The following is a 211,994-nucleotide window of genomic DNA, read 5'->3' on the forward strand; positions in this document are numbered from 1 at the left end:
GAGAGAAAATGTGTGTCCTCCAGATGTCAGTAACCTGTGGCAAAGATCTGCTTGTTCCACACTGGTTATGTGCTCATCACCTGATGAAACTATACGTGTACACTTAACCTTGAAAACTCCAGCATGCAGAAACGTAAGGAGGATTAAGCAGATAGCTGAAATTATCTGAAATCAAAGTGAAATCTTGGTGCAAGCCATAATCTGCCTTGTGTGAGGAACCAGCTGCTGCATAACCCTCAGAAAGTATTTCAGTGTGCCTGGATATGAAGAAACATGGCTGTTAGGTAGAATCCTTTGCACAGTTATCAAAGGAATTTTACTAAATCATATTACTCTTCTACTCAATAAATTCCAGAGAATTTATCACTAGGACTCTATATAAACTCCTCTTTTTAGCATTTAGTCCTGCACAGGGTTGGCCCAACTTCATTTCCAGCATTATTATATATTATTTACCTTTATAAACAAAGTCCCAGCACATGAACATTCTTTATTTCCTACCTCTTTGCCTTTCTACTGGCTGACCTCATGCATGGAATTCATTGCCTCTTCCCCTCTGCTTCCTAGAATCCCTAGTCTCCCTCAAGACTGGGTTTAAGCACTACTTTCTACATAATGGCCTTTGGGATCCTGATCTCCCTCACCTCAGTTGCAACCATTTTTCTCTATGACAAATCACTTGGTATGTGTTGTACATGTCTTTTGTATGTTGTTCCCCATAAACTCCTTGAAGGCAAAGACTGTTTTGCTTTTGTCTTTGTGTCCTTAGTGCTTAACCCAGAGCCAGCACATAATAGGAACTTAATAAATCCTTGATTCATTGATTGATTAATTGAATCGACTTCATTTAATGCTCTATGCACAATTCTTACACCTGATATGTCATGGGCAATCCCAATCTAGTGCTTCTCAGTCAGTCAAAGGATAGATACCATCTATCTGCTTTGAAATCAGTTTATTAAATTTATTACAATGAATGAAAGGAATTCAAGGCTCATACATGAGAGGCTTCCACAATGCTCTAGAGGTTGGAAAAATGCCCACTGGACCTCACATCTGTGCTTCTTTTTGCCTGTGGTCCAGAGGCTGGTTCAATCCAACTGCATCTCAACCAAAATATGTCAGGGCCCCCTGAAAGACAAAAAGGACAGTAAGTGCAAAGAGCAAATCTCTCTCTGAAAAACCACTAGAAGGAACCATGTTTACATGAATGAACAAATGAAAAACATATGAAGCATTTACTGTGTTCCAGATATTATGATAAGAATTATGATAAGGAAGGAGAGGAAGAGGGAGGAGAGGGGGAAAGAGGTGGAACATGGAGGGAGGGAGGGAAGGAGGGAAAGGGAGAGAGAGGGACAATAATTAGGAGTTATTTTGCCCAACTTTATGTCAATAAATTTGATAACCTAAGTGAAATGGAGGAATACCCACAAAAATATAGATTGCCCAGATTAACAGAAGAGGAAATAAACTACTTAAATAGTCCTATTTTAGAAAAAGAAATAGAACAAGCTATTAATCAAGAGAGAGAGAGAGAGAGAGAGAAATATGGGAATGGTAGCCAGGGATAGGTTTTTGTTGTTGTTGTTGAGGCAATTGGGGTTAAATGACTTGCCCAGGGTCACACAGTCAGAACGTGCTAAGTGTCTGAGATCAATTTTGAACTCAGTCCTCCTGACTTCAGGGTTAGTGTTCTACCCACTGCATCACCTAGCTGCTCCTAGGGTTAGACATTTTGGGGATGGTGAGTGAAATCATAGGGCAGTTGATTGACAAGTCTTTTTCTAGTATAGATCTGATTATTGTTCTTAGCAAAAATCACAGACAAAATGCTAAAGATCTCACATGCTAAAGATCTAGAGACCTGCTGTTGTGATTTGGTTGGGTTTAGTCTCTATTACCCTATCCTACACTAAGTTTCAATGTTAGGAAGAGAGAGGAGGGTCATGGAATCTCCAAATTGGTGAACACATCAGAGACTAACTAATTCAATCCATGCTAGAATAGGAACCCTATTTTAAAGCACACAGCCAATCTCTGCTTGAAGCTCACCAGTTATGGAAAACTATTACTTCACAGAGTAGGGAGAAAGGAAGGTTAAATGAAAGGGGAAAAACATATATAGCTAGGCACTGGGCTAAGTAGGGATTTTGGGGGCTTGGGTTTTTTTCCAATATTATTTTATTTAATTTTACCATGAGAGATAGGTGCTGTTATATTGTTCCCAATTTGCAGTTGAGAAAACTGAGACAAAGGGGGTGACTTGCCCAGGGTCACACAACTAGCAAATTCCAAAGCTAGATTTGAATTCAGGACATCTTAATTCCAAGCCCATCACTCTCTTCACTGTGCTCCTAGCTGGCTCATTCTACTTTTAAATATCTCTAGTTATTAAGAAGTTTTTCCTTGTGTAACAACTTGAAATCTTTTCTCTTCAGTTTTTACTTATTGCTCCAAATTCTGACTTCTTGGGTTAAGCAAAATAAATCCAATTCTTCTTTAACATGGTAGCCCTTCAAGATATTTTTATTCAGTCATTTTTCAGTTGTGTGCGACTCTTCATGACCCCATTTAGGGTTTTCTCGGCAAAAATACTAAAGTAGTTTGCCATTTCCTTCTCCAGCTCATTTTATAGATGGGGAAACTGAAGTTAAAGTGTTAAGCAATTTGCCCAGGGTTACCCAACTAGTAAGTGTCTGAGGCTGGATTTGAACTCAGGAACATGAGCCTTCCTAACTCCAGGCCCAGCACTCTGTGTACTGTGGCACCACTGAGCTAGGATCCGGCTATTATATTTTCATAAGACCTCTCTTTTTCAGGCTAACCACCTCCATTTCCTTCTATTGATCCCCATAGGATGGACCAAGGTAGGATGGAAAAAGGAGGGAACTGGGATGGGACAGACAAGGATGGGACAGAGTAGAAAGGAACAGTAGAATACAGTCACATGGAGGGCAAAAACTGTTTTCATTTTTTCTTTCTATGTGTTCTAATGAACACTTGTTGGATTAGATTCGATTAGATTAGAAGTGAAGGAAAGAGAAGATGAAAGTAATCAAAAGAAAGCTTTAAGTCTGCCATTTTTCTCATCTTATCTTTCCAGTGAAGGCTAGGCAAAGAAGGCAAAGACAGTTTATCTGGTCATAATAGAGAAAGTAAACATGAAACCCCATAAACTGACAATCACAAAATCAAAATTTAACCAATAGCATAGGAATGCTTTAACCAGTCCTTGCCTCTATTTCCCCATCTATATAATGGACACAGTGGAGACTGATGCACTCTTTTAGTTATAGAACTTCAGCTCTTTAAAGCTCTTGAAAAGCTATCTACACCTGCAAAGGGAGATACAAGCTATAAATTACCTTGATAATTCAGTCAAAAGCCCATAGAACTGTGACTTGGCCCAGAATGGGGGGCAATCATGGTTAGTAGACAAGTGGGCCTCAGATTCTCTTCTATGAGGGAGACGTAATGAAAATACTACAAATAGTCAGAGTATAATTCTTACCAGCAAGCTCTTCACTGCTTCCACAGACTCAGATCCCAGTTCCTCCACACACTTTTTGGACCCTTCCACCAAGTGGTCCACAGGAATCCCCAGACCTCTCAAGATTAATTTGAGCAGGCTAAAGTGGCTAAAGATAGGGTTAGGTACTGCCTCCATTACAGGCTTGGCGATAGACTTCTGGATCTCATCAGAAGGGATGTGGGGTTTGGGTAGATAATCCTGGAATGAGGCAAAAGCTGCAAAACACAAAACCACATTATGACATGGTGGACATCCTGATAAATATGATTGTGATATTGTGTGTTATAATGATGTATATTATATTCATGTGTGTGTTACAATAGGCGATGTGTAGTATGATGTTTGTTACAATAATGTGTAATATGATGTTTGTTACAATAATGTGTACATGGTTGAGGTTGATTGCAATGGACAGAATTGAATTGGCTAACTTTGGGGATAAATCGGTTAACTTTGCTTCACTAATTTTATTCTCTCTTTTTTATTCTTTGTTATGAGAAGAGGCTCTCTAAGAAGAATAAGAAAAAGGAAAATATAACTGGAAATGTTATTGAGCTGTTTCAATTGTGTCCAACTTTGTGTGATCCCATTTGGGGTTTTCTTGGCAAAGATATTAAAGTGGTTTGTTCTTTTCTTTTTCAGCTCATTTTATAGATGAGGAAAATGAGGCAAACAGGGCTAAGTGACTTGCCCAGGGTCATATAAGTAGAAGGTATCTGAGGTCAGATTTCAACTTGGGAAGATGAATCTTCCTGATTGCATTGTAGGTGATATCAAAACAAAAGCTATCAACAGATGTTTTAAAATAAAAGAATTTATGAAACAAGAAGATAGCTAGTATATCTCCTCATGACCATTCCCTTTAAAAAAAATGTCTAGCCCTCTAGTTTCCAATAGTTAGAAGATTAAAAAAAAAATCATCAATATCTCTGGGGCTGTATTAATTCTCTGACCGGTCCATTTGCTTAAAGCATTGTCAGGGATTTGCTAGGACTAAAATTTGTTGTCATTTCCTATGAACAAATTTGAAACCTTTTCTAGACTTCCACACTGCCACTGCTAGGGAGTGGATGTATAAGTAATGGTGCTGGAATAACGCCTCTACTGCCTTTTGTCAAGGAAGACTCTCACAAGTTTCCCCCGAAAATCAATGAGGAGACAAGCAGGAGATTGCGGGCTTTGGAAACAGAGGACACAGGTTCCAATCCTCTCTCTTAAGTCCCTTTGAGTAAGTGCTTCCTTTAGCTTTGGAACTAGAAAGGCACTGAAGTCGTTTTTAGTGCAAGAGCCGGAATCCTATGACCCTCGTCCCAACCAAATTCAAAAAGTGACTTACCTGAGTTACTATATAGAGCCAAGGAAGCCATCAGAAAGACCACAGTCAGCTTCATACTGGAAAGAATTGTGAGCTGGGTTCAGTCTGCAATACTCCCTAGAGTCTCTGTTGGGCTCTTGTGGTGCTCCTCAGATATATAGAGAGCCCCTTGCCTTCGCACAAGGAAGACCTGAATCACATTCTAAATGGGTCAGGACCCAGCTGTTTGCTCAGCCATTAAGCAGATGGAAAAGGCCACTTTCCCATAATCTCTGGGGAGGGAGGTGGAGCTCAGGGCCTCAGACACTAGGTGGGGAAAAGGGCTATGTGAATTCCTCTTGGCAACCCTTACAGAAAGTTGGAGAATTTGCTCTTTAAAAAGAAAAGGGATTAAAAGAATAGCAAGGAGTTTCCTGTTCCCACCCCATGTCTTCTAAGCCTGACTCATTCATACTAAGGGATCTGTTTAAGGTAGAAACCTATGTCTGAAGAATCCTCAGATTTATGGTTCAATCAGTGACAGAGATGACCTAGAGGTAAACAGTGAGGACCTGCCTCAGGAAGAATGCAAATTCAAGATCTGGACTGGAGAAATTGCGTCCTAAATTCCCCAGGGATCTAGGGTGACAGTCACAAACCAGCCAGAGATGAGCTCTCTCCTTGAGGCAGATCGTAACTGGAGCCCTATGTCCACTGAAGAGCTGGCAGCGTTTGACCTAGAGAAGACTAAAAAAGGGGCATGCTAGTCAGCTTCAAGTGTTTGAAGGACCACCACAGGGAGGAGGCTTTAGACTCTACTCTGTCATTCCAAAGTGAAATCAAGAGGCAAAACTTGTAAGAAGGCAGATTTCAGTTCTTTGAGAACCCAGCTAGAACAGTATGTGACAAGAAGTCATCCAGATTCTGGCTGAAGACCTCCAAGGAAGGAGTACCCACCACCCCCCATAGTAACCTGCTCCACTTTTGTAGAAGTGTGTATCTAGTAACAGAATAGGCCGCCTCAACTGAGAGTGAGTTCACTATTTCAAGAAGCGTCCAAGCAGAATTTAGATGAATCAGTTTGAGCTGAAATAGAATTATTGGTCATGTGAGAAATTGCCATCAATGACCCCTGAAATTCTGAGGTTCTACCCATAGGGTGCCTTTTTGCTTTGGACACAGTAAGCAGGTACATCTCAGGGGCCTGATAACAGTTTTTTGTGTGTTGTTCCTCACCCTTTGTCTTCACTGGACCTCTCGTTCTCCCCCCCAACTGCCTGTGCCCTAATGATCACCTTTCCTGCTCCCATGCTGTTTGATGCTGCCTGGTGACCAGCACAGACTGGGCTGGGGCAGGGTCTGTGAGCTCGGTGCATGCTACTTCTGAGCTTCTGATAAGGTGGACGTCCTTCTCATCTGTTCTGATGTTGGCAGGGAGCTTCAGAAAACTCTCTGCTCCCTCTTCTAGAGGCCTAAATTTAGGACAGGCTCGTGGAGAGGAACCCCAACTTTGGAGTTAGAACAGGGCCCATGATTCACCTATAAGATTGGAGGCCGAGAAGATCCTCAAGCTCTGGACCATCTGTGCTACACCATGTAGTCTCATGCCCTTTCTTTTCAGCCTTTCTGCAAAAGTAGACTGTTCTCTGGACCTTGGGGTGAGAGACACTTTGGTAATCCCAGCTTCTGGCCTTTCCCAGCCTACTCAGGAAAGTGAATCACCACAGAGGTGTGAATGTGTTTGCAGGACAGCATCTGTGCCAAAACAAACCCACAGTGTTCTTCTCAGGGTTGTATACGATGTGAGGATCAGTGAGTCTTTAAGGTAGCAGGGATCTGAGATTTTCTTCCATGATCCAGGAGTCTCTTGAGATCTGCAAGGATAATCCTAGGGATCTCTGCCTGTCCCCTGTCCCCTAAGTCACTAGGACACACAACCTAGTAGACCACAGACCTCCTTAGGAAGTTCCCTTAGAGTAGGATCTGACCCAGCATCTCTGGGTTCACTAGAGATCCAGCTAAAATCAAGGGAGTTAGTAGAGAGGAGCCCCTTCCTGCAGTTTCAATCACATCAGATCTCTGCACACATGCTCTGGAAGATCCATATTTAAATAGTTTGGAGAATAGTCTACATATACATCAAGGACATCCTTAATGAGGAATCAGAAAAGAACAAGATAACTTTTGCAAACAATGTACCACAGTAGAACATATCTTCACCATTTTACAATTGAGTGAAAGATGTAAAGAATACAATTCCCACTTGTATTTACTAAACTGTGTTGACTAAAAAAGTGATTAAGAGGAACAAAATGCTACTTTCATGGCTCTCCTTCAGAGAGGCATTTTCCATGCAATAAACACATAAGGATCTTTGAAAGACATGACCACCGAGATAAGCTTATTCTATGATTATGACTGTAAGGCAAGGGATAAAGGGAAGGAACCTAAGTCCCCAAAGGTGCTCACCAACGTCCTGGAAGAAATCCAACATAGGGCCAAAAAAGAAGGGATTCCCCCTAGATCATTAGGTCCTCCAGGTTCTCTTCTTTGTCAGTCATATTATGCTAATTGCATCCAGCCTCAAGACATTGCAAGACTTCCTAGACATAAGCCATGACTACTGAAAAAATTATGGTCTACCTATCCATACAGGAAAAACTAAGTGAATGAAGAATATTTATTGTCCAAATTATATTATTTGAAGTTCAATGTGAAAATGCTATGTTGTGATTTACACTCAATTCCCACAATCCTTTCTCAGGGTATGGATGGCTCTCTTCATCACAAGGTCATTGTAACTAGCCTCAATCATCTCATTGTTGAAGAGAGCCACATCCATCAGAATTGATCATCGTATAATCTTGCTGTTGTCGTGTACAATGATCTCCTGGTTCAGCTCATTTCCCTTAGAATCAGTTCATGTAAGTCTCTCCAGGCTTCTCTGAAATCATCCTGCTGGTCATTTCTTAAAGAACAATAACATTCATATACCACAATTTACCCAGCCATTCTCCAAATGATGGGCATCCATTCATTTTCCAGTTTCTAGCCACTACAAACAGGGCTGCCACAAACATTTTGGCACATACAGGTCCCTTTCCCTTCTTTAGTATCTCTTTGGGGTATAAGCCCAGTAGAGACACTGCTGGATCAAAGGGTATGCACAGTTTGATAGCTTTTTGAGCATAGTTCCAAATTGCAGAGAATTATAAAGAAGAAGCAGATGTCATCAAACAAGTTTATGAGTGAAAAGGACCAGTCAGGTGATGAGAGTATGGACCGATCAACTGACAATCCATGTCCTCCTCCATCTGATCCTCTAGATAGCCATAAAAAGTAAGAAGTACCTCCAGCACATTAGGTGGGCTCCTAGTTTAAGCTTATGGGAGGAACTGGATATTTATCACACAAGATGGGAAGGTATACATGACTTGGAATCATCACTGTTGGTGGGAATATCCTCATGGATGAGATCCCACTATATAAGAGATCCCATAATAGGAAAATCTGAGTATTCATACAGTCAGCCTATAAATTCTTCACATCACCTCTTTCTCAGGGTCACACAACTGCTAAGTCTTAAGTGTCTGAGGTCAAATTTGAACTCAGGTCCTCGGCCTCAGGACCAGTGCTTTATCCATTGCACCATCTAACTGCCCCTACAATTGATGTGCAAAGCAGTCTGAGTATCCCTCGTGAAGAGGATCTTCAATATTTCTTGTCACCCTCCCATGTTTCTTGGATCCCTGATCCATTCTGCTTACAGGGGCAGAGGATACAATGAGTGTCACACAACAGGACGGGGATGCCCACCTGCCTTCTGATTCCAAATCAAAAAGATTAAAACTTAAAAACAATAACAACAATGATCGGTTAAGCATATAATCAGTTGATTGATTTGGAGCCGGTCACCCAGGAAAAGGCAACAAGGTCAGGATTCATTCTCCACCCTCCACCTTCTTTCTGCTGCCATGCCATAGGTCTTATTATCCCTACTAGATAATGGGAAGCTGGGTGGTTCAGTGGAAAGAGCACCGGACTTGGAGTCAGAGGACTCATCTTCCCGAACCCATCCTCAGACATTTACTAGCTGTGTGATATCTGGACAAGTCATTTAACCCTGTCTGCCTCAGTTTCTTTATCTGTAAAATGAGCTGGAGAAGGAAATGGCAAGCCACTGAAATTTCTTTGTCAGGAAAACCTCAATTGGGGTCTCAAAGGGTCAAACATGATTAATCCACAAAATAACCACATCCTTGAGAATCCTTGAAAATCCTTGAGAAATGAGAGAACTCCTCCATTTACAAGATAGTCTCTAGTGTGCTAATGGTCCTTATGTCCTAATAGGCCAAACATAGAGCCCTACATATGGCAAATACTTAAATTCTATTTGGATTCAATTGAACTAAGTAAATATTTGGGCCACCCTTCCCTGAGAGGTTCATCTATGGAATATCAACTGAACAATGTGTGTTCCCATCCTCCAACCCCACTTAAATGTGCAAACCCTGTCACAGCTATTTCCTCTTTCCTTGTTCCTAGGGCATATCTGCCACCAGATGCCTTCCCCCACTGACATAGCTAACAGCTAATAGCCTGGTCTCTTCTTAGGGCCTCCTCCAGCCTGCCTTCATGAGTAAATATTGACTATGTCTCCAAAGGCACTTTGCTCTCACCACTTCTGCAAATGTACCTTTCTCCTAGAGATCTGGCTCCCAGGGACCTGAGACTAAGTGGGAGCTGGCATCAGACCGAGCCAGTGACAAGCTATTTGAGGTGTCCATTTGGGCAGCCAGAAAAGAGAAGGTGGTAACTGGGTTTGCGGGGTCAAGCTGGGACCAGCTCAAAGAGGTCAGTCAGAGCTAGAGTGCCCATATACAGGAAAGGAGACAACTTAGGAGGACAAAACAGGCACAGACCAACATGTGTCCAGAGGTCTGGTGGGCAAAGGAACCTGTAAGTCAGTCAGAGGCTCAGGCCCCGAAATGGCAGTGCATTCTCAAATAATGAGGCAGAGCAGTCTTGGTGGCTATAATAAATGTTAACCCTTCCTGTCCAGATATGCAGAGGAGGAAGGATAGGAATAGGGACTGAGTTTGGGATTTTACTGGTGTAGGGCACTTCCGGGTGAGAAAGTCCCTTTAATAAAGTCAGTTCTCCTACAACTTATATGCAATCTATATAAGCTTTAGAATAATTATCTCAGATCCCATTCACACTAACAAGTTGAGTCCCCTGAGGGCAATGTTGAATATATCTCCTACTAATAATTTGAGGGCCAGGAGAGATCTCTTCTAGTCCTCTTGACCCAAGTCCCCATTCTGAGGTATTCTCCCCTTTATCAATTGCCAGTTAATGTCTCCATATATCATTGATTTATCCAATTACACCTCATTGCCATGTTACTAATATCAGTTAGATTTTCTGAATTAATATTTACTAAGAAGATATAGCAAAAACAAAAATACAAGCATATCTTCTCTACCCCCAAGGATACCTGCTTTTTCTAAGATTTTGGTCTCTGGAGAGAGTAAGCTCAAACTTAAAGCAATTGCTACAAAGCATTCATCCCACCAAATCCATTTCTGAATGTCTCTGGAGGAGTTGTTCCCTTGCTGCAGCAGAACCTGGCACCATGGCTTTTATTAAAGTGTTACTATGCTGAGATATTATTGGTACCCTCATTAGACCAGGCTGCCAGCAAACTGGGCTATGGACTTAAGATCTTTTGAATCTTATAAGGTCAAAGTTGTCTCTAGTACTCCTTCACCTAAGAACAGGAAAGAATAAATGAGAGACAGAGAGACAGAGACAGAGATAGAGAGACAGAGATGGAGAAAGGGAGGGAGAGGTGGAGGAGAGAGAGACAGAGACAGACAGACAGACAGAGACAGAGGGAGGAAGGGAGGGAGAGGTGGAGGAGAGAGAGACAGAGACAGACAGACAGACAGAGACAGAGGGAGGAAGGGAGGGAGAGGGGGAGAGAGACAGATAGACAGACAAAGACAGAGAGAGAGAAGAGAGAAAGAAAGAGAAAGGGGGAGGAAGAAGGAGGGACAGAGAGGGAGAAGGTGGGAGAGAAGGAGAGAAAGTAAGAGGGAAGGAGAGAGGGAGGGAGGAGGAAGGTTGAGAGGGAGGGAGAGAGAACAGGCTGAGGGTAAGCAAGCAGTCACAGAGTTATTTCCTGCTGATAATATACTGAGGCCCCTCTTCCACCCAGAAGCCCAGGAAGGTAAATCTTTTTCTCTTGAACATAGTAAGGAAAGAGATCCAGTTGCCCATTGGGAAACTTTTGCATGCTTACTCAAGCACCTTAGCAGCCAACCTAATGGACTTTTCTTTGCCACACAGTAAGTATAATGGAAACACAGAAGACATGTGCATGTCCCAGATGAAATGAGAAGCAAACTCGCTAAACATCCACATGTACTCTGCACCAAACAAAACACTGTGAATGTTTGATTGAGGCAATTCACGTTAGCCAACTCTTATTTACTTCCTTTACTTATAGTCTTCAATAGTTGCCATGAATGGAGTAGCTAGGTGGCTCAGTAGATAGAGCATTAACCCTGGAGTAAGGAGGACCTGAGTTCAAATCCAGCCTCAGACATTCAACACTTACTTAGCTTTATGATTTTGGGCAGCTCACTTAACCCTGATTGCCTCATGGGGTGGGGGAAATAGAGGAAGAGTTGCCATGAAGAATTAGAGATTAAATGACTTATCAGTAAGTATCAGAAGTGGGACATGAATAGGGTAGAGCCAAGTTCTGAGCAAGATAAACTGATACCAAGAAGGAACAGACAGCTGGGAATATCCACCTAGAAAGAAAAATGTAGGGAGAGAGTTTTGACCATGACCTTGTCATTGCCATTAGCCCCAGTGACCTAGAGGAGAAGCTAAGAATAAGCCAAGCTGGAATATCTCCCCAAAATAACCCCCAAAGGGAAAATGAAGAAATTTACAAAAGATCTAACCGCAGATTTATAGATCCAAAAAAGGGGCATTAAGAAAAAACGTTAAGGGTAATTTGGATGAGTTTCCAGAAAGCATATTCAAAGCGTCAGAATTACCCCCCCCCAAAAGAATATTTTTCTTAATAGAGCAATAGCAAGTTGTACAAATCATGGCAAGAATTATACAAATTGATCACTGAGATACAATCGTCAGTCAGTAGAAAACCTCAGATGAAATGAAAAAATAATAGGTACAACCACTTTTGGGAAGTAGAAGAAGGAAATTCAATTGAATATAATTCAGCAAATATTTATTACATACCTACTGTGTTCCAGGTACTTAGCTAGGCGCTTAGGGGTACAAAGAAAAACGTGAAAGCAGTCTCTGCTTTCAAGGAATCTGATGCAGGGAAATAAGATGTACACAGATCTGTCCTTTTCTCCTCATCGCTCTTTCTTTCTCTCTGGATTTCTGTCCATTAGCCTTGTCATTCCATCTCACTAATCCCTTTTTCTTTGCCCCATCGGCCTCTATTCTTCTGTCCTTCTCTTTATCCCTCTATTCCTATCAATTTGGCATTCTATCCTCAGCATTTTTATACATCACCAACAAAATCCAACAGCAAGAGATACAAAGAGAAATTCCATTCAAAATAACTGTTGACAGCATAAAATATTTGGGAATCTATCTACCAAAGGAAAGTCAGGAATTATATGAGCAAAATTACAAAAAAGTTTCCACACAAATAAAGTCAGACTTAAATAATTGGAAAAATATTAAGTGCTCTTGGATAGGCCGAGCGAATATAATAAAGATGACAATACTCCCTAAACTAATCTATTTATTTAGTGCTATACCAATCAGACTTCCAAGAAAATACTTTAATGATCTAGAAAAAATAACAACAAAATTCGTATGGAACAATAAAAAGTCGAGAATCTCAAGAGAATTAATGAAAAAAAAAAATCAAATGAAGGTGGCCTAGCTGTACCTGATCTAAAATTATATTATAAAGCAGCAGTCACCAAAACCATTTGGTATTGGCTAAGAAATAGATTAGTTGATCAGTGGAAAAGATTAGGTTCACAAGACAGAATAGTCAACTATAGCAATCTAGTGTTTGACAAACCCAAAGCCCCTAACTTTTGGGATAAGAATTAATTATTTGATAAAAACTGCTGGAATAACTGGAAATTAGTATGGCAGAAATTAGGCAAGGACCCACATTTAACACCATATACCAAGATAAGAAAGATCAAAATGGGTCCATGACCTAGGCATAAAGAACGAGATTATAAATAAATTAGAGGAACATAGGATAGTTTACCTCTCAGACTTGTGGAGGAGAAAGAAATTTGTGACCAAAGATGAACTAGAGACTATTACTGATCACAAAATAGAAAATTTTGATTATATAAAATTAAAAGGCCTTTGTACAAACAAAACTAATGCAAACAAGGTTAGAAGGGAAGCAACAAACTGGGAAAACATCTTCACAGTTAAAGGTTCTGATAAAGGCCTCATTTCCAAAATATATAGAAAACTGACTCAAATTTATAAAAAATCAAGCCATTCTCCAATTGATAAATGGTCAAAGGTTATGAACAGACAATTTTCAGAGGATGAAATTGAAACTATTACCACTCATATGAAAGAGTGTTCCAAATCATTATTGATCAGAGAAATGCAAATTAAGACAACTCTGAGATACCACTACACACCTGTCAGATTGGCTAAGATGACAGGAAAAAATAATGATGAATGTTGGAGGGGATGCGGGAAAACTGGGACACTGATGCATTGTTGGTGGAGTTGTGAACGAATCCAACCATTCTGGAGAGCAATCTGGAATTATGCCCAAAAAGTTATCAAATTGTGCATACCCTTTGATCCAGCAGTTTCTATTGGGCTTATATCCCAAAGAAATACTAAAGAAGGGAAAGGGACCTGTATGTGCCAAAATGTTTGTGGCAGCCCTGTTTGTAGTGGCTAGAAACTGGAAATTGAATGGATGCCCATCAATTGGAGAATGGCTGGGTAAATTGTGGTATATGAATGTTATGGAATATTATTGTTCTGTAAGAAATGACCAGCAGGATGAATACAGAGAGGTTTGGAGAGACTTACATGAACTGATGCTAAGTGAAATGAGCAGAACCAGGAGATCATTATACACTTCGACAACGATATTGTATGAGGATGTATTCTGATGGAAGTGGATTTCTTTGACAAAGACTCAGTTTCAATTGATAAATGATGGACAGAAGCAGCTAAACCCAAAGAAAGAACACTGGGAAATGAATGTGAACTATTTGCATTTTTGTTTTTCTTCCCGGGTTATTTTTACCTTCTGAATCCAATTCTCCCTGTGCAACAAGAGAACTGTTCGGTTCTGTAAACATATATTGTATCTAGGATATATTGCAACATATCTAACATATATAGGACTGCTTGCCATCTAGGGGAGGGGGTGGAGGGAGGGAGGGAGGGGAAAAATCGGAACAGAAGAGAGTGCAAGGGATAATGTTGTAAAAAAAATTACCCTGGCATGAATTCTGTCAATATAAAGTTATTATAAAATAAAATAAAATATTTTTTTTAAATTTGGCTTTCTGTCCCTCATCTTTGTATCCTTATCCCTCTGTTCTCCATCCCTTCCCATTCTGCCTCCATCCACATCCCTCTATCCCCCATGTTGTTTTTCATTCTTCATTTTCAAAAAAGACCAATGATATTATAGGGTGGTCTTGATTTGCACATGAATTGGATTTGAATGAGGTAGCATTGCACTAAGTTATCAGCCTCACTTTTTCTTTCACAGTTTTCCAAGTCCAATAGCAAGATCAAAGTCAGGATGATGGCAATGGTCCAGCATGCAGTGGATAATCTTGGCATCTTTGGTGTCTGACCAAGCCTTAAGTAGCTTTTCTTCAGCTGCCTTCAAGGCCAATGATACAAATTGTTCTCATCCACTGATTCCATCAGATGAAGCCTTCATATAATCCCCAGTTCTTTGGCAAGCCTGTTGGTTACCCCCAATCTGCTTTAACCCATCTGCTGAGAGGGTTTTATCAGGGTGTGGCCACTGTACATGCCACAAGTGAGAGGTGAACGCCAAAGGTAGATGAGCAGCCCTGAAAGGAACTTGGCAAGCCCTTGTGCCAGAGGTGCTAGTCCTCCTGAATACTCCACATATCCCCCATGTTCTGTCCCTCTAAATCTATCATATTTTCTCCCTCCAATCCTCCATCCCATTTTGTGGCTATCTCCACTGCCTCTTTGAAAATGAAAAAGTGTGACATGGTCCCAAAAACATGTCAAGAATAATTAAGCTCGTGATGAGCCACTGATGGAGGGAGGTCAGACAGGTTGGAGGAGAACCAGGAAAGTATAGTCAATAGAGAAAAGGACCTCAAAGAACAGAGTGGTCTGCAGAGAAGTCAGGAAGAATAGGGAGTAATCACACGCATGTGGGTGAGTGCTAGCACACACACACACACACACACACACACACACACACACACTCTCTCTCTCTCTCTCTCTCTCTCTCTCTCTCTCTCTCTCTCTGTCTCTCTCTCTCTCTCCTCTTCTCTTCTCTCTCTCTCTCTCTCTCTCTCTCTCTCTCTCTCCCCTCTCCTCTCCTCTTCTCTCTCTCTCCTCTCCTCTTCTCTTCTCTCTCTCTCTTCTCTCTCTCTCTCTTTCTCTCTCTCTCTCTCTCTTCTCTGTCTCTGTTTCTGTCTGTCTGTCTGTCTCTCTTCTCTCTCTCTCTCTCTCTCTGTCTGTCTGTCTGTCTCTCTCCTTTCTCTCTCTCTCTCTCTCTCTCTCTCTCTCTCTCTCTCTCTCTCTCTCTCTTTCTCTCTCTTTCTCTCTGTCTCTCTTCTCTCTCTGTCTCTGTTTCTGTCTGTCTGTCTGTCTGTCTCTCTCCTCTCTCTCTCTGTCTGTCTGTCTCTCTCTCTCCTTCCTCTCTCTCTCTCTCTCTCTCTGTCTCTCTTCTCTCTCTCTGTCTCTGTCTCTCTCTTTGCTTCTGTCTCTCTCTCTCTCTCCTTCCTCTCTCTCTCTCTCTCTCTCTCTCTCTCTCTCTTTCTTCTCCCCTTCCCTCCCCTCTCCTCCCCTCCCTTCCCTTTCCCTCCCCTCTCTCTCTCTCTCTCTCTCTCCTCTCTCTCTCTCTCTCTCTCTCTCTCTCTCTCTCTTTCTCTCTCTCACACACCACACACACACACACACACACACACACACACACACTCACTAACTCTGGATACCAAGCTTCCACTAATACAGGTCTGATGTCACGTTCAGTTTTGGGGCATCCACATCACAAAGCTGACTCCTGTGGAACCCTTTGTGCAAACATAGAAATGACACTAGTCTAACTCTGTCCTGCACCTTCTATCTTTGTAAGCCCTTTCTGCACCTTCAACCCCAGAGGAGGGAGACGGGATTGGGGAAATGAAAGACCTGTTTGCTGATTTTGACATGAATCACCAATAAACGAGATTCTTTTCTCTGTCATTCTCTTGTCCAGTTTCCATCAATGAGTATAAGTCCCATAGTCCCAATGAGACCAAGTAGAATAGGGCTGGGGGAAACTTGGGATAACCTGTGCTAAAGAGCCTCCTAACAGCCTCTGGAGGCAGGTGTCCACCCTTCTAGTACCAGTAGAGGGTGCTCTGGGATCTGTCAGTGGCCACCTGGCCAGGAATGGCTTAGATCTAGGGAAGTTCAACCCAAAAGACTTTAAATGGAAGAAATAAGCCAAAGACATGGGGAGAGATGGGTTGAGTCCTCCAGTCTCTGACACTACACTTTCTTTTCTCATGAAACAGGGAAAGATGGACTGCCTATTTATCTTCTTTGACTATTTATCAATTAGGGCATGGCTCTTATTTTTATAAATGTTTACTCAGTTCTGTATATACTTAAGAAATGAAGCCTTATGTCAGGGGTTCATTTTTAATGTCAGAGAAACTTGGACTGGAATGGCCCACGACCCTTCCCTCAGCCACCATTCTAGTCTCATCTCTGTGGGGTTAAATTCATTAGCCAGGGCAGACTCCATTTAGCTACAGGAAGGCAATGGTTCTATTACTTTGTGAGTGTCTAGAGATGATATCCAAAATCACAACTAAACACTTGCTAACTGAGCTCAGATCCAAAGCCTTAAGTCTGAGAGGCAGTTTTCAGAAGAAATCAAAGCTCTCAAATGAAAAAAATGCTCCAAATTACTTATGATTGGAGAATTCAAATTAAAACAACTCTGAGATGATCTCAGATTGACTAATATGACAGAAAAAAAAGATTAAATGCTGGAAGGGATGTGGGAAAATAAAAGAAAAATGATCCATATAGACAAAAATATTGCAGCTCTTTTTTATGGTGGCAAAGAATTGAAAACTAGGAAGCTACCATAATTTGGGGAATGATTGTACAAGTGATGGTATATGATTGTGTTGGAATACTATTGTGCTGTAAGCATTATAAAGACAATTGCTTCAGAAAAATCTGAGAACACTTACATGAACTGATGCAAAGTGAAGTAAGTAGAACCTGGAGAAAATTGTACACATCAATATCATAATGACCATTAACTGTGAAAGATTTAACTACACGGATCAATACAATGATCCCTGACAATTCCAAAGGATTCATGAAAAACGCTATCTATCTCCAGAAAAAGAACTAAAAGACTCTGATATAGATTGAAATATATTTTCTCTATTTTCTTGCTTTTTTGTAATGTGTTTAATATAGAAATATTTTGCATGACTTCATATGTACAATGGATATTATATTTCTTGCCTCTAGGCAAGGTAAAGAGGGAGTAAAGAGCAAATCTGGAACTGAAAATAATTTTTTTTAATTTAAAAATGGCACTTATTATCTTTCCCAAAAAATTGCCCTGTCTTCCAAGCTTCCCTATTTTTGTCAAGTGTAACACCATCCTATTAGTCACCCAAGCTGATGACTTAGCTAACATCTTCAACTCCTAAGTATAACTGCCATAACCAGCTGTTTCCAAGTCCTTTCATTTCTACCTTCATATTATTTATTACATATACCTGATACTACCACTCTCTACCAGATATTGCCACTAATCTGGTGCAAGCCCTTATCTCATGCCTAGACAATTACAATAGCCTCAAGTTGCTATGTGCTCCAGTGCATCCTTCATTCACCTCTCAAATTGATCTTTCTAAAATATGTCTGATCATGACAACCTTTCCTACACACACACACACACACACACACACACACACACACACACACTAAATTCTAGGGGCTCTTTCTTCTAAAATTAAATATAAAATTCCTTGATGACTTTTAAAGTCTTCCATAATTTAACCCCTCTCTATCTTTCCAGTGTTTCCTGTCTCTTCATCCTCTACAATCAAATAGCCTCTTTGCTCCTCCTTGAACAAGACACTCCATATCTTGACTGTCCCTTTTCACTAGGTATCCACATACCTGGAATGCTCTCTCTACTCATTGTCACCTCCTGGTTTCCCTTGCTTCCTTCAAATATCAGCTAAAATCTCACCTTCTATAGGAAACCTTTCCCTGTCCCTTCCCTATGAAATTATCTTCAATTTATCCTGTATATATCTTGTTTGTCAATAATTGTTTGCATGTTGTCTCTTTAATTTGATTATAAACTCTATAAAAACAGGGTCTATTTTTGTCTCTTTTTTTGTACTTCTCCCCAGTACTTAAAACAGTGCTTGGTACTTAGTAGGAGCATAATAAATGCTTGTTTCATGACAGATTCTATTTGACATCAACTTGATTCACACATACCCTAACATCTTCACTCAGGTTCTACTTGCATTCTTTTTTTCCTGTGCACAGACTTCTGGGAGCTTAGAATCATGCCAACAAGGCTCCATCATCATTGTCATATGAACATTGGCTTGTAAAATTAGAACTTTACAAATAATATTTCTGGAATATTATCATTTTTTCTATCAATAATTTCCTTAGTGTATAGGTCAGTAATAAAAAAGAAGGTCAAATGGTATGCATAAAAAGAGTGGATGAATTCACAATCCTACAGTGTAATAGTCACCCTATTTTGCCATATGTCCAGCACAGCCCCAGTGAGTTTGGTTATCTTTTATCATCCTGGATGATTGGAAAAGTTGAACATGAACTTGGAGCTTGAAGGGACCTTAGAAGTCATCCAACTTCCTTCATTTACAGAGGAAACTAAAGTCTTATGACTTATTTAAAGGTGACCTTGATATGGGAGCATTAAGATCTACAAAGTCCTTTATAAACATTATCTTAAATGATTCTGATAACTATATGAAATGAGTGCTATTGTTATGAGGAAAATGAAACAAAGAAATCAGTAAGTGTGTGAGGGGGGATCCAAGACAAGGTCTTTGGACTACAAGTAGACACATTTTAGCCACTCAATCCCTATTGCCTCTACAGAAAAAGCTCACTGGGGGGATAACCATGAGAATAACCATCCTGGAAGACCTCAACAGTCTTTTTTTTTTAATTTTTACTTAATAATTACTTTATATTGACAGAATCCATGCCAGGGTAATTTTTTTTTACAACATTATCCTTTGCACTCGTTTCTGTTCCAGTTTTTTTCCTCTCCCTCCCTCCACCCCCTCCCCTAGATGGCAAGCAGTCCTTTATATGTTGGATATGTTGCAGTATATCCTAGATACAATATATGTTTGCAGAACCGAACAGTTCTCTTGTTGCATAGGGAGAATTGGATTCAGAAGGTATAAATAACCCAGGAAGAAAAACAAAAATGCAGATAGTTCACATTCGTTTCCCAATGTTCTTTCTCTGGGTGTAGCTGCTTTTGTCCGTCATTTATCAATTGACACTCAGTTAGGTCTCTTTGTCAAAGAAATCCACTTCCATCAAAATATGTCCTCATACAATATCGTTGTCGAAGTGTATAATGATCTCCTGGTTCTGCTCATTTCACTTAGCATCAGTTCATGTAAGTCTCGCCAGTCCTCTCTGTATTCATCCTGCTGGTCATTTCTTACAGAACAATAATATTCCATAGCATTCATATACCACAATTTACCCAGCCATTCTCCAATTGATGGGCATCCATTCATTTTCCAGTTTCTAGCCACTACAAATAGGGCTGCTACAAACATTTTGGCACATACAGGTCCCTTTCCCTTCTTTAGTATTTCTTTGGGATATAAGCCCAATAGAAACACTGCTGGATCAAAGGGTATGCACAATTTGATAATTTTTTGGGCATAATTCCAGATTGCTCTCCAGAATGGTTGGATTCGTTCACAACTCCACCAACAATGCATTAGTGTCCCAGTTTTCCCGCATCCCCTCCAACATTCATCATTATTTTTTCCTGTCATCTTAGCCAATCTGACAGGTGTGTAGTGGTATCTCAGAGTTGTCTTAATTTGCATTTCTCTGATCAATAATGATTTGGAACACTCTTTCATATGAGTGGTAATAGTTTCAATTTCATCCTCTGAAAATTGTCTGTTCATATCCTTTGACCTTTATCAATTGGAGAATGGCTTGATTTCTTATAAATTTGAGTCAGTTCTCTATATAGTTTGGAAATGAGGCCTTTATCAGAACCTTTAACTGTGAAGATGTTTTCCCAGTTTGTTGCTTCCTTTCTAATCTTGTTTGCATTAGTTTTATTTGTACAAAGGCTTTTTAATTTGATATAATCAAAATTTTCTATTTTGTGATCAGTAATGGTCTCTAGTTCATCTTTGGTCACAAATTTCTTTCTCCTCCACAAGTCTGAGAGATAAACTATCCTGTGTTCCTCTAATTTATTTATAATCTCATTCTTTATGCCTAGGTCATGGACCCATTTTGATCTTATCTTGGTATATGGTGTTAAGTGTGGGTCCATGCCTAATTTCTGCCATACTAATTTCCAATTATCCCAGCAGTTTTTATCAAATAATGAATTCTTTTCCCAGAAGTTAGGGGCTTTGGGTTTGTCAAACACTAGATTGCTATAGTTGACTATTCTGTCTTGTGAACCTAACCTTTTCCACTGATCCACTAATCTATTTCTTAGCCAATACCAAATGGTTTTGGTGACTGCTGCTTTATAATATAATTTTAGATCAGGTACAGCTAGGCCACCTTCATTTGATTTTTTTTTCATTAATTCCCTTGAGATTCTAGACTTTTTATTGTTCCATATGAATTTTGTTGTTATTTTTTCTAGATCATTAAAATATTTTCTTGGAAGTCTGATTGGTATAGCACTAAATAAATAGATTAGTTTAGGGAGTATTGTCATCTTTATTATATTCGCTCGGCCGATCCAAGAGCACTTAATATTTTTCCAATTATTTAAGTCTGACTATTTGTGTGGAGACTTTTTTATAATTTTGCTCATAATTCCTGACTTTCCTTTGGTAGATAGATTCCCAAATATTTTATGGTGTCAACAGTTATTCTGAATGGAATTTCTCTTTGTATCTCTTGCTGTTGGGTTTTGTTGGTGATGTATAAAAATGCTGAGGATTTATGGGGATTTATTTTGTAGCCAGCTACTTTGCTAAAATTATGAATTATTTCTAATAGCTTTTTAGTAGAATCTCTGGGGTTCTCTAGGTATACCATCATATCATCTGCAAAGAGTGATAGTTTGGTTTCCTCATTGCCTACTCTAATTCCTTTAATATCTTTCTCGACTCTTATTGCCGAGGCTAGTGTTTCTCATACGATATTAAATAATAATGGTGATAGTGGGCAACCTTGCTTCACTCCAGATCTTACTGGGAAAGGTTCCAGTTTTTCCCTATTGCATATGATGCTTACTGATGGTTTTAAATATATGCTCCTGACTATTTTAAGGAAAAGTCCATTTATTCCTATGCTCTCAAGTGTTTTTATTAGGAATGGATGTTGGATTTTATCAAATGCTTTTTCTGCATCTATTGAGATGATCATATGGTTTTTGTTTGTTTGGTTATTGATATAGTCAATTATGCTAATAGTTTTCCTAATATTGAACCAGCCCTGCATTCCTGGTATAAATCCTACTTGGTCATAGTGTATTATCCTGGTGACGATTTTCTGTAATCTTTTTGCTAATATTTTATTTAAGATTTTAGCATCAATATTCATTAGGGAGATTGGTCTATAATTTTCTTTCTCTGTTTTCAGTCTACCTGGTTTGGGTATCAGTACCATGTCTGTGTCATAAAAGGAGTTTGGTAGGACTCCTTCAATCCCTATTTTTTCAAATAGTTTATTTAGCATTGGAGTTAATTGTTCTTTAAATGTTTGGTAGAATTCACATGTAAATCCATCTGGTCCTGGGGATTTTTTCTTAGGGAGTTGATTGATAGTTTGTTCTATTTCTTTTTCTGAGATGGGACTGTTTAGGATATTTACTTCTTCCTCTGTTAGTTTGGGCAAGCTATATTTTTGGAGGTATTTTTCTATTTCATTTAAGTTGTCGAATTTATTGGCATAAAGTTGGGCAAAGTAACTCCTAATTATTGCTCTAATTTCCTCTTCGTTAGTGGCGAGTTCTCCCTTTTCATTTTTAAGACTAACAATTTGATTTTCCTCTTTCCTTTTTTTAATCAGATTTACTAAGGGTTTGTCTATTTTGTTGGTTTTTTCATAGAACCAACTCTTAGTTTTATTAATTAATTCAATAGTTTTTTTACTTTCAATTTTATTGATCTCTCCTTTTATTTTTAGAATTTCAAGTTTAGTGCTTGACTGGGGGTTTTTAATTTGTTCCTTTTCTAGCATTTTTAGTTGCAAACCCAATTCATTGACCTTCTCTTTCTCTATTTTATACAAATAGGCCTCTAGAGATATGAAATTTCCCCTTATTACCGCTTTGGCTGCATCCCATACATCATTATTATCGTTTTCTTGGGTGATTTGCTGTTTCACCCAATCATTCTTTAGTATGAGATTATTTGTTTCCAATTATTTTTTGGTCTACTTCCCCCTGGTTTTTTGTTGAATGTAATTTTCATTGCATCGTGGTCTGAAAAGGATGCATTTACTATTTCTGCCTTACTGCATTTGAGTTTGAGGTTTTTATGTCCTAATATATGGTCAATTTTTGTATAAGTTCCATGAACTGCTGAAAAGAAAGTGTATTCCTTTCTGTCTCCATTACATTTTCTCCAGAGATCTATCATATCTAACTTTTCTAGTATTCTATTTACCTCTTTGACTTCTTTCTTATTTATTTTGTGGTTTGATTTATCTAATTCTGAGAGTGCAAGGTTAAGATCTCCCACTATTATAGTTTTACTGTCTATTTCTTCTTGCAGCTTTCTTAATTTCTCTTTTAAGAATTTAGATGCTACACCACTTGGTGCATATATGTTTAATATAGATAGTGCTTCATTATCCATGCTACCCTTTAGCAAGATTTAGTGCCCTTCCTTATCTCTTTTAATTAGATCAATTTTTGCTTTAGCTTGATCTGAGATCAGGATGGCTACCCCTGCTTTTTTGACTTCACCTGAAGCATAGTAGATTTTGCTCCAACCTTTTACCTTTAACCTGCATGTATCTCCCCGCTTCAGGTGTGTTTCCTGTAAACAACATATTGTAGGATTCTGGCTTTTAATCCATTCTGCTAACCGCTTTCTCTTTATGGGGGAGTTTACCCCGTTCACATAATGTGAATGACCAATTCTGTATTACTTGCCATCTTGTTAACCCCGGTTTATGCTTTTCTCCCTTCTTTCCCCTTTCCCCCCTTCCCAGTATTAAGCTTGTGAGCACCACTTGCTTCTCACAGCCCTCCCTTTTTAGTATCCCTCCCCCCGCCTTAGAGTTCCTCCCCCTATCTTACCCCTTTCCCTCCCAGTTTCCATATTCCCTTCCGCTTAGCTTATTCCTTCCCTTTTCACTTTTCCCTTCTCGCTTTTCAATGAGGTGGGAGAAGTTTCACCATAGATTGAATGTCTAAAATTTTTCACTTAAAGCCAATTCTGAAGGCAGTAAGATACCCACTATATTCATCCCCCTCCATTCTTTCTCTCAGATATAATAGGTTTCCTATGCCTCTTCATGAGATATACTACCTCCACTTTACCCTTTTTCTGGTACAATGTCCTTTCCACATCAATTTCTAGAACAAGGTATACATGTATTCTTTATACATCTATATAGTTGAAATATAGTTCCCAGGATTAATCTTTACCTTTTTAGATTTCTCTTGAGTTCTATATTTGTAGATCAAACTTTTTGTTAAGTTCTGGCTTTTTCATCAAAAATAGGTGAAATTCGCTTACTTAGTTGAATGTCCATCTTCTTCCCTGGAAAAAGATGCTCATTCTCGCTGGGTAAGTTATTTTTGGTTGCATACCAAGTTCCTTAGCCTTTCAGAATATCATATTCCAGGCCCTTTGATCTTTTAATGTGGATGCTGTGAGATCCTGGGTGATCCTTATTGTGGCTCCTTGATACTTGAATTGGGTTTTTCTAGCCGCTTGCAATATTTTTTCCTTCGTCTGAGGGTTCTGGCATTTGGCCACTATATTCCTTGGTGTTTTGATTTTAGGATCCCTTTCAGTGGGTGATCGATGAATCCTTTCAATGTTTATTTTTTCCTCTGTTCTTATGACTTCTGGGCAGTTCTCTTTGATAATTTCCTGGAAAATAGTGTCCAGGCTCTTTTTTTCATCATGTTTTTCTGGAAGTCCAATGATTCTCAGATTGTCTCTCCTGGATCTGTTTTCCAGGTCTGTTGTCTTCCCCAGAAGGTATTTCACATTCTTTTCCATTGTTTGATTTTTTTGGATTTGCTTGACTGATTCTTCTTGTCTCCTCGAGTCATTCAATTCCAATTGTTCAATTCTGATTTTCAGTGAAGTATTTTCTTCACTCACTTTTTAAAAATCTTTTTCTACTTGTCCCATTGAGTTCTTTTGTTCTGTGGAATTTTTTTCCATTTCGCCAATTTTGTTTTTTAGAGAGCTATTTTCTGTTTCCAGTTCACTAATCCTATTTTTCAAGGATTTTATTTCTTTATCCACTCTCTCTTTAAATGACTTCTCCAGGCTCTTTTGCCAAGCCTCCCTCTCCTTTTGCCAAGCCTCCCTCTCCTTTTCCCATTTTTCTTCTAGCTCCCTTGTGAGAGCCTTTTTAATTTCCTCCATGAGATTCATCTGTGCTGAGGAACAGATGATCTCCTCCTTTGGGGATTCACCTGGAGACTGTCTGTTTTTAGTCTCCTCAGGATTTAGAGTCTGCTCTCTATCTGTATAGAAGCTGTCAAGGGTTAAAGTCCTCTTCAGTTTCTTGCTCATTCTGTCTAATAATCAAAGACAAACTAGCAAAGAAAAACAGAAAAAACTGGAGTCTTTCTTTGGGGGAGGGGCTGGGTGTGTTACCGAGCTTCCTCTCCAGACTGCGGCGGGGGGGGGAGGCAGCAGTGAGGCACTAGCCCAACTGTGCTGCGCCTGCGCTCTGAGATCCCAGAGCGTGCTGAGTCACTGTGGGGGGGGAAAGGGGGGGTGGCCAGGTCCCGAGAGACTCCAGCTGTTTGGGGTTGTATTCTTCACCCCCGGTGTTTTTAGCTTCTCTGCTGGGCTGCTGACTTGTTGCCAGGGCAAAGTATCCAGTCCTGTAGCGAAGCTCTCCCCGCAGAGACGGCTGCGATCACTCCCCACCCCCTCTCCATTCTGCTCCCGTGCTCTCACTGCCGCTGCCCGCCGCCTGCGCCTGATCTAAAACCGTCCCAGCCCTCCAGTAAAAACAGACCTTTCTTGGCGAATCTCAAGGATGGCTTCTCTTGGTAACTATTTGTGGGTTTTTTTTTCAGTCAAGCATTAATTCAGAGGCTTGTAATGAAATGGATAGTGAGAGAAAGCGTGGAGCTACACAGCTGTGTGCCTCCTCTCCACCATCTTAACCGGAAGTCGAGATCAGACCTCAACAGTCTTGATGCTGATTGGAGGATAGAATCATGAACTCCAAATTTTCATTAAGGAGAGAGGTCAGCTCAGAATATTTCATTTCTTACCTGGCTGCATTACTCTGGAACTTTTCCCAACTTTTCCCCCATATCCTAACACCAGATACCTTCTCTTCCTCTCCTCCCAAACTCCTCCTTCCTTTTTTCTGCTTCCTTTTGTGTTTTGTCTCAACTTTTCTTTTTCCAGTTCAATTTATAGATGAAGAAACTGAGGCAAACAGAACTAAGTAACTTTCCTAGGGTCACACAGCTAGCGACAGTCTAAAATTGGATTTCAATTCAGGACTTCCTGACTCCAGACCTAGCATTCCAGATGTGCCACATTCCTGCCTAATGACAGAAAGTCTTTAAATTATGAGATTATGAGGTTAAGTAAAATCTCAGAATTCTTTTGATTTGCTTCTCTACTTATTAATGTTTGACATTAAAAATATGATTGTTGACCATTTGTGTTTCTTTTTAAAATTGAGTGTTCATAACCTTTAAGCACCTATTGGAAATGTCTTGCTTTCATAAATTTGTGTACATTCTTTACAAACTTCAGATATCAAGTATCTTTTTTTTTTTTACCAGCAGCATTGTTGCAAAAACTGTTTTCTCAGATTGCTTCTTTTTAGTTAGTTTGTATATATTATTTTTGTTGTGTGAAGTCCTTTAATTTTTATGTAATTAAATTCATTTTTATTTTATGTAATTTTCTTTAAATTAGTTTTTAAAAAATTATTGCCTATCAATAACTATAAAAGATAATGATTCCTATCTTCTAGTTTGATTGTTGAATGTTTCTTTTTAATATTTTGTTAATTGGTCCACTTGGAATTTATTGTGATATATGTTGTAAATGTTGATCTTTTTGTCAAGATCGATGTTATTATGTGGCTCTCTTCAACAAGGAGATGATCCAAATCAGTTCCAATTCTTCAGTAATGAAGAGAACAAGCTACATCCAGTGAAAGAACTATGGGAAATGAGTGTGGACCACAAAATAGCATTTCCACTTTTTCTGTTATTGTCCGCTTGCATTTTTGTTTTCCTCCTCAGGTTATTTTCACCTTCTTTCTAAATCCAATTTTTCTTGTGCAGCAAGATAACTGTATAAATATATATTGGATTTAACATATTCTTTAACATATTTAACATATATTGAACTATATATTATATAATATATATTATATATAATTATATATATGTATTATGTAATATATATAATTATATATATATTAAATATATATTTAACATATATTGAACAATATATTAACATATATTGAACATAATATTAACATATTAACATATGTTAAATATATTGAACTACCTGTTATCTAGAGAAGGGAGTGGAGGAAAGGAGGGGAAAAGTTGGAACAGAAGGTTTTGCAAGGTTAAGGTCACTATTGAAAAATTACCCATATGTATGTTTTGTAAATAAAAAGCTACAATAAAAAAATTATAATTAAAAAATAAAAATAAATTTAAATTTTTTTTAAAGATTGATGTCATTATGTGGGAGTGCACCAGAACCCCAAACCATGCATTCTTGGGGCTTAAGACTTTAATAAAGTATGTTAGCCTCTGCCTCCAGCAATAATATTTCTTTATAGTTCCATAAAACTAGGTATAAATCTTCTTATTCCAGACCATGATGACATATACTGCCTATATCCTCACTTTCATTTTTTTCCCCTTTCTCATTTTTAAAAGATGTTTGGTTGATGCCTTTTGTTTGTTTATGTCTGAATATATTCTTCCTTCCTTCTCCCAATCAGGAAACCTCTCCTGTAACAAAGCTTTTTTTTTCTTTTGACAAAAGTAGGTTTGTTTATGAGAGAAGATTACAGACAAAATGAAGAGGTATAATAGACACCAAGAGTGGTAAATATGAAATAGAATCAGGAGAGCATTTAGTTAGCAAGGAAAGGAGTTTAACAATTAACAATGAAAAGGACAAATTCCCTAGTGAACGTGAGGTGGGAAAATGTCCTTAACTGACAAGCTAAATACATAGAGTTTAGCACCCTAAAAGAATTAATTATAAGGAGAAGAAAGACACTATGAGGCACTGAAGAGGGGTAGGGTAAGAAGAAAGGGATCATGAAGCATACAGGTGAGGGGAAGAAGAAAAACACCATGAGAGAATGCTGTGGCAGGCTAATTCAAAAGGGATTCAGCCTGTAACAAAGATTTTTAAAGAAAAAAGGAACAGTTCAATAAAAATAAGCAATACATCAAGAATAAATATTAGTATACATAATAGTCCACACTCTGTCTGCAATGAAAGAAAGAAAAAGTCCTGAAGTACAAACTCCTCATTTAACATTTGAGGAAACTGAGGCCCAGGGAGGTTAAGTACTTGCCCAAGATCACGCAGATAATGAACATCAGTAGTATATTTTTGCTTTTTCTTTGCATTCCTAGAACTTAGCACAATATTCAGCACATAATCAGTACTTAATAAATGGTAGTTTATTGAATGATTAATTGTGGTGTTCATTTCAGGTCCTCTAACTTGAGAGCCAGAATTCTTTCTCCTGTTTCATTCTGCCTCTTCACTTATTATGCCATAATTTGCCTATTTCCCAGAAAATGGGCATTTATTTGGTTTCCAGATCTTTGCCACAGCAAAAGCAATTTTTATTTTGGTATAGATGAAGTCTTTCTTCTGTCTTTGTCTCTGTAGTATATGACTAGATGTAAGCTGGTTTGGTCAAATCTGAACACTTTGTCCATTTTTAAATCATAATTCCAAATTGCTTTCCAGAATAGTTGGATCAACTTGCAACTCCACCAAGAATATATTATTCTTTGTCACTTTTAAGTCATCACTCTTCCTCTCACAATCCATTGACTCACATTCCCACCATATATTCTTTTGCCTTGTGACTCACATCCCTAATCTCTTCATTAGGTTGGTCACTATGACCACAGGGCTCTGTCTATCCTCCTTTTTCTGCAAACCAAGCTTTGTCACGAGTGCCCAGGCACCAGATCTCACATTATCACACCACAAACAATCACTTAAACTAAAGGAGAATTTTTATGTTCTTAAATAAGCCCACAATCTGCAGTTATAGCTAACAGCTGCAGGAAACAATGTGCCCATATGGTCTTTCCCCTACAGCTGTCTGTTTTTCAACTTGGGAATCCCCAGAGTAAAGTCAGGAATGGAGTAGAACCAGCAAACTATACACTTTTGATTTCTGGGAAAATTCTTGAATCCATTATTTAAATGATGGTTTAGTAGTAGATGTTCACAAGGAAATCATGATCACAAAAAACCCAGCAAAACTTCATCAAAAACAGGTTATGACAGATTCATGGATATTATGATATAATTAATATCATGTGATATTATATATGATATAATATAATATAGCTATTAGAGCCGCAGAACAAGGGAATGCAATGGACTTAGTTAACCAAGATTGACAAGATAGGGACATACGGATAATGATAATATAATTAAAGAAATTTAAAACTGGTTGAATATCTGAGGTATCTGAAAGAAATGAGAGTCAATTTAGAAAGAAAACTTCAGTACAGTTCCTGTGGAATTGGTCCCTAGTCTTAATCTGTTAAACATTTTTATGAATATGTGGCATTTTTATTAGACTTGCAGATGGTTCAAAACTGAGAGGAATAGTTAATATGATAAAGTCAAGAACATTTTATATCAACAGCCTGAATCTAATAAAATAAAATTTAATAGAGAACAATATAAAAATGTATGCTTAAAATAACCATAATTAACTTTTCAAGTACTTGATGGAAGAGGTATAGTTAGACAAGGTTGTTTGTCTTTCATTCTCGAAGAGGACCATGATATCAGGAAGGTGATGCCATGACAATTGGATTTAAGTGAGGGAGAACTGTGCAAAGTCACCAGCCTTACTGGTGGTAAGTCCTCTCGAGTCATCTGGGTCCAGTGGCAATATATAGATCAAGACAGCTGGAGATGGAGGTGAGATGGATCTAGACAATAGTTTATAAGAGAAAGACCTGGGGGTTTTGGTGGACAAGAAGTCTGATCTTAGTCAATAATGTGACAACAACCCCCAAAATTGTCATCTTAGGCAGCATTAAGAGAAGTATAGTCTTTAGAATATAGGAGGTAATATCCTGCCTTCTTCTAATTTTGTCAGACCACATCTTATAATATTTTATTCTATTCTGGGCACTGTGTTTTGGGAAGGATGCTGATCAGCTAAAGACTATCAAAGGAGGGCAACCAAGATGAAGAATGTTCTTGAAGATCATTTGAAAGATGATGTTAGAAAGGGATGTTTAGCCTAAAGAAGAGAAGACTTGAGGAATGCATGGTTGTCATCTTCAAGTATTTGAAAAACTAATATACAGAAGAGGGATTAGACTTGTTCTTCTTGGCCCCAGAGAACACAGAACTAGGAGCAATTAGTTGAAGAGACAGAATTAAATTAAATGTAATTGAAAAATTTGCAAAATTGAATCCAAAAAATGGAATGGGATATATCTGGAAGTGATGAGTTCCCTGTCACAAGAGATATTTAAATGAAAAAAATGAATGACTAATTATCAAAGATATTATAGAAGGGATTCTTGGCCAGAAATAAGACTAAATGGATTCTGAGATCTCTTCTAAACTTAAGATTCAAATTAGAGTAATACCCTGACTTATAAGTTAGGGCCAACTGAATAGTTCTTCAATACAGAGCAAGCATTCTAAGGACTAAAAGGTAGAATCCTGTGATTATGCCATCATGCTGAGAAAAATTAATCATAAATTTCATTCAGAACACTGATGTGGGATTTGAACTCAGGAGGCAATTCCTATTTTGTGTCTGGAACAAATATAATCAAAATATAATCATGTGCACTGAGTAATATATACAGAAGTACTCACCCCAAATTCTTTTATTGCTTCTCCACCCCAATTTGTAAGTTGTTTATTTCTCTGCATAGAAGCTGTAATGATTCAGAGAAGGTCTGTAATCCTAAGTGATACAGAGCACCACCCTTTGGAGGAGAGGCATAATAGAGTACATTGGAGTATTCTAGCTCTGAAATTAAAATACTCAACTTCAATTGCCATTTCTGACAGTACTTCTGTAACTCTGGGCAAGTCACCTAATCCCTCTAAGTCTCAGTTTACGCATTGGTGAAACAAAGGCATTGATGGTCTCTGAGATCCCTTTCATCTCTAAATCTATGAATCTGTTGTCCTATTAATATGCCACTGAGTATATTGGAGCTGAGAATCCTGAACTTATTGTGGATGCATGACTGAAGTCCCACATGTTCATGAACAGAATCCTTTTGCTTTTACTTATAAATTCTTCTATTAGGCCTTTAGTGGTGAATGATACAGTGACTTCTTTTATGCAAATGCCCAAATTTAAGGATAATCAACCAAACTGACATACAGCTAGATTCTAAGGTTATGATGTGATTTGGCTCTCTCCAGACCTTCTGACTCTCTTCCTGATGAAAATATTCTTGATGTACAGATTTAAGGTGTATAGAAGGAAATTAAGATTTTCATAATATCAGTATGATATGTGTAATGAACATACTAATAATCTAGATTTTTCAGAGCCGCCATTTCCCCAACAGATTCTAACTTGGAAGTCAAAGTCTTAAAATGCAGCTTGAAATAATCAATCAATTCTTGACAACACCCTTTTGTGTGTGTTAAGTGAAGTGAATTAAAAATTGCAGAACCTGTTTCTGTCACAGAACTCTGGTCTATCCCCCACCAAATAATGACCCCCAGGAACTGAAACAATCACTTGAGAACTGTTCCCACAAGAATGGAGAATACCTATGTTGCCCTATACTCGTGGGCTTGCCATGGGAAACCACTCAGACCTTGAAAATGATTGTATTGTAATCTATCTTCCCTCTTCCCATCCTTTATGATATTGTATAAAATCTCTGCCTTTGCTGCAACATGTGGGGTCTTCTGCCCAGGAAAACTTCCAGTTTGCAGACTGCATTCCTCACTCTGAAAATGATTAATTAAACCACTCTTTGATCTCTAAAAAACTGTCTCCTGCTCTGCTTTGGGCAGCTCCAATTACATCAGAAATCAATACAGTAAAATTCTGTGATTAAAGGTTTCCAAGTTATCTATCCTGCACTATACAGTGTAACTATTCCATCTTCTCTCTCCCACATCCACTTTTATAATATAGTATGAGTATACATCAACTCTTCTTAGAGGTCCATGTCAAGTTCACAGAATTTGTCTGCCTCATCAGCTGCCCTTGATGCTGGTGCATGATCAGCAAGGGTCTTCATGATATTCTATTTCTTTATGCTCATCAAAAGTACTTGTCAGCCTTGGTGTCAAGAGGCTTCTCTGGCACATATTGTGTGGGTGACCCTGGGTAAGTCTTTTAACTTCTCATTGTGCTCAGGAAACTCTAAGAGTATAATTTGCATTGGTAGAAGTTTCCTCCTATTCCAATGACATCACTAGTCCAGTCAAAAAGCAAAATGCAACATAAGCCCTATCAAACACTTTGGTCAGCTTTTCATGGAAACCTTTCAAATATCTATCCATTTAGCTACAACTTCTTTATGTCCTTTGTTTTTCTTTATAATCTGACTGAAATAACTCTATTCCTCCAGTAGGATAGCAGCTCACTGGGTACTTAGAAAAGATTGCATGGTCAAACCACCTGTACTTAAAAACTAATGTTTAGACTAATCTGAGCATACGCTGCCCCTTTCCTGCTATTCCACCACCATCATTTCAACTTTCCAGGAGCCAAAAACAAAACAATTCCATAAAACCAGACAATGGAAACAATGGGAATTGCTTATGAAGGCTGAGACTTTGAATTTGGAAATCACAGGAAATCCTCAGCTCAAATCTCACCTTCTGCAGGAAGGCTTTTCTCTATGTTCCCTACCCCCAGCCCTGCTGCTAGAGCCTTCTCCTCTAAGAATACCTTCCATCTATATTGTGTGTGTATCTAGTTATTTACATGTTGTCGTCCCCTTTAGAATGTGAACTCTTTGAAGTCAGGGACTGTTTTTGCCTAGCACTTTATATGCCAGCACTTAACTTTTATCTGGCACATAGTAGTTGCTTAGTAAGTGCTTGTTGCCTCACTAACTTTCTATGGGTAAATCTCTGGTCCTTCAAAATGGAAGGTTTTGACAAGATGACCTCCAAGGTCTTTCCAGCTCTAAATCTACTAGTCCTATAATCTTATAATTCACTCAAACCCAGTTTGTTTCATCTCTAGAGTGTCAGCACCCTGGCCAGGGGCAATGGGAAGGCTGAGAACTCTGAGCCTAGCATTTCTAAGGAATCAGGCTGAGGAACTGAGATGCCTTTCTCCTTCATGTTGGGTGTACAGTGTGGTTAATTTAGGCAGTGGTGAGTTTAAGGAGGCCACTATTGTAGAAGTCTGCCTCTGAAAGGTGAATCTGATCCAGGGGAATTTCTAGAGACCAAGAAAAGAATGCACAACTACATTATTAGGCTCCATGGGAGATTTCCCTATAGTGGGCATGTCACTATATATCTTCCACAGTAGGTTGACACCTTGGAATGCAACTAGAGGAGCTATATATCTATTTTGTTTCTCTCTCCCACAAAGTGTCCTGGATGTTCTGGCTATGCTTGGCATCCACTATTGCCTGTGGGTTAGTCTTCCAGTATTAGTGAGCCTGTAATTTAAGAACTTCCTGAAACTGCCTGGTGCTATATATTTAAATATATCATTTGTCTGAGGTTATGTCCCACTAATTATGGTTGTGTTTTGAAAATTTTTAGTCAGTGCTAATGTTCTGCCCCTCAGCATAGAATTTATAGACCAATGCAGAGTTCTCATGCTAATAACTCCAAATGAACCCTATTTATACCAATAAATATGCATATGGACACACCTTAAGAACCATTCATAGGATTTATTTCTATGATTTTTCATATTAGATAATATTCAAGTCTTATGGCCACTAGATGTGATAGCATGAGACATCATCATCACCCCAAGATCTCACTAGTGCTAGTCTTTTGTGGTCACTGATTATGATGAATTATACTATATATTAGACATACAAAGACAAAATTGAAATAATCTCTGCCCTCAAGAAGTTTACTTTTCACTTGGGGGAAACAATATGTATACAAATACTGAATAGAGACTGTACCCGTGACTCCATCTGATTAAGAATGGTCAAAAATTAGGAAAGGAACAATGAGAGATGAAGGAAGCTAAACAGGATTAAAATATGATTGAGATATGTTTAACAAAATAAATAAAAATTCCACACAACATAGAATTATGTTAATTTAATGTTAAATGTGTTGAATATGTTAATTTAAAATATGTTAAATTGTTACATACAAATATGTAAAAACATAGAAATATGTTAATTTCCAAGTCAATATGTGGGCAACTAGGTAGCAAAATGGATAAAGTGATGAGCTTGAAGTCAGGAAGACACATCTTTCTAAGTTCAAATCTGACCTCAGACACTGACCAGCTGTGTGACCATGGGAAAATCATTAACCCTGTTTGCCTCAGTTTCCTCATCTATAATGAACTACAGAAGGATGCAACAAATCATTTCAGTATTTTTGCCAAGAAAACTCCAAATGGGTTCACAAGGAGTCGAACATAACTAAAATAACTCAACAAGAAAAAAAAATCAGAAGGATATCGTACTATTTGAGTTTAGTGGAAAGAGCATTAGATACAGGGTAATTTTACAGGACTGATGTCAAAACATGCCTCTCATGTCTTGAAAAAGAGGTGGTACTATAGGTACAAAATAAGATATGCATTTTCCAATATGACCAAAGTATTCTGGGGTTTTCTTTTAGGTTTGGGTTTGTTTGAGATTTTTTTTTTGCTTGACTATGACTGTTACAAGATTGAGTTCTATTGAAGGGGTCTTATCACTGGAAAGTAAGAGTGACAGATATGCATAAGTATCTATATATGTATATATATATATATATATATATAATGTATATGTAGGCATAAATGAAACATAACTTTGAGAAAATACTTTAATCTCTCCAAGCTTCAGTTTGTTAACTTGTAAAATGAGGATAATCATACTTATACTGCTCATTTTTAATAGTTGTTATGAGGAAAAACAATGAGCCAGCCAGGCACTTTGCTAAGTGCTGTGGGTAGAAAGAAAAGCAAAAAAATTTTGCTCTCAATGAACTTACATTCTAATGGAAAAGACAAATATGAATATAACTAAGTACAGACAAAATATACAAAGTGATTTGGTGTGGGGTTAGCAGCTGAAAAAGTTGAGAAAGGCCTCTTACAAGTGAGACTTGAGCTGATTCTTGAAGGAAGCCAGGAATCAGAGTTTAGAAGGAAGAACATTGCTGGTATGAGGGATAGCCATTTCAAAGGCACAGAGATGGGAGATGGAATCTTATTTGTGAAGGACAGCAAATTAGACAATGTAGCTGGGTGTCAATTGTGTAGAGTTGAATAAAATATAAAACAATTGGAAAGGTATGAGTGGTGAGGGTTATGAAAAGTTTCAAGGAGACAGCTTGGTGAAAAAAATGGGAGGTTTGGAATCAGGAAGACTTGAATTCAAATTCCTTCTCAGATACTTATTAGCTGTGTGATCCTGAACAAATTACTTAGTCTCTGTTTGCCTCAGTTTCCTCAACTATGAAATAGGAATAATAATAACACCTACCTCCCAGAGTTGTTGTGAGGGTCAAGTGAGATAACACTGTAAATTACTTAACACAATCTCTAATAAATGGTAATTGCTTATTAAATGTTTATTTTCTCCTATAAATGCCAAACAGAGCAGTTTATTTTTTATCTTAAAGGCAATAGGGAGTCAATAGGCTTAACTTAGAAGAAAGGGGTGACATGGCCAAACCTGAGCTTTAGGGAAATCACTTAAGTAGCTACATAAGAAGGATTCCTTGGAGTGGAGAAAAACTTGAGAGAGAGAGATCAGTTACAAGTCTATTGTGAAAATAGAGAGGTAGATCAATGGAACAGCCTGGATAAGAAAGAATCAGAAATAATGAAACTCAATATAACAATATTTGATAAACTAGAAAATATAAATAATTTAGGAAGAAACTTCTAGTTGATAAAAAAAAATTCTTGAAAACCTAAAAAGAAATCTGACAGAAATCAAACTTAGATAAACAACTTACAACATATGCCACAAATTCAAAATAAAAACATGACCTTAATATTAAATATCACATTATTAAAAAATTAGAAAACAAACATTTTATTTTGCAGATATAGATAGGAGATATATTCCTGACAAAATAAGGAAAAGAGACAATTATAAAAAAGAAAAAAGAAAATTTTGATTACATGAAACTGAAAAGCTTCAGCACAAGAAAAACAATGCATCTGGATAAGAAAGGAAGTGATATGATGGGGAGAATTTGTATCAAATTGATGTATGTGTAATCAAAAACCATTTTCCAATGGATAAAATGGTCAAAAAATGAACAAACCTTTCTCAAAAGAAGAAATGCAAACTATTAACAGCCATATTTAAGAATTCTCCAAATAATTAATAACTGGAGAAATGTATATCAAAACAGCCTGGAGCTTTTGCCTTACACTATAAAAACTGGAAAAGACAAAATATGGGAAGTAAATATTAGAATCATTGTGGAGAAACAGTTGTATTGTTAGTGGAGTTGTGAATCCATTAAGCAAGTTTAGAAAGAAAATTAAAATTGTGCAAATAAAATGACTAAAATGGTCATACCCTTTGACCCAGAGATTCCAGTAGTAGACTTATACTTAAAGAGGTACTTCAGCTGCAAATCTCACTCTGTGACTAACTTCATTCACTTTTTCTATCATAGTGATTTTCTTATTGTCATATTTGTCTCTTCCATTATAATATAAATTCATTCAGTATAGGTTTTTTGCTTTTTTTTCTATCCACAACACTTTCCTAATAACAAATATTAAAGTGAGCAGTGTAAATGATTATCCTCATTTTACAGGTTAACAAAGTGAAACTTGGAGAAGTGAAAGTAGCTTTCTCATTTTATTTATGCCTATATATACCATAGATAGATAGATATACACATCTATCTATATCACTCTTATTTTTCAGTGACAGCAAAGAATTAGAAAGAAATCAGATACCCATAAATTGAAGAATGGCTAAACAAATAATGGCACATGAATGTAATGGTATGACTGTGTCCTACAAGAAATGATAAAAAAAAGATGAATACAAAAAAGCATGGAAAGATGTATATGAACTTATACAGAATGAAGTAAGCAGAGCCAAAAAACAGTATACATAGTGACTACAATGTAAATGGAAAGAACTACTTAAAGTGAATGGTGCAAAATTATAGAGTAAGTATGACTCTAAAGAAGACTTAAGATATTCTAATCCCATTGTAGAGGAAGGGTGTCCTTGAGAGTGGTAAATTGCATATGTTTTCAGACTTTGAAGATATATTGATGATTTTTTTCTAGCTTCTTTTTATTTCTTTGTCTTTGAAAATATTATTTGCTATATGGAATGACAATCTGGGACCAGAAGGTAAAAGGCTATTAGGGAGATTTTGATAATGTAAAGAGAGAGAAACAGGAAAGGGAGAGAGACAGACACAGACACAGAGAGAGACGGAGATAGAGATAATGAGACAGAGAAAGAGACAAAGACAGAGACTGAGATAGAGAGACAGACAGACACACATAGAAAGATCAATAAGGATTATTTTTTAAATAAAACATTTATTGCAATCATCCAGGCAAGAGGTGACAAGGGTCTGAATTAGAAAATTTGGCAGCAGATTGGATATGTGGGATAAGATAGAATAAAGAATGGAGGACAACTCCAAAGTTCCAAGCCAGAGTAGACAGCAGGATGGCAATGCCCTCAACAGTAATAGAGAAGTAATAGGGAAGTTTAAAAAATGTCTGGTTGGGGGAAAAACAATTTTTAAAAATTTGTTTTGAATGCCTGTTGAGGCAGTTGGTGATGCAAGACTATGACTCAGGAGAGACACTAGAACTTGGTTACGTAGAAATGGAAATCATAGATGATTCTATGTAGAGATGAAAACTGAACCCACTAAAGCTAGTGACATCACCAAGAAGGATAGCAGAGGAGCCAGGATAGTGCCTTGTTAAACACCAATGATTAGCAGATATACCATAGATAAGGAAACAAAATAGCTAAATAAGGAGTAATTAAACAAATAGTAAGAGAATACAGAGAGAATGATGTCACTTTGTGGATGCAGCCAGTGTGGAGGTGATGGCCTAAGAAAGAACTGAAAGATGAAGGACAGAGAACTTGTGATGAGGACAAAAAATAGATTAGAGCTGTAAAGGCCAGAGAGATATAGAATGATAATAGATTATGATCCTATAAATACAATTTCAGAATTTATGAAAGCAAAGCACTTGTGAGTGATGATGGCAAAGTTAAGAGAATAACCATCTCTGTAGAAGAGGTGAAGTAGAGGAGTAGGTGATAGGAATTGAGTAGATTGGGAAACTAGAGAGATAAATTGTAGAGATTAAACATATATATATAGAAGTTGCCTAGTATCAGCATAGGAGTTAGGGAAAAGAGGAAGATATTAAATTAGCATTAAGCTCATTGGGGAAGAAAGGAGAGTATCATAGGGACTAGACCTAGATTGGATGATATGTATCTAGTATAATTTCAAAGGAAGATAAGTTCCTAAGTGTAATAGAAGACAGAAAATATGGAAGTGACAATGGTGAATAAGAAGTATTGTTATCCCCTAGCATGTCCGGTAAGTTAGGTGATTATGAGAGAAAGTGTAACTAGTAATGAGTAGGATGATAATAAAGAAGTGTCATCAGGAGGAAGCTAGTCCTTCATTGGTGTCAGAAGATTGATGTAGTGACTGTAGAAGAGATGTAAGCTCAAAGTAAGTTTGCTAATTATGGAGAAGACATCCTTGAAGGTACAGTAGAAGGAGCAGATTTATCTTGAGTGGGACAATTGGGATGGGAGAGTTGAGGTAGATAGAAATAAAAAAGAAGATAAATGGGACGAAAAAAAGAGTTTTACATCTGCAGGTGAGAAATCAAAATCAAAATCAAAAGAGTATAGAGGTGGAAGTATGCTATCCACTGAGGAATGAATCTAGGCAGACTATCAGTGGTTCAAGAGAAATTCTATTGAAAGAGGCATCTCACAAGATTTTTGGAAGTTAAATATGAAGGACTGGTGTAATGGCAGGTGATATTATGTCCAAGGAGGCCCTGGGAGGCCCAACTCAAAATGGAGGAATGAGAGGCTTTGAAAGTCAAGTAGAGTATATTTGATCCTGGAAACAACAATGAGTACTGGAGTTGATTGAATAGAAAAATGACACAGTCAGGTTTGTATTTTAAGATAGCTGAGTGCAGGATATATTGTATTGAGGCAACTAGAGACAAAAAGATCAATGAGCATGTTACTACAATAGTCTAGGTGTGAAAGAATGAGGTCCTGCCCCAGAATGGTAGCAGTGTCAGAGGAAAGAAATAAGTATATGCAAAGAAAATACACAAGAAATACAAGCAGAGTAAAAAAATCAAGAGAATTTGGCAATGGACTGCATGTGGGGAGGTGAGGGAGGAGGTTGAGAAAGAGTTAGGAATTGAGGATGCCATAGGTTATCAGCATGGGTAATTAGTGATATTCTCAACAGTAATAGAGAAGTTAGGAAGATGTGAGGACTTGGGGTAGAGTTAAGAGTGAAGATAATGAGTTCACTTTTAGATATGTTGAATTTAAAATACCTACAGCACATCCAGTTTGAAACATATACTAGAGAGAGATGAAAGATTGGAGATCAAGGGGCAGATCAACAGATCTGAGAATCATCTCCATAGAGATGGCAGTTAAATCCATTTAACATAATGAGACACTAACTGAAATTATATATTGGGAGAAGAGAGCCCAAAACAGAACACTTGGAGAAATTCACTATTAATGGATGTATTCTAAGAAGTAGAGATAAGGGAAGAGCATTCCAGGGATATAGTACATTCAATGAAATGGACTGTTATGCACAAGAACATCAAGTAAAGTAGGAATGAAATATAGAGTACATGAAGAGGAATGTTTAATAAGCCTAGAATGGTAAGCTAGAGTCAAATTGTTGAAGGGCTGAAATGTCAGACAAGAAAATGTCAGACAAGAAATAAAATATTATATCTTAGGCGCAATATGGTACAATGGAAAATGACTTTGGATTTGGAGTGAAGACCTGAGTTCAAATCCTGCTTGTGCCATTAAACCTTGGACCAGCTGGGCCTCAGTTTCCTTACCTGAAATATAAGATAGTTGGTCTATATAGTCTCTTAGTTCCATCCCAGACCAAAATCTATGTTACTAAAATCTAATAGGGAATAATCAGAGTTCTTTGCATAGGAAAGTGATATGATCAGACCTGTACTTTAAGAATATTACTTATTCTTTGTGTATAGAAGATGGAGGAAGAAGACTTGGCCAATGACTGAATATAATTGTGGTAAGGGAGAATGAAAAATCAGAGGAATAATGGGCTTCTTGAGAAGTCAGAACTGCCAGCCACGATCAATTAGCTGCCCGATCAGTCAGACCAGGTCACCAAGGAAGTGAGAAGTTGTGATTGAAGCAGGGTGTCATCCCTTTTCTCAACATTCTTTAAGATAGATTAATAGACAGATTGCTAGAGGCTGGCTAAGGACTATGGACACTGGAGTCCAAGTATTTCCACTATCTCCATGCATCTTATAAGCCAGCTGACCTGGTATCTTATTGGGAATGATGTGCTAGCAATTAGGGAACAAAGACAACTTGTTTGTCTTCCAGAAGCCCAAAACTGTAAAGAAAATTCTCCATATACACTTACACCCCCCACATCATTCCCAATGAGACTGCAAAAAGAATGCAAGAATGTATTTAAACTATTCTGGCCCCAGGTGATGATAGGAGATTAAATGATGTGAGTTCAGGCTGCTCATTCATTCTTCAGAAAGCTCTGATCACATTCTAGCTGTCGTCTCTTTTACTGAAGTAAAAGAAGTTCCAGAATAATAGTGGTATCTGTATTATATCAGCACATTCTATGTGTCTGTCTGAGAGAATGTACATCTTACACCATTATTCAGTAATGTCATGACACTTCTGAAGAGGCCAGAAAAGCTGTTTGTTCAGAGTGGGAATAATACCTCAACTTTCATCCCGGGCCATAGTTGTCTTGTCAAGGCCTCTGGTCACTGATCTACTGGAACTTCAAGGTAAGCTATTGCTCCCTGAGGGTAGCTCTTCCCCACTATGCTCTGTAGCATAGTGGATGGAATGAGGGACTTGGAGTGAAGATATCTTCACTGAGTTCAAATCTTGCCCAAATATTTCCTTTTTTTTTTTTTTGGTTTAATATTCTTTATTTTGCTTCATTATTTCCTGAGCTCCTCTCTTTGTCTTTTTTATTTTGCATTCACTTTTCAATTTATTTTTAATACACATTGCTTATGAATCATGTTGGGAGAAAAAAATCAGAACAAAAGGGAAAAGCCATGGGAGAAAGAGGAAAAACAGAAAAAAGAACATAGCATGTGTTGATTTACATTCAATCTCTATATTCTTTTTCTGTATACAGATGGCATTTTCCATCCAAAGTCTATATGCAGATGGCATTTTCCATTCAAAGTCTATTGCTTTGGACCATTGAACAACTGAAAAGAACCAAGTCTTTCATAGTTGATTATTGCACATTCTTGGTATTATTGTATACAATGTATTCCTGGTTCTGCTTGCTTCACTCAGCATCAATTCGTGTAAATCTTTCCAGGCTTTTCTATAATCAGGTTGTTTTTATAGAACAATAATATTTCATTATCTTTATGTACTTCATGTATCTTCAATCAACTTATTCAGTCATTCCCCAATTGATGAGCATCTATTCATTTTCCATTTGCTTACCCAACTATTTACAAGCATTTTTATTGGGCAAATCATTTAACATTTCTTAACCCTATTTTCCTCATCTGTAAAATGGAAAAATAATGGTACTTATCTTATGAGGTTGTTGTGAGTATTAAATAAGATTATATATGAATATACTTACTTATAACATATATGGGGTAGCCACCTCTCAACCTGCTTACTGACTCATCACCATTTTCATTTTTACTACTCCAAGTTCCAATTTAATGCAGGGCAATGTTTCAGTATTTACTTATTATATCTAACAAATTGGATAAACATTTTTACCCATAAATAGGTTGTTTAGTTCTCGCTAAGTGGCTTGATCAAGGTCACACAGTAAGTTAGTGGCAAAGCAAGGCTAAAAACCAGGTCTTTTGACTCTTAAGCCACACTTTTATTCTCCTGTGATGGATGATGAAGATGGGAAGGAAGAAGAGGAGGAATCATGATGCAATTACAACCATGTTCCTGTCAATCAATAAATGAATCCTTTGCCTAATTAATCTCCTGCTTAGGAATTATAAATTACTCAAACATTATATGGTATGGGATGTGAGTTGGGGGGGTGGTAAAAGGGTAAGGTTAATAGTTGCTTTTTATTTACAAGTTATATGCATGGGTAATTTTACAGCATTGACAATTTGCAAACTTTTTGTTCTGATTTTTCCCCTCCTTCCCCTCATCCCCTCCCCCAGATGGCAGGTTGACCAATACATGTTAAATATGTTAAAGTATAAATTAAATACAATATAAGTATACATGTCCAAACAGTTATTTTGCTGTACAAAAAAAAAAATCGGATTTTGAAGGTTAATAGTTTCTTGAAAGGGAGTGGTATTCTAACTTCGGAATGAAATCCAGGAAAATAAAGCATTTCTGAGCCTTTTCCCTTGTATTTGTTCCCCCAATCTGGGACAGTGGCCTGCTCTCCTAGTGGAAATGACAGAGGGAAATCCAAGATCTTAGTCCGAGTTCCCCTTTCTCCCAGTAGATGGCAGCTCTAAGGAGATACTTGGTCCATCCTGCGGGTACAATGGTATGGATTTGTCTCCTTCTCTCACTCCCAAGGCCATCTATACCCATACTCTACCAACTTGCTAACACAGAGTTAAACCAGAAATGTAGATAGGTAACATCTTTGGGAGAGCCACCTATCCTCCACTCCTCCCTCTCCCACCATCTTTCCATTCCTATGCTCATATTATTGCAGCTCTTCCCCAGCTAAAGCCTCAGGGTCCTGGGCAATCAGAGAAGAGACTCAACAGTTTCTTTTCACCCAACCCTCAAATACTGTTCCTCTTCTTTTTTATCTCTTTCTCTGTATGCTTATATCTGCCTATTTCCTTTCTATATATATTTAGCTATCTTCTTTTTTCCCCCTCTTTTCCTCGCTGAGTATTTCTTCTCTTGTCTTTTTTTAATTGTGTTTTTTGTCTTCCTCCCTCTCTCCCTTTCTGCCTTTGTCTCCCTCTCTCTTCTATATTTAGCATTGTCTCTTTGTTTTCTTTCTGCTCAGAATCTTCCCTCTCCTTTCTCCACCAACTCCAGCTATTTCTCTGGCTGCTGTTCATTGCTCTTAGTGAGGAGAGGTAGAGGGAAGGAGGCCAGGCTGCAGAGGTCAATGGGGGCTTCCTACAGGAATCTCCCCCTCCACTCAGCCCAAGGACAGAGGGAAGGAAGAGAGGGCTGGGCTTTCTTTTTGGGTAACAACAATAAATGGGTTTATTTTTCTGTCATTCCCTCCCCCACTGTTGTCTGGCCATCTCCCTTAGGCAAGCTGACCTTGATCAAGATAGACCTAGGGTTAAAGAGGGCAGCTGAGCATAAACAGGCATCCCTTCCAGGTATAAAAAGAGTTCTTTTCTCTCTGGCACCTCAGATCTGCTCCTCTTTCTGACTCCAATATTTTTCTCTGTAACACAAGTATTTAGTCCACCTCCAAAGTTCATAACCCTTGAAGGTTATTTTTCATGTCTGAGTTTTATTAATGATTTAATAACATCCATGTTACAAACTTTTTTTTGTAATTCCTTTATATATATTTTCACAAATATCATGTTGTCCAAGAAAAATCAGATCCAAAAGGAAAACAAAATAAGAAAGAAAACAAAATGCAAGCAAACAACAAGAAGAGTGAAAATATTATGTTGTGGTCCACATTCAGCTTCCACTGTCCTCTCTCTAGGTGCAGATGGCTTTCTTCATCACAAGACCCTCGGAACTGGTCTGAATCACCACACTGTTGACAACAGCTATGCCCATCAGAATTGATCATCATATAATGTTGCTATTGTTGTATATAATGATCTCCTGGTTCTGTTTATTTCACTTAGTATCATTTCATTAAAGTCTCTCCAGACCTCTCTGAAATCATCCTGATGATCATTTCTTATAGAACAATAATATTCCAAACATTCACATATCATAATTTGCTCAGCCATTCTCCAACTGATGGGTATCCACTCAGTTTCCAGTTTTTTGCCACTACAAAAAGGGCTGCCATAAATATTTTTGCACATGTGGTTCTCCTTCCCTCCTTTATGATCTCTTTAGGATACAAACCCAGTAGAAACACTATTGGATCAAAGAGTATGCAGTTTGATAACCTTTTGGGCATAGTTCCAAATTACTCTCCAGAAAGCTTGAATCAGTTCACAGCTCCACCAACAATGTATTAGTGTCCCAGTTTTCCCACATCCCCTCCAACATTTGTCATAATCTTTCTCAAAGGTTATTTTTAAAATTTCCTTCTTCCTCATTTTTCACAACCAATGTTACCAGGACCTATTGATTCTATATCTGTAATTGCTTTTGAATCCTGACCTCTATTCCCACTGCCACCTACCACCTACCTAAAAGTTACCCTTCTTCATATGCTACCAGACTAATTTTTCTTAAACATAAACTTGGTCACATTACTCCTCTGCAAGACCTTTGGATGACTCCCTATTGTCCAGTCAACAGAATTCAAATCCCTTTACCTGGCATTAAATGCCCTTCACAATCTTGGTCCACCTATTTTTCCTGTTTCATCTCATATTATTTCCTGAGATTAATTCCAGTTTCCAACCTAAGTAGACTGCCAACCTCCAAATCATTTTTCCTACTCTAAAATTTTACTCCTATTTTACTTCTGCCTGGAATGCCTTTTCTTCCCTCCAAGAATCCCCCCACTTCACTACAAGCTCAATTCAAAGGCAACTTCCTCCAGTAAATCTTCCCTGATTCCACCTATCAGTATGAACCTGTCTTTCAACCATATCACATAACATTTTTACACTCTAATGTACTTCTCATGTAACTGCTTTATAGTAAACTACATCTATTATTCCCCAATAAAATATAAGTTCCATGAAGGCAGGAATTAAGTCTTATCAAAATTATCTGTCTCTCTTAATTGCTAGAACAGGACTCTGTGCACAGTAATTGCTTAATAAATATTTGTTGAATTACACTGAGAAAACAGAGGCACACCAATCCCAGAATACTTTCTGGAGTGAAGGTGAAACGGAAGGAAGGAAAAGGAAACTAGAAAGATGATGAGTTCCTTGGAAAGTGAGAGCCCCCACCAGGCTTGAATTTGGGTGGGAAAGTCAAAGCTGCCCCTCTCCGGGGGACACTGGGCTAAACTTATATTCCAGGCATAATGCTCAGAACAATGGGGACCCAATATCCAGAGCAAGATTCAGCCGCTCTAGTATGCAGTGTGCAGGACACCCAACTCTGTGGTCCCTTCCTCAGAATCTCACAGCTTTCATTGTTCAAATCTGCGCAGGTCCCTTATTCCAGCCTCCTTTTCACCTTCCTAACTAGATTCTAGTAAGGTGAGATAGGGCTCTTTCTGTTTCCTCCCATCTCTACCACTCCTGGCAATGAGTATAATGATTTTCATATAATTGATGTTCAGGGAGGAGAAAAGAAGAAAATTAAGCATTTTTATATCACCTACTATGTACCAGACATTGTGTTAAATTGTTTGGTTTTTTGTGGGTTTTTTTTTTTTACAGATGTCATCTCATTTAACACTCACAACAGCGTGGGAGATTGGAATTATTATTAATATTTCCACTTTACAGTTGAAGAAAACTGAGGCAGAGATTAAGTAACTTGCCTGCAAGATTACATAGGTAGAAATTGTTTGGGGCTGCATTTAACTCAGATCTTCTGACTTGAGGCCGGTGCTATATCCACTATCCACTAGTTGCTTCAACTTTCTTCAGTGGCCGAAGGCCATTAAATAGGGGTTCCATACTCCTCTATTGGGGCAGAGTCCTAGAGAATAAAGAGCTGTTACCAGCCCTATCTCCCCAAGCTAGGAATCCCTGTGGCATAAATCAGCCGAGTAGTGGTGGCCAATGGCTGAGAGTGGGATGGGGAAAGGTAGGGATTCTCCCCACCACCAATCCAGAATTTCCTTTCCTTGGACAGAATCAACACTGCAAGAAGTCGTTCCTAGTCTCTGCTCCCTTCCAAGTCATTGCAGCGAAAAAGTTTCCATCTTTACACATCCCAATTCTACTATGCTATTGTCCCTGGGAGGGATCACACTTTAGTCTTAACAGCTGCTTATTTAAACTAGAATTATCACAAGAGCTTTGATTCTCAGAGGTAAGAATATGTGCAAGAAGCTTCTACTTTAACGATTCCAGTGGTGGGGAGCTTATCACCCACAGAAGCAGCCCATTGTGGGACAGCTCTGATTGAAAGGAAGTTTTTCGTCATTGAACTGAAATCTGCCACTTTGCAACTCTCTTCCCTTTGCTCCTCGATCTGTCCTCTAAGACAAGAACGATCTCATCGCTCTTCCACATGACAATCCTTTAAGTACCTGGAGGAAAGAGAATCATCCCACCTAGATATTTTCTTCTCTAGATTAAACATCCCCAAATCCTTCTACTTCTAATAAAATGAACGCCGATCCTGCTGCCATCCTGGCTGCCCTAGCGGATCAGCTTCTATTTATCCACGTCTTTCCTAAAGTTGACAGCAATCATCAAGCCTAGCAACCCCCTTCCCTCGTATGGACAGGTACTATGGCTATGTGGGCTCCGCGCCCTTGCACACTATCCGTCTCCCCGCAACTCGGACCGGGCTGAATTCAGGGGCAGTCCCGGCCTGGTCGGGTCCGGAGCCAAACTCCCTCCGCCCTTTGCCCCTCCTGGCGGGAGTTCCCCACCCCGCCCCCCTCCTCCCGGACCCGGCCCCGCCCTCGGCCCCGCCCCGTGGCGGGCAAGCACGTAGAGGAGAGGAGTGGACTGGACGGGACTGGACGGCGGTGCAGTGCAGCCAGCGGCGGCGCCGCACACCCAGCCTCGCCGAGCTGACGGCCGCTGGAAATGAAGAGAGGGGGCGTCTGGAGCCGGAGCCTGTGGCTGATTATCGGTGTCCTGTGGGAGGCAGGTGAGGAGTCGTCACGGGACGGGCCGCAGCGCGGCTGGGAATAAACGAGGCGGGACTGAACTGGACGGGACTAGATGGGACGGACTGGACGGGCTGCTCGGTTCCACTTCCAGCTTGAGCCACAGACTCTGAGCGCCTTCTCTCTAGTCTTGTCTCATGGCCCGGACCTTTCGGTCGTCCCCCTTCTCCTCCCCTCCACTCCTTGCTTGTGCCAGGCATAGTGCCCGGAGGTGCACTGCTGCTGACACCTCGAACCCGGCCCAGATCCGTGCGTTCGGGCCCTCCCTGCACCCCCTCATCTCTGCCGCCCCCCATCCTGAATGGCTTTTGGGAGAGTTGCCCCTGCCCTGGCTCCGTTTTATTCTGTGGTGGGCCGAAAACCCATGCCCAGTCATCCGCCAGAGGGCGCCCTGGGAGGGGAAGCAGTCACTGCCCACCATCGGTGCCCCCGACTGGCTGAGATAGGACTGCCCTCGCGTCCTCCGCTGGGCTTCTGATTTCCAGTTAGATCCTTTTGTGGCGGCGGAGCCTCGATGGCGGCGGAGCCTCGATGGCGCCTGAACCCCGAAGGCTCCGGAGCAGGGCAGCGGGCATGGTGTGTGGGTTCAGGCTTTTATGCAGAGGAAAGAGGGTGCAGAGGGAGGCAGTGCGAGCTCAGAGGAGAGGAAGAAGACTCTGCTCGCTACAATGACCAGGGAAGGCTCCCCCAGTCGGTATTTCTTCAGCTGGACTTGGATGGCTGAATATTTCTTGGATGTGTTGAGGGTAGAAGAAAGGGCATTGTGGAGGGTGATAGCATGAGGGACAGTTTGGGGAATGCTTCAATAAGACCAGAACTCCAATCCAGGAGTTCTGTGTTGAGCCTAGAAAGATGGAGCACTTCCACTTCATGGAAGCTAGAATGTAAGAACGGACTTTTTGAGACTATCAGATCCAGCTATTTCATTGTACAGAGGAGGAACCTGAAACCCAATAAAATGCCAGGCTAAGGAGTTCGGATTCACCCTCTGGACAAAAAAAGTTTTTGAAGATTTTTGAGAAGAGTGACATAGTCAGATATGTACATCAGGAAGATTGTAGTTAGTATATAGACCACGATAATTAAAGATGAGAGCCTTTTAGGCTTTTGTAACAAATCAGGGGAAAGATGAGAACCTGAAAGGTAGAGGGAGAACATGGAAAGGGAAAGAAAGAAAAGATTTAAGAGATATTACTGGAGGGGCATTAACAGATGCTACTGAATTGTTCTTTATTTCCTTTGTAAGCACAGTTTCTAGATAATCAGGAGGTACCATAGACAGAGAATCAGCAAAACATTTAACAAATCTTTTAAGCTTTTCTTGTAGACTGGATGGAGGAATATGGACTGGATGGTTAGATGAATTTGGAATAGTTGAAAAACCAGACTCAACTATTAAAGGATAGATGTCAGTGTGAAGTGCCACAAGACCCTGTCTTTAGCTGTATTCTGTTCACTATTGTTATCAGTGATTTTGGTGAAGGCAAAGGGCTATACAGCCAGAGAGATAAAAGGACCTTAGAAATTATCTGGTACAATCTCATGAATTTATAGATGAGGAAAGCATAGCAGATTGTCTCAGGTGTTTATGTTTCAACACTGCATATGGCATGAAACTGGGAAAGATAAGCACAATAACAGACAGAATCAAGATCTAAGATCTTTATAGTTCAGAACAAAGGGCCCAATCTAGTAAAATGGAATTTAGTAGGGGTTAATTTCAAATATTACCCTCAGAATAAAAATCTACAAATGCAGAACTGGAGAGATATGCCTAAATAACCATTAATATGAAAAACGTTTGGATTTAGAATACATTGTAATACAGAAGAATGATCACCATAACAAATGTTACTATTTTAACAGATTATTTATTATAACAGATTACCACTCTGACCAGTCTAGAATTGGAGGAGAAGAGCTTAGTTTGAGAATTGAAAGGTAGCTTTGAGGCCATTTAGTCTGATTCCTTAATTTTATAGATGAAGAAACTGAGATAGCTAAATTAAGTCACTTGCCTAAGACCACCCAGCTAGTGAGAGAAAGAGTTTCAATTGAATCCAGGTCCTCTGATTCCAAATCCAGCACACATTATATTGTGCCATGCTGCCTCAGATGTCATCTAGGTACTTCCATGATCAATACTACCCCTCCCCAGTCCTAGTCATGCTAAAGTTCTTTTATTCTTTTGTAGCTACTATGCCACACTTAGGTTGCTTATTATCTTTCACCATCTCTGCATGACAGAGTCAACTCCTTTTCTGAACATACATATCCCTTCCTCCCTCCCTGATAGAATCGTCTACAAGTTCTACTATTCCTTTACTTCACAGTGGTGTGGTACGGACCTTGACTTCTCAAAGCTATGCCCTTAAAATGTAAACTTTGACATGATAGAAGGAGTTCTGTCTTGGGGACAAACTATATTTGCAGTTCTAAAACCAACTTCTTAAAGGATAGTGCAGTTCTTTATGAATGGATGATGAATGCTTTGGCCATGATCACCAATACAATGTGGCAGCCATCTAGGCCAGAACTCAAGGGAGAAATGAGGCCTGGCCAATGACCTGAACAGAAGAGATAACTGACCTGATGGCAGTTGATGGGATCACAAAGGAAGAGAGGTTAGAGAGAACAGGGCTAAAAATGAAGCCTTGGGGATACCTCCACTTCAAGAATAGGAAGAGGAAAAGGAAACAGGGAGGATAAACCTTGCTTCCTGCCATTCCACATTGAAATCAAAGGTTGCTTGGTAGTCAGGGACAATAACTGTGTATTATCTAAAAAGGATTGCCCAGTAGTTTCATGCACCAGTAATTGAAATATAGAAGGATTAGGGAAGCTCAGGAAAGCATTTTGTTTTGATGCCAATGTTTATTAGGTAGGGATATTAAAGCACATATAAGGAACTCAGGAGAAAAAGGACAGACTGCTATAGGAGGGTGAGATTTAGACTAGGGTTTGGGGTAGTGGGGAAAATAAAGGGATAGATATTCCAGAGAACCAATAGGCATTAAATTAAGATGGTTGAAAAGTAGTTGTAGACCAGGATATGTAGGGTATGTGTGTGTGAGAGAGAGAGAGAGAGAGAGAGGGTGAGGGATGAGGTAAGAAGGAGGAGAGAGAGAGAAAAGGCTTTTGAGTTTGGGGGAGGGGCCTGGAAACAGACAATAACTGAGATTATTGGTAATTGGTGGAGAGAATATCATAGTCTGATCAAGTATTCAGAGCCTATCCCCTCTCAAGGAAGAGCTGAAGGTATAAAGGTCCACTTCTTTTTCGCTTTGCAGGAAGAGGAAAGATTCCCATGTCAGAACCTAGCTTTTCATTCTGAGAAGTAATACTTGTATCTTGTGCTTTTCATGAGCACTATTCCTCTAGAAGTGGCCCCAGGATTCTATAAATGAGTAAGGTAGATAGTTCTAAGGAGGGGAGATATCATATGTATGTATGTGTGTGTGTGTGTGTGTGTGTGTGTGTGTGTGTGTGTGTGTGTATAAAAGAAAAAATAGGTAACTGGGAGAAGGGAAAAGATACTAGCAACAAGAGGCAAGAGAATCCAGGAAGGCCTTGTATAAAATGTGGCATTTGAACTCAACTTTGAAGGAAAACAGGGATGCTATGAAACAGAGATGAAGAGTGAGTATATTCCAGACATGGATGGCAACCAATGCAAAAATGAGAAAGAATGTCCTATTTGAGGAATAGCAAGAAATCTAGACTTTCTTTTGTATCCTTAGTATTTAGCAATATAGTAAGCCTGACACATAGTATAAATACAGTAAATGACTGCCTGACCACAGGGTAAGGGAAGAGAAGTAATATGTAACATAATTAGAAAAGTTGGTTGAAACCAGGTGGTAAAGGGCTTCAATCCTAACGGCAATAAGAAGCCATTGGAGTTTATTGAGGAGTGGGGTGATTTTTTCCACATGTGTGCTTTGAGAAAATCATTTTGGCAGTTTCATGCACGATGAATTGGGAGTAGCACAAGATTTGAGCAAGGAGACCAAACAGGAGACTTTTGGAATAGTCTAGGAAAGAGATGATGAACAGCTGAATTAGAGTGTAACTTTATAAATAGAAAGGAGACAGATTTTGAGATATGTTAGGAGAAAAAACCCCTAAAGACAGAAAAACCAGGACCAAGAGAATAGAATCCAGGATCAAAAAGTGGAAACATGTCAGAGAATGAAATTTTAGCCTTATCTGTAGGGATATGGAAGGAAAGTGAGACATCATTCTAGTCAAACTTGGAATGGGTATGACTAGGGCAGAGAAGTTCCTGAGATAGCCAGAAACATCTAGAAGGTTTCCTTCATTTTTGCACCAGTCATTTCTCCAAAATCTCTTTGTATGGTTACTGGTAAATATAAACTTTTAGTGAGTAGAGAAGGGAATTAGGACAGGGGAGAGGAATAAGGGAATAGCAGAATTTTTTCCAAACACTTTATATGAGAAATATTATGGCATAGTGGAACAAAACTGAATTTGGAGTGAAATGAGCAGAATTTTATGAACCTGAACAGACCATTTGAGCCCTCTGTAAAATGGAGAATTTTTTTTTAAATGGAGAATTTGAAAACAGTCTGCCTTAGAGTAAGGAACATTGAGTTTAAGTATTGCCTCTGACAAGTACCCTTCCCCATTAAAGAGATTAGGGAGTACAATAGCCCCCCAATATGGAAAATCCAAGTAAAATGTCTTGGCCCTCTCTTCTATATGAGAGATGAAGTCTGAATTTTTTCTTTTTCTTTTTCCTTTTCTTTTATGGGACGTTTCCTGTACCTTATTGTAAAAATTTGGATTGATATTATATACTACTATACATATATTTTAGACAATTCTGTGTCTCTAAATTTTTTTCTGTGTTGGCTGCAACTTTTGCAGAACTTCCCAAAAATTCATTTAATTTGTTATGCCAGTGTTCAATATATTCAAACCACAATGGGGAAAGTCAGGATGTAGAAGGGATAATTGGACTGATTGTGTGATCACCTGCAAGCTAATTAACATCTCATTTCCCCCAGACAGCTCTCTAGGACTATGAAGTGCTTAGAAGGTAGAGGAAGTTCCTCTTTGGGAGCTCCCAACACCCATGAAATCACTAGAGCCAGCACTTTAGGTCTCATCAGATTTTCAGTGTGAGCATTTATAACTAAAAATTGGCTGAGGCTACACATCAGGATTTGCTTTATTGTTTTGTTGATTGTCATGCAAATTAAATTTTAAAGTGTGTCATGGATACTTTTTTAGAGAATAGATTGTTAAACATTTACTAGTACATCCACAGATTCATAGGGTCAGTAAAAAAAAAATTTAAGAGAGTAATGATGTTTGTAAAGTAGGTACTTCATACGTGTTTGTTGAATTCAGAGCTCTTTAGAAATATGAACCATTGTTATTCCCAAAGCCATATACATCTTGATGCCTAAGTTTCCATGCCCAGATTTTCTATTCTCAGTTACTCTTACAGAAATCAACTTCCTATTTCTCTCAAGGCTTTTGGGTAGTAGAGATCAAAGGATCATCAATTTAGAGGTAAGCAGAGGGATTGGAGGAATGGATCTTAAAGATCTTGTAGTCCAGCCCTTTCATTTTATAGATTAGGAAACTGATAGGAGGAGCTAGGAAATTCTTAAAAGACAAGAGGACATGCCCTTGTAGCAGAATCAGGGAAAATGGATGCCAGGACAGATGGAATAAATATGTCCCCTGTTCCTTGATCTTTCTCCCTTCTCTTATTCTAGAGTTTCCAACCCCCTTTCAGGCCCATTTCTTTTTCTCAGTTTCAGCACTGGTATGTATGAAACCTAATTGCATGAAGATGTTTATCCCCCTGAATGTGGATCACAGCATAGTATTTCCACCTTTTTGGTTGTTGTTTGCTACTTGTTTTTTCCTTTCTCACGTTTTTCCCTTTTTATCTGATTTTCTTGTGCATCACAATAATTGTGGAAATATATTTAGAAGAATTGCAAATGTTTAACCTATATTTGATTGATTATTTGCTGTCTGGGGGAAAGGGTAAATATGGAGAGAGGGAGAAAAAAATTTGGAATACAAGGTTTTGCAAGGGTGAATGTTGAAAACTATCTGCATGTACTTTGGGAAAAAAAAGAGCTACTGTTATAGGATTTAAAAAAAAAAAAGATGTTTAGTCCCCATCAAACTAAGATTACTCTAATCTCCTTCCACTAAAATGTCTTAAGAGTGATACTTTTACCATCATATCTCTGCTAGGTTTTTGTAACAACAGACCCTGTAAGGACTTGATTGTGTTCTTACCCTTTGGTACAGTGTGGCCTGAGCTGGCATCATAGAATCATATATTTAGAGCTCAAAGGAATTATAGAAACCATCTAATTCCACCCTCTTGTTTTATAGAGGAGTGTATTAACCCCCGAAAGGATGACTTATTTAAAGTCATGTGGGTGTCAAAAGAATTTTAACCCAGGGCCTCTGACTTCAGAGAAAGGAGTTTTCAGATGGAGAAGCCATCAGTCAAGTCATTTTATGTCATTTATTGGTGTCCTAACTTTCCCAGTAGTCTAAACTTTAGGGAAGGGGGTGAAAAGTTAGGGTGTGAGTCTTGTAGAATCTGTTTTCCCTAAAACTTAACCTAGCTGAGCACTGGTAAAACTGAGACCTTAGGGCAGTTAGATAGGACTCAGAATTAAGGAGAACAAAAGAGGAAAGAATTAAATTTCTTTTTGTGCTGTCCATTTGTGGGGAAAAAGTTTGCTGAGGGAATTAATAGTGCAAACTAGATTGTAAGGGACATATTTAACTTACTTTCATATATTTTAAGAAAAATCCTGAAAAATGGGATGCAAGGTACAAAGCATTTCCTCTCAGGAGTCTGTACTTGTAGGTAAGCTCAGGATTACAAATAAAAGTACCAAAATGAGTATTAAGGAAACAGAGTTCTCTGTCAAGCTCTGCTACTAACTTGCTGTGTGATCTTGAACAAGTCTCTTTCTCTCAACCTCAGTTTCCTCAACTGTATAATGAAAAAGTTGGGCTTCATGCTTCAAAGCATTCTGTTAATCTGTGTCTGTCCTAAGGTCCTTTATATAACCAGGGGCATGCTCAGGCCAGCTTGAACAAGCTCTCAAGAATCAATAGTAAAATTTTCACTCTGAATATTTATACCTAAGAAATCAGCAAATGCTGCAGATTAGAAGTTATTATTTTGTTGACTTTGTAGACTTATAATAGAGAAAATGTTAATGATACAGATTGAATTTAAAAGTGTAATATGTGGAGTTTTTTGTTTTGTTTTGGAGAGCAGCTGTTAAACATTTACCAGCAAACTTCTGCTTACAGTTCTAGCATTCCAAGTTCTAGATCCGAAGGTTCTTTCCAAGTCAGACAATTCTGTGCCCAGTGATTCTTTGAATCTTTAAATCATCTTCAGTTCCCCTTCCTAATTTATCTTTACTTCTAAGAACCCCATACTTCTAATGGCTTTCCTTGTTACCAAAGATAGAAGAGCCTTTCGAATGGGATTCCAGGTCCATTTTAGGTTCAGTTAAGCCCAATATTTATTAAGCACTTACTTTGTACTGGGCATTGGAGATACAAACCAAAAATAAAGCAAGCCCCATCCTCAAGGAGCTTACATTCTATAGGAGAGAACCAACGTGTACATGTATATGTATACCTAAAATAAATATGAGGAGAGGCCCTGAGGGCACCATGAAGGCAAAGAAAACAGGGTCCCTGGTTCTTGTCTAAAAGCTTATGGTCTAGTTCTTTGTTAAAACAAAACAAAAAACTATTGTCCTCATAACCACCTAGACTGTAGCTTGAAATTCTCTGAAAACATACTCTTTCCTAGGGCAGTACATCTGAATGCCTACTATATTCAGCTCTTTGAGATTTCAAGATCATCCTCATTTATAACTTCTAGAATAATATGCTCCATTTTCCCAAAGAGTTTCTCTATTTCCTTTTGATATTTCTCCCTTCCACCAGTCACCAACTTCTGGCTCCCAAACTACTATGTCAAGTCCTCCCCTCTCACTAGGACAGGATCACAGATTCAGAGATAAAGAGACCTCAGAGTTCTTCTAGTCCAATCCCTTTATTTTACAAAGGAGTAAACAGACCTAGAAAATTTAAATGTCTTTCCCAGATCTACAGGATACTAAGTGTTGGCAGGATTTGAATTATGATTCTCTGATTTCTGATATCCTTTTCTTGTTTCATTGGTCCTTGCTGTCTCTAAAAGGGTTACCTCTCTCAGACCCTAATCCATAACTAGGAATTCTGGCCCTGAGTCAAATTCTTTGTAAGAAAAGAGGCTATCTGAGGGAAGACCACTCCTGTGAGTAGTTGAGGCAAAATGAAGACCAAAATCTCACAATTGGAGAGGTTGAGGTTGTAGGAGGGCAGGATATTCAAAAGGGGAAGGGATTAAAATGGAGAAGAATTTACTGAGGAGGGAATTGAGTAACATGGAGGTCCACAGATGACACAAGGAAGATCCAGATACACTAATATTGATGTGGTTTATGATGTAGGCTTTGACACTAAATGATGTGGTTTGAGGACCAACATGATGTCGGTGTTGTAGACACTAGATGATGGAAGGCACCAAAAGTTGGGTTTCGGGCATGTGAAGAATTCACAATGGCTATTCTATTTGGCAAAAAGTAGATTTAATTAGGGAAGAGGTTCCAGACAAAATGAAGGGATACAATAGACACCAGGAATGGTAGATATGAAAAGGGTAGGCGAATATATGAAAGACAAGTTCCTCAGTGGAACTCACAATTACCTCAACCTCTACCTAGTAGAAAAGGAGCCCCCCATAAGCTTGGGCCAAGCCCTTAGCTGTCAGACTAAATCCTGAAAGAGACTTTTTACCCTAAAATAGGTAGCTATAAGGAAGAGAAATGGCGTTGAGAAGCATAGTGGAGTTAAAGGAGGTATCACGTGGCATGGGTGGGGAAAATAAGGAGAAAGATACCATAAGGCAGAGTGCTGTGGCTGACTGACCCAAAGGAGGATAGCAGCCATGGGATGGCCCATAAGTAGATTTTGTAAGGAAAATTTTGATAGGGCATGCAAGTGAAATTACTCAAGACCCCTATAGAGATTGGGTCTCAGGAGTATGACATAACTTAGATTTTAGAGGGTAGGACCATGTAGCTAAACTGATAGAAATCACCTTGCTTGCTTCAGGGATCAATTCTTTAGTTTCTGTCCAAAACACCATTCAGGACCTCTTCATTATCAGTATGAAGTGGAAACAGTTGCTGAGTGATGGCAGGAGAGATAGAGTCTGAAAGACCTAGGGCTGAGAATGTCAACTTCTCTTCCTGGTTCTGTTCATCATCAGATATGAGTTAATCAGTCAGGAAGCATTTATTAAACACCTATTATGTGCTATATGGGCAGCTAGGTAACACAATGGATAGAAGGCCAAGCCTGAAGTCAAGAAGACTCCCGAGTTAAAATTTGGTCTCAGATACTTACTAGTTGTGTGACCCTGAGCAGATAGCTTACCTTGGTTTGTCTCAGTTTCTTTATTTGTAAAACAAACTGGGAAAGAGCATGACAAAACCACTCCAGTATCTCTCTCAAGAAAACACCAAATAAGATCACAAAAAGTGAGACAAGACTGAAACAACTTAACAACAGTAAAAAAAATTATTTATTTTAACATGCTTTTATAATCTGTCCTTTCTATTGCCTCTTCTATTGAACAAGAACAACAACAACAAAGATAAAGCTCTCACCATAAACTTGCATAGTCCAGCAAAACTAATTCCCACTTTGGTCATGTCTAAAACATGCTCTTCTCTGTATACTAAACTCCTCACCTCTCTGGCAGGAAGGGAATGTAGGGTTCACCTTTAGTGTTCTAATCTTGTGACTTTTTGTGGCATTGACTCAAGTTTTAAAGTCTTTTAAAGTTAATTTTTATTGTGATGTTTTTATCTTTGTACAAATTGTTCTAGTTTTGTTCACTTCTCTCTGCATAAGAACAGAGGGCTCTTCCCAGTTTCCTCTGAGGTTGCTCATTTCATAATTTTTTATGGCATATTGGAAATAGGGGAATTGCCTATCCTGCCAAGCTGGATGTCCTATATGATGCACATCCCCATATCCAGCAGGAAGACCCCAGAATGGACAAATGGACTCTCAGGAGGAGTATTGCTGCCATAGCAGTAGAAGGAGGGGTGAAGAAGTATGCAGGGACTGTGCAGGGCTGTCATGTACCCAGTGCCGCTTGGGCAATAGGAATAGGAAGGGGTGTGCCTCTGAGGTTGGCACCTGGGATAAAGCCTCAGCTACCCCATGCTAGTTCTCACTCTGTCCCTCATCACCTAGCTTCTTGTCTAGTCTCAGCATTAACATATTGTTACTCAATGAAATTGTGATTATTCTGGCCTCAGTCAAACTGGGCTTTCACTCAGACCATTTTAGGAAAGTGGTTGTTGACTTATGATCCTTCCTTCTTCCTAGAGTAGCCAAAAGGGAAGAGGAAATAGAAAGTGTTACAAAGGCCACGGGATTAGGGACACCCCAGGTTTTTCCAGTTTCCATCTGTTAGGTATCTTTCATATGGGATTTATGTCAATCAAAGCTACTGTTCCTCCAGCAGTTCTCCTAAATTCTTGGTTCTTTCCACTGTCTTTCTAGTCTAGTTTTCTGTGATTTTCTATTTCTATGATTTTCATTATGACCTCCTGAGTTCCATTAAGGCCCTGCCATTATCCTCATCCTGAAATCTGCTGCATGCTGAGCCTCATATGGATTTCCAAGCTTTGTCTGGGCTTGCTACCTTGACCTGACTGTTCTTCTGAGCTCTTCTCTCTGAGCCATGGGATAGGCATGAGAGGTGGGGGGCCCTCTGATGCCTGCCCCTGAACCCGACACAGTGTGTGCCGGGGCAACTGGCAGGATGCATAGCTGGTGAACCCAGATTTAGCTTCTGTCAGTTCTAGAATGAGAAGTCACTTTGGAAAGTCTGACGCTTGTTTTGTACTCTGAGTGAAACAACTGTGTCCCCGTTATCTGTGGGTGGCTTATCCACCTGGTGGATTTCCCAGGGCTAAGGTTGAATTCCTTCCTGTTTTCCCCCCTTCTCTTCCATACCAAGGCCCTTCCCTTCAGTCAGACTGGGCTTGGACAAGGAGTAAGTGAGTATGGGCTACGTGAGCATGTATTGGTAATGCTTTAGAGAATTATTGTTCAGGGATGGGTTAGACTAGACGCCCTTTAAGATCCTTTCCAGCTTGAAAATTCTGTGATTCCCTGGAGTCTTCTCTATCATTCATGGCACAGTTTTGATAGATTCAGCCCCAGAACACTCTCTGTTCATCAGTGTAACTGTTTAGTGTATGAAAATGAACATGGGTAGAGATTTCTAGGAACAGGCCTGCCTGTTCCAGGTCTTTCTGTCCTGATGACTCAGTTGACACTCAAGGGGCAATTTATTCTGATTTCATGAGGAACTTCAAGAAAACATGATAGAAATAATTCTTCCCTGTAGCTGCCAGATGGTACAGTGGATCAAATACCAACCCTGAAGTCAGGACCTGAGTTCAAATGCTGCCTCAAACGCTTAACACTTCCTAGCTGTGTGACCCTGGGCAAGTCACTTAACCCCAATTAACTTGCAAAAACAAAAAGAAAAGAAGAAAAAAGAATTCTTCCCTTTGGCTACCCTTTGGATGGGGAAATATGAAGGCAGTCTTCATTCTACAGAAATTGTAACTGAGGTAGAGAGAGACAATACAACTCATTTGGGATCATTAGGCTCTAGAATGACCATTCTTTATTCTCCACAAGTACATCTGAGGTTGAGAAGAAGTTCTGGAAGACCTTGAGGAAGGAGTGCTTAGAAAATTAAATGGAAAGTCTTCAAGTGCCCAAGGTGGGGAAAGGAGCTTTTAGATTTCTCCTAACTCCTTTTTCTGCTCCTATGAAAGACATGTTGCAGCTAGCTGGATATAAAGCTGATCTTCTGAGATTGCCCTCATCCAAGGGTTGGTTCCCCTTTCAATTAATTAACAAATCTTTATTAATTAGCTACTCTGTTACTCAAAAACAAAAGAGAAATGGACCTGTCCTCAAGAAGCTTGCATTCTGATGGGGGAGACAACATACACTTATAGACAACATACTTATAGTATGTTTAAAACACATTCAAACTATATAAAAAGGGCAGCTATAGTGGCTCAGTGGATAGAATGCCAAGCATATAGTCAGACAGACTCATTTTTCTGACTTTCAGATCTGGCCTCAGACACATACTTTTTAAAAAAATTTATTTTATCTTAGATTTTTTGAGTAAAGCAAATATTTTCATAAAATATAATATGATTTTTTAAAAAGATGGTTGCACATCTATCATGTGCAACTTGCAATTCATTTTAAATATATAATAAAGTTATCATGTAAAATTTATTGTTTCTCCCCTGCCCTCCCCCTCTCCCAACTAGAGATGATTATCATTAGACTCTGTGTGTATATGTAAAATTATTCTATACATGCTTCTATTTATTAGTACTTTTTCTGAAGACTGATCTTTCCTTTTCTTTTGATCTTTTCTTTTCTTTACTTTTCCTTCATCTTTCCTTTTCTAAACACTGATCTTCTCTGAACACTGTTTTTCTTCATGTCTTTTAAAATTAATTTGGATATCTGTGATAGTTAAATCATTTGTTCATTTATAAAATAATATTGTTTTATTATATACAGCATTATTTTAGATCTGTTCATTTCACTCTTCATTATTTTATGCAAGTCTTTGCATGTTTCTCTAAGATCATTGAAGTCATCATTTCTTATAGCACGATAATATTCCATCATAATCACACACCAGAACTTGTTCAGCTATTTCCCAATTGTTGGGCATTCTAGCAATTTCCAGTTCTTTGCCACCACAGAGAGCTGCTAGAAACATTTTAGAACATCTAGGTTCTTTTCCTTTTCCTATAATCATCTTTGGAAATAGACTTAGTCATGCTATTCTTGGGTGAAAGGCTATAGGCAGTTTTACTAACTCTTGGGGCATAATTGCAGATTAATCTCCAAAATGTGTGACCCTGACAAGTCACTTAATCCTGTTTACCTCAGTTTCCTCATCTGTAAAATGAGCTAGAAAAGGAAATAGAAAACCATTTCAGTATTTTTGCCAAGAAAACCCCAAAAGGGGTCACAGAGAATCAGACATAACTGAAAAAGGACTGAACAACAACAAATCTAATAGAGGAAGATATGAGCAGCTGGAGAGACCCGGCAAGGCTTCTTACAAAATATGGCACTTCATTTAAATCTTGAAGGAAACCAGGGATTCCTATAGGCACAGATGTAGAGAGAACAATCCAGACATGGGGGACCGCCAATGCAAGGAAACAGTGCGAGAGATGTTATGTTAATTGTGAGGAACAGCAAGATCCATCTGGCAAAACTGTGAGCCATGTGTGAAGACTGAAAAGGTGGGTTCAGGCCAGGCTACGAAGTGCTTTGAATGTTGAACAAAGGATTTCTGTTTGATCCCAGAGAGTCTTTGGAGTTTGTTGAGTAGAGGAATGACATGGCCAGGTCTGAGCTTTAGGAAAATCTCTTTGGCCGCAGAAGTTGGGTCAAATGTGATGAGAACAATTAGGAGACTTTTGCAATAGTCCAAATAAGAAGGGTCAAGAACCCGAAATTAAGTCAGTGGCTAAATAAGGGGAGAGAAGGCAATATTGTGAAAAATAAAAGACACTGAAGAGCTAGAAACAAGAAGATGTGTTGTAACATTGGCTGTGTGGGGTGAGTGAGAGAGAAGCTGAGGAGGACACTGAGGCTGTAAGTCCAGGTGACTGAGAAGATGATGGGGCCCTAAATAGAAATATGAAAGTTTAGAAGAGGAGGGATGGGTTTTGGAGGAAAACTCATTAGTTCAGTTTTGGATTGACCATCTACATTTTTAGGGATCATTTTTTGCAGGACTCTTTTCTTTGCTGTTTAAAAATTACTTTAGCTACTGAGGACCGAGTTGTCAGGGACTTTAGCTGACCACTCATCCAACATCTTGGGAGACCATAGCTGGACCCTGCTCTCAGAGAGAGGGAAAGAGAGTGATGGGAAGAGGGACCAAGAGGGAGATTGTTCTCTCACTAGTATGTGAACTTCAGTCATGTGATCTCTAAAAATGAGGAATTTGGGGTCTACATGTGAAGCTTTGCTGTGAGATGCTCATTTAACTAAGCTCTTTGTGATTGGCAGTACCATCCTCATGTTCCTCTGTCACTCACTTGTTATACTCTTGACCCTTCGGGAAACTTGATCCGAAACATCAAGGAGAAAAGTTCTTCATGGCTAATCTAGGTTCCTCCTGCAGCTTTTTGTTCTTTGCTCCTGGGACAGTCTATTATTGACTGGGATGTTTTTCTCTTACGGGTAAAGAGTTATGCCCCTGTTTCTAGTATTATTTTCTTAATTTTCAGAGATACTTCCCCACACACATTTCTCCCAGAGATACTTCCCCACACACATTTCTCCCTTCTCCATATGCTGTTCCCTTCCCCAACACACACACACACTCATTTCCCAGAGCATAAGTTCCCTTACCCCTGTTTGAGAGTCTATCACTCAGAAAGGATAGACTGCCTGCCAATGGGGTGAGTGCCCAGAATCACACCAGTAAATGACCTCGTGGAATCCAGAAGAGCAAAGTGTCCTGGGCCGGGAGCCAGGGATTCCTGAGTTTAGATCCCTTTTCAGACACTGACTTCCTCTGGGGCCTCAGTTTTCCGGTCTTTGCAGTGGGGAGAAGTCTGGGGGAAGGGAAATGCTGTTGTTAGTAGCAGACTTTTGGAAAACCCGTGCCATTCAGGGAAAGTATGATGTGAATGTTTCTAGAGATACTCACCTCAACAAATACATTTATTCAACAAGCCCTAAGTATCTATCATATGTTGTGCAGGAAACCCTATCTGGGCACTGAGGGACAAAAAGACCAATAAGACATGGTCCCTGCCCTCAGGGGGTCCACAGTCTCATGAAGGACTCAGACATAAATAGCTACAGTACACGGCAGGATATGATGTGTTGTGAGTAAGAGGGGTGCAAGTAAAATGTCACAAGGAGTCAGAGAGAGTAGTTCTGGCTGGGGAGATGTGAAGGAGGTTGCAGCTGAACTGGCCCCTGAAGAACAATTAGAATTTTTCAGTGGCTTGGGACTTTGTGAGCAAAAGTACAGAAATCAGAAGGAACCCAAAGTATTTAAGAATAGTCTGGTTTGGCCAAAGCAGAGGGGACTAGTGGCAGATAAGACTGGCTGGGGCACAGTGGCCCCGGATTGCGGAGAGCCATGGGCGTGAAGCCGAGGAGTTGGTGCTTTATCTCACAAGTGTGGGGAGCCTTGGAGGAGCTGGAAGTAAGAGAGTGCCATGGGGAGGCCTGTGCATTAGGAAGATCAGTTAGGCAGCAAGAGGCAGGGAATCCAGTTAGAAGGTAAGGCGAGAGGTGATGAGGGTCTGGACTCAGGAGAGGGTGGCTGGTGAAGAGACCCAAAGTGACTTAGGGAGGTAGTCTTCGCAGTGGATTAGAAGGAGTAAGCAAGTGAAAGGGAAAAATTAAGGTTGCCTCCAAGATTTCAAACCTGAGTGAGCGAAAGACAGAAAGAGGAGCAGGTTTCAAGGGAAATCAATGTGTGGAATTTGAAGGACATTATACTTACTGTCTCATGCTTGTATTTAGACATGTATGTGCACACATCATTCCCATAAATACACATGTTGTGTATACATACGCACACACCCATGTAGGTCCTGTATTGTGTACATCATGTGTGTGCACGTACACGGGTAGTTCGTTGTTTGCATGTTTGTCAATTTACAAAGCATCTGCCCATTCACTACCTCCTCTGACTTTACAGCAGTCGTGAGAGGCATCAGAGAAAGAAATATTTACTTACATGCACATACAAACATGTACTGGTGCACAAAATACCCCCGCAGGCACATGACTCATAGATGTGTCTGCATTTATTTATCAAATAATAAAATCGATTTGCCAGTCAATATTATGCACCTGCTGTGTGCCAGGTAGGGAGAGACACAAAGGTGGCCCTCAGACACACGTGTGCACATGCTCATGCTCCCTCAGTGTGCGCGCCGACCCCCTAACCTCGCACATCAGGAACCGGGGGAGGGACCTGTCCCAGGAAAGCTCCGCTGGGCTGGTAGGTGGCCACCTCCCACGGGGCAGAGCTGCTCCCACCCCCCCAGATCTGTGGGCCAGCTTGCCTCCCTGCCCAGCAGCCAGGGGGGGTGGACATGAGGCCGTGGTGCCCCTGCCACGTGGCTAGGGTGGGCCCAGCCCCCGAGGGCCTGGCCTGGTGAGGTCAGTGTCGGTTCATGGGAAAGGAATCGTCGGCAGCTGGAGCGGACGTCCTGCCTGCGTTTCCCCTTTTCCTGTGGCCACGGAGCGAGGGACGACCCTTATTTAGCTTTCCTGAGGCGGAAGCTGTCCCTGACTGATAACAGCTGGTAGCCCTGTGGGCCCAGGGCAGGCAGGCAGGCCTGTGGGCAGTTCACCCAGGATGGGCACGAGCTCTGGATGGGAGAGAGGAGTCGCCATAAAGGATAAGGGATGGAGGGGGGACTCCGAGAGCGCAAGATGCTGCTCAACAATCCTGGTACAAAGCCAGCCACGGGCAGGTTAGGTGTCTACCACTGGGTCTGTACACAGGTGTCAGAGGAGGCTGAGCCCTGCAGACACTTTGGGGTGTGAAGTAGTGATCTGGAAGATGGGAGCTTTAATAGATATTCACTCTCTCTCTTCCCTGGGCCCAAGTTTCCTTAATATATCCGAGGGGGATTTGAGAGCTCCCTGGACAAATCTCCCTCCTTGCCTATTCTAGAATCACAGGCCCATAGATTTAAAACTGGAAGGAACCTCAGATATTACCTTTGTCTGACTGTTTCTTTGTATTATGTACTGAGACCTGAACATATAAACTTGTCCAAGTTAGTGTAGGGAGTAAGTAGGGAGAGCCTGATCTTCTGCTCTTTCTATTACTCTGCCCTTCTCTGTAAGGGAGACAGGATGGAGGAGAAAAGATGGAAGCCTGGATTGTTGGGACTCTCAACTGTTTCTGAGCCTCTGATAAAGATTTGTCTCTTAGCCTCAGCAGGGGAGCTGGGATGGATGCTGGGCCCCGGGGTGGTGCAGACAGATTTAGAACTAAAGGGGACATTAAAAGCCTTTAATTCCAATCCACTCATTTTAGGGATGATGAGCTACAGTTCAGAAAGTGACTTGCACAGTATTAAAACTGGGGTTTTACCTGAGATCTTCTAACACCTAATCCCACTGGGTGTCTGAGACCTCCAGTCTGGGTGAGCTTTTGCCTCCTTCCCTCTTTGCCCAGGTGCAGCTCAGCTTGCAAGCCCAGCACCTCAGCTTTTTACCACAATACTTCCCCCTCCCCAAATCCATCCCATCCCCTCCTTGCAGATGCAGCCACAGGCCCCATTTCTCTTCTCCTAATTCTCTACCTGGGCTCCTGTAGCAGTAACTGCACATATCTCATTGGGAAACTCTCCTTATCCCCAATATCCTAAGCCCTCAGATCACTTAATGTCTATATGAGACACTCCTCAAAGGGGCAGCTAAGTGCCCCAGGTCTGGAGTCAGGAAGACTCATCTTCCTGAATTGCTAGACACTTCCTAGCTGTGTGACTCTGGGCAAGTCACTTAGTCCTGTTTGCCTCAGATTCCTGATCTGTAAAACAAACTGGGAAAAGAAAAAGTAAGCTACTCCAGCATCTTTGCCAAGAAAACTCCAAATGAGGTCACAAAGGATCGGATGCTACTGAAATGACTCAATAACAACAACAAACAACAATAATAAACAACGAGAAGGCCGGCTAAGGACTGCTAAATATGAACCCTACCTTCCTTCTTGTTTTGATGGAACAGAGCACAGGATAAAAAATCATGGATAAATTAAAACAGATCCCAGATCCCACCCAGCACTTTGTCTTTCTCCCCAAATCTACCTCTCTCCCAAATTGTCCTGCTATTGCCTAGGTCATGACTATCATTCCAGCAACCCAAGCTCACAACCTGGGTTTCATCAATTGCTAAATCTTGCTGTTTCTATCTCACCTTCTTTTCCATCTCAGTACTCTTTTCTCCTCCCACAAAGCTACCACCCTAGTTCAGGCCTCACATCTCCTCTTGCCTGAATATTGCAGCAGCTTAGCTTCCTACCTGATCTTCCTGCCTCAGGCCTCTGCTCATTCCAATCCATCCTCAACTCACCTGCCAGGGTGATCTTCCCCAAAGATAGGTGTGACCACATCACTCTCCTACTTACCCCACTGTTGGCTATACTGATCTCCCTACTGATTTGGAGTTAAAATATAATTTTATCTTCATCTCCCCCTACTAAATTTCTATTTTTATGTGTTTTATAATTATTAGTACAATGTTAACTGTATATAATTTTTATTTTTTGTGTTGTGATTCTTTTTTTATTAAAGCTTTTTATTTCTCAAAACATATGCACTGACAATTCTTCAGCCTTAGTCCCTGCAAAACCCTGTGTTCCTGGGAAATGAATGTGAACTATTTGCATTTTTGATTTTCTTCCCGAGTTATTTTTACCTTCTGAATCCAATTCTCCCTGTGCAACAGGAGAACTGTTCGGTTCTGCAAATATGTATTGTATCGAGGATATACTGCAACATATTTAACATATATAGGACTGCTTGCCATCTTGGGGGGGTGGAGGGAGGGAGGGGAAAAAACGAAACATAAGCGAGTGCAAGAGATAATGTAAAAAAATTATCCTGGCATGGATTCTGTCAATACAAAGTTATTATTAAATAAAATAAAATTTAAATTTAAAAAAAAACCCTGTGTTCAAATTTTTCCCCTCCTTCCACCCCTTCCCCTAGATGGCAAGCAGTCCAATATATGTTAAGCATGGTAGAAATATATATTAAATCCAATATATACCATGTATATAATTTTTAAATTATATTGAGGATGAAGGCTTAAAATATTTTTACTTAGAGTTATACACAATCAATCATAGCACTTTTGTTACCATCTCTAGAAACTATTTGGAATTTATGTTTTATCTACTTCTACACATACATATTGTTCTTCCCAATGGAATGCAAATGCCTTGAGAGCAAGGATTGGTGCATGGTAGATGCTTAATAAATGCTAGTTGAATGAATGAATGAAAAGTAATGAATTCAATTTAGCATTTTGAGATTGAACTGAATGGAAGTACAACAGAAAAAAATCAGAAGGCCAGGATTCAAATGTTACCTGTATCACTCAGTACCTGGGTGACTTTTGGCAAGTGACTCAACTTCCTCTATTTCCTCCCTTTCCTCATCTTTAAAATAAGGGTATGAAGCTTAGAGACATCTAGTTCTGAATCTCTGTACTAATGATCCATATAGTGCTGGTTTTCAGTTCTAAATCTTGTGATTCTCTGTTGTTGTTGTTGTTCAGTTGTTTTCAGGCATCTTTGATTCTTCTTGAACCCATTTGGGGTTTTCTTGGCAAAGGTTCCATTTTCTTCAACTCATTTTATAGATGAAGACACTGAGACAAAAATAATTAAGTGACTTGCCCAGGGTCACATAGCTAATAACTGTCTGGGGGCCAGATTTGAACTCAGAAAGATGTTGTCCTGACTCCCTTCTATTTGCTGTGCCACCTCGATGCCATGATGCCCTTACTATAGGAGAAAAGAGATTTATCCAAGGTGAAAAGACAACTCGTGTGTGTGTGTGTGTGTGAGAGAGAGAGAGAGACAGAGACAGAGACAGAGACAGAGAGACAGACAGACAAATGGAGAGACAGAGGGACAGAGGGACAGAAAGGGTAACTAAATTTAGCTCCTTTATGTGTAAGCACATCTATCCCCTTTAGAACTTAATGTTAGGGAAGGGGGTATACACAGATATCCTCTGCCCCCTTATTGTCCTTTTCCTGGAATCTGGGGTAAGGCTTGATGGATAATCATGGCCAGGTGGGAAATGCTTTGGGCAAATTGGAGCTAAGAACTTTGGAGTTCATATTGGGCTTTGCTGTCAAATATCCTGTTCCACTCCTACTCCACTTAGACTGATGAATTCCAACCCACCTCTCTACATATAGAGACCTCAGGCTCAGCATCCAGCTTCTCAGTGGAGATGAGAGTATAACATGGGCTTCCACACAGTTGCAAGCTTCCCATCCTTTCCCTGCAACTACCCCACTGTGCTAGAAAGGCCAGCGACCCTATTTGTTTTATTTTGTCCCTGGGCAAGTCCACTCCCATTCCCTGTTCAAGTATATCTCTACTCCCCCCTCCTCCCTCTCTCTCCAACTCTCCTTCTCTCCTCTTTGTTTCTCTGTCTCTGTCTCTTCCCCCTTTCCCCTCTCCCATCACACACACACACACATACACCCTTACACACACACACACACTTACACACACACACACCCCAGACTGCCTATAAATAGCTGACTTGGAATTGAGACTAATTGTTAGGATCCCTCCAGAGTGATCGGTCCTAACCCCAAACCCAGGCCTGATGGCTTATTATCTCAGACCCATAATTTAGCAAAAAGAATCTTGGAGATCCTTGTCTTCCTGGGTCCAGGTGAAGAATGAGTACGCTCTGCCTGCCTCAGTGGCTCCCAGTCTAGCCAGCTACTACTTCAGTTTCCTTGATACAGAGCAAAAGCCCTAGTCAAGGCAAGGAGAGATGGGAGTTCTGTGGGTGGTCAGGGATAACCTGAGGCCTTCCCTTCCTTCTTTCCACACAAAGTTGAATGAGGAAGGAGAAGAAGGGGGCCCGAGGAAGGAAGCAGCCCAACACTGTCTGGTATTTCCCATTTGGTGTGTGTGTGAGTGACAGGAGGATGTGGGACTCCAGGACAGACAGACCAGACACAGGCTTCCCAATTTCCTATTGATTTTACTGAGAGCTCTCAGGGGAGGGGAAAAGGTTTCTTCTAAGCCCTTCCCCCATCCTTGCTTTTCCTGAGGCCTCCTGACTATAGGGCCCCCATTCCTATGCATAGACTCAAAAAAGTAGGAATCACCTTCTTTCTGCAAAGTTTCAAGGATCCTTCTCTCTTCCATCCTCCAAGAATTTCAGCCTCTAAGGCTCCTTCAAGGGATTTATTTCCCCATAAATAAATATATCTCCCCGCTTAATAATCTCCCCTCTGACAATCAAAATCTCTCCTTAACCCAGGAGAGGTTTAACAGGAGAGAGCCAGGCCACCTATCTTTGCCTTCAACTTCTTGTAGGCTTCAAACAGTTAAAGTTCAAGTGAACTTTCTTCTATGTATTTAAAAAAACCAAATAGCAACAATTTTCCAAGGCATTTTTAAAATTTAGTCTTCCTTTTTTTGGCATCGCTATGTTGCCAAGCTCCTTCTCTTCCTCATACCACTCTCTCAATTAAAAAGAAAAGAAGGAAAAATTCTTGTAAAAAAACATAAATAATGAAAATGGATGGACACCATCTTCATATCCAAAAACATATCTCATTCTGCGCATGAGCAGTCTATTCATTACCTCTCTGTCAGGAGGTAGATGTCATTTCTCAAGATTGGTCATCTGTAAGGCCTGGAGAGACTTACATGAACTGATGCTGAGTGAAATGAGCAGGACCAGGAGATTATTATATACTTCAACAACAATATTATATGATGATCAATTCTGATGGATGTGGCCATCTTCAGCAAGGAGATGAACCAAATCAGTTCCAGTGGAGCAGTAATGAATTGAACCAGCTACACCCAGGGAAAGAACTCTGGGAGATGACTATGAACCATTACATAGAATTCCCAATCCCTATATTTTTTATTTCCTTCACAGGCTAATAGTCCATTATTTCAGAGTCTGATTTTTTTTGTACAGCAAAATAACTGTTTGGACATGTATAGTTACATTGTATTTAATTTATACTTTAACATATTTTAACATGTATTGGTCAGCCTGTCATCTGGGGAAGGGGATGGGGGGAAGGAGGGGAAAAATCGGAACAAAAGGTTTGGCAATTGTCAATGCTGTAAAATTACCCATGCATATAACTTGTAAATAAAAAACTATAATAATAAAAAAAGATTGGTCATCTGTAATCATGGTTGGTCATTTCACTGACCAGAGAGCTAAAGACTTTCAAAGCTGTTTACATTAACAATGTCATTGCTATTTTACACATTGTTCTGGTCCTCTTCCCTCCACTCTGCTTTACTCCATACAAGTATTACCAGGATTCTCTGAAATAATCCTTTCCATCACTTTTTTCAGAAATATCCTATTACAACTATATTCTATAATTTGTCTAGCCATTCTCCAATGAACGGATACCCCCCTTATTCCCAGTTCTTTGCTGCAACAAAAAGAGCTGCTAAAACATTTTTATATTTTTAAATCCTCTACTTTTTCTTCAGTCTCTTTGGGGTATAGGCCTAGTAGCAGTATAACTAGTTTAGGGGATATGACTTTTGGGTCTAGTTCCAAATTATTTTCCTAAATAACTAGGGGAATTTGCTTTTCTCACTGCACCGCACCAAAACTTTTATTCCCTCAGAACCTCCTGGCCTGGAATAAAACAGTGTGTTCCAATCATCCTATAATGAATTGTGAGTAACAGTCCCTGGAGACAACAGTGGGTGGAGTTTCAGCTATGAAGAAGATATTTGGAAGGAATGAGGGTGGGGAGAGGTCTTCCCTATGACTCTACCTTCTCCACCAGCACAGGGAATTAGAAAAAAAAATTTATAGATGTTCCTCTGTCCCCTCCCCCTTTCTCAAGTAGAAGAAGGAATCTCCTGTCCCTCTTACTCTTCCAGTTTTTGTCTAGAGTCTTAGTTCTTGGTTGATCATCACCCCTTAATGAAGAGGATATTTCAAAGAGGAAGGTACTGCTTGAATTCTTGCCCTTAAACTGACCTATCCTCAGATTCCTGTGTCTGCCCAACAGATGCAGGTATACCTATTAACCAGAAGTTTCTGAAGTCCCAGATGCAGGAAGCTCTGCCACTTGAGGGTTCTATGAAGAAGCATTAGCATTTGCAGCTTCCCCAATTTGGTTCTCAGATTAAGGCTCATTCTAAGAATGAGCTGTATGAGCCCAGTCTGATAGACCCCCCGGGTACCTGCTCCAGATAGCAGGGATTGTGGCTGACTCTAACACCCCATATTTCCTGGGTCTTTTAAGCGTGGCTCACTGGCATAATCAAACTTTATATCTTAAGGAAAACAGGGATGGGGTTGTAGAAAGAGAGAAGCTTCATTTAGTCTTTCCAACTTGCCAGGTCCCAGTGATGTTGACATCCCTGATGCTTCAGCAATAGATGCAATGTTTCTTCTCATCCATTAACTCATGTGAGCCCCATAAAAACCCTTAGTCAGGAGAGGCTGAGGATAACCCCCTCTACTTGACAGAGGAGGAAACTGATACCTAGGAAAATGTCTCACCCAAAGTCACATAAGTTGGTGGCAAAACTAATACCAAAATCCAAGTTTCTGATTCCTAAGCCAACAGTGCTTTTTTAATATGAAATGACAACACTAACAATTTCTTACTATAAACAAGTCTCAGCAAATACCAACAAACAGTTAAACCAAATAAGAAATAAAATAAAATCTCTGATAAACTCTAACCTATTTTTGTTTTATTAAATAATTTAAATAAATAATATAAACTATTTCCTTTTCAGCTTTCCCAATTCTTTTTCTGTTCATAATATTAGAACATTTCAATCACAGTGTTGTTTTTTGGATGTCATTTTAGTGAATATGCATGCTCTGATTTTGCCTTTTTCCTTTATGTCTTTATTCATTTCTTTGATTTCCTCATATTTGTCGTTTTAATGGCACAATAAAACACTACTGTACTGATACTTTTATTTAATTCAACAAACTTTTCCATTTTACTCAGCAAGAACTTACCATCTCTAATCTGCATTGGACACTGTGCTAGGCATGGAGGTAGAGAGAACAAAACAAATCAGTTCCTGCATTTTACTTGGGGAAAACAATAGGTACACAGACAAAATAACATAAAATAAATAGAAGTAATTTTGATGGGCTAAGGGGAGCTCTAAAAATTGGTAGAATTAAGAAAAGTCTCTTATAGAGATTAAGCACTTGAATTGATCCAAGAATAGGAGCATTCCAGGCAGGAAAAGTACAGTCTGTACAAAACCATGGACTGGAGTAAGAATGTAGCATTCAAGAAAATCCAAAGAAGGCAATTTGACTGAAACACAAAGTTTGTGAAGGGGAGAAATGTATGATCAGTCTTGAGAGACTTTGTGACAGACTTTAAAAGACAAACAGAGGTGATCATTTGAGAATCACTGACGCCTTGTTAAGTGTCTGGACTTTTAGGTTATTTCCATTTTTTTTTTGCCATTAAAAAAACTGGACAAGTTACTAGAAATATTTCTATATAAACAGGTCTTTTCCCCTCCCTGTCAATAATCTTCTTGATGCAATAGTCCTAATAATGAAATCCATTATCCAAACAAAGGCAGTGTGATGTAGGGGAAAGAATATTGAATCTGAAGTCAGAGGTCTTGGGTTCAAATCTCATCTCCTAAATAAGCTTTTAAAAATCACTAACCCTCTCTGGGTCTCAGCTTCCTTCTCCATAAAATGAGGAGGAGACAATTCCCTTGGGGATCAGAAGACCTAAGTTAAAATCCTAGCTCTATCACTCACTTACTATCTGTTAAGTCCAGTTTCCATATTTGTAAAGTGAAGCAAAGTAGTCACTTTTGCAGTCAAAGGACCTGGGTTCAAATCCTGCCTCTGATGCCAACCTTGTCTTTAAGCAAGCCATGGAAGTGCCTATGGCCTTAGTCTCCTCATCTGTAAAAGGTTGAGTTAGATAATCTCTGAAATCCCTTCTAATTCTGATTGTGATAAATCAATTACATGGCTTATCTCATACATCATCAAATTTCTCTCCCAAAAGATTATAACTGTTCATTGGGGCAGCTAGGTAGTTCAGTGGAATAGAGCACCAGCCCTGAAGTCAGGAGAACCTGAGTTAAAATCTGGTCTCAGACACTTAACACTTCCTAGATGTGTGACCCTGGGCAAGTCACTTAGCCTTAATTGCCTCAGCAAAAAAAAAAAAAAAAAAAATTAGAACCGTTCATACATCCACAAGTAATCTACTGCACTGTTGCCTTTGGAATCTAGAATTTTCAGCCCTTCCCTTCTGAGGGAGATTCCCTTTTTTGGCCCAGGTGGAAAGAATAGCCATGATTGGCTCAAATCCAGCATACTTTCCCTCTCAAATCCTCAGACTAGAGGCTACTATTATAGGTCAATCCTCTACCTCCATTAAGGTTTTCCTTAATAACCATTCCAATCAATGAGAAATTATGCTGTGTTCCAGAGTCTCATTCCCTGGTCAGGAAATACTTCTTTATGTCTTCCTAGAGCAGTTTCAAGCCATCTCTTCTCAGTGAAGACCAGGGAAATTGTTCTCTGCCTTCAGTGTAATGACTTTGGCAACTGTCTATACCATTATTGTGCAGTTTTCCCCTTCTTGTACCAAACAGCCCCTCTTCTCCACTCTCCCTGGTCTCAGTTCTCTGTCTTCATTCAAGGGCCGAGAGTCTGGTGTAAGGTTGCTCTGTCTTGTCCAGTAGGATTCAGTTTTCGTTCCCAAAATGAGGATACACCTGGCCTCTAAGTAGCACCAGAGCTGTCCCTTCCTCCCTTCCCCCACAACTCACTGGCCTGGAATGAAGCTGAGTGAGTTCCTGATGGGAGGCCTCCACTCCACCTCCAGCAGGGGAGTAGGACACAGCCGTGTGGGGACCCAGAGGCTGGGCCGGGACAACCCAGATGGGAGAGGAGGTCTGCACGGTGACCTGGATGACCTCTGGGTAGACACTGTCTATCCTGAGGGGCTATTGCTGGCTCAGCCTCCTCCTCCCCCCAAGCCTAGGATTGGGGGAGGAATTGGAGAGGGAGTCATCAAGAGACAGAAGGGAGAGGAAAAAGCCAGGTCTGCCTGGCAGGAGGAACAGGAAGACGGGCAGAGGGTGGGAGGGTGAGGATGAGAGAAAGCTTCCTGCTGAGGGAGCAGGGGGACGGACTGAAAAAGAAGACAGAGATCTATGTAGAAAGAATGGGGTTTCTGTAGAAGGTATGGCTATAAATCCTGGAGCACAGCGGACCCAGCCAGTCCTCAACCTCATGATAGGAGGAACCACAAGGAGCCATTTGGGACAGAATGGCCTCTAACTCTAATATGATGGTATCTAGAAAGGGCCCTAAGTTGGGAGTCCAGAACCCTCAGTTCTCTCTTACTAATGTGATGTTGGCTGAACCCTTCCCCTCTCTTGAGCCCCATCTGAAAAATGAAGAGATTGTTCTGGGTGTTTTCTGATACCCTCCCCGTCCTCCCCCATTCTGGTATCCTGTGATTATCTGGTTCTAAGATGTCCCTATCACTACTTATCCTGTATAGACCATCCCCAGGTTAAAGATGTTAGACATGAAAAGGACTTGTGTGACTCACCAGAAGTTGCCCTCCACTAGCATAGCTCCTGAGAACCCAGAGCCAACTTCTGATCAGGATGAGACTTTAAGGGAATATATTAGTTGAAGAAATAATAATAATAACAATAGTTGGATACTTAATGGTTTATGCATTTATACAAAGTGCTTTCCTCAAAACAACTTTGTGAGGTAGGTAGTGTAGGCATTACTATCTCCGTTTTATAGATAAAGAAACTAAGATTTAGGGAAATGAAATTACTTTCTCATGGTCACACATTCATGACAGACCCTATATCTGAGTCTACTTAATGAGACACTTCTAGGAAGTTTGTGGAGAAAATTTAAAAGGAATTTTTTTTTTAATTTTGAACTTTTATGGATGCTTTTGATTTTTGAGTCACTCTTAAAAAAAATATCCTTGGCATCATACGCAAATTGATATAAACTCTCTAATAGTGTTTACAGAATTCTTTTATTTTTATTGATTTGTTTTTATTCAGAATTCTGCATCTATATTAATACCGCCCCCTTCTCTACTAGGAAGACAAGGGATGTGTATTTCATCAATTCTTCTCTTGGACTAAGACTGGTCATTGTAATCAACCTTATTTATTTCAGCTGTTTTTTAGTATTGTTTCATTTGCAGCATTTCAATTGGTATATATATTCTTCTTCTGGTTCTACTTTTTTCACTCTGTATCAGTTCATGCAAGTCCACTCACCTTTTAAAAATTCCTCATATTCATCCTTTGTTATCATGAGATAACATTCCCTTCTATTCACATGCCTTTTTCGTCCCTTTCTCGGGCTCAGCAATGAATTATCACAGGTCATTTTTGTGTCACCCTTCCTTCCAAACTCCTTTCTTTCCTGTTTCTTGATGCTGGCTTATCAAGTTTAGGGTGGTATTTTAGCTTGTGAATGATTAAGAAAAGAAGGAAAAGAAATTGGAATAAAGAGAAAGAAGTGAATAAGCAGGGATAAGAAATAAGGGCTAACGAGGTTGAGTATGTAGAAGAATGAAGTCAACTGAAGCAGAACTAGTAACTTGTGAGTGGTGGAAAAAAGGAAGAAAGAGAAGGGAAGAAGAGGAAAAGTAATGGAGGGGAAGAGATTTGGAGACAGAGAGGTTCCACCCTTAGCCTCTAGATAGTATACACACACACATATAATATAGATATACAGATACATACACCCATGTGTGTATATGTACATCATTGTCTATAATGTATATGTATACACATATATGAGTTATATATTTAATTTGTGCAAATCGCTTCCTTCTTTGAACTTCAGTGTGCCTATCTGTGAGATGAAAGAGTTGGACATAATGAACTTTAAGGGTCATTGAGTAAATAGGTATATATAATTAAGGATATGACCTTTCCAATTCTCTATATGTCTATGTGTGTATGTATATGTATGTGTATGTATACATTTGAATATTTTTATGTGTGTAAATATATATGTAGATTGTGGGGAATATAAATTAGATAAAGATGGAAAGAGACATGGATACAAGCTGTTCAGAAGCTGAGTGTTCATACCTGAAGGGTACCTGGACTGTATAGATGAGAGATACTATCATCTCACTCTGCTAAGTGAACTATTCTTCCCTAGAATCTGGCTGGAATCTCTCCTCCTGTAATGCAATATTTTTTTCCCTCTTACCTGTCTTCAGTGGGCTCTGAGAACAACTATTTACTCTCTCTCCATGTCATGTAAGAGGCCCTGCCTGATACTCTCTTCTCCCTACTGATATTTCTCTCAGGCCACTTTGGTTTTACATATTTTCAGAAACTAGAGGAAGAAACCAAATCTATTGTCAGGGTGATCCCTTATTGTTAATTTCCCTCTCATCTTTTTCCTTTCCCCTCCAAACTCGCCTCCTGTCTCACACCAGAGTACACAGGGTTCCAGGGTAGGATCCTCCTAGAGTCCCTTGATTAAGACCTAAATCTCCATCCCTTCGATCAACTAGATACCACTTCCCTCTGATCACAGAAGGCACCATTTGTGCCCCTGTTATTGACTCTGACACCTGATTATTATGTGATATTGGATAAGTCACTCCCTCTCTAAGCCTGTTTCCTTAAATGTAAGATGAAGGGGTTAGACCCAATGAATACCTTTTAAGGCTCCTTAAGTAAATAGATATTTATGATAAACATATATATATGTATGTATGTATATGTTCCTCTTATGTATGATCCATATATATATGATCTTTTGACCCTTCCAGTGCTAAATAAATGATCCCATTACTCTTCTGGTCCTTTGTTTCATTACCTATAAAATGAAGGAGCAGCATGGTACAATGGAACGAGTGCTGAATTTGGCATCAGACGACCTGGGTTCAAATTCTATCTCTATTATTTATTCCTTCTGTGACCCTGGGTGGGTTACTAACCTTTCAGACTCTTAAGGACCTTTCTAGCTCCCAAATCTTATGAATGATCCATCTTTAGTCAGTCACATCTTCTACTTGACCACAGTCTTTCTTTTGATTCTCTTTTAGGTTCTCAGGCCATTTAATAATAATAACAACAACAATAACTCATATTTCTAGAGTATCTTGAGGATACAAAGCTCTCTATGTCTGGGATCCCATTGGAACCTCACAACAGTCCTATATAAAGTTGATAGGTCTGAGATTATTTTGACCATTTTATAGATGAAGAAACTGAGGGAAGTTACAGTAGGGAAGAGGTTTGCCCAAGTTTATATCTAAAATTAGTGACAGGTGCCCTGAATGAATTCTTTGACTTCCATGCAGAGAGGACCTTAGAGGTCATCCAACCCAACCCTCTCATTTTACAAACAAGTTCCAGAGAGAGTAAGTGGACTCCAAATCCAGGCCTGGATCCACTACACCACACTGTCTTCTGTATGGTCTACTTGAGAGGGACCATAATTAGTAAAAATGGCTAAAGAAGGGGCAGTTAGGTGCTGCAGTGGATAGGGCATTGCTCCTAAAGTTATAAGGACCTAAATTCAAACCTATCCTCAGACATTGAACACTTCCTACTTGTGTGACCCTGGGCAACTCACTTAACCCTTATACACACACACACACACACACACACACACACACACACACACACACACATAGGAAATAACTAAAGAAAGAAAACTCCTGGGGGAGGGGAGGGTTGAGCTTTCTTAAAGGACAAAAACTATTCCCCTAAAATGAGGGAGAAATTTGATTATTTCTCATTGAGAAGCTGGGGAATCCTCTGCATACCATCCTCAGTTCAGTTTAGCAAACAACGGCTATCTACCACGTTTCTAGCACTGAGCTAGGCCCTGGGGGAGATAAAAAAGTCTAGATAAGACACATGGAGCTTATATTTTAGTAAGAGGGTAAGAGACACACATACATAATCAGCTGCTCCCTCCCTAGAGAAGGTCGGATTACTGTTGGCTAAGGGGATCAGGGGAAGCTTCCTGGAGGATGCAATGATATAAATCTAGAGCTAGAAGGGACCCCTGAGCCATCTAGACCACTATCCACCCCTGATTTTACTTTTTGAGGAAACTGAGCCAGGGAAGATAATTGGCTTGCCCAAAAGGTGCTAAGGACTTGAACCAGAACTTCTAAACTCAAAATCCAGTGCAGTATCTTCCATAATGAGCCATGTTCAATGTTGCAGCAACTTCAAAAAGTGACAGAAACAAGGTCATTGGATTTGCTGATTATCTTGCTGGCATTTAACAGAGGAATGGAAAGGATTATTGAAAGGATGAATTCCTCAGTATTGCTGAGGAATTGGGCATGTTGAATGTAGAGAACAGTTTCCAGAAGTTTGATTGTGAAGGGGAGGAGAAAGGATGAGAGCTGGATGCAGTAAATGAATGCTTTTGTAAACTTACGAGGGCCTAAGTATATTTGAAAGCAGTTAGGTGATGCAGTGGATAGTGGACTAGACTTGCAGTCAAGAAGATCTGAATTCAAATCCAGCCCCAGACACTTTCTAGCTGTGTAACCCTAGCAAATCACTTAACTCTGTTTCCCTTGGTTTCCTCATCTGGAAAATGAGCTAGAACAGGAAATACATAGCAAACCACTCCAGTATCTTTGCCAAGAAAATCCCAAATAGGGTCACAAAGGGGTGGACATGATCAAAAATGATTATCAATGAACGAAATGCATTTGAAGTCAGAGAGTACAAAACCAGTGGAAAGGGAGTGAAGAGGTAAGAGAAAGGGGTAAGATCTGCTCAGGGAAGCAGAAGGGGTTTGGAATCAAAGGCACAGATCACTTTAAGTAAGAAATCGAAATACCTCATCCTCTACACCTGAGAAAGAGACTGGAGAGACAGACTGATGTTATGGACTGTCTGGAATTCTGACAAGTGAAGGAGGGAAGCTCAGGGAGTTTGCATCAGATGAAGAAGGAATCTAGGTCATCTGGATAATTATGGGATACAAAGATAAATGTTTGCCAGATTGGATTGGGAGCCAGAGAGGGTTTAGAATGGGAGAGTGAGTCTAAAAGGGACCTTGGCCTTCTAGTCCAACTCTTCTGTTTTATAGAGGAGAAAACTGAGGCCCAAGAAGTAAAGTCACGGAGATAATAAGTATTGGAGGAGCGTCTTCTGCCTCCAGCTCCAGGGCTAATTCTACCATACCATGCTACTGATAAGGGGCTGCTGTGGAGAAAAAAAGAGGGGGATTAGTAAAAGAATAAAAGAATTATAAGCAGTAATGGGGCCCCCCCTGGACTTATGCACCATAAATTTGTAATAGGTTTTCTGCTCAATTTTGTGACTTTGTTCAGAGATGGTCAGCACTCTGGAAGTGGGGGCGGAAGAATCAGATGATCAGCAATTCCCAGTTTCCCAAGTGGTATCACTTAGGGGCTGAACAAGGTCAAAGGATGAATAAAGACCTGCTCTCTCCAGCTCAGCCCTTTGTGCTTCCCAAGGGCCAGGTCGTCTCTTCCCCCCCAGTAACCTCTGCCCAGATCAGCATAGGAAGGGTGCTCAGGAAATCCTGGCAGCTGATGAGGAGGCTGAGATTGAAGCTTCTGAGGCTGGACCACTAGGCCCTGTTATCCTCCAGGGAAACAGCTGGCCTGCTCACAGCCAGGAGAGGGACCTAAGGTCTCATATCATCGAGAGCTGACAGGAGGTGATGGAAGGAGGAGGATCATGGATTATTCCAGAGCATAAAACCATCTTGATGGGAGTTGGGAGGTGAGATGGGGAGTTAAAGGGAAAGTAAAGAATATCATCTCTCCCCCTCCCCAAACCAGACATTCCCCAAGCTCAAGTCATAGTGGAAATAGCTTGGTATGATAGAAAGTTCACTGGGTAAGATACTTAAATCCTCAGGCTCAGTTTCCTCCTCTGTAAAATGAGAGGATTAGGCTAGATGGTCCCTGAGCTCCTTACCGTATCTATGATCTTCAATTATAATGAATCCAAATTGCAAGGATGAGCCTGCCAGGTTCAAATAGTTCCTCAAAAGGAGCTTACCAGTGGGATCAGGGCATGAGGAGAGAAGTAAAAAGTGAGAGAAGAATATCATTAGGAAGTTAGATAGGACCCAGGTCCCTCTCCAAAGGTTTGTTCCCAGACAGAGGGACAGAAGCAGATCATCCTGTCCACACTGAGGACAGTGACTGCTTCACTGGGGCCAGGGGCTAGGGACAGCAGCCTCTGGTGTGGCCCATCCGGCCTGAGCCCTCCTTCCCTTTCCTGTTGTCTGGGGATGGTCCTAGGCAGGATACATCTGCAGGAACCCCAAGCCCAAACCTGCCCCCGGGGCTTTTCTGTCACCTCTACTCACCCAGCAATGCCCCCTCCCCCTTTTTTTGCCATACAGTTAGATGAATGGACAGACTATAGAAGATTTGTCCTCTACAGGAATTTATTGTCATCCACCCACAGTGGCTGTTTCCAAGACTCTTGGGGGACTCACCTGGGAGCCTCCTTCCATCTCTATTTTTCTCTAGAGAGGGGAATTGCTGATCCAATCATGTTCTTTGGGACAGATTGTAGGTGAGACCACTACCTTATCTCCAAGCCAGAGTGGAAGAAATGTGCCTGAGAGGAGAGACTAACTGTCTACAGCCAATCAACAAGCATTTATTAAGCACCTACTATATGCTAGGCACTGGTGTTAGACCACAGAGATATAAAAACCAAAATGAGACAGTGTTTGTTCTTAGGACAACATATATATATACATACATACATACACATTAGAGATACAGATCTGCAAAATAAATATAAGGAAGGGCAGTGCTGCTGCAAAGGGGTGCTATATGAATACTAGGAATGGGATGGGGAAACACCGGCATCTGGGAGATTGGGAAAGTCTCAGAAGCTAATACTGGCATAAAATGCTTAAGGAGACAAGGGATGGGATTCTAAGAGTCAGAGATGAGAAGGAAGACTATACAGAGGCACATTTAGAAGGGGCATGGGATGTGCATGTATGTGCCTGTGTCTGTTTATAGTTCTGTATGTGTCTTGAATGTCTGCACATATTTCTGTGTATGTGTATGCCTATGTGCGTATATGTATGTGTGTCCCTGTGTGTACATATGTGTGTCTGTGTTAATATGTGTGTGTATATGTGTATTGTGTGTATATGTGTGTATCTGTGTGTGTTAATGTGTCTGTGTTTATGTCTGTATGTGCATCTGTGTGTCTGTTTGGAGAGTCTCATACATGAACTCAAATACAAGGGCACACGTAGAGCTAAGTCTAGAGTCAGGAAAACTCATCTTCCTGAACTCAAATCCTGCCTTGAACATTTATAAGCTGTGTGACCCTGAGCAAGTCACTTCACCCTGTTTGTCTCCGTTTCCTCGTCTATAACAGGAGCTGGAGAAGGAAATGGCAAACCCCTCGAGCATCTTTGCCAAGAAAACCCCCAAGTGGGCTCATGAAGAGTCAGACATGATTGAAAAATGACAGAACAGCAAACCAAAACACATTGTGCTTTTGTGAAAGACACTGTGGTTTAGTGGTGATACAATGGCTCTTTAGTCAGAGGATTTGGGTTCACATACCATCTCTGCCCCTCCTACCTGCAGCCAGGTCTCAGTTTTCTCACCTGTGCAATAAGATGATTGGGCTACTTCTTCTCAGAGGTTTCTTCAAGCTCCAAATAAATGATCCTATGGGAATACCCAGATTCTACAAATAAAACCAGTTATACTGATGCTTACACATGTGCCCTTTATTCCTGTTTCTGGAGCTCTCCCAGCTCTTCCTACTGCCTGATTCTCATTCCTGCCCAGTGACCAGAGGCAGTACAGCCCCTAGCTCCCCCTTAGCCTAGCTGCCATCCCCAGGTACAGGAACAGGAGACTGAGAAATAATAGCAGGACCAGGATCTGTCGGGGCAGAAGAGACCACCCCAGCAAGACTGCTTTCTGAGGCCTTAGTCAATTCCCCAGACATGTTGGGGAAGGAAGTGGTAAAACAATAGGGGAAAAAGGGAAATGTGTGCCCATTCAAGACTGGCCTGTCTGGGGACTGGGGCTAGTCTTGGGCCACACAGGGAGAAAACCTGGCTCTGGGCTGGCCTTAGCCCCAGCCTAACCCTCCGTGGTACCTGCACTTTTAAAAATATTTTGCCTGTTTTATTTTTCAATTAAGTATTTTAAAAATCTATCCCTTTTACTACTCCCACCTACACACACACACACATTGAGGAATTCAGCAAACAATACATATCCTACATGATCTATAATAATAAATTCCTACATTAGCCATACCCAAACATGTATATCTCTCTCTGAATTTAAAGTTTCTTTTTTAATAGTTTTTATTTTTCCAAGTACGTGCAAAGATAGTTTTCAATATTCACCTTTGCAAAACCTTGTGTTCCAAATTTTTTCCCTCTCTCCTCCCCTAAACAGTAAATAGTCTAATATAGATTAAACTTGTGTGTGGTTTTAAAGTTTTTCTGTAAATTTAAGAGTGGCATTTTTCATATTAATTCTTTTAGACTCATAGATTCATTGTATTGATAAGTATTCTACCAGTCTTTCACAGTTGTTTTTCTCCAGAATGTTGTTTTCATTGTATAAATTATTCTCATCCTGCTCACTTTACTCTAAATCAGTTCATAAAGATCTTCACAGTTTCTCCTGAAATTGTCCACATCATTTTTAAGGAACAGTAATATTCTTTTATATTCATATGCTAGCATTTGCTCAACCATTCTCCAATAAGACACCCCTTTGGTTGTCAATTTTTGGCTACCACAAAAAGAATTGCTATAAATATTTTTTGCTCATATATATCATTTTCCTCTTTCTTTGATCTCTTTGTGGTATAGACCTAATAGTGGTGAAATTGGGTCAAAGGATATGCATAGTTTGGTAACTTTCTGGGCATGGTTCCAAATTGTTTTCCAGAATGGCAGGACTCACTCACAACTCCATCAACAACGCATTAAAGGTCTAATTTCCTACAGCCCCTCCAGCATTTGTCATTTTCCTCTTTTGTCATCTTTGCCAATAAAATAGGTGTCAGACAGAACTCAAAGAGCATTTTTTTTTCATATGACTGTTGATAGCTTGGTTTTTTTTTCCTTTGAAAACTGCCTGTTCATATCCTTTGACCATTTTCCTATTTGGAAATGGCTCCAGGATTTATAATGTTTTTCAAATACTGTTTTCTAAGAGGGTAATGTGGCCTTGACTGCCACATTTTGAGATCTGTTCTCTCCACTCTGGTAGCTCAATGTAATGCCTATGCCATGGGATCAGAGAAATGGAAAACTCCCCCTTTCCTCACAACATAGGCATAAATCTCAGCCCTCTTCCCACCATTTTAAAAAAATTTATCAATGCTTTTTTAAAAAAATTCTGTGCTGTCCCTTACAAATATTATTGCTCCTGTAATCAGGAGTTTGCTTATAAATACTTAACAACCACTTCTCTGGGGAAAAATGCATATCATACGTACTCTTAAGCTTAATCCAAATGCCCATAACTTTTAAAAATCATAACTATCAACAAAACAATAAATGAAGTCTTGACTTGCAGCATTTGCTGATTTCCAAGGTGTAAATAAATGCTCACACCAAAAATTTAACAACTGGGCAATGAGATGGCCTAATAAGAATTCCAGGTCAGGAGTCATGGAGACTCATCTTTGTTGAGTTCAAATCTGTCCTCAAATCCTTACTAGCTATATGACACTTGGCAAATTGTTTCATATCCTTATCTGCAAAGTGAGATGGAAAAAGGAAATGGCAAACCATTTCGATATCTTTCCTAAGAAAATCCCAAATGGAATTACAAAGAGTTGGGCACAACTGAAATGACTGAACAACAGTAAAACTTGGTAGCAAATATGAGCTAACTCCAACACATCCCTGCCTGTTATCCCTCCCTACCTCAACCCCAATAATCTTCCCTTGTTCCAAAGTAATGCAGTGAAAAAGAACCAACACATTGTCCAGATGGGCCTGATTTCAGACCTGTAGTCTGCCACCCTTTTTCCAGGTGATTTTTTTTATCAACAATAATCTCCAGATAACTTTGACACTTAATTGATCAGCTTTATGATGTCTTTCTTTTTTATATAAAGCTTTTTATTTTCACAACATATGCATAGATAGTTTTCTCTTTTTTCTTTTTTAAAATATGTTAAAGTATAAATTGAATACAATATAAGTATACATGTCCAAACAGTTATTTTTCTGTACAAAAAGAGTTGGACTTTGAAATAGTGTACAATTAGCCTGTGAAGGAAATCAAAAATACAGGCAGACAAAAATATAGGGATTGGGAATTCTGTGTAATGGTTCATAGTCATCTCCCAGAGTTTTTTCGCTGGGTGTAGCTGGTTCAATTCATTACTCCTCTATTGGAACTGATTTGGTTCATTTCATTGTTGAAGAGGGTCACATCCATCAGAATTGATCATCATATAGTATTGTTGTTGAGGTATAATGATCTCCTGGTCCTGCTCATTTCACTCAGCATCAGTTCGTGCAAGTCTTTCCAGACCTTTCTGAAATCATCTGGCTGGTCATTTCTTACTGAACAATAATATTCCATAACATTCATATGCCACAATTTATTCAGCCATTCTCCAATTGATGGGCATACACTCAGTTTCCAGTTTTGCTGATAGTTTTCAATATTCACCCTTGCAAAACTATGTTCCAAATTTTTTTTCTTCCTCTTTTTCCCACTACCCTCTTTTCCAGATAGCATGTAATCTATGTTAAATACATTCAATTCTTCTATATATATTTCCACAATTATCATGGTACACAAGAAAAATCAGATCAAAAAGAAAACAAAATGCAAGCAAACAACAACAATAAAATGAAAATACTATATTGTGATCCACACTCAGACTCCATAGTCTGCTGTCTGGATATAGATGGCTCTCTTCATCACAAGACCATTGGGACTGGCCTGAATCAACTCACTCATGAAAAGAGCCATGTCCATTTCTGATGTCTTTCAATGCTATTATAGTCATCGTGTAAATTTCTTTTTGATTCTTTCACTTCACTCTTATCACTTCATAAAGGTTTCTTTGGACTCTTCATGCTCAGATTGCTAATGATTCAGTAATCTTTTATTACCTTCATATCCTAGTTTGTTCAACCATTTCCCAATATTTAGACACATTTTATTTCTGATTCTCTGCTATAACACACACACACACACACACACACACACACACACACACAGTGGTATTATAAATATGTTTGCACTTACACTTTTCTTTCTATCATTAATTTCCCCAGGATGCATGACCAATCGCGATATCAGGGTCAAAGTCTGCCTAACATTTCTTTAGATTTCTTAGCATCTGGGTACTTGCACTAGTACCTATTGAATGAAAGGTTGAGGGGTGAGGGTGGGGAGGGAGAGCTGGAGAAGAATCAGAGATTCTGGAAACACCATGGCTTCATGTTAAAGAGGAACTTATTATGCTTGGTTCAAAATAACAGAACTAAAGCCATGGAGGGAAATTATAGGAAGGTAGATTTCCACTAGTTATGGGATAAATTTCTCAACAAATTAAAGTTTTCCAGCATTGGAGTGGGCTACTTCTGTAAAGTAGTAAGTTCTCTGTCTCTGGAAAAATTTGAGAAGAAACTGGACAATTCTGTCAGGGAGGATATAGAGGATAATTTTGTACCGGGTACAAGGTTGGATTTCATGTCTAATTCATTTCGAACTTTTATTAAATATCTACTCTATCCAAGATCTTGTGCTAGGGCTGGGGATACAAGGTGGAAAATTACATAGCCCCTACTCTCAGGGACTCACAATCTAATAGAAAAAATATAAAATATGCTCAAATAAGTATAATACAAGATAGAAGGTGATAAGGGCAAAGGAGAGGCAGTCAATCAACAAGCATTTAGTAAGCATTCACTCTTTTCTAGACATTATACTAATTTCTAGGGATACAAAGAATAAGCAAAAACAATTCAAGCCAAGAAATTTAAGAAGAAAGACATCTTTTTCAGCAAAATGGTATCCGGAAGGTTAATCTATACAAAAAAAGAAATCCCTGTAGGTTGCATATGAACATAGTTTGCAAATATGATGTTATCTGTGTTTTATTGTATTTTTATTTATTTTTAAAAATATTCTCCAATTGCATTTTAATTTGGTTCAGGTCCATACTGGGGAGCTTGACACTTGATGTAGAGCTTAAATGAGAATGGCTGAGCTTTCCAAGAACTCTGAAGGAAGACAAGAACTTCAACAGATAGAATTATGGAAGGCTTGTCTTCTAGACTTGAGGAGCAAACCAATTCTATTTGTGATCTGAAGAATAAGTTTAGAAGAACAGTCAATAGTCTAACTTGGCTAACTGTATAAAGAAGACTTCTGTGAAATAAGACTGCAAAGGTAGATTGGAGCCAGTTTGTGAATAGATGTAAATGTCAGGCTCAGAAGTTTGTATTTGGTAATGTAAGCAAAAGGGAGCTTTAGTATTTCAGTGAATGTGTGATCTCATCCTCCTACCAGCACCAATTGAAATCCCTCCACGCCTTTTCATCCTGTGTGACTTGTCCATTTCCTCCCATAAATCCGCTGCTGGGGGCCCACCCAGTGTGCTAATCCTTTCCGCCAGATCTCTTCAATATTGTATGAAATCCAATGGAGTACACACTCATCCACTGGTTTTCCCTTACCCTTATGATGGGGCTGTCTCACCTCCTTTTCTGGGAATGCATTTTCTTGATGTTATTTTCTGTTATTCGTCCCACCCAAATTTGTTTGGGAGGATGGAGTGTGTTACCAACTACAGTCTTTTTCATGAGAAGGGAGACACGCTAGACCTAACCATGTGCTCTGCCACCAGATCCTAAGGACTATTAGATTTTTAACATTTTCCTCTGCTCTAAATCTCCCTGGACCACCAGATCTTTCCACCTTCTTCCCAGTTAAACCCTTCATATATACATGTTGTCCCCACAATTAGAATGTGAGTTCTTTGAGATAAGGGAATATCTTATTTGATTGTTCATTTGTATCCCTAACACTTAGCAAAATGCTTTGCATGTAATAAGTACTCAATAGATGCTTTTTAATTCCAATGGAAATACTATACTTCTGTTTCTGTATTGACTTTTTTTTATTTAATAACTTTTTATTGACAGAACCCATGCCAGGGTAATTTTTTTACATTATCCCTTGCACTCTGTATTGACTTTTGATGAAAGTTTTTCACCCCCAAAATTAAAATGTTGCAGTTTGAATTCTCCAGAAATTGTGGCATCTATTTTATATCCATATAACAATCCATACATACATATATACATACCTACATAATCCATACATCCATCCTCACTTGAAGACTGTTGATAATTTTTTTTAATGGTCTTTGTTTCAGGGAGAATGTTTGTGTCTCTAAAAGCATGTATCATTTCCCAAAGGCAAGCCAGCCAATCTCCCCTTCCCCTTCTATGTTTTAGGAAGATTATTCTGACAGATTATTTTCCTTGTTAGAGGAATTGAAAAAGAAAGAGTTGGGAGGAAAATAGGCTGACAGTAATCTAGGTGTGAAGTAAAAAGCACTGAATTAGTTGCTATGGTCATATGAATGGAGAGAAGGGATTGGTTGGTTGGTTGTTGTCTTTGATCTTGAAGAGGACCAAAATGACATCACTATATTAGAGTCGAGTTGCAGTATGCCTAACTGTGGCTGATCAGACCAGTATAAGTTCAGAAAACTTCACCACAGGTCAGACACAAATAGTCCATACGAACATTTGGACTGGCTTCTCTAATTTTATGCATCTTGAATTTCTTTTGAGCTAATTCAATTCTACCTTGCATAGTACCTTCTTTTTTTTAATATAGCTTTTTATTTACAAGATATATGCATAGGTAATTTTTCAGCATTGACATTTGCAAAACCTTTTGTTTCAATTTTTTCCCCTTCCCCCCCATCCCCTCCCGCAGATGGCAGGTAGACCAATACATGCTAAATATGTTAAAGTATATATTAAATACAATAGATGTATACCTATCCATACAGTTATTTTGTTGCACAAGAAGAGTCAGACTTTGAAATAATGTACAATTAACCTATGAAGGAAATAAAAAAATAGCACCTTCTTTTAATGAGGGCACTCCATACGGGACAGTTTTGTGCCAGTGTTTCCCATGTCATACAACTGATGAGAGAAGAGAACAAATGGAAGACATGGGAAAGTTATTTTGACTTGGACTTGGAAACTGGTTGGATGAAGAACTTAAAGGGGAGAGAGAGGCATCAAAGAGAATTCAACATTTTGCATTTGAGAGATTGGAAGGTTATTAGTACTATGAACCACAATAGGAAAGTTAGGTGGAAGGACAGCTTTGGAGAAAAGAGCCTGAGTCTAGTTTTTGATATAATGATTATAAGATAATCTATATATCAGTAGAGAATTGGAGTTTAGGGAGAAATTGAGATTGGATGTACAGATTTTAAAACCTTTTTCTAAAGAGGTAATGTAGAAACAATGGGAGGAAATAATGATTGAAGAAGATGTTTAGAGAAAAGAGAAAGGTGCATAAAAGAGAGCCTTCCATATTATTCATGAAAGAGGATAAAGAATCAGCCAAAGAAGTGGAGGCTTCTTGGAAGATGGCAAAAGAGGTTGGTAAATTTCAGTTTCTCTAGCTTTCCCCACAAACAAAACAAATTGACGCCTCAGAGTGAATATAGACTGATGAAAAAACAAGAAGACTTGGGGCAGAACAGGGGTATTCCAGATACCAACCTAGAAAATCTGAAGAAAGACTCCAGGCTGGGGATTAACCAGAATGAAGTGCAAACACCTCTAGGCTAGGTCAGCAGAGAAAACAAGTGAAGAACCCTGGGCCTTGCTAGGTGTGGCTAGAACCTCAGCAGGAACCACAGAAACTTTCACTTCTAGGGTAGCTAAGGAGTAGTGGGGGGGGTGAGATCTGAGTCCCAGAAGACAGAGTGAAACTTAGTTCATTAGGAATGCCAAACCCAGCTGTTCGCACTGTAGAAATGCAGCCCTGAGAAGGAACCAGCACCCAGTGAGTGCAGAAGCAGTGGGGCAGGGTCGCTGCTAGTTACTGGCACTTGCATGAGAGTGAAGCTCTTAGTTCGGGATTCCTAGTCAGAGGGAAGAGTTGAAGTGAAGCTAGAGACAACATCCCCCCACCCTGTGATTAGAGGTGCTTTTATATACTTATACCTCTTATTTTAAAAAAATGAATCAGCAAAGAAGAAAGAACCCAGTCATAGAAACTTACAATGGGAATAGAAAAGACCGGGTTCATCTTCAAAGGAGGATACTGAAGTAAAAAGAGATTCTTCTACTCCAAAGAGTAACTTAAAATAGCTCCCTGCCCAGAGAGAATTTATAGAACTCTAAGAAAAATTTAAAAATCAAATAAGAAACAAATAGGAAAAACTAAAATAAAAAATAAAAACCATTCAAGAAAAACAAGAAGATTATGAAAAAAAAAGTTTACGAACTAGAAAAGGAGATACAGAGTCTTAAAGATGAAAATAACTCTTTGAAATTAGAATTGGGCTGAGGAAGCCAGTGAAGCTATAAGAGACCAAGAAATAACAAAACAATATAAAGAATGAAAAAACAGAATAGAATGCAAAATATCTTATAAGAAAAACTACAGATCTTATTCTCTAAGAAACAATCAGTAGGATGATTTCAGAAAGGGTTAAAGAAACTTACATGAACTAATGCTAAGTGAAGTAAGTAGGATGAAGAGAACATTGTACATAGCAACAAGATTATGTGATAATTAATTCTGATGGACTTGGCTCTTTTCAACAATGAAATGGTTCAGGCCAATTCCAATAGACTTGCAAAGGAGAAAGCCACCTGCATCCAGAAAGAGGACTGTGGGAACTGAATATGGATCACAACATAGTATTTTCATCTTTTTTGTTCTTATTTTCTTGCTTTTTCCCTCTTCTCCTTTTCTTCCTTTCTGATCTGATTTTTCTTGTACAGCATGATAAATGTGGAAATATGTATAGAAGAATTGCACACATTTAACATATATTGGATTATTTGCTATATAGAGGAGGAGGTAGGGGGAAGAGAGGGAGAAAAATTTGGAATGCAAAGTTTTGCAAGGGTGAATACTGAAAATTATCTTTGCATATAAAATAAAAGGCTATTATTAAAAAAAAAAGAAACAAAGAAAAACCTGGAGAATAGATCAAGAAGAGAAGATATAAGAATAATTAGACTATCTGAAAACTGTTATCAAAAAAAAGAACCTTGATATAATAATGCAAGAAACAATCCAAGAAAATTATCCTGGAATGATAGAACATGAAAGGAAAATAGAAATAAAAAAACTCCATTGATCACCACTTAAAAGAAATCCTTTGTGGAAAACACATAAAAATATTGTCAAATTTCAAAATTCCCAGATCAAAGAGAAAATTTTGCTAGAAACAAACAAACAAACAAACAAACAAAAACAATTTAGATATTCTGGAGCTACAATTAAAATTGTACAAGACTTAGCAGCAGCCACAATAAAAGACTGGAATCATATATACCAGCAATCAAAAAAAAAAAAAACCAAAACAGGCTTGCTGTCAAAAATATTATATCCAGCAAAATTATCCATAATATTGAATTTTTTTGTTTTTTTTAATTTTTAAATAACTTTTTTTGACAGAACCCATACCAGGGTAATTTTTTTACAGCATTATCCCTTGCACTCACTTCTGTTCTGATTTTTTCCTCCCTCCCTCTACCCCCTCCCCTAGATGGCAAGCAGTTCTTTACATGTTAAGTAGGTTACAGTATACCCTAGATACAATATATGTGTGCAGAACCAAATAGTTCTCTTGTTGCACAGGGAGAATTGGATTCAGAAGGTATAAATAACCCAGGAAGAAAAACAAAAATGCAAGCAATTTATATTCATTTCCCATTGTTCTTTCTTTGGGTGTAGCTACTTCTGTCCATCTTTGATCTATTGAAACTCGAATTAGCTCTCTTTATCGAAGAGATCTACTTCCATCAGAATATATCCTCAAACAGTATCGTTGTTGAGGTATCTCCTGGTTCTGCTCATTTCACTTAGCATCTGTTCATGTAAGTCTCGCCAGTCCTCTCTGTATTCATCCTGCTGGTCATTTCTTACAGGACAATAATATTCCATAACATTCATATATCACAATTTACTCAACCATTCTCCAATTGATGGGCATCCATTCATTTTCCAGCTTCCAGCCACTACAAACAGGGCTGCCACAAACATTTCGGCACATACAAGTCCCTTTGCCTTCTTTAGTATCTCTTTGGGGTATAAGCCAGTAGAAACACTGCTGGATCAAAGGGTATGCACAGTTTGATAACTTTTTGAGCATAGTTCCAAATTGTTCTTCAGAATGGCTGGATGTGTTCACAATTCCACCAACAATGTATCAGTGTCCCTGTTTTCCCACATCCCCTCCAACATTCCACATTATCTTTCCCTGTCATTCTAGCCAATCTGACAGGTGTGTAGTGATATCTCAGAGTTGTCTTAATTTGCATTTCTCTGATTAATAATGATTTGGAGCACTTTTCATATGGCTATAAATAGTTTTAATTTCTTTGTCTGAGAATTGTCTGTTCATATCCTTTGACCATTTATCAATTGGAGAATGGCTTGATTTCTTATAAATTAGAGTCAATTCTCTATATATTTTGGAAATGAGGCCTTTATCAGAACCTTTGATTGTAAAAATGTTTTCCCAGTTTATTGTTTCCTTTCTAATCTTGTCTGTATTAGTTTTGTTTGTACACATAATATTGAATTTTTAAAAGGACATTCAATGAACTTGGAAATTTTCAGAACTTTCTTTCAATCAAACCCAAACTCAATAGAAAATTTAGTATATAAGAGCCAGTATCAAAGATCAATTTCAAGAGACTTAACATGGGCAAATTGTTTCGGTTTTTTACATGGAAACGTATATACCATATGTGTAAGATTGACATCAGCAATTGGGTAACTCAAAAAAAAGATTGAGGTAGAGATGAGTATGATCTGACTCTAAAAAGCAAAGCCACCTAGAAAAAGGTAAAAATAGTAATTATGTTGTACAAATGAGGTGCAGAGGAAGAATAGATAGAGAGGCATTAGAGTAGGGAGGAGGGCTTATAGTTCTGAAAATCTACTCACATCAGGAATGGGTTAAATAGGCAACATTATATCTATATTTATATCTAATCTATCTATTTATCTGTCTGTGAAGGGTATAGCACCCTCCAAAATCTATAAAGAAATAAGGGATTAGGGATGGGCAGAGGGGGAAACAGAGAGTGAGGGAAGAAGCAAGGGAGGGAATTCATGGGTGGGAGAAAGTTAAGTAATAGCAAGGCAAATTAAAGAGCAAAATTAAAGCAGAAGAGTTAGCAGGGATCAGAAAGAAAAACTATGCACAAATACTACAACAAGGATCAGGAATAGAGTTTATTAGAAAAAAAAGTATAGCTAGTAATCATTGATTTTAGATAAAGTTAAACTTAAAGATTCAATCAAGAAGTGTTAGGCATACTAATATTGTTTTAGATGCATGTTTACATATGGGTAAATGCATGTGTGTATGCATATATATGAATATGCATATATGAATATATGAATAGATGTGGATATATATGCATATTTCTCTATGTATTTGTATATTTAAATATGTGTATATGTGAGTGGGTCTGTGGGTGGGTGTGAATATATGTGTGTATGTATAGGGTTTTGGGGGGTAAGTATGTGTATATATGTGTGTGTGTGTATGTATATATATATGTGTGTATATATATATATCCTTGCTTAACTATAACCTGCTTGGGGGAGGTAGGGAGAATGAAAGAGAAAAAAAGAATAAAGTTTAAAAAATGTGCCTAGCATTGCACAAAAGAACAACCTAAAGGAAGCAAAGAAAAGATGGATACTCATAATTTCTTCTACTATTCTATATTTTATTTTTTATATTTTAGCATTCATTTAAAAAACCAGAATAATAAAAAATAAAAACAGAGAAGGAATGCAAAACAAAATAAAACAAAACAGAACAGAACAGAACAGAACATTGGCATGTGCCCAGCAGAACATCAGGGAGGATTCAAAATATGTAACAATAAATTACCAGTTCAAGAAAGAATATATAGTAGTAGAAGAAATTATATTCATGAGTGTCTGTCTTTTCTTTACTTCCTTGTAACTTGTTCTTTTGTTCTTTACAGAACAACTTTTTTACTTTATTTTTTCCCCTTTCATCCCCCCAATCAGGCTATAATTAAGCAAAGATATATTTATATATACATATAGACACACACACATACACACACACACACACACACACACACACACACACACACCCCTTTTTTATCCCTGATAACTCTTCTGCTTTAATTCTGATCCTTAGCTTGCCTTGCTATTTCTTAATCTCTTCCCATCCTTGGATTCCTCCCTTGTCTTCTTCCCCCACCCTTTGTTTCCCTCTCTGACCATTCCTCCCCACTTATTTCTTCTTCTTTTTTTAATTAAAACTTTTTATTTTCAAAATATATACATGGATAATTTTCAACAGTCACCCTTACAAAACCTTGTGCTCTAATTTTTTCCCTTCCTTATCCCTCCCTTCCCTAGATGGCAAGTGATCCATTATATGTTAAACATATACTGTAATTCTTCATACATATTTCCGCACATATAATGCTGCACAAGAAAAATCAGATCAAAAGGGAAAAATGAGAAAGAAAACAAAATGCAAGCAAACAACAACAAAAAGAGTGAAAATACTATGTTGTGGCTCACATTCAGTTCCCACTGTCTGCTCTCTGAGTGCAGAGGGCTTTTTTCGTCACAAGACAATTGGAACTGGCTTGAATCATCTCATTGTTGATGAGAACCATGTCCATCAGAAATGATCATCATATAATCTTGTTGTTGCCGTATACAATGATCTTCTGGTTCTGCCTCATTTTATTTAGCATCAGTTCATCTAAGTCTCTCCAGGCCTCTTTGAAATCATCCTGCTGATCATTTCTTATAAAACAATAATATTCCATAACATTCACATACCATAATTTATCCATTCTCCAACTGACCGACATCTACTCACTTATTTCTTTATAGATTTTTGAGGCAAGTGGGGTTAAGTGACTTGCTAGGGTCATACAGCTAGGAGCTAGGAAGTACTGTCTGAGTTCAGATTTGAACTCAGGTCCTCCTGACTTCAGGACTGGTACTCTATCCACAATGCCATCTAGCTGCCCTTATATATCCTTTCTTGAACTATAATTTACTGTTACATATTTTGAATCCTCCCTGATGTTCTGCTAGGCACATAACAATGTTCTGTTCTGTTTTGCTTATCTGTTTTTCTTTTTTCTATTTTTTAATAAAATAAAAAAATAAAAGAACTATTATTACACATTCACCATAAAAAAGAATCAGCAAAAGAAACTGAGCATGATCAGAAAAGGATGTATATAAGAAGAAAACTGTGTCACAGAATGTAGGTAAAAGAAGAGAATCTAGTAGGAGGTAGTCAACAGTATAAGAAGTTGCAGAAATAAACAAGAATTAGAAATGAGAAAAATCAGAATGAAAAAGGACCATCAGACTGAGGCTTTAAGAGGTCACTAATAACCTTGAAGAATGGTTCAGTAGAATGATGGGATGGATTGCAGATTGCACAAAGGGAGAGAGGAAAAAAAGAGAGGAGAGATAAGAACAGGAATAAAAAGGAAAGCAGGAAGGAAGGAGGGAAGAAAGAAAGAAGGGAGGGAGGGAGAGAGGGAGGAAAAAAAGAAAAGAAGAAGGGAGGGAGAAAAGGAGGGAGGGAGGGAGGAAGGGAGGGAGGGAGGGAGGGGAAAAAGAAGGAAAGAAGAAAAAATGATAAGATGAACTAGAAAGTTTCCATCCAACTCTGAAAGCCCAATTCTGTCACTCTGGGTATGGGGATTGAGGAATACTCAGGAAAGTTATAAAGACCAAAAAAAAAAAAGGCAGGTGGTCAGATGGTCAGATGACCAGTGAGATGATAGCCACGTCATTCTGAAAGTGGTAGCTGAGACTAACAACAGCATGGTTCCAAATGTCAGTATTGTGACATGTTGATGTCTATCCATCAGTCCTGCTGATCTGGGAGTCTCACTGAGAGGTGATGCTTAGCCTATTCCTGCATGCCCTCAGGGGTGCTCCACCTTCCCCCAAGGCTGGACAGGAAAGGCCTGAGCAGATCTGTCTCTTCTCACAGATGTCAGTCACTCATCATTATGTCCATTATCATTACCTACTGAGCTCCTAGGGAAGCAGGAGGATATCTAGGGGTCAGATATCAGCAGCTGGGTCTAGGAAGTCAGTCTTATAATTGGAATGTGGGGTCAGTTTGTGGGTTATTAGTCTGAGAGGTAGTGAGAAGGGCATAAAGAGTTGAGCTTATAAGTTAGAAAGAGTTGGGTTTGAACTCTGGCTCAGACACTGTTTGATCTTAGGCAAATCACTCTTTTACTCCATTTTCTCATCTGTAAAATGGAAATGATAATGATATCTACATCACAGATTTATTTTGTGGATGTCAAAGCACATAAAATAAAATTTTTACAACTATTGTTTCTGATAAAGGCCTGATTTCTAAAATACAGAGAGAATTGACTCAAATTTATAAGAATACAGGCCATTCCCCAATTGATAACTGGTCCAAGGATATGAACATGCAATTTTCAGGTGAAGAAATTAAAGCCATTTCTAATCATATGAAAAAAATGCTCTAAATTACTATTGATTAGAGAAATGCACATTAAAACAACCCTAAGGTCCCATTTCATATTTCTCAAATTGGCTAAGACAACAGGAAAAGATAATAATGAATGTTGAAGAAGATTAGAGAAAACTGGGACACTAATGCATTGTTGGTGGAATTGTGAATTGATCCAACCATTCTGGAAAGCAATTAGGAACTGTACCCAAAGGGTTATAAAACTGTGTATATCCATTGATCCAGCAGTGTCTCCTGGGTCTATGTCTCAAAGAGATCATAAAAAAAGGAAAAAAGAATCTACATGTACAAAAACATAGCTCTTTTTGTAGTGGCAAGGAATTGGAAATGGAGTAGATGCCCATCAGTTGGGGAATAGCTGAATAAGTTATAGTCTATGAATGTAATGAAATATTATTGTTCTGTAAGAAGTGATGAAGAGGCTGATTTCAGAAAAGCCTAGAAAGACTTACATGAACTGATGCTGAGGGAAATGAGCAAAATAAAGAGAACACTGTACACAGTAACAACAAGATTATGTGACAATCAATTGTGATGGCCTTGGCTCTTTTTGACAATGAGGGGATTCAAGGCAATTCCAATAGACTTATGGAAAGGGCCATCTATATTTAGAGAGAAAAAGAGAAAACTATGGAGACTGAGTGTGAATCAAAGCATAGTATTTCCACCTTGGTTTTTTGTTTTTTGTATTTTTTTCTTTTTTCTTTTTTTCCCTTTTGATCTGATTTTTCTTGAGTAGCATGACAAATATGGAAATATGTTTAGAAGAAATGCACATATTTAACCTATATCAGATTGTTTGCTGTCTTGGGTAGGGTAGAAGGAAGGAGAGAGAGAAAGATTTGGAACACAAGATTTTGCAAAAAGTGAATGTTGAAAACTGTCTTTGCATGTACTTGGAAAAGTAAAATACTATTAACAATTTTTAAAGCATATAAAATATAGAAATGATTTTCATGGCCTTATAACTACATAATTATCAGCTATCCTCATCATTATCACCATCATTACCTTTGTGTGGAATGAGCCATCACTTCTTTATTTTTTTTTTTTGTGAGGCAATTGGGATTAAGTTGCTCAGAGTCACATAGCTAATAGGTGGTTAAGTATCTGAGGTCAGATTTGAACCCAGGTCCTCCAGACACCAGGGATGGTGCTCTACCTATTTTGTGCCATCAACTTTACTTCTTTAGCACTAAATGAGCAGGAGTCTTTTGAAAAAGTAAATGAGGTAGACAGCTAGTTGGTGCCATAGCAAGAGCACCAAACCTGGAATTAGGAGGATCTGAGTTCAAATGTGACCTCAGCCACATACTAGCTGTGTGATCCTGGGCAAGTCATTTAACCCTGATAGCCTGAAAAAATAAAAAGAAGCTATGATACTGCCCAACCACTATGGGGTGCCCTCTATGAATGAGCAGGAATGGATACCATCTCTGAGGTTCAGATTTCAGTTTTGCCATTACTAGTTGTATGACTTTGGGCATGTCACTTAAATTTTCAGATCCATATTTTCATTCATTAAATTAGGGAAGAAATAGTGTTATAAAGTGAATAGAACTTATCTTGAAGTTAAGAACATCCTGGATTCAGGTCCTGCCTTTAGCATATAATGGCTTAAAATACTGGGCAACTCTTTAAGAAAATGATTTTCAGATCTTCAGCCATGAGTGAGAATGGGATAAAGGTAGAGGGATACCCTAAACTAATGAAATCATAGGTTCTTACCAAGACCTGCTCCCCTCCCCTGCAAAATTCGGGAAGTAGACTAAATCACTGGTGTCATACTCAAAAACAGTGACCACTAAATCAAAAGCAAGGATTTCTACATTCCACAGATGGACTTAGTTTTATTATTATTTTATTAGCAATATTTTATGTATTTTTATTTATTTTGTTAAATATTTACCAATTACATTTTTGGGGGGGGCTGAGGCAATCAGGGATAAGTGACTTGCCCAGGATCACACAGCTAGGAAGTATTAAGTATCTATGGCTAGTTTGAACTCAGGTCCTCCTGACTTCAGGGCTGGTACTCTGCTAATTACATTTTAATCTGGTGTGAGCCACACTCAATATTTGACATCTTTAGACTAAATGACTTTCTAGATTCTTCCCAATCTAAATATCATGAAGTTATGCTCTCCCACTGTGAGCCTCAAATTGATCCTCCTTCTCTCCTTTTTCCACCTCTCCCACCCCTCGCCTCTAGGCCTTGTCAGCACCTATTCTATGACTCCTCCAACCTTGAACGTCACAGAAGAAGAGTACGTGATTGACACCCAGGATACCCTCTCCATCACCTGCAGGTAAAGACTCTCCCACGAGCTCCAGCCCTGCCATCCTAACCATTTCCTATCTCTTTGATTGGATCTCACTGAGGAGAAAGTGTTTGGGAATCTTGAGGCATAGAAAAGGGTAAACCTAGAACTGAGCTTCAGAGGTAAGATTAGTGTTAGTTTATCTCAGGCAGAGATGAGCTTTTGGACTTCCTGGAGGAGTATATCTCAGTTCCTCCGGCTATCTCCTCAGAGAAATACTCCATCCTCTTGTCTTCCAGGGAAATGGCTCCTACTCAGCCAGCTACCATTTATCAATCCCTATCCCCATCCCTGACTCCCTGCTGGATGATATAATGCTTCTTTTCCTCACACATAATCAAAACTTCTTCTGCTAAAGAGAAAGAAGTTGGGATGAAACTAACAGAAAAATTTGTAAAGTGGCCACTGTTACTCTCTGTACTGAAGAACAGAGAAAAGCAAGAGTTCTTTTCCCTCTATGGTAATGAAAGCCTTGGGGGTGAACTTCTTAGATGCCCTATAGTGGCACCCACCAACATCTCCCTTTTGGATTCTTTTCTTGCTTATAGTCCTTAAGCATTTCAGTGCCACCTAAAAGTTAATGTCTAATCAATACAATCCCCTTTCATTTCTTCACAAGATCTTTCCTGATCAGTCTCCTAGTTGTTGGTGCCTTTCCCTCAAAAATATCTTTTATTATTTTGTATAGACACATATATCTATATGTGTTTTATATTCACTTCCTTTCCCCCTCATAGAATGTAAACTCCTGTCTTTGTATGTCCCGAGCCTAGTATAGATCTGGCACATATTATTCACTTAATCAATGTTTGCAGATTGATTATTCCATTGATTTTTCATGGTTAGCTATCTTTCAGAAAGAAAGTCCTTCCCACAATGAATCATTCGTTCAACAGATATTTACTGCGCACCAGAGTAGAAGAGACAAAAAATAAAGAAAATATGATCTCTCTCCCCAGGGAATTCTCAGGGAAGATATGGCATAGACATAGACAAATATAAATTATTATTCAATAAACCTTATTAAGCACCTATTGAGAGATCCATCGACCTTGAAACTTTAACAAAGTAGGATTAGTGGAGGATAATAGCGGAGATATAGAAATCACAAAGAAAACAAAACTTTCTGATCCTGAAGGGAAATTTTTCAAAGAGGAAAGGAAGAAAAAAGTAAGAACTAGAATCAATGGGGATGCCTTAGCCTCTTAGAAAAGTAGATACAGGCTGAACAAAGTGTGGCATATAAATACAATGGAATATTATGTCATAGAAAAAGACAGAGACAATTTCTGAGGATCCTGATAGAATGAACTGACTCAGTGTAACAAATGGAATCAGGAGACTAATTTATACAAGGACAACAACACTATAAAGAAATACATCTTTTAATTGTATAAATATGTATGCCTATTTTGAATTTAACATATATTTTTACCATGTTTAACATATATTGGATTACATGCTATCTAGAGGAGAGAATAGGAAGAAGGGGGAGAAATTGAAATACAAGGTTTTTCAATGATCAGTGTTGAAAAAATTATCCTTGCATAAGTTTTGAAAATAAAAAAAGAAATACATCTTTGAAAGGTTTAAGAAATTTAATCAAAGCAATGACTAAATCTCCAGATGATCTGTGCTTCAGAGGACCTTCTAACAAACACAACCTCTGTAAGGATTCCTTTGACTTGACTATACTTATTTGTTATAAGTTTTCTTTCCTCCTTTTCTTTCTTATGATTAATGGAAAATGGGGAGATAGTCAGAGATGAGAATTATTGGAACTTTTTTAAATGCACAGAAGAGAATGGAAAGAAGTATGGAAACAGCCAAGACAAACAGGACAGTTGTGAAAATAGCAGGTGGAATTTATCATATACAAGAGAGCAAGAGAGAGCAAGAGAGAGAGAGAGACAGAGAGAGAGAGAAAGGAGAGAGAGCGCACAAATACTATAAAACAAAAATCCATAGTTTCACATAGAATCCTTTTCATGGGTCCTTTTCCCTCCTTTATGATTTCCTTGGGATACAAACCCAGCATCAGTTCATGTAAATCTTTCCAGGTCTTTCTATAATAATAATAATATTCCATTACCTTCATGTACCACTGCTTGTTCAGCCATTCCCCAATTGATGGGCATCTATTCATTTTCCAATTCTTCATTATCACAAAAAGAGCTGCTAGATTTTCTAGCACAATTTTCTAATCCTTTGGTCATGGTTCCAGATTGCTCTCCAAAATGGTTAAATCATTTCACAATTCCACCAACAATGCATTAGTGTCCCACATCCCCTGCATTATTTATCATTATTTTTTCCTATCATCTTGGCCAATCTGAAAGGTGTGCAATGGTACCTCAGAAATGTTTTAATCTGTATTTCCCTAATCAATAGTGATTTAGAACATTTTTTCACGTGACCAGAAATAGCTTTAATTTCATCATCTAAAAATTGTCTGTTCATACCTTTTTACCATTTATCAATTGGTGAATGTCATATATTTTTATAAATGTGACACTGTTCTTTATATATTTTAGAAATGAGACCTTTATAAGAAACATTGGATATAAAGATTTTTCCTAGCTTTGTACTTCCCTTTAAATCTTGTTTCTGTTGATTTTGTTTGTGCAAAAACTTTTTTAATTTAATGTAATCAAAATTGTCCATTTTGCCTTTTATAATGTTCTCTAGCTCTTCTTTGTCATAAATTCCTTCCTTCTCCAAAGATCTGATAGGTAAATTGTCTCTTGCTCTCCTAATTTGTTTAGACCATTCCACTTTTAAATTATTCTTAGTTTCTTCCCTAAACTACCTCCCTTCTCCCAGTCCCAATCCCCTCCTTTTTCTATCCTAGGCTACTATTAATTAGTTTCCTTTCTTAGAGAACTACAACTGTATTATGTTTCTCCACAGTCCCTGTGGGGAAGACATAGGGTTATACACTTACTTATAGGCAAGGAACCTTTGGATATACCAAGTCTGTTTCTTATCTCTCAGAAGGAAACCTAAGCTCATTTATAAAGGTGTTTCCTTTCTACACAAAGAAAGCCTTGTCACCCAGATCCTAAATGAATGGGTACTCAGGCTAGCAGACCCTAAATCCAGCAATTTGGAACCTTGCAGGAAAAGCCAGGTTTCTCTATCATCCCCGGGGAATCAGAAAGCCCAGAGAGGAGGGGAAAATATCTTACTTAGGATCTCACAGCACACCTTTGGTCCCCCAGGCCTCCTGAAAAGAGGTATCTTCCACCAGGACAGAATGGTATCTATTGGCCCAGTACAGAAGAGCCAATTTGTGAAGAATTTGCCAACTTTTGCTCTTCTGGAGTCCCTACTCCCCATCATTTGACTTAGAAGTCTCTGACCCCAAAGACTTTTATACAGATGCATAGTTGACCCCTCCCAAGGCCCAGAAGGTCCTAAGAATTTTGAGACTCTCACTTCCATATTCTATAAAGGACCCCCTGTCTAGCAGAGCAGGACACTTGGGCCAGACTTGGCATTGCTAACCATGGCTTAGACCTCTGGTCTCCTCAGGTAAGTGTCAGGACTTAAGACAGTTTGCCAGGGTCTCTAGTCCTTTTTTTTCCATCTTCTCTCCCCTTCTTTTTTGTCCTTCCCATTCTAAAAACGCTGTGTCCAGGAATGGTCTTTGTCATAGCACACCCTTTTTCTCTTTTTCTCCTCTCCCTCTGCCAGAGGACAGCATCCCCTGGAGTGGGCGTGGCCCCGGGGTAGGGAGGAACCTAGACAAGGTGACAAGGAGAGCGAAGGGGGGCCAGCTGAGGCCGGAGCTGAACGAGACTGTGAGGGTACCGACAGCCGGCCCTACTGCAAGGTGCTAGTGCTGACCAGCACCCAGGCCAATGACACCGGCTCCTACACCTGCTACTACAAATACATCAAGGCTCGAATTGAGGGCACCACTGCAGTGAGCACCTATGTGTTTGTGAGAGGTGAGCACCATCCAGGGGCCCCTTGGAATACTGACCTCCCTAGGAGGGACAAAGGGAGGGAAATTCTCCTGAGAGAATTGGTGAAGGGTGGGGCAGCAATATCTAGAACTGAAGGGGCCTTTGAGGTCACCTAGGATAATAGCTATCTCACTTTTCCAAATACTTACAGTCTATTTGGCATTGTCCTCTCTCAAACTCTGCAAGCTATACAGTGCAAACATATTATCTGCCTTTTACAAATGGGGACATTGAGACTTAACCCACCCAAATTACTAGCACAAGTAACAGAGCTAGAATGTGAATTTAGGTCTTCTGGTGCCAGATCCAGAGCTCTTTCTGCTATTGAGGATGTGCTGGGAGGGAAACCACAAGGAAGAAGGGAGCAGATGGAATAGTAGAAAGAATGTTTCATGTAGAATAACAAAATCTGAGTTCAAATTCTGATTGTACTATATACAGTGTGTTTAAGTAGGAGCAAATCACTTTACCTCCCAGACCTCATTTTCCTTGCTTTTAAAATGATGGAGGGTATCAGGTTAGATAGTCTCTGAGACTTCACTTTGCTCTAGATCTATGATATAATGAGCACATTTCCAGAGGATTCTAAGGTTTGCTACATCAGAGCTTTGTGTATTGTGACTGGGATGGGAGATAAAAATTGCTCCAGAATCTTCCCTGGTCCTTAACATAAAGGCAGCTTCTTGCCTGGAATCCTGGGAAAATACAGGAGAAAAAAGCTAAGGGTCTCCTGCTAATACTAGTCTGTGAATATCAAACAAGAAATGAGAGGGCTCCTGCCTTTTTCAGCTGAGATCTTGGGTTCATGGTCCTCACCACATATGTCTTAGCCAGTCATTCAGTGCTAATAATGACCAGGGTAAGGTGCTATTGGTGTGTGGGCCAGCAGTTATAAGAACATAGTTTAGTTACAGTGTCCAGCTTAATCTACTGAAGAAAAGAGTTCTGTTAGATATTCTCTCACTTCCAGATCTCATTGTTTAGTCCCCTAAGCATGGCCCTTTTCACCTTTGAATTCTGAGAAAACTTGGCTTCTCCATTAAGTTTTCTCCCTCCAATGGTCAGAGCTTCCCCATTCCTCTCAACTCCCTGGACTTTGAGGATGCAGGGAAACTTTCTCTATCTCTGCTTTACTAATATCTTGATGTGATTCAAGCAGAGAAATCTTCATTATTTTTAAATTTCCCTTAGATAATAGTGCAAATTTTGTTGTTCCCATGTGGAACAATACTGGCCAAATATGACAGAATCATTTTTGAATGAATAGTCTCTTATTGGACAGTGTTTCCTACGTCTAGATTTTTGTATGATGGGCATTCTCTTGTTTGATAGGAATGACAGAATGTAAGTAAAGCTTTACTTATATGCTCTTGATACAGACTTACTTTAAAAAGCAGGGGAAATGATAAATAGGATAGTACCAGGAAAACTTGGGAAGACTGATATGAACTGATGCAAAGTAAAATGAACAGAACCCGGAGTACAATATACAAGGTATCAGAAATGTCATAAACATAATCAATTGTGAAGGACTTAGTAACTTAGATTGTAGTAACCTCTACAATTCTAAAGGACTTGTGATAAAAATGCTATCCAGGGAAGCTAGATGGCACAGTGGATAACAGCACTGGCCCTAGAGTCAAGAGGACCTGAGTTCAAATTCAGCCTTAAACACTATGATCCTGGCCAAGTCACTCATCCCCAACTGCCTTTCAAAAAAATAAAAGAAAACTACTATCTACTTCTATAGAGATAGAGGACTCGAATATCTTTTGAAGCATACTTTTTTATTTTTCTTACTTCACTTTTTCAGAAAATAGCTAATATAAACATTTGTTTTGCATAACTTCATATTTATAATTGGTTTTGTATTTTTTATTCCTTCACAGTAGTAGGTCAGGGGAGGGAGAAAATTCGAAACTGAAAATTAAATAAAACGGAATTTTAAAAAAAGAGAACAGGGAAGAGCTCAAAGGGTGTGAACAAAGATGCAACTACTACTGATCTCATGACCGACAACCCAAGTCATCATTATCCAGACCCTTCAAGTTCTCTGTGTTCATAACTTTGGGCAATTCCAAGCACAGTCCAGCATCCCTGACTTCTCCAGGAAAACACACAATACAGGGGGAAACACAGATACATGGGGAAATCCCACCCAGGAACATCAAGTTTCTAAATCCACACTGTTGTCCTATGCAAAGGTCTCATCTGCCCTCTCTTTTTCTTTTTCCCAATCATCTCCACAAACTTATTATAATGAGCCAAGCTATTATAAACACTAGCCCAGAATCTCTGGTTCTCCTTACTTTCTTTAGGCAACTTTAGAATCATTAAAAAAAAAATCTAATGTCCTTCTTAGGATTCTTGGGAGCATCTGCCTTCTGCCTCTAGCACTCAGTTGCCTTGCCTCCCTGATTTTGATAATAGTTTCTATCTAGTATGGCAACAGTACCATCCTAAGTGATATGAGTGTTACCTTCTAATGAAATCTTAGGTTCCCATATTCTGTTTCTGCCCAGCAGCAACCTGGGAGTTGAGGGCCCCATCAGGTTTGTAACTCTTTCAAGGGAGAGTCCAGCACCACAAATTAGCAGGTAATTCAGCCCTGTTTAATTTCATCTTGATCATTTCAACTTGGTATTCCTGCTTGTCATGATCATTTTGAATCTCTCTCTCCTAGCTTTGAGTCATCTGTGGAACTAATAAATTTGCTTCCAATGCTTTTCTTTTCCTAAGTTATTCATAAATATGTTGAAGAGATATCAAATTCAAATTTTCCTACTATTATCCAGACTACATTTCCTCATCTGATCCACAAGAATATTCAAATTCTTTGTTAAAATCAAGATAAGTCACTATTTTACTGATCTAACAGATCATTAACATTTTCTCTTTCCCCAAAACTCAGCACAGTAGTGGGTAGCTAGTAAGTACTTATATTAATTTGAGTAAACAAATATTTTTTCTTTTACTACAGTTAGTTTGGCAGTTCTGAGTCAACTCATATTGGTTCTTAGTGATCCTTGAATTCTAAATGTTCATAGACCATCTATTTAATAACTTTCTGGAAATATTTTTAGATTTTTATAATAAGCTCCCCTTTTCATAACTTCCAGATTCCTTCTCCCTTTTTCAAAAACTGAGACAGCATACATTGTTGCCAACCCCATGTTACTTCTCTCATTCTCTATAATTTCTCTCTTCTTTTTCTTTTTGTCACTTTTTATTTATTTTTTTCATTTCACAAATGTGTTTCATTTTTGTTATTCCAATCTTGACAAAACACCAATACCATGAATGTTTCCATATATAGAAGTTAGAAAAAGAGGGTTGTATTTGAAAATATGAGTCTTTATTATGTATAATTTGTTTTAACTATTAAATTCAAGAGTTTCAAAGCCATCCTTCTTTCTCTTTTCTATTGTGTATTTTAAAAAATGCTTCATTGATGCTTTAAAATTTTTTCTTCCCCCCATCCTCAACAAAACCAAACTTCTTCCCACCCACTAATTTAAAAAGCTTTCTTTTGTAACAAATTGGCATAGTAAAAACAAATCCATAAATTGACTTATCTAGAAAGTACATATCTCATTCTGCACTTTTAGTCCATCACATTTCAGTCAAGAAATGAGAAGGATGCTGTTTAGTCCTTCAGAGTTATGGTTGATCATTGTATTGATCAGAGATCTTAAGACTTTCAAAGCTCAACATAATTTTAAAAAAGACTTCCTTGTTATTTTTTAGCATTTTCCCCAAAGCTTGGTTCATTTTGGGACTTGCTAATCTGACATTTCTATTATTTTTATTATTCTATATTTTGCATTCATCTTTATGTATATGCCCCTCCTTCCCTTACCCTTTGTACATATCCAGGCTCACCTAAGATCTCCCTATGTGACCACATTGGTCCCTCTTTATTCTTCTCTATTTTCTGCTTTAACTGCAAAATGTATAATTGTGTCTTCAGAATTACTTTTTGAAAAATCTTTAATCTCTTATGAGCCATCAGTTTTGAAAAGAATTAATCCAAGAGATAATAAAGTAGTTTTTTCAGAACTTTTTGAAATCTCCTTTCTTAAAGGAAAAATATTGCATTCTCTTTCTTTACTATGATTAATGCTAAGATAACATGATCACTTTCTCCTAAGCTAGTCTTTCACAAGTTATTTCACAAGCTAGTTTCTTTTTATTAATCAGAAGAAAGTCCAAAATAGGTCTTCCTCCATTTCTCTTCATCTGCTTTCTTGGAGATGAACTTTTCATCATGACAGGAATTTCTTAGACTTTCAGCAGATATCTATCTGAATATTTTAAATCCTCTATCACAGTTATGTCTTGCTGCCATGCCAGTTTGGTAATCTGCTTTTAGGAAAACATCATCCACATTTCTTGTCTTATCAGTCAATCTGAAGTCCTACTCCAATATCAATTCTGTTTCTTTCTTCTTTCATCTTATTTGTAAAAGTTCAGTACTAAACTTGTTTTGTGTCAGTATAAAATGAAAACAAGCCTGGCTGCTAAAGTGCTTATTCTGTGTCTGGCATATCAAACCAGGGGCCTCCAGCCTCCCTTTGTCAGTACAACAATAAGGTTTAGGCTATAGCAAGACAAAACTCACCTGGAAAAAGCAGGTCTGAAAACCCAGCTATGCCCATGAAAGCCCATGACTGATGGGAATCTGAACATGGGAATATGACCTGAGGTTTGGCATGTTATCCCTTCCATGGACCCCCTCCCTGCTTCCTTACTCATCCATCCAACCACTCAGGAAGTCTTGTTTTTCCTCTTTCCTTTTCCTTCTTCCTATCCTTCCTCTTTTTCTTCTTCCTTCTTTCTGTTTCTTTCCTCTATCCTATTATATTCCACCTCTGTTTCCATTTCATACCCATCCTTTTCCTCCTTATTCCTCCCTCATTCCTCTTTTCCTGCCTCTCCTTCTTTACCCTTCTCACTTTTCTCTTCTTTCCCTCTTCCACTTCTTCCTTTTCTCTCCACTTCTTCATTTCTCCTCTCTCCCTCTTCCTCGGCGGATGGCTGTCCTTGGCCTCAGACTTCGAGCAGCCCTTCATCAACAGGCCAGACACTCTCCTGGTTAACAAGGATCATACGTGGGTACCCTGCCTGGTGTCCATCCCGGATCTCAACGTCACTCTGCATTCGGTATGAACCACCACTCCCTTTCTTCCTTTCTCACCACCACCCCCTATTTCCCCTGTCCTGCTCCAAATTCCTCCTCCCTGCCCAGGGTTTCTGATCCCAATGAATCAGAGCTGGAGGTATCTGATGACCATTCCTGGAAAAGGGGCCTTGGATCCAGATGTCCCTGAGTTATGGTGGGGAGGGGAGAGGCAGCCAGCCCCTGACCATCCGCCCCACCCCTAGCAAATCAGGGTGATCCGGCCAGATGGACAAGAAATCGTGTGGGATGACAGGAGGGGAATGCTGGTGCCCACGTCACTCCTCGGAGACACCTTGTTCCTCCAGTGTGAGACCATCATCCGGGGCCGAACCTTCCGTTCCAACATCTTCATCATCCATATCACTGGTATGATGGGAACAGCCTACTCCTGCCAGATCATAGGGTATCCCACTCATGTTTATCCCAGAGGGGCTCACTCCAGCCTTGGCCCCAAGCCCTAGTTTGTGAGGTGCCACCAGAATGAGAAACATGAACATTTCTCCAGTTCCTGAATCCAGAGAGGGAAATGTGTTTCCCACTTCTGCTGGGGCTCAGCCCTGGTAGTGTTGATATTGGATATGGGGCTGGTAGGAAAGTGAAGGGATTAGAAGGCAATCCCAGAGACTCCAGATAGAGTTTTGGAATCATTTTTGTATATGCCTATGTCTCTGTATATGAACATTCATGCATATTGTTATGTGTGCATGCACGCATCTTTCTTTGTATTTTTTGTATCTGTCATATGTGCTATCTGTTGTAAGAGTTGTCCTGTGCTCCATTACTTTGCTGTATCACTGAGTCAATTGTGTTGTCATATGTTTTATATTATTGAGTGTATGTGTTGTCTTGTATGCTCTGTGTTACTGTATTGTGTTCTGTGTTTGCCTGTGTCCCCCAGGAAATGAGCTATATGACATTCAGCTATATCCGAAGAAAGCCTTGGAGTTGCTGGTTGGGGAGAAGCTGGTTCTGAACTGTACTGTGTGGGCCGAGTTCAACTCAGGAGTTACCTTCCAGTGGGATTATCCTGGAAAGCAGGTTAGCCCTCTTCTTCCTTCCAGCCCTCCGTGGGCTAGGAGACCTCCTTACTTATATCCTTCCCCAAGTGGGCTGGTATGTCTCCATGGAATAGTTAGGGCTTTGCTCCCCGTGGCTCATCACAACCGTCTATCACATCCTCCTGGTTCCTGTGAGTTATGGCCAATCCCTCCCTCCAAACATTTTATGCCCACAGCTAATGTTGTATCAGCCTTTCCTTTGGTAAGGAGCATCCATTACCTGGAAATACTTTTTGTCCCAAGTCTCTCAAGTCATCTCATATCCATTAATACTTTGCTCTTTAGAGTTACCCATAGGATCACGTGGATCATAACACTGGGGCTCAAGAGGCAAAAGACACTGAAATTAAATATTTACTCTTCAGGAGAACTCTAATTTCTTAAGTTATAGTAAAGATAATTAATAGAATTATATTAATTCTAACATAACTGATATAATCATGAACATATCCATTGAGTGTAACCCATATTTGGTTAGTTAATAATTGATGTCATGTTAATTGTATCATGATATAATTATGTTTCTATTATTAACATAATAACTAAAAAGCAGTCATGAAGGCCAAGATGAATAAAAGATAAGGAGAGCTAGCCTCAGAATCTGGAAGAGCTGGTTTCCATAGTGGCAGGGTGGTCGTAGGCAAGTCATTTATTCTTTCTATGCCCCAAATTAATTCTTTATAGTCTCTGACTTTAAGTTGCAAAATATGTACCAGTTTACATTAATAATAAGGAATTTCCTCATTGGGAATGTCTTATACCAACGAAATCATAAGTCTGTACCTTCTCAAAATTAACAAAAGCAATAATCATTCCTCACAATTCTATAATACTTGGTGGTTACAAAAGGCTTACATATCTAGTATGTCATTTCAGCATCACAAAACTCTTGCTAAGGCAATGATGAACATGTTTATTTTACAAGTAAGGAATGGAGGCTCAGAAAAGAGACTCAGACTTCGCGTACCTTCCTTCATCAAGGAAGACCAGCTTAATTAATTGCTCCCTCTCTGATGAAATATTCTAAAATAAAGAAAAAAACTACCTCTCTTAATATATAATAGAATTCTAGAAATAGTCTATCTCATACCAACTAATGTGTTAAGAGACATCACCATACTCTTAGCACTCACTATACAATCATAGAGCTCAAAGATCAATTTAGACTTAGAACAACTGAGTCTAGCTTCTTTTTTTTAATAGATAAGGAAACTGAGGCACAGAATGATTAGTCCAGGGTCAGCCAGTAAGCATCTAAGGCAAGATCTGAACTCAGTTTCTCCCTATCTATTTCCCTTTCTATTCATCCATGCTGCTGTTCAGGTTCCTTTTCAAAAGAGAAAGCATCTTCATGACTGTTCCCATGGCACAATCTCCAGTCCATCGTGTCCATTAAAACACCTTGCCATATGGGAAGCTGATACCTGTTTTCTCAGCACTGCTTCAATGTCCCTCTCATCTCCTGTTCACTGTTCATAAAATCTATACTAGAGCTAGAAGAAATCTCCCATGCCAGACTGCAACATCCTCATTTTACAGCTGAGCCCCAAGGAGATTAAGTAATTTATCTAAGATTGCAGAAGTAGTAGGCACTGGAGGTAATATTTGAATCCAGGTCTTCTCATTCCAAGGTTATGCCTCTTTTCTTTAGACCATGCTGTCTCCCCATTTTATCCCTCAGACTCAGCACACACATTCACTCTCTCACATGCTATCTCTCTGCTTCTCTCTGTGTCTCTGTCCCTGTCTGTCCACTGTCTGTCTTTCTCTCTCTTCGTACTGAAAGATTCTCTTCTTCCCACTAGAGTCACCCTCCTTTTATTGTCATCACTGTCTATCTTTGTAGACCTGAAGCCTCCATCCCTTGCCCTATTTCTAACCCAGGCCAATGAAGCTCCCAGGGAGCCTATCAAGATTGCCTCTCTCAGCCCTGCTCGGTCTAGAACTCACTCCCTGACTCATTCTCTGGAGATCCTGATGCTCTCCTGGATGACTGATGCCTCGAACAGGGCCGAGCATCTCGGGCTGCATACATGAGCAAGGATTGAGAGGGTAGAATCTCCTTGAAGGCAAAAACTGTTTCAATTTTGTCTTTGGGTCCCCAGCACCTCACAGAGAGCCTAGGAAGGATAGGCAGTTAATAAGTGCTAGTTGACTCATTTGTAGGCTTCCTGGCCAATGTAGACGCTACAGCACTTCTCACCCCCAGACCAGTCCCTGTATGACCAATATACTTCCCTCCTTTGAGCCTTCTTTCTTTTGCTAATATCTACCACCCATTTCTCCTTTCCAAACCCCAATCATTCTAATCTCTCTAGGAGGCAAGACATTTCCTTCCAGCTTCCCCTACCCTGGCATTCCTCTCCTATTCCTTTTTCTCCTCCTCCCTATCCTTTAAACAATAAATAGCTCTAGAAAGGATTTCTTAGTTTTTTTCTGTGGACAAAAAGGTAGACCAACTGGAGAAATTGAAAAACTAAGGAAAGTTACCAAGGTACCAGGAGATGACAATGAATGTTCTCCCTTAAATTTAGTGGGATGTCAGAGGTGCTTAGCTTGAATCCTTGAAGCCCCATAATGACATTTATTATACTCCTTATCCCTGACCAGTCTCTTGGTGCCTTTCAACTCCTCATCATTTTCCAGATATGTTTTTAAAATGTCTTATTAAAATTCAAGCATGCTATGTTTGTGTCATTCCCTTGATCTACTAACCAAGTAGCTATATCAAAAGAGGAAACAAGGTTCTTCATATATCTATTCTTGATGAACTCATACTAATTTTTGGTGATTATTCCTTCCATTTCTAAATAATCACAAGTTATCCCCTTAATAATATCAAAACTATATTTTAAAAACTGTCCTCTTACTTTGTGTCTTATATACACATATATGTGTATATACACACACATACACACATTTTACAACTTAAATTTATATGACATGTGCCCACCACCTCTGATCCTCTCTTTTTCTCCATGATTTTTATTATAACTTTTTATTTACAAAATATATGTATGGATAATTTTTCAACACTGACCCTTGCAAAACCTTCTATTTCAAATTTTCCCCACCTTCCCCCAACCCCTACCCCTAGATGGCAGGTATTCCAATACATATTAAAATATATATTAAATCCGATATATGTATACATATCCATAGTTATCTTGTTGCACAAGAAAAATCGGATCTAGGAAAAAAAACCTGAGAAGGAAAACAAAAACTCAAGCAAACAACAGAAAGAGTCAGAAAGAGTGAAAATGCTGTGTTGTGGCCTTTACTCAGTTCCCACAGTCCTCTCCCTGGGTGCAGATGGTTCTCTTCATTAATAAACAATTGAAACTGGTCTGAATCAATTCATTATTGAAGAAAGCCACGTCCATCAGAATTGATTATCATATAGTCTTCTTGTTGCCATGTACAATGATCTCCTAGTTCTGCTTGTTTCACTTAGCATCAGTTAATGTAAGTCTCTCCAGGCCTCTCTGAAATCATCCTGTTGGTCATTTTTTACAGAACAATAATATTCCATAACATTCATATATCATAATTTATTCAGCCATTCTCCAATTGATGGGTTTCCAGTTTCTAGTCACTACAAAAAGGGCTGCCACAAACATTTTTGCACACGTGGGTCCCTTTCCCTCCTTTAAGATCTCTTTGAAATATAAGCCCAGAACAAGTACTGCTAGGTCAAAGGATATACAAGTTTGATAACTTTTTGAGCATAGTTCCAGGATGTTCCCTGGGTGGTTGGATGGCTGGATTCATTGGATGGTTGGATTTGTTCACAACTCCACCAACAATGCATCAGTGTCCCAGTTTTCCCACATCCCCTCCAACATTCGTCATTATCTTTTTCTGTCATTTTAGCCAATCTGAGAGATTTGTAGTGGTATCTCAGAGTTGTCTTAATTTGCATTTCTATGATCAATAGTGACTTTTTCTTCATGATTTTTCATGGATCACTTAGAGGTTATCAAAGTCAGCTCTTTCAGTACACTAGGAAACAGTTGGTTTAGGCCCAAAGACTTGAACTAATTAAGGATAACTAGGAACTCTTATAATTTACTCATTTTTCTTGAGATTTAGAACATTGTAAACATTTTTGAAAATCTATTCTTTCACCTCATTTCCAAAATATATAGAGAATTGACTCTAATTTATAAGAAATCAAGCCATTCTCCAATTGATAAATGGTCAAAGGATATGAACAATGCTCAGATGAAGAAATTAAAACTATTTATAGACATATGAAAATATGCTCCAAATCATTATTAGTCAGAGAAATGCAAATTAAGATAACTCTGAGATACCATTACACATCTGTCTAGATTGGCTAGAATGACAGGGAAAGATAATGCAGAATGTTGGAGGGGATGTGGGAAAACAGGGACACTGATACATTGTTGGTGGAATTGTGAACACATCCAGCCATTCTGGAGAGCAATTTGGAACTATGCTCAAAAAGTTATCAAACTGTGTATACCCTTTGATCCAGCAGTGTTTCTACTGGGCTTATACCTCAAAGAGATACTAAAGAAGGCAAAGGGACCTGTATGTGCCAAAATGTTTGTGGCAGCCCTGTTTGTAATGGCTAGAAACTGGAAAATGAATGGATGCCCATCAATTGGAGAATGGTTGAATAAATTGTGGTATATGAATGTTATGGAATATTATTGTTCTATAAGAAATGACCAGCAGGATGAATACAGAGAGGCTTGGGGACATTTACATGATCTGATGCTAAGTGAAATGAGCAGAACTAGGAAATCATTATATACCTCAACAACAATACTGTATGAGGCTGTATTCTGATGGAAGTAGATTTCTTCAACAAAGAGATCTAACTCAGTTTCAATTGATCAAGGATGGACAGAAGCAGCTACACCCAAAGAAAGAACACTGGGAAATGAATGTAAACTGTATGCATTTTTTGTTTTTCTTCCCAGGTTATTTATACCTTCTGAATCCAATTCTCCCTGTGCAACAAGAGAACTGTTCGGTTCTGCACACATATATTGTATCTAGGATATACTGTAACCTATTTAACATGTGTAGGACTGCTTGCCATGTGGGGAGGGAGTGGAGGGAAGGAGGGGAAAAGTCAGAAGAGAAGTGAGTGCAAAGGATAATATTGTTAAAAAAATTATCTGGCATGGGTTCTGTCAATAAAAAGTTATTTACAAAAAAGAAAGAAAGAAAGTAGAAAACAAAAAAAGAAAATCTATTATTTCAACTGATGGAGTCTGAAGGTATTTGAAAGGATACTTTTTTAGTTCATTTTTCTTGGATTTTTTTTAATCTGTGTTTTCTTTCACAATATGATTAATATGGAAATATGTTTACATGACTGTACTTGTATAATCCATATCAAATTGCTTGCTTTTTCAATGAAGTGAGAGAAGAGAGAGAGAGAATTTGAAACTCCATTTTTGAAATGAATGTTAAAAGTTGTTTTTATATATCATTGGGGGAAAATATAATGTTAAATAAATATATTAAAAGTCATATGGCAAATCAAAATAATAAATTCTTTCTAATCAGAATTTTTTTAACAAAAGAAAAGAAAATCACAATAAGCATTAAGTAGCTCTGCTTTCTGCTCATTCATTTTCATTATCTATCCCAGTCAGTAATCCTTCTATCCCTTATTGGCTCTATCTCTTGTTCCCTACATAACATAAAAAGAAGTTGCATATTCTTAGCATTTGTTACCAGCTTCAGTTCATATTGAGCTTTACTAATTTTAAGACTTTTCCTTCTGGGCCATGCCATCCCTTTTTATTCATTCTCTTATTTTATTAATTCTTGTCCCATCTCCTGTTTTTCTTTTTTCTGAATCAACTTCTGAGATCTTTTTGTAGCCACAATTTTATTTTTAAGTAATTTGCTCTTTTTAACCTCACTGAAAAAATTTTTGTTAAATTTTATCATCAAGAACTTCCTATATCTCTTGGGCCACCTTCCCTATAGAACTTTAGGCCATTGGAATCTATAGGAGATTCTCTTGGGAGGAGGTGCTGGTGGGTCACCTTAAGAACTGAATTCAAGCTCCTGAGGAAATCCTAGATAACCTGTTTCTTGGGTATTCCTTTTTTACAAAAGTCAGCATCCTAGTCCGTCCTTCCCTCCTACCCAAAATAAGACTTCCATTCTTCTGAAGACAGTGGGGCTATACAACTCTGGAGGAGAGAGCGAGGCTGATGACTTTGCACAGCTCTGCCTCATTTAAATCCAATTCACTTGCAAGTCAACATATCAGCCCCCAGATGTCTTGAGTCCTCTTTGAGAAAAAAAAATCAACAACAACAACAACAAGGGACTACCTGGTGATTCATACTCTGGGAACACAAGGTATCAAAGACAGGAGAGGGGGCAGAAGCAGGATGCTGACCTCTCCTGTTCCTCCCATTGGCAGACAGAACGAGCTGGAGCAGTCACACCTGAGCGCCGCTCCCAACAGACACACACAGAACTATCCAGCATCCTGGTCATCCAGAATGTGAGCCAACAAGATCTCGGAAAGTATGTGTGTGAAGCCAGCAATGGTGTCCAGAGCTTCAGGGAGAGCACTGAGGTCATTGTGCACGGTATGGCCACAACTGGGTCTTGGGGGAGAGGATAGGCCCTTGGGTACAGTATTTGGAAGAGGAGGGAAGGGAGACTCACAGAGGAGGCTTTCTTTCTGCCTCAACCCCATCTAACCCTCCCCCTCATAAGACCTCATAACTGTAGATATGTGTGTTCCCCATAACCATAAGGGCTATAGATCTTTAATCTATCCATCACTGTATGCATTCATTCATTCATTCACCAGAAGCCTTTGTAGTGTGTGTGTGTGTGTGTGTGTGTGTGTGTGTGTACATGCACATCCCTATGTTTGCAAGTGATCTAAAGGAATTGAGTCCCTGATTGCTGACTCAGTTTAGTGACCACTTAGTTAGTGTCTCCATGCCATGTTTCTGCTCTTCTGTTATACTCTTTAGAGACTGGCTCTGTGTCTCTGTTTCATGTCTTTTCCTAGTGTGTCCCATCTATGTCTGTTCCCAGTGATTGGGCTTTCAAGCCTACATTCCCTGTCCAACTTCCCTGCTCTTTGTTCCTTCTGTAGGTCAGTGTTCCCTCTCTTCATACTTCAGCAAGGTTAAGGAGCCCATTTCCCTTTTTAAGGCTGGTGAGAAATTTGATAGTCCTTAAAAGCAAATTAACAAACAATTATATGCTTATGCAGAGAATTGTGTCAGATTCTAAAAGTTTAGATAAAATCTTCCCTGCCTTCAAGAAGTTTACAATTCAGTTTTATAGTCTAGAATAAGATATTCCTTCTTGGAAAAGATAGCATTTGAGTTGAGCCTTAAAAAAAGTAAGAATTCATTTTTGACCATAAAAAAGGTCTTTGCCTCACTTCTGTTCTCTCCATTTCACAGACAAACCCTTCATTAGTGTAGACTGGCTGAAGGGCCCTGTGATCGAGGCCACAGCAGGAGATGATCTGGTGAAGCTTCCAGTGAAGGTGGCAGCATATCCTCCACCAGAATTCCAATGGTAACCTCCTTCCCACCTCCAAAAATATCCTTTGATTCCCCCTTGGTTCCCTAGTTCCTTAATCCCAACATGCCATCACTTCCTAAAGCTGGAAGGGTCAGAGAGGAGATTTGAGGGGATTAGGGACAACACTTCCTCACTGAGGGCCAAGATCAGGAAAGTAGAGAGGAAGTCTTGCCCAGGAGGCATGAAAGTTAATTCTAATTGTACTTCTTTGTGCAACACAGAATGTGGTAGAGCCCAGAAGAAAGTGGATTACTGAATTTGCTAACCCTCTCATATCCAATGTTTTATCACACCGAAATTCCCTCAAATCCCAGCCTCTTATAGCCTTTATAATATTTTCATCATAAAAACTGGTTATCATTCTCTCACTTTATTCATTCCTGTTCCCATTTTCTTGTTGTTCTGAGCTTCCAACAATATCTGCTATGGAAAACAGAATGAAACTTGGAGCCAAGGAAACCAAGGATCAAATTCCAGGTTTGACACTTACAAATTGAATGACCTTGGACAAACCACATCAGCTCTCAATGCTTTAATTTTCTTACCAGTAAAATAAGGATTAATATTAATTACTAAGTAGTCCAGCCTTTCCTCAGTATAGTATTCCCTCCTATAAACTCAACAAATTTTCTATCAGATGCTTGCTCTGTGCAAGGCTCCGTGTTAAACTCCAGAAATAGGAATATGGAAAAAAAAGTTACCCAATGTGATCTCTGCCCATGAAGAGCTAACAAAAATTTACCTGATGCAACTTATCAACAACAATTATGGCAGGTGGTTGGTTACCTTCTGCTTTCATACAAGAGTGACTTTATTCCCTTTTGCTTTAATCTCATTAATGTAGGTATTCCCTCCATTAATGCAGATTGAGACTCTTTCATACCTGTTTATCCTACATGATTCTTGTTTATGGTCTTTCATTGGTCCTTCACAAAGGATCTATTCATTATTCTGGACCCCTTCTTCCAGGGCATTTTATAGCCTATGAGTTTCATTGTAGTATTCGGGGTATCTATCTGTGATCCCTCCTTCTTACTTCATGGGTGAACCACCAATGCCTTTGTGATGAATAACATTCTTTGTTCATAAGCCTTTTATTTCTTTCACATGGGTCTTTATTAGAAATATGCTGAAGTCCACTTGCATCTATCTTGCATTAATGTTTGAAAAGTTGGAAGTTGTATACAAAAGCAGCTTGGGATAGTTGAAAGAGTTGCACAATTTCCCCAGTGCCATGAAATCTCCTTTTTTTCTCCTATTCAATGCTGTGCTCATATCATTGTCCTTTTGTAGTAACTGAAGAAATACTTACAGATAAAGAGATTCAATGGACTTCCCTTCCAGATTCATGTCATAATTTGGATAATAGGCATTTTCATCCATTTTTCTTTTTCCTATAGACAAAGGAGTCAGTAAATTAGTCCTGAGAATCAAATCTAGCTCTTTATCTTTTTGCACTCTACCCTTCCTATCCTCCAGCTAAGAATTGTTTTCATATTAAAACTTATTTTAAAATGTAAAACATTCTTAAGGGTCACACAAAAAGAAGCAGAGAACTGGATTTGACTCCCAGGCCTAGTTTGCTCATCTCTACTATAGAATGATTTTTTGAGTAATCATGGATTCCATTAAAGAGGCTCTTTCTTTTCATGTTCTGGATATTGGTGCAATAAATTGCACAGTGTCATCTGGAGGACCTCATCATTTATGGGGAATCTCTCTTCAGCCTAGATCCTGCATACAGTCTTATCTGTCACAATGGAAGACATAGCTATACTTGCTTTTAATAATAATCATGTTTTTCTGTTGCATTTATCAAGGAATTTTGTACAATCTTAAAGTATTATGAGACATTCCTTATTGGAATAGAGTCTTGAAAGGTTGCACATTGACCAACTGAGTCAAAAATCTTTGGTAATTTGTGATAAAAGGCACATAAAAAAATCTTGTATTCTTTGTATATTTCAGTCAACTGTGTGATTGTCAAGCAGTTCTATGCTATGGAATATCATGCAGGGGAACTTGCAATCTTCTTATGTTTTCATCAAGGATACCCTTAATATGTGCATAGATTGTTCTCATAAACACTTTGTAAAGATGAGAGAATAGACATATGGTTCAGATGTTAGTAGCATCCTCTTATCCATGATTTTCTTCTCATGCTTTCGAGCATCTCTCTCATCCTGAAATATCTTGTGAAAAAAATTCTACAATGCTTTCAAGATTGTGTTATACCCAGCAAAGATTTTCTTGGTGTATACTTATTTAGGTCAATCCAGCCATTCTTAGTGCTTGCTTCTTCCTAAGAGCCATTTCTACTTCCTCATGAGCACATCACAGAGTGAAGTGTCAGGGCCTGAATATGCTGATGCCATTGTCATTGATGATGAAGTGGACCATTATGGCAATAATAACATATCTGTTTCACTCTTTTTGTTGCTTTCATACTAGTTTCCTCTTGGAATGAATGGGAAAGCAAAATTTCTAAAGAAAACCCTTTTTTCACCAGTTCAAAACATTTTAAAAGGATTAATTGGCCGCTATACTTAAGAAAAAAATTGTATTGTTTTCTTAAGATGATGTAACTTAATTCAGACTTGCTGTATGTTTGTTTTGTTTTGAGTTCAATTATTATAGGCAATTTTACCTATAATATTTCATCATATTTCTCCATAGTAGTAGACTACATGGATTGCTGAATTTTATATGACTAAACATCTATAAACAATCATTTATTTTCCCATAAGATAGAATGAACTTTTTTCATAATGGTGTCCTGAATTTACTATATCTAGCACTTTTGGGGTCATCTAGATAGCACAGTGGATAGAGCATAAAGTAAGGAAAACCTGAATTCAAATATGGCCTCAGAAACTTACTAGCTTTGTGACCCTGGGCAAGACCCTGTTTGCCTCAGTTTCCTCATCTGTAAAATGAGTTCAAGAAGGAAATGGCAAATCACTCCAGTAACTTTGCCAAGAAAACCCCAAACAGTGTCATGAAGAATTGGACAAAATTGAAACGATTTTTAACAACAACAGCAGCTTGGGACTGTCTTCTGAATTTATGATGTATAAATGTAAGATTTCTAAGCATTCTACAAGCCTTTGGAGTCTTTCTCAACTTGACCCACATTTTCTGACATCCTATTGGCTATCACCACCTGTACCCATCTTTGGAAATCATTGACTATCAAACTGTAGTTTGACTTAACTTGAAGCATCTTCAGGTGCTCAAGTTCTTCAAAGAATTTCCCTACTTTCTCATCTTTTGCACCAGATATTGATGCATAAGCAGTGATAATCTTCATGATTGTCTTTTTCTTATATTCATCATCACTGTTGTAAGGCAAGATCACAACTGTCCTATGAATGGTTTTTCTTATTGCCTTGAGTGAGAGACAAAAGCAACACAATTAACTCCTTTGGCTTTTCAAATAATCATATAAGTCATTTTTCCATTTAGCTGCAACTTCCTCATCTGGTTCATTCACAAGAGAACAGCAGTATTGACAGAGGAAGTTTTTCTATTAGTAAGGTAGTGATGTGTCTTCAGTGATGACAACCCATGGTGTACATAGTTTTAATAAAAGTAATTTCTAATGGGCAGTCACTGCTGACAGTTTCACCATCCCACATGGCTTCATCACAAATTCCACTTCATCAGAAGAGCCATCCCAGCTCTAACATTTGGTATAGATCTGACCTTACTCTGCCCGAATTGTATCATATGCCCCTACAACAAGTGTTGACTCCTTTTATAGGTTGGCTTCTTCCATTAGAATGAAAGTTATTTGTCTTGCTTTTATTGTATATACAGTGTTCAGCCAGTGATTGGCATAGAGAAAATACTTAATAAATGCCTTATTGTGCACATTAATCAATTGGCAAGCATCTATTAGCAGTTTCTATGCATCGGGCCCTGTACTTGATGTTTGGAATAAAGAATTTACATTCATTACATTATATTAATTTTTTCACATCCCTAATCACTTGAGCAACACTGGTCACCAGACCCATTCCCCAGGCTGGCCTCTAGCTTAACCCAGCTCCTAGCCCCCTTCAATAAACTGCAAAGGAATGATCTGCAGGCAAATCACTGCAAGAACAAAAAAATGTCTTCTGAATTCCTGATCTCTAAATGTAGACCCTCCTCAGAGTGCTTCTTCCTAGTATGTCTGCCCTCACTAAGCACAGACATAACTCTTCTTTAGCCTTCTAGAGAAATCTTCCCAGACCACATTCACTAAACAGGTTTAATCCTATCCTCAGAGAGACAGCCAGAATGATCCCAGTGCTTGGCAAATGTGCCATCTACCTTCAAGGGAACTTGGTGGGACTTTAGTTGGGATTTGAACTCAGTTCTGCTATTTGCCAGGACTCTCCTCACTGCTCTTGTAAAGTCAACTCTCCTATGAAAGTCAAAGACTGATGTGTTGGGAAGGGAAAGGAATAAGCATTTAAGTGTCTTCCATATGCCAGACACTGTGCTAAGCACTTTTCAAATGTTATCTCAGTTGATGTTCACAATAACCCTGAGAGAGAGGTGCTATTCTTATCCCCATTTTACAGGTGTGGAAACTGAAGTAGACCAAACAAGAGAACAAGAGATTCTGAGACTAGATTTGAACTCAGATTGTCCTGATTCCAGACTGGTACTCTAACCACTGGGCCATCCAATGGCCTCTGTTAAGAGATAGTCTTTCTTGCTTTTGTAACTTTGCCTCTGATTTAAGCCAATCACACTGGGTTTACTTCTGACTGTCTCTTTTGTCCTGAATCTTACCTAGCCTTTAGTCATTGAATGGGCATTGCCTTAGACTGGGAAAGACCATTTAGAAAAGCCCAAGACACTCCTGCATCCTGGGCCATTGCCAGACATCTTGACTTTGTCTTATTACTGAAGTTGGATGGTTCTGGAGGAGAAAATAAGACTGATGACTTTATATAACTCTGTCCCACTTACTTTCATGCACAACATCCTGATGATTTTACTGGTCCTCTTTGGGAAGGAAGGAGGAACAACATCAACAACATCTCAAATACCATAGCCATCCCCTAGTGCCAAAGAAAATGGTGTGTGAATGAGTTTTCCCAGAGACCAGGAAATACAATTGGGTGATTCAAAGGTAGTGTTATATCCTACTTTAAAAGAACAAGGGAGCTGAATGTGCATATTCAGAGCAACTGGGATTATTGTTGGTTGCTATTTTAATATGGTATAATGAGGCTCATCCAAACTTCTTCTGAAAAGCCCTAGTTCCAATAATGGCATGATTTTGGGCAGCTGACATTACCTCTCTGGGCTTCCCTCATCTATAAAATGAGGGGATTAGGTTAAATAATCTCCTTTTCAGCTCTTTGTCTGTGATCCTCTGGTTCTCCCTTGCCCAGTCTGGAACCAGAACAAATGATGGGGCAAGATGAGGCTCTAATACAACAGATATAGGATTGAGTTCCTCTATGCCTCCAGGTACAAGGATGGGAAGCCTGTCTCTGGGCGCCAGTCTCCACACTCAATAGTAATCAAGGAGGTGACAGAACAGAATGCAGGCACCTACACCCTGGCATTGTGGAACAGGCAGGCTGGCCTGAGACGTGAAATCAGCCTGGAGCTGGTAGTGAATGGTATGACCCAAGGGAGAGGGACTGGGCCAGGTTAGTAGGAAACATACCAGATTTGGGAAGGGGAATGGAACTAGTAGAAGCAGGGGAATGGATGGTGGAAAAGGGAATAAGGGACAGGGATGAATAAAGACTGGGATGAGGGCCAGGGCTCAGAAGAGAATATAGCCAAAGAGATAAGAACTAAGAGAATGGTAGAGGAAGACACAGTAGAAAAAGAGCTAGAGATGGCAGGAATGGGGGTAAGGGACATTGTATGATGGGGTAATGGTGAATGTGCCAAAGGAATGTGGGTCACAGCTATAGTCAAATCCACTCTCCCCCACACATACACACACGTACTCCAGACTGAATGGCTCCTGACATACATCCTGCCTGGTTTCTGAGAGTCATCCTGGCCAGCCAACCCCCTATCCCCACCCCTCATGATAGTGGAAATTATAGTGGGAAAGTTGGAGATGGGCAGAGGAGGGAAGGTAGCACAAAGCTCCAGGATGAACGTAAGGTTTCCTTGCCACCTGCATCTATCAGTCTGTTCTTTTGTCCACAGTTCCTCCCCACATCCTTGAGAAGGAGGCATCTTCACCCAGCATTTATTCTCGCCGAAGCCGCCAGGCCCTCACCTGTACCGTGTATGGGGCACCACCACCTGATGTCATACAATGGCAGTGGAGACCCTGGACACCCTGCAAGATGTTCTCTAGACGCAGCCTGTGGGTATCACCTCACAGGGCTGATTTTAGTCACATTCCTGACCCTAACTTGTACCCAAGCCCCAACCCTAATCTTTCCCCTATTTAACTGTACCTTGTGGCAGTTAGAGGAGACTTTGTGGATTAAGGACCTGAGCCAGGTCTTGAAAGGGGAATACAATTTAAATAAATGGATAAGCAGGGAGGGGGGGGTCATTTGAGGTTAGAAGTAGGAATACAATCATTAAAGCCTAAGCCACATTCAGAGAACAGTAAAGAGATTGAGGAGGCTGAAGTGTAGAGGACATAAAATTGAGTGTTGTAAGGTAAAACTGAAGATCTAGGTTGGGAGAACCTTGAACACCAAGCTAAAGAATTTGAACTTTAGCAAAAGAGAACTTTGCCATGGTTACTTTTTAGATCATGAGTAATGTGATCAGAGTAATGAGAGAGAGAGAGGGACAATGAGAGACAGTGACCAAGGAGAGGAGAAGAGAGAAAGAGAGGAATAGAGAGACAGAGATAGAGGAGAGGGAAAAAGAGAGAAAGAAGGGGAGAGAGAGAGAGAGAGAGAGAGAAGAGAGAGAGAGAGAGAGAGAGAGAAGGAAATAGAGAGAGAGGGAGGAAGAAAGAGTGACAGAGATAGAAGAGAAGGGAATAGAGATAGAGAAGAAAGACAGGGAGTAAAAGAGGACAGAGAAAGGGGGAAGAGGGAAAGAGATAGATGAAACAGAGAAGGAAGAGAGAAGAGAAAGAATGTGGATAGTGCATGGAGGCTGATGATTATGGTCCTCAGTGATTTCCCAGAGCAGCTCTAGAGAGGAGGCTGGGTACTTGTGGCAGTCTTGGCAGTAGGAAACTGGAGGGGTGATGAGTAGCAGTGTTGTGTCCAAGGCCAGTGAGTCCTGGCTCTGGGATGCTCCTGACTGATTTCCTTCCTGTTGTTTATGCTGATCTTCTAACTGAGTCTCTCCCCAACCAGGGCCCCTCTTCCGCCCCTCTGTTGTGCCTAATCCCCCCCTTTCCCTGTCTATCATGTGCAAGTTCTGACTCACTGACCCCATCCCAGGGTGTGAGCTTCTATCCGGGGACAGACCCTGCCCTATCACTTTTCAAAAAATCTCAATTTGAGCTGCAAGTTAAAAGATTTAGCATTAGTAAGCATTTTTGAGATAAGCTAGTCCCAACCATCTCATTTTATATGTATAAAAATTGAAACCCAGAGAAGTTAGCTGATTTGCTCAAAATGAATAATATAATTAATAGAAGAGCCAGGATTGGAATCCAGTGACTCCTCATTCCTTCTATCGTGCTTTCCTCTGACATGTGCCCTAATTGTTTAGGAAAGGAAGAAGGAAGACAAGTAGAAGCAGAGCCCAAACTGTCTAGGACTAAGTTGTAGGGAAGCTTCAGTGGCCCAACACAGGGACCTCTTTCCTCAACTTTTCCCTCTCAAGAGCCCAAGTTCCCATCCATGAGGGCTCCAAAAAGACCTCTCCATTCACCAACTTTTTCCTAGAAGAAAGAATAGAGGATGGCTCAGGGCCCAGTTTGTAAGCCTGGCAGTGCATTATCAAACTACTAAACAGCTATGGGTAGTTCTGTAGCTCGCCTCTTCATCACTCCCTCATTCAGTTCATTTGTCATCAAAAATACTATCCAGAGCTGTACCAGGGCTAAAAATGAGAGAAGGAGTTATACCCTGCCTTGGAGGAGCTCACTGTCTTGGGGAGAAAGAGGGAGAAATAGGGTAAATACTGCAGAGACAGAGAAAAAGGCCTACCTTCAAAGAGTCCACAATCTAGAGCAGATAGAGAATGAGCCAAATCCTGCCCTCAGAGGAAGACTTATAGTCTGGAGGAAACAGAAGGAACAGAACCAGATTGAACCTTGAAGGGATAATAGGGTTTGGATTATCAAAAACATGACATTTCAGTCCAGGGAGCCACAAGAGCAAATATACAGAGGGGGCAATAAGCTTGGGGAGGGGATGTCAAGGAGCCTGGTGTGGAGAGGGATCTCATTGGGCCTGGTATAAGAGAAGAGACATTGAGGTTAAATATGGAAGAGGCTCAAAGACAAGAGCTTCGCTAAGACTAGTGTGTGTTGGTTAGATTTATTGGGGCCAGACTATGGAGGATTTTGATTCCCAAGATTAGGAGTTTAAACTTATTATTGTTAGGTAATGAAGAATTGTCATAGTCTGCAGAGTGGGGGAGAGGGCTAATCTTTTCAGAGTCACCATCTGTTGGCTAGACAAAGTATCATTGAGCATTTGTATTAAAGGAGAATGAGAATGAATGACTGTGCAAATGTGGGGAACCTCACCTTGAGAATAAAGAGAAATTAGTCTCTTCCCTCTCTCTGCTCCTCTTGCCTACACATGCAAGATCACTAGATGTGTCCTGATTCTTCAAGGAAGAGAGAAGGGAGCCACCTGGCTCTTGTCTCCTCTCCTGAGAGGAGTGGGACACTCCTAAATACTGATTTCCCCCCACCTATTTCTTTCTTGTGGAAGTACAGGAGCCAGCCAACTGGAGGGCGGCATCAGCGGGACCGAATGCCCCAGTGTGTGGACTGGAGGGAAGTGTCAGCCCAGGATGCTGTGAACCCCATCGAGAGCCTGGACACCTGGACTGAATCTGTGGAAGGCAAAAACAAAGTGAGAGCTAGCCTAGGACTGGAATGAATTAATAAGCATTTATTAAGCATCTACTATGTGCCAGGTACCATGGATGAGGCCGGAAATAGAAAGCCAAGAGTAAAGGCAAGGTAGCCCCCTCCTTAGGCACTGCCCAGACAACTAACTGACCAGAAGGGAAGAGGCCAGAAGGAAAGACCCCTAGCTCTGGGCTATTGTGGCCAATGCTTAGGTGGGTACCAACACAACCTTGAGGCCCTGAAGTAGGGAAGTAAAGACAGATTGGAGGACTCAGTTCCACAATTCACTATCACCATCACTGCCAGGAAGTGCAAAGACTTGGGTGCCAGGGTCATTTCTGCCAATCTCTAGGAAATTTTTAAAAGTCAGACACTTTGGGGGGATTTCACATTCCCCATATGCAAAGTGATAATAATAAAATAATAATTCATTTTTATGTAATGCTTTATGATTTTCTCAGCACTTTCCTCACAAGCTTAGTGATCATAAGGCTAGAAGAAATTTTAAGGGCCAGTAACTTCAATTGTCTTATTTTACTGCTAAGGAAACTGAGGCTAGAGTGGTAATTGACTTGACCAGGGTCATATAGCTAGTAAATGTCGAAGACAGAATTCAAACTCAGGCCTTCCTAATTCCATGTTTACCGTTCTCTATATAGCATACCTTTCTAAGCCCTCTGCTTTTCATCTATTTTAATATCTAAACACATACTCCTCTATCCCAGGGTAAATGTTGGTTTTTCCTGGGAGGAAATTCAAAGAAATTATTGTCTCTTTCCTTTTCATCCTTTGCTTCTATGGACACATATGTGTTTCTATGTACTACACATAGTACATATAGAGAACAGCCTGCTTCTGACTTTAAGGATAGAGCCCTAGGGAGGACTCCTGGTGGCTGCACTCAGAGCCTCACAAGAAACCTGATCTGTACTTAAAAGATCTTAAAAGATTATTTTAAGTTAGGGATCATCTAATCCAACTCCTTCATTATGCAGATGGGGAAACTGAGGCTTATGTGACTCATCCAGAGTCATAAAGGGAGTAAATCATAGAGTCCTTTGAATCCAGATCTTAGGCTTTTGCCACTCTGTCTCAAACCAGCTTCTGCTCTATCTTCTATTCCTAGGATGAGGGAGGGATATTAAACATTGACAACTTCCAACCTTAATTGTCCATGCATTTGAGAGAAGATCCCAGGATTTTCTGCTGAGACAAGTTGGGGGGAGATGTACCTGGGTTGTGCCAGCTGCTTAAGACCAACAACCTGGTTTCTGCCCTTACTGTAGCTGAAGAGGATGGTTCCCCCTTCCATCCCTCTTGTCTGCCTGCTCAGTCTACTCAGTGCCCCCAAATGGAGCTTGTGCCCAGAGAGCAACATGTGGGGAGGAGGGAATGGAGGCCCAGAACAACAAAGGACTCCCATTTCCTCAAGTCACTTCCTGTTTTCATACACACCTCCAAAGATGCTTCCTGTTCAAAGGCCCAGCGGGAAGTGGCCTCAGGGCCAAGAGGGGGATGGAAAGGGAATGGGAGGGAAAGGGAAGGGATGGAACCTGCAGAGAGAGACAGACAGACATAGAGAGAAACAGACAGAGACAGAGACACAGAGAGATAGAGAAAGAGACAGAGACAGAAAGCAAAAGAGAGAGACAAAGAGAAATAGAGAGATAGAGATAGAAACAGACAGACAGACACTAAGATAAAGATAGAGACAGAAAGAGAGAGCACCCATGGGTCAGGCAGAGAACTACAGCAATCTTGACTTGGTCCCTCCCTACTTCCATTCCTGCATTTTTGTTCCCTGTATTTTCCCATTTTCACTTCCTCTTAACCTCCCATCATATTTCCCATTAAGACTAAAACATATCAGGGAAATCTAACCCTGCAAAAGACCCAGGCAAGAACCTCTCCTGCAAGTCAACAAACATTTATTAAGCATTTACTGCATGCTGGTAGGCAGAGAGATGGCAAAGTGGATAGAGGACCAGGCATAGAATCAGGAAAGCCCACCTTCCTGAGTTCTGATCTGGCCTCCTATGCTTACTGACTGTGTGTCCCTGGCCAAGTCATTTTATGTGTTTGCTTCACTTTCTTCATCTCTTGAATAAGCTGGAAAAGAAAGTGGTAAACCATTTTGCCAGCATCTCTACCAAAACAAACAAACAAACAAACCCAAATGGGGTCACAAAGATTCGGACACAATTGAAATGACTCCAACTCTGGACAGCAACAAAGAACTGCCATTTCCTCAAGTCACCTGAAGTACCAGACACTATGCTAAATGCTGAAAATACAAAAATTGCAAAACAAAGAAAATGTTCCTGCCCTCAAAGAGCATACCTTCTAACAGGGAACACTTAGGAACTTATTGGAGTTACAGCAAAGTGTTTCTGGAGTCAAAGGACCCAAGTTTTAATATCCTCTCTGATAGGTTTATCTCCATGGCTGGAGACAATTTACTTAACTTCTCTGAACCTCAGTTTCTTCATTTATAAAATGGGGATGGGAGTGGAGGAGAGGCCTTGATGGTCTCTGAAGTGCCTTCTAGTTCTTTATCTGTGATTCTGTGACAGTGGGAATATTCCCAGAACTGCTCCAGAATAGTCCATAGCTAAAAAGCACCAGAGCAGGAAAGAAGGATCTTAGGTGTGGAGAATATTTTCCTCTGGTTTGGGAAACTTTTGCACCTGATTCACTCTGAGACCTATGACACTATCAACTAGTCAATTAAACAGTAAGAATTTATTTTAAGGGTCTACTATGTAACTATGTATTTCTGATTTTTTTAATTAAGATTTTTCAATTAAGTGTTTATTTTCTCTTTCCCACTTCCCACCACACCACTGAGAAAGAAATCAAGAAAAACAAAATCCTTTTAAACAAATACATATAGTTGTGCCAAACAAATTCCTGCATTGGCCATGTCCAAAAATGTGTGTTGTATTCTGTATAGTGAACTTATCACTTCAGAATAAATTAGTACGTAGTATGTTTCATCAGCAGTTCTTTGGAATTGTGGTCAGTCGTATTAATCACAGCTCTTCCAAAGAGAAGTACTCTTCCAAACTAGTTTCATTACAATGTTCCTCTCCACCCCAAGGCAGTTGGGGTTAAGTGACTTGCCCAGGGTCACACAACTAAGATGTATTAAGTGTCTGAGATCATATTTGAATGTAGGAGATCACTCCTGACTTCAGGGCTGGTGCTCTAAACACTGTGCCACCTAGCTGCCTTTACAATGTTATTTTAATTATTTAAATTATTTTCATGGTTCTGGTCACTTCACTCTTTAGTTCATATAAATCTTCCTAAGTTTCTCTTCTGTCATTTTAATGGTGTTTCCTTTTGTCATTTTTTACTAATAAAACCCATCCCTTTTATCTTTTTACTGGCATCCTATCAATATATAGCTATCATATGCTAATAGCAAGTATTATATAGTGTTTTAAGGTTTATGAAACATTTTAGAGGTCATCTTATTTGATCTTTACAATCACTCGTTAAAGGAGGTACTATTCTTAACCCAGTTTATAGATAAGAAAATTAAAACAGTAGAAGTTTAAAAAGCTTGCCCAGAGTCACACAGTTAGGAAGTGTCTGAGGCAGGATTTAAACTCAGATCTTTTTGACTCTGAGTGCAACAGTCTATTCACTTTGCCATCTAACTGTTCCTGTTTTCTTTAAGGAAATAAAGCAGATGGGTATTGTCCCATGAGAGAAAGGCTGGAAAGCAGTACTCCTGGGAAATGTTTCCTACTAGCATTCTGTGTTACCCTAAAGCCTCAGTTACTTTATGTCCACAGGCTATTTTTCTCCATCACTCAACTAGGCACACGGGAAGGGTACACTAGTTGGAAAAAGAAATCTCAGTAGTATGTCCTTTCTCACTCTAGACTGTGAGCAAGCTGGTGATCCAGGAGGCCAATGTTTCTGTCATGTACAAGTGTGTCACCTTCAACAAAGTGGGGCAGGATGAGCGACTCATCTACTTCTACGTAACTAGTGAGTAAGGGTAGGGGGAGCACATTTCAGAGATGGGGTTTTATCTTTGCAAAGGCTTGGAAGGAGATGAAAGTTTGGAGAGGAGAAACGGCTAGCAGGTCAGTCTGAGTGAAATGGAAAGCATATAAAGGGAAGTTAAATGAGATTACTGAGAATGTAGGAGGTGACTGGTTTATACAGGACTTTGAAAGCCAGGCTGAGGATTTTGTATTTTGTCAGTGAAATTATTGGGAATCATTAATTTTTGAATAGGCAAGATCAGATCTCTGTTTTAGAAATGTCAGTTTGGCAGCTGTATGATGGATGATTTGGATAGCAGCAAGGTAATCTGGGCAAGAGATGATAAGGCTGGGTGAATAGAAAGAAGGGGAGGGATTCATGAGCTGTTGTGGAGATAGACTCAATAAGTTGGTATCTGAATATATGGGAAGGGAAAAATAAGGGAGAGAGAAGAGTCAAGATGAGCTCTAAGATTGAAGACCTGGTAGAAGGTTGGTAAGGCTCTCAACCAAAACCAGGAAGTTTGGCAAAGGTTGGGGTGAGGGAGAATATAAGCTCTCTTTTAAGAATATAAGCTCTCTTTTAAGACATTCCATTGAGATGCCTGCAGGACATCCAAGAGTAATGCCAGGAAATAGATAATGATATTGAATTATAGCAGGAGTACATGACTAGACTTTGAAGGCCCAGGTTCTAATCTCTAATCTGTCACTATCCATTTATATTACCTTGAGCAAATTAATTTAATCAGTTTCTCCCTCTGAAAAGTGAAAATAGAGGTTGGGAGTGGGATAGACTAGATGAGAAGGGTAAACTCAAGACTTCTATCCACAGGCAGACCCCAAAACATCCAAGTAACTTGTGAACCAGATTACAATGTAACTAGGAAATGTTTAACAAAATAAATACAAATACAACATAATGTTACTTTGTGCTTTTCTAAGTCAATATGCTTCCCACAGAGCTCTGTTTCTATTTGAGTTTGATAGCATTGGACTAAATTATTTCTAAAATTCTGTTTAGTTCTATGAGAATGCTTAAATCAGTGAGATCTGAAGGTGGAGATGAAAATAAGATCTGATGCTTGAAGTTGTGAGGGTGAGTGAGATTGCCAAGACAAAAAAAAAAAAAAAAACGAGAAAAGGAAAGAGAGATAGAGAAAGACAGAGAGAGAAACAGATTTAGAGAGAGAGGGTTATGGCTAGGACTTTGGGAGATTCCTGTATTTAAATTGTGAGAGAGGTTTAAAAAAAGCTAGCACAAGCAAGGGAGTAATCAGAGAGCAATGTTATGAAAGCCAAGGGAGAAGAGGACATCATGAAGACGAGAATGATGAATAATGTTAAATGGCACAGAAAATCAAGGAGGATAAAAATTAAGAAAAGGCCTTTGGGTTTTGTGATGTAGACAGGTGAGGTCTCAGGGCAGTAGTGAGGATGATAGCCCACCTGGCCCCTGGAACCCACATGATCTTTCCCACAGCTATCCCTCATGGCTTCACTATTGAGTCGGAGCCAAGTGAGGAGCCCGTTGAGGGCCAGGATCTGACCCTCAGCTGTAAAGCAGACAACTACACTTATGAGAATCTTCAGTGGTACCGCCTGAACCTGTCCACGCTACATGATGCTCAGGGGAACCCGCTCCTGCTCGACTGCAAGAATGTGCATTTGTACGCTACACGGCTGGAAGGGCAGCTGAGCTCCACACCAGGTTCCCGCCACGCCACTCTGCGCCTAGCTCTGCCCCGCATCGCCCCTGATGAAGAGGGTGATTACGTGTGTGAAGTGCAAGACCGGCGGAGCCACGAGAAGCACTGCCACAAGAAATACATCTCTGTACAGGGTGAGGAGCCCCAGAGGGTAGCAGGGGCCAGAGGTCAGAGAGAGGGAGACAAAGAGGGATACAGAACCAAACATGAGGAAGGCAGCAGAAGAGATGGAGTGATGACCATGGGAGCATGGGCTATGAAAAGAGAGCCTTATACAGCTCTCCATGGCTACATTTCTCTTTCTCCTCACAATACCCACACAAAAAAATAACATACAAACATATGGATACTACCACAAATTCAATAAATTCAAATCAAAAAGTATTTAATAATAGCTAATAATAATAGTGGGGCCGCTAGGTAGCACTAATTGCTAGGTAGAGGATAAAGTAATGGGTATAGAGTTAGGAAGCCTGGAGTTCAAATCTGGCCTCAGACACACTTATTAGTTGTGAGAACTTGAGCAAATCACTTAACTCTTTTTGCCTCACTTTCCTCATCTATAAAATGAGTGGAGAAGAAAATTGCAAACTACTCCAGTATCTTTGCTAAGAAAAACCCAAATTGTTCTCAATAAGTCAGAAATAACTGAACTTTAAAGCTTGCAAATGACCTTACATATATTGGCTCATTTTATCTTTACAACAATCCTGGGAGAGAGGTGCTATTATTATCCTCACTTTTCAAGTAAGGAAAATGAGGCAGATCTTTTTGTTGTCAGATTCAATGATCCATCCACTATACCAGCTAGCCTTTTATTAAGCACTTACATGTATTAGGTGGGGGCAGCAAAGTGATATAATGGATAGGCCCTGACCCTAGAGTCAGGAAGACTTCCTGGATTCAAATATGATCTCAGACACTTACTAGCTATGTGACCCTGGGCAAATCACTTAACTCCTATTTGCCTCATTGGTAAAATGGGGACCCACTAGATACTACAGTATCTTTGCCAAGAAAATCCCATTGGCAATATCTATGGGGTCATCTAGAGTTGGACACAACTCTGTCCTCTGAGAGCTTATATTGTACTGGGAGGAAAAGCTGCCCCCACTCTGTCCTCCATATACACATGCATGTCATTGTCCTGTCTTTCTTCCCACTCCTCTTTTCTCTTCCCCACTCCCCAATCAAACCATCTTGCCAGGATACTGTCCTCTGTCCCCTGCTGTCCCAGCTCAACATCACTCCCTCCCTGCTACTTTCTTGGGTTCTTAGCTGTGGGAACATCCCTGCAGCTAACCTCATACTTTGCCCTTTCCCTAGCTCTGGAGGTACCCCAACTCACACAGAACCTGACTGATCTTTCGGTGAATGTCAGTGACTCCATTGAGATGCGATGTCCGGTGGCTGGGGCCCATGTTCCAGACATTGTCTGGTACAAAGATGAAAGGCCGCTGGAGGAAGAATCAGGTATGGAGGGGCCCTGGGAGTGGGGAGGTCCTGGGAAGACCCAAAGGAAAGTCCCAGGCATGGAACTATGGCCCACAATTCTGACTACTCCCTTCTAGGTTCTCACCCTTCTGTTTATCTTCTAGTTTGCTGATTTTTCTGACTCTGGGAGGGATGGCTCCTGTCTCATGCTCATCACTATAGTCCTCCAAGCCCATTGTCCATTGAGTTCAGAAGTGAACAATGGACAATCTCTTTTCCCTTTGGTTTAATTCAGACAAGTCTGGACTTTTTCAAAGGGAGCGTTGAAGAAACTGAAAGAAAGGAAGCAAATTCAAGAACTGAGCATCCAGTTGTATTCCAAAAGATTCCCTCTCTATGGAACCGTTGGCTCAGGCCCTTCCATTGGAAATACAGGCTCACTAGGGCCCCTGCTTTGTCTTGGAGACAATCCTGCCCCACAAAACCCCTTCTTATACTCCCTCGCCTTATATTCTTTCTAAAGGAAGAGATTCATTTGCTCCCCTACTTAGTTAGATTGGTTATTTGGTGCTTTTTTGTTCTTGTTAGAGGACAAATCTAAAGGAGAGGCATTTGCAAAGAGCATCCCTCAATCCCAAAAGTACTTCCTTCAACCCCAGGGAAGACTAGTAACAACAACTACCAGAAATTGTTCATGGATAGTGTTGAATTCAGGAAGAAATTGTTACCAGAGTTGAAAAAGGGAGATATATTAAAGGTTGTCTCTGTCCCTCATACTCAGCCAAACCAAATGTGCAATTTCTTTTGGCTGGAGAACATTGAATTCCACATTGTGAATGGGCCAGAGCAAAGACCAAGGACAAGGTCCACATGTTCTGGGTGAGGGGGGTGGAGAGGAGACAAAGGTAATGATATCCCTTCAAATCTGCTCTAAACATGGCAGAGTTCTAACATAGATACAGGGAAGCAAAGGGAGGCATACTTTATTCAGCATTGTTAGGGACAGTCTGTTTCAGGATATCAGTATGCATCCCCTTTCAGCACTAAAACTTTAATTTTTAGCCATGATAGATGGAATCTTTCTAATCTAATCTAATAGATGGAAATCTTTTTTAAATTGGAGCATATATATAAGTTGATATCTATCTATCTAGATATCTATGGATATAGATAGATACCTCTATATCTATGTCTTCTGATAGATAGGATAGGATAGGATAGACAAATAGATAGGCAAATAGATATAAATCTTCCTAACCAGAGGACAACAAACATAATTTAACCTCTTTTTAATTTTTTTTATTTTTTGATTATATGTGTACATTTTTTACCTATTTCCTTATGAATCATATTGGGAGAGAAAAAGCAGAACAAAAGGGGGAAAAAGAGAAAAGAGAAAAAAGAAAAAAAACAGAAGAAAAAGAAAAAAAGTGAATATAGGATGTGTTGATTTATATTCAGTTTCCATAGTTCTCTCTCTGGATGCAGATGGCGTTTTCCATCCAAAGTTTATTGGGATTGTTTTGAATCACTGAACCCCTAAGAACCAAATCAGTCATAGTTGATCATCACATAATCTTACTGTTATTATGTACAATGTATTCCTCATTCTGCTTGTTTCGTTTTCCAGGCCTTTCTGAAATCCACATGCTTATCATTTCTTATAGAACAATAACATTACATTACCTTCATATATCATAATTTATTCAGTTATTCCCCAGCTGGGCCCATTCAGTTTCCTGTTCCTAGCCACTACTAAAAGGACAGCTACCAATATTTTTGCACATTTGGGTCCTTTTCCCTTTTTTAGGGTCTCTTTGGGATACAGATCCAGTAGAGACACTGCTGGATCAAAGAATATGCACAGTTTGATAGTCCTTTGGGAATAGTTCCAAATTGTTCTCCAGAATGATTGGATCAGTTCACAATGCACATGTGTCCACCAACAATGCATCAGTGTCCCAGTTTTCCCATATTCCCTCCAATATTTGTCATTATCTTTCCCTGTCATCTTGGCTACTCTAAGAGGTACGAACCTCTATTTTTCGAACTTATCACTATAAACCTTAGGAATTATCTTTGACTGAGATACTGAGAGTTTCTCTAGGTCCCTTCTCACTGTTCTTAAAAAGTTCTCATCTTCATTTTATAGGTGGTTTTTTAAATAGCTTTCTTTTTTCCTTCAGCATAGCTATCACTTCTCACTGTGCCTGTCTCTAACTGTACTCTGCCATCCTCATTCTCATATAATTTTGCTTATCTTAATATTCTGTGGGCTGAGAAACTAGATAATGAATTGTGATAGAAATGTGTTACTCGACTCTGAATGAAGATCTCTTCTGTGAGGAAAATATTTGACTTTGTGACAACTGCTTTGGCTACTGAGATGCCTTGTTTGCTTTTTTTCTGGTGTCAAGGTTGACTGATAAGTGACTCCAATATAAGCCACGGCCCCTGCCTTTGGAGCTCACAATCTCTATGAGGCAACAGGATGCACATATCTGAAATACATGACCAATTCAGTTAAATTCAATTCAACAAATATTTATTGAGCATCACTATGTGGAAGGCCCTGTGATACAGAGAATACAATACAGACCCTTCTTGACCTAGACCACAGTCTAGCTATCAGGGAGGAAGGAGGTTCTAAAGATTAGAGGTAGCTGTTATCAGTCCTGAAGGTCTGAGAGAGACTTCAAGAGAATAACTAAAGAATGTATTGCTGGGTAGGGGGAGGAGGGAGAAACTATTCTTCCCTCTCCTTCCCATCCTGACTTCCTTCCTTCCTCTCTCCCAGGGATTGACTTGGCTGACTCCAACCAACGACTGAGTATCCAGAGGGTGCGGGAGGAAGATGCAGGGCGATACCTGTGCAGTGTCTGCAATGCCAAGGGCTGTGTCAATTCCTCTGCCAGCGTGTCTGTGGAAGGTAGCAGAGCACACCTGGGGATGGGCAGCCACTTAGGACATGAGACATAGGTGGCACAGTGAGAGACCCTCCAAAATATTAATGCACGTATTTCCCTTTTTTAAAGAAGTTTTTTTTTTTATTTTCAAAACATGTGCAAAGATAATTTTCAACATTCACCCTTGCAAAACCTTGTGTTCCAAATTTTTTTCTCCAACTTTTCCCCTAAATGTTAAGTAAATGGCTCAAAGTCTCCTATGGACATCAATACTTGGAAGAACAATTTTCAAATGGGGGGGTCAGGAATGGGAGAATAAACAGTACTTCAGTTTTGCCTTGTCTTCTGGTTCTGGTTGGAAGTCTTTGTAGGCCCAGACAGATCCCAAGGCCTCTGCTCAGAGTCAGACTTTCCAATTAGATAGGATTTTCCAGTCTTCCATCTCCTTCTCACATTCAGGCAGTACGATGACTTTGGATAATGTGCTAGATCTGGAATTATAAGACCTGTATTCAAATTGTGACTCAAACACTTCTTGAATTCTGAGACAAATCATTTACTTTCCCTCAGGTTGTTTCCTCATCTATAAACTTGAGGTAGTTATAATACTTGCATCTCACAGGGATGTGGTAAGGATTAAATGAGATGATATATGCAAGGTGTTTTGTAAACATTAGAGTGCTATATAAATACTCATTGTTATTATTACTGGGCTGGGAGAGACTAGCAAACACCTGGGGAACTTTTTAGAGATATCCTGGTTGCTGAGCTGCAAGGAGATAGGAAAATGAAGACCCCAAACTGAAAGAACAGGTACATGAAGCCCACATCAAACTAGAGGGCTGTGGAGAAAATAAGATAAGACTCCAGGAATCCTCACCTTATTTCATGGACATACCCCAGAGTCTACCTCTGACAGTGGGTTAACCTTGACCTTTCCCTTTCTTCCCACTTCCTAGGTTCCGAAGACAAAGGCAGTATGGAGATTGTCATCCTCATTGGCACCGGAGTTATTGCTGTGTTCTTCTGGATCCTCCTCATCCTCATCTTCTGCAACATGAAACGGGTGAGTTTAAGGCAGACCAGGACCCCCCCCCAATCCTGCCTCTGGCCCACTCTTACTTCCGCTGAGAGGCTGCTCAGTTTGGAAGGAAGCCCAGGATATAGCAGGAGGGCAGAATCAGAGAGAAGATGCCAGATGCCCTCTACCTCTTGTTCTGCAGGCCTCACTGCCCCCATTACCCTGACAATAGAATGGAAGTTTCTCGAGATGTGGAACTATTTCATCTTTATTTTTGTATTTCCAACACCCAGTACAATACCTGGCACAAAGCAGAAAATCTGCAAATATTTGTTGACTGATTGATTATTTCCTCTTGATACTGGAACTAGATGGGGCTAGCCCAAATAGGAGCATAGTACCAGAGATAGAAGAGCTATTAGTGTTTGTTTCTAAACCATTCATTTCTGCCTGCCTATCCCTGAGCCTTCTATGTGCTGGCCACCCATCATTCTTTTGTTAATATCATCAAATCTATTTTTCTTTGAAGTTTATCCCCTTTCCTTACCTTGTCAAGCTCTATTCTCCACCTAGTAATTAATTTTCTATATAGTAATTAATTCTCCTTGCTCCCTCCTCTTATTCTCTCATTCTTTCTTTCTCATTCTCTCATTTTCCCTTATTTTCTTATTCTTTTTCTCTCATTCTCATTTTTTCTCTCTTAATCTCTCTTCTTTCTCATTCTCTCATTCTTTCTGTCTTGTTCTCACTCCCTCCTTTCTCCTTTTCTCTGTCCTTCTTTCTTTCTCCCTCCCCCCTTCTTTGTTCTCTCCTCTTTCACTCCCTCTCTCCATCTCTTTCTCTTCTTCTCTCTTCTCTGTCTTTCTCTGTGTCTCTCTCTCCCTCCCCCCTTCTCTCTCTCTCCCCCCTTCTCTCTCTCTCCCCCCTCTCTCTCTCTCTCTCTCTCTTTCTCTCTCTCTCTCAATACAGGTAGATAGAAACCTTCAGACAGATCCTATAAATAGGGCAGAATTCTTTCCTTTCCAAGATTCTCCAGCTTTCAGGAGAAAATCTTTCATCCTTCAAATGACCTAGCTCTAGACACTAGCTATGATATTGACGACCTGAGTGATCTTGGACAAGTCATTCTGGATCTCAGTTTTCTTATCTACAAAATGAAGAAGCTGAACAAGATGATCTCTTTGTTATTGTTGACTCATTTAAGTCAAGTCTGATTTCGTGACTCCATTTGGGGTTTTCTTGGCAGATATTGCAGTGGTTTGCCATTTCCTTCTCCAGCTCATTTTACAGCTAAGGAAACTGAGGCAAACAGAGTCAGATAACTTGCCCAGGGTCACATAGCCAGTAAATGTCTGAGATTTGAACTCACCCTTTAGATCTATAGCTCTAAATCCTGTGAAAGTTGCTCTGATATAACTTCCCCCTATTTCTCCCAACTCTGCCTTTTGGAACCAAGCCAAAAAAAAAAAATCTTCAGAGCAGTAACAAGGGCAGGTAATCAGAGTTTTTTCTAGAGAACAAAAGTTATCAGGGCTTGTGGTTTTCATCAGCATAGAAACAACATTCAGCAAAACTAATTTGTTAAAAAATTTTTCCAATGCATTATTGTAAGCATTTAATAAATGCTTCTTGATTTGTCAACTTGACTCTTACCAAATATATGGATAAAGTGAGTACCTCTTCTATCCAGCCTTGTTCTGTCTCCTTATCTGTGGCCTTGAACTGGTATTCCAGGGTCTCTGCCTCCACCCTATTCCCCAGCTAAAGGTATACACTTCGTGCTACTTATTACAGGTGCTGGGTGTGATACTTTCCCAGGGCATAAAAATTTATAGGAATGGCTTTGTTTATCTTCTGATTGCCCAGATTAGATCCCATCCTGTTCTTTCTCATATACTTTTTTTTTTTTTTTTTTTTTTTTTGCTAAGGCATTTGGAGTTAAGTGACTTGCCTAGGGGCACTGAGCTAGGAAGTATCTCATATACTTTCAATGTTTCTCTGTTGCTACAAGAGAAAGTGATTTTGGATCATAGATTTAGAGCTGGAGGAAGGCTCTCAAGTCCAGGACCTTCATTTTACAGATAAGGAAACTAAAGCCCAGAATGCTTAAGTAACTTACTAAAGGTCACCTTACTGCCTATATATCTTTATCTATCTATCTATATTTATATCTATAGATATATAGATATAGATATATTGCCTATAACAGGATTTGAACCGTGGTGTTCTTGACTTCAAGGTTCACTATCCCATACATTATACCCTACCAGTATAACACCTTAGCCTGATTTTCAAGGTCTGATCCCTAGACTAACTTATTATTTCATATAACCTATATGATTGACTCATAGTAAATGTAATATAAATGTAAATAGCAATTATTTCTGTTTTGGCCAGAAACACTGAGGGCCTTCTCCTGCCAAATTGATTTTTTTCTTTGGACTAGGTAAAAGAGGCCATTTTTTGCTTTATAACTTACCTAGCCTTAATTACTGAATAGATATTACTTTGTAAAACTGAGAACTGCTAAAGAACCTAGTTTTAAAAGGCCAAGGTCTCTCACTGCAATCTCCAGTCATCCTGATTTATATCTGGCCCCCAGACCAAGGTGGGTCCAAAGGGGAGAGTGAAGCAGGGTACCTAGCACAGCTCGCCTTCACTTAAATCCAATTCACTTGCACCTCAGAGCATCACATCCCTGATGTCTTGGTCCTTTTTGAGAATGAAGGACAAACATTAACAGCTTTAGCCAAACTGAAGACACAGTCATTCCCTAAACATTCCCTGCTTCTTTTGATCATCATATTTCTTCTGTCAAGATATCTCTCCCCTCTGCATCCCCCCCAGTCTAGTTCCACCAGCCCCTCTGCCTCTGAGGTCCTTAAGGCCCAAGTTAGATACTATTCCCGAGACCCCTTTTTGACATGCTCCTTGCTTTCTCTCCATCCTTCAAGCACTCTGGGACTCATATCAGTGATTTCATGAGTTTTTAGTATCCATTCTTATCATTCTATGAACCCCTTCACAGGAGTGGACCTCACCATCTCCTTCTTCCATGGAGTTTCCCTAAGAGAATCCAGCACTGGGCCTTAAACATAAAGGACTCAAGAAGGAAAGAGCATCCATAGGCTCATAGATTTAGAGTTGAAAGGGATCTTAGAGGCCATCTCATATCATACCCTCGTTTTATGGCTCAGAAAACTGAGGTCCAAGAGAGTTAAGTGACTTGACCAAGATCACCCAGTTAGTGGACATCAGAAGTGAGATTTGAATCCAATCTTTTAATTCAAAAGCACATATTTTTCTACTGTCTTGATCATCTAATATGCAAATTATGTCTCTATGACCTCATCAAGATGTTATTTTGACAAGGCTATGTTTTCATGAATCCAATTTAAAATGTTAGAAGAGGTCAATTTTAGGGAGAAGAGAAATTTTAACTCCACCCCTGTCCCCTTCCCCATTCCCTGAAGCCTGCCCATGCAGACATCAAGACGGGATACCTGTCTATCATCATGGACCCAGGCGAGGTAGCTCTGGAGGACCAGTGTGAATACTTGCCCTATGATTCCAGCAAATGGGAGTTTCCTCGAGAGCGGCTCCATCTGGGTGAGACAAGGGAATTGTGTGGATCTCGTTAGTCCCTGGGAACTCAGTGCTCTGAAATGGGTGGGAAAATCACTGGGAAATATGTGGCTTGTGAAATAGTGCTAGCTTGGAGGCTCTTTGCGAGGAAGAGGAAAGGAGAGATCAGTGCAATGGTTAGTGAAGGACTTGTGGGAAGCGGATGGGGATGATCCTCATCCTCCACACCTGCTTGGGTTCATGTGAAATTCCTTCCATTCCTAAAGCTCATCCCGGAAATACAGACACATCTGTCCTCTCATCCTGACCCACCCATCCGGGCCTATGACCCCTAGTTCCCCAGGCACAGAGCTCCCCTTTCCCATGCCCCCCAGGGGTCTGGTGAATCTGCAGAGCCCCATGAACTATTTCCTGCCTCCATTCCTGCTTTTAGTTAGGGAAGGGCTGTGAGCACCTGGAGGGAGAGGATGCTGGCTCCTTCCTCTTCTCTCTTCTCCTCTTCTGCTTTGGTCCTTCTCTTTCACCCCCAGCCCCTTCCTGTTTGGCCACAGTTCATCTGAGTTTTTGGCTCTGCCTTCTCCATATTGTGGCAGGCACGCCATGGCTGACTCAGCACCCCTCAGTCCTTCTGGCCCTGGACTCCCATGCCTGCACTCTACCATCCTGACCTATTGTCTCCCCTCCCTGCCACCTCCTATGCCCCATAACCAAAACTGTTTCCCCTCACTGCACCTCTCCATTCACATACAGCAGCCATGACCCGTCCTTTTCTTCTCCCTTTCCTTTCCCTTCCCCCTCTCTCCTTTTGCCCGACAGGGAGAGTCCTAGGACACGGGGCCTTTGGAAAGGTGGTCGAAGCCTCTGCCTTTGGTATCAACAAGGGCAACAGCTGTGATAAGGTGGCAGTCAAAATGCTGAAAGGTAAGCTGGCCACTGGGGGTCAAATGGGAGGGCAGATAGTCTTCATGCTTGCTCTGAATAAAGTAGCGAATGCTAGACCTGAAATCAGAGGGACCTGTATTCAAATGTCGCCTCAGATATTGGCCTGGATAAGTAACAATCCTTCAGTCTCAGTTTCCTTCATCTGTAAAATGGAAATAATAATACACTTTGCTCACAGGGCTGTTTTGAGGATCAAATAAAAGAGTATTTTGCAAACCTGACAGTAAAAAAAGTCTTGAATTTTTAGAAACCTTAAAACACCATCTAAATATGAGATCTTAACAAAGATAGAGGCCCTTTTCCAATGTGATGTTTCGAAAAGAAAGAGAGGCTGGAGCTGTCTGAGAAAAAAGGCTTTGTGTTTCACCAAAAAGTCTGCCCCAGAGGCAAAGTGTCCTGATGGGCCTGTGCAGACTCCTGTGTAAAGGTCTAGAGTTGAAAGTGACCTTGTCACTCATCTGGTCCAGTCCCTTCATTTTGCAGATGAGGGACATTAGGTGCAAAGAAATCTAAGTGATCAGCCCAAGATCTCACAGGTCCTGAGGGCCAGCGGCAGGACTCTAACTCCAGAGTTAATGTTCTTCCTTCTGAACCATGGCTGTCAGGTGGTGATCCTGTGCGGAAGGAGGGAGGAGACAGCATCGGTGAAGCCCAACTGGGACAGATCCCAGAGCACAAAGGTCCCTGAACGTGCATGGACCTTATTCCCACACAGCTGAGGGATGGAGGGAGGCAGGGCAGACGTACAGGAAGCGTTTTGCACACAAGTAGGAAGCAGGGGCAAGAATGTAGTCAGTTTCTGCCTTTGACTGCCCAGCATATCCTCCTGTGGACCTGACTCTCCAGCATCTGGGACAGATAGAGCTCCTGTTTTAGAGTCCTGAAGGAAGATTCTAGGAGCCCCTGCAAGAGAGTCCCTTTAGGCCAGCTCTGCTACCCCTGCCTGAGCAAAGAGAAGAGAGCCAGTCTTTCTGAAGAGAAAGGAATGATGTAGGACCTGGTTTTCTCAGTGGGACTGGGCCAAGGCCATCAACGGCAGGGCTTGGCCACTGAGGAGCCCTGCAAAGGGCCACACACACACACACACACCCTTTCCCTCAGTGGGTCCTGGCTGTGGCCGCTCTGGGAGGGTGAGGCTGGCAGAGCCAAGTCCCTGTGCAGAGAGATGGAAAAGAAGTAACTCAGACTGACTAGGCTAGGGAAGCCTTCAACACCATGCTGTTTCTTTCCAGAGGGGGCTACTGCCAGTGAACACAAAGCACTGATGTCGGAGCTGAAGATTCTGATACACATCGGAAACCATCTCAATGTGGTCAATCTCCTGGGGGCCTGCACCAAACCCAATGGTTAGTGCCAGGGGTGGAGCCATTTGAGGTTGGGGAGGGGGGGAGGAAGGGAGTGCCAGATAAGGAGAGGGCTGCGTTGAGAGAGTAGGGCCAGACCTGCAGGGGATGACTTGGAGGGAAGAAGTACCTGAAGGAGGGGGGATTTCGGGGAAGGGAAAGTAGCAGACATATAGAGAAGGAAGAATTAGGGGGGTGCCAAACATGGAGGGGTAAGAATTGAGGGGATGGCAGATATGAAGGAGGAAGGGGCTAGATTCCCACCCTGGTGGGTACAGGGGTACCTGTTTTCACTGAAGGTATCAACATTCTCTAGAAAAAATTTTAATTCGGTTGCATTTCTTTGATGAATGAGTTATGTTACAGCCCCTTGGCTGCAAGTTCCCATGTCTCAACTGAAGCCCTGAGCTGAGACTGCGCAAGCTGGGAAAGATTCCTTTGTTTCTCTTCTCTGGCTTACTTGTGACATTGTGTTCTTCTTCATTGCCACTAGGAAGTAGTAAATAAGTGTGACTCAGCAAAGCAACCAAAGGACAAAATTACCTTCAGTGAGCAAGTTAACAATCCATCCACAAACATTCATTAAGCATCTGTCACATGCCAGGCACTGGGGATACAAAGACCAAAAGGAGAAGTCTCTGGCCTCCTGGGGCTTTTGGTCTATTAAAATTAGACAATGTACACAAAGCATTTTGCAAACCTCAAAGTACTACTATAAATAGTAATTGTTATCATTATTCTATTGGAGAAGATGAATACTTATAAAAATATATACATGTATAAAATAAATAGTGGAGGCAACAAACATGGACCACTTTTTCTAGAAGTTTGACTGTGAGGTGAAATAGATATAGGACAACAATATGAGGGAATGGTTGGGCCAAGTGATTGTTTTTTAAAGAGGTGAGGGACCCAGCTGTGTTTGTAGATAACAGGGAAGGAAGCAGGAGATTAGAAGAAGTTGAAAATTTAAGAAGCTTTCAATTTTGATAGTCTATAGAAACAACCATTAAGCAAAACAAAGTTTGAGAGCAAACCTATATTTTCAAAAAATATAAATATCTCATATCTTTAAGACTCATATCTTTTGCTACAGTCCAATCTCCTCATTCTTAGACTGAATAGAATATTTTTTTCTTTATTATTCTAAGAACTCATGAGCACTTTTATGTTCTATCTCTCAGGGAATATAATTCTGATGCAGGGGGATGGGCAAGATCTCCTCACATCATCTGCATTGCCCCAAATGAGTTCTGTTTCTTCAGTAAAATGTCAGATAGCTGCAGTCCAGGACTGCACTTGAGGCAGTGCAGACTTCTGGCCACTCCATCACATCCAGTATAGTGGATTAGATGCCAGAGTTGGAGTCAGAAAGATATGTTTGAATCTTGCAAGTCACTTAACCTCTTATCCTCAGTTTCCTCATTTGTAAAAAAAAAATGGAAATATTTATAGCACCTATCTTCTAGGTGGGTTATGAGAATCAAATGAGATGATAAATGTAAATAGCTTGCAAACCTTAAAGCACTCTCTAAATGTTAGCTATTATTATTACCTCCCTTTAGCTTTTAATAAATTTGAGTGGCATATGATCATTCTAATCTCAGCAGTCACAGATGAGATGGACCAATAGTGTAGCTTAAAGCATGGAAATACTGAATAAGAAAAAAAAATTTTGATTCAAATTCAAATTTCTTGTTGTGAGACTCTTGGCAAATCATGGTGTTTCTCTGAGTTTTTTTATCTACAAAATGGGGCTGATAATAGCATAGACTTAATAGTTCAAATGAAAAAATATATATAAAGCAATTTGCCAATCTTGAAATGCTATGTGAACTATTATTAGTGTAGCCAGACTCTGGATTTAATTTCTTAATGCATAAGTAATATACACTAGATGGTGCATGGACTTACCAGGTAAATGAGGCAGTGGATAGAGCACTGTATTCAAAGTCAGGAAGACTGGGTTCAAAAACAGTTTCAGATGCTATCTGTGTAACTCTAGGCAATTCATTTAACTGCTGTTTGGCTCAGTTTCCTCATCAAAAAAAAATCAATAGCATATATCACCCAGGGTTCTTAATGAGGATGAAATGAGATTATTTGTGAAGCTCTTGGCAAACTTTAAAGCACTATATAAATACTAGTTATTATTGCTGCCTAATATACACATGGATGGCCTATGTGTGGCACAGATTACTATCTGATCTGAGATTTGGCCTCCCTTGTCTGCAGCTCTCAGAACTCCCACAAGCTATTCAAAAGCCCAAGACTTCTCTCCATCAGTGTCTTTAATTCCATTCTCCACTTCCCTCACTTTTTTCCCACAGTCTCTCTACACACACATACAACAGAAATGGCTCAGCCAGTCAGAAGTCACACTCTTTTCCAACAACACTGTCTCTGAGCTATGCTTCAGGAAATGGAAATGTCCACAGGACTAGGAAGCAAGTGGGATAACATTATTAGTATTGGGGATTTTTTGGTTTGAGGGTTTTGGGGGTTTTTTTGGCTTTGCTTTGCTTTGGGTTTTGGTGAAGCAATCAGGGTTATGCCCAGGATCACATAGTTGAGTATCTGAAGCTGGATTTGAACTCTCGTCCTTCTGACTCCAGGGCCATTCCTCTATCTACTGTGCCCCCTGGTTTCCCCACATTATTATTATTATAATTATTATTACTACAGTATAGTAACTATAATTTGTCTGTATGTCCCTGGCCATTTATAGATTCTTTTCCTTTTTTTAGGCCTCTCACAATGATCCTTCTTCCTTATCTCTTTCTCTGTCTCTCTTTTAGGCCCTCTTATGGTTATTGTGGAATTCTGCAAATATGGGAACCTTTCCAACTACCTTCGGACCAAGAGAGAAGACTTTAGTCCTTACAGAGTAAGTAGTTTCACTCAAGGAGTGTCTGAGGGCAACTTCTCTGGCTCTGCTTGCCCCTCAATGTCGTGTTCTTGTACAAACTACCATGAGGCCACTGAACCATGGTAAATGAGCTTTCAAAATGGAATCGACAAATGGCAATGTTTAAATAATCTCCTCTTTGTCCACAATTTTATATCAGGCACTCTCTTTGCTCTCATGTTGTTCTTAATATATGTAGGCCCTGGAAGAGTCCCAGAAAAGAGTGACCAACATGATGAAGGAACTTAAATCCAAACTATATAAAGATCAAATAAAGGAATAGGAGATATTTAGCTTTCAGAAGCTGAGAGAGGAAAAGTATGATCACTCTCTTCAAGTATTGAAAGAACTACTATGAAAAAATAAAATAAAATTCTTTTTGACCCACAAGGGCAGAGCTGGGAGCAATTGGAAGGTAGGAAGTGAGGGGAAGAAATTTCAGAAATGCAGGTTTCAAAAGAAAAAAAAACTCCTTACCAGAGCAAGCTTTCCAAAAGCTGGTGCTAGAGGGTCAAGTCAGGTCTCCAAACAGTGACTAGATGGTCATTTAGTAAGGACTCCTGTTCATGCTGAGGTTGCACTTGATGGATCTTCAGCCTCTTCTGACTGTAAGAGTCTGAGATTTAGTGGCTATAACCCTAGAACCAGCTTCAGAGAGTGTGTCTACTTTCTTTTGGAGGTGGATATGGCTTCAAATAAATATAAAGTTTCTATGGCACTGGAGCTCTACACTTGCTATGGGGCTGGGTCTCACTGTAGTGTACAAGCCTTGCCCCTGACACAGAGTCCCAAAGTGTATTGACCTGTGGGAAGGATGGGACAAAAAGTAGGATTGGAGATGGCCTCAGGGAATACTTTGGTTCAACTTCAGGTGTATGCATTCAGCTCCTTTCCCTTACACACATGCAGTCTGTGTACAGAGACCTTGTTTTACCAACTCCTCACCAAGGGTCAACTCTTTTTCCCCTTGCCCAGGAGGAGTTATGAAGGAAACTAGAGATCACCTTCAGGAAAATAAATTTCATGGGGTCCCTAGCATCCCTTATTACAAAAAGAAACTGAGATTCACTTACACCTGTTGTTTCCCCAGGAAAAGTCCCCCAGGCTTCGAAACCAAGTCCGTTCCATGGTGGAGGCTGTGAAGGTAGACAGAAGGAGCAGGACTGGGACCAGTGACAGTGCAATCTTCACTCGTTTTCTGCTGGGGAAAGGACTTGCTTCCCGGGCCCAGCCTATTCAAGATGGTAAGGGAGCTGGCTTTTCTGAATTCTACCAATTTAGTTACTGGCCTACAGTTCCAAGGTCATCAGCATAATAACTGCTGTTCTGTCTCTGGATCTGAAGAAAAAACAGGCACAGTGACAAGAACAGAGAGAACTACAATCCAAAAAACAGGCAAATCTTTAGGGATAAGGGGACCAATTGATTTCTTGTCCCATGATATGTAGGATTTGAAAGATTTGAATTCCAATTCTGCCATTTATTACTTGTCCTATTCAACTTCTCTAGACCATGATTTCTTCATCTATAAAAAGAGGCAGCTGGACTAAGTGACTAACAAGCTCTAAATCTATGGTTTTGTTACCCTCCCAAAATACACAATGATTCCAGAATTGTTATTCAACCTAATGAAAAGATAATCAGGAATAGGTTATCATAGATGGCTGACCAGTAAGGGTCACCTTGGTTGAACCATATTTCCTAAGTGCCATGAAACAGTAAGAAAAATGTTCTGGCTTCAGAGATATAAACCCCTTGGAAACATTGCCAAAGATAGATTCATGGACTCTGCCTTTTTGTAATTAAAAGCTATAGTGGGATACATGATTTGGGCATGAAGGATGATACCATTAAAAAAAAAAATTAGGAGAACAGGGTATAATTTGGGAAAAGGAGGAATTTATGACCAAAGAAGAACTAGAGAACATTATGAAAGGCAAAATGGACAACTTTGATTATATTCAATTAAAAGTTTTTGCACAAAAAAAATCAACAGAAACAAGAGCATTAATTAAATTAAATTAAAAGCAGGGGGGGAAATCTTAACATCCAGTGTTTCTGATAAAGGTCTCATTTCTAAAATATATAAAGAAATATACCGAATTTATAAGAATTTAAGCCATTCGAGACTTACATGAACTGATGCTAAGTGAAATGAGCAGAACCAGGAGATCATTATATACCTCAACAACAATACTGTTTGAGGATGTATTCTGATGGAAGTGGATCTCTTCGATAAAGAGAGCTAATTCAGTTTCAATTGATCAAGGATGGACACTCAAAGAAAGAACACTGGGAAATGAATATAAACTGCTTGCATTTCTGTTTTTCTTCTCAGGTTATTTATACATTCTGAATCCAATTCTCCCTGTGCAACAAGAGAACTGTTCGGTTCTGCACACATATATTGTATCTAGGATATACTGTAACCTATTTAACATATAAAGAACTGTTTGCCATCTGGGGGAGGGGGTAAAGGGAGGGAGAGGAAAAAGCGGAACAGAAGTGAGTGCAAAAGATAATGCTGTAAAAAATTACCCTGACATGGGTTTTATCAATAAAAAGTTTAAAAATAATAATAATAATTCAAGCCATTGCCTAATTGATAAATGGTCAAAAGACATGAACAGACAATTTTCAGATGATGAAATTAAAGCTATCTACAGTCATATGAAAAAATGCTCTAAATCACTATTGATTAGAGAAATGCAAATTAAAACAACTTTAAATACCATCTCACACCTCTTAGATTGGCTAAGATGACAGGAAAAGATAATGAAAAATGTTAGAGAGGATGTGGGAAAACTGGGACACTGATACATTGTTGGTGGAGTTGTAAAATGATCCAACCATTCTGAAGAGCAATCTGCTACTATGCTCAAAGGACTATCAAACTGTGCATATCCTTTGATCCAGCAGTACCACTACTAGATCTATATCCCAAGGAAATAATAAAGGGGAAAGGATTCACACGTGTAACAATGTTTGTAGCAGCTCTTTTTGTGGTAACAAGAAGTGGAAAATGAATAGATATCCATCAATTGGCCTTAAAGGCCATTTACACCAGCAGACTCATTTTAGAGCTGAAGAGCTTAGAAATGTGATTTTTCCTTGGATTCAAAATCCAGTACATTTTTCACATGACACAGTGCTTGTGCCATGACACCCTTCCCCCCACAGAAAAGTAGGAACACCCACCGCACAATCCATGCTGATCATCTGAAACTATCCCAATGGAAATTCAAAAAATTTTGAGTCTTAACAACTACTCTAACAATTCCCAGAAGTATTTAATCAATCAAACAATCAGTCAAACAATAAGCATTCATTAAGTACTAGCTAGTCAGGTCCTGGAAATACAAGACAAAAGTTGAAATAGCCTCTTTTACAGTCTGTGAGGACTATCTGTAGGAGACAGCCTGAGAAAGACAAAGAGAGGCGGGGGGGAGAGAGAGGGAAGGAGGGAAAAAAGGAGGGAGAGAGGGAGAGAGAAACAGACAGAAACAGATGGGAGTGGAGAGAGATAGACACACATACAGAGAGAAGAGACAGAAACAGAGAAAGACACACACACAAACATAGAGAGACAGAGACAGAGGGAAGAAGGGAAAAAGGAATGAATGAATAGAGTGTCTCAAAAGTTTTACTGGTATTTTAAACTTTAACAACTTCAGAAGTATGTTATCAGTTTACAAAAAAATTTGAAAGATTATTTTTTAAATATTGATATTTAATAAAATTCAGTTCAATCACTATTTTGTTCTATTCATTGTCTTAGTCAATTTTCAAACTTTTATCAGTTACTACTTAGTGATTGGAAAGAACTGCATTTGTAATCCTAGATTTTAAGATCCTAGCTATAAGAGGGAATGAAATGACAAACTAAAATTAAAAATGCATTATTTGAAATTCATACAACAAAATCAGTATAAAAGAAATGTGAATAAATTTTAATGGTAATTTTGGTAAGTTTATAGCATTTAGACTTCTGCAGTTATTAAAGCTTAAAACAGTACTAAGTCACTCTGTAGATACAAAGGGGGATAGGAGATATGAAGGGACTAACAGCTAGAGGGGATAAGAATTCCATCCTGGTTTCCCCTGGAAATGAATGACCTCCCTCAAATCTAGGTGAATTAATTCAAATTTTTCAAATACAGAAGGAGAAGCCCAACCTTCCACATCTCAGAAGCACATAAGAAAATCTAATCATTCCCTCTTTGTTCATGGAGTTTGAGCTGAAGAGAACAAGCCTGTCCTAGGCAAACCCCAGTGATTTCAGACTAGGTTTCAAATGCATGTTTTTCCTGGTTTTCTTTGGGCAGAGGATGACCTGTGGCAAAGTCCCCTGACCATGGAAGACCTGATCTGCTACAGCTTCCAGGTGGCCCGAGGGATGGAGTTCCTTGCTTCAAGAAAGGTGAGAAAAGGGTAGAAGTTTTGCTGACCCTTCTAAAAGAGGCTGTCTCCTGAAAAGCATTTGGGATTCTTTGAACAAAGAGTAACAAGAATTATGACAACAAATACTTCCATTTTGTGGGCATACCCCACTTAACATTATTTCATCTTGTTTCATTTTACTACCACATCCTTAATATAGAATACCAGATGACGCTCCACAGGGATGCTTTTCTATTGTTCATTGATCAAGTTAGAATGGTCCCAAAGACTCTTGTCCAACCTTCTATGTTAGGGATAAAGAGAAGGAAGCCCAGAGGTATCAAATGATCCACCAAGTAGGAATGAGTATTGAAACTTTGATTCTTTGACTCCAGAACTAATACTCATCATACAAAATAACAATCATGATAGCACTCTAAGGACCTAATTGTTCACTGTGATGTCATTTTGCTGCATTTTCATGATATTTTAATGTCAGATGGATTCTATCTACTTTTTTCTTGTACAAATTATTTTGTTTTCATTGTCCTCACAGTAGTCCTCTGTGGGACATAGGACAAATATTATCTTTATTTTTACAGATAGGGAAATTAAGGCTCCAGTGAATGTCCAAGGTCACAGTCAACCAGTGAGGCTCTGGATTACCCTTAGCACTTTTACAGGGAAAATCTTCCAGAGTAGATCTAGGCTATGAACTTGATCCTCCTTCAGGCAATATGGTGTAGAAGTATGACTGATAAAAAAAAAAAAGCAGAGTATTTGAAATTAGAAAACTTAAGATTTGAATTCTGGTTCTACTACTCAACTCATGTGACCTTGTAGGCAAATCACAAATAAAAATAAGGGTTTCAAAAAAAATTTTATTAATTATCCACCACTATATAGGCACTTTACAAATATTATTTTAATTTATTCTTACAACAACCCTAGAAATGGTGCTATCATTATTCCCATTTTACAGATGAAGAAACTGAGGCAAAGAGATTAAGTGACTTGCCTTGGGTCAAGTAGTCAATGTCTAAGGTCATATCTGAAGCTATGTCTTCCTGACTACAGGCCCATGCCACCTCCTCCAGGAGAAAAATTCAGCTTTTTATTTGGAAATAGAAAGCTATTGCCAGAGTAGCTCATGAAGCAGTTCTGAGTACAGAGCCTTTGCTGTTAGAACAGTTGACTTTTCTTCTCCAAAGAAATTAAGGTGATACCCATAAACTAAAATTAGAGATGATCCAAAACCAATGGTTTATATATTAACCTCATCCTTTTCCCTAGGCTAGCCTTTAAAGGCATATAGGCTAATAACTTGCTGATTGGCTTGAATTCCACATATTCCCCTGGGGTGCTGTCTGGTAAAAGTAAGAATGGGCAGTGAAATGAAATGAGAGGCCGGGTTCTATGAAGTACACCAAGGTGAATACAACATCATTATTCAACCTCACCACCCATATGACAGCCAGCATACTCTCTATGACATTGTCTAAACCTACAGCCTTTTGTAGTAACATGTTTGGTAAATTATAATTGTATGCTATGATTTAACATTGAACTCTACTAAAATATTATAAAACGGAGCTGATCAGCTATTTATGACAGTGTTTCCATGGAAACTCCCCTCTTTTCTTTCTCTCCCTCCCACCCCTACATTTTCTGTCCCAGAGTCACAGAACAAGTTTATGATTAAGGAAAGGACAACGGGCTTTTACAAGTGCATATATGCATAACCTGAGCTATGTTGGAGGTTGGTTTGGTCATAAATGCTGGGAAAAGATACTTAATGGACTCAGACAGTTGATATATGGGTTCTCAAATATAAAAATCCCCTGAGTTCTGTCTGCCAGCTTCCTCCCACCCACCATCAAGAAACCTTAATTGGCCAGAGAGTCTGTCTGACGTCTCATCTCCTTTCCTTCCCCAGTGCATTCATAGAGACTTGGCTGCTCGAAACATCTTGTTGTCAGAGAACAACGTGGTGAAGATCTGTGACTTTGGACTGGCCCGGGACATCTACAAAGACCCCGACTATGTCAGGAAAGGCAGTGTGAGTGTGAAGCTTGGGGCCTAACAGATCCAAAGATAATAAGATCAGGCTTTGCAACACAGCCTGGAGGGCACACAGAAGTTGGGAATGCATGAAGGCCTGATGCTCGCTAGGACAAAACGGGGAGAAGGTTGGAGCCCATATCACCTTCTCTGTACCTGGCTAGGAGCACTGCTGGTCCTTTGAGGAAAAGAAGCAATCCTGATAACAGTGTGAACAATAGTGTCAAAAGGGCAAAGGAGGAAGCAGGCTCCGCCTAGAAGAGGATAGCGATTTAGGTTCACTATTCAATGTCTGATTTTTAATTAAAATCAATCAATACAAGCATTTAGTAAGTTTCTACCATTTGCCAGGCTCTGTACTAGGAACTGAAGATGCACAAATCAACAGGAAACAATCTCTGCCTTCAAGGAGCTGACATTGTAGTGGATGCCCATTATATGCCCAAACATAAATAGATATCCACACATAGCTTCCTATTTTATGTAGATATAGATTATGTGTCTACATACAGATAAATATGTATAAAACACATAAAGAACAAATATAGGGTAACCTTGTGGGGAAAGATACCAGAGTCTGAGGGACCAGAAAGGCTTTGTGTAAAAGGGAGTGCTTGAGACTTGGAGGATCTGAAGTGGATTGGTGCATTTGAAAAGGCAGAGGTGAGGAGGGAAAGCATCTCAAGAATGGGCACAGCCAAGGCAAAAGCACAGAGTCAGGAGATTAGGCATTGTGTATGAGAAAATAAGTCAGAATGGCTATACTACAGAGGTCACATAGAGAAATATTATGTAATATGGTTGAAATGGTAGTTCCATGAAGAAATTTAAACACCAACAGAAGAGCTTATATTTGATCCTAGCCGCAATAGGGGGTCACTTGAGCTTATGAGAGTAGGGGAGAGAGAAGACAGAGGCAACATGACCAGAGTCATGCTTTAGGTAGTTTGAATAATTAAGTAGTGCAATGGAGAAAGGAAGGTCCTGTGAGATGGAGAGCAATTAAGAGGCTTTTGTGGCTGAAGTGAGAGATGATAAGGGAATGATTGGGATATATTGAGAGATGGGGAGAGCATCCTACTCTTAACCTTTGCATCACTCAGAAGAATGTGATTATGCCCTCCCCTCTGCTCTCTTTTGAATTAACAAGTTTAAGCCCAGCTTGATTAAGAGTTGGTCCCTTTATATCACAGGCCCGGCTCCCTCTAAAGTGGATGGCACCAGAAAGCATCTTTGACAAGGTCTATACCACCCAAAGTGATGTCTGGTCTTTTGGAGTCTTGCTCTGGGAGATCTTTTCCTTAGGTAAGTACTAAAGGCCAATTAAGTATTTAAATCCTAAATAAAGAGATCAGAATATGTCTAAATCTCATTCATTCAGATCACAATCATGTGATCACTGTACCTTAAAAAAAAAAAAAAAAAAAGAGCTACCCTCCTTTTAGATAAGGTAGATTACTAACCATCTCTATATAGGCAACATAGAAATGAACACATTCATCTATATGCATAAATACATATACATATACATCCACAACAATGACCCATATATACATGTATATATCCATGTACTTAGCCACTTATATGACACATATAACATATGCATACTGATCAGCATGTATATTCACATCAACACGTACACTATACAAACACACAATAAACAGACAAATATATGTGTATACAACACACATATCCACTGATGGACTTCATATCTGAGCTTTTTATAATAATAATTAGCATTTCTAGAGAGCTTTAAGATTCACAGTGCACTTTATATAGGTTATTTCACTTGATCCTAACAACAACCCGGAGATATAAGTGCTGTTATTATCCTCATTTTACAGATGAGGAAACTGAGGTGGGAAGAGGTGAAGTTCCCTGTCTAAGGTCACACAACAAGAGACCCAGAGTACATTTAAGGCAAATATAGCTTAACCTCGTGAATTCAGATGACAGTCATGGAATCTGTGGCTGAGGCCTTAGTCTTAACCCTTCATTCATTGGGAAAATGTGAAAAGTAAATATTAAAACTTAAAGAGATGCTATAGATCAGCTAGTCCAACTCCTTCATTTTACAAAGAAAGAAAAACAAAGGGAGGGGAAACAATTGGCCCAGTGTTTCTTAGCATGTTGGTGGAACTGGGTCATACGTGGTGAAGTGGAAAAAAATTTGTAAGCTTGGGAAAATCACTTTAGTTACTTCTCTGGGTCTCAGTTCCTTCTGCAAAATGAAGGATTTGAATAAACTAGGTGGCCTTAAGATTCATCATTCCTGCCAATAAAAATTTATGATACTACAACTAGAACTTAAATCTCTGGCCAGCCCCTTTTCCTTTGTAAGATAGGAGTAAAAACTAATAAAATTATTAGAAAGCAGCATGATGAAGTATAGATAGTTCTGGATTTAAAGCCAAAGTTTAAGCAGCATTTGGATTCCAGACTGTTGTCATCTACTTCCTGTGTGATTTGGGGCAAAAGACTTAACTTCTCAGGTCCTCAATTCCATCAACTCTAAAACAAAGGAGTTGGAATAAATGACTTCCAAATACTAAATCTATGAGTGTGGGATGAACAGGGTTACAAAGAAAATGTTTAAATACTTAAGGCTCAAACTATCTTCACACATGACCAAACCTTCACTTGTATAAAACTAATGATGCTATAGTAATAAAGCCATCTCATGATTAAAGCATGGTCCCCAAGGTCTTTCCAAGATCATGATTTGAATGAATGAACTTTAGGAGTCTAGTTTGAAATCCTGAGGAAATGCAGAAAATATAAGCAGTTAAAATACATAACAATTCAAACTTCTCTGGCCTGTCTCTTGTTAATCCAAGTGGTGAGGTGGGTCTGAGTTCTCTTGGTATCTCAGAGCTGCTTGACAGACAGAAGCAACTTGGTGTGGGGTGGAAGGAGTTCTGATGGCAAGAAGAAAAGGGAATGGCAGCAATCCCTCTAAAGTAAAAGAAAACTACTTAATTCCCACTGTCCTAGAGAGGAACCCTCTGGATTATTATTGTGTTCTAATTTCTTGTTATTCTAACCATCTTTGTGTGTGGCCACCTAGGGGCCTCTCCCTATCCTGGTGTGCAGATCAATGAAGAATTCTGCCAAAGGCTTAAGGATGGCACGCGGATGAGGGCTCCAGAGTACGCCACAGCAGAAATGTGAGTTTTCCCCTTTCACTCAAAGGCTTATCCCTGCTTTCTGGAAAATTAGGCAACTAATTCAAGGGAAAGAACATAGGAAAAATGTCTGGTTTCCCTTTGACAGCCGCCACATCATGCTGAGTTGCTGGTCAGGAGACCCCAAGGAAAGACCCGCATTCTCTGACCTGGTAGAGATCCTGGGAGATCTGCTTCAAGAAAATGTACAGCAGGTAAATACATGTTTTTCCCCATACCTGGACCAGTTGGACTCTGCCTGCCTAGGTATTACTTTCTGGGATGAATCCCATTTTCATCTAATATATATGTACTTCTTTCCACCTCAGAGGGAAGAAAACACAGTATTTATATAATCTGCATGTTGATATAAATGCATGTGTCCATCGAGGGATATGTGTGTTTGTATATGTGTTTATGTGTTTATGTGAATATATGTGCAGATCAATGTGCATATATATGTATGCCTGTGTTATATAAGTGATTCAGTATATATTTAGGTCATTGTGTGAATGTGTATGCATATGTTTTCATGTATATAGGTGAATGTGTTCACTGCTATATCGCCTATAAAGAGATGGCAAGTAATCTATCTTTAGCTAAAAGGAAGGTAGCTTTATTTTTTTAAGATACACATTAAATCACATTAAATGCTTTTACTTTTTTCCTCTTTCCTGATAGCTGCTAAGTAGCCTTAGTATTTGCTCTAAATAGGTGAAATGTCTCATTACAGAAATCAATCAACAAACATTTATTAACAACTACTTTGTGCAGGATACTATGCTAGGCACTGGGGTTACAGAGACCAAAATAAACAGCCCCAAGAATGTGGTAACACCAACAGGTATTGGGCAGTTAGACCAGAAGCAGAGAGTAAGCAAGGAGAATGTTTCAGTAGCTCCTACGCACTGAAAAAGCCCTAGCCCAGCTAATTTTTTGAGAGTCCTTCCATTGTATTGGCCTAGGACTTTCATTTGCTTTACAACTCAGGCTGTGGATCAGCATAGACAGTGTACTTAGCATCAGCCACTGGACATCTTTGACATAAACCTATACTTTCTCTTCAGGAAGGAAAGGACTACATTCCCCTGAATGACTCACAAAGTTCAGAGGATGACGGCTTCTCTCAGGGACCTTCTGCTGCCCATCACAACTTGGATGCAGAAGAATATGACCTGAGACTCCATTGCCATAGTTTAGCAGCAAGGTCAGTTCTCTTTCTGGGGATGAGGGGATAGGATGGAATGAGTTGCAACAATAGTCTAAAAACAGGCAGCTTTTGGTTTAATAAAATCCCAGAACTTCCTGGGCTTTAAAAAGGCCTGAATGCTTCTAGTTCCAAGGGCTTAGTCAGTATGTATAAAGGAACATGTGGAGTTTGTGCATTATTTTTTTATTTTCTGCTTATTGGGACTCCTTGGAAAGAATGGTCAGTTGACAGGAATATATTAAGTTCCTACTATATACTAGGCACTGTTTAAGCTCTGCTCTTTGGAGATAATGGACACAGGTTAGAATCTCATCCCCCATACTACTTGTCATCTCTACAAATTTGGGCAAGTCAGAATTAGAATCACAAGATTTTAGAGGTGAAAGAGACCTCAAAGACCATCTAATTCAACCCAAATCTGAATAAGATGTCCTTTGAAAACTTTCTCAAGACATGTTTCTCTTCATATATAAAATTAAATTAGATGGCTTCTAAGGTCCCTCCCACCCCACCATCCTTAGTCCAATAGAGATATTTCCAGGTCCACCAAAGAAATCATCATATATACATCCCTTACCCTTCAAACCTTCTGCCTGCCAGAATGGTGAATATAATTTCTTTGCTTAAGAAATTATTCCAGACAATAAACTGGGAAAACATTTTTACAATCAAAGGTTCTGATAAAGACCTCATTTCCAAAATATGTAGAGAATTGACTCTAATCTATAAGAAATCAAACCATTCTCCAATTGATAAATAGTCAAAGGATATGAACAGACAATTCTCAGACGAAGAAATTGAAACTATTTATAGACATATGAAAATATGCTCCAAATCATTATTAATCAGAGAAATGCAAATTAAGACAACTCTGAGATACCACTACACACCTGTCAGATTGGCTAAAATGACAGGGAAAGATAATGGGGAATGTTGGAGGGGATGTGGGAAAACAGGGACACTGATATATTGTTGGTGGAATTGTGAACACATCCAGCCATTCTGGAGAGCAATTTGGAACTATGCTCAAAAAGTTATCAAACTGTGCATACCCTTTGATCCAGCAGTGTTTCTACTGGGCTTATACCCCAAAGAGATACTAAAGAAAGGAAAGGGACCTGTATGTGCCAAAACGTTTGTGGCAGTCCTGTTTGTAGTGCCTAGAAGCTGGAAAATGAAAGGATGTCCATCAATTGGAGAATGATTGAGTAAATTGTGGTATATGAATGTTATGGAATATTATTGTTCTGTAAGGAATGACCAGCAGGATGATTACAGAGAGGACTGGCGAGAGTTACATGAACTGATGCTGAGTGAAATGAGCAGAACCAGGAGATCATTATATACCTCAACAATGATACTGTTTGAGGATGTATTCTGATGGAAGTGGATCTCTTCGATAAAGAGAGCCTTAATTGATCAAAGATGGACAGAAGCAGCTACACCCAGAGAAAGAACACTGGGAAATGAATATAAACTGCTTGCATTTTTGTTTTTCTTCCCAGGTTATTTATACCTTCTGAATTCAATTCTCCCTGTGCAACAAGAAAACTGTTCGGTTCTGCACACATATATTGTATCTAGTATATACTGTAACCCATTCAACATGTGAAGGACTGCTTGCCATCTGGGGGAAGGGGTGGAGGGAGGGAGGGGAAAAATTGGAACAGAAGTGAATGCAAGGGATAATGCTGTAAAAAATTACCCTGGCATGCATTCTATCAATAAAAAGTTATTAAAAAAAAAAAGAAATTATTCCAGGAGCAGAAATGCTCTGCTTTCAATTGTAAGAATGGAAAAGTGACTCCAAGGAAGGTATTCCCCTATCATTCCTCTCTAAAGCAGCTGGCCCCCTTGTCCTCCTCCAGCTGTACAATTCTTTAGCTGCCAGGGGCTTACCCACAGACAAGCAAGGAATAGAATGGGAACTTTAAGGGGCACATTTAGTATTGTGGTCAGTTTAGATTTTCCAATAGCATTTTCAGCCCAAGGTAATGTATTTTTCTTTTAAACAGATACTATAATTGTGTATCATTTCCAAGTTGTTTGACTGGAGGGAATCAAATCAGGTGTCCATCAAGAATAAAAACCTTTGAAGAATTTCCAATGACTCATACATCATCTAAAACACATCCGGTAAGTAAAGGCGGAGGAAAGAGAAATTGGCCCTAGCATTATGAAAGGTCAGGAAATGACTGTTTGGAACAGAGATAAGGCCTTTCCCAGCAAACAAGTGTCTCAGAATTTGGAAATAAAAATTTAAATTCCAAATAGCAGCAAGGAAACAGTATTGCCAACACAGTTCCCAGACCTGCTATACAGAGTGATTTCTATTTACAAAAGGCCTGCACCCCCTCCTGTTGTGGATGTCAGGGACTACAAGGTCAATCCTGCCAGCAGTGTCTTAATGTCTCTGGAGTACTCTGAGCCCCAATAGAAGCATCCTCCTGGAAACAACAGTCCTTCAACCTGCCCCTATGGCTTTTTCCAACACTTCCCTTCCTACAGAGAGGGTATCTCATTCTGACCCGCTAATGGAGTCCACTAGTGACTAAGTGTCCTAATCTTCATTTCTAAGGGATGCCTTTAGTTCAAATATCATCCCAGACACTCCCAGGATGGAGTCTAATGGCTTGTGCAGATTAGAATTCAGTCTTAAAAAGCCATTTCCTTCTACCACAATGAATTACATCCCTAGACTAACAGCCTTCTTAAACTAGGGGGAAAGGGGAGGCAAAGAACATTCTATATTAACAAATAAGGCAACAGAGATGGGAAAGGCAAAGAATCCAGTTGGAGCTAGCCCAGGTCTTGGCGTCAGAAGACCTGAGTTGGAGTCTACTAATGCTTATTAGCTAGGGGCAAGTCATTTCCTCAGTAAAATGGAGAGAAATTATACATACTACTAATGCATAGAATGATTGTGAAGAATGAAATGTGGCCTATTTTGACAGAAAGTATCTCTGGCTATCTCAGAAATGGCCTTTGGCTACATTTAGGGAATAAGATCTAAGTCTGTAAATAGTTCCCTCCCTTGTGTTACCACCATACTATTCTGGAACCTGGGATTTGCTAGAGCTTTATGCTTCAAATCAAGTCAACAAGCATTTATTAAATTGCTGTGTGCCAGGCACTGCTCTAAGTGCTGGGGATACAAAGAAATTTAAGATAATCCCTGCCCTTAAGAACCTCATAGTCTAACAGGAAACAATTTTCAAATTTTGTTTGGTTACAAACAATTTGGAGTGAATCTGAAGGGAAGGAGGGAAGGCACTTGCATTAAGAGGGATCAGGAAAGCCTTCCTGTAAGTGAAACTTTAGCTGAAATCTGAAGGAAATCAGGAAAACTGAGAGGCAGAGATGAAGAGGGGGAGGGTTCTAGGATCCACGACAGCCCCAGGTTGGGCAATGTAACAAGCTTTGTGAGAGGACAGCAAGATCAGTCATTCTGTCATGGAGTTCATGTATTATTAGGTACAAGAAGATTGGAAAGGTGGGATGGGGCCAATTATGAAGGGCTTTAAAAGCATATAGAGTATTTTATATTTGACTTAAAAGCAGAAAAACAACCAGAAGACTTTTGTAACAGTCTATGAAAAGAAAGAAGGGAGGAAGAAAGGGAAGGAGGGAGAGAAAGAAGAGGGAGAGAGGGAAAAAGGAAGCAAGGAAGAGAGGAAGGGAGGCAAGAGGGGAGAGAAGAAAAAAAGGAAAGAGGGAGGAAGGGAGAAAAAGAGGAAGAAAAAAGCATTCATTAAGTACTTACTAAGTCAGAGTATTGAGCTGTGATGAGGATACAAAATAGAAAATCAAGACAAACCCTGATCTCTAAGAGCTCACTTTCTAATAAGAGAACAACATACACAGGAGGTTCCAGCAGCAGCAAAGCAGAGAATAATGCATTTTTATGCTACTTATACCGATTATTAAAAAAAAAAAACATTTCTGAGGTTGAGTCATTTGAGAGTGCCCAGTGATTTTTGTCTTTCTCTGTAAATTAGCACAGTGCCTGTTTATTTAGTACTTAATAATGCTTGGTGACTGATTGATTCACTGACCCAAGAAACAGAAAGCACACTGTCTGCAGAGCCCAAGGCACCCAAGCTTATTTACCACCTCTGATATTTACTCTTTCTTTTTGATCTTGGGAAAGTCAGTATAATTGCCTGAGCCTCAGTTTCCCCATTGATGAAATTAAGGAATTGGATTAGATGGCCTCTGAGGCTCCTTCAGCGTAGATCTGATTCCTTGATTTTTTCATGGGGTGGACATTCCTCAAATTTCTTCCCCACTTATACTTCAATGTAGTGTCAGTTAAGGAGACAAAACAAAATCTATAAGGATGAAGCTTGCTTCTTCTTTTTCTGTAGGAAAACCAAACTGATAGTGGAATGGTCTTGGCCTCTGAAGAATTTGAGAGGATAGAAAACAGACACAGAAAAGAAGGGGGATTCAGGTAATTGCAATTCACCAGTCCTGGATATGTTCTTCTTTGTCTACATCATAGTAAGTAATAGATTTCCAAATCTGAGCTACAGAAGATCCTCTTTCACTGAACATGGGACTTTCTTCTCCATCCATATAGAGAGAATAACTCAATTCAACTCAACTAAACTTTTTTTTAATTAAGCTATATTCATGCTTTTTGTCTTTTCATCATGGTCATTCCCCTGGACAGGTTCAATTTTCTCTTCCTGTGATAAAGAAAAACAAGTAAGCAAAAACATCTACTATAGATACTCAATATTTTATTTTTTTATTGAGCCCCTACCTCCCTGATATATGGAAGAAATTGTGTTTCATTGTTTCTAGCCTCTTCATTAATTTTTTTCCCATACTTAGGTCAACAAAATATATTTGTTAATCTATAATATATATGATACTATCTTTTAAAAACAAAAAAACAAAAACACAGGACAACAGACACTAGCTATGTGATGCCGAGCACATCACTTAACCTTTCTAAGACCTATTTCCTTATTGATTAAATGGCCTTTAATATTCCTTCTAGCTCTAAATTTAAGATCCTGTGAAATTCAGGGATGGCAACTATGGAAAGAGAAAAAAGAGGAAATCTTACTCTGTACTTATAAAGATCAAGCTTGGCATAAGAGAAAAGATGAGAAAATATAATTCTCTTTACAGAGGTGGGGGACTATGGGTATGGAACATTATAGGTATCACATGAACAGTCTTAATGCATCATGAACTTTTCCTTCCCTTTCTCTTTTATTCTTTATTATAAGAAATGATTCTGGGCAGGAGATCAGGAAAGAGAATAATGAGAAATTAAAGCAATGTAAACATAAGATAGTAGTACCTTCTAAAGAGTTTCTTTTTAAAAAAAAAAAATAGCCACTGAGATAAGCCGGCTAATGAGCTAGATCATTTTCTTTTACACAGTAGAGAGAGAGAGATAGTTTGGGGTTTTGAGCAGATTTTTAAGGAATGTGATTACATTAAACTGGGAGATATATAGGAATAGATTGGGGAAACCAAAGGGTTGTTTTTTTTTCCTGCTGAGTGGTATGTTCCACCATTTTTTTCAAGGGCACAGCCTTCATTTTAGTGTCTTACCCTTTGAATCCAAGAAGCTTAGATGAATCTGAACCAATCAGTTAAGTCCTAAACTCCTCTTCTCTTTCTCTCTTTTTTCCTAGCTGTAAAGGCTCTGGCAGAAACATGGATCAGACAGAAGAGCGCTTAGCCCTGAGAGGCAGATGTCGGCCGTCTTATCAGACACCAGCTGCCGGTCAGACGTTTTATAACAGTGAATATGGAGACCTGTCAGAACCTTCTCAGGATGGCAGCTCTACCCCTCCAGGAGAGGCAGCTAGTCCCCCAGTCCTCCAAGCCTCCTTCTTCTCAGATCAGTATTAAAGAAGTGATCAGACCACAGAGACACCTGGGGATTTGTTGAGGGTGGGGGATGAGAAAATCAATGGCAGTGGAAGGAGAGGAAATGCTTAAGATCAAACTATTCCCACCTAACAGATAAAACAAGAGAGAAGAGTATTTGGAGGCAGTTTGAGGAAAAACCTGATAGTTGCCCAACTTCTTCTTCCTGTATCCTTGGATTTTTCAATTATCTCTCTGGGAATGGTTTTTTTTTTTTTTTTTGCTCAGCAAAATAGAAAACAAATATCAGAAACACTCGACAACAGCAGCACTGACACAGCATGTCCACAGCCTGAATAGACACCACAGTGTTCAAGCCAACAAGGAAGACCAGGGACCTTTCTAGACTCCAGTAAAACAAACCAACCCTTCAGAAATTCACCAGACCCTTCTCCGTCATAATACCCTTTTGTATGTGACCCAGGGTGCTTCTCATGAGGAGATACTGCCTTAGAGCAAACCCGGATGTCTTCGTTGCTATCTTAAAATGGCAAATTAGGAATTTTTATGATTTGAGAAAGAAAAAGACCCTTGTTTTCTATTCTCTTTGCTAACAACTGGCTATCCATACCCCATGAATAGTCATCTTGGCAATGACAAATCTGTTACTAAAGAGAGCTAAATTGAGACTGCATTAACTTGTCATGAATGTTGGCTAGAAAGAAGACAGATCCCCTGTGCAGAGACAGAATTTTGAAAGTGCAAATTTAGGGACAGTGTTCACCACAACCAAGAGCTTCCCTTCAATGAACTTCAAAGCAGAAATCGAGCCTGGAAAGGCATGTCTGAATCCAATCAGCTGTTGTAACTCAGAAACAAAACATCAAATACCATTACAACATGAAAGTTTCCAGTTACAAATATTTCTAATGTAAAAAAAAATTTAGTAATCCTGGATATGACAAAATTTCAATTCAACAAGAGACTTCAAACAGGATTCGTTGTAATATAATCTGTCCTAGCAGTCAAGATGCCAATAAGAATTTCCCAAAGTTACCCTCACTCACAGAGCCTCCAATCAAGGATTGCCCCCACTCATAGAACCCCCAAAGGATGACGTCTTGAGCTCCATCCAGAATAGTACTCAAAAAGGTGATGACCTCATGAGGAAATATTGTCATCTGAAATCCATGAAAATTGAGAGACATCATAAGAATCAAGACTCCTCTCCCCCACTTCTTTCTTATCTCCTTTTCCCTCCATCTTCTTATGGACCAAGAAGACCATCACAAAATGTCTTTTTCAGAAACACATCAGGAACATTCACGGAGAGACTTCGAGTATAAACACTCTGTGGGTTTTCTTTCATCTCCTCCAATGTCACGTGGTCTTTTCCCACCTGGAATCCCAGAACATTCCTTATCAGAAGATATTCCCTTTACCTTCCCATATTCTCCATGTCATAACAAGTGCTTGCAGGACAGGCTTCTGTGTATAGAACTAAGGGTTTTGTTATATCTGATAACCTTCCTCCAGATTATATTTTTACTTTATAATGCATTGAATACATTTATTCTGAGTCTATACTCCTTTGTCTGTATGTTTTTGACACTGATTAGCCTGAAAGGTCATTTTTTTAAATCACTGTCAGAATTTGCTGGAATGGAAATGTAACTCTTCTCTGTTTGGTACAATGATTTGTGCACAAAGTGACACAATATTCTTCTCCAAAACACTAGGCATATCCCCTGCTCTATACTGTTAGCTCATCTTCTATTTGCATACACAAAAATGTATGGAATGGGGGCAAAGGCTGAAGGACGATCACTTTTTTAAAACATAGGGGTTTTTTTTTGAAAGCCTTAAGCATATTTAACTAACCATTATCAGTAATCATATTCAACAAAAAGTATTTACACAGCACCTAGCATGTGCTAGACACTGGATATATAATGACAAAGATTATTCCCTGACCTTAAGAAGCTTACTTTTTAATTGGATGAAACAACATAAATACATATAGAAATGTACCAAATACTTGAGAGCAGGGAGCTCAGCAAACCTGTGATTCCATTAGTATAGAGAGCTTATGGTGAGGAAACGCCTTCTACCAATAGAGGTCTATACCTGCTCTGTAATTTATAGGTTTTGTAAGATCTCTTGGAAGTTAAGTCACTTGCCCAGGGTCACACAATATGTGTCAGAGATGAGTCTTCCTAACCCTGAGGCCCATGCTCTATCTATTAAACCAACAAATATATTTTCTAAGATATATCCAAAGTAAATAGGAGATAATTTTGAGTAGTGGAGTAGTTGGGAATGGGAGGAGGCACTAGCATCTGGGAAAGAAGGAGTTAGAGATCAAGAAAGGCCTTATGATTTGAAATCAACCTTATTCATTCTAAAGGGTCTTACTCATTCTATATCAAGGTCTGGAGTAAAATAGAAATGTCAGTCTTTTGGTCAATACAATCACCCCTGACATGCATGTGATACTTAGTCAAATAAATACAAATGTGAAACATATATTGCACTACAAAAATAACACTGTCTCCATACATTTTCCCACCCGTCTGCTCTGTGGGCCACATAGCCCTGCCTTGGATACAGGATGGTTCAGCAGAAGCACAGAAGTGGTAGCTTTAAAGCTCGGGATTTAGACGTGCTGACTAAAGGGCAGCCCATATAACTGAAATTTATTCATTAGGCATTTACAAGCACTTAGAAAGAGCCATGGAGCATAAAACAAACCCTCTCTCTTGCCCTGGAAGAAATGAAAGGTTTAAAATTTTATGGTTTTTTAGCATTCAATTGCTGATATAAAGGTCCGACCTCTAAGTTCTCTATACTCTTATTTTCATGGGGAATCACATCTGGATTCATCCCATCCTATCCCATACATCTCTACATATTGAATGTACCCTTCAGTATCCTGAAACTCCTGGCAGCTGTGCCAGGAAGGTGGCGTATACCTGTCATACCCAGTTGCTGGAGATGAATTGAATTGGTTAAAAATATAAATGACAATTAAGTGGATGTCAATGGGGGAGGGGAAATCACAGGAATGAATTTCAAATACTTAAAAAATAATCTTGTGGAATAGGAATTGGACTAATTCTGTTTGTTCTCAGAGAACAGAACTAGAAACAAACAAGCAAGGATTTCTTCAGCATAATGCCAAATGCCATGGATACAAATACAAATGTGACAGTTCCATTCTTTAACGTTCTTACTTTCTTTCTGTCCATGTTATTTTTTTAATATCTGTACTAAAGAATACAACATGTTCACTGATAAGTCTGCTTAAAATACAGAGAAGGGTGCACTTACAATGGAGATAATTAGGAAAGATCTCCTAAAGGGGGTGGCTGAGTCTGGAAAGGAGCTAAGTCTAAGAAATGAGAATTAAAATGGAGAGAGGAAGCAAAGGTGAAGAGGAAAGAAATCATGGTGGGTTTAGGTGGGAAGTTACAAAGAAGCAAATTTATGGGTGATATAGCAACTTCCTAACAATTTAAATTATCTCAAAGTTCAGCTGTTTGGGGAGGTAGTAGGCTCTTTATCACTAAAGTTTCTCAAGCAAAGATGAGATGGCCTCTTTGCATGTGTATAGATGGAAGGTGTTTTAGTTCACAGAAGCATTTAACTACATGCTTCTGAAGACTCTTCCAACTCTAAAGTCCTATGATTCTGCAGCAAAGAAATTAAGGCATTCCAAATTTAACTTTTAAATTAGGATTCCCAGTTTTTACATTGGCTGTAAGGTCAACCTGGGCACCATCAGGCTGGTTTCCCAAGTAAAGTAAATTTTGTGACAGATCTAGTAAAAGAATGGTATTGTCAGGTTTTCAAAGGAGAAGTTGCCCTACCTTGGTGCCCCTCAGGGACAGGGTGCAGTTGGGCTGGCCAAGATTACTGGATCTGATTGGGTATCATACCTATGATGCACTGGATCAGGGACCTGAGATCGCAGGCTGGCAGGGAGAGATTCCACCTAACTGGTCCAAAAAGCCTATTAGACAGCCAAAGAAATTCTAGTCCAAGACTTTTGATTCTATGGCTATGATTTCCCAGAGGAAAAAGAGTTTGCCTTAATCCCATCCCTACAGAAGAGCCTTCAGGTCCATCTTTGAGAAAGAAACCTGGTGTTAGGGCCAGGACAGAAAGACAGGTGGGAGAGTCCTAGATCTGCATAGGCAGAAGAACCAGGTTTGTTGGAGAAGACCCTGCTTTCCTTGATTTCTGAGTATTCATCCAACTTAGGCTCAAGGCAATGGAAAGTCATGAAGGAGACTTTGAGACCTGTTCCTATCAGTGCAGGTTGGTCCTCACTCCTCTGACATAGATAGACTTTAGGTGTCTGTGAACTTCTGTGATTAAGAAACACAACAAACAAAAAAAAAAAACACACACACACACACAATCCATGCTTGGTCATCCATTATTTTTTGTTAATGAGCCTCTCCAAATTTAGCTAGATTTCATGGGTTTCTCATAGAATCTTTCTTTTTATATATGTTGATTATATGTGTTTTTGTATATATGAAAATGTTCTCTTATGTAAAAGTTCAGAACTTTAAAAAACGAAATTAAAATTTTAAAATACAAACTTAAGCCATTTAGGTCCTCAGACAATAGATACAGCTCACACATGCTATAAAACCTTTCTGCCTTGGTAGATCCCCTACAGAGTGTGCTGGCCTCAGCTCCATGACAAGATGAGAAGAACTTCAATGACAGAGGGATTTCTGTATTGCCTGTTAGTGTCATCATGGACACCAAAGGTAGCAGAAATAAGCAAACAATGATGAGTCCCTACAGATGCCCTACAGAAAATGCTAAGTCTTATATACATGTAGGGGAAATTTTGAAGATCTAAATAGGAAGGCAATAATAATCCTGCTCTTGAGTATCAATGAAATCTGCCTTTTGTGTCTCAACTGCTTTCTGAAGTGGACAAATTTTCTGTGAAGGGTTTATACCAGTCAGTTACATTTTTAATAGTATTTTATTTTTCCAAATACATGCAAAGATAGTTTCAACATTCGCATTTGCAAAACCTTATGTTTCAAATTTTTCTCCCTCTCCATCCCAAAAAAGCAAACTAATTGGGTAAAAGTTAAATTCTTCTAACCATATTTCCATATTTGTCATGCTATGCCAAAAAAAAAAAAATCAGATCAAAAGGAAAAAAAACAATAATGGAAAAAAACAAGCAAACAACAAAAAAAGTAAAAATACTATGTTTTGATTCATATTCAGTCTCCATAGTTCTCTCTCTTTGTATGTGGATGACATTTTCCTTCACAAGTCTATTGGAATTACCTTAAATCATCTCATTGTTGAAAAGAGCCAAATCTATCACAGTTGATCATCATATAATCTTGCTGATACTGTGTACAGTGTTCACTTGGTTCTGCTCATTTCACTTAGCATCAGTTCATGTAAGTCTCTCCAGGCCTCTCTGAAATCATCCTGCTGATCATTTCTTACAGAATAATAATTTCCATTACATTCATATACCATAATTTATTCAGCCATTTCACAACTGAGGGACATCCACTCAATTTCCAGTTCCTTGCTACTACAAAAAGGACCACTACAAACATTTTTGCACATTTGCACCTCCTTTATGGTCTCTTTGGAATACATACCCAATAAGAGAGTTACATTTTTAAAACAGAACAGATTCTGAACATAAGATGGTCTATAAGGACAGTAGGTACAATTAGAAGAGGCCATAAGTTCAAAGATGTAGAACTAGAAGGGACCCCACAGATCATCCAAGCCAAGTCTTTCATTTTACAGATAAGGAAACTGAGACTCAGAAATGTTCATAGTATTATAGATTTAGAATTAGAAAGGATCTCAGAGGCCATCAAATCCAGTGCCCTCATTTTCCAAATGATTAAACTAAGTCCCAGAAATGTTGAATGTTAGTTTCATAGGTATCAAGCAGCAAAGTCTAGGATTCAAATCAAAATAAAAGTATTTACATAGTACTTTGTAGTCAGCAAAGTACTTTATATATGGCATCTTTTTTGATCCTGATAATTGCATGAAGGATGTGCTATTATCTCCATTTTATAGATAAAAGAGATCAAGTGATTTCCAAAGTTCATACCAAGTAACTATCTAACAGAGAATTTGAATTTGTCTTTTTTGAGCCTCTATTCACTGAATTACTTTGCTGTCTCCTGTCTAGTGCCTTCAAAGTTAACTCTTTCCAGCTGGAAAGGACCTAAAAACTCATCTACTTACACAATTCAATTGAAGTAGCGTATTGGGACTCAATGTTTTTTGATTCCTCTATTTGCTCTCAACAACAATCCAAAAAAATGTGTTGTGAACCCTAAGGTAATTTAATATGCTACTCATAACATTCCTTTAGAGTTATGCTTGTAGTGCATATGATAATTACAATGATAACTTTTACCCCCAAAAAGTTCCAAAAATTTTGTTACTTGGTTACTAGATTTATATTTTTACATTATAATATATTTATTGTCATATAATCATATAATATAAATTTTATTGTACTTAAAAATGTGAAAACTCAATATAAAAATTACAAAACTAATTATAAAATAAGAGTATTTTTATGTGAGATATCCTACAAGATTAACAGAAATTGTTTACAAAGACCTCATATGCTTACTATTATTTGTTTATAGAAATATAAATGGGCAATTATTTACCACTTAGGGTGCTATTTAAAAATTTTTAACTCAAACCCCCATGAGATTCTTAGAATATTAACAAGGAATCATGGGACTAGGTGAACTCATTTAATTTGGGTCTTCCTACTACCAAGCCCTAGACTCCCCTATCTACACATGTGCATCAGGGTAAAAACACCTTGGAAATAAAAATATAACCCTCACTAGAGGTCAAGGTGGAAAAATGATCACACAATTGACAAAATTCAAGAAAGCTTAATAGAAAAGAAGTTAAGCATTGGTATCATTCTTTAAGAACCTGTAAGTTCATTAGGTGAAGTGCTCTCTGCACCAAAGTCTATGGCAACTCCTCTGGGATTTAGTAAGTCTTTGAACTGTGGCTGAAAAAAAATCGTCCCTCTCAGGGCCAATATAGGAATAAGCTAACAGGCCTAACCTGTAGTCAAAGCCTGTCTGGATTGGTTGGGTTTTCTGGCATTTGAGTTCCACAAGATAGAGCCTTTTAGAATCTAGGATTACCCACACACTGTTGGCATTAAAACAAGGCATCAGGGGAGGTTATTTTTATGATGGAAATATTATATTTCACTGTATCATGGAATTTCAATGTTGAAAGGACTTTCTTAGAAACCATGTGGGAAAATATGGCAAGTGTTGGCTTTGGAGTTAGGAATACCTAGGTGACTCTGAGCAAATCATTTACCTTCTATGAGCCTCAGCTTTCTCATCTCTATAATGGAAATAATAAATAATAAACCTTGTCTCACAGGATTACTGTGAGGATCAAGTGAGAAGAGTTAAAGCACTTTGCAAAAACTTAAAGTACCCTGAGTCTCACTTTCCTCATCTGTAAAAGGCAGAACTAGGACTTGGCAACAATCTCTATCATCCTTTCCAATGCTAACCTATGGGTTTATTGTTAATCTAAATTATTTATTTTGCAGGTTGCTAAATCAGAGTGGTGGGCCTGGAGTCAGGAAGATTCTTTCTGAATTCAAATCTGGCCTCAGATACTTATCAGCTTCGTGACCCTGGACAAGTTACTTAACCTTTTTTGCCTCAGCTTTCTCATCTGTAAAGTGAGCTTCAGAAGAAAATGGCAAACCACTCCAGTATTTTTTGTCAAGAAAACTCCAAATAAGATCATTTAAAAAACCAGAAACAACTTAATAAGAACTTATTTCAAAGAAAAGGGAACTGATTTCCAGAAGGTAGGGAATTACCCAGCATCACACAGAGAATGGGTGAATAGTGGAGCTGGGTTTTCAAATATAGCTCTTCTGACTCCCAGCCCGACCCCCAGTAGACTCTTGAGCATGTCTGAGAGGTGAAATCTTTGAGACTGGGTCTAACATTCTCTCTTGGTATGTCACTCTTATTTATTTCTGTAAAGCTAGAATGCCACTTCACATCCTCTCAAATAATTAAGAACTTTGCCGCAAGACTTTTCTGACCTTGACTCCCTAAAAAAACCAGGTGAAAAGGGGAACAGAACATTTTTGCCTGGAGTCAAAAAACCAGAGTGACTTCTGGTCACTTCTTAATGACCATTAATCAACCATTTCAGTATCCTTACCAAAAAAACAAAAGCTCAACCAACCAACTGAGATCACAAGAGTCTAAAATGACTGGACAACATGGATTAGACCTAAGGGTATGCGGTCCTTCAAAGACCTTCAGTTTCATTAGGTGAGATAAGATGTACATATATAAGCATATATAAAATAAATACAAGGTCATTTGAAGGAGATGGGGGAAGGGGAGATCCTGGCACTGGGGAGGATCTGGAAGTCTTAATGTCAAAGCCAAGTTGCTGGCTGCAGTTGAGATTTGAAGGAAAAAGACTAGGGATTTCCAGAGGCAGAGATGGAGAGGAAGGGCATTCCATCGAAATAAATCAAAGGCATTCAATCCCTGTTTGATGATGGATCAGACTCACCCAGGGCTGGGCCTGGTATAGGCTCAATAAGATAAGAGGTTGTTTGAGGTTTGTTTAAAGCTCAGATCTTTCAGTAAGTCCAAAAAAAGTTCATCTGACTTCTCTTGCTTTGGATTTTGGTTTTGTGTGACTTAATAAAATGAAGAAGTTCCCCATGTGTTTTCAATCTAATTGAAAACTTTGCATCAGCTTAGCCAAACTGAACTGCCAGATTCAACCACCTGAAAAACAAAAATAATAACAACAAAATGCCATGGCTATGCTTTATAAAATGTCAGATATGAAATAGGAAACTTTTTTTTCCTTATTCAGGTTTTTCTCTTCAGGAATGCCTTTCTTTGTCCCTTCAACATAACTAAACCCTAGCTCTTAATGCTTCAAAATACAGTTTGAGTGGCACTTCTTTCTTTTCTTTTTAAAAAAAAATTTTATTAAAGCTTTTTATTTGCAAAACATATGCATGGGTAATTTTTCAATATGACCTTTGTAAAACTTTCTATTCCAAATTTTTTCCTCCTTCTCTCACCCCCTCTCCTAGATGGCAAGTAGTCCAATTCATGTTAAATATGTTAAAATATATGTTAGATCCAATATATGTATACATATTTATACAGATATCTTGCTGCACAAGAAAAATCAGATCTGGAAAGAAAAGAAAACCTAAAAAGGAAAACAAAATGCAAGCAAACATCAACAGAAAGCATGAAAATTCTATGTTATGGTCCACACTGAGTTCCTACAGGCCTCTCTCTGGGTATATATGGCTTTCTTCATCACTGAACAATTGGAACTGGTATGAATCATCTCATTGTTGAAGAGAGCCATATCCATCATAATTGATTATTGTATAGTCTTCTTGTTGCCATGTATAATAATCTCCTGGTTCTGCTCATTTCACTTAGCATCAGTTCATGTAAGTCTCTTCACACCTCTCTGAAATCATCCTGCTGGTCATTTCTTACAGAATCATAATATTCCATAACATTCATATACCATAACTTATTCAGCTCTTCTCCAATTGATGGGCATCCATTCATTTTCCAGCTTCTAGCCACTACAAACAGGGCTGCCACAAACATTTTTGCACATGTGTGTTTCTTTCCCTTGTTTAGTATCTCTTTGGGGTATAAGCCCAGTAGAAACACTGCTGGATCAAAGGGTATGCACAATTTGGTAACTTTTTGAGCATAGTTCCAAATTGCTCTCCAGAATGGCTGGATGTATTCACAATTCCACCAACAATGTATCAGTGTCTCAGTTTTCTCACATCCCCTCCAACATTCCGCATTATCTTTCCCTGTCATTCTAGCCAATCTGACAGGTGTATAGTGGTTATCTCAGAGTTGTCTTAATTTGCATTTCTCTGATCAATAGTACTTTGGAGCACTTTTTCTTATGACTAAAATAGTTTCAATTTCTTCATCTGAAAATTGTCTGTTCATATCCTTTGACCATTTATCAACTGAAAAATGGCTTGAATTCTTTTAAATTTGAGTTAATTCTCTATATATTTTAGAAATGAGGCCTTTATCAGAACCTTTGAATACAAAAATGTTTCCCCAGTTTATTGCTTCCCTTCTACTCTTCCCTGCATTAGTTTTGTTTGTACAAAAACTTTTTTAACTTAATATAATCAAAATTATCTATTTTGTGATCAATAATGATCTCTAGTTCTTCTTTGGTCACAAATTCCTTCCTCTTCCATAGATCTGAAAGGTAAACTATTCTATGTTCTTCTAATTTGTTTATAACATCATTCTTTATGTCTAGATCATGAACCCATTTCGACCTTATCTTGGTATACAGTGTTAGGTATGGGTCAATGCCTAGTTTCTGCCATGCTAGTTTCCAATTTTCCCAGCAATTTTTGTCAAATAGTGAGTTCTTATCCCAAAAACTGGGATCTTTGGATTTGTCAAACACTATATTACTATAGTCATTGACTATTTTGTCCTGTGAATCTAACATATTCTACTGATCAACTACTCTGTTTCTTAGCCAGTACCAAATGGTTTTGATGACTGCTGCTTTATAATATAGTTTTAGATCTGGTACAGCTAAGTGGAGGGCACTTCTTTCATGAAGCCTTCTCAGACTATCTTAACTACTACTAAGCTTCCCTTCTCTGAACTCAAGCAATTAGAATCTATATTTTGCAACATGGAACTTAAGTATATATGTGTATATACATATATATTCCTTATATACATATATATGCATGTATATGTATCCTTTGCTATTGTTTCATGAGTGACTTGCCACCTTAAGAAGGCTATGTAATCCTTTAAGGCCGAATAGGGCATAAGATCATAAATAAAGAGCCAGAGGGTTAGCAAAAGGGGAAATTGAGGCTCAGATTTGAGCCAGGCACCGATAACAGATCCAGATTTTGAACCCAGGTCTCCAGATCCACCTACTATACCATGGTCCAAATGATATTCCCGTGACTTTTGATTTGAGCTTTAGGAAATAAAAGGTAGCATGGTACAGTGGGAAGAGTGCCATATTTGGAGTCAGAGGATCTGAGTATAATCCTGATTCTGTCCCTTATTACCTCTGTGGCTTTAGGTTAAGTCATTCAACCTCTCTGAGTTCCTCTTTTGTGAAATGAGAGGACTGGATAGTATCTGAAGTCCCTATTAGATGTAAATCCTTGATCCTATGAAATACTACAACACTACATTTATATGCTGTATATGTATCATCTTCCCTAACTCTTTCCCCATGTTGTTACATGAAGTGTATTTTTGATTTACGCTTCTTTAAAATTAACATTGCTTCTAGTGTCCAATGGCTATTCCCCTAACTTATTCATTCCTATGTCCTTATGTTTTTTTTTTTTTTTTTGGGGGGGGGAAAGGGAAAGGGGATTATGGTGATAGCTTTTTATTTTTCCAAATACATACAAAACAGCTTTCAATTTAGTGTTTGACAGATCCAAAGACCCCAACTTTTGGGATAAGAACTCACTATTTGACAAAAATTTCTGGGAAAATTGGAAACTAGCATGGCAGAAACTAGGCATTGACCCACACTTAACAATGTATACCAAGATAAGGTCAAAATGGGTTCATGATCTAGACATAAAGAATGATATTATAAACAAATTAGAAGAACATAGAATTTTGTATCTTTGCAAAACCTTGTATTCCAAATATTTCTCCCTCTCAGACAGCAAGGAATCCAATATAGGTTAAACATGTGCAATTCTTCTAAACACATTTTCATATTTATCATGATGCACAAGAAAAATCAGATCAAAAGGTGAAAGAGAAAAACGAGGGGAAAAACTTAAGCATACAAACAACAATGACAACAACAAAAGTGAAAATACTATAAACTCTGATCCATATTCAGTCTCCATAGTGCTCTCTGGATGCAGATAGCTCTTTCCATCACAAATCCATTGTAATTGCTTTGAATGACCTCATTGTTGAAAAGAGCCAAGTCCATAACAATTGATTATCATTTAATTTTGTTGTTGTTGTGTATAATGTTCTCTTGGTTCTACACACTTCACTTAGCATCAGTTCATGCAAGTCTGCTTCATTTTGTAACACTGCTAATAGTTTCCATTAACTAAAACACTAAGTATTAGCTTTTTGCTTGTTTTTAAATATACTTAAAGACATCTTTACTGATTAATTCTTCTTGCCTTTTTTCCTTCAGTTTATCGGAGAAATTCAAACCTCTATCACCTTATCTAGCAATTTTTCCAAGTTTACTCTCTGTGTCACAAATCACAACCCATATATTTATTTTAAAAAAATAAAGTGATCTACGGTTATCGGTGTTTGCAAATTCTTTCTAGAACTTCTAAGCACCCTTGAGACAATAGTAGAGACAATAAAAATAATCAGAGATTTATCAGGGATTGGGATGCTTTTCTCAGAAGAGTCCCCTAGAGGGCATTCTGATAGTAGTGGTCATCCATTACTTCATCTATTGGGAAGGGAAAGGGGACAGGGGCCAAAGAAGCCTGGAGCTTTCTGGAAAATAATTAAAATAAGAACTGACACTTGCAGAGAACTTTACTTTCTACATATCTCTTTTGAATGAAAGGTATCATCATTTTACAGAGAAGTAAATCAAGACTCAGAAAGATTGCAACTTGCCCAGGATCTCCCAATTAATGAGTAGCAGGGATAGGATTTGAATATAGTCTCCCTAGCACATTTGGCACTAGCTTTGCTGCCCATCTAAATGGAGATAGTTCAATTTACCCACTTACAGAAGTAGTGAAAGGCTTCCTTTTCCACCATAAATCCTGCTGTCTTGGATGGTAGGCAGTCCTAGGACAGCTAAGTGATACCATAGTACACAGAGCTGGACCTGGAGTGAGGAAGACTCCTCTTCCTAAGTTCAAATATGGCCTCCGACACTAGTAGCTAGGTGACCCCGGACAAGTCATTTGGCTCTGCCTCAGCTCCTCATCTGTAAAATGAATTGTAGAAAAGATTCTTTGGATGGAAAATGCTATATGCATCCAGAGAAAGAGTTTGGATACTGACTATGAATCAAAGCATACTACTTGCATCGTTTTCTCCTGGTTTTCCCCCTTTTGTTCTGATTTTTCTTTCTCAACATAACTCATATGTTAAAAATTGATTGCACATATATAATCTATATCAGTTGGCATACTGTGTGGGGGAAGGGGAGAGGAGGGGAAAAAATTGGAACTCAAAAATCCCACAAAAATGAATGTTGGAAACCATACTTATTTATAATTGAAAAAAATATATACCAGTAAAAGTTTTTTTGTTTTGTTTTGTTTTGTTTTAATGAGCTGGAGAAGGAAAAGACAAAGCAAAGACAAAGCACTCTAGTATCTTGACAAGAAAACCCAAATCTGGTCACAATGAGTCTGACACAAATGACAAAACTCAACAACCAAAAGTATGGGAAGGAGGCTTTACAAACAATCATGAAACTGGCTGGAAATGATAGTAGCCTGCCCCACATGCATAGAATTTAGAGTTGTAGGGATCCTTAAAGATCATCTCCTCTATCTCCCTCATTTTATAGAGAAGCCTAGAGACATCATATCAATTATCCAATGTCACATGGGGAGTGTTCTCCCACCCCCACTTGGGTTACATTCAGAGCTAGATGTGGTAAAGCACAGATCCTAGGACCTGTTAGTTTTCTTTACAAACATTCAAGTGCCTATTATCTGCAAATACTGTGCTAGATTTGGGGGAATCAGAAAGACAAAAAATGAAATGATCCATGCCCTCAAGAAGCTTGTATTTTTCTAGGAGGACACAACATGGACAGAGACAAACAAATATTAAGAAAACTTGGAGAAAAAACACTAACAACTGAAGTGATCAGGAAAGGCTTTGAATGTGAAGCGGTATTTGAGATGAACTTTGAAGGAAACTAGAGATGTTAAAGGGGAAAGATGAGAGAGTAAATTTCAGGCATGGGGGACAACCTGGCAAAAGCACAGACATGGCCAAGTTTGGGGACCAGCTGATGGGCCAGTTTGTCTAGAATGTTGAGTGAAGAGAAATAATACAAAAAAAATTTGAAGTTACCATAGAATCATAGAATTTCAGAGTTAAAGTAGGGGAGTGCTAGTAAATGTTTAACGACCAGATTTCTGGGATTAAAAAAAAAGTATACACTGAAAACTTAGAAGTTTAATATTCATTTTAGTTAACATTTCTCCACTTCTTTTATGTTCTAGAAATCAATAATACAATAAATCTACACCTGATTTGTAGTCTTTGCCAGTTTAGAAGATTTAAGTGATTTGCCCAGAGTCATAAACTATTAAGTATATGTTTACTTTGTGGTGCTTCCAAATTATACTCACCCATAGCTGGCTCATTCCCTTGTTTTTTGTTTTTTGTGTTTTTTTTTTTTTTTTTGGGGGGGGGGTAGGAGGAGGAGAGGGGTTGTGGCACACTATAGAGCAATAAGAAAGTAATTGATTAATTAATTGATCAACCAACCTGGGGGAGGGGAAAACAAAGATTTTGTCCATCATTTGGAACTGTCCTTGGACCATCATCCAGTGACAATGTCAGGGGTGATCAGTGGACAGATTCAGTTTTTCTCCATACTGCAGTCTTCCTCCATGCTCACGAGATGGCACTATAACTACATACAAATAACTTATCCTCTCTTCCTCTATCACCACTGCTACAATCACCACACTCTGGATTCTATGTAGAGGCAGAGGTAAGACCTGAAATGTGGATTATATTGCCCAAAATAGAAAATATCAATTTATTTCTTAGCTCCCTTTCCCCACATTTGGAATCTCCTCTTCTCATTCATAAGTAACTCTATTCACAGAGATTGATAATTTATTATTTCCTTAAGAACTGTATGATTTACTGAAACACAGTACAGTAATTGTACTAATAATAACAGCAAAACAAAACTATCAAGAAATAGCAAGCTACAGAAAAATCACTAGACAGATCTATTCTTGTTGGGAACCTTCTAAGATATCCTAGGCAAGCACTCTGATGAAATAAATTTTAGGGTGGAGCTCTATCATTATCCTACCCACTTAATAGTAATTACCTTTGTTAAGTAAGGTCACTTCTTGTTTGAATCGAGGACCCAACTTCAGTCTAAGTGTTAGAAATTTCCCCAACTGGAGGCTTAGAATAATTATGATTGAACCCATAACTTTTCACCTAAACTCCTTAAAAGCCAAGTGGGAGGGAACCAGGTTGACCTCCAGAGCCATTATATTATTCCTGTGGTTAAAATATTATGTATACATACACATACAATGTAGCAGGGTATTACATGATACACTAGAAATGCTGGAGTTGGTTCCTCCTTATGTCACCACATCCATAGATCACATTAAGGGGACACTGCCTGTTCCTTTCAACTCAAATTCTATCTGATCTCTTTAGCCTACACTACACCTAATCCCAACTGCCCCTTAGACCCCTTAGGTGTACAATACTTCAGGTGTTTACATGACTCTGCACAGTCTTGAGTAGGCAAAGAAACCTGAAGGATTAAAAAGTCCCAAAGTTAAGCTAATATGTTGGAAGAAGCAATCTGGTTCCCTCAAGTGAAGGTCACTCTTGATTTTTTGGTGGTTTAATTACAGCAGAATTGAGGAAGAACCATTTGGGAACTCTCTAGTCTAATTCCCCTCAGAAAAATTTACTTTTACATAGATAAAGTAGTTAGTATAAATAATGTTGTTTCTAGTTTAGAAATAGAAAACCTAAGGCTCAGAGAGTTTGAGTGATTTGCTGGTAGTCATTCAGTACTGAGGATTCTGACAGGGAATTTGGGGCTCTGAATTAGAAAAGACACTGAGTGGTGCAATGGATAGAGCACCAGGCCTGACAGTCAGAAAACTTGAGTTCAAATATGATCTCAGACTCTGAACAGGTCATTTAAGCTGGGTTATCCTTATCTGTAAAATGAACTGGAGAAGGAAATGGTGAACCACTACAATGTCTTTGCCAAAAAAATCTGAAACAGGGTCACAAAAACAAAAGTTCAATAATAAAAGGCAGGGACCCTGCTGGTGTGGATATTTGCAGGAGAGCAGAGTAAGACCATTTTGTGAGATAGCATGACCAGGGAGGGGCTCTGGTCATGACATGAAAGTGCAGAGGAGGGTCTAAGGTTGAACTCCAGAATAGACCTCAGAAAATAACAGTAAAAAAGATCGGAAGCTTTGGGGCATTATTCTCCATACGCGTCTCAGATTTTTGTTGTTTGCTGTTGTTCAACTTTTTTTTTTGGGGGGGGGGAGTGGAGGGAGGGGGAAATGAGGGGGGAGGCTCTTAATCCCAGGTGCCCCAGGGCTTATTGCTTGTTGATTCTGAAGCATTAGTCTGAAGATGTTTGCATTTCACTCAGCTCCAATCCCTGGTTTGGGGTCTTCTTAAGTGGTATTCAAAGAACAATGCTTTACTGAGACTTTTGTTTATCTCCACTGTTCTACATTGCCTCTGGGGCAAAGTTCCATCTTTTTCAGCAGGAGAAATTTGGAGAAGTGAAAGTTTTCTGACATCTGCCATCTTCCAGGAATCCTCTCTAGTTCCTTAGTGATTGATGCTATCTCCAGCCACAAGGGTAATCTTTAATGCCTAATGTTCAAAGTTTTAATCCTGTACCATTCTATCTCTATTACTCAGTCAACCAAAATCAGGAAAGAATGATTCAAAGAATACCACATATTCATGGACATATAGCAGGACAGGATCCTGACCCCCATTTCTCATCAGGGGGCTTATAACATTATTGCCCTACAAAAAGAGATGGTGCTGGGGGGAGAAGGGAGGTAGGGAGACAGAGACAAAGTCAAAGAGAGAGAGGGAAAGAGAGAGGGAGGGAGGGAAGGAAGGAGAAAGAGAGAGAGAGAGAGAGAGAGAGAGAGAGAGAGAGAGAGAGAGAGCGACAAAAAATAGAGAATATCTTAACCTATTCTGAAGCAAGAAGGGAAAGGGCCCTTGCACTGCATATTTCCAGAAACAGGCTCACCAAGCTTCCCTATGGTGGAGCCAGATAATTTCTGGCTCAAGTCTTTTGCTTCCATTATAATAAAAGAAAGATGGTGATGGAAAAGAAACTCTGGTACAGAATTCTTGTCATCAATATTATCAGAAGAGGACACGGCTTTCATCTCTATTTGAATTTCCAAATGCTGTTCTTGAAAACTTGAAGGTCATAATACCTGCAGAATCAAGGGTGGGTAAGAAGGCATAGTTCCTGTTTTGACTAGCTGGCAAATATGTTTATGTTTCTTTTCTGTTGCAAGTTTTCAAACATATATCCTTATTTTCCCCACTCCCCCCCACACCTTGATTTCTATAAAAGTCCATGTTTAACCATTGCTTATGTATTCACATTCTATATAAGGTTATATAGAATGCTGCTCTGGGCTCTCTGACTTTTCTTACAAATCTACATGCATAAATAAAATCTGCAGACAACTATCTGAGTGTGTTGATTTGATGATTGGCAGCACTACCTAATTAATGGATTCTTTGGATAAGTTTTATCTCACTGTGGATCTGTAGCAAGCAGAGCATAATTTCATATGCTTTAAGTACTCAGCCTTTATTGACCAAGTCCATTACAACCACAATAATGTAAAAGAGACAACTTTGAAAGATTGAAGAACTCTGATCAATGTAATGACCAATCATGACTTCAAAAGACTGATGAATAAGTATGTTTGCCCCCACCTCTTGAAAAAGACTAGACCTGTAAATGTACATTTTCAGCCATGGTCAATGTGTAAACTAATTTTGCTTGACTACACTTATTGTCATGAGAGGGCTTTTAACAGCAAGAAGGAGTGGTGGTCAAAGATAGAGGACAAAAAAGAGAAATGAAACTTGTTTTCATTTAAAGGATATTTACAAGAGCAGCGAGCTGGTGCAGTGCATAGAGCACCAGCCCCTAAGTCAGGAAGACCTGAGTTCAAATGTAGTTTCAGACACTTAACACATTCAGGTTGTATGACCCTAGGCAAGTCACTTAATCCCAATTGCCTCAGGGAGGAAAAATGATATTTACAGAAATAGAAAATTAGTTTAATGAAATTGAAGTAGGTCACCAAATATATTTAAATCTGATTATAGAATCTTAAAAGTATAAAAAGAAAGCATCTCAGATAGCATCTGAAACAGTCCCCTCATTTTTAAAATATTAAATAATGAAATATTTAAAACTACAAAGAAGAAAATAAAGGAAAATTCAGATAAGGACACATACAATTAGGTACTATAGTGTTGAATTAAAATAAATCTCAATAATACAAATTCACTATTTCAAATATATATCTTTTGAATATGGAAACATTCATGTTTGTTATTGCTTGTTAATAATAATAAAGAATGAAAAATTTAAATTATAATCCTTATTCATGAGAAATTTATAATTTGTTAGGAGGAAAAACATTTATAATGATAACTATAAAACAAGTTGGAAATATCTAGCTCATACTCCAGCCCTCTAGTAATAATTTCTATTGTAGTAGTGGAAGGTGACACAGTGGATAGAGAGAACAGGACAATTAAATACAAATTTGGCCTGAGATACTTACTAGCTAAGGTAAATCACTTAAGCTTTAACTATCTCAGTTTCATCAACTAGGATTGCCTCCTCCTCCTAGGATTGTAGTAAGACTAAAATAATATTTGTAAAGTTTTTTATAAACTTAACATTCTTTAAAGTGCTAGTAATAGCAGGAAGAGAAGGAGAAGAAGAGGAATACTAGGAGAAAGAGGAGAAAGAGGAGGAGGAGGAGGAGGAGTAAGAGGAGGAGGAGAAAAAAAAGGAGGTGGTGGAGGAGGAATATTAGTAGAAGGAGTAGCAGTAACAGTAGGAATAGGAATAGAAGACCAGAGCAAGTCTCCTCAATCCCCAGATGGATCTGTTTTAAGCTTCCACTTCTCAATCAGCTCTCTGATTATATCTACTTCAAAATATCTTTGCTCCCCAATTACAATCCTGATAATATGGTCAGACTAAGGCTCTTAAGCTGAAGAGGCTCCAGTCTCTCGACAGCTTCAATCTCCAAAATCAATCTTTTAACAAATCAAAAGCATTAACCAAAAAGCTACTGCTAAGTAGACAAAAACAAACAAACTATAAAGATCTAGCCCTCAAAGAGATTACCTTCTTTGAGAGAAAAATAAGAAATAACAAGTATCCAAATGAATGTTATTTCATGAATAACATTCATTTGGAAGTTCTGTCCCATAATGCAGAGTATAACCCAACCATGCCTACTCATTCTGTGTGACTTTCACCCATGTCTTCCCCAAAGATTACTTCGAGGGTCCACCCAACAGACAGGAAGCTTTCTTCATTTTCCTCTTACATAATAGATGAACATGAAACACTCTAGCCTTCCACGTGTTATCATTTGTTCTTTTCACAAGACCAGCCCATCTTTACTTTCTATCATATAATTATTGGATGACATTATTTTCTTATGTTCTTCTTTGGAGTTCCTCCTTGGTTATATGTTACAGCTTGTAGGCACCTATGAAGTGTCTTTCCACTACCTTCTGTCTGATATTCATCTTTAGCTTCTCAGAGACAGTAACTTTAAAGGTCTTGCTACCATTCATCAACAAAATATTTTCATTGAAAAGATGGACTTTTGATCTTATGGAAAATTTAGCGTTAGTAAAAGTGATTTGCAATTTTCCAGCTTCAATCTCCTTCTCCTTTTCAACTCTAGGCCCAGTTCATTGTCTATCTATATTGTCTGTCTCAGATATACATACTGTTGGACAAGCTTTATAGAGTGTCCTTTCAGAAGCATGTTGAAATTTGAGCAAGATATTCTTCATTCATTTGGTCTTTATAGAATGGATGGAAAGGCTAAAATCCCTTAAATGATCACAAATCTCTTTAGTAAGCTCAAAATGTCAAGTACAATATATATGGAAATTCAATATATATAAATTCAAAGTAATTTCAGGGAGTATTAGCAACTAGAAGGGGGAAAGTATCCTAAAGTTAATCTTTTCCTTCAACCCTATTACTCTTAAACTGACCAATCATCTTCTTCCTTTCCCCAATGAGCTCTGCTTCTAGATAGGATAGACTCTACTTACCTCCCCTTCCTCACTACCCCTTCATTCTTCCATTTCAAACATTTTGCTGATACTATTATCTCAATGGTCCTCAATGATTTTCTGATCATTAGATAGAAAGGCTTTTTCTTAGTCTTCTTCCTAGTTGGGTTTCTCTGGAACACTTGATACTTCCTCCTACATAACTCTTTTCCTTTGGCTTCTGAGACAGTTTTCTTTTGTGGCTCAACTCAAATCTCTCTAACAATTTCTCTTTTCTGTTAGTTTCTTTTGAACTTCCTGGTTGCTACATAAAAATAGTATTGATTTTTTTTTGCAGCTTATTTTCTATTTTGTTTCTTTACTAAAGCATTGTCTCAACTAGTTTATTTATGGATTTTTCTAGGATTTTTAAAATAAACTTATCATATCAACAGCAAATGAGTATAATTTTATCTGTTTTGCCCACATGTATGCCTTTAATTTCCTTATTTTTGACTTACTACTATTACTAGCATTTCTAGCACTATGTCAAATAATAGGAAAAGGAACATCTTTTTTTTTTCCCCCTGGGAACTTTAATTTTCCCATTGTGGCTAATGCTAAATGTTGATTTTAGACATACTTTTTATCATTTTTTAAAATGGCCTTTCTATGATCTATGCTTTGTAGAGCTATTAGCATAAATGGGGTTTTGAACTTTGCCAAAGGCTTTTCCTGTGCAATAACATAATCATGTGTTTTCTAACCACTTCTCTATTTCCCCTGAAGTTCCTCTTTCTTCTCCTGTCCTCTGAATGGGGGGTATCTCTCAAGGCTAATGACCTCTTTATGATTTTTGTTAAGTGCCTAAAATATGCAAAGCATTCTCTCCCATGGAAAATTTAGCTAATTCCATAACTTTGATTATCACCATTATACATATGACTCCCAAATCTATAGTCTGTCTCCTGAATTTCCACATCTCCATGTCTATTAGATATTTCGGATGGGATTTTCACCAGTACTAAGTGGCTCCATTACCATCAAAGGTCTGTGGGTAGAAACAATTACTGATTTCTTGAAAAGTAAGGGACCAAAAAGTAATTGCATCAGGTAACCACAGCTATCTGGTTATTAGCACATTAGTATCCAAATCCCCTCATATCTTTAACTCACTGATGTCCCAACTTACTTGGTATCCTTGGTATGTGGGGAGACAGGGAGACTAGTGGGGTGACATGGTCAGGCCTTTGCTCTTGGAAAATCACTTTGGATTTAGAGAATTTATTATGGACTTACTATATACTGTTATAAATGTCTGTGATTATCCACAGTTATTCAAGTTCCTATGCTGGTTTTGTTTTTCTTTTTTACTGACAGGATTTCTTCAGAGAAATTGAGAGTCCTCCTAAGCGTATAAAACCCAAGGGACCATATGAGACCAACAGATGATAAGGACAGAGAGGGTACCTGGGAACAAGCTTGAACTGGTCAGCAAAAACTGCTTGTTAAATTTTCAGTGTGAACATTTATACTGTATGCTGGAAAAACTGAGGCAAAATAGAAATTGAGAGTTGTTAATATTTTATTTGAAAGGGAGAGATTTACTGGGACCAAATGGATCTATGGTTTAGTCCCAGGGCTGAATGAGACCATCGTCTCCAAGAATCCAGCCTCCAATGTCAGAATACAAAGATTCTTTTATAGAGTAACAAGAATGATGACATAATGGGGAAAAGCACTGAGAGGGAGAGGCACTTGATATTCTAAATAATTGGGTTGGGGAGAGGCACCTGATATTCTAATGATGTCTAAGATATAAGATCTTTATCCTATCAAACATTCTGATGATTAAGAGGGAAGGATGGTGTTGTAAGATTGAGCATTACAATTAGGAATTGAGGCAGAACAATTTAGGGAAACTGGGTCAGGAAAATTAGGAAAACTGAATCAGAACAATAAAAGAGAACTGTGGAATAACAACAATACCTCACAAGTCAGGAAAATCCACAAATTAGGACTTTATTTAGTTTCCTTGATAGTCTAGATTTAGGAAAGTGATGGGGAATATGTTAATAGTGCAAATTATACTCTATACATTTTTGAGTAGGAAGAAATGATTGTTAGACATTTACCAGTTTACCCCTGCTTCTGGGATTGCAGTCTGGGCCATTTGAATAGAGAACTAGGTGACGGCAAGAATCTACATGGGAGATTAGTAGAGATTATGGCTGGAACAGAGAAAGTGTTCAAAAATGGATGAAGTTCAGATGGACTACAATGAAGAGAAGGACTGAGAACAGACTGGATAGACATGAATTTGTTGAGACTTATCATCTCTCTTTCTCCTCGGTTATTGTAGTAGAGAAGCTTAATCCTATTCCTTGTCTAACACTATACGTTCAAATTGGTGAGAAGAAGAGTATTACAAAAGTAATTATTTTCCCCCTCTTGGCTGAAGTCAAAGCAGCTGACATTGGTAGCTTTTTTTCCTTCAATTGCTTATTCTAATTTCTATTAGTTATTTGAAGCTAATATTAAACAAAACAACAATTAGATATTGGCTGGGGATAGTAGTGCATACCTGTAATCACTGCTTCTGAAGAGGCTGAAGCTGACAGATTACTTGAGCGCTGCAATTCTGAGCCCCAGTGCACTAAGTTCAGATGTCTTGTACTGCTTTATCAATATGATAAACCCCGGGGGTGTGGTACCTAAGAAGGAGCAAGCTGGCACATATGAAGGCTCTGACACTTATCAGTAGTAGAATTTGGCCTGAATGACCACTACACCTCTAGGCTGGGGCAAGAGGAAGAGACCCAGTTTCAAAAAACAAACAAAAATTATATGATCATCTAATATGAGTTTCTCTCATTATGAATACACAAAGCAGAACTAAAAAAAGAGACACCAAATCCAACAGAGAAAGATGTTTTGTTTTGTTTTTTTTTCCCAATAGAAGCTGGGTAGGGATAGAATTGGTGAAAGTGTGATTGCTTGTTATTAAAAATAATTTCTAGAATGTATAAATGTTTCGGTTATATCTTGGACCTTTTCATGAGAAGACAAGAGAAATTTGTAAACATGAGCCAAAAAAGCATACAGTATGGCAAGTTTGGTACAGTTTTTGCCTGAGAGCAACATTGACATTGACATGGCTGAAGCTACTAGGGTTGTGGCCAAACCCGTTTGCCACTGAAAAAACCCAGTCCACAATCTTAATGGGCACTTTCTTTTTTGTAGGCACCATCCCATTTGATATATATCTTCCCCCTCCCCTACTGGGGCTTAGAAACTATTTTTAAATTAATGTTTTAGAACTTTAGTATCTCTATATGTCTGAGTTATTTGTCTCAGAATCCAAAGTAAGGAATTTTTTCAACTGAAGTGAATAGGTACACACATCACTAGACATCAAAGTGGATGTTCAGTCTCCTAGTAAATTTCTATCCTTGTCCCCTCCCAGAAACTCAAACTCAACTTGTCTAAAATCAGACTCATCATCTTTGTTCCTAAATTATCTTCTCAGCCTAACTTCCCTATTTCTGTTAATACCACCATTTTCACAAGTCTTAGTTTGAATTTCTTTTTGACCTTCCATAACCAATAAGTCACTAATTTATATTGATTTAATGATATCTAAATTTCTTAGGTCAATATTAAGAGCCTACTATCAATCAGTCAATCCAAAAGCATTTATTAAGTAGATAGTGAGTGACTAGATGGTACAGTATCTAGAGTGTTGGGTATGAAGTCAGGAACACTCATCTTTCTAAGTTTAAATCTGGCCTCAGACACTTATTAGTTGTGGACACTGGGCAAGTGATTAAACTCTGCCTTGGTTTCTTCATCAATCAAATGAGATGGAAAAGGAAATAGTAATGGTAAACCATGGCAGTCTCTTTGCCCCAAAAAACCCTAAATGGAATCACAAAGAATCATACACTACTGAAAAATGACCAAAAAAAAAAAATTAAGGTAGAATGGCCAAGAATTGGAAACTGAGGGGTTGATTCTTAATTATGAAATGGCTGAACAAGTTGTAATATGTGAATGTGATAGAATACTACTATGCTACAAGAAATGATTAAAAAGATTGTTCCAAACAAAAGTGGGAGAAAGATTTTAAATAAAGGAAAGGGGCCCACATGTGCAAAAATTTGTGGCAGCCCTTTCTGCAATGGCAAGAAATTGGAAACTGAATGGATGCCCATCAATTGGAGAATGGCTGAATAAATTATGGTATATGAATGTTATGGGATATTACTGTTCTATAAGAAATGACCAACAGGATGATTTCAGAGAGGCCTGGAGAGGTTTACATGAACTGGTGCTGAGTGAAATGAGCAGGCCCAGGAGATCATTATACACAACAACAACAAGACTATATGATGATCAATTCTGATGGATGTGACTCTTTTCAACAATTAGTTGATTCAAACCAGTTCCAAATGCCCAGTAATGAAGAGAGCTGTCTACATCCAGAGAGAGGACTATGGGAACTGAGTGTGGACCACAACATAGCATTTTCACTCTTTCTGTTATTGTTTGCTTGCATTTTTGTTTTCCTTCTCAGGTTTTTTTTTTCTTTCTAGGTCCAATTTTTCTTGTGCAGCAAGATAATTGTATAAATATATATATATATATTGGAGCTAACATATAATTTAACATTTAACATATATTGGATTACCTGCCATCTAGAGATGGGGGTGGGAGAAAGGAGGGGAAAATTTGGAACAGAAGGTTTTGCAAGGGTCAATGTTGAAAAAATTACTCATGCATATGTTTTGTAAATAAAAAGATATAATAAAAATTAAAAAAGAAAAGTGGGAGGATCTATATGAACTTCTACATAGTAAAGTGAGCAGAATCAGGAGAATAATTTATGCAATAACAACATTGTAAAGACAAACAATTTTGAAAGTCTTAAGAACTCTGATCAGCACAATGACTAACCACAACTCCAAAAAAACTTATGATGAAATATGCTGCCTACTTCCTGGTAGAGAAGTGAGAAACTCAGAATACAGATTGAGACATAATTTTTTGGACATAGCCCATGCTGGAATTTGTTTTGCTTGACTACACATACTTATAACAGAGTTGTTTTGGAGTTTTTCTCCCCTTTCTTTTTTAATAGAGAAGAAGAGGTAGTATGAAAGCTCATTTTCATTGATTGAACAACTAAAATATTTAACATTGCATAATATTTATAAAAACTATGTGTATGTATATATCTATGTGTATATATGTATAACATGTATGTTTTATACATAAGCATATATGTATATATGCATACAGTGATTCCCTATTGCCTATGGGATTCAATACAAATTCTTCTGTTTAGAATTTAAAGTCTTTAATCATCTGATTTCAATCTATTTTTACTAGATTAATATTACTTTCCTTCCCAAAGTTGATACTACAGCAGAACAGGCCTAATTGCCATTTCCCACACATGGGATTGCATGACCTTGACTCGAATGAACTCCGTATGACCTGAGTGAGCTCTGTCAAATTATGTAAAATGACAAAAACCATGTCCCTTTGATCTAAAACCAAAAGGTCTGGCATCCTCTCAGAACAAGATAAACTGTATTATTCAAGAGCAAACCAAGGTCCTGTCAGGGATGTCACAACCTCAGGCAAGATTTCATATTCAGAAAATTATCAAACTTCCTCTAGACTCATATATAAAATGAGTCTTCAAAAAATGATTCTTTGCAGATCTATCTCTCCCTTGAGAAAGATATGCCTCTTGGTGTTTCTTTAACAATAGTCTCTTTATCATAGTCTCTGGGTTTAGCAAATTCTTTCACTCAGAACTGGGTCTCAGAGAGAAGGAACCTCACTCATTATAGTGTCACTTAACACCTTTACACAGATATTCCCAAACTCTGCTATGCTCTCTCTCCTCATATCTGCCTCTTGAAACCTCTAAACTCTTAGTTCTCAGTTCATATGCTGCCCCCAAGTAAGAAGCCTTTGCTAACTCTCACAAAAGTTAGCTTTTGCTGCCCCAATCAAAAATTATTCTGTATTTACCTATCTGTATATATGAGGATTACCTATTCCCTTCTTCCCTGTTGTTTTTTTACCCTATCACCAGTAGAATATAAGCTTCTTGAAGGCAGGAACTATTTTATTTCTGTCATTATATTCCTCCTACAAAGGCACATAGTAAGTGTTTAATAAATGCTTATTGAATTGAATTGATTTACTGAAGGGCTTTGCATATTGTAATTCCTTAAACTATATCTGTTAAATTAGTTTGATTTTTCTTTCCAATCCAACTTCAGCCTTTTGAGTTGGCATCAGGAAGCAATTCCTACCTTCTGCTCCAACAGGCACATGGAGACTTGTATTCACGGGGTTCACTTAGGGGTAAGCTGCCCAAACCAAAACTTTCTTGTGGGCCTACTGACTCTTTGCCCTTCAGCTACAAATTCCAGTCAATTTCCATCTCTTTGTAACCCCCTTTTTCTCACCTCTTTCAGCCTCAAGGCTAATTTCAAACAGCCTACCCAAAGGATCTCTGTGACTTTGGTAATACTTTAACTCGCCCCATAATCTCCAAACCTACCATCTCTATAATTTTGGTGTTTTGACCTTCTGTAATGCTGCTTTTTCATAATGTTCACAGTGACTCTATAAACAAAATTAATGAACAAGAGCATATAAGACAAGAGCCAGAGAAGACCTGTAAAATTCTAGAGGGTTTTATTAACTTATTTATGTGTGTGTGTATATATATATATATAATTATTTATTATTTATTAACTTAGCAAAACCTTCCTGAGATTCAATTTTTCAATTGTAAAATAACGGGAGAGGTAGACTAGATTACCTCAGAGGTCCTTTCCAATTCTAGATCAATAAGCTATGGATCATCTACTGCCTAAATGGGAGTCAGCCAAACTTCCTGGGGAGAAGATGAAAGTAGCAATGGACAGTTTGTAATGCCAGAGAAAGATAGAAATTAGAGAGTTTTTAATATTTTATTTGAGAGGGAGAGATTGTGCTGGGGGCAAAACAGGATCCATGTTGCCCCCAGCAGACTGAATGGGACTCAAGTCTCAAAGCAATCAGGAGAAACAAAGACTGGGGGGTGGGAAGAAGGACACTGGTGAGCAGATCATAAATTTAGTTCTGACAGGTTGGAAGTAAGGACCATAAATTCTTTTTTTTTTAATTTAAATTTTATTTTATTTAATAATAACTTTGTATTGACAGAATCCATGCCAGGGTAATTTTTTTTACAACATTATCCCTTGCACTCGCTTATGTTTCGTTTTTTCCCCTCCCTCCCTCCACCCCCCCCCCAAGATGGCAAGCAGTCCTATATATGTTAAATATGTTGCAGTATATCCTAGATACAATACATATTTGCAGAACCGAACAGTTCTCCCGTTGCACAGGGAGAATTGGATTCAGAAGGTAAAAATAACTCGGGAAGAAAATCAAAAGTGCAAATAGTTCACATTCATTTCCCAGTGTTCCTTCTTTGGGTGTAGCTGTTTCTGTCCATCATTTATCCATTGAAACTCAGTTAGGTCTCTTTGTCATAGAAATCCACTTCCGTCAGAATACATCCTCATACAGTATCGTTGTCGAAGTGTATAATGATCTCCTGGTTCTGCTCATCTCACTTAGCATCAGTCCATGTAGGTCTCTCCAAGCCTCTCTGTATTCATCCTGCTGAGGACCATAAATTCTGATAAGAGAGAGAGGCTAGGAGCCACTGAGTCTGAGATAGGAGCTATGCTTACCTATCTCTAAATAACCTATCTATAATTTATGGTTCTATGGAATGCTAATGGTCAGGATTAGTTATCTCTGTCCTAATTTATATCAGTTCTAATGGTCAAGAAAGGGGGTTACAACCAGGGGACTGAGGTAGAACAATTAAAGGAAGCTGGGACATAACAAGTTATCTCATCAAATGTTGAGAAGAAATTCTATTTCTAGCAGAGAGCTCAAATGATGATCCTAATGAATGGAACTAGTTTTGGGGAAGCAATAGAGAGTCAGAGAACTTTAGGAACACTTCTCTTCAGGCATTTGGATCAGGTTGGACTCACAGGCAACCTACTATTCCAGCTATTAAGTCCTCTGTAGAAGAGAGGGCACTCATAGGAGACTGACAGCCCTTCAAAATCATCCATATGCTTAGATTATGACTGTATGGCAGTAGATCTGTGGATACTGATTGTCATCCTGGACCATCAAGATTCAGGAAATCCTAAAGTGCCAAACCTATGTGGAAAGTGACCAAGCTTATTTATGATGCTTTGGGGAAAGTTCATATAATCTCAAGCAGAGCAGAGTCAAGCAGAGACTATCTATCTATCTATTTTTATATCTAACTATATATATGTATATATATATATAGAGAGAGAGAGAGAGAGAGAGAGAGAGAGAAGAGAGAAGAGAGAGAGAGAGAGAGAGAGAGAGAGAGAGAGAGAGGAGAAAGAGAGAGAGAGGAGAAAGAGAGAGAGAGAGAGAGGAGAAAGAGAGAGAGAGAGAGAGAGAGAGAGAGAGAGGAGAAAGAGAGAGAGAGAGAGAGAGAGAGAGAGAGAGAGAGAGAGAGAGAGAGAGAGATCAACAGAAGAGGAAAGAATCAAGAAAGAGGCTTAAGAGGGATCAAGCCTGGTAGGAGCAGCAAGATAGCATTATTAGATGAAATCAGTAATTCTGCAGTGCCAAAGGCTCAAGTTATCCTTCTATGCATGTGCACTGACCACTTCTTGCACATTTCCTATATATGTTTACTTTTCCTCCTAATGGTTCATTTATGAAAGTATGTTAACACATTTGTAGAGGAAATATTTAATTGCTCCTTTCCATACTCGATTGCCATTTCTTTCTTTTGAACTGTATGTCTGGCCAACCATTAAAAAAACACAACAGTAGGAGTTTGTGAACTATAGTTTTGAGTGGATGTATACTAAAGGGCACCTTAAACCTGGGATAGCCATCTCTAGGGGATTTGTCCTGTGAGTCACAAATTGCCCCTCAATGCCATGTCAAGAATTTAAATGCCTATCACATGAAAAAAGGATCAGTCTTTTTTTTTAATTTTTTATTTTTTATTTAATGATTACTTTATAATGACAACATTATTCCTTGCACTTGTTTCTTTTCCGATTTTTTTCCCCCTCCCTCCCTCCACCCCCTCCCCTAGATGGCAAGCAGTCAAAAGGCTCAGTCTTGATCTAATTATATCCAGTTAGCAGAACTAGGAGGGATAACTAGGAGGGAGTTTCAAAGGAACAAATTTAGATTTAGTGAAGGGAAAAATTCCTAATTGGAACTCTCCAAAGTGAATGGACTCATAAATTCCCCACTGCAGAGGTCTTTAAATAAGGATTAGATGACCTCTGAGAATCCTTCCAATGCTAGCAATGATTTCTCTTCTTTCTTTCTGTTTTTTCCCCCTAGACACATCTCATCCTAATTTGCATTTCAGGTATTTGTATGTGTGTGTATAGATATGTGTATACATATATAATCTAAGATATACATACATGAGGGAATATATACATATATGAACTACATGTCATATATACATATAAAGTCCCCTCTACTTAGATGTCATATATATGTATGCTCCTTGAAGGCAGGGACAATATCCATCTGTTACCTGAGTATAGCATAGTGCTTTGCTCAATGTGCTTGATTTTTTTTTGAATGAATGGAGGTAAAAGGACTCCTTTGTGGGAGGAAGGAAGAGTATATATCTTGAGAAAGAAGAACAGAAGAGGAACAAACTTACTAACCAGAAATAGAAGAAATAATAACAGGGGTAACATTCTCACAACAAGGTCATCCTCTGTGACTTCCCCAATTCTCTTGTTAAAGTATTGTACTATCTAGCAGTAACATAAATTAGGACATTAGGTCAGACCTATATATCAGAAAGACCAATATCCTGCTCACATTAGGAACTCTCATAGAAATGGTGACACCTGAACAGATGAGGTGTATTCTAGCATCTTAGTAAATATTTGTAGGCATGTCACAATATCTTAAAGTTATCTATGTAGTGCAAGGAATATAGGTCAAGAAAACCTGAGTTAAGAGATAGCATTAGACATTTAATAGCTATATAACCCTGTGCAAGTCACTAACCTCTTTACCTCAGTTTCCTCAACTGTAAAATAGGGATAATAATAGTAACTACATACTAGAGTTACTTTGAGGACCAAATTATATATTTATAAAAAGTACTTGGCATAGTTCCTAGAATATACTAGGTGATTAATAAATGCTTTCTTCCCTCTTTGTCATTTATAGCACAATCCTCTAAGGCATATACCCTCAGATAAGTTATCTTTCCCGGATGCCAGAGCCTTTGACTCAGTTAGAAATCCTGATCAAAAAGCACCCCCTTTTAATTGTTGTTAATTCCAATAGGAGATCTGGGCTGAAAATTGATAAGCATCTAAGCCTGAGAACCTGAGTCCTGAACCAGGACTCCTTAAAAAGGACAGTATCTAGAGTTGCTCTTTGCAGAAGAGGCCCAAGCAACTTGCTAGGACCCTTCTGCCCACTGAGAAAGCATTCTCAGTGCCAAATTCCATTTCACTAATAGATCTTTGCCACTATAGAAGTCAGTCTCTTAGCAAACTGATTTATATCCAACAATAAACTTTTATTTTGCAATAAATAATTTGAGGGACAGTGAATTCTTTTACTTTAAAACCTGTGGCTGATTAAAGGGGATATTTTAACAACTCTCCTATTGCCACTAATCTCATGACCACCAGGAATTGAGGGGATTCAAACCTTATCAAAGGGAACTTCTAGACAATTGTATTTTTTTATTCCTAGATAAAGCCTAGAATTACTGAATTCCTACTCTGTCTTCCTTCTTTAGAAGGTGTCCTACACCACTCAAAAGAAAAACTCAGGCTTTTTTTCATCACTTTCCCTTGAGCCAGTCTTAAGTGACCTGCACCCAGTTGACTCTGCTCTTGATGTCATCTTATACCCTCTGCCACCTCAGCACTCCTCTTAAGTGAAAGGAATCTATCCCTAGCCTCACAATTCCTCTCTGAGGAATACAGATAGATGACTAATAGGTAAGAACCAGAGGCCTTGTTAGCATTATTATTACAGTGAGATTTTCCAGAATCCTGTTGTAGAAAGGTTACATTTTTACAAGAATTTCAAAGTTGATTTTGCTAAGTAATTTAAGTTGTATAAGCCTCAAATTACCTAGCTTATTAAGAGGATCCCCTAGAAAAAGAGTAGGAACAAAAATCACAAAGAATGAAAATCAATCAGAAAACATGTATAAAATGAATATGCATTGATGAAGGGAACTACCAAACTATATGAGATCCAATATCCATTAAAATATCAAATTAAGTGTGTGTATACATTTTATATGAACATAAGAACTATAACTGTCAGTATGATTACATTAGTATAACAAAGTCCTAGATAGGGAAAGTTCTCTTTCAGTGCAAAATGGCAGTTTGTAACTTACACTCTCAGAACACTGAAATGTTAAGCAACCCATCGGTCATCACAGTCAATGTGTGTCAAAGCAGAAATTTGAACTAAGAACTTCCTGGGGCTAATACTAATGCCTATCCACTGTGCCATGCTGCCTCTGTATAGAAGAAAATAACAAAATAATAGCTCATATGTATATGGTGCTTTAAAGTCTGCAAAGCATTTTACATAAAACCCCACCCTGGGAGAGAGATGCTGTAATTAGCCCCATTTTACAGATGAGGGAAGTCATCTTGAAAGAGATTTAATGACTTTTCCAGGAACACAAAGCTAGAAAGCACCAAGTCTTCCTGACATCATGACCAGTTCTAGTCTATCTACTGCCCCCAATTTATCTCATGGTTTATGTTAATGTGAAAGGTCTTATACTAATATACTGTTGGTGAAATTGTGAACAGATCCAGCCATTCTGGAGAGCAATTTGGAACTATGCTCAAAAAGTTATAAAACTGTGCATACCCTTTGATCCAACAGTATTTCTACTGGACTTATATCCCAAAGAGATTTTAAAGAAGGGAAAGGGACCTGTATGTGCATGAATGTTTGTGGCAGCCCTGTTTGTAGTGGCAAGAAACTGGAAACTGAGTGGATGCCCATCAGTTGGAGAATGGCTGAATAAATTATGGTATATGAATGCTATGGAATGCTGTTGTTCTATAAGAAACAATCAGCAAGATGATTTTAGAGAAGCCTGGAGAGACTTGATATGAACTGATGCTAAGTGAAATGAGCAGAACCAGGAGGTCATTATAATGGTAATAATAAGACTATACAATGATAAATTCTGGTGAACTTGGCTCTTTCCAACAATGGGATGATTGAGGTCAGTTCCAGTGATCTTGTGATGAATAGAGACAACTACACCTAGAGAGAGGACTATGGGAACTGAGTGTGGAGCACAACATACTATTTTCATTCTTTTTGCTATGTTTGCTTGCATTTTGTTATTTTTATCATTTTTTTTCCTTTTTTAATCTGATTTTTCTTGTGCAGCAAGATTATTGTATAAATATGTATCCACATATTGGATTTAACATATTTTTAACAAGTTTAACATATATTGGATTACTTGCCATCTAGGGAAGGGAGAAGGAGAGGAAAATTTGGAACATAAGGTTTTGTAAGGGTCATTGGTGAAAAATTATCCATACATATGTTTTGAAAATAAAAAGCTCTAATAAAAAAAAAAGATGAAAGGTCTTGGAGACCTAAGTGAAATAAGTAGACTCAAAAAAACTATACACAGCAACAACATGATGATTATGTGATGATCAACACTGATAGACATGGCTCTTTTCAACAATGAAGTGATTCAAGCCGGTTCCAATAGACTTGTGATAGAGAAAGCCATCTGCCTCCAGAGAGAGAACTCTTGGAACTGATTGTTGATCACAACATAGTATTTTCACCTTTTTGTTTTTGTTTGTTTATGTATTTTTTCTTTCTCATTTTTTTCCTTTTTGATCTGATTTTTCTTGTATAGCACAATAAATGTATAGCAGTGATGTCTGTGTCAGCCCTTTTTACAGTGGCAAGAAAATGGAAACTGAGTGGATGCCTATCAATTGGAGAATGACTGAACAAGTTATAATATATGAATGTTATGAAATATTATTGTTCTATAAGAAATGATCAGCAGGATGGTTTCAGAGAGGCCTGAAGAGACTTAGATGAACTGATGCTAAATGAAATGAGCAGAACCAGGAGATCATTATATATGGCAACAGCAAGATTATATGATGATCAATTCTGATGGACATGGTTCTTGTCTTGGGATGAAGAAAGCCATTTGCACCCAGAGAGAGGACAGTGGGAACTGAATGTAGAACATTCCCTGCCCTCAAGGAACAGTCCCTGCCCTCAAGGAGATATGTACAATATGTGTATGAGTATAAACATACACACAATAAATACAGTAATTTGGGAGAAGGCAGTAGCAGCTAAGGTGAGTAAAATAGCCTAATATAAAAAACAGTCACAACTGAGCTCTAAAGGAAAAATAAAGAATTCGAAGAGGTAATAAGAATTTGCATGTTCCAGGCCTGGAGGGCAGAGAGTTAGAGCAAAGAGATCAAATGGGAGATGGAAAGGTATGTAGAAGGAACAACAGTAGACCAGTTTAGCTAGAACATAAGAGGGCATTAGTGGGGAGTAATATATACATAGTAAGGCTATAAAGTAAGTAAGGCCAGGTGGTAAAGGGCTTTAAATGTCAAACCAAGAAGTTTATCTTCAATCCTAGCGGTATTAGGAAACCACTGGAATTTTCTGAGCTGGGCAGTGACATGGTTATATACTTTAGGAATAATATTTCAGTAGTTATTCTTGCCTCTGACGTGGAAAATCTGTATAACCGTGGCCAAGTCACCTGTAAGCCTCAGTTTCCTCATTTGTAGAATGAAGACAATAGTACTTACATAATTTATTGTACCTATTGTCAAGATCAAATGAGATAATGTATGCAAGATCATCCATAAATCTTAAAGTGCTAAATAAACCTTAGCAGTTATTATATACCTGTCCAGTTAGATTGTATTCAGATGCAAACACAAATGTATTTGGCATACAAAGAATATTATTACACATCCCTTTCAAATGAAAACATCATAGTCAAAACATAATGTTTCACTTAGATATAAGTAGGAAGTGGATTTCACATATTCCCTAAAGGGTAGGACTGGAATAGATGCTTTGCAAACAGTATCTATATATGCTTGTAGATAACACTATGTCTGAGCTGCTCGGGTTCAGCTTTGCATGCATGAGAAGTTCCTAGGTGCCCAATCCTGAGCAATTTATCACCTGGGCATGTTTAGGCCACAACTACCTAGTTTCTTTTATCCTAGTTTCCAACTATAGCTTTTACCTAAGGACACGACTTATCTCATAAATCAAAACTAGTTTGGCTCTTGTCCCCAATCCCAAAGACTTTAAATCTTTCCCACAACTACCTAAATCAAAAGAATTATTCATTCACATGTGGATGAAGCAGAGTCTTCAATATGGGAGAAACAAAATGAATGAAATCAGTTTTAAATTTTACTCCCCTCAAAGTCTGAAATTTCAACCCTGCCATTTAGTCTTCCATGGTTGATGTTTCCCAGATGGATCCCCAAATCATATTGGTAGAAGATTGTATCTTCTGGCATTTGAGCCTTCAAAATAAGGGTACAAGGTAGACTCTGTCTCTGTTCATTATTTTTGCCTCCCATTTGGCAGGAGTTGCAATGACACATATACAAAGCTGCTGCTGGATATTTCACAAGCTGTTTACTGAAGGGCTGGCTCATGTTCAACTGCCAAATCAGCATCTTCTCCTATAGATCTCCCAAGTTTCTCAGGCACCTCGTGTCCTCTGACATTTGGTATCTTCTCATGGCTATTCTCTTGTCCAATGTCCCCTTTATAGTGTGATATTGAAATGAGTCCAGGAAATTGATTTTTACTTTAACATCCCCTGGGAAATTCTTTGTAACACTTCCTGTTGTTCTCTAACCCCAAAGAGGTCAGGAAAATAAATCCAGACAAGGAGAGGTTATAGAAGAAAATGAGTGGTTTATAATTGCTGTTGAAAAACAGATTCTTTCCTATAGATTCAATGTGACTAGTTTGCTAAAGTTATGGGTAAAATCCTTCAAATAATAGTTGAGATGCAAAAGGTATTTTAAATTGTGTGAAAGTGAAATGTTTCACTATTATTTTTAAATGTTTCTTGGTACTTTTAGCTAACTTTTTATCTTTTGACCTCTCTGAGGACTTTAACACTAGTAAGCAATACATTCTTTAGGCAACTTCAGTCATTCAGATAAAGAAACAGGATGGATATACTTTCTATAATAATTTCATATGTAGTAATGACTAAAAATATAATCAGCAACAGAACAATTAACAGCTGTTGAGCACTAACTATTGCCCAGATATTGGGGAGACACACACACCAACAAAATACAAACCATTCCCTGTTCTGAAATTCTGGTCCTTTTCACAAATGCAAAACTTTTAAAGTATTCACAAAACTTTTCCTATAAAAGATATTAAAACTTAAAAAACTGACTCCTCCTTTCTTGGTCCCCATCCCCTGACCCACAGGAAGCCTCTTTTGCAATCTTAAAAAGAGAATTTTTTTTTAATCTTTTTAGCACAATTTATAGTTTTGAGTTGGAAACCACAGTATTAACTGACAAGTGAATGACATAGTCAGTGCCTTAGATTAAGGAGCAGGCAGTCTGTGGTATAATGCAAAGTTTCTTAAACTATGGGTTCAGACTTCACATAGGGTCATGTAACTGAATGTAAGAGCCACAAAAAAATTGGCAACAGTAAAAGATTTCTGAATTCAATGACCAAAATTTAATTCAAAATCAAACGTAATAAATTTGAAGTGTTTTTGGCATCCCACAACTTCATTGCAACTTTGGTTCTGAATACACTGTACACTTTACACTATGTATACATGAATGCTGCCAGAAACAACTCAACTCAGATTCAAGATGGAGTCAGGTAACAATTTCTTACAAAAAAAAGGATCATGAATAGAAAAAATTTAGGAAACCCTGGTGTTGTATAGGTAGGTAGGTGACACAGTGATTAGAATGCTGGCTGCAGCAGGAAGACCCGAGTTCAAATCCTGCCTCAGGCACATACTTGCTGTGTGAGCACTAACCTCTATCAGCATCAGTTTTTGAAACCATAAAATGAAGATAATAGTAACACCTATTAACTAATTACCACACAAATAACACCAGTGTTATTATGAGTATTAAATTAATTAATATCTGTAAAGTACTAAATGCTTGTTCTTTCCCACAGTGGAATAGAAAGGAAAAGTAGCTCTGAAGTTAAAAGACTTCAATTGCCACTTCCAATAGCAAGTACTTAATAGTGGTCTGATGTTGGAATATACAGAAGCTGTTGGAATACACAGGAGTCACCTGACATCGGCTGCTGGAGATTCAACCCAGACCTGCAGAATGGATTTCCTTTTGTGAGAGGATGATACAACGAGACTGAGAGGCAGTTGCTGTTCTCTGACTGAGAGGCCTTTGCATTGTCTGATCTCTGGCCTCTTCCCTCTGCCTCCATTTATCTCATTCCAGTCCATAACACCTGTTTCAGCAAAGGCTGCCTTGCAACTTCTTCAGATATTATGATCCACAGCTGTGGAAGCTCTCAGAGAATTGACCTGTCCCTTAACAGTCTGAGGTTGGGAAAATCAGCTTTGCCATCTAAAATATAAAAATCTTGGAGAAGAAGAATTTTAAGATCCTTATCAGCGTTAATATGGGAAAGAAAATGTCTTAGGGAAGACAATCTAAAGAAGTTAAGAAACTATTGCAATAGTTCAACTAGTCTAATTAAATTGAGATAACCACTATACACTTCTGGTAGATTGATTCACTTAGGTTCATATGATTCAGCCAGAGGGAACCCAGAAAATATTTTCTTATATAAAGTTTGGGACAAAAAAATTGAAAAACATAGGAATATAAGCTGTGTTTTTCTCACTGTTTCCCATTGAAAGCAAAGAGAAAAATATATCTGGTAAGTGAACATCAAATTCAGAAAGTAAAATTTGAAAAATATCTGGATGACAGCTTAAAATATAGGGATGATTTATTCCTGGCCAGGGATGGAGTATACTTAACAAAGGTTAGTAAGAATATATTTAGCAGATATCTTAGAAATCTAAGAGTTTTAAAAATAAAAAAGGATGAAGAACAAATAAAATTATTTAGTTTTATTAATAAGTTTTTTATATTTCTCTAGTTATTTAGATGTCTTTATTTGTCTAAAGAATATTTTGTAATTGTATTCATATAATTCCTATGTGGATCTTGGCAAGTAGACTCCTACTTATATTATACTTTCTGCAGCTATTTTATTTTATTTATTTTTTAAATAACTTTTTATTGACAGAACCCATGTCAGGGTAATTTTTTACAACATTATCCCTTGCACTCACTTCTGTTCCGATTTTTCCTCTCTCTCCCTCCACCCCTTCCCCCAGATGGCAAGCAGTCCTATACATGTTAAATAGGTTACAGTATATCCTAGATACAACATATGTGTGCAGAATCAAACAGTTCTCTTGTTGCAGAGGGAGAATTGGATTCAGAAAGTATAAATAACCTGGGAAGAAAAACAAAAATGCAAGCAGTTTATATTCATTTGCCAGTGTTCTTTCTTTGGATGTAGCTGCTTCTGTCCTTCCTTGATCAATTGAAACTGAATTAGATCTCTTTCCATCCACTTCCATCAGAAACATCCTCATACAGTATCATTGTTGAGGTATATAATGATCTCCTGGTTCTGCTCATTTCACTTAGCATCAGTTCATGTAAGTCTCGCCAGTCCTCTCTGTATTCATCCTGCTGGTCATTTCTTACAGAACAATAATATTCCATAAAGTTCATATACCACAATTTACTCAACCATTCTCCAATTGATGGGCATCCATTCATTTTCCAGCTTCTAGCCACTACAAACAGGGCTGCCACAAACATTTTGGCACAAACAGGTCCCTTTCCCTTCTTTAGTTTATCTCTTTGGGGTATAAGCCCAGTAGAAACACTCTACAGCTATTTTAAATGGAAGTGTTTTTTTTTTTTATTTCTTCCTGCTGGGTTTGATTGGTAATATACAGAAATGCTTTTGACTTATTTGGGTTTATTTCATATCCTGCAATTCTAATGAAGTTGATTGTTACAATTAATTTTTTAGCTAACTCTACTTTTTTCTAAATAAATCATATTATTTGGAAAAAAAATAACTTTGTTTCCTTTTTGCCTTTGCTTATTCCTTCATTTTTTTTTCTTGTCACTATAACTAGCTTTTCAGTAACATCTGTTTTAGGTAGATTAGAATGGCTTCCCTTTAAGAAAGTAAAGAGGTCATTTATGGGATAAACTTTGGTTTGGCTTTTTTGATAAGACAGCAAAATTTGTTTAACATATTGGGGGGAAAGAGAAGGATTAAAGAAGGAAAGAAAGAATTAAGATGGATGGGACAAAGATAACTGACAAAAGAGAGATTTTTTTTTTTGTCAAAAAGGGTAATTAAAATGTTGATCAGGAGAGTTTAACCAATTTGAGTTCTCCCAATCCACTTGAAAAATTCCAAGGGGATGGATCTTTGCCAGAAGGGAGAAACTCCCACATAGCTAGGCATGGGCATTAAACCTTTCTTAGGGAGACACAGTTCTCAATTACTAAAGTTGGGCTGAAGTTCATTTATATATGAGTCAGATGGCATGGACTCATGTTGGGGGAAATCCTCCCTACTTCATAGCTTACAAATGAGTTGTAGAAATGGTTCTAGTCTACCCACTCTTTTCTAGGACTGTTAAGGGACAGATCAATTCTCTGAGAGCCTCCACAGCGGTGGATCATAGCATCTGAAGGAGTTGCAAGGCAGCTTTTGCTGAAAAAGGTGTTGCAGACTGGAAGGAGATAAACTGGAGGCAGAGGGAAGAGGAGAGAGGTAAGACAACTCAAAGGCCTATGAGTCAGAGCGGTCAGAGAACAGCAACTGCCTCTCAGTCTCCTTTTATTATCCTCTCACAAGAGGAGATCCATTCTGCAAGTTCTGAGTTGGATCTCCAGCAGCCGATGTCAGGTAGCTCCCCTGTATTCCAGCAGCTCTCCCATGTATTCCAACATAGGACTTCATCTCTCTTTTGGGTGGACATTCCCTTAGAATTCCTTAAAGGAATTCTTCTTCCTACTCCCTCATCCCCACCAATAATAGTGAATGTTAGCAGAAGCACATATTGAGCAAAGAAAATATTTGTCTCATTGAACCTAAGAATGAAGTCCCTTGATCTTGGAATTCTGATAGCTTTTTTTTTTTTTTTTTTTTTTTTTTTTTTTTTTTTTTTGCTTTTCTGTTTTCTGAGTACATGTCAGCAACTAGAAAGTTAAAAAAAAAAAAAAAAATTTCAAGATTTATGGGGTTGCCTCGTGAATAAACCTGAACTCAAGAGTTCCTGAGTTTCAAAGCTCAGTACCAGCTGCTCTGAGAGATTTATTTAATAGGGTATCTCTCAAAAGATTACACTGCAACTAGAGACATAAAACAATTCCAGAAGGTCTAGACCTTGCCAATTTTCCATAATTGCTTTGTAAAATGTTCAGATGAATACAGTCATTGACAAATATACACAATATGAGCATTTCCACAAAGAATCTTTACTGCCAATGATAGGACCAAAGTGGGGAATAGAGAAGTGATAAGTAAGGAGATTATAAGAGGATACTATTTGTTCTTGATAAATTTGAGCCACTAAGCCAAGAGGAGGTATATCCTCAGATACAAAAAGAAATGGCAGATGTTATTGTTGAGATATCATCAGTAAAGTTTACATGGTAATAAAGAATGGGAAAGGTATTAAAGGACAAGAGGAGACAGATGTCTTGCTTTTTAAAAAAAGAAGAATCTGTAAACTATAGATTAATAAATTTGACTTCAAATCCTGGGGAAATTGATGAGGGGGGGGAGAAGAGTGATCAGAAAGAGACTACAGCTTCATCAAGAACAGGTCATGTTCAGTTAATGTTACCCCCCCCCCTTTAGTTTTTATTAAAGCTTTTTATTTACAAAGCATATATGCATGGGTAATTTTTCCAACATTGACCCTTACATAATCTTTTGTTCCAAATTTTACTCTCCTTTCCCCCATCCCCTTCCCTACCTAGCAGGTAATCCAATACATGCTAAATATATTGAAATACATGTTAGATTCAGTATATGTATACATATTTAAACAGTTATCTTGCTGCATAAGAAAAATCAGATCAAGAAAGAAGAAAAAGAAAAACTGAGAAAGAAAACAAAATGCAAGCAAATAACAACAAAGAAAGTGAGAATGTTATGTTGTGTTCCACACTCTGTTCCCAAGGTTCTCTCTCTGAGTGTAGATGGCTCTCTTCATCACTGCCCAAATGGAACTGATTTGAATCATCTCAATGTTGAAGAGAGCCACATCCATCAGAATTGATCGTCGTATAGTCTTGTTGTTGCCATGTATAATGATCTCCTGATTCTGCTCATTTCATGTAGCATCAGTTCACATAGGTCTCTCCAGACCTCTCCGAAATCATCCTGCTGGTCATTTCTTACAAAACAACAGTATTCCATAGCATTCATATACCATAATTTATTCAACCATTCTCCAATTGTTCGGCATCCACTCAGTTTTCAGTTTCTTACCACTACAAAGAAGGCTGCCACAAACATTTTTGTACATGTGGGTTCCTTTCCCTCCTTTAGGATCTCTTTTAGGATATAATCCCAGTAGAAATACTGCTGGATCAAAAGGTATGCACAATTTGATAACTTTTTGAACATAATTCCAAATTGCTCTCCAGAATGGCTGGATTGGTTTACAGTTCCACCTACAATGTACCAGTGTCCCAGTTTTTCCACATACCCTCCAACATATGTCATTATTTTTTCCTGTCATATAAGCCTATCTGACAGGTGTGTAGTGGTATCTCAGAGTTGTCTTAATTTGCATTTCTCTGATCAATAGTGATTCCCCTCCCCCTCTTTTTTTAATAGTTACTAAACTGATAAAGTGAATACTATAGATATAATTTACCTAGAGTTTAACACAACATTTGATAAATACTCCATATTATTTTTGTAGAAAAGATGAAGTAACATGGATTAGGTAATAATACAATTGGATGAATTTAGAATTTTTTGAATAGCCAGATTCAGAGTTCAATGTCAATTTGGCAGGCTTCCAGTAAAGTACACCAGGAGATTGTGGTTGGCCTTATGATAATTAACATTTTATTAATGACTTAAAGGAAAAGATGGAATGCTTATCAAATTTTCAGATGATACAAATCTAGGAGAGATAATTAAATTCATATACTTGATAGTAGAGTTGGGATTCCAAAAGATCCTGACAAGCTAGAGCATTTGGACTAAATCTAGGGTGATGACATTCAATAGAAATAAATGTAGTATGAAATTAACCAAAAAAAGAGCCAAATTTATAAAATAGTTTGTCTGAAAAAGATCAGAAAGTCTTAGTGGATTGGAGGTTCAAGAAAAGCCAGTAATATGATAATGAAGACCAAAAAATGAATGCAAATATGTAATACATTTAGAAGCATTTCTTCCAGAAATAAGGTGAACTCACTATTCAATTCTCTGTGTTAAAGACTAGGAAGGACATTGACAAACAGAAAAACATTCAGAAGAAAACCCATTATGATAGCCTTGTTTTCCAACTAATTTAAGAATGGGTTAAAGAAATTGAGAATATATATCCTGGAAAAGGGAATAGTAATAAGAGTAGGAAGGGAAACAAACATAACTTTATTGAAGTATTTGAGGCTGTTATGTAAGATAAGGAACTGTTCTATTTGACCCAGAGGAAAATTAATAATACAATGGATAAAAGTTTCAAAGAGATAAATTTAGACTTCATGTTAGGGGGCAGAAATAACATTTCCTAAGGTCTTTGAGCAATGGTTGATGACCACTTGTCAGGTAGCAAGGATGCATACTAGATAGCCATTAAAGACTCTGAAATTTAAATTCTGTGATAATGGTCTGGACTTGGGTAGTGGCCATGGAAAGGGGAGGGAGGTATGAGATATTATAAATAATAATAGTAGAAGCCCCAGAAACTAGGATACAATGTATTAACAATTGTTAAGGTAGCATTTTCCCAGAGATAGTTGTTCAATCATCAAAGAATATACATAGTATTCACTATAGTATTATTTACATAGCAACATATTTACCATGGCAGCTCTACTTTGGGTTGTCAGATTGTATCATTAACTTTTTGTTCTCTTTTGTTTAAAGAAAATTAGTACTTTAATTCATGTTTTCGATTTTTCAACAATCTTTAAAAGTTTCTATGCTTTATTTTGGGTTCCTCTGAAAAACGGATCTAATTTCTTGGAACACTTATTTTCCTAAGAAAGGAACACACAGATCAGACAGGTATTCTGGGCAGATTCCAATTTAGGTAATTATATTCCCTGTCCCTAAGTTTTTCTTGTAATTTCAATTACATAGTTATTTTTTCACTTCTCTAGGTGTTCTCCCTCTGATTCACTGTGCAGCTGATAGAGGGTGACTGTCAGCTTTCCTTTCAGGCCTTGCTGGATAAAGTGATCTCCTATAGTGAGATAAAGGGTGCCAAAAGACCATTTTTAAGGCTTCAGGAGATTCCATCTGCTCTGGCAAATTCCATGGGAAGGAATTAATACTGTTTTGGAGTATACTCTAGCTCTCAGTTCCCATCTCCCATCAAACAATTAGCACAGTATATGGGTCAGAGTTCTGTCAAAATTTGTATATCTCCTGGTGATTAACTTAGTCATCTGCTTCACATTTCACTTAAAAATGTTCCCATCTGGAAAGGGACCCATGTGCAAAAAAGTTGGTAGCAGCCCTTTTTGTGATGGCAAGGAACTGGAAACTGAATGGATCCCCATCAGTTGGGAATGGCTGAATAAGTTATGGTATATGAATGTGATGGAATATCTATTGACCTAAACTAATCTATTTATTTAGTGCTATACCAATCAGACTCCCAAAGAACTATTTTAAATTTGGAATTATGCTCAAAAACTGTGCATACTCTTTGATCCAGCACTGTTACTACTGGGCTTATATCCCAAAGAGATCTTAAAGAAGGGAAAGAGACCTGTATGTGCAAAAATGTTCGTGGCAGCCCTTTTTGTATTGGCCAGAAACTGGAAACTTAGTGGATACCCCTCAATTGGAAAATGGCTAAATAAATTGTGGTATATGAATGTTATGGAATATTATTGTTCTTTAAGAAATGATCAGCAGGATGATTTCAGAAAAGCCTGGAGAGATTTACATGAATTGATGTTGAGTGAAATGAGCAGGACCAGGAGATCATTATATACTTCAACAACAACACTATATGATAATCAATTCTGATGGATGAGGCCCTCTTCAACGAGATGAAACAAATCAGCTCCAATAGAACAGTAATGAATTGAACCAACTACACCCAGCAAAAGAACTCTGGGAAATGAGTGTGAACCACTACATAGAATTCCTAGTTCCTCTATTTTTGTCCACCTGAATTTTTGTTTTCCTTCACAGGCTGATTGTATACTATTCCAAAGTCCAATTCTTTTTGTGCAGCAAAATAACTGTATGGACATGTATACTTATATTGTCTTTAACATATACTTTAACATATTTAACATGTATGGGTCTACCTGACATCTGGGGAGGGGGTGGTGGGAAGGAGGGGAAAAATGGAACAAAAGGTTTTGCAACTGTCAGTGCTGAAAAATTACCCATTCATATATCTTGTAAATAAAAAGCTATTTTAAAAAAAGAAAGAAAGAAAAAAACCATCAGCAGGAGGATTTCAGAGAGGCCTGGAACGACTTACCTGAACTTGTGCTAAGTGAAGTGAGTAGAACTAGGAGATCATTGTACACAGTAACAAGATTATATTGACAGGAGTGAACTCTGAAATTGTGTCCCCTTTGATCTGTAAACAAAGGGAGATTTGGCGTCTCAGACTCCAGAGAGTCTGGGAGAGAGCATACTTTCCAGACGGGCCTTTTCTAAGATAAGTGGCACATTCAATTGAAGATCTTGGGCCTCCTGGGTATGCTAGGCCTCTCCCTGCAGGAACTAAATAAATGCTTTCTCTTTGTACCTGAAGATGGCTTTGATTAGTTAATTTGAGGAAGGGGCACTAGCATCTATCCCACACAGTTTATGGGAGCTCATCTGGGATCTGTGACTTCTCAGAGAGATGGCTGGGATCCCAATTCAAGGCAGGTGCCAGGTTGGGTTTTCTCCAACCATCCTTGAGATCAGACTCTCAGTCTCCCTCTCTGTAAAGAATGTGCCTATGAGAGACACTCAGATACAAACAGATGCACAAGTCTCTGAAGATGAAGAAGCCAGGGTAAAAGTGAGCCAGGTAACTTAGGCATGTGTAATCCACAGGAGCACTGTCTGTGAATGTCCTTGGACTGTCCTTAGACAATGGGGATTCTGGGAAGAGGTGAGCCAGCAAGGAGGTCCTGTTAATGACACAGGACAGTAACGCACTGCTGTTGGTCAGGAAGCTAGACACCTGCTTCCAAGCTTGATCAGTCGAGTCACCAGGAGGTCGACTCTGTGTATTATAAGAGGTCAGGCTATGAGACTGGATGCTTTGAGAGGGAGCAGTCCAACTCAAATCTTCAGAGCAAAAAAAAAAAAAAAAAAAAAAAAGGAAAGAAAGAAAAAGTGCATTTGATGGGGGTATTTCTGTTGTGTGGGGAGAAGGGAAGGTTCTCTTTCTTCCATGTAATTTTTGTCTGTGTCTTTGTGAAGAATGTCTTTGTCATGTCTATTCTATGAGCTAGAATTTGTTAAAAAAGAGAAAGGCCTGACTTTCCTATAGACTCTAACTCAAAATTGAAACTACAGGAAAGTCTGTTGAGAATAATGATTGGGGAATTTGGCAATTGGTCATTTCAAGATTCCAAAGCAATTCAATTAAATTGGGGCCTCCTGGAGGAGGATAGTGCAAAGAGTAAAGAGAGTCTTTTTCTTCCCTTTCCTTATTCCCTGACTGCAGCTGGGCCAGAGAGAGAAAGAAACTATGTTCAATCAGTTTAGTGAAATTCATTATTTGAGATAAAATAGTAAAAGCAGTTTTATATTATTGGGAATTGAAAGCTGTATTTGATTTAATTTTAAGTTAAAATATAGGTTATTAAAACAAAGTTCTGGTAGCTTACATTAAGAGAAGTCATGTTTGTCATCCCCCTAATTAGATGATATGTTGCTTTCTAAAGTGTATATTGGGTAATTTCTAAAGCCTTAAAATTTTGTCAGCTCTGCTAGATATATGTATAAATTTTATGAAATTTGGTCCAAAGTTATTTAATTGTGAATCTTAAAGTTTAAAAAAAAAAAAAAAAAAGGTGATTTGAAGACAAGGGACAAGAATGATTGATTTGCAAAATGGAGCATCCAGTTAGAAGGATTATTTGTTTGGGAGCATGTTAGAGAAAGGGAGGGAGTATGTTGGAGAAGAAGAGAGTATGTTAGAATTGGGAGGAGAGAGATGAGGAAGAGATGGTGTGAGAGAAAAAAAGGAGAAAGAGAGAAAAGCACAGCATATTGGAAAAGAGGAAAAGAGTTAGGTTGGACAGAAAGGTGCAAACTCCTAGTAGAACTTGCCATTTGCCAGGGGAAAAGAGACACCCCCTGAGATTGGGGCATGTCTTTAGCTGGCAGGCTGGATCCTGGAGGACTTGGCACCCTAAAAAGAGTTAGCTGTGAGAAGTGGAATCTAGCACATGGTGGAAGCTGGGATGCTTCCCTGTGCTGGGCTTCTCCCTGCAGGGACTAAATAAATGCTTTCTCTTTATATCTGAAGATTTCTCTGATTACTGGTATGTGCCTCTACAGGATACTCACCATTGCTGGGATGCTGCCATCTTTGGGGTCAGAAAAATCTTTTTTCACTCCATTAATAGCTCCTAGTAATGGGAAGATATATACACACACAGGCTTCTCCTTAACTGGAACCAAGAGTCACCCTGAAGAAGTAAAGAACAAAAAAAAAAAAAAAAAAAAAAAAAAAGATAGCTGTCTATCAGTTCTTTTTTAGGACACTACAGCTACTTCTGACTGCCATTACACAGAGCCCTGACCAATCAAATCATTTTAGGGGCCACTCTAGTTATTTTCCAACAAAAACAAGGGATGGATCAAACTAGCCATTTTAATTTGGGGCAACTTCAGTATCCTAGATCTAACCAGGAATTGTCTTTTTTCTTCTTATGAACATGTCCATAATCTAAAAGAAGAAGTGCTTTCAAAAGTCCTAGGCAAAGACTCATTCTCCTGGAAGTTCATCCAATTAATTAGGGAATGCTCCTGATCAACTTCCCTTACACTTATGCCAGCTGTCAAATTTACCTCGTCCCCTACTCCCAGAAATCCAAGACACATACCCTACTGGAATGTCTGATATCTTATACTTACACTTAGTTCATATCATTAGAAAACTTTTAAAAAGAAATACTTCAAAAAATATTTTTGAAAATACCTCATGTGACTTCACATACTTCTTTTTGAGAGCCTTTCCAGGTAATACACAGCTTAGGAAACACTATGGACAAAATGAGTGGTCTCACTCCTTTAATGACAGCCAATTAGCAGACATGGCGCTCTGGAGATCTCTTATACTCTTGGACAGTGGGGACTAACTCAGGGTCCCCCTCAACATATTGCAATGACTAGCAGCATAATAAAAAGGAGTTAAGGAGGCTCCCAGATCTAGAAAGTGCTCACTTTGTCAATCACACTGGTCAAAGAACATGACACAGGTAGGACTATTTTAAGCCTGGTTCTGCCACTCACTAACTACCTGTATGACCTTGGGCATCTCACTATTCTTTTCTCCAGTTTTCTCTTCTAGCAATAAGATCAAAATTAGACCTTAAGATATTCTCATTGGTCAATTCAATTGTTGACTTTTTTTAAAGAAACTTTGGTTATTATTATTACCTGTAAACCAAAAGAGGGAGCTTGTTTATGTTTTCCTCAGACAAAAAAAAAATCCTCACTTTTGTGCTGACTCAGGAGGACAAAACACACTGATCCTATAGTCAGTGTGACCTGTATCTAACCTCAGAACAATCTTTCTCCTCAGTGAAGCACTTCCTGATTCTTTAGCTGAATTTTTCCTAAAATATTTTGTTAGATTGTCCCCTTTGTCCCTATCACACTTTATCTTTATATTGCTATATTTATTTATGAAGACATATCCCTTTGTATTATTGTAATTATTTCTGTAGACATAGCCCCTCAACAGACTCTGAAGAAAGGACCCCGAAACTCTCTAAAACTCCTTGTGTGGAATGGAGAGATGAAGAATTTACAGTAATGTGTGAATTCTTTTTCTTTATTTTCATTATTCCTGTGTTTCCTTATGACCTGTATAAGTACAATATGTGCAGGCCTATATTTACTTAAATCTTAGTTTAACAAGCATATTTACTTAACCTGAGTTGGTGACATTTATCAGTGTTTGACATTTATCAATATTTAGTCTATTCGCTTCACCACTGTTGGCTCTATTATCTAAAGCCTGAAGGCCTAAGCCAGAAACCTTCCATTCCAATCTCTCTGGATAGCAACAACCAATTAGTTGCTCCCACCCCCCTCAATGCTTTCTTACTTGTGATATAATCTCTTGTAACAAAATCTATAAAAGCTGTGTATATTCACTGATTCTTTGGTCCTCCTGCTGTGAGTACTTTATCTCTCAGCTGGACTTCTCACCTCTCATGAGATGCTATAATAAACAATCTTTCTGCTTTCTACTTTGAGTGATCTCTGAGTAGTCATTTTGGGTAGGAATCTTCCTTGTCCCACACATCCTTAAAGGAGAGATTCTCCTTGGACCCTGCATCTGTGGGACCTTGCCCGAGAGAAACAAGATAAACAGCTTCATTCTATTATCTAGGTGGGGTTGGTTCAGTCCTTAATTAAAGAATTCCAATCCTATTCAATTCTAAGATTTTTTCAATTCCAGCTCAAGTTGAAATACAACTTGTAGATAAAAAGAGCCAACTTGGAACTCCACCCTCTAGCCCAGTCCCCATGGAGCAGGCCTTGCTTGTAGCCAAAGCTCCTATTATAAAAGAGCCAATCTTAAACTCTGTCTTTGCAGAGGTCCTAACATGCCATGCCATACTATGCTATTATATGCTATGCCAAGGAAACCTCTGCCCACTGGAAGAATACTCTCTTTTTATCTCCCTCACCTATTTCCCTAACGAGACTTTATGCCTCTCTGTCAGGATTTCTCTAAACTTTACTTCTCTGCCAAGACTCCTCCACTACTTTATTCCCCAATGCCTATAATATCTAGGTTTTTGGGTTTGTAAATTCCTTTACAGAGAATCTCTGCACCACCAGAAGGGGGTTCCCCAAAACTCCCTACCCTTGTGCCAAATCCCAAAGGGATATAGGGGAGCCAAACCTCTACATTTGATTCTCTAAACCCCAAACCTGCCACTAGACCTTATCATTTAACTCCCTGACCACCAGGAACCCTAACCTCATTTACTTTGGTCCTCTGACCATCCTAAATCTAGACCTCATCATATTTTGATTCCCAGAACCCCAAAACCTAAACCTCATCAATTCTAATTTCCTTGAAAGCAAAAACTTTCATTCTTCATCTTTGTAATACATACCTGATAAATATTCCTTGAGTTAAACTATCCTTTAACCCCTTCTAGTAAAAGGAAGTATAATTTACCAAAGTACTGTGCCTTTCTAAAATTTTAAAATGGCCCAAATCACAACACTTGGCTCTTAGGCCTTTTACATTGCTCCAAAAATTTTTCCCCCGAGGCAATTTGGGGTTAAGTGATTTGCCCAGGGTCACACAGCTAGAAAGTGTTAAGTGTTTGAGATCTAATTTGAACTCAGGTCCTCCTGACTTCAGGGCTAGTGTTCTACCCACTGCACCTTAGCTGCCCCCAATTTTTTTTTTTAGCACTTTACATAGACCTTTTTATTTTTGTCTCTTTTTGTCCAAGTATTACCACCAGAATCAAGTAAAATAAATCTGTTCTCTCTTCTTCATGGTATTCCTTCAGTATTTGAAAACATTGATAATATCCTAATTGTCTTTTTTTCCAAGTTAAAGCTTCCCAGTTCCTTCACTCTTCTTCATAATCTTAATACTTAATAACCTAAGAGATTATCTGTTCTAGACAGCATTCAAATATTTACCATTTTCTCAACAAGTACATCTAGTCATTCTTCTTAAAGTGACATGGGAAGCCTGAAACACTTTCTCAAGGAGAAAACCTCCTTGAACTTTTGCCTCTGTACCCCATCTGAGGCAAAGAGGATCATTCTGTTATCTTGAGAGACCATCCCCATTGACAATACTCACTACTGATTAAGTTCTCTATAGAGGTAAACAGACACCCATTCAATTCTAAAATTCTCCATTGTTTCAATTGTCCTAAACTCTAGGATCTGTTCATAAAACTAAGTACCACTAACAAATCTCTTTGCAAAATCTGCTGATTGTAATTGTGGCTTTTGTCCACTAAAAGAGAGTCTCTTTCTTAAGGATATTCAGAAGTAAACTTTCCTATTCTGTGCCACAGATAACTGGGGTTCGTGAATTCTTGTCATGAGGACTGTCTTGCTCTGCCTTTCTTGTTTTCCTTCTCAAAGCTCAGGCTTGCATCTCATCAAAAGGACATTAATAGCAGGAAATTTTTAATGTTAAGCCATTCTCCATGAGTTTCATTTTACCTGTGAATTCATCTGACTCTGAATGAAGGAATGAAAAAACATTTCTTACATGCTATGTGCAAAGCATTGTGCTCAGTAAACAGAGAAAAGAAAACATTCCCTATAATTGAAAGTATGGAGACTTCCTCCACCAATGAAAATCAGCAAATCATCTGTAGCTTATCAAATTGCCTCCAACACTAAGAGGTTTAGTAACTTATCTGTGATCATACAGCTAATTGATGTGTCAGACAGTATTTGAAACTAGACCTTCCAGATTCAAGACCTTCTCTCTCTTCAATACTATTATCTTTCTGAATGCTATGATAGGATTTTTCTAGACCTGGTTATTAAATCATCCATGTATGTATATTCTCTAGAAAGAAATTGTCAGAAAAGAAATATGAATCTTGCTTCTTGTCTTCTATGTGAGGCTCTAATTTGTCAAGACACTTAAAACATAGCAACTAAAACTGAACACAGTATAAAGAAAGTCTTATGAGAATAGAAAATACAAGTGCGTTATCTCCTAAAATCATAACCAACACCATTTCCTTCCAATGAGCTACAGTGGCCCTCTATTGCCTCTATGATCAAATATAAACTTTTGCAGTATTTAAAGCCTTTTCTAATTAAGTCTTTTTCAACCTTTCCAGTCTAGTTTTGTTTCTCTCTCCTCCAATCTGCAAAGATCCAGCTACAATTGATGAGGTCCCAACCCCACCTAAATAACAGAATGAAACTGTCTTGTTTCCCTCGTGCGGGGTCCCTCACTGAGGTAGAGTTGAAGATTTTCTCCTTCAAGGATTTTTAGAGTTTGGGGTCCTTTCTTCAAATATAGCTAGTTATTTAGGTATCTCCTCCATTAAAATGGGAGGTTGAAGGTAGAAATTGTTTAGGGGGGAAGGGGTTTATTGGTTATTATTTTTTTTTTGGTATATTCAGGTCTTATCAAAGCTGACTCCTTTAAAGAAGTCTTAAATTGTAATAATTTGAAAGCAGAGTTATTTTTAATTCCACTGAGTTCTCCTTCCGAAAAGAATTGGACAGCCTTCCCCAATTTTGACTACTCTTACCTCCAATCAACATTAACAGCTAACATTTCCTGAACCTGGTCACCACAAGAATAAGCCATTTTTGGCTGGTTGAATTGAACATGTTTTTAACTTGAATAGGGCAAGCTGTATTGGCACAATGCCCGTGTAGGGTGCAAGGCAAGAAATTCATTACATCTGCTCTAGAAAGGTTGATACTGAAAGTGTAAAATTTCCTTAAAGTTGTTAGCCAGGGCGAGCTCCACACTGAAAGAACCATAGAATTTATATTTGAAGTCTTTTCCACATCACCTCCATATCAATGTCAGGTAAACTGAGACCCCAAAGCTCAGCCCCTTGGTAAAGGTTAAAACTCCTAAGCAGCTGAACGAGACCCTGAAACACGGACCTTTAGGCTTCAAACTCAATATCCATATTGTTACTTTACAGTGAGAGCTGCTTATCCTCTTCATCTTCCATTCCCTAGCCTAACTTCTCCATCCCCTCTCTTCCGTTCCGCCAGCTCCCGGCGCAGATTTGAGCATCAGTAGAAGGTAGCTCTAAATCTGGGCACTTTTTCCCGAATCCCTCAGGGAGGGCAGCTCGATTCACAGAGTGCCTCGTGTCCTTAGGTGTGGGCT

The 211,994-nt window shown here is 38.8% G+C and overlaps 2 protein-coding genes across 2 annotated transcripts; one reads left to right on the forward strand and one right to left on the reverse strand.

Moving 5' to 3' along the window:
• Window positions 1-938: 938 nt before the first annotated feature.
• Window positions 939-5,036, reverse strand: SCGB3A1 (secretoglobin family 3A member 1). The gene is made up of 3 exons (XM_051973818.1): window positions 4,872-5,036; window positions 3,515-3,750; window positions 939-1,131 (listed from the first exon to the last, which is right to left on the reverse strand). The coding sequence occupies exons 1-3, from the start codon at window positions 4,924-4,926 to the stop codon at window positions 1,108-1,110; spliced, it is 315 nt and encodes a 104-aa protein (XP_051829778.1). The 5' UTR covers window positions 4,927-5,036; the 3' UTR covers window positions 939-1,107.
• A 41,887-nt stretch (window positions 5,037-46,923) lies between these two features.
• Window positions 46,924-161,959, forward strand: FLT4 (fms related receptor tyrosine kinase 4). Its single transcript, XM_051979092.1, has 30 exons — window positions 46,924-47,040; window positions 97,024-97,120; window positions 100,829-101,085; window positions 106,157-106,266; window positions 106,489-106,651; window positions 107,184-107,323; window positions 113,765-113,936; window positions 114,774-114,891; window positions 120,370-120,524; window positions 121,072-121,234; window positions 123,737-123,875; window positions 127,768-127,876; window positions 129,359-129,718; window positions 130,911-131,057; window positions 133,816-133,947; window positions 134,884-134,990; window positions 138,419-138,554; window positions 139,347-139,451; window positions 140,705-140,818; window positions 143,614-143,702; window positions 144,814-144,967; window positions 148,049-148,143; window positions 150,040-150,162; window positions 151,358-151,469; window positions 153,232-153,331; window positions 153,438-153,543; window positions 154,396-154,535; window positions 156,554-156,674; window positions 158,906-158,991; window positions 160,196-161,959. Exons 1-30 carry the CDS (start codon window positions 46,977-46,979, stop codon window positions 160,413-160,415), a joined length of 4,134 nt encoding a protein of 1,377 aa, XP_051835052.1. The 5' UTR covers window positions 46,924-46,976; the 3' UTR covers window positions 160,416-161,959.
• The last annotated feature ends 50,035 nt before the right edge of the window (window positions 161,960-211,994 follow it).

Source organism: Antechinus flavipes, chromosome 2 (assembly GCF_016432865.1).
Source record: "Antechinus flavipes isolate AdamAnt ecotype Samford, QLD, Australia chromosome 2, AdamAnt_v2, whole genome shotgun sequence".
Lineage (NCBI taxonomy): Eukaryota > Metazoa > Chordata > Mammalia > Dasyuromorphia > Dasyuridae > Antechinus > Antechinus flavipes.

Excerpts from the sequence above, each read along its gene's own strand:
- SCGB3A1 (XM_051973818.1), bottom strand. The coding sequence starts at position 4,926 with ATGAAGCTGACTGTGGTCTTTCTGATGGCTTCCTTGGCTCTATATAGT. Across the intron at positions 3,751-4,871 it reads GGCTCTATATAGTAACTCAG|CTTTTGCCTCATTCCAGGAT; the intron begins GTAAGTCACTTT and ends TGTGTTTTGCAG. Across the intron at positions 1,132-3,514 it reads AAGCAGTGAAGAGCTTGCTG|GGGGCCCTGACATATTTTGG; the intron begins GTAAGAATTATA and ends TTTGTCTTTCAG.
- FLT4 (XM_051979092.1), top strand. The coding sequence starts at position 46,977 with ATGAAGAGAGGGGGCGTCTGGAGCCGGAGCCTGTGGCTGATTATCGGT. Across the intron at positions 139,452-140,704 it reads GGCAGTCAAAATGCTGAAAG|AGGGGGCTACTGCCAGTGAA; the intron begins GTAAGCTGGCCA and ends GTTTCTTTCCAG. Across the intron at positions 158,992-160,195 it reads AGAAAAGAAGGGGGATTCAG|CTGTAAAGGCTCTGGCAGAA; the intron begins GTAATTGCAATT and ends CTTTTTTCCTAG.